The sequence below is a fragment of the Quercus robur genome, chromosome 2 (genome assembly GCF_932294415.1).
Source record: "Quercus robur chromosome 2, dhQueRobu3.1, whole genome shotgun sequence".
NCBI classification, from domain to species: domain Eukaryota; kingdom Viridiplantae; phylum Streptophyta; class Magnoliopsida; order Fagales; family Fagaceae; genus Quercus; species Quercus robur.
Window position 1 is genome coordinate 13,975,104 of NC_065535.1, and position 231,561 is coordinate 14,206,664.

At 36.9% G+C, this 231,561-nt stretch overlaps 7 protein-coding genes, 2 long non-coding RNA genes, 1 other non-coding gene and 5 pseudogenes across 12 annotated transcripts; 7 read left to right on the forward strand and 8 right to left on the reverse strand.

Annotated features, from left to right (window-relative positions):
- The first annotated feature begins 14,929 nt into the window (after positions 1–14,929).
- On the forward strand, positions 14,930–19,324 carry LOC126712488 (mechanosensitive ion channel protein 6-like). The gene is made up of 5 exons (XM_050411827.1): positions 14,930–16,557; positions 17,515–17,638; positions 17,824–18,117; positions 18,213–18,415; positions 18,722–19,324. The coding sequence occupies exons 1-5, from the start codon at positions 15,239–15,241 to the stop codon at positions 19,008–19,010; spliced, it is 2,229 nt and encodes a 742-aa protein (XP_050267784.1). The 5' UTR covers positions 14,930–15,238; the 3' UTR covers positions 19,011–19,324.
- Positions 19,325–26,600: 7,276 nt separating this feature from the next.
- Positions 26,601–27,168, forward strand: LOC126712497 (uncharacterized). The gene is made up of 2 exons (XR_007651119.1): positions 26,601–26,794; positions 26,944–27,168. It is a non-coding gene; the product is annotated as an uncharacterized LOC126712497 (long non-coding RNA).
- An 11,438-nt stretch (positions 27,169–38,606) lies between these two features.
- LOC126716253 (small nucleolar RNA snoR118) lies at positions 38,607–38,687 on the reverse strand (annotated as a pseudogene).
- Positions 38,688–46,976: 8,289 nt separating this feature from the next.
- Positions 46,977–51,366, forward strand: LOC126712489 (mechanosensitive ion channel protein 6-like). Its single transcript, XM_050411828.1, has 5 exons — positions 46,977–48,592; positions 49,594–49,717; positions 49,903–50,196; positions 50,292–50,494; positions 50,802–51,366. The coding sequence occupies exons 1-5, from the start codon at positions 47,274–47,276 to the stop codon at positions 51,088–51,090; spliced, it is 2,229 nt and encodes a 742-aa protein (XP_050267785.1). The 5' UTR covers positions 46,977–47,273; the 3' UTR covers positions 51,091–51,366.
- A 9,890-nt stretch (positions 51,367–61,256) lies between these two features.
- LOC126712498 (putative Peroxidase 48) lies at positions 61,257–64,103 on the reverse strand. Its single transcript, XM_050411843.1, has 4 exons — positions 63,737–64,103; positions 62,851–63,048; positions 62,162–62,327; positions 61,257–62,056 (listed from the first exon to the last, which is right to left on the reverse strand). Exons 1-4 carry the CDS (start codon positions 64,031–64,033, stop codon positions 61,569–61,571), a joined length of 1,149 nt encoding a protein of 382 aa, XP_050267800.1. The 5' UTR covers positions 64,034–64,103; the 3' UTR covers positions 61,257–61,568.
- Positions 64,104–65,029: 926 nt separating this feature from the next.
- LOC126712499 (glutathione S-transferase-like) lies at positions 65,030–66,197 on the forward strand. Its single transcript, XM_050411844.1, has 3 exons — positions 65,030–65,296; positions 65,409–65,457; positions 65,563–66,197. The coding sequence occupies exons 1-3, from the start codon at positions 65,144–65,146 to the stop codon at positions 66,015–66,017; spliced, it is 657 nt and encodes a 218-aa protein (XP_050267801.1). The 5' UTR covers positions 65,030–65,143; the 3' UTR covers positions 66,018–66,197.
- Positions 66,198–67,733: 1,536 nt separating this feature from the next.
- On the reverse strand, positions 67,734–103,924 carry LOC126695198 (cytochrome P450 CYP72A219-like; annotated as a pseudogene).
- A 4,617-nt stretch (positions 103,925–108,541) lies between these two features.
- LOC126712504 (uncharacterized) lies at positions 108,542–110,081 on the forward strand. Its single transcript, XR_007651120.1, has 2 exons — positions 108,542–108,991; positions 109,254–110,081. It is a non-coding gene; the product is annotated as an uncharacterized LOC126712504 (long non-coding RNA).
- A 1,013-nt stretch (positions 110,082–111,094) lies between these two features.
- LOC126712501 (cytochrome P450 72A397-like) lies at positions 111,095–187,632 on the reverse strand. Of its 3 annotated transcripts, none has more exons than XM_050411845.1 (5): positions 131,887–132,219; positions 130,323–130,540; positions 127,398–127,642; positions 126,374–126,752; positions 111,095–111,443 (listed from the first exon to the last, which is right to left on the reverse strand). In XM_050411845.1, the coding sequence occupies exons 1-5, from the start codon at positions 132,161–132,163 to the stop codon at positions 111,120–111,122; spliced, it is 1,443 nt and encodes a 480-aa protein (XP_050267802.1). In that variant the 5' UTR covers positions 132,164–132,219; the 3' UTR covers positions 111,095–111,119. The 3 variants fall into 3 exon arrangements, with proteins under 3 accessions (XP_050267802.1, XP_050267803.1, XP_050267804.1); XM_050411846.1 differs by lacking the exons at positions 111,095–111,443; positions 131,887–132,219 and adding exons at positions 125,394–125,977; positions 187,605–187,632; XM_050411847.1 differs by lacking the exon at positions 111,095–111,443 and adding an exon at positions 125,394–125,977 and having other exon boundaries at positions 131,887–132,225.
- On the forward strand, positions 112,810–113,920 carry LOC126712503 (glutathione S-transferase F8, chloroplastic-like; annotated as a pseudogene).
- LOC126712500 (cytochrome P450 CYP72A219-like) lies at positions 116,880–121,476 on the reverse strand (annotated as a pseudogene).
- LOC126712502 (cytochrome P450 CYP72A219-like) lies at positions 160,464–187,710 on the reverse strand (annotated as a pseudogene).
- A 6,264-nt stretch (positions 187,711–193,974) lies between these two features.
- LOC126712505 (high mobility group B protein 9) lies at positions 193,975–197,611 on the reverse strand. The gene is made up of 7 exons (XM_050411848.1): positions 197,213–197,611; positions 196,731–196,918; positions 196,395–196,473; positions 196,144–196,306; positions 195,843–195,950; positions 194,700–195,073; positions 193,975–194,451 (listed from the first exon to the last, which is right to left on the reverse strand). The coding sequence occupies exons 2-7, from the start codon at positions 196,880–196,882 to the stop codon at positions 194,350–194,352; spliced, it is 978 nt and encodes a 325-aa protein (XP_050267805.1). The 5' UTR covers positions 196,883–196,918; positions 197,213–197,611; the 3' UTR covers positions 193,975–194,349.
- Positions 197,612–221,030: 23,419 nt separating this feature from the next.
- On the reverse strand, positions 221,031–221,181 carry LOC126716261 (U4 spliceosomal RNA). The gene has a single exon (XR_007652069.1). It is a non-coding gene; the product is annotated as a U4 spliceosomal RNA (small nuclear RNA).
- Positions 221,033–224,320, forward strand: LOC126712507 (pentatricopeptide repeat-containing protein At5g40410, mitochondrial). Its single transcript, XM_050411849.1, has one exon. It carries the CDS (start codon positions 221,420–221,422, stop codon positions 223,244–223,246), a length of 1,827 nt encoding a protein of 608 aa, XP_050267806.1. The 5' UTR covers positions 221,033–221,419; the 3' UTR covers positions 223,247–224,320.
- Positions 224,321–231,561: the final 7,241 nt, after the last annotated feature.

Consider the following 231,561-nt stretch of genomic DNA (forward strand, 5'->3'; position numbering starts at 1 on the left):
AAATAAAAGAGTGGGAAGAGATATAAGTACAAGTCTACGCAAGTATCAAAACCAACATGACTATTGACAAATCATTCATGACAAGCTTGAAGATCGATTTACAACAATCACACAAAGATGTCAAGATTTTTCCCACAAAGATATAAGTGCAAAAATAACAAGCTAAACTCGTAAATGCACAAAGCCATTTGTACAAAGGTACAAGGCCAAACTCACATGTGATATGTGCTCAAACATATACGATCAAACTTTTTGAATTTTTCACTTTTTATGTGGTTTTGGATTTTTTACTCACACAAAACTGAAATATAAAAGTAAGATAAAAAACAAAACAATGCATATAAATGAATGCAAGATGCACAAAATGCATGAAGATAAGACATTTAATGCATGAAGGGTCCTACAAAGATCGAAAGAATTAGATCAAGGACCAAAAGAGCAAAAGCTCAACCATAGGAACCCTTCCTCATCCAAACAGAACGATTGTTTGGAATGAGTGTCTCAAGAGAAGTGAGACGAGGGTTGGAAGAATGAGAACCGGAGATGCACATAGTCAAGGAGTTAAGAGCATTAAACATTTTCTTTAACAACATGCTATTATCACTCAAAACCGGTTTACTCTTTTTAGCACAACTTCCAAAAAGCTCAAGTTTTTCTTTTCTTTTGATTCTTTTAAAAGCATGAAACTTAGAGCATTGAGGTCTTACATGACCAAAGACACCACAATGGTGACACACAATGTGTTTAGGTCTACTAAGCTTTTTGGGAAGGGATCTAGCAATATGGTTTTGTTCCCTCTTCAACTTATGACATTGAGGTCTTATATGACCAATCACACCACAATGGTGGCAAGTTGGAACAAACTTAGATCCATCCAAAGCCTTAGGTTGAGATCTAAACAGAAGCTTTGACATAACAGCCTTTCTCTCCACCTTTTGATTTCTTTTATGTGGAGGAATGTACACCGATTTGTCCTTTAAGGTAGAACACACACTAGGCACAAAATCGGGTACCACAACATGATTGCAACAAACATTATCATCCTTTTTAACAATAGGTTCAGCAATCAAACACTTGGCATGCATCTTAAGAGATTCATTTTCACATTTAAGATCATCAACAAGTTTGTTAGACAAAACTAGTTTAGCATCCAAGTCCATATTCAAACATTCAAACTCTTTTAGCTTTTCAAGAGAAATTTCAGCAAGTTTTTTATATTTCTCAACCAATTTGTTGGATTCATTGAGCTTAGCAATCAAATCATCCTTTTCACAAAATAACTTGCTCAAATTCTTTTGAAACTTCTTAGCATTTTTCTTGAAGAGTTTGTCAACAACACCCATAGATTCAAATAACATGTCATCACACTTATGAGGATTAACACTCATAGAGGCATTTTCACAAACACGTGGCATGTTACATTCATCACCAACCAAATCATGCAAAGAGTCATACAAAGCACAATCCATGGCAAATAAACACAAGGGGTCAAGGATCACACTTAGGTATTTAAACCACAACAAGTGTACCCGCTCTGATACCAATTGAAAGTTCAAAAACGTGTACAAAAACACTTTTGAACGTTTAGACCCCCAAAAACCAATTTAATCAACACACGCAATATGTTAAACAATAGTGTGCGGAAACATAACATATGCTATAACATGGTATTGATTAAACAACTATCTAAGCCACAACAAAATAAACCACAGCAGATAATGTAAAGGCAGAGATAGAGAGGAAGGAAGATGCAAACATAGCGATAACACCAGATATGTTATCGAAGAGGAAACCGAAGACCTCGGCGAAAAACCTCTCCGCCGCCCTCCAAGCGGTAATCAATCCACTAGAAAATACAGTTGGGATACAAGGACAGCAATAGACCCTCCAAGCCTAATCTACCCAATGCACCTAAGCCCTCCAAGCTTCTTGCTCCAACGAGGTTGCGCCGAACCTTTTTCTTTTCTAGCTTTCCGGATTCCGCTACTACACCGTAGCATCAACCAATGAATATTGGCTCCTTCCTAACTGCTTCCCAGAACTCCAAACGTCTGTCTCACAGAGATGATAATGGTGAGAACCAGGTTTGGTATAAAGCCCTCTCAAGGATTTGACAATGGAGAGGAAGAGAGTGAGGGAATTTGATGAGACTCTAAGGTAGAGATTGTGGGTGAAACAATCTGGTTTTTCTTTAGGGTTTCTCTCTCAAAATTCTCTCTGGAAGCTCTCTTTCAATCGTGGGTTAAAAGGGTATTTATACTGAAGAGAAGTGGAATGCGAAACGTCAGGTTTTTCCAAAACAGGGGTGGCTCGCGGCTTGACCTCGCGGCTTGACTAAGTCGCGAGTTCCAGTCGCGAGTTAACCGTATGGCCAGTTGTCCTGTTTTGTCCTGTAGTGCTCCAGCTAGCATGACTGTTCATCTTCCAGCATGCTTGGCACGTGTGCAGATTCTGGCGGGTTGAAGCCGCGAGTCCAGTCGCGAGTCCCAGCCGCGACTCTCTGTTTTCTTGCACACTCTTGAGCAATCTTCACACTATCTCACTCACTACCCTTACAACAATCCCACCTAAATACAGGGTTACTAAATGCTGAATTACAAGCAAATTTGGCACGGAATAAAGCCAATTAGATGGTTGAATAAATTCAACCTTACACCAGATATAATAAAATTTCATACTTTTCAACCCAAAAATTAAGAAAAGAAATTGAATTTTTGCACTAAACTTGAAAAGGAAATCTACCAAAAAAAAAAAAAAAATTTAAGGATTAATTAGTCTAAAATGGACTTAAGGGAATTGAAATTGACCGAGTGAACCAAATTGAACCAAAGTAGACCTAACTAGATCGAATATAAATTGTTTAATTTTTAGGGAGAACAAATTATCTTCAAAAAATTTAGAGAAAAAATTATACATTATATTACAATACAAAATAACTATTTATTCTCACGCATTACGTGGGTCTGCGACTAGTAGTGTATTAATTTTCAAACAGTAGCCCCCATCAAGCACACTAAAACTAACTAAAAGATCTCAGTGTATTTAATTTTCAAACATGGTAGCCCCCATCAAGCACACTAAAACTAGCTAAAAGATCTCAGTTGCATGTGGCTTAGTATTTCGGCGAAAGTGGTGAAATTATATATATATATATATATATAGGCGTAAATGCACTTTTAGTCCCTACACTTTGGCTTTTTTCCATTTTGGTTCCTACATTTTTATTTTACCACTTTTAGTCCCTAAACCAATTAACGCGTGACATTTAAGTTCTTACCGTCACCCAACTAACAGAAGAAGCTGATGTGGCTAACGACACATTAAAATAATAATTAAAAAATCTATTTTGGCATTAAAAAATGCCACATCAACATCTAAATTAAAAAAATTAATTTATTAATTTTAATTAAATAAAAAATTGAAAACAAGGGATAATTACACATAACCTACCTATGGTTTGGGCGAAAATCACTTTGCCTACCCATGATTTGAAAAGTATCACTTAACCCACTTGTGGTATGTTCCGTTTATTTTCCGTAACCCACCTCTATTAAAATCAGGGGTAAATAGGTATTGTTGCTCAAATTTTATGTCTCTCTCCTCCCCTAACAAAAAATAGAGCAAAAATGCAAGAAAAACAAGATCAAAAAGTGGTATTTGTCTCTCTCTCCATTCACACAAATTTTAAACATGAAGAACATGAAGAACGTACCCAAAAAAAATAAAAAGCCTAAGCCCCATTGCCTCTCTCACTCCTATTTTCTTAGAACCCAAACAATTCACAAACTAATTTTCATACTCTTTTCCTTTCTCAACAATTAAATAAACCAAACCACACACCAAAACAACAAAATAAATTACACTCCACCTTAAGTTTCAGCTCTCAAAGTCCCACATTGCAAAACAATCTAAAAACCCCATCCCCCCAAATACCCATTTTTCTCTTCTTTTATTTCCCCCATTTTCCCACCACCCAAACACAACACAAACTAATCTTCATGAGCCTCCTCAATGAGCTCCTCGACCTGGCCACAACCGAGCTTCTTCTCGATGAGCTTCTTCTCTATTTCTCTCGGTTCAAATGCTTGAAGGCTGCAGTGACAGTAGAAGCAAGGGATGATGGTGGCAGGGGTAGGAAGACGGTGACAACAACGGTGGCAGCAACGGTGGCTTGAATATTTTTCATTTTTGGGTTTTCGTTTCACTTGTCGTGGTTGTCGATGGTGGGCTTTACTCGCCATGGGTTGTGGACTGTGGGTGGGGGACTTTGCTCGTCGGTAGTTGCTGGGTGTTGGGGTGGCTTTGGATGTTGGTTTGGTGGTTGTTTGGTTGTTGGTTTGATTGGTGGATGTTTGAGGCAGTGGGTCTTTGGGTGGCGGTTTTGGGTGGCACAGAACAATACTGGGATATCAGGGCCCTATAGCTACTCTATCTCTCGGGTTCAGACTTCAAAGAAAAGGTCCAGTTTTAATAAGAGTGGTGGCTTTGGGCTTAAATGGTCGTGCTAGTGAAGGAAATGCAGCCGTTTTGGTAGAGAAGAACAAGTTGAAGGAAATGAGAGAAGAGTCAAAGTCACCCTCATCCTCATCAACATCATTTTCTGTTCAGGATCTCCTTTAGTGATGTAAGCTGCACTAAACCCACAAATGAGATGAGAACAGACACAAAATTTGAAACCCTAAATTGAGAACCGACACAAATACCTTGATTTTCTTTACCGAAACTACCTTCCCTAGCTTCAATGTTGCGAAAATTGTGTTTTCTCCCTCTCCAGACACTCCAAACCACAAAGAACATGTTGATCTCACCACAAGTCTCTTTCTTGAAATGTTTCCAAGTTTTGGGTGTTTTGATTCGCGTTATGTTGTGTTTTGGGGTTAAGAGGTGTTTTTGTAATGGTTGAGCTTGAGGTGGGTTACGGAGATTGACGGAAACATACCACAGGTGGGTTAAGTGATACATTTCAAACCACAGGTAGGCAAAGTGATTTTTGCCCAAATTACAAGTGGGTTATGTGTAATTATCCCTAAAAACAAAAAATTACATGAATTGAGATCTAAGAACATAAGAACTTGTTCTTCAATGTTCTTCTTAAATCAAGAAATAAACCCAGCAACGACATCAAACCCAGAATCAAAAAGCAAATCCAGATTGAATATCAAAGACATCAAACCTAGCAACGACATCAAACCCAGAATCAAAGAGCAAATCCAAATTGAATATCAAAGACATCAAACCCAGCAACGACATCAAACCCAGATGTAAAACACTACCTTATTCCCTGATTAGTCCACAATGCAAGAATGCCTTTGGAAACCTCAGTCCCAAACACCATCGAAAACAACTGCTTCGCTTCCTCCTGCGATAGCTCCTTCCCAAAATTCACACTCTCCACTCCCAATTCCTTCTCTTTCTTCTCAACCTTCGACACCGAACCCAAACCCGAGCCGGCCAAGCTTAAATCAGAGCCCGTCCTGACTGCCAGCATTCGCTTCTCAGTAGCAGCGGCCATGAGCTCCCACTGTAAACGCTGGGGCGACTCGTCTGGCGAGACAGCTGGAGCTCCGGCTGGTGTGTCCCTTGGCTTGCTTCGCTTGGGCTCAGGTGGAGAGTGCTGCATACTCACCCTTAGAGCGATCCTCAAGTCCTCCTCTTCCTTATCCGCCATTGAAACCCTAAGATCCGAATTCAAAGAATCTTCAAAGCGAAATCAACGAGTCGTACAAATTAGGGCTCCGATATCCAATAAATTTGAAGTTATTGCATACTTATAAGTCCATAATTGAATCTGGGTTTGCTCTTTCATGCTGGGTTTGATGTCTTTGATATTCAATTTGGGTTTGCTCTTTGATTCTGGATTTGATGTCATTGTTGGGTTTATTTCTTGATTTAAGAACATTGAAGAACATGTTCTTATGTTCTTAGATCTCAATGCATGTAATTTTTTGTTTTTAATTTTTTTTATTTAATTAAAATTAATAAATTTTTTTTTTTTAATTTAGATGTTAATGTGGCATTTTTTAATGCCAAATAGATTTTTTTAATTATTATTTTAATGTGCTGTCAACCACGTCAGTTTTTTCTGTTAGTTGGGTGACGGTAAGGACTTAAATGTCACGTGTTAATCGGTTTAAGGACTAAAAGTGGTAAAATGAAAATGTAAGGACCAAAATAAAAAAAAAGAAGTCAAAATGTAGAGACCAAAAGTGTATCTACGCCATATTTATAACAAGAAATAACAGCACAAAGTGAAATATTTAAGTTCCCTTACCATGAGTAACAAACTTTTTCCCTCAATTGACTTGTATAGAAGCAGTAGCATAGTTGGTTTTAAAAATCTAGAGGCCAAGAATTCGATAAATTATTTTTTACATCGGTGTATTACACCTCCCTATTCACATAAATATGAATCATATATACTAGAACCATATGTGGGATTTATTATTATGATTTGAGGAAAATGTAATAGCCCGCCCTTATTTAGCTCGGATCATAGAATTAAAAGGTGCTTCTAGTGATCTCAAATGGCCCTTGGTAGAGCTGTAGGGTTTTTTTTTTTTTTTTTTTTAATTGATTGAACATTTAGTTGGGGTTAAAAGAGATGCAAATAGTGTTGCATTTTTCTTATTAAGTTTGCTTTTACAAATATCTTCTGTTTATCATAATAAGTTTTATTTATTTATTTATTTATTTATTTTTTTGGAGTGGGAGATAATGAACCTTAAATATCTTGTAGGAGATGTCAACCAATTAAGTTACAAGACTCTTAACTATTTATTCTTCCTTCTTCAATTTGAAAGAGTTGAAAAAAGATGGTGGTTGTGGTTTGTATGTTTAGTGAAATAGTGCATTAAAATAAAAAAAAAACCTCAGATGGCTTAGAACCAAACTTTCTTGTCACTTTAGCTCATAGTAAAGTTGGACACTTGAGAATGGCTAGCCCATGGAAGGGCTGAGACTATGAGAAGTGGGAACCCCAGGCTTGAATTATTGCACTATGCCCAATAGCCCTAACCAATCAAGCAAAGTTTTGGCCCCGTTGGATCAATTTTTGTTAAGCCGAGTCCTACTTTGAAGGTCTGCCCTTTAAATTATTCTTTCAATACAAATACTTTCTGCTGCCGCGTTCTGGCCCCACCCCACTCTCTGTCTCAAGAAAAGGATAGAGAAAGTGGGAAAGTGACAAAAAGGTTAATACAACCCACTTTTTTTGTACGGTCAAAAACAAAACAAAGAATGCACATATCAAACTCACACAAAGAAAGAGAGTGTGTTTGTATGAGTGAGAGAGAAAGAAAGCAAGCAAGCAAAACCCAAAACACTGTTTGAGATGATATTCTTTTGTTTTTTTGATGGGGTTTGAGATGATGTTCGATGTGCCTAGAATCCTAGATTAACATCCCCCCTTCATAGTGATTCTAGAAGTTCTATTCTACATACGTGACAGCAACAATTCACAACAAAACAAAGAATGCACGTATCAAACTCACACAAAGAAAGAGAGTATGTTTGTGTGATTGAGAGAGAGAAAGCAAGCAAGCAAAATCCAAAACACTGTTTGAGATGATGTTCTTTTTTTTTTTTGATGGGGTTTGAGATGATTTTCGATGTGCCTAGAATCCTAGATTAACATCCCCCCTTCATAGTGTTTCTAGAAGTTCTATTCTATGTACGTGGTAGCAACAATTCACAACGAAACAAAGAATGCACATATCAAACTCACACAAAGAAAGAGAGTGTGTTTGTGTGAGTGAGAGAGAAAGAAAGCAAGCAAGCAAAACCCAAAACACTATTTGAGATGATGTTCTTTCGTTTTTTTGATGGGGTTTGAGATGATATTCGATGTGCCTAGAATCCTAGATTGACATCCCCCCTTCATAGTGATTCTAGAAGTTCTATTCTACGTACGTGACAACAACAATTCACAACGAAACAAAGAATGCACATATCAAACTCACACAAAGAAAGAGAGTGTGTTTGTGTGAGTGAGAGAGAAAGAAAGCAAGCAAGCAAAACCCAAAACACTATTTGAGATGATGTTCTTTTTTCTTTTTTTTTTGATGGGTTTGAGATGATGTTCAATGTGCCTAGAATCCTAGATTAACATCCCCCCTTCATAGTGATTCTAGAAGTTCTATTCTATGTACGTGACAGCAATAATTCACTCTATCACCTCAGCATATAAGAAAAATATTTTCCCATTAATTATAGTCTAAATAAAAATTTTAGAAAATTAAAATCAAGAAATACATAAAATAGCCTTGCTATAGAAAATTGTCATTTCTAACAATTTACTATAGCAAATAAAGTTATAAAAAATTGATTTTTTATTTGGTTTCTCTCTCTTCTTTCATTAATATGCATTTACTCTTTTTTCAAACCTCTCTCTCTCTCTCTCTCTTCAAACTTCACTCTTGCCTCGCCGATGTCTCCCTTTTCCTTTCTCTAGCTCAAACTCCGTCAATAAAATGTGTTGAGATCAACGACGTGATATCTAGGTTCATAGGTTTTATGAGTTCTAAGTTGCTGGGTATTTTGGTGGTGGGTTGTTTTGTTGTTGCTGGTGGTGGTGGGTCATTAGGGTGGATTCAATGATCTGTGGCTTTGGATTAAGATGGTTGAGATTGGATTTTGGGATGAAATCAGGTAGTGGGTTGTGGCTTGCGATTAGAAATGGCAACGGGTCAAGTTTGGGGCGAGTTTCTTTATGCCTGAACCTGACCCACCACCCACCCCTTGAAACCTGAACTCGCCTCGTTAATTGAACGGGTTTTTTTTTAACCCCCAAACCTACCCCGTCGAGTCCCCGCGGGCCCCTCCCTGCCACTTCAGGGCTTAGTCTGAAGCCCCTAATTGGTGGCCTAATCCATGACCCAATAATATAAATAATAATAATAAATAAATAAATAAATATATCAATTTTATGTTTTTTAGATTTATGATTTTCCTTTCAAAATCATAAACACAAACACAAACACAAGGCCCAATCTATAAATAAAGAAGAAAAAATCAGTATTAGTGTGTTACACAAACCCAAATACAGTTCAAGATGAAATAATAAAAAAATAAAATGTAAAACACTAAAACACTCCAAAATCAAAACCACAAAATAGCTAGAAACCCAAAAAAAATCCCTCATTTTTCCAATCAAGGCCAAACCAAAACCACCACAACTACGGTGACCCATCTGCTCAAAGTGCAGTAGACCCAACATAATGTGTCTCTGCGAAAAATGCCGGCTTAGCCCATCCTAGCAAAGACCCAAATCGTAACCATCCAACACCCCCATGAAGCTCACCACAAGCTTTCTACTATACCAGTCCTCGCCAAACGAATACATCACAAAAATGGTGATTAGGGTCATTCTTCAATTGAGATTCTATTGGAAAGTGAGAGTGAGGGTGGTTGAGAGTGAGGGAGAGGGAGGCGGCGGTAGTAAGTGAGAGTGAGAGTAAGGGAGAAGGAGCCTGTTGAGAGAGTGATTAGGGTTAGGGAACTGAAATTGAGAAATGGGAAAGTTAGAGCAGTATTTATACTTAGGGTTTTAATTTTTTTTTAATATTATATATGTATAAGGGTTGGGTTCGGGGCGGGTATGCATAATACCCGCACCCTACCCGAACCCACTATAGGTTAGGTTTTTAAAACCCAAACCTACCCCGTTTGCTTTGTGGGTCGGGTAAAATCCGCCCCATCAATGTTAGGCCGGGTCGGGTACCCGCAGGTTAGGCAATTTTTGCCATTCCTACTTGCGATTGTGACAATAGGTTGTGGGTTATTGGGTTCTTGTTTATGGGTTGAAATCAGACTTCTCTCTCTCTCATTTGTGGGTTCTCATTTTATGTCTTTTTTACTAGTGGTGGTGAAGGCTGGCAATGGGTGTGATTTTTTTTTTTTAACTGGTGGTGGTCGTGGCTGGCAGTGGATGCGAGTTTACTACGTTGAGAAAATGTGGTTTGTGATTGTTTTTGCTTCAGAGAAGAGAAAGAGATGGAGAAGAAGATAGAGAAAGAGACATAGAGTATGAATAAAGAAAGAAAAAAAAATAAAGAAAGAATATTTAAATGAAGTGGTAAAAAAATCGAACCTTTGATATTTGGTATATTGTAAAATGAGGTGTTAAAATAGATAAAGTAACTTTTTGAGTTGCTAAGAACATTCACAATATTGGTGGTGCTAAAATTGCTAAAATGCTATTTTAACACACCAAATATTACCTTCTCAAAACACACACACACACACACACCAAATATTAAAAGGCGTGCTACATTGGTGGTGGTATATCTAAAATTTTTAGCAATCTGTAAACAGTATACTGCCATCTTTGCAAGTTTATTATAGCTCTAAAGGGGAAAAAAAAAAATTCACTATGGGTGACCTTTTATCAACAAAAAATTATCCTCCCTCTTATTCTTTTTTTTTTTTTTTTTTCCTCTTTCTATCTTTCTCTCTTTTTGCTCTCACCCTAGCCCTCTTCTCTTGACTAAATCAGTAAGGGGATTTAGGTTTTTGTTTGGGTCAGATCAAAGCTCCATGGATTACTTTGGGTTTGGGTTTCGCTAGGATGACGGTGACGATGATAAGTTGTGGCGGTTTATGATGGGTTTCTTTTTTTAATCAGATTTACAGTGGGTTATGGGTGTTTATGGCAATGGGTGGTGGCCAGTTTCCTTGACTATGGTTTATGTGTTTTTTTATTTGATTTGGGTTTTATGAAGGCTTGTGGTGGTGCTTGGTTGTGATTTTGGTGGTTGGTGGTGAGTTTGTGGAGGTAGTGGGTGGTGAGTTATGAGGGGTGGTAGCTTTAGATGAGAGAGAGAGAGAGAGATCTGATCTACGATTTTGGTGGTTTTGGGTTTTAGTTGTGGCGGCGATGATGGTGGTGCACGGGTTGTGGCGGTTTTGTGGTGTTTTTTTTTTTTTTTTTCCTTTAAATTAGAGTTGCGATGGTTTTTGGTGCATTTGATATGGAATTTTATTGGGACGGTGAGTTTATGGCCATGGGTTGTGGCAGTTGGTTATGCTAGTAGTGGGTTATGCGTGGTGGTTGTGGTTGTGGTTGGTTGTTCTTGCTTCAGAGAAGAGAGAGAAAGAGACATAGAGGAAGAATAAAGAAATAATATTTAAATGAAATGATAAAAAAATAGGAACTTTGATGTTGGGTGAATTGAAAAGTGAAGTGTTAAAATAGATAAATTTATCTTTTTGAGACGATAAAAACTAAATTTTTTATTGTTGTATATATAAATATATACAAGATAGATTGTATATATAAATATCACACACGCTCCACACGTGCGATGAAACTCTTTTTTTATTTTGAGTTTTATGTAATTTTTCAATTTGAATTTATCTATTGTTAGTGAGATTACATAGAAAGGGATTTTTAAGAAACTAAAATTTAGGATTTGAAAAGAAGTAAATTGCTAGGTTTAGAGTGTGTTAGTTTTTAGGAAAAAAAAAATGTATCAAACGTGCAAGAAATATATTTAAATAAGAGAAAGAATGTGTGCTGATTTTTAGAAAAAAAATTTCTCTAGTAGTTTTTTTTTTTTTTTTTTGAATTTTGTTAAATTACAATTTTAACCAATTTTATTTTTTAAGAATAATTATTATCTATTTAGATTAGGGGTATTTTTGACATTTTTATAGTCATAACTAACTTTCTAAATCCTCTTAATATATAGAGATACCAAAAGGTGCCAATTGAACAAAAATGTGTCTATTGTAATGTCATCCTTTGGATTGAATATATGTTAAAAGTGCTTATCGAACCAAACAGTGCATATTATTGAAAGGTCACAACCCTTTGAGTTGGATATATATTAAAGGTGTCTATTGAACCAAAATGTGCCTAGTTATTGATGGGTCATAATCTTTTGGGTATAAATAGTAGTTCATACTTGATAAGCCAAAAATGTATTAACCCCTTTGGTAACTTAATTAATTAATTAGTCAAGTGAATTAATTAGATTCAATTACATGCAATAAGTATGATAACACAAACAAATCACCAACTAAGTTAAATGTAGCGGAATATAAATTTGACAAAGGTGATTTGTTTACGAATAGGGAAAACCACCGAGGCAAAATCCCACCGGGAGAATTTAAAGTCACCACTCCTGAAAATCCACTATTATCAAAATAAACGGTTACAAGTAAAAGGAATCCCAATACTTAATATCGACCTACAGTTGAACCCTTATTCCAATACCCAATTGGACTTGTAATGTAGCGGCAATCTCTCATTTCAATGCACCGCTCCCAGTACATGATTAACCAATAATGCACGGATTCCAATACGTGACTAACATACCAACTTGAGGAAGATGTTGACTACAAAGTTTTTCAGTTCATCCAACAATGAAGATCAAGAAGCTCCTCAAAACCCTTGGCACAAAGATGCAGTAGTTTCTACAGAGAATATGATGAACTAAGGGAAATTATCTCCGATCACAATATACATGTATTATCACTTTGCTTCAAGTTGCATCCATGTGACGGCCCTTAAAATTATCCTTAAATATGTCTAAGGTTGTGAGAAAAGAAACTCTACACAAATACTCATGAATATGCATGAAATCATATCTAGAAATTCTAATTTCGTAATTCTTGACAAATACAGCTGCTGTCGAGATTCTGTTGAGGTTCAACATTAAACCTCGATAGATATGATTCTATTGAGATATCTGTCGAGTTTTAATTAACAACACTTCTTCACTTGTTTCTTGGTCAGACTTGCATGGTTTCAATACTAAACTTGAACACTTGTTTCTTGAAGTACTAAACCCATCCTAGATCTACTCAATTATAAGTAAAGTGCGTTTTGTCAAAGGATTAGCCAATTTACATAACATGTGTTTCTAACAATTCTCACATATGTCCTAACAATACTCGTTTGGTAACTACTTAATGAACTTCCCCTCTCTCAAATCTTCTTAGAAACACAAGAAATCCAGTGGGTCTCTTCTCCAAAAAATTTACTATTTATAGAATCTAATAAATTTGGTTGTATCATGGGAATAAATTTGTAGTAACTCTTTAACAACTTTTGTGTGGGGGCAAATATTGTCTAAGGATAACATTCAATTGTGCCTCCAAATCAATCAAATTTTGTTTGTCTACTAGATCATTTTGTTCTTGCATTATTACTCCTTGAATTTCCTAACATTTAGCACCACCAATATACCACCAATATGAATGCTCTCTACTTAGATCTCTTATTCTTGTAGGCATTCAACCTACCTCTCTCTTCCATTTAGGGGTTGTGTTGGGAAAAATTGTATATAACTGTGAATAAATTTTATCAAGCACAGCGGAAGCATAACCACACAAAAACACAAAGATTTACGTGGAAACTCTTTCTCCTTGAAGGGAAAAAACCACGGGACAAATGCCGAATAATTTCACTATATCAAATAGAGATTACAACACTTAGAGATATAACTTGAGTTAAAAAAAAAAAAAAAAAAAAAAAAAAAAAAAAAAAAAAAAAAAAAAAAAAAAACTCTATTTTTCTTTTCACTCACAACTCTCTTTCTCATTGTGTATTTTCTCTTACCCTCTCTATTTTTCTCTTCTCTTTTGCTTGCTCTCACTCACACAGTTCTTCAAGACTGCACTAGTCCTCAGTCTCACTTGCTGGGACTTCTCTTTTTTCCAGGGGCTTCACATCTTCACCCCTGGGACTTCACTTCTTCAGCCCATCTTCACTGGCCAAATGGCCTCTCTATTTATTTCTTCATCTTTTCCTTCTTTTCTTCCTTTCACACTCTTCACATCAAGTCACAATAAATGCAAGCCAACTTATCTTGACTTTGCTTCAACCAATTTCTTTTCTTTAGCTCTCCCTTAGCCGAATGACCCTTGCCTTTTGTTTCTTTCTTTTCTTTCTTGCTTCCTTCCAACGCGTCTCACAAGTTTAACATCATGTCTTCATTTATGTGGCTTGACTTTTGTACATCCCTTCATAAATGTTGCTAGACTTTTGTACATAATTATAGAGGAAAAGATGAACTCAATTTCTTCTCTTTCGGACAAGCTTCTCCAGCATGTTCAATTTGCTTTGCTGACTTTTTGACAATTTTTCAACAAGCTCATTAAATGAGCTAAGACAAAGTGTGGGTAGAGCCGGCTGAACTTTAGATGTAAAAATTGATTCAATCGTTTAAGGCCCCATTTGTAATAAAAAAAATATATATATATAATATTTATCTATATATTTTAACTAAAAAAATTTTAAGTACTTTTTTTTATAAATAAAATGCATTAAAAAGATCACATTGTATCATAAAAGGCCGAATTCTGCACAATAACCGTGCACAGTACAGAATACTGCATACAACTTGATAGGACAAGACTGCACAATATTATGTACACGGTGCAATCTTGTCCACAAGGCCCAACACATCACAAGGGCTATTGGCCTAAGATAAGTTGGCCCCCACTGGCCCCGCAATGAATATGTTATCATATCTTTTTTTTTCTTTTTTTTTTTAATACAAACTTTTACTTTATCAATTATTATAAATTATCACATCAATTAATTATTTGATGTATATCAACTCATTTGTATTATAGTGATACTAATTTATTGAACCATGTAATAAATTAATTTTTATACGTGTAGGTTTAGACTTTAAAGTTTTTTAAAAAATCCACTTAAAATTTTCGCTTAAAGCACCCAAAATTGTTGAGTCGGCCCTATGTGTAGGCTGGAACATAGTGTAGTGCACCCAACAGGTTGGACGAGGTACATCAACTACAAAAACAAACAAAAAAAAAAAAAAAAAAAATGATACTTAGATTGGTGGAAAGTTGAAGATAATTGGGCAAGGTACATCAACAACAAAAAAATAAAAATGATACATAATTAGATTAGTGGAAAGTTGAAGATAGAAAAATGAGTAGTTTTTTCAACACTATTATTATAGACTGAGAAACTTTGAAGAGCACGTCAGGCAAGTTGCTTCCCTCCACGCAATTAATTCACGCTGGCCACCTAAACTCGATATTCTTCGGCATTGATGATGAGGAATTAGTGGACTTGCTATTTGCTTAGAAGCACATCTAAAATAGTCCTTTACTCGATATTCCTGGAGTACTGTTGCCGTGCTTAAAAGTTGGTCGAATTCTTTTTATGGAACAATTCAGAAAGCCCTCGAAACCAATTTATTCTTCTGCTAAGCAATAAAAGCACCACCACTTCCACAAAGAACGATATAGAAACTACTATCAGATGGCTCGAAGCCAAAGAGAAGATGAAGTAGCAATCAAGCTTGATGATATTAACGGAAGTCCATGCAGCAGCAACTTTCAGGGAAGAAGTGAGTCTCTACGACGAAGAAATAAAGAGTTTTGGGACCAAGAAAACCACTTAGGGTACTTGAATTCAGGTAGAGCAGAGGTTGTAAAGTGCAGTTCAAATGCTTCATTTAGGATACGTTCATGGAAGTCAGTGATGAGCATGACCAAGTCTAGGCTGATAGACCCGCCAGAGGAACCATGTCAAAGTTCAGTAAACTCTGGAAGAATCCCTGAGGAAGTTCAAGATTATGAGGAAGATGATGATATTGATGACATCCCGGAAGAATATAAGAGAATGAAATTCAGCAAACTGACAATGCTTCAATCTGTGAGTCTTGTTTTGATTATTGTAGCCTTAGCTTGTAGCCTTTGGTTCCCAGTTATAAAAAGGTGCATATTGTGGGAGCTTCCATTATGGAAGTGGGAAATAATGGTTTTAGCATTAATCTGTGGACGTTTAGCGTCGGGTTGGGTTATTCGAGTGGTTGTGTTCCTTATAGAACGCAATTTTCTTTTGCGAAAACGGGTATTGTATTTTGTTTATGGGCTGAAGAAATCCGTTCAGAATTGCCTCTGGTTGGGTTTGGCTTTGCTGGTGTGGCATAGTATTTTCCATGACAGGTTTAAAAAGGAGACAGAGAGCAAGATTTTGCCTTACGTAAATAGGATTTTTGTTTGTTTTCTTGTGGGTACCCTAATATGGCTCATGAATACTCTACTTGCTAAGGTCTTGGCTTCAACCTTCCATGTAAACACATTCTTTGAACGAATCCAGCAGGCTTTGTTTAAACAGTATGTCATCAAATTGCTCTCTAGTTCGCCATTGTTTAAAAGGCATGATACAGAAGAGGAAGTTCTGGCTGAGCTTCAGGAGCTTGAGAAAGCTGGGGTTACTTCGCCTAGTGAGCTTGGAACAACTCTGCCTCCTAGGAGTAGGAAGGTGATAGGAATTGGTAGAGAACGAAAAATTCCAATGATTGGGAAGAATTCTAGATTTTCGAGGACAATGTATAAAAGGGAAGATGAGGAGATCTCTGTTGATCACCTGCATAAGCTGAATCAGAAGAATGTATCAGCTTGGAATATGAAGAGGATGGTTAATATTGTCCAGCATGGGGATTTATCCACTCTGGACGAGCAGTTACTGAATTCAAAAATCCAGGATGAAGCTTTGTTGCAGATCAGAAGTGAGCGCCAGGCAAAAGAGGCAGCCAACAGGATATTTCAGAACGTGGCAAAGCCAGAGTCGGAGTAAGTTCTTACATTCTTTCACCGTTTCTTTTCTTACATCAGACGACAAAAATAGGGTGTAAAATACTAGTGCTTTCCCTTTCTTTTTTTTTATCTATTAAAAAATCTAGGGAGGCAAATTTTTAAGGCATGCAATCCACTAAAACTGACCTGATCTAACCAACCTATTGGGTTGAGTTAGGTTGAGTTGTGAATTTATTTTTACAGTAAGTCAGGTTGGGTTTGGGTCATAAAATTCTCAAATTCATGTAACACGACTCAACCCACCTATATTTGATATATATTTAAAAATATATTATACTATTTTGTTATTTACTTTTTGCTCATCTTCTTAAATAAAGCCTAAACCCTAAGTTCTCATTTCAATCACCTTCTTATCTCATGTTACTCTCTCTCCCTCTCCCACCACTCTCACTCCAATTCTGAGCCCTAAGTTCTCCTTATATTATTTGTGTTAGTTTGGTATTATGCTCAAAATTATTTGATTATATATTTGCTCTTATTTGTAATGGTGTTGTTATAATGTTCAATTTAATAATAATAATAATAATAGTAATTAAAAAAACTCTCCAACCTAATCCACGTCGTTTGGGTTGGGTTGGACCCTTGTAATGGGTTGGATTAGGTTAGATATTTTTTAACCCATCATGGTGATTTGGGTTGAGAAAACCCCTCAACCCAACCTGACTCATGCACACCTCTAAATATTTCCACAACATTTTCTACGATGTGTGTCTTGTTGTGATTGCCGTATAATAAAAAGAGTAACAATGATGGATCTATGTAAAAGTGATGAAACATCAATCATAATTTGACACTTTAACAGGTTTGGGAGAAAGATTGTGAAAAATGTTGTCCCTAGCATTCCTTGAAGTAATTCTTGTCTTATTTTTTGTTTTTAAAATATTGATGTGTCATACCTTCTTGATTTTTATAAAATGCAAACCTCTATATAAGATTCATTTACCTCGAGGATGTGATGCGCTTTATGAGTGAAGAAGAAGCTTTGAAGACGATGCATCTGTTTGGAGTAGCAGCTGAGAATAAGGGAATCAGCAAGTCCTTCCATATGGACTGGATGGTATGACTACTTTCTATATGTTTCTTGGCCTCTGGCTATGGTGCTCAATGTAAAAGATACTAGGCAATTTTTGTTCTCATTTATTTGATGGACATCTCCTAGTGGGGGAAAAAATTGAATTGTGTTCTCATTTATTTTCTATATATGAAACAATGAGCTAAAGTAAACTTCACCTTTTGTTTTAGGTTAAAGCCTTTAGAGAGAGAAGGGCACTTGGATTGTCTCTCACTGATACAAAAACAGCTGTGGACAAACTCCATAATTTTTTGAACATTATTGTAGCTATCATCATATTGATAATATGGCTTATTATACTCAAAGTTCCAATTGCCCGCTTCCTTGTCCTTTTAAGTTCACAACTAGTTTTGGTGGTGTTTATGTTTGGGAATACCTGCAGAACAGTATTTGAAGCAATCATCTTCTTATTTGTAATTCACCCATTTGATGTTGGTGATCGTTGTGAAGTCGACGGAGTCATGGTAAGACACGAGGCTTAATAAGATGTTTATTATGCACTCTCATATAAGCATATATCTTTCGTTTGTGTTCTAACTTATGTTTCCTTGGGTTTCAGATGGTAGTTGACGAGATGAACATACTAACTACAGTTTTTCTGAGATGTGATAACCAAAAGATCATATACCCTAACAGTATTCTAGCTACAAAGCCCATTGGTAACTATCAACGTAGTCCAGACATGGGAGATGCAATTGATTTCTGTATTAACATCTCCACTCCAATGGAAAAGATCACCAGCATGAAATTAAGAATAACAGGGTATGTATGGTCCTGCATCTTTTCTTTCCTTATTAATTTTCATTTTCCCTAGTGCAACCTAATTCTTAGAAATACTAATGGTATAGACTCTATTACATATTTAGAATCACGCACAGAATTAGTGGTACCACCAACACTACACTTTCATTAGTGCTTCACATTGCTCTTGCCATGAGCATGGACTAAGCACATATGATCGACTATTCACTTTTTTACGTAATTCCATATGTTTTGCCACCAAAAAATAAAAATCCTTTCTTAAGTAATTCTCTGATGTCGAGGGCCTTGTGGCTACTGAAATTGCAGTTATATTGAAGGCATGAATGAGCACTGGCAGCCGGGTCCAATGGTGATAATGAGGGACGTGATAGACATGAACAAGCTGATGATGTCAGTGTGGCTTGCACACAGATTGAACTATCAGGACATAGGGGAGAGATTTCTTAGGAGAGAGGCATTGCTTGAAGAGATGATCAAAATTTTCAGGGAGCTCGATATTGAATACGGCCTGCTGCCTGTTAACGTGAATGTCCAAAACTTGCCACCTCCAGTATCAAACAGGCTTCCTTCAACTTGGAAAACCTATGCTAGCTGATTATGCAGGTCATATATAGTGAAGCCAACTTTTAGAATGAGGACTGGCACCTAGCGCCAATTCCTTTTCGGCTTGTGAAGGAATTGGCAAGGGTTTCCCATAAGAATTGTTGGATCTGGAAATGATTTATGGTGACTCAAGAAAAACTCTTACCTCCCTGATAAAACAAAAATGAGATTCATTACAAGTTTGTTGCATTGTAATATCTATCTATATAATATCTAAAAATTAAAGCATTGCATTTATAGGTGCTATGCTTTTATTGAGGCACATCAATGTAGTATTTCAGTCCATTTAATCCATTTCAATTGTAAGATCTATTAGTAAATAACTAAATGAGTTAGTTTAATTATTTTTTCCAAATCTATTAGTACATTAAGCCATTTAAGCATTTTCTAAATTAATATTAATCAAACAATATAGTTTTTTTAAATAATGCATCTTATGAATGTTTTCATTTAAATTTTTAATAGTAAAAAAAAAAAACATTTAAATGATATCATTTACTAAATGTGCATTTGGGATTGCTTAAAAAGCCATTTTTTTTTTACTATTTAGCTTATTTTTGCTATTATTCATGGGTCTCATTGCACTTTTTGGTACTATTCATAAGCTCTGTTGTACTATTTCTACTACATTTTAGCTTTATCTACAGTACTTTTAGCAAAAAGTTTTCAGTTTCAGTTAAATAAGTTGTTCCTAAACAGACACTAATTAAAACATTTACATAGTAACATGATTGGTTAGTTTCACATTAACAACATAATGAAAAAATCCTCATTATTTTTTTTTTCATGATACCGTAATTAGTACAAATTTTACTGCATATAAGTTTTACAAATCTATATAATATTTAAAAGTAAAGTGTAGTATTTATTAATGTTACGCTCATTTTGAATTACATCAGCGTAGCATTTCAGTCTACTTTGGTCCAAGTTGGTCCATTCAGTCCAATTGGATCCACTTCTTTATAAAGATAGTATATAAAAATATAATGTTACCCGCACGGTTTTGTTACCCCTGTGCAGGGCATGCCTCTACCACTACTACACATGTGTAGTAGTTGTACACTCATGCCTTGAGCTCAAGCTTATAAGGCATGGGTGGGGCGTTTCTTTTTTCGATGTGGGACTGCACTCAAAGTCTTCCCATGTCACTTGAGAACAAAACTGTGCGAGGTGTTGGGTTCGGGACATGGCCAAGCCAATCCCACCCCACCCCAAAGTGGACAATACTCTTGATGGGCACTGCCCTCAAAAGTGCCTTTTTGTGGGGAAGATTTTTGTTCTAGGCCCGCACAAGCAGTTTGTTCGCTTCGGGACAAGCCCGCATGGTTTTGTTTTCAAGTGATATGGGAAGACTTTGAGTGTAGTCCCACATCGACAAGAGAAGCACCCCACCCATGCCTTATAAGCTTGAGCTCAAGGCATGTGTGTACCACTACTACACATGGAACAAAAATCCTCCCCACACATACGTTTGGGTGTTGTATTTTTTAGTTCTCCATCACAAGTAGTCTCTCTCTCTCTCTCTCTCTCTCTCTCTCTCTCTCTCTCTCTCTCTCTCTCTCTCTCTCCAATAAAATTTAGAGAATAAATTATACATATTCAAAATAAGTTTGATATGAGTTTTAATTGTTATGCTAATCTCTTTTAAGAGAATGAATAATTTGAATAATTTATTTAAATAAAAATTAACTACAAAAAAAATGCCTATTAGCAAGCAAGAATTTTTGACGGACCCAAAAAGCCCTTTAAAAAATTCTTATTTGTGATAGCAAAATAAAGGCCTCGTAAATACTTGGCAAAATGTAAAATATTTGTGACCAACAAAAAAAAGCTGTCACAATTATGTGTTATAGCCGTCACAAATACTAATATTTTGGAGGGAAATTTTCCCTCCATATTATTTGTGAGGGACAGTTAAAAATCTCTCACAAAAAGTGTATTATTTGTGACGGTTAAAAAAAATCATTACTAATACTAAATTATTTGCAAGGGCTAGGATCGACCTTCACAAATAATCATTAAAATGTCATAATATTTGGAGAAAAATGTTCCCACCAAAGTATTTTTGAGGGACAATAAAAAATCCCTTACAAAAAGTTTATTTTTTGTGTGGGTTAAAAATATGCCTTACTAATACTAAATTATTTGCAACGGCCACGATTGACCTTCGCAAAAAATCATTAAAATATTAATTTTTTTAAAGATTTATTCTAAAATTCAAAGAAAAATAAAAAGAAATGCATAAACCTATAGCACTTTGTATTCTTTAGATGAACCTTTTGTTTACAGTCTAAAAAAAAAACTTTTATATACATCCTATATAAGAAAGGTCCGTCCTTATTTTCTAAACAATTGTACCTATAAAAAAATGATAGGATAACACTTTCAACTTCAAAATGGTAGCCTAAAATTCAATATTTTCAGTCTTTTGTACTCTCTCTCTCTCTCTCTCTCTTAAAAGTGCATAAAATTTTCTTCCTATCAAAATAATGTATAAAAAAGATGAGTTCATAAATCAAATGGTTAATTACATCCGATTGGCATGAAAATGGGCATGCATGTTAAGAACATATAGAACATATAATCTAATTATTGGATTTCCAAAATATGAATTCAATAATAAGTTACTGGGCGGTGTAAATGAAAATTGACATGCATGTTAAGAACATATAGAACATGTAATCTAACGATTGGATTTCCAAAATATGAATTTAATAATAAATTATTGGGCGGTGTAACATTTTTTAGAGTTACATTAACTGTAACTTAAACCCAACCCTATATTTCTTAATTCGATATAAATTTTGACAAATCTATTGTTAGATTACATTATCTTCATATATTTTTCACGCTTATAAAATTTCAAGTGATCAAATATTAATTGTCATGTCATCAATCAATTGTTTAAATTCAAATTTTTGTAGTTTAAAATAATGCATAAAAGATGAGTTTATAGATCAAATGGTAAATTATATCCGATTGGCATGAGGATTGGCATGCATGTTAAGAACATATAGAGCATGTAATTCAACGGTTGGATTTTTAAAATATGAATTCAATAATAAGTTATTAGGTGATGTAACATTTTTTAGAATTACGTCAGGTATAACTTGAACCGAACCTTATATTTATTAATTCGATGTGAATTTTGACAAATCTACCGTTAGATTACATTATCTTCGTATATTTTTCATGCTAACAAAATTTCAAGATGATTAAAGATCAATAGTCATGTCATCAATCAATTGTCTAGATTCAAGTTTTAGTAGTTTAAAATAATGCATAAAAGATGAGTTTATAGATAAAATGGTAAATTACATCCGATTGGCATGAAAGTTGGCATGTATGTTAAGAACATATAAAACATGTAATCTAACGGTTGGATTTTCAAAATATGAATTCAATAATAAGTTATTGGTGGTGTAACATTTTTTTAGAGTTACGTCAAGTGTAACTCGAACCCAACCCTATATTTCTTAATTCGATGTGAATTTTGATAAATCTACCGTTAGATTATATTATCTTCATATATTTTTCATGCTTACAAAATTTCAAGATGATCAAAAATTAATAGCCATGTCATCAATCAATTGTCAAGATTTAAGTTTTAGTAGTTTAAAATAATGTATAAAATATGGGTTTATAGATCAAATGGTAAATTACATCCAATTGGCATGAAAATCGACATGCATGTTAAGACCATATAGAAAATGTAATCCAACGGTTGGATTTTTAGAATATGAATTCAATGATAAGTTATTGGGTGGTGTAACATTTTTTAGAATTACGTCAGGTGTAACTTGAACCCAACCCTATATTTCTTAATTCGATGTGAATTTTGACAAATCTACCGTTAGATTACATTATCTTCGTATATTTTTCATGCTTACAAAATTTCAAGGTGATCAAAGATTAATAGGTTGTCATCAATCAATTGTCTAAATTCAAGTTTTTGTAGTTTAAAATAACACATAAAAGATGAGTTTACAGATCAAATAGTAACTTACATCCGATTGTTACGAAAATTGGCATGTATGTTAAGAACATATAGAACATGTAATCCAATGATTGATTTCCAAAATATGGATTCAATAATAAGTTACTAGGTGGTGTAACATTTTGTAAAGTTACATTAAGTGTAACTTGAACCCAACCTTATATTTCTTAATTCGATATGAATTTTGACAAATATACTGTTAGATTACATTATCTTTATATATTTTCATGCTTACAAAAGTTCAAGGTGATCAAATATTAATAGTCATGTCATCAATCAATTGTCTAGATTCAAATTTTAGTAATTTAAAATAATGCATAAAAGATGAGTTTATAGATAAAATGGTAAATTACATTCAATTGGCATGAAACTCGGCATGCATGTTAAGATCATATAGAACATGTAATCCAACGGTTGGATTTTCAAAATATAAATTCAATAATAAGTTATTGGATGGTGTAATATTTTTTAGAGTTATGTTAGGTGTAACTTGAACCCAACCCTATATTTCTTATTTTGATGTAAATTTTGATAAATCTATCGTTACATTACATTATCTTCATATATTTTTCATGCTTACAAAATTTTAAGGTGATAAAAAATTAATAGGCTTGTCATCAATCAATTGTTTTAATTCAAGTTTTTGTAGTTTAAAATAACACATAAAAAGATGAATTTAGTGATTAAATAGTAACTAACATCCGATTGTCATGAAAATTGGCATGCATGTTAAGAACATATAAAAAATGTAATCCAACGGTTGGATTTGCAAAATATGAATTCAATAATAAATTATTGGGAGCTGTAAGATTTTTTAGAGTTACATCAGGTGTAACTTAAACCCAACCCTGTACTTCTTAATTCGATGTGAATTTTGACAAATTTACCGTTAGATTACATTATCTTCATATATTTTTCATGCTTACAAAAGTTCAAGGTGATCAAAGATTAATAGCTATGTCATCAATTAATTGTTTAATTTCAAGTTGTTGTAGTTTAAAATAATGCATAAAAGATGACATTATAGATCAAATGGTAAATTACATTCGATTGGCACAAAAATTGGCATGCGTATTAAGACCATAGAGAAAATGTAATCCAACGGTTGGATTTTCAAAATATGAATTTAATAATAAGTTATTGGGTGGTGTAACATTTTTTTTGAGTTACATCATGTGTAACTTGAACCCAACCCTATATTTCTTAATTCGATATGTATTTTGACAAATCTACCGTTAAATTACATTCTCTTCATATATTTTTCATGCTTACAAAATTTCAAGGTAATCAAAGATTAATAGCCATGTCATCAATCAATTATCTAAATTCAAGTTTTTGTAGTTTAAAATATTGCATAAAAGATGAGTTTAAAGAGCAAATGGAAAATTACATCTTATTGGAATGAAAATTGGCATGCATGTTAAGAACATATGGAATATGTGATCCAATGGTTGGATTTTCAAAATATGAATTTAATAATAAGTTATTGGGTGGTATAATATTTTTTAGAGTTACATTAGATGTAACTTGAACCCAACTATAAATTTCTTAATTCGATGTGAATTTTGATAAATCTACTGTTAGATTACATTATCTTCATATATTTTTTATGCTTACAAAATTTCAAGGTGATTAAAGATTAATAGCCATGTCATCAATCAATGGATTGAAAAATTGAGTTATGGATTGAAAAATTGTGAACTTGCTACAACCCGACCCACCTACTTAATTATACATACATAAAAAAAAAATATTAGTCCAGATTGTAAAGTATTTTAAGTTAATCAATTTACCTAATAAATTTTTACAACTAATCAATATTCAATTCCCTTAGTAGAATTGGCCTTCAAAAAATTCCTTAAACAAAATCTAAAAAGTCAACATTGAAACCCTAAACACCCCTACCTATCACCCATCCCATTTACTTTCGCCGTATATACAATATACACTTTGTGGCTCTGGTCTTACTTTTTCTTCTCACCTTTCACTTTTGGCTTTCACCTTCAGCCACTGTCTTTCCCTTCCTCTTTCTTCTTTAACCTTTTTGAAGCCTATTTCTTATCATTTCAATTCTTCACCGACAATAAAAAAGGTACGTAATTGCATTATTGTCTTCTATTGTTTAATTCTTTTTTGTCTTTTTGTTTTCGGTTTATATAATTTAATCCGTTTATATATTATAAAATTTGTTATAATATTACAAGTAAAGCCATTCTGGCAGAGGTTCATTGTATATTCAAGTTAAATATGTTATATATTACATAAGAATACAATTCATCTAATTCTTTGTCTTTGTCTAATTTTATTATTATTATTTTTAATCCTTGAAGTGACTTTGGAAATGTCAAGACTTTGAGTTTGTTGATTTAATTTTCCTAAGTTGTAACATAGAGCCTATTGTTTTTTAATTTCCTAAATTATAAGGCAGAGCCTACTTTTGCTAGAGATGATATATCTCTTTTTTTCATTGATCCTATGTTTATGTTAGAATTGAGATTATTCAATGAAATCTATCTTTACTTTTTTTTTTTTTTTTTTTTTTTGTGCATTAGTTATATTTTGATATTATTCAATAAAAAATTGTAGTTTGTGATAATTTTTTTTTTAAAATGTTGTTAATGCCAACCCACTGAGTTGAAACCACCAAAATTTGTAACCAATCCGCTGGATTTAGACTTTGGTGGGTTGGTAGCACATTGGATAAAAATATTGGTGTTTACCCGCCCAATCCGACCCACGCACACCCCTAATTGTGGTAATTTTAAGAACACTATAAGGAATGTTAAATGCGGAAATTTTGTAGAGTTCTCTTATGTGAGTTTTAAATGTGTAAGGCTTGTGGTGAGTTGAAAATCTATAGATTACTTGAAAAAGTTAATTAAGATGACGATGTTGACAACATATTTGTCCAATCTCAATTGCTTGGCTTGAGATTTGCTTTAGGTTGTGTTGATATTTCTATTTTACAAGACCCAATGTTAATTGTGCTAGTTATTTTTAAGAGTGCATAATTATACATGTGTTAGCAACCATTATTGTTGTTAGTTATAAAATATGATGCTTTATAGGGAGTAGATAAAATGTCAGTTAATAAATTTTGGATGCATCATTCTACTAGTTATATTAATGGGGTTGAAAATTTTCTTCAGTATGCATTTAAACATTCAATGAATAAAGATATGAAAATCAATTATTTGTGTGTTAATTGTAGCAATAAGTATTGTTGGATTGAGGATAAGGTCTAGTATCATCTTATATTAGAGTATCATCTTTTACTAGTGGGTCATGTCTTTAACACAATCATATTGGAAATACATATTTATATTATATACTTTCATCATATTAATACTAACTAATAGTAGATAGACATGGCAAGGGCTTATTAAAAAAAAAAAAAAAAAAAGGCAAACATGACAAGGGAAGGTAAAAGTAAAGGCAGAATCATCACACCAAAAGCTACTCAAGAGATTACTATTATTTTTTACCAAAAATTGAATGGAGCTTGGACAACTTTTAGTGAATACCCAAGATTTGAGCTCGAAACTCTATATGCTTACTATAGAGCTCAACATTTTAAGAATAAGCAACCAGACGAGGAAGTGAAGAAAGAATTTGTAGAATTGGTGAAACACTGTTATTCTGATTGGATGTTTCACATTAAAAATCCTATTTTTAAAAAGTACATAGAGAAAGAAGATTGTTATAAGAATGGTCCTTCCTTCATTCCTACACTCTTTTGGAAAAAGATGGTGGATAAATGGATGGATGGAGATTAGGGGGTGAGTATAAATGAAATACATGTCATGAATTCTCTCTATCTCTCTTGCACTCTCTTTAATGATTATTTGTTATTATTTTTATAAAAGCTAATATTCTAGTGTATGAATTTTTATTTTATTTTATTTTATTTTTTATTATTTTTTTTAAGGATGGTACTAGTAGAGATGAAGAGGACAACTCAATCAATAATACAAGGGAGGATGAAAACAGCTTGGAGGGTAACTCAGAGGAAGACTAGTATAGATCTTGTCATAATTCTAGTTGTTTAAGTTTAAAATAAGGTTTGATTTCAGGATTTCTTTGTATATTCTATATTTTAAAGTTTGAACTTAAATGAATTTTTATCTTTCAATTGATCAATTTTTAGTAATTATTGTACTGTCGTAACATGATAGTTAAAAAAAATTATATAAAATTGTAGGGGCACGAATTATTTAACGGCCCAAGAGTAACGTTGGGCTAGTATACAATAGACCCCAACAATATGATTTGTAGAGAGTGGGCTCGAATGGCATGACATTGGGCACAGGTGGACGATTTGATCGTGGCATCCATGGAAGTTCTGGTACGGGCAGGCCTTGCTTGACTAGCTAAGCCCTCCATTGGAATGGGTTGTAGGACTTTTTTTCTCGGACGCTGTCCAAGGATCCTTGTGCCCTTCCCTCTCTCCTCTTTTTCCGGGGAGGGAGAGATCCCTCTTCCCCTTCTGGGGAGTTCTTCCTTTTATATCCGTGTTTCTTCTCTTCCTTTAAGTTCACGTGTAAGTCTCACCCTTTTTTCGGGGTGCAGTCTCGTCCTGTCAACCCATACTCCAGTATGGTTTGGGGTCGCTGGGAAAGTTAAAGGGTATGGTTTAGAGCATGGACTTGTCAGATACAGGGCTTGGTATTATGATGTTGGTAGCTTTTTCCCTTACCCTGCCCCTAAACTCAGTTTCCCCCCTTCCTCAGGCATTTCGTGAGGTGCCGAGCATGAGGTTGTCCTCGGCAATGGCTCTCTTCGGCGTGGGCCCTGGCCCCTAGGCCCCCATGCAGAATGGGCCTGGGCCGCGAATTCATTAGCCCCACAAAAATAATTAAAAATAAATAAATAATAAAATATTTCAAAAATTATATAAAATATTATCACTGATGACATAAAAATTTAGTCATAAATAATTTTATAGTGATGACAAAGTCCCTCACAATTTATAGAATAGCAATGTCACTTAACCCCTTGCAAAAACATTTTAAGCTGTAGCTTAATGTATTCACTATTATTCCTAACTAATTGTGAGGGGTTAAAAGCCCTCACAAATAAATTTTAGCAATGGCATTATTTTTCTCTAAAAAGTATGTCATTAATTTGAAATTCGCAAATAACTAATTGCAACGGTATAAAGGTTCTCACAAATAGTTGTTAACGACGACTACTCCTCCTCGCTAAAAATAAGTGGTCGACTTTTCTCATCGTTTGGTAATATATTTGCGAAGGTAGATTTGTTCAGTAACGATAGTAAATTGCCCTCGTAAATTATCTATTTGTGAAAGCACGGTCGCAAAATCTTTTTTAGCAACAAGAGCAAATATGACGGCCTTTAAGGGCCACATGCCCTCGCTAATAGCCTTTTGCAATGATATTTGAATTTTTGCGAGGGCATTTTACCCTCACTAGTAGAATCTTTTCTTGTAGTTATACACACACACACACAACACACACACGCACACACACACATATATTGCTTAAATGTATAATATATATTATACATTAAGTGACGAAAATATGAATAATTTATTTAAATAAAAATTATACATACATACATAAATACATACATAAATATATTCATAAATATATACATATATATATATACACACACACACACATATATATAATATTATATATATTGCTTAAATGTATAATATATATTATACATGTATAATACTACAACAAAATGTATTTTCAGAGACGAAAATATTCGTCACTAAAAGTCCAGTTTTTCATCACTAAGGACCTTTAGCGATGAAATCTACTAATTAGCGACGAAACTCATTTCGTTGCTGAAAGTCTTGGCGATGAAAATTTTCGTCACTAAAAGTCTGATTTGTTTGTTTGTTTGTTTTTTTTTTTTTTTTTTTTTTTTTTTTTTTTATATACTTTTAGCGACGAAAACGTTTCATCGCTAAATGTTTTCCTCACTAAGAACACTACTCAGCGACAAAAATATTTCGTCACCAAAAACACTTTAGTTTATTAAATCATATTTAGTGAAGAATAATTTCGTCACTAAAACTAATTTCGGGTACATATAGTGACAAAAAAGTTCGTCACAAACTATTTTTAAGAAAATCTAGGCACATATAGCGATGAAAATTTTCGTCACTAAAATCATTTCTTACAAAATTCTGCTACATTTAGTGACGAAATATTTCGTCACTAAAACAATTTTTTGTTGCAATATTTGTGACGGGAATATTCGTTGCTAAAACTTATTTTTTGTTTTTATTTTTTTCATGGCTTTGATATTTACCTGTAACTGTCATTACATTATTAAAACCTCACATTTGAATAACACATTTATTTCAACAACACATTTATAAAAAAAGGATCCATACATTTCACAAGTAAAAAATAAAACAAATATCCAATTCAAACTCCTTCCATACAATAATTGTTTGCAACACATACAATAACATGAGATGTTTTATAACAATACAAAAAGTGTAGCATAATATAATTAGAACCAACAGAAGATGTCCTCATATGTCTTCAAGTAATGCCAAAAGTAAATTTCCTAAAAGCCACCAATAAGAAATCTGCACAAATATAAAAACAACATTAACTATATTATAAGAAACATTTCTAACAATGCATTAAGAGTAGCCACACCAATGAATTAAAATCACAACTTTTAATGTATAAGTTGTAGAAAGCAAATATAGATTTTCAAGTGTAATATAATACAATTAGTTTCAAATAATGCATCAAAAAAAGTAGTCACACCATGTAGTACGGGTCAATTGCTAAAATAAAGTACTAACTAATAAGTGTTTTAACTTGAAGATGAACCACCCCCATAGGTAGGAGCGTCATCATAACCCTTACTCCTCAAAAAGTTAAGAATATTCTTTTGGACCTCTTCTTGCTTAGCTTGTGCCTCTTGTTCCCTAGCTCGCTCCTCTTTGTCCCTAGCTCTTGCCTCTTTGAGCTCAATAATCTCACTTTCTAGACGATGGATATATTCCACCAAGGAACTAGATGAGGCGGTGGTTACTAGAGAAGAGGAAGGTTTCATACCAAGTCCTTTTACAATACCGAACTTCTTCTTAAAAACTAAGTTTGAGATCTCCTCTTGTGTAAGGGGAATTGCATTAGGATCTTGACAATAATCCTCTTGCACTTTGAGAATAGTTTCCTATCATTTGAAAGAGAAAAAGAAACAAACAATCACAACATTAATACTACATATGTTATAGGTTTACAAACATGATAGGGATGGAACGATACACATACATATGTCGCTTCATCCTCATGGTGTATCCACATTTTTGTCTTTGGATTGAAATGAACATCTTTGAAGATTTTTGCCAATTCAGGAACTTGACTGCCATTATTATTTGTCTGATTAATTAACATTCAAGTGTCAGATAGATATGGTTAATTAATCACAACATGTAATATACTAAGGTTTAAGAAAAAAAAAAAAAAAAAACACGCACCTCCTCATCAACCCTAACACCAAGTGCCTTTGTCTCGCATCTATATTTGCCTGAAGTTTTGTTCCTATTTTTAGAGTTCTTTTTTGATTTTTTTTCTAATAAAGAACATTCAAGATATTTATTAGATCATGAATAAAACAATATACATTTACTTCATCTAAGTATTAATCTAATAATTTGACAATATAATATAGAAAAAATTGGATAATAATATACGCATAAATAATTTACCAGCTATTCCTCGTCGGTCAATTTGCTATTAATGAGTCCAATCCACTGCTCAAGTGCATTATTTTGTGGGTGGCTTCTTGCATAGTCAGCACCATGAGATTGTACGAGTTTTTTATAAGCCTGATGCAACTTGTTGTAGCTACAACTTAATAATCTTCCACATTTTGTATTTAATGTTTTTGTTACCAAGTTGGAATCTCCTTGTAGCTCATATTGATCCTGTAAAATGAAGTGTATATGTATTATAAAAATATTACTATATGAATTTAATATGCTTAGTGATAACAAAGACTTGTTAGACGTTATCAATGTAAATTTACCACGGTATTTTGAAGCACCACATCTCTAGTAGCAGCATCAACACTTTTCCAATTTTTCACGTTGTAACTAGACAAATTACTTTATACTTGTATGCCAATTTGATTGATAAGCTTGCACGCATTCTTCCCAACAGGAGCATCATACTCTGCAGCTATACGTACTGGTAGCTTTCCACTTTTTCAACAAGTGCCCGTATTGCTAAATCACGTGTTGTTCCACGGGTATTTTTGCTAGTAGATCCTATTTAGACATTATCAATATTAAAAAATTATACATTCATGTACATTATAGCTAAATTAAATGAAGTATAATCTCAATAGTAAAGACAGGGTGTAGTTGTAATTAAGAATGTTCTATGTAATTACCACTCGTGCTAGTTAATATACCGGTAGCCTGCGCCTTCACACTAGAAGAACTTTGGGCGGGAGGATTTGTTTCAGGAGGTTTTTCATAGATTGGACCGTAGATTGGACCATCGGGATAGATGTTTCACCTTGCGACCGTGTAAGTCGTCCTGGTGCCATCGTGACTAACAAACATACATATAATGGGACAACAAAGTCATTACAAATAATGGAACAGCAAAGTTATCTAATGTAATAATTCTAATAACAATAATGTCTATTGTAGCAAACAATACATCACATTTATAGTACCCTATGGACTAAAGAATTAGATGACTCATCATCATTGTTATTGTCGCCAATAGATGGCACATAATCATCATCTACCACAACACTAGCTCTACTTCTTTTCCCTTTTGCACAATTGGACTGAGCAGAATCCTTTAGGGAAGTTGAGATGTGCTTCAATCCCAAAGTATCAATTCTCTCTTGGTTTGCCTCATTTTATCCTAAAAGTTCAAATAGTGTGTAAAACACCTATGAACGTTCAGACCCCCAAATACAAAATTACTAGCACAAGCTTATAATCAAACAATATATGTGCAGAATATGAAATATAAGCTATATTCAAATTGGTAACACACTCTAAACCATAATTAAATACAATCATAGCAGTAATTAAAAGGTAAAAAGTAAAGGAAGAGAGATGCAAACACAAAGATAAGATGGCGATGTGTAATCGAAGAGGAAACCGAAGTACTCGGCGAAAAACCTCTCCGCCGCTCTCCAAGTAGTCAATAATCCACTAGAGAATAAAGTTGGGATATATAAATAGCAGAAGACCCTCCAAGCCTAATCTACCTAGTGCACCTAAGCCCTCCAAGCTTATTGCTCCAACAAGGTTACGCCGAACCTTGTCTTCTCTAGCTTACTGAATCCCGCAATCGCCCATTGCATCAACCAAAATGAATTAGTCCCTTTTGAACTACTTCCCAAGTACCAAAATACCTCCTCACTGATATGGGTATGGTGAGATAAGGATTTGGCTAAATGTACCTCTCAAGGATATGTCAATGGAGATGGTGAGAGTAGAAGAATTGGGAGAATCAAAGGATAAAGATTGTGGATAAGTCAATCTTATTTTGCTCAAGGGTTTCTCTCTCAAAATTCTCTCTAGAATCTCTCTTCATTTCGTGGATATAAGGGTATTTATAGTAGTGTGTGAGGTATGCGAAAAGTCATTTTTCAACAAACAAGGCATTCTGGCGACTCGACCTCACGACTGGAACGAGTCGAGCTAACTGCCTAACCAGACTGGAAGTTTTGTCCTGTAGTACTCTAGCTGTCGTGACCCTTTAGCTCCCCCTACATGCTTTACAAGTGTGCCATTCTGACGACTTACCAATCGCGAGCCAGTTGCGAGATCCAGTCACGATACTCCTTTGAATTGCACACTTCTTGAGATTTCTTCACACTCTTTCACACACTACCCTTACATGATTCCCACCTAAATTTCACACTCTTTCACACACTACCCTTACATGATTCCAACCTAAATACAGGGTATCTAAATGTTAAAATACAAGCAAATTTGTCATGCAATAAAGCCAACACATGATTGAATAAATTCAACTTTACAATCTCTCCCTTTGGCTATTCCGTGACAAAACCTTAAAACTAACTCTAGACTTAACATGTGAGTTGGGAACAGTTGCCAAAACTCATTCACATCCTAATTCTAGAAACTGAGAAGCTCTTGAACCATACAAATAAGTTTTTCCTAAAAACAACGACACAAGACGATCATTGTAAGCAGAAATCTTGAAATGCATATGGAGCAAGCACAATGTGGTCAAGTAGTAAAGATTAAAGCAGTAAAGCATTACTTGACCAAATGGGAACAATCACTATAAATAGTCCACACCATTATCTATATCAAGCAATTCACAAGTGCAAAATTTGAACACAATTGCTACTAACTCAACACAACAAATGACCACATCAATATCCATATCAAGTTCAAGTACAAAATAGATAAGTACAATTACTACTAACTTTACATATCATAGTTCATACCATTACCCATATCAAGCATAAAACTTTAAGACAAGCATACAACATTTAAGACAATTGTGATGAACTCTACATATTATAATCGATATCAAGATCGACATCAGATATGTCATGCTCCTCATTTTGATTAGCATCTCTTGAAGTTCCACCTTCAGGAACAACCTTAGTTTCAACATCACCCATACAATACTCAATAATATTGTCCTCAACATTAATAGGGACAACATCAACAGTCGCTTCTTGTTGGGATGCGACACTATCCTTTGTATTATCATTGGATTCTCTACCCCCGACTTCCGGGACATCAAATACTCCCCTATGTTGGATGGATTGCACAATTTTTTAAGGTTCACCCAATTTGATATCTTGAAGGTAGAAAACTTGTCTTGCTTGACTAGGAAGTATAAAAGGGTTATTTTCATACCCCCCAACTTGTAACATCAATGCTTGTGCAGTGTGCATCGATTCTTATCGTTCTCCTTTGACCATTGGTACCAGTATTGTACCATTCACACTGGAAAAAACTAAATGTATGGCGAAACACATACTTTAATTCACAAATTTTGCACACATGACCATAGAAGTCATTCATTTCTCCCTCACGGTCCCCTTCGGTACATACACTACTGTTTTGAGTTACATGACGATTGTTTAGGTCCCTTGTATGGAATTTTACACCATTAACTATACAAACTGTGTACTCCTTCACATGCGACTTAGGACCATTTGCTAATGACCATAACTATTTAATAGCTTCTGATGACTCGTTAACTTTCAATCTATTCATCTTTAATGACATACAACAAGTGATATTAATTAGTAATAAGTAATGACGAAACTATTTAAATGTTTAATTTTTATTAGTGTGTGATTAAATTTCAAATGTCTTACATGTTTTCTAAACCACTTGGGAAAATCTTGTCGTTGGATTTGAGTTATGGCTTCTCTAGTAGAATTGTGCAATGTGCTTTTGTGTTTATTGTTAAAAATAAGGTGATTTATTTTTAGCTAAGCATTGCAAATAATATTAAAAACTTGATCAAACAATATATGCATATGAAATCATATCCTTTAAATAAGGCTCTAGCTCAGGATTATTATACAACAAGTACCAATGAGCAGTATCAAGCAATGCACGAGACAAGTTACCGTCATTCCGCCTACCACATGTAGGTCAAGCAGTCTGTGAAAAAACTATCAATCTTTCGCTAGATTCACTAAAATCTTCATATCTTTATCTTCGATTATGCACGTTTCGATCCCATCAATATACAAAAACCAGTTGTTAATACATTCTTTAAGAATGTAAGCCTCTACAATCGAACCTTCTGATCGAGCTCGGTTGAAAACGTATCTTTTCAATTTTCCAAGATACCTACGAGGGAAAAAAATTTGGAGTATGTGATTTTATACCATATGGGAAAGATACAATTGATGGATGCATCAAAGGATCTAATTACCTTTCAATTGGGTACATCCACCGATATTGTACCGAGCTTCCTAGAATTACTTCTTAAGGCAAGTGAATAGCAAGGTGGATCATAACATCAAAGAATGCTGAAGGAAAAAACCTTTGAAGCTTGCATCGTATAAGAACTATATGTTCTTCTAATTTCTCCAATTCACTCCGCTTTATGGTCCTTGAGTGTCTTGGAAGAAGTTGCCAAACTCAAAAAATACAATACTAATGTCTTTATGTGCAAACCCTCGCAACCCAATTGGAAGAATTTGTTGTAGTAGCATATGACAGTCGTGACTTTTCAAATCGGATAATCTACCATTTTTGTATTCACTGACCTTGATATGTTGGCTGCATAGCCATCCGGATACTTGATTGATTTCAAAAAGCCATAGAAACCATCCCTTTCATTTGGGCTTAATGAAAAGAAAGCCTGAGGCTTGTCATATGATCCATCAGGATGTTGTTTCAAATGTAACGTGTGCCTAAAGTTCATATTTTGCAAGTCTATCCATGCCTTGTCAGTGTCCTTGTTTTTCTCTTCAATGCACAACAAAGTACTGTAAGTAATCTCACTAATGTTCTTCTCCACATGCATGGCATCAATGTTGTGCTTAAGCTTCTTATTTTTTCAGTATGGAAGTTTGTACAAAATACTTACCTTTGACCAATTTGGCTCCCTTATGAGTTGTCTCTTTTTGTTACTTGGATGCTTTCCTAAAATTATATTTGACATTCTATCTAGCTATTCTTGTATTTTTCCCACCGGTAACTCTAAAGATCTCTTCTATTTCTCTGATAAACCATTATGCAACCGACTATGTCTCCAACGATGTTCCATAGGCAAATAAGCTCGATGGTTAATGAATCCAATTTTACTTTCCGAAGTTTCTGAATAAGGTTCATCGTTGCAAGTGTAACAAGAATGACAACCCTTTGTCCTTCACCCAAACATGTTACCAAATCCAGGATAGTCATGAATTGTCCACAACAAAGTTACACGCATTTGAAAATGCTCTTTACTATAAGCATTATAAGTTCCTACACATTCTTCCCACAACTCCAACTCGTCAACCAATGGTTTCAAGTAAATATAAATCTCATTTTTTGGTTGATGGGGACTAGGAATAAGCAAGGATAACATAAAATATGGCTTCTTCATAACCAACCAAGGCGATAGGTTATAAGGATAAGTATGACAGGCCACATACTATATTTATTGTTCATATTCCCAAAAAGGTTAAATCCATCTATACCTAACTCCAACCTTACATTGCGAGGTTTGAGGGCAAAATCAGGATGTTGCAAATCAAACTCCTTCCACTCCTCACTATCAGCCAGATACCTCATTATCCCATTGTCCACACATTTGTGTATATACCATCTCATGTTCTTAGATCTTTGGCCTGACATGTACAGTCTCCTCAGTCTCGGTGTTAACGGGAAGTAACACAATACCTTATAAGGAATCTTCTTACCTTGGGCATGTGTATCCTTGTACCTAGGCGCCTCACACACCGGACATTTATCAAGGTTTTCATTTTCCTTCCAAAATAGTGCATAATCATTTTTGCATGCATTTATATGCTCGTATGACATGCCCAAGTCACGTAATATCTTCTTTGCTTCATAATTGACCTTGGAACCAAGTTACCTTTCGATAAAACCTTTGTCAGCAATTCTAGCATCATATCAAGTCCCTTATTACTCAAGTTGGTCATTACCTTTACATTCAACATCTTAATAACAAACTTCAAGATACTATAATCAGTGCAACTTGGATACAACTCACGCTTTGCATCTTCCTCAAGTTTATCAAAATTACACACTTCCTCATCTTCAATTGCATTTCTTGGTTCCCTTCTAATTCGATCACCTACCAAGGCATCGATACCATCCATATGATCACCATCCGACATTTCATTATCATGAATGTTCTCGTTCAATACATGAGGTTCTCCATGATTATACCAATTAATGTAAGATTGCATAATCCTACGATGAAGCAAATAGATACGCACAGTATGAAGAGATTTTCGATAGCAATTCATACAATGAATACACAGGCACAAAATATTACCACTCAAGTCCACAACTGCCCTTGCAAAATTAATAAATGCATTGACCCCTTCGATATATGGATGACTTAATCTACCATCAGGTGTCTTACCCATTGTCATCCAACTTTTATCTATGTTTGACTACAATTGCAAGGTGAATGATACTTTAGTAAAATAAGGACAATTCATGCATAATGTATTTTAACATCTAAGTCTATAAGCTACTTAGATAAAGCTCTATCCCATTCGTAAATGCACAAGTCTAAACCAATCACAAACATCACAAATATAGAGGGTTTACAAGTATTGAAATCAATTAAAGTACTATTCATCACATCTAATCTACAAGGTCCATTCACATTTGCAAGAAATTAAAAACACTCTCAATATGAATTTTAACCACCTTATAACAACATGCAAGTCACCCGCTTGCTCTAACACAACAACTCACCACAAAACCAATCACAAATATCACAAGTATAGAGTGTTTACAAGTATTGATATCAATTAAAATACTATTCATCACATCTAATCAACAAGGTCCATTCACATTTGTAAGAAATTAAAAACACTCCCAATATGAATTTAAACCATCATATAACACCATGCAAGCCACCCGCTTGCTCCAACACAACAACCCACCACAAAACCAATCACAAACATCACAAGTATAGAGTTTTATAGGTATTTAAACAGATTTTACTTACTATGATCAAGCTAAGTGTACAAGTCTAATTTGTTGGCTAAGCTTTGGTCTTTGACTTTCACAAATCTAAGCCTCTTTCTATTCCCCCATAGCAACCCAAACAATCACTAACTTTGTCATCACATTCAACCAAAAACCATTAAATTTCGTCTACAGTACATAAATAAAAAAACACAGTCCAATTATGGCTTAATTAACACTTGGTTATGAAGCTAGAATTATTAAATATATCATAAAGCCTCACCCTTTTTGTTCTAGCAAAACATAAATTGTCAACGCAGTACAAATACATGAAGTAATAAACTAAGTCTTGAAAGCAATCGTAATATACACATAAACATTAAGCACAAATTTAAAAAAACAATGATACACCATTGAAGCTTGTACTTAATGAAATATGCAAACCATATGTCCTACTCCCATCAACATTTTTGTTTTCTTCTTTTAAGCAAGTATGAAATAATTTCACCATTTGAAAAAAAAAATAATAATAATAATAATTGGAACATGACTAGTAAGCAAAATCACCACTTACAACCAAAAGGAATTAAAGAACAAGGGAGTAAAAAAAATTTTACAAACTTATAACTTAGAATTGATTGAGTCAAATAGTGTACTTCTAATCACCATCTAGCAGTTCAAGAATTCAAACATTAGATTTCTAATAAAACAAGATAAGGGTTCTATAGAGATAAATCCCACATATCTTGTAGTCATAGCTATAGCCATATCTCATAATAATAATAATGATGACAACAGAGAAAACATAGTAAAGGCTGATGAAGAAAATCAATTGAGTTTTTTTTTTTTTAAATCATTGGACAAATATAGATAGAGATAAATTACTTGGGCACATGTGGGTATTTTCAAAGCACTAAAATTTTACCCAACAATACATATAATAAAAAAAAAAAATTATGGAGTATCAGAAACAACTTTCTAGTCTGCATTTTCATCAACAAATAAAAACTGCTCAGACCTTAGTGCATTTATCATCATTCACAACAAAAACAAAAACCCAGATATAAGAAATGCATGTACATGAAAAAAAAAAAAAAAAAAAAAAAAAAAAGCCCTCAGATCTTCATAGCTTTAAATGATCATCCACGGTTGTTTTTTTTTAAGGCAATGGGCATTCATCAAAAGCCTTTACAGACTATATGCAAAGAAAAGTCAATTGATGGGTCTCCTATTCACCAAACCCATATAGCCAACAATACTAATAATATCAACAAAGTGCACAGAGAGATAAACTCCAAAAACAATTCAATTATGTCACCATGTCCATTCCTAAATCCTTTAATTACTCAACAAAATTTGTAAAGTATTAAGCATTAATTTGACTTACAAAAGGTTCCCATCAGAAAGGCATTTCCTGTAAAATGAAAAAAAAAAAAAGAAGAAAGCAGTCAGTACAACTTAAAGATTAAAAAAATTTCAACACGCATTTCGCTGAAGCAAGTGCCAAACACGATTTGCTAATGAATTTTCTTGATCCTTCAAGTGAATTCTTATTTACAAACAAATAAAGATAACCATAGCCATTTGGATAGTCTCTGTTTGGCTGCTTATAAAATGCATGTAAATGAAAATAAAGAAAAAAAAAAATGCGTACCGAGTTGAAGATGGGATTGGAGCCATGCAGTTTGTGATGGGTTTGTGAGGGGAAGGGAGGCAAAGGGTCAGGATGGGTTTGGGAGGGAAAGGGAGGCTCGAATTGATGGCGAGATGCTTAAATCAGCGGCGGCATGCTCAAATTGGCGGCAGCTAGCTCAAATGGTATCAAGGGTGAGAATCGATGGCCTGCTCAGACTTTTGGGAGCTTATGATTGAAATGAAATAGGGGAAGGGGTATATTTATAGTTGCGTCTTTAGCGACGACTCTTTCCGTCGCTATTGCTTCCTCTTCGTTGCAAAAAGTATTAGGTTTTTAAAGTTTTTAGCGACGAAGGTCAATTTTGTCACTAAAGAACCCAGATTTTGTAAAGATTTTTAGAGACGAAATTCTTATTTCGTCACTATAGCATACTTTTAGTGACGAATTGTGGTTTCATCGCTAAAACAATGAAATGAAAAACCATTATTATTTTTAGCAACGACTATTTTCCGTTGCTACTTCTTCCTTATAGCGACGAAAGGATTTTCGTCGCTAATACTGTCCACAGCAATACCTACAGTGACAAACTATTGCGTCACTAAAAATTTCAATTTTTAGCGACGAAATATTTCGTCACTATAGATTAATTAAGTTTGCGCCTAAGTTTTCCTTGCTTGTGCCCATTTTTCAGATCACAATAGTGACGAAAATTATTTTTCATCACTAAATGTTATAATATTTTTTCATTATTAGTGACAAAATTCATATTTCGTTGCTAAATCTGTATTTTTAGCAATGAAAAATATTTCCTCACTAATATTCGTCGCTAAAAATACATTTTGTTGTAGTCAACCTTATGCAATTTATTTAAAAGTAACGACATTAAAACAAATGAATAAATGTCCTAAAGATTACATTTGTGTATTCATAGAATTTATGTTTAAAAATACTATCACTTAAATTTAGTCGTACCAAAATGGACTGAAATCCTACGTTAATGTAGTTCAACAAAAGCACAGTAACAATAAATACTATGTTTAAGATTTTAGATATTAAGAGTTTGAGATATATATATATATTAATAAATTTGAATTTAGAATAGGTGCTTTCAACCCAAAAATGTTTTTTCCCCATTATGTAAGTGCACAAAAATAGATCGAAGTGAACCAAAATGGATCAGTGGTCCGAATTGGACCAAATGGAACAAAATGGACCGAATAGGAGCAAAGTGGACCGAATAGGAGCAAAGTGGACCGAATAAAAATGAATGGACAGATTAGGATTGGAATGAATATAATTGAAGTGGGCAGACTAGACCGAAAAGGACAAATGTTGACTAAATAGTACCGAAGTTGATAGAATGGACCGAATAAAACCAGAGTGAACAAAATGTACCGAATAGGACCATAGTGGACCAAATGGCCTGAATAGGACTAAAGTGTACAGAATGGACCGAATAGGATCAAATAGAACCAAAGTGGACAGAATGAACCGAATAAGACGAAATCCGACCGAATAGGACTAAAGTAAACAGAATGGACCGAATACGACCGAAGTGGACAGAATGGGACTAATATGGATTGAATGGACCACATAGGACCTAAGTGGACTGTATAAGACTGAATTGACTAAAGTGGACCGAACAAACGTTAGTGGATAGAATTGAATAAATAGGACCAAATGGACCGAATAAGACCAAATTGGATTGAAGAGGACAAAATGGACCGAATAGAACCAATGTGGACCAAATAAGACTTTTAAATATTAATCATTTTTATTGCATTTTTGGGAGTCATATTTCTAATTTCTAATGTCTATTTTTTTTGTATTTTTAACTCAAAACTAAAGAGCTTAGCCCAAATATAATAAAATTTCATACTTTTCAACCAAAAATTAAGAAAAAAAAAATTGAATTTTTGCACTAAACTTGAAAAGGAAATCTACAAAAAAAAAAATAAAATAAAATAAAAAATTTAAAACTCAATTAGTCTAAAATGGACTGAAGGGAATTGAAATTGACCGAGTGAACCAAATTGAACCAAAGTAGACCTAATTGGACCGAATAAAAACTGATTAATTTTTAGGGAGAACAAATTATCTTCAAAAAATTTAGAGGAAAAATTATATATTATATTACAATACAAAATAACTATTTATTCTCACGCATCACGTGGGTCTGTGACTAATAGTGTATTAATTTTCAAACAGTAGCCCCCATCAAGCACACTGAAACTAACTAAAATATCTGAGTGTATTAATTTTCAAACATGGTAGCCCCCATCAAGCACACTGAAACTAGCTAAAAGATCTCAGTTGCATGTGGCTTAGTTTTTTGGTGAAAGTGGTGAAATTATATATATATATATATATATATATATATATATATATATGAAACAAGAAATAGCACCACAAAGTGAAATATTTAAGTTCCCTTACCATGAGTAACAAACTTTTTCCCACAATTGACTTGTATAGAAGCATTAGCATAGTAGGTTTTAAAAATCTAGAGGCCAAGAATACGATAAATTATTTTTTACATCGGTGTATTACACCTCCTTATTCACATAAATATGAATCATATATACTAGAACCATATGTGGGATTTATTATTATGATTTGAGGAAAATGTAATAGCTTGCCCTTCTTTAGCTCCGATCATAGAATTAAAAGGTGCTTCTAGTGATCTCAAATGGCCCTTGGTAGAGCTGTAGGGTTTTTTTTTTTTTTGATTGATTGAACATTTAGTTGGGGTTAATAGTTGAGAAAAGATGGTGGTTGTGGTTTGTATGTTTAATGAAATAGTGCATTAAAATAAAAAAGACCTCAGATGGCCTAGAACCAAACTTTCTTGTCACTTTAGCTCATGGTAAAGTTGGACCCTTGAGAATGGCTAGCCCATGGAAGGGCACAGACTATGAGAATTGGGAACCCCAGGATTGAATTATTATTTTTTTTTTTGAGAGACCCAGGATTGAATTATTGCACCATGCCCAATAGCCCTAACCAATCAAGCAAAGTTTTGGCCCCGTTGGATCAATTTTTGTTAAGCCGAGTCCTACTTTGAAGGTCTGCCCTTTAAATTATTCTTTCAATACAAATACTTTCTGCTGCCGCGTTCTGGCCCCACATCAACCACTCTCTGTCTCAAGAAAAGGATAGATAAAGTGGGAAAGTAACACTGACAGAGAGGTCAATAAAACCCACTTTTTTTGTATGGTCGAAAACGAGTCAAAGAATACACATATCAAACCCACACAAATAAAGTGAGTGTGTCTGTGTGAGTGAGAGAGAGAGAACGCAAGCAAGCAAAACCCAAAATACTGTTTGAGATAATGTTTGATGTGCCTAGAATCCTAGATTTAATACATCCCCCATTCATAGTGATTCTAGAAGCTCTATTCTACGCACGTGACAGCAACAATACACTCTATCACCTTATCATATAAGAAAAACATTTTTCCACAAATTATAGTCTAAATAAAAATTTTAGAAAATCAAAATCAGGAAATACATAAAATAGTCTTGCTATAGAAAATTGTCATTTCTAACAATTTACTGTAACAAATAAAGTTATAAAAATTTGATTTTTTATTCGGTTTCTCTCTCTTCTTTCATTATTATGCATTTTCTCTTTTTTCAGAAGACTTCTCTCTCCAGCCAAGCCTCTCTCTTTAGACTCACTCTTGCCTTGCCGATGTCTCCTTTCTCCTTTCTCTAGCTCAAACTCCCTCAGTAAAATGCGTTGAGATCAATGACGACGTGTGATTTCTAGGTACATAGGTTTTGTGAATACATTAGGGTGGGTTCAATGATCCGTGGCTTTGGATTAAGATGGTTGAGATTGGATTTTGGGATGAAATCAGGTAGTGGGTTGTGGCTTGCAATTAGGAATGGCAATGGGTCAAGTTTGGGGCAAGTTTCTTTATGCCCGAACTTGACCTGCCACCCACCCCTCGAAACCTGAACTCACCCCGTTAACTAAACGAATTTTTTTTTTAACCCCCAAACTTGGCCCGTCGGCCCCCGCAGGCCCCACCCCGCCACTTTAGGGCCTAGTCTAAAGCCCCTAATTGGTGGCCCAATCCATGACCCAATCTTAAAAAATAAAAATAAAATAAAAAATAAAATCAATTTAATGTTTTCTAGATTTATGATTTTCCTTTCAAAATCATAAACACAAACACAAATCCTATCACAAACACAAACACAAGGCCCAATCTATAAATAAAAAAAAATAAAAAAATCAATATCAGTGTATTACATAAACCCAAATACAATTCAAGATGAAATAATAAATAAATAAAATGTAAAACACTCCAAAATCAGAACCACAAAACACCTGGAAACCCAAAAAAAAATCCCTCATTTTTCCAATCAAGGCCGAACCAAAACCACACAACTGCGGCGACCCATCTGCTCAAAGTGCAATAGACCCAACATAATGTGTCTCTGCGAAACAATGCCGACTCAGCCCATTCCAACAAAGACCCAAATCGTAATCATCCAACACCCCCACGAAGCTCACCACAAGTTCTCTACTATACTAGTCCTCGCCAAATGAATACATCACAAAAATGGTGATTAGGGTCATTCTTCAATTGAGATTCTATTGGAAAGTGAGAGTAAGGGCGGCTAAGAGTGAGGGAGAGGGAGGCGGCGGCAGCAAGTGAGAGTGAGAGAAAGGGAGAGGGAGGCAGTTGAGAGAGTGATTAGGGTTAGGGAACTGAAATAGAGAAATGGGAAAGTTAGAGCAGTATTTCTACTTAGGGTTTTTAAAAAATTTTAATAGTATATATGTATATGGGTCAGGTTGGGGGCCGGTATGCATAATACCCACACCCGCATCCGACCCGAACCTGCTACAGGTTGGGTTTTTAAAACCCAAACCTACCCCGTTTGCTTTGCGGGTCAGGTAAAACACACCCCATCAAGGTCAGGTCAGGTTGGGTACCCATAGGTCGGGCAATTTTTGCCATTCCTACTTGTGATTGTGACAGTAGGTTGTGGGCTGTTGGGTTCTTGTTTGTGGGTTGAAATCAGACTTCTCTCTTTCTCTCTTTTGTGGGTTCTTATTTTATGTTTTTTTTTACTAGTGGTGGTGAAGGCTGGCAATGGGCATGAATTTTTTTAACCGGTGGTGGTGGTGGTGGCTAGTAGTGGATGTGGGTTTACTGCATTGAGAAAATGTGGTTTGTGATTTTTTTTCTTCAAAGAAGAGAAAGAGATGGAGAAGAAGATAGAGAAAGAGAAATAGAGTATGAATAAAGAATAAATATTTAAATGAAGTGGTAAAAAAATTGAACCTTCGATATTTGGTATATTGTAAAATGAGGTGTTAAAGATAAAGTTATTTTTTGAGTTGCTAAGAACATTCACATTGGTGGTGCTAAAATTGCTAAAATGCAATTTTAACACACCAAATATTACCTTCTCAAAAGACACACACACACACACCAAATATTAAAAGGCACGCTACATTGGTGGTGGTATATCTAAAAATTTTTGCAATCTGTAAACAGTATACTGCCAACTTTACAAGTTTATTATAGCTCCAAAGGGAAAAAAACTATTTTTTTTTTCACAGTGGGTGACCTTTTATCATTAAAAAATTATCCTCTCGCTTATTCTTTTTTTTTTTTTCTCCCTCTTTCTATCTTTCTCTCTTTTTGCTCTCACCCTAGCCCTCTTCTCTTGATTGAATCATTAAGGGGATTTAGGCTTTTGTTTGGGTCAGATCAAAGATCCATGGATTACTTTGGGTTTGGGTTTTGCTAGGATGATGGTGATGATGATAAGTTGTGGCTGTTTATGATGGGTTTCTTTTTTTAATTAGATTTATAGTGGGTTATGGGTGTTTATGGCAATGGATGGTGGCCAGTTGCCTTGATTATGGTTTATGTGTTTTTTTATTTGATTTGGGTTTTATGAAGGCTTGTGGTGGTGCTTGGTTGTGATTTTGGTGGTTGGTGGTGAGTTTGTGGAGGTGGTGAGTTTGTGGAGGTAGTGAGTGGTGAGTTGTGAGGGGTGGTAGCTTTAGATGAGAGAGAGAGAGAGAGAGAGAGAGAGAGAGAGAGAGATCTAATCTTTGATTTTGGTGGTTTTGGGTTTCAAGTTGTGGTGGGTTTCAGTTGTGGCAGCGATGATGGTGGTGCATAGGTTGCGGTAGTTTTGTGGTGATTGGTTTTTTTTTTTTTTTTTTTTTTAATTTTTTAAATGGGTTGTGGCGGTTGGTTGTGCTGGCAGTGGGTTATGCGTGGTGGTTGTGGTTGTGGTTGCTTGTTCTTGCTTCAGAGAAGAGAGAGAAAGAGACATAGAGGAAGAATAAAGAAAAAATATTTAAATGAAGTGGTAAAAAAATAGGAACTTTGATGTTGGGTGAATTGAAAAGTGAAGTGTTGAAATAAATAAATTATCTTTTTGAGACGATAAAAAATAAATTTTTTATTGTTGTATATATAAATATATACAAGATAGACTGTATATATAAATATCACATGTGCTCCGCACGTACGATGAGACTCTTTCTTTATTTTGAGTTTAATGTAATTTTTCAATTTGAATTTATTTATTGTTAGTGAGGTTACATAGAAAAGGATTTTTAAGAAACTAAAATTTAGGATTTGAAAAGGAGTAAATTGATGGGTTTAGTGTGTGCTAGTTTTAAGGAAAAAAAAAAGTATCAAACGTGCATGAAATATATTTAAATAGGAGAAAGTGTGTGCTAATTTTTAGGGAAAAAAAATTCTCTATTAGTTTTTTTTTTTTTTTTTGGAATTTTGTTAAATTACAATTTTAACCAATTTTATTTTTTAAGAATAATTATTATTTAATTAGACTAGGAGTATTTTTGAAAATTTTTAAAGTCATAACTAACTTTCTAAATCCTCTTAATATATAGAAATACCAAAAGGCGCCAATTAAACAAAAATGTGTCTTTTGAAATGTCACAATCCTTTGGATTGAATATATATTAAAAGTGCCTATTGAACCAAACGGTGCATATTAAAAGATCATAACCCTTTGAGCTGGATATATATTAAAAGTGTATATTGAACCAAAATGTGCCTAGCTATTGAAGGGTCATAATCTTTTGAGTATAAATAGTAGTTCATACTTATTTGGTAACTATTTAACAAACTTCCCCTCTCTCAAATCTTCTTAGAAACACAAGAAATCTAGTGGGTCTCTTCTCCAAAAAAATTACTATTTATAGAATCTAATAAATTTGGTTGTATCATGGGAATAAATTTGTAGTAACTTTTTAGCAACTCTTTAACAACTTTTGTGTGGGGGCAAATATTGTTTAAGAATAGCATTTAATTGTGTCTCCAAGTCAATTTTGTTTGTCTACTAGATCATTTTGTTCTTACATTATTATTACTCCTTGAATTTCATAACATTTAGCACCACCAATATACCACCAATATGAATGCTCTCCACTTAGATCTCTTATTCTTGGAGGCGTTCAACCTACCTCTCTCTTCCATTTGGGGGTTGGACGAGGTACATCAACTACCGTCACCAAAAAAAAAAAAAAAAAAAAAAAAAATTGATACTTGGATTAGTGGAAAGTTGAAGATAATTGGGCAAGGTACATCAACAACAACAAAATAAAAATGATACTTAATTAGATTAGTGGAAAGTTGAAGATGGAAAAATGAGTAGTTTTTTCAACACGTATATTATAGACTGAGAAACCTTGAAGTGCACTTCAGGCAAGTTGCTTCCGTCCACGCAATTAATTCACGCTGGCCACCTAAACTCGATATTCTTCGGCATTGATGATGAGGAATTAGTGGACTTGCCATTTGCGTAGAAGCACATCTAAAATAGTCCTTTACTCGATATTCCTGGAGTACTATTGTCGTGCTTATAAGTTGGTCGAATTCTTTTTATGGAACCATTCAGAAAGCCCTCGAAACCAATTTATTCTTCTGCTAAGCAATAAAAGCACCCCACTTCCACAAATAACGATAAAGAAACTACTATCAGATGGCTCGAAGCCAAAGAGAAGATGAAGTAGCAATCAAGCTTGATGATATTAGCGGAAGTCCATGCAGCAACAACTTTCAGGGAAGAAGTGAGTCTCTACGACGAAGAAATAAAGAGTTTTGGGACCAAGAAAACCACTTAGGGTACTTGAATTCAGGTAGAGCAGAGGTTGTAAAGTGCAGTTCAAATGCTTCATTTAGGGTACGTTCATGGAAGTCAGTGATGAGCATGACCAAGTCTAGGCTGATAGACCCGCCAGAGGAACCATGTCAAAGCTCAGTAAACTCTGGAAGAATCCCTGAGAAAGTTCAAGATTATGAGGAAGATGATGATATTGATGACATCCCGGAAGAATATAAGAGAATGAAGTTCAGCAAACTGACAATGCTTCAATCTGTGAGTCTTGTTTTGATTGTTGTATCCTTAGCTTGTAGCCTTTGGTTCCCAGTTATAAAAAGGTGCATAGTGTGGGATCTTCCATTATGGAAGTGGGAAATAATGGTTTTAGCATTAATCTGTGGACGTTTAGCGTCGGGTTGGGGTATTCGAGTGGTTGTGTTCTTTATAGAACGCAATTTTCTTTTGCGAAAACGGGTATTGTATTTTGTTTATGGGCTGAGAAAATCCGTTCAGAATTGCCTCTGGTTGGGTTTGGTTTTGCTTGTGTGGCATAGTATTTTCCATGACAAGTTTAAAAAGAAGACAGAGAGCAAGATTTTGCCTTACGTAAATAGGGTTTTTGTTTGTTTAATTGTGGGTACCCTAATATGGCTCATGAAAACTCTGCTTGTTAAGGTCTTGGCTTCAACCTTCCATGTAAACACATTCTTTGAACGAATCCAGGAGGCTTTGTTTAATCAGTATGTCATCAAAATACTCTCTAGTTCGCCATTATTTGAAAGGCATGATACAGAAGAGGAAGTTCTGGCTGAGCTTCAGGAGCTTGAGAAAGCTGGGGTTACTTTGCCTGGTGAGCTTGGAACAACTCTGCCTCCTAGGTGTAGGAAGGTGATTGGAATTGGTAGAGAACGAAAAATTCCAATGATTGGGAAGAATTCTAGATTTTCGAGGACAATGTATAAAAGGGAAGATGAGGAGATCTCTGTTGATCACCTGCATAAGCTGAATCAGAAGAATATATCAGCTTGGAATATGAAGAGGATGGTTAATATTGTCCAGCATGGGGATTTATCCACTCTGGATGAGCAGTTACTGAATTCAAAAATCCAGGATGAAGCTTTGTTGCAAATCAGAAGTGAGTGCCAGGCAAAAGAGGCAGCCAACAGGATATTTCAGAACGTGGCAAAGCCAGGGTCGGAGTAAGTTCTTACATTCTTTCACCGTTTCTTTTCTTACATCAAATGACAAAAAAAGGGTGTAAAATACTAGTGCTTTCCTTTTATTATTATTATTATTATTTTAATATAAAAAATCTAGGGAGGCAAATTTTTAGGGCATGCAACCCACTAAAATTGACCTGATCTAACCAACCCATTGAGAGTTAGTTTTTAGGAGTTGGTGGATTGAGTTAGGTTGGGTTGTAAATTTATTTTTACAATAAGTCAAGTTGGGTTTGGGTCATAAAATTTTCAAATTCATATAACCCGACTCAATCCACTTATATTTTATATATATTTAAATTTAAAAATATATTATATAAATTTGTTATTTACTTTTTTGCTCATCTTCTTAAATAAAGCCTAAACCCTAAGTTCTCATTTCAATCACCTTCTTATCTCATGTTACTCTCTCTCCCTCTCCCACTACTCTCACTCCAATTCTAAGCCCTAAATAAAATCCAAACTCTAAGTTCTCCTCATATTATTTGTGTTAGTTTGGTATTATGCTCATAATTATTTGATTATATATTTACTCTTATTTGTAATGGTGTTGTTATAATGTTCAATTTAATAATAATAATAATAGTAATTAAAAAAAACTGTCCAACCTAATCCACGTGGTTTGGGTTGGGTTGGACCCCTGTAATGGGTTGGATTTTTTTTAACCCACTGTGATAGTTTGAGTTAAGAAAACCCCTCAACCCAACTCGACCCATGTACATCTCTAAATATTTCCACAACATTTTCCACGATGTGTGTCTTGTTGTGATAGACGTATAATAAAAATGGTAACAAAGATGAATCCATGTAAAAGTGATGAAACATCAATCATAATTTGACACTTTAACAAGTTGGAAGAAAGATTGTGAAAAATGTTGTTCCTAGCCTTCCTTGAAGTAATTCTTGTCTTATTTTTTGTTTTTTAAATATTGATGTGTCATACCATCTTGATTTTTATAAAATGCAAACCTCTATATAAGATGCATTTGCCTCGAGGATGTGATGCGCTTTATGAGTAAAGAAGAAGCTTTGAAGACGATGCATCTGTTTGGAGTAGCAGCAGAGAGTAAGGGAATCAGCGAGTCCTTCCATATGGACTGGATGGTATGACTACTTTCTATATGTTTCTTGGCCTCTGGCTATGGTGCTCAATGTAAAAGATACTATGCAATTTCTGTTCTCATTTATTTGATGGACATCTCCTTGTGGGGAAAAAATTTGAATTGTGTTCTCATTTATTTTCTATATATGAAACAATGAGCTAAAGTAAACTTCACCTTTTGTTTTAGGTTAAAGCCTTTAGAGAGAGAAGGGCACTTGCATTGTCTCTCACTGATACAAAAACAGCTGTGGACGAACTCCATAATTTGTTGAACATTATTGTAGCTATCATCACATTGATAATATGGCTTATTATACTCAAAGTTCCAATTACCCACTTCCTCGTCTTTTTAAGTTCACAACTAGTTTTGGTGGTGTTTATGTTTGGGAATACCTGCAGAACAGTATTTGAAGCAATCATCTTCTTATTTGTAATTCACCCATTTGATGTTGGTGATCGTTGTGAAGTCGACGGAGTCATGGTAAGAAAGGAGGCTTAATAAGATGTTTATTATGCACTCTCATATAAGCATATATCTTTCGTTTGTGTTCTAACTTATGTTTCCTTGGGTTTCAGATGGTAGTTGACGAGATGAACATACTAACTACAGTTTTTCTGAGATATGATAACCAAAAGATCATATACCCTAACAGTATTCTAGCTACAAAGCCCATTGGTAACTATCAACGTAGTCCAGACATGGGAGATGCAATTGATTTCTGTATTAACATCTCCACCCCAATGGAAAAGATAACCAGCATGAAAGAAAGAATAACAGGGTATGTATGGTCCTGCATCTTTTCTTTCCTTATTAATTTTCATTTTCCCTAGTGCAACCTAATTCCTAGAAATATTAATGATATAGACTCTATTACACATTTAGAATCACGCACAGAATTAGTGGTACCACCAATCACTCCACTTTCATTAGTGCTTCACATTGCTCTTGCCATGAGCATGGACTAAGCACATATGATCGACTATTCACTTTTTTACGTTATTCCATATGGTCTGCCACCAAAAAATAAAAATCCTTTCTTAAATAATTCTATGACGTTGAGGGCCTTGTGGCTACTGAAATTGCAGGTATATTGAAGGCAAGAAAGAGCACTGGCAGCCAGGTCCAATGGTGATAATGAGGGACGTGATAGACATGAACAAACTGATGATGTCAGTGTGGCTTGGACACAGATTGAACTATCAGGACATAAAGGAGAGATTTCTTAGGAGAGAGGCATTGCTTGAAGAGATGATCAAAATTTTCAAGGAGCTCGATATTGAATACCGCCTGCTGCCTGTTGACGTGAATGTCCAAAACTTGCCACCTCCAGTATCAAACAGGCTTCCTTCGACTTGGAAAACCTATGCTAGCTGATCATTATGCAGGTCATATATAGTGAGGCCAACTTCTAGAATGAGGACTGGCACCTAGCGCCAATTTCTTTTCGGCTTGTGAAGGAATTGGCAATGGTTCACCATAAGAATTGTTGGATCTGGGAAATGATTTATGGTGACTCAAGATAAACTCTACCTCCTTATTAAAACATAAATAAGATACATTACAAGTTTGTTGCATTCTCAAATTTATGTCTATGTAATGTGTAATAGACAAGTTAAAACATAATATTTATTGTTTTTACTATTATTTTTATCCACTTTGGTCCGTTCGGTATATTACTGTCTACTTAGGTTCATTTGATCCATTTCAATTGTGAAATCTATTAGTAAATAACTAAATGAGTTTATTTTATTGTTTTGTCAAAATCTATTTGTACATGAAGTCATTTAAGCATTTTCTAAATTAATATTAAGCAAACAATAAGATATTTTAAATAATGCAACTTATGAATGTTGTGGGGGCCAGTTACTCAGGAAGTATTGTTGAAAGCGGTATTAACTGAGCCTATGGCCCTATCCGAGGATGTTGGACCATCCGAGGAGGCCCAAGTAAGGCTATGAATAGAATAAAGCTAAGAGAGGAGTAGAGGCAATATGAGATGGGTCCAACAAGTGTCTGAGGATGACAGTATCCTTGGCAACATGTATCTAAGATGAATCTGAGTACCTTATCATCACGAACTTACTTCGGGACTACGTCACAGCTGAGAGTGGGACATTGGATCAGGAATAAGGATAAAAAGGCAGACAAATATCTTCAAAGGCTACGACCTCTGCATTAATTGTCTCTCAACCAACTCTCTGGCCGCATTAATGTGGAAGTGATACCAAAACAGTGATCGAGCAGTCTTACAAGCCACTGGTTGATGATTCCAAGAAGTGTTGGATGGGATAGGGAGGAATCCCCCTAATCTAGCATACACGTGTGTGGTAGGGATGACACAAAGGTTGGAGTATATAACTTGGAAGAATGCGCCAAGGAGGAGATACGAGAGACTTCTAAAAGAAAACCATAGAACAAAAAATAACCTAGTTGGTTCCGAGGACAAATTCGATAATCTTGTCTGTATCATATTATCTTACATCGTTACAATTAATCGTTTTTCTTCTGGGATAAATCTAGTTCTTCAACCCACGCTCTACAAATTTATTGTTTGGGTCGTTAAGGTTTGAGCCCAATCCGGTTTTTGGATCAATACAATTTCAGTCCCTACAAATGTTTTTACTTAAATTTTAATAGTAAAAAGAATATTTAAACGTTATATTTTACTAACTAAAAAATTTACAAAGTGACATGATTGGTTAGTTTCATATCAATAACTTAATAAAAAAAATTTCTAATTATTTTTTAATGATAATATTTACACTATTTTTTAGTCACATCAATGTAACATTTTAGTTCACTTAGAGCATCTCCAATAGGTTCTCTAAAACCAATTTTGGAGAACAAACACACCAAAAACTCACTCCAACAGCTTCTCTAAAAGCAAAATTTTTCCAAATTTTTTTTTGAAGTTGCTACAATCGTTCTCTTTATCTAGAGAAGACTGTAGCAACTCCAAATGAATTTTTCTACTTAAAAAAAATCATACAACTCAATAAAAAACAATTCTTTCTCTTTACTCCCACCACAGCTACAAACACAACAATCCTTTCTGTTAAAAATCTCTAAATTAAAGCATAATCAAAATACAAACTCAAAAACATAATCTTAAAATTAATCAAATCATAAAAAAAATAAAAATAAAAATAAAAAAGACACAAGCCATCTAACCCATCTGGGCTGCGTTGGGGAGGAAGACGAGTAGCGGCAGTGGAGCGAAAGGCATGGCACAAAGAGCGGAACGAAGCCATCTAACCCATCTGTTCTTTCTCTCTCTACCTCTTTCTTTGTTTCTTATCACAAAGAGAGCTAGAGAACGTTTTGGAATCAAGTAGAAAAAGAAAAGAAAAAAAGTAGAGAAAGAGAGAGCTGGAGAAAGAAAGAGAGAGGGAGATTTTGGAATCAAGTGGAAAGTAGAGAAAAAAAAAAAAAAAGGAGAGGATGGAGATATATGGGTATACATGAGTGGTGAAGAAAAAGAAAGTGAAAAAAAGAAAAAAAAAAAAAGAAAAGAAAAGAAAAGAAAACATATGGATGAAAGAAAGGAAAAATAATATAAAGAATAAGAAATGACAATTTAGAAATGCTACCACAATATTTTCACAATAAATTTTAAGTAACATATTGTTATTAGCTAATATTGGTGAGTAAAAATATAATTTCAGTGGTGGGATCAAATTAAAACCAGTAATAACTTTTCATATAAGATTTTGTTATGATTTTTGTGAAAGTATTGCAAAAAATATTGTGGATGTAACACTTTTTGTTGAAAAATATAATTATTGAGAATGAATAGAGGAAGAAAAAATAAAGACTAAAAAAGAATAAAGAACGAATAAAGAATGAATGAAGAAATAATATTTAAATGAGATGGAGAAAAGATAGAGAATCTGTTGGAAGGTGTACTTGAAAAAGTGAGTAGGTAATAGATAAATGTCATTATTCATTGTCCAATCAGTACAAAAATTTAGACAAATTGCTGGAGATGCTCTTAGGTCCATTCAATCAACTTTGGTCCAGTTTGATCCAATTCAATTCACTTCAGCCCATTTAGTTTATTTCGGCCCACTTTTGTTCATTTAAATTAATTGAAATAAAGAAAGTGAAGATGTATCCCCTATTGGGATAAAGAAATACGAGCAACCCACTGGAATAGAAAATTGAGCCCCCTATCTCTTAAAGGTTATTTTCGATATCTTGGACTCAAGAAAGGAATGAAAAAAAATGACTGCTAAACATGGGAATATCTTGGACTCAAGTGGCAATATCATGGGAATATTCCACTGCTAAACAGCAAGAACTCGGCGTATTTTGGATGCTTGAAGGCCCCGCTGACCCGAAGTGATTTAGAAAGATTCTTCTTTATCTTTCTCAATGGTGATCGGTCTACAAATTTTACATTGTAATATTATAAAATAATCATATTACATTTTCTCATGCATCAGTGTACTAATTTTCAAATATGGTAGCTCCCATCAAGCACACTGTAACCAACTAAAAGATCTTAGTTACATGTGGCTCTAGTAATTTGGCAAAAGACGTAATAAATTTTAGAAAGAAGTGATTTAGAAAGATTCTTCTTTATCTTTCTCAATGGTGATCGGTCTACAAATTTTACATTGTAATATTATAAAATAATCATATTACATTTTCTCATGCATCAGTGTACTAATTTTCAAATATGGTAGCTCCCATCAAGCACACTGTAACCAACTAAAAGATCTTAGTTACATGTGGCTCTAGTAATTTGGCAAAAGACGTAATAAATCCTCCTCTGGCTGGTCTTTTAAAACAATTCCGCCAACTGAAAGCAAAGAGTGAGCACACTTGTAGTGGTGAAATTACAGATATAAAATTCAGAGCAGAGTGAACAACCACTCCCTGTACGGATGAGTGACCCTTTTCTCTCTAGAGAGGAAGAAGCGGAGTTAGTTCGCAGTAACAAAAAAGTGAAGAACGTCAGCCACGCTGAGTTCGACGGCCATATGAATGAAGATCAAGCCACCTTTGCAGGCATGCGTAGCATTACCAGGCACCCCTTGTCCTTTAAGGATAGATTGGTGGGCGAAATACCTGGGGCTTATTCCCAAGCTTTTAACTTCACTGAAGCTATGGATGCTGAGGAGGAGTCAGATTCAGAGATAACGGACCTTCGCGATGGTCTTATCGCCATCAAGTTCTCTAAAGAACAGAAACGCCGATTCCGCTCTCCGTGGAGTAAAGCTCTCATTGTGAAAGTTTTTGGCAGGCCTGTGGGTTTTTCTTTTCTCCACGCTAGGCTCATGTCCTTATGGAAGCCAGTGGGAAAAATTGATTGCGTGGGCTTGGGTAATGATTTTGTTCTAGTCCGTTTTGCAGTAAAAGAAGATTGTGAGGCTGTTCTTAAGAATGGACCTTGGTTCATTGGAGGAAATTTCTTATCTATAAGACCTTGGGTTCCAGATTTTAATCCTTCAGAGGCGGGTATATCCTCAGTTGCAGTTTGGGTGAGATTGAATGAGCTGCCTATCGAGTATTATGATGTTGAGGCCCTTCAGATTATTGGCAACGCGATTGGTAGAGTTCTAAGGATAGATACCCATACGGCGAATGAATCCAGGGGCAGATTTGCTCGCCTCTGTATACAGGTTGACATTGAAAAACCTTTGATTACTGCGATTCTCATTGGGGGACGAGAGAAGCCTGTCAGTTATGAGGGTATTCAACGGCTCTGTTTTTCCTGTGGAAGAATAGGCCACCGCCGGGAGAGCTGCCCGTATACGGTGCGGGGAGACCAGACAAGGAAGAAGGAGGTGGGTGAGAATTTACCGGAGCAGAGTGACCAAGCAGATAGTGGGCGCCAGGCTGCCAGCTCAGGTACGAATTCGGTTAAGCCTAAGGAGACAGAGACGTGCGAGGGAACGCCAGGATTGTGTGAAGGTACGGCTAAGGACACTCCCAATGATGTGTACGGCCCCTGGGTTGTTGTGACACGGAAAAAAGGTGGTAACAAAGCGACAAGGAAAGTTGGTCCCACTGACCAAAATACGTTTAAGAATATGGGCTCCCTGAAGAATGGGCCTAGTGACAAGCTTAAATGGGAAGGGAAGAGGAAGGTGCCAGTAGATCATAGCCTTAGTAAGGCCCACATGCAAAAAACGGTGCAGCCAATTGCCAAAGGCCTGGAGAATTTAAGTCAGGGGTCCAATAAGGAGAGCAATGGGTTTAAGAGCCCAGGATTAATGTTTAGCCCTTCAGTAAAGGGCAAAAAAGGAATTGCCAGAGGAAGGGCGTCCTTGTCCTTGACTAAAGGTGCGGCCAGCAATGATCCTTTGAAAGATAACTCTGTAACTGAGAATTCCTCTTTTCTAAATCAGCGTGGCTTTAACTCTGAAGCTTTGTTCACTTTCAATTCTTCGATGGATCAATCTCAACAGGAGGTAAGCTGTTTCAAAGGGCAAGAGATTAAGGAAATGCAAAATTTGCGAGAGAATGAGATGAAAGAGGATAAGAGGAGGGAAGGTGCTCATCCAATGTCTTGCTTGCAAGTTTCAAGTGAGGTAGAAGGGGGTACAAAGGCATTAGAGGTGCCAGAGGAGGTGAATATGCAAGTTAAGGTCAAGGAGAGACCGAATGGAGGAGGCGGAGCGACCGATCAAATGGAGCTCGAGGAAGGAGAAGCAGCCGAGTATGTTGCCTGATGGAGTGTCTTTTCCGTTAATAATTATCCATGAATATAGTAGTTTGGAACTGTAGGGGCGCTCTGAAGCCCAAATTTCAGAGTCATGTGCAGGAGCTTGTTCGGTGTCATGATCCGACTTTGTTAGTGGTTATGGAGACCCGTGTGGGTGGCAATAGAGCTCGTGATGTAACTGATCGGCTCCCATTTGACGGTGTTTTTCATGCTGAAACGATTGGCCGGAAAGGGGGGCTTTGGCTTCTCTGGTATTCAGATAGAGTGGAGGTGGAGCTGCTAGCTAGTTCTGAACAAGAAATTCATGCTACAGTAAAGGTACGTACCTCTAATTCTAAATGGTTGCTCTCTGCTGTCTATGCTAGTCCTAGGAGTGCGGAGAGGAATATTTTGTGGAATAATTTGTCGAATGTAGCTGAGTTGCATAACATGCCGTGGGTTATTGCTGGGGATTTTAATGAAACTCTCTCTGGTGATGATAAGTTTGGAGGTAATGTGGTTAGTTCAAACCGGTCTTTATTGTTTAAAGAATGCTTAGATAATTGTAATATGGTGGATTTAGGCTTCTCTGGCCCAAGGTTCACATGGACTAATCGAAGAAAAGTGCAAAATCTCATCCAAGAGAGAATCGACAGATTCTTTGTCAACCCGGAGTGGTGTGTCCTGTTTCCAGAAGCAAGAATAACACATCTCACTAGATGCCACTCCGATCATTGCCCGGTCCTTCTTGAAACTAAACCGCAGAACAGGGTGCGGCTAAACCGCCCTTTCAAGTTTCAAAAGTTCTGGCTGGCAGATATGTCCTTTCCCAGGGTGGTAGATCAGGCTTGGAATCAGTCTTCTCATCTTGAGGAAGCTATTAATAATTTTATGGTTAAGGCCAATGATTGGAATAGAGATCAGTTTGGGAATATTTTCTTTAAGAAAAATCGTATTCAAAGACGTTTGAATGGTGTTCAGCGGGCTATGGCCATTCGGCCTTCTAGTCCTCTGGTAGAGCTCGAGAATAACCTCCTCAAGGAGTTAGAGATTATTTTGAATCAAGAGCATGAGTTGTGGGCTCTTAAGTCTCGAGTAAACTGGATGGTCCAAGGGGATCGAAATACTGCATTCTACCACGTGTCGACGCTAGTGAGAAGGAACAGAAATCGTATTACTGCTATTAAAAATAGTGTAGGTGACTGGATTAACGACGAGGAAGAGGTGATGGGGTTTATTCGGAATGGCTTCTGTGATATATACTCAACTTCCCATTCTTACTCTCTTAGAGATGTAAGTCATGACACAAGGAGGCTAGCCTGCCTTTCTAATGAGGAAAAGGACAGCTTGAGTCAGAGGGTAACAATTGAGGAGATAGAGGCTGGATTATGGTCTCTCAAAGCTAATAAAGCCCCTGGCCCAGATGGGCTTCATGCGGGTTTTTTTCAACATTTCTGGCCAGTGGTTGGGGGATCTGTGATTCAAGAAGTCAAGAATATCTTTGAAACGAGAACTATGCCAGAGTATCTTAATAGGACTCACATAGTCCTTATCCCAAAAATCCAAGGTCCGGAAACTTTGGGGAACTATAGGCCTATAAGCTTATGTAATACGGTGTACAAAATAGTTACGAAGATTATTGTGGCTCGTTTGAGACCGTATTTGGATAAGCTGGTGTCTCCTCTCCAAACGGCTTTTGTCCCTGGTAGAAAAGGGATTGACAATGCTGTTATAGTTCAAGAGCTCATTCATTCGATCAGTAAGAAAAAGGGAGGTTCGGGGTATATGGCAGTGAAAATAGACCTGGAGAAGGCCTATGATAAGCTTGAGTGGAGTTTTATTCGTGATGTGCTTGTGAAGATAAATTTGCCTCAGAAATTAATAGATCTTATTCTGAGCTGTGTTAGCTCCAGCTCTTCTTCTATTTTATTTAATGGGGGGAGTCTTGAACCCTTTCTTCCTACAAGGGGTATAAGGCAGGGAGACCCCTTGTCTCCTTATTTATTTATTCTTTGCATGGAATATTTGGGGCAGCTTATAGAGGAAAGATGTGGTCAGAAGCTTTGGGTTCCGGTTAAATCTTCCCAAGGTGGCATAGCCTTCTCTCATCTTATGTTTGCGGACGACATTGTTCTCTTTGCTAAGGCTGACCATATGAATTGCACAACCATCAGAGAGGTGTTAGAGGAGTTTTGTAGTGAAACGGGTCAAACCATTAGTGCAGCCAAATCTTGAGTTTATTTTTCTCCAAATGTGAACAGAGAAACGAGGGAGGCCTTTTGTGACACTCTGGGTTTTGCCTCCACTCCCAATCTTGGTAAGTATCTAGGTATTCCTATCAAGCACCCTGGCTCTTCTTCACAAGACTATAACTTCATTTTGGATAGAGTGAAGAATAAACTAGCGGGTTGGAAGGCTAAGCTTCTTTCTCCAGCGGGTCGGGCTGTGCTCATTCAGGCCTCTTCCTCTACCATCCCTGCTTATGTGATGCAGTGCAGCCTTTTGCCGAACAGAGTTCTAGAGGGTATTGATCGGGTAAACAGAAATTTTTTGTGGGGCTCGACAGATTCGGTGAGGAAAGTTCACTGGGTTGGTTGGGGGAAAGTGACCCAACCAAAAAGTGAAGGCGGTCTTGGGCTGCAAAGTGCTAGGGGGAGGAACAAGGCTCTGCTAACAAAGTTAAATTGGAGGTTCCAAACGGAAGAGGAGAGTTTATGGGCGCGAGTACTTAAAGCTAAGTATTGTTCGAATAGAAGAATTAACTCTAGGAACTCAAGCATCTTGCCAAGGTCCCAAATATGGAGAGGGATGAATAAGGGGGCAGATTTATTCCAACAAGGTGTTAGGTGGGTGATTGGAAAAGATAGTAACTTGAGCTTTTGGTATGATGCCTGGTCAAAGAAGGGATCTCTAAGGCAGCAAGTTTATGGCCCTCTGCCTCTGGGGGTTTCGGAGTGGAAGGTGAAGGATATAGCTACACCGGGGGGGTGGAGATGGGACCTTATTCCCTTTGAGCTCCCTACCTCTATTAAGCTGGAAATTCAAGCAATTCCGTATGCTTTAGCTTCTTCCAGTAGAGATAAATTAATGTGGGCAGACTCCCCTCGTGGAGATTTTAGTTTAAGCAGTGCTTATAGGATGGCTAATGGTTTGAGTCAAAACTTAGTCTTTGGCGGAAATTGGATTTGGAAACTTCAAACTCTTCCAAAGATTCAATTTTTTCTCTGGAAGTGTGCCCATAATAGCATTGGAGTTAATGGCTGTTTGTCTGCTAGGGGATTGGAGGTGGATTCTCGCTGTCCTCGGTGTTTGAAAGAAACAGAAACTATTATTCATGCTCTCCGAAACTGTGAAGTGGTGAAACCGGTGTGGGATGAGTTGGGTGCAATGGGTATTGACAGAGAATTCTTTGTTTCAAATTTGGATAATTGGATGGCCACCAATGGTAAGTATGATAAAGCGTCGAATGACAATCATCCCCCTTGGAATATAATTTTTTCATTTGCTGTGTGGGCTATTTGGAATAGTAGGAACCAATTTGTCTTCAGCAATCATTCTCAGAATCCTCATATGGCTGAAGACATAATGAGCAAAGCGGTAGAATTTTTCTTCTGCTCCTATTCGAAGAAAGGTAAACCTCTCACAGTGGTAAAACAAGTCCATTGGAGCAAACCGGATCAGGGGTGGATGAAGTTAAATACTGATGGTTCTTCGTTGGGAAACTCGGGTCTAGCTGGTGGAGGTGGTGTTATTCGAGACTGGACTGGCAGGTGGATAGTGGGGTTTTCCAGAAAAATTGGTATAGCAACGAGTTTAATGGCTGAGCTGTGGGCGATTCGGGATGGTTTGATGCTCTGCGTAGATCGGAATTTGGTTATGGTGGAGATTGAGTTGGATGCGAAATCTGTGGTGGACATGTTACGGAACTCCAATTACACTAATAACTCGCTTTCTCCTATCATTGAGGACTGCAGGAAGCTGATATCCATGATCCCTCATATCAGGATAAAACATTGTTATCGTGAAGCCAATGGAAGTGCGGACTACCTGGCAAGGAAAGGCACGGATCAAGAGCAGAGTTTCATTGTTATGGATAATCCTCCTGAGGATATGGCTGCTATTGTTGAATCTGATCTCTTTGGGGTTGGGGTGGCCAGGCGTTGTCCTGAGCTGGCTGTAGTTTCTTAGTTTTCTTTCTGTATTTCCCTTTAACCAAAAAAAAAAAAAAAAAAAAAAAAAAAAAAAAAAAAAAAAAAAGAAATTACAGATATATAACAAGCAATAGCACCACAAACTGAGGAAAGATGATGGTTGTGGTTTGTATGTGTAATGAAAGAGATGCTTACTATTGAATTCCAAAAAAAATAAAAAATAAAAAATAAAATAAAATAAACTATTCGAACTAGAGGCCTCTTTTCTGTAAGTGTATGGAATATAATGCTAAAAACAGTTTAGGTGGATGTTATTTTTTGTTTTGGTTTAGGTTTAGGTTGTTGACGTCATGTGAGACTCGTTGCTTTGGCTTATCATGACACATAGATTGTAGGCTTTCCTAGTTCTGAAGTTCAAACTCAAATAGAATCAACTGACAAGTAATTATTGGTTCCACTAGCTTGTATAATTGCTGTCCAGTGGCATTCCAAAAAAGACAGCTGATGACCCTAAAACATGTTTATGAGTCACCATTGAATTCTACATGGTGATCATTAAAAGAATCACTCTGTTCCTCTGTTTCATGACACAGATTTGTAGACATTTCTAGTTCTTAAGTACACACTAAAAGAATCAACTGACATCTCCTTCAGATGAAAAATAATCAGCCAAAACTCATTAGAAACACAAACACCCAATTAAAATTAATTTGGATGTTGCAGCATACATTATGAGCTCCCCATATATATGATATATTCATAAAATTTTGGTAACATTCAAAACATTAGAATTCTATATTTCTTAAGAACTTCAAAACATATTTACATGCCGTTTTTACCATCAGGTTCATCACTGTGACTATATTCTTAAAAAAAAAAGTTCATCTTGTGACTAATGTCTTCTCTATGCCATTGCCTTTATATACAGACTCAAATTAGAACAGGCAAGAAATGTGGAAGTCACTGCATCTACAATCAAACACAGAACTTAAGAGAAACTAATATTAAAGAACAAAGATCTTAAAGAATTCATTATGGTAGACTGTCGCTTAGGAACTGACCAAAGGCAAGGAGCAGTTCTGCCGGACCTGACCTTGAGATCCAGTCAGAACATTAAGGCCTGACATCTTCATCATTGCACGTGCAAAGTCCATTCGAAAGGTTGATCCATCGTCTGAAGCATAAGCTCTTACCAGTCTCGCAGTCTTCTCATTAGCCATTAATTGCTGATCGGCAAAAAGGAGTCCTCTCCCACTTAACAAGCTCTGATAGTAGTGAGTATCAAAACCTGCCCCAGAGGATATCGAAGATGACAATGCCTGCAAATATGACATCCCCACTGCTGACTCACTCATTTCCAATGATGCCATGGATGAAGAAGAAGGCCGAGTGGTGGTCCTATTACTGTCTTGGCATCTCATTCTCATCTCAGTTAGGAAATCAGGAGCTATAGTTGGGTCTGGCTGCCCTGTCCCCTTGAAGTTAAAGAGACGTTTCTGTATGAATTCACAGCCAATCTTCCCAATGTTATGTGCACCTTCAGATGATCAAGAAACCGATACAAACCAAAATCTTTTAAAACCCTTTTCAACTCCATAAAACAAGAGGGACAAATGAGAAAAGGAAGAGATCTAGTAACTACCTAGAAGGCTGACAGTCTCTCTTTCATCAAAACCTCTAAGGTCAAAAAGGTGAAGTGTCTGTGTTATGTTATCATCAGGTCGTGGAATTGCAGACAGTGCTTCATTGAAATATGAATGAATGCTGTCCCTCCGGCCTGTTAACACTGGATAGAAAGGGCCACCAGCCTGTGAAGTCAAGCATAGAAGACTAGAAGTTTACATCAAAGAACTCCAATAAAAAGTGTTACTAATTGAGAACTGTTCTTTATTGTCAGTTTTACTGAATTTGGAACAAGAATAGCATTTCAATTTTTTTGAAAATTTTGAAACTTTAGACCAGAAAAACCACTACAAAATAGTGCCCCATACAACTAGTTGGTTAAGTAAAGGTGACTTTAACAATTTGTTGAAACCAAAACAGAAAAATTCACTACAATCATAATCTCAATTCATTTTCTAACTTTCCCATAATCAATATGTACTTTAAAATCTTGTTGATAGGCTCTTCAACATTTAAAAATGTAAAGAGATACCAACACTTTTAAAGTCTGTTTCTTACAATTTCCCCATGTTTCATTTAAGCATCATTACCTACAAACAATCTTCGAAACTTAAGCCTTAAACTGTTGCCAAAACCCTTAAGGACCCCAAAGATTAACAAAACATTAAAAGAGAAAGAACATATTAAGATTCAGGATCAAGAACAAACCAGCATAATGCCATCTCTAGTGGCAATAGAAACAATATCAGCACATGAAACTACCCCTGGACAAGCCTTTTCAAGCTCTTCCTTGATGGAATCAATTTTATCAAAACCCCTCAAGGTCTGATTGGGTATGGCCTGCCTCTCTATGGAATGGTTTTTGTCACCGTTGCTGTCATCCAAGAGGACAGAAGCATCACAGCCCTGATCAAGAAAATCCCACACAACATTATGACCAAAAAATTAATACCTTGGAATAAATGGCAAGAAATCACAACAAGAAGATTAAATTGGAATAACAGGTCGACACTCCCAAACATCAGAACATACAATTTGCTGTCTTGATAAATCTTTAAATACAAAGCTTAAAATGCACACTAAGAACCACACTACTCACAAGAATATCAAAACAAAACTTCACAAAACTCACCTAATTCGGAATCAAAAGTCACTTTGTGGGCTATATACCAAGCAACATAAAGTAAATAAAACACCCACAACAGAAAAGAGAAAAGCCACAAATAGGAAAGAAAGAATCAATTTTTCCCCTTCTATTCTAGATAACACACCCATATCAAAACAAGAAGAAGTAGTCAATATATGACCAAGAATCGCTCAAAATCAAGAACCATATTGCCAAACCAGCATCGTAGGTAGAGAAACAAGCCCCGAAGTAAACAAAAAGAACACTCACAAATTGATAACAAATATACGCCCACATAAGAAATAAACGTTTAGAAGAGAAAAATCAATAACAAATCAATACCCAGATGAGAAAAAGACAAACCCATAATGTTAACGAGTATAGAGGCAAAAGAATCAAAATAACGAAGACCCAAAAAGTAAGAAACAGAGAAGAATCAAGAAAAAGGGGCAAACTTGTATGTAGTACCTCAATGAAGCAGTCATGGAAGAATAGACGCAGGAGAGCTGCAGAGACATTGTTATGGTCGGAGTATAAGCGAGCCATGTGAGTCCTTACAATGGACTCTGCCTGTGGACAAGTTTTATGGTAGAAATCGTACCTCAAGCCGGAGATATCCTCATTGGAAGAAGAAGCCGACTGTGTAGAAGAATAGAGAGGAGAGAGAGAGAAGGATTTGATGGTTTCGCCTCTTGGGTTGGTCCAAGATAACAAAATAGAGATCGAAAGCACCACAAAGAACCAAATGGTCATAGAGCCTGCCATTTTTCTTTCTCTTCGAGGTGAAAGAGAGAGAGAAGGAAGGAGAAAGAGCGGGAAAAAGGAGCTATGGAAGTTGGGAATGAAATGGAAAGTGATTCAGGTGACACACACCTCGCCTTATAAAGGAATCTGTGGAATGACGAATTTGACCTTAAAGTATTTGTGAAAAATAGGTAATGCCACTTGTAATATTTTAATAACATTTTCCTAACACATTTTAAGCGGTAAGTTATCATAGCTTGTTATGAATGCGCAAAAATATAATTTAAGTGTGTAAATTTAAATTAGAATTAATAATAACTTATTACTTATCATAAGGTACGGATGTTATAAATTATAACTCTTTTAATAAAAAAAAAAAAAAAAAAAAAAACCCATCATTTGTTATAAAAATTCATTATCAAAAAGACCTCAGATGGCCCAGAACCAAACTTCCTTGTCATTTTGGTCCATACAAGGCTGCATGGGATTAACGCCCATAGTAGAGTTGGACCGATGAGAATGGCTAGCCCATGGGAGAGCTAAGACCATGAGAATCAGGCTTGAATAATTGGGCTACACCCATAGGCCTAAGCAATTAAGGAAAGTTGGGGCCACGTGAGATCGTCTTTATTAAGCCGAGGCCTACTTTACAGGTTTGGTTTTTAAATTATGGGTCCGGTTAATATGTGTCCTAAGAGCACACATTAAACTATATATTTTTGGAAAAAATTTCTCAAAAATTAAAAAAGTTGTTAATGCTTTTTCAATTAAGAAATTTTTTTTTTCAAAAATAAAAAATATTGTATACCCTTAAAGTACACATTAATAAAATCCTTAAATTATTCCTTCAATACAATTACTCTCAGCTGTGGCATTCTGGTCCCACATCAACAACCCTCTGTCTCAACTCTCAAGTAAAGGATAAAGTTTTTTCAAAAAAAGAAAAAGAAAAAGAAAAAGTAAAGGATAAAGTGGGAGAGGATGAATAAATCATACCTTTTTGAATGGTCGAAAACGAAACAAGAATACACATATCAAACGCACACAAAGAGTGTGTTAAAACTTAAAAGAGACAAAAAAAGCAAGCAAGCGAAACCCCAAACCCCCAAAGCTACCAAACTTCCCATTCCAATGGCGATTCCTGTTAAAGTGTACGGACCACCCATGTCCACAGCTGTCTCCAGGGTCCTAGCTTGTCTCTATGAGAAAAATGTCGAGTTCGAGCTCATCTCCATTAACATGTCCAAGGGCGAGCACAAGAAGCCTGAGTTCCTCAAGCTCCAGGTACTTTTACAATTACATTCACACAATTCTCTCTCTCTTTTCGACAAATTAGCTATATATAATTCTGAATAACTCTTATATATACATGGTCCTGATAGTGATAATGTTACAGCCCTTTGGCCAAGTACCAGCATTTGAAGATGAGGGTATCTCCATCTTTGGTAAATTTATACCCGCAATTTCATCATTTTCATTCATTCCCTTTTCTGGGTTTCTCTCTGTTTGCAACTCCATATTATAAAATAGAATTTGTGTGTGAGTAATAGAGTCTCGAGCGATATGCCGCTACGTTTGTGACAAGTACGCGGACAAAGGAAACAAAGGACTATACGGAACAAACCCACTGGCAAAAGCATCCATAGATCAGTGGATAGAAGCAGAAGGGCAGAGCTTCAATCCACCAAGCTCAACGCTGGTGTTTCAGCTCGCATTCGCGCCTCGAATGAATATCAAGCAAGACAAAGTAGTGATCAGGCAGAACGAAGAGAAGCTGTCGAAAGTGCTTGACATCTACGAAAAGAGGCTCGGGGAGGCTAGGTTCTTGGCTGGGGATGAATTTTCTTTGGCTGATCTTTCACACTTGCCCAACACTCAGTACTTGGTCAGTGGCACTGATAAGGGCAATTTGTTCACTTCGAGGGAAAATGTGGGGAGATGGTGGGACGAGATATCGAGCCGAGACTCTTGGAAGAAGGTGGTTGATATGCAGAAGGGTGCTTAGAAAATTTGGTTGGCATTTCTTGAATAAATTGCTTCAATCCGGAGAATTTATTTTCTCCCCCTTTTTTCCTAGTTTTTTGGCTGAGTCCAAAGAGATCAATGAGATTTTGATCTCTCTATGTGTAATCTTTCAATTTCAGAACACTTAAAAGGGAAATTCAATAATTTTCTACTAGTAATATATACTCTAGCCTTTGCAATAAGTTTGTTAAAATAGGATCTTATAATCAGTAAAAGGGTTTTTAATTTAGGTAGGATTAAAAATAGGGTTTAGGAAAGTTTTAACATCACTTTATAGAAAATGAAAAAAGTTGTCAAAATATATATATATATATATTTTTTTTTTTTTTTTCCTTTTTCCATAAAAACTTTCTTTAACTGAATTCTTAATCAGTGCCCTAAGGGCATTCGTTAGCATTTTCCTTAAAAATATTAACATTAGAGCATCCACATCAGTGAGTGGAAACTCTTTGTATAATAGAAAAAACTACCATTTTTACACATTTTGAAGCAAAATTGCTCTACATCAGTACTTCCAAAATCTTGTATAATCATGTATATTTATCCACGAGCTACAGTAACCGTGAATATATACACGGTTACTGTAGCTCGTGTATACAATATTTTAATAATTTCTGGTTCGCTCGTTTTTTTCTCTCTCTTCTCCATCTGCACAACTAACCATCCCTCATCATGTTCTTTCTTCCTCTGATACACACTCCCACAGACACAAAATCAAAAATCAACTACAAACATAAAAAATCAACCACAAAATCAACAACAAAATCAACCACTAGAACAAAATCGTTTGATCGGTGATTGTGGATCGTGGATTGGAGAGGCGATTTGGATCGGTGATGTGGATCGGTGTTGATGGAGATCGGTGATGGGTTGACGGAGATCGGTGTTGATGGAGATCGGTTTTAATGGAGATCGGTGTTGATGGAGTGCTTGTGATGGTGCTTCTGGGTTGACGGAGATCGGTGGATTGGAGGGTGTTGTGGTGCTTGTGATGGCTGTGGTGTTGATAGAGTCCTTGCTCTGGTGCCTCTGGGTTTTGACCGTGAGAGAAAGAAGAAGAAAGAAGGAGAAGAAAAGAAAGAGGAAACGGCAGAGATAAAAGAAAAATAAAGAAAGAAGAAAGAAAAGCTCTGGTGCCTCTGGGTTTTGACCGTGAGAGAAAGAAGAAGAAAGAAGGGGAAGAAAAGAAAGAGGAAACGGCAGAGATAAAAGAAAAAGAAAGAAAGAAGAAAGAAAAGGATGTATTGGAAAAAGAAACGGTAGGAAAAATAATATTAAAAAAAGAATATAAAAATATTATTTATATAAAATATAGTGTATAATAGATGAACTGATGTGGGTGTTTTGTAAAAATAGATGTGTAAAATAGAAAAGGTAGCTTTTTCAGTGTAAAATAGATGATAAATTTACACGAGCTAATGTGAATGCTCTTATACTTTAAAAATGAAAATTTACCAATAATAATGATGTATTTTTCTAATTTAATTTTTTTTACACTATTCAAGATTGTTTCCTTCAATTAATGCAATAATGGATGTACAAACACAAACATAATATAATAGAGTGGAAATCATAATATCTTGTTTCTTATTCTTTAGAAAATGAGTTTTTAATCACTAAATAGTAAATAGAACCTCAAATAAGCCACAAGGCACAATCGTGATAAATCTTGTTCAACTGGAACAACTTTTTGGTACTATATCTTATGTAATATAATGTGAGGACCAAATTGAGGTTGAACAGTTTTGATTGAGTAAGGAGCATGAGCAAAGGATGAGGTCTCAAATGAGAAGTTCTGCAAAATGAGTGGCAAAGCCATCTTGGTCTCTATTAGAGCAAAGTTTTGACCAATGCATATCCTAGGACCCCCACCAAATGGGAAGAATGATGCTTGGCCCTTTGTTGCCTTTGAAATGCCTTCTGAAAATCTCTCTGGATTAAACTGTTTTGCATCTCACCCCACAGTTCATAATAATGGTGGACTAGGATTGTTGGTATAACAATCTCCACTCCAACTAGTATTATCAAATTTCCCAGCTTGGTTTCCTTGTGAACTATTCGAAGTAGCAAAGTTCCTGGTGGGTATAACCTCAGAGCCTCATTCAATATCATGGTTACCTATGTCATGGATAACCAACTATTACCAAAGTGCATTTTTTAGAGAATTTAGTAAAATAAAATAAAATAAGTTCATTAAATTTTCCTCTTGAAGAGTATATGAGAGATTTTGAAGCTCATTTATGATAGATAAAATTTGAAACAAGATTTATTACTCAATCTACAAACCTAATAAAATTTGAGGTTTGCACTCAAATCAGTGGTCTATAGATTATACTACCATGTACCAACTCTAACAAAAAATGAGTATGCTGACTATCATGAGCTCAATAGAAAATGGCTTTTACTCAATCAATTAACAAATATTAACATGAATTTTCATGGATGTGAATATTTCAACTTCAAAAGACATTACATATAAATTTTATAGGAAAATAAAGAAAAATTAGAATCTTTAGGGAATACTTACAATTTTAAGATGATTTAACCCATCAAAGTCAGGTTTGTTCTTACCAAAGACTTGCAAAAACTCTTCTCTTGCACGAGCATGCCAATTTGGATACTTACTCAACAAAACCATTGTCCAAACAAGTAAAACCGAGGTTGTCTCTTCCCCAGCAAAGTAGAAAACCTTAAATTCCTAAATTACATCCTTAATACTCATTCCGACACTCTTCTTGTTACCAAATTCCTTAATCTCTCTAGAATTCAATTCCATAAGTATGCCTAATAAGTCATCATTTCTGCCTTTGTCAACCTTCTTCCTTTTGTTAATGATTCCCATTAGTAAGTCTCGTACTTCTCTTTCAATTTCCTTCATCCTCCTGGATGTCTTAGTTAGTAAAAACCTGCATGCATAAATATTAGCTATTAGTAAATTGTGAAGATTGAAAACACAGAAACAAAAATTGTATTAATTATAATGTGATGATCTTTGTTAATTTTTGTGTTTGATGAGATGTTCAGGAAAGTAGGTTATAACCAATTTCCTTTCTAAATAAACAGTAAAATTTGGAATTTTATTTTTCATTGGAGGCACGGTTTTAAAAACCGAACAGGACCGACTGGTTCAACTAGGAACCAGAATCAATCCTATCCGGTAAAATCACCCAAAATTGGTCAAAAGCCGAGTTAAACTAAGAACTGGGGCCAAAATCAATTTTTTGACCACACCAATTTTTAAAACCATGATTAGACTTCAGATGCATGAGAATTTTTATTTGGAAGGTGGGTGAAGCAAAAGTTGAAATTCATTGAAAGCTTGTTATATTAAAAAATAGCACATTCCTATAAATTTTTTTTTTAAAAAAAAACACATATATTTTTAATAGATACGATAGAATTTCAACCTATATAACATATAAACTAAATTGTAATTGGTTAATCCTATCTCAATAAAAATCAAATTTGACTTCTTTTTTTTTTTTTTTGGTTGGGTAAGAAACCAAACTTGACTAAATTTCAAAGTTGAATGTTTAATTTCTACCTTAGTCCTGGAAAGTATACAGATTGTCCTACTTTTACAATGAGTTATGCTTGCTCTTTTTAGAGTTGAAATATTCTTCTTCCTTCTTTATAGCTACGTCCAAATGTTGTTCTTGAAATCACATTGCTTGACAACTTTTCAAGAGAAGGCATTACGTCTAACTCACAGAATCCATCTTCAGAGATCAGCCTCTCCTATTGGCTAATCATATTGTTGGGTTAAAATGAATTGACCTCTTGTAAATTAATTAATTAATTACCCAAGTTAATTAATTATGTTCAATTACATGCAATAGCGTGGTAGCACAAACAAATCACTGATTATACTAAATGCAACAGAAAATAAATTTGACACAATTGATTTGTTTACAAATGGGGAAAACCACCGAGGCAAAACCCCACCGGGTGATTTTAAGATCACCACTACCAAGAATCCACTATTATCAATCACAAGCGGTTACAAGTATAAGGAATCTTACCAAACCCTTTGGCCTATCCCGAATTACCAACCTACAGTTGAACCCTTATCCCAATACCCAATTGGACTTGTATTGTAGCGACAATCTTTTCGTTCAATGCACGAATCCCAGTACATGACTACCTCCAGCAACTTGAAGAGGTTGTTTCCTGCAAAATTCTTTAGTTCATCAGCAATGAAGATCAGGAAGCTCCTTGGTCACAAAACTCTTGGCGTAAAGACGCAATAGCTTCTTCAGAGAGAATAATGAACTAGGTCACTATCTGCATGCATTCTCCATGTATGACGGCCTTTAAAATAAGCCATATATATGTCTACAGTTGTGAGAAAAGAAATCCAACATATACACATCAACTTGGGCCAAAAATCATATCTGAAAATTCTGATTCCATATGTCTCGACAAAAACAGCTTGTGTCGAGTTTCGACTTTAAATCTCGATAGAAGTCTTTCTGTCAAGATTGTTGTTGAGCTTTAATGAACAGCTCTTCTTCACTTGTTTCTTAGTCAAATCTTCATGACTTTTGATAATTCCTTGGAGATCAGTAGGTTGATAAGTCTCGAGCGCTGATGATCTTGGGGTTGGATCCTGAAAACAAACACTAAATCAGAGGAGACCGGTGGGGCCGGCCAAAAGTCCTCCGATGATGAAGTTAGCGAATTTGGAATTCTCAGTGATAAGGAAGTGACTTCTGAAAATAAAATGTCTGAATGCCTTACCTTCTCATCGAAGAATGCTTATTTAGCATGTGTGGAGCGGTTTTGTTTAATAACCGTTCCTAATGTCGAGGAGTCCGGAGAATTTAGAGGTAACTTCCATAACCGTCATGGAAGTTACCTTAGTTGGACGGCTCGTTCCATAGTAGTTAATGGAGAATTTGGCACTTAGTAGTTCAATCCAATGAACTCGTCCATCTTTCATTAAGGACGGACGAGACTATCAAGGACGGCTCGTCCTTGTCCAAATGATTAAGGATGGATAAGCTTCCCATGGGATCTTGTCCGTCCAAAGACGGACGAGGTTAACAAGGACGCTTGGGACGATCACCTCGTTTGCCTAGTTCGCCCTAGCTGGTCTTTCATTGGATGAGCCATATGGACGAGTTCAGGAGTTGGTGTTTTTTGTGACACCATCAGTTGCCCCCTTGTCCATGTGGGTCGTCCAACGAGTTAGGTGAGCTGCCGACACGTCCTTGGACGTACATAACTGGTCAATAAATCAATGCGCCACGTGTTATTTTTTTATTGGCAACTGATCTCATCAATTTAGTTTTCCAAGGTAGGTGTCCATGTCATTTTCGTATTGGTGGTGTCATTTCAAATGCCCAGATCAGCATCCTATAAATAGTGGAATACCTCCCTTAACCCTTCTCATTTCAGAAATTTTCTTCCTTGACATCCATCGTCTAAAGCCTCGTCTAGGAGTTTCTCTGCATCTAGAGTCCTCTTCCGTCTAGAGCCAGGTATTCTTCTTCTCTCCGTCTTTAGGTTCTGAGTTTCTTTTGTCAAAAATGTCAGTCGCTTCTTCGTCTACTGATAGCCTTGATAAGGCTATAGACGAGTATTATGAGGATAGTAGTGATAGGTCTAGTTCTAGCAGTACTAGTGACGTTAGTGGAGGAAGTACGGACGAGAATTATTCTTCTGGGGCCCCTGGGTTTCCTATTGAAGTCGTCCAGGAGCAACTTAGGAGAGCTTCTGGCTCTCAAGCTGGCTCCCCGTCCAGCGTCCCTCCGTCTAATCCGACGGACGAGGAGGAGACCGTCTTTAGTTGTGCAGTAAGTGTTCATTCCAAGACGGATGAACAAAGACTAAATAATCTTAAATCTTGGTATCAAATTTCGGACGAGTTTAACCCTAGGCTGCCCGTCCGTGGAGAGTGGTGTTGTAATCCTCGTTTTGGAATAGGCGTCTATAAAGCTTATTTCCTGGGTGGCCTTAGGTTTCCATTAAATGTATTTGCTAGATAGTTGTTAGTCAAGTTAGGTTTAGGTGTCTGTCAATTTAATCTTAATGCTTGGAGATTAGTTATCTCCATGCAAATTTTGTGGAGGGAAGTTTTTGGTGGGGATCGTCCTCTCACTGTGGACGAGTTCCTTTATTGTTATAAACCTTCCGAAATAAGTCAGTCTGAGGGTTTTTACCAGTTCACTGCTAGGGGGAATAATTGTAGGTTAATCAAGTCCCTAACTTCGTCTGATAGAAAATGGAAGACGGAATACATCTTTGTCTCCGATTTCTAGGCGGGGAACCCTGTGGACGTTGGCAGGGATCCCTTTCCTCCTTATACTGGGGACTTAGGGAACCTTCGTCCTGAAGGTACGTCCCTTCCCCTTGTTTATCTTTCTCTTTCTATTTGATCTATTTGCAACTTCTAACCTTTGTTTACTCATTGTGTTGTAGCTGCCAAGCGTCTGTCTTTAAGCAAATTTCATCGTGACCGCGTCCACAGGGCTCGTCTTCACACAGACAGGAGTTTTCGTTCTCTAGTCACTCTTAGACGTTTTTCCAGGTGGGGTTTGGGTCCTGAGCCATCAGACGAGGCTATTGCACACGAGGTTACTTTGTACAAAAGTAAGTTTTAAGCTAAGGGGTTTTTTTTTTTTTGAAAATTCTATGTTATACATTCCTTATCTATTTATTATCTCATTTTAGGAATGTCAACAATGAAAGAAAACAAAGGGAAAGAAGTTGTGGGTGAGGGAAAACGTCTTGAGGCTCAGCCTCAGGATCGTCCTGATGTTCAAACACAGGTTTGTCCTACAGCTGGGGATAAGAGAAAGTTCTTGCCAAAAAACATTGATTTAGAAGGGCTCCCCAGTCGTCGAGACAAAAGAGTGAAGCACGGCTCGTCCAAGGTGGTTAAGTCTAAACCTCCCCAGTCTCAACCTTCCATCCAGATAGTTGATGTGGACTCTTCCACTCCGATTGAGTCCACCCCGTCTAAAACTCCTCCATCTAAGATTCCTTTGTCTATGTCAACTATACCTGGCTCGTCCCAGCCTTCTACAAACATCATTGAAAATGAAGATCTAGCTTGGGAGTGTTTTCAGATGGCTGTCTTGGACGAAGAAATAAACATGTGTTATAACATGGGCTTAAAGGAGTTTGAACACTCTGGCGTCCATAACCTCTTTAAGGTATGTTCATATTCCTTTCTCGTCCTTGTTCATTTAACAATTTTTCTTCGTTTAACCATCCTCTGTTTTTTACCTATTTATAGGCCATGTCAAAGTTTATGGCAGCATCCAGACAGGCAATAGAACTGGACAAGACGAGGATCTTGTTGGAGACAAGGATTCAAGAAGTGAATGCCGACTACAAAAAATGGGCTAGGGTTGCTGCAAAAGCTAAGGAGGAAGTCACTGAGCATAAAAAGCTGATCGAGGAGCTAAGGACTGATGCACTGGAGAAAGATACTCGTATTGACCATTTGCAAAAGATGAACAACGAGCTAAGTGCTCGTCTCTCCAAGGCAAAAGAGGACGCTATGGCTGAATTCAAGTCGTCCAAAGTGTAGACGAACACCCTGGATCGTAATTATGCAACTGGTTTTGAGGACTTCAGAATGGATGCTATTGAGAACTTCCCTAAAGTTGACTTTAGCTCAATCAAACTTAACCTTGCTACTGCCACTAGTTCTCTTATTCAGACCGGTTCTGATGACGTCAATCTAGAAGACGATGCCAGCACTCAGCCACCCCAAGACGACCCCAATGACAATGCCCCCTCTTCTTAAGGACGAGACTTTCACTCTTAAACAATCTTTGTATTTGTTTTCCTTTTATTTGGTTTTTGTTTGGTCCTCTGTTTTGGGACCTTTTTATGTAACCAAAGTACACTTGCCTCGTCCATGGTTTTAGGACGGGTTTTTTAAACAATCATTTCAGTTTTTTGACTTAACAAGGGCTTTTGGTCGTAGGACGTCCACCCTTTAAATGAATGAAAGTTTATTTTCTCTGTATCGACGAGTGCTATTATGCTGTTATTTATATCAACTCCAGCTTTGGCTCGTCCATGGCGAAAATATATATATTCTTCATATTATTTTGGTTAGTCTAACTCGTCTTTGCAGGCAGTATTTTTATTCAACTTTATTCATCTCAAGACTTACAAACTGATTCTACATACTATCCAATTTCTTTTGCCTAACTTTTCACTCGTCCAGAGGTTGGATTGTTTTAGTTGGCTTTTGATTCTCGCCTTTAAATTGGACGAAAATGCTCTATAAGGCTTTTCCTCGTCCATGAGTTGGACAAGTGTGCCTAAGTTTTTTCCTTGTTTTACTCAGGAAAATTTAGACGTTACATCTCTGCGTCCAGAGAATTTATTCGTCTTGAATCTTTCAGGCCCCTTGTGGGTTAGCTTGGACGAAAATAGCATGGAGATTTAAAATTCACACAACATTTTGTACATAACATAAATATCGTTTACAAATAAGGCATATGCATACTAATGCCTTTTTATTTAATAAGTACAAACTCCATAACTTCGTCCATAATCATAACACAACATAATAAATAATAAAGTAGTAGTATCAAACACAAACAACATCAAACATAAGTAGAACGTAAGTAGACGGACAAGGTCCAAGCTCGTCTATAGTAATACTTCGTCCAGGTTTACTTTTACTGATAGTACCTTCTCAGGTGCTCCACATTCCAAGGATGTTCCAATTTTCTTCCGTCCAGGGCCTCCAAGTAGTAGGATCCTTGCCTTTTATAGTTGATAACTCTATAGGGTCCTTCCCAATTTGGGCCCAATTTCCCATGTGCTGGGTTTTTGGTTGACAAAAAGACCTTTCTCACGACAAGATCTCCTATGTTGAAACGCCTTGGCTTCACCATTGCATCATACTGCCTAGCCATGAGGTTCTTGTACTTTGCTGCCCTGTGCTCTGCATCTACCCTTACCTCGTCTATCAGATCGAGGTTCAAACGGAATTGCTCCTCATTATCCTTATCTTGATACATCATCACCCTGTGATTGGCCATATGTACTTCTGCAGGTATGACTGCTTCGCTTCCATAGGCTAGCTTGAAAGGAGTCTCCCCCGTAGGGGTTCTCACTGTGGTCCTGTACGCCCATAGAACACTTGGTAACTCATCTGGCCATACTCCCTTTGCCCCCTCAAGCCGAGTCTTGATGATTTTCAACAAGGATCGGTTTGCAACTTCAGCTTGGCCATTGTCTTGGGGGTGTGCAGGTAAGGAATAATGATTTTGAATTCCGAAGTGTACGCAGAAGTCCTTGAAGAGTGCATTGTCAAATTGTCATCCGTTATCAGACACCAATACCTTGGGCACTCCAAATCTGCACACAATGTTCTTCCACACGAAATTTTTCACATTTTGTTGTGTGATATTTGCTAACGGTTCAGCTTCCACCCATTTGGTGAAATAATCGATGCCCACTACTAGAAACTTCATCTGCCTTGTGCCCAGAGGGAAGGGACCCAAAATGTCTAGTCCCCATTGTGCAAAAGGCCACGGTGCCATCATCAGGGTGAGGTACTCTGATGGTTGCCTGTGGACGTTACTAAACCGTTGGCATTGGTCGCAGACCTTGACATATGCTTTAGCATCAACTTGCATATTTGGCCAATAATACCCCGCACGGACGACCTTGTGGGTAAGTGACCTAGCTCCTGAGTGATTGCCACACGCTCCTTCATGAACTTCTCTCAGTACGTAGTTTGCTTCGTCCGGAGCCAAGCATCTAAGATAAGGTTGAGAAAAACCTCTCTTGTATAGCACTTCGTCCATAAGAACATACCTAGCCTATCTCACCCTCAACTTCCTAGCTTCGTCCTTCTCTTCTGATAGTCGTCCATCTTTCAATTATGATATAATCGGGGTCATCCAATTTCCTCTGCTCTCCACCTGTTGTACTTCTGGGATATCAATACTTGGCATATACTGAATTTCATCAAATTTGTCCATAGATTCATTTGCTGAGGCTTCTTTTGCTATGGTATCAGCTTCCACGTTCTCTTCCCTTGGGATTTGAACAAAGTCAACTTTTTCAAATCTTTTCATTAGGCGCATCACCCTACTAAGGTATTTCCTCATCCGTTCTTCCTTTGCTTCATACATCCCATTCACTTGCCCCATGATCAACTGTGAATCCCCCAAGACGAGTATAAACTTGGCTTCCACAGACTTGGCCAATTCTAGCCCTTTGAGAAGGGCTTCATACTCGACTTCATTGTTAGTTACTTGGTACTGCAGACGAACCTTTTGTTTCAGTTTGTCTCCTTTTAGGGAATGTAGGACCACACCAATTCCACCTGCATGCCGTGTAGATAAACCATCCACATGGACGATCCATCTCTTACTGTCTCCTGCTTCATCATGACTTGGGGTAAATTCCGCAATGAAATCTGCTAGGGCTTGAGCTTTTATGGCATGCCTTGGTTGATATCTAATGTCAAACTTACTGAGCTCTACAGCCCACTGGATTAATCGTCCTGCAGCTTCCAGTCTATTCATTGCCTTCTTGAGCAGATGATCTGTCATGACATTAATGACATGTGCTTGGAAATAATGCCTCAGCTTCCTGGAAGCAGTTATCAATGCGAAGGCTAATTTCTCCATTTGTGGATACTGTCCTTCCGCTTCCCTCAATGCCTTACTTGTATAGTACACAGGTCTTTGCACTTTATCTTCTTCTCTTATCAATGCTGAACTCACAGCATGCGGGGTTACTGCTAAGTATAAATACAACTCATCTCTCACCACGGACAGACTCAGCAAAGGAGCCATGGTAAGGTATGTCTTCAGGTCTTCGAAAGCTCTCTGACACTCATCGGTCCATTCGAATGCTTTTCTAAGAACCTTAAAAAATGGCAAACATTTGTCAGTGGCTTTAGAAACAAACCTGTTAAGTGCAGCAACTCGTCCAGTGAAGGATTGGATTTCTTTGGTATTTTGCTGAGGCTTCATGTCCAGTATTGCTTGAATTTTATCAGGATTTGCTTCAATTCCCCTGTGGGAGACCATAAGTCCAAGGAATTTCCCTAATGATACTCCTAAAGCACATTTGATAGGATTCAGCTTCATGTGATACTGTCTCAGTGTGTCAAATGTCTCCTGCAAGTCATCTAGATGCCTTCCCTCATTCTAACTATTCACCAGCATGTCATCTACGTAGACTTCCACATTCCGCCCAATCTGCGGACGGAACATGTGGTTGACCAATCTCCGATATGTCGCCCCTGCATTCTTTAAGCCAAAGGGCATCACCTTATAACAGAATAAGCCTTGACTGGTGACAAAGGATGTTTTCTCTTGGTCTACCTCGTCCATCTTTATCTGATTGTATCCAAAGAAAGCATCCATGAAGCTAAGCAACTTGTGGCCCGCAGTGGAGTCTACCAACTGGTCAATGCATGGCAGCAGGTAACTATCCTTGGGACAAGCCTTGTTTAAATCAGTGAAATCTACGCACATTCTCCATTTGCTGTTTGCCTTTTTGACCATTACTACATTGGCCAACCAATCCGGATAGTACACTTCTCGAATAAACTTCGCCACAATCAACTTTTGAACTTCGTCTTTGATAGCATCATCTCTTTTAGGGGCAAACACCCTCTTCTTTTGTTGCACTGGCTTGGAGGAAGGACATACATTCAGACGGTGGGTAATGACACTAGGGTCTATACCCGGCATGTCTTCATGACTCCAAGCAAACACATCAATATTTTTCTTCAAAAATTGGACGAGGTCCTTCTTAATCTTTTCTTCTAGATCTGCTCCAACCCTGGTACACCTCTCAGGGTTATTTTCATCCAAGAAAATATCTTCCAATGCTTCGATAGGCTCTGCTACAACTCTCTTTTCCTCAATATTCATGGCTTGAACTTGTTCGTCCATGGCCAACATGGCCAGGTAACATTCTCTTGCTGTTAGTTGGTCTCCTTGTACCTGCCCTACTCCGTGTTCTGTTGGAAACTTGACTGATAAGTGGTAAGTAGAGGTAACAGCCTTCCAACTATTTAAAGTTGGTCTTCCAATTATGGCGTTGTAGGAGGATGAACAATCTACCACAAGGAAGTTCACATTCTTGGTGATTTGTCGTGGGTATGCCCCACTACCATTAATAAGGAAATAGTACCCACGGGTTGTACCTTCATTCCACCAAAACCTACTAGGGGGGAGTTTACTGGATGGAGCTAGTCTCATCCTAACCTCATCTGCTGAAAAGCTGGATAATATAAAATGTCCGCCGAGCTTCCGTTGTCCACTAGCACTCTTCTAGTTGTGTAGTCAGCAATAAGTAAGGTGATGACGATAGCATCATCATGTGGGTGATGAATTCTCTCAGCGTTTTCATCTGTGAAGGTGTTTGCTTGTTCGTCCATGGACCTTACTCTCGGTGACCGTCCAGAAAGTTGGACACTCTGCACTACCTTCAAGTATGTTTTCTTGGACTTGGACGACTGGCCTGTCGAACTTCCTCCTATAATGACTCTTATTTCTCCGAGCGGTGGTCATGATGATTCTTCCATCTTCCCTTTCAGTTTCTCGTCCCTGTGGTCTCGTCCAAGGAAATTCCTCAACTTCCCTTGCCTTATGAGATTTTCAATTTGCTGCTTTAAATCGAACCACTCGTCTGTATCATGACCATGATCCCTAAGGAAGCGACAATACTTGTTCTCATTGCACTTATTGGGATCTCCCTTCATTTTCTCCGGCCACTTCAAGGAAGGATCGTCCTTGATCTGCATAAGGACCTACTCAAGTGGGATGTTCAAAGGGGTATATTGCCGGTTCCATGCTGAAGAGCCTGGCTTCTTATTATCTCGGTCTTTCCTTTCTTCCATCCATCCCTTCTTTGGACGAGAGCCTTGCTCGGGATGGCGACTGGGGTTTGCCTCTACTCTCTCAGATCTCTTCCTTTTCTTAGCAATGATCGCATCTTTTTCATTCATAAAATTTTGAGCCGAATGGATGAGTTCGGCCATGTACTGAGTCTCTTTTTCATAGAGTTTATGTATAAACAAATCCGAATTCACCCCATTATGGAAGGCCGCCAATAGGAGCTTATCATCTACTTCGTCCACACTCAGGGCTTCTCTGTTAAAACAGGTGATGAATGATCATAGGCTCTCATTCTCTCCCTGCTCTATAGTCAACAAGCTGGACGAAGAACGCTTGTGTCTTTGTCCCCCAATGAAATTATTAACAAAAAATTTGCTCAACTCTTCAAAAGAACTTACCGAATTCGGGGGTATTTTGCTAAACCAAACTCATGTTGAGCCCTTGAGAGTAGTAGGAAAGGCTCTACACATTATTTCATCGAGAACCCCTTGAAGATGCATGGTGGTCTTAAAGGTGGCAATGTGATCAAACGGGTCTCGTGTTCCATCATACAAATCCAGAGAAGGCAACTTGAACTTTAATGGTAGAGGGTGACCGTTGATGGAAGCCGTGAAGAGGGAATCAGTTCTGTGAACCAAATCTTCTATCAGATTCGCTCTTCTCATGTTCTCTTTCATTTCCTCCATGACTTTCTTCATTTGGTCCATCTCTTCTTTCAAGTGTGGTACCATTCGTGAAGTGGTGCCTCTTAACTGACTTCCAATTCAGTATTCTCTTTATCATCATGACTCTGTGTTTGTCCCCCTCCTTCACGTTCTTCACGTGTCTACCTTCTCAAATTAATCTCCATTCTTAACTCTTGGTTTTGGCGAGTCAACTCCGCCATTGCGGCCGCCATAGATTGCACATGTTGGACAGATGATGTCTGCATGACCGGTGCAGATTGGCGATCGCGGTTAGGGTTGCTTGAAGCATCTCTGCTTCCCTAATGGTCTGGGCTAGTAGCCCTCGATCTAGTCTGAACCATCAACCTTTTTTCACGGAAAAGAAAACTGTAAAACAATTTCTGTTCCCACAGACGGCGCCAAATGATAATTCCTTGGAGATTAGTAGGTTGATAAGTCTCGGGCGCTGATGATCTTAGGGCTAGATCCTGAAAACAAACACTAAATCAGAGGAAACCGGTGGGGACCGGCCAAAAGTCCTCCGATGATGAAGTTAACGAATTTGGAATTCTTAGTGATAAGGAAGTGACTTTTGAAAATAAAATGTCTGAATGCCTTACCTTCTCATCGAAGAATGCTTATATAGCATGTGTGGAGCGATTCTGTTTAATAACCGTTCCTAATGTCGAGGAGTCCGGAGAATTTGGAGGTAACTTCCATAACCGCCATGGAAGTTACCTCAGTTGGACGGCTTGTTCCATAGTGGTTAATGAAGAATTTGGCACTTAGTAATTCAATCCAATAAACTCGTCCATCTTTCATTAAGGACGGACGAGACTATCAAGGATGGCTCATCCTTGTCCAAATGATTAAGGATGGATAAGCTTCCCATGGGATCAGTAGGTTGATAAGTCTCGAGCGCTGATGATCTTAGGGCTGGATTCCGAAAACAAACACTAAATCAGAAGAGACCGGTGGGGACCGGCCAAAAGTCCTCCGATGATGAAGTTAGAGAATTTGGAATTCTCAGTAAGAAGGAAGTGACTTCTGAAAATAAAATGTCTGAATGCCTTACCTTCTCATCGAAGAATGCTTATATAGCATGTGTGGAGCGGTTCTGTTTAATAATCATTCCTAATGTCGAGGAGTTCGGAGAATTTGGAGGTAACTTCCATAACCGCCATGGAAATTACCTCAGTTGGATGTTTCGTTCCATAGTACTGATAATTCCTTGGAGATCAGTAGGTTTATAAGTCTCGGGTGTTGATGATCTTAGGGCTAGATCCTAAAAACAAACACTAAATCAGAGGAGACTGGTGGGGACCGGGCAAAAGTCCCCCGATGATGAAGTTAGCGAATTTGGAATTCTCAGTGATAAGGAAGTGACTTCTGAAAATAAAATGTTTGAATGCCTTACCTTCTCATCGAAGAATGCTTATATAGCATGTATGGAGCGGTTCTGTTTAATAACCGTTCCTAATGTCGAGGAGTTCAAAGAATTTGGAGGTAACTTCCATAACCGCCACGGAAGTTACCTCAGTTGGACGGCTCGTTCCATAGTGGTTAATGGAGAATTTGGCACTTAGTAGTTCAATCCAATGAACTCGTCCATCTTTCATTAAGGACAGATGAGACTATCAAGGACGGCTCGTCCTTGTCCAAATGATTAAGGATGGATAAGCTTCCCATGGGATCTCGTCCGTCCAAAGACGGACGAGGTTAACAAGGATGCTTGGGACAATCACCTTGTTTGCCTGGTTCGCCCTAGCTGGTCTTTCATTGGACGAGCCATATGGACGAGTTCAGGAGTTGGTGTTTTTTGTGACACCATCAACTTTAACATTTGACTTGAACAACATGTTTCTTGAAGTCTTAAACCCATCCTAGATCTACCCAATTACAAGTAAAGTGCATTTTGTCAAAAGATTAGCTAGTTACATAAAATATGTCCCTAACAATCTCCCCCTTTGGCAATCCGTGACAAAACCACAACAAAACAAGTAATCATGAGAGAAGTCTTAAATCACTAAACTCATAACCACTTGTTGGATTACAAAACAAATCTAACCCTAACATGAACTTTTGAAAAAATTTGCAAGAAGAGAGTTCATGGTACGGTAGAATTTCACAACTTGTCTTTCTAAAACACTTAAACAAAACTCATCAAGGCATTATGTGTGAAACAGAAATAAAGATTGCATACATAAAGAAACATGTGTATAAAGAGAGAAAAGAAACAACACATGTAGAGGTAGGTGAAGAAAACATACATCATCATCATATATATGAAAATAAAGTACAATGTATGTATAAAAATGGTCACAAAATTGGTATACAAGAGGCTCATGTAAATTAATTAATTACCCACTACATCCCTCAATACTATATACACTCCCCCTATCAAAAGAATTTCCTATACTAACTCTCCCTCTAAGTACAAGATTACTCTCAAAACCAAAACTACTTCCCCCTTTTGTCACAAATGACGAAGGGCAAGTCACTGAGAGGTTTTCATCTCGTCATCACTGAAAGAGTCAGCATCATCCTCATCATCAGGAGAGGCCTCCGGAGAAGGAGAAGGAGCAAGACCAGCCATGCGAGCCTGTCGACGAGCAATGCAACCTACTCGGGTGTTCATCTGACACATCACATCAGTGAGATAGTCAAGACGACCACCAAAGTAAGCTTGCATCCACTGAAGTTGCTCCATGATGGCCTCGAGGGTCACAGCAGTTACGGAGGAGGAAGGAGCGTAGGTAGAAGGAGCTGAGGAAGAGGATGGAACAGGGTCGTCTCCACTCGAGGCCACTTCAGTCGAAGCTGGGCCTCGCTCAGCCGAACAGAACCAGCGCTGATGGCACCCATGATGGTGAAAAGAGGAGAGAGACGAATAGGAATGGAGAAATGCTAAAGGATCCGCATGATAGCCGAAGGAAAGATGAGCTTATCATGAGTAGCGGTATCCTGATAGACATCTATGATAGATGTAATGAAGTGAGAGGGAAAGTCAATGGAAAGATTCTCCATCAAAGAAAGAAGAAAACGAGCACGCGGCTCAGTGATGGAGTTATAGTGAGACTGTGGAGTGAGAGTGAAGGTCATCACCATGTTCAAAAATCTTGGACCTTTTGCAAAGCCTGAGCAAGAGGTATGTAAAAGACCACTCCAAAGAAAAGGTTTCTCATAAAAGTGAGAGATAAGCTCGTCTCTAGACACCGTCCTGAGACGCTCACAACTAGGGCAGTCAGGATGCACTACCCTTGGAACATGCAACACCTTGGCAATAAGGTCTGAGGTAACTACGATATGTGTACCTCTGAATGTCGTAGCAAACTGAGCCACAAAGGTATCGATGGCGTGCATGTTGGAGTAAAACTCCTGAATGAACAAAACCGAACACCTCTCAAGTTTCCTATAGAGGGACTCCCATCCCCGAGTTCAAATGACTTCGAGTAGAGCACTATTAGAGAAATCTGACAAGATGACCTAGTGTTCCGAATTGTTAGGATATATGTGTTTCACATTAAGAACATATGTCATGATTTTATGTAATTGGCTTATCCTTTGATAAAACTCACTTTACTTATAATTGGGTAGATCTAGAATGTGTTTAATACTTCAAGAAACATGTTTTTCAAGTCTAGTATTAAAGCCATGAAGATTGGACCAAGAAACAAGTGAAGAAAAGTTGTTCATTAAAGCCGGACAGATAGCTCGACAGCTGCTCAACACCTCTCGACAGCTGCGGATAGATAACTCGACACCTCTCGATAGCTGGTGGATCGATCGAGAAAGCTACTGTCTCCTCAACACCTGTTCGACACCTGCTCGATAGCTGTATCTGTCGAGGTTTAAAGCTCGACACCTGCTATCTATCGAGGTTACAAAAATCAGAATTTTCAGATCTAATTTTTGGGCCAGGCTTTTGTATTTGTGTAGAGTTTCTTTTCTCACAACCCTAGACCTATATAAGACTTATTTTAGAGGCCGTCACATAAGAGAATACAAGAAGAACATATGCAAAAGGTGACTGATGCCTTATTCTCTCTAAAAGAAGCTACTGCGTCTTTTACGCCTTAGGGTTTTGTAACCAAGTGCTTCATGATCTTCATTGTTGATGAAGTGAAGAACTTTGCAACCAACATCTTCTTCTAGTTGGTGATTAAGTCGCGTACTGGGATCCGCATTGAAAGTTCAAAAATTTGTATAAAACACCCTTGAACGTTTAGACCCCCAAATACAAAATAACCAATTCAAGCTTTATGACAAACAACAAGTGTGCGGAAAATGAACATAAGCTATAAACAGAATTGGAAATCAATCTAAGCCAATTATAAATCACATCCACAGCAGAAAATAAAAGGCAAAGATAAAGGGAAGAGAGATGCAAACACAAGGACAACACACGATGTGTTATCGAAGAGGAAACTGAAGCCCTCGGCGTAAAACCTCTCCGCCGCCCTCCAAGCGGTAAACAATCCACTAGAAAATACAGTTGGGATACATGGACAGCAAAAAACCCTCCAAGCCTAATCTACCCAGTGCACCTAAGCCCTCCAAGCTTCTTGCTCCAACGAGGTTGCGCCGAACCTTTTTCTTTTCTAGCTTCCCGGATTCCGCTACTAGACCGTAGCATCAACCAATGAAGATTGGTTCCTTCCTAACTGCTTCCCAGAAATCCAAACAGCTGTCTCACAGTGATGATGATGGTGAGAACCAGGTTTGGTATAATGCCTCTCAAGGATTTGAGAATGGAGAGGAAGAGAGTTGAGGAATTTGAAGAGACTCTAATGTATAGATTGTGGGTGAATCAATCTGGTTTTTCTTTAGAGTTTCTCTCTCAAAATTCTCTCTGGAAGCTCTCTTTCAATCGTGGGTAAAAGGGGTATTTATACTGGAGTGGGAGAGGAATGTGAAACGTCAGGTTTTACAAAACAGGGGTGGCTTGCGGCTTGACCTCGCGGCTTGACTAAGTCGCGAGATCCAGTCGCGAGTTAACCGTATGGTCAGTTGTCCTGTTTTGTCCTGTAGTGCTCCAGCTAGCATGACTGTTCATCTTCCAGCATGCTTGGCACGTGTGCTGCTTCTGGCGGCTTGCAGCCGCGAGTCACCCGCGAGTCCCAACCGCGAATCTCTGTTTTCTTGCACACTCTTGAGCAATCTTCACTCTATCTCACTCACTACCCTTACAACAAACCCACCTAAATACAGGGTTACTAAATGCTGAATTACAAGCAAATTTGGCACGGAATAAAGCCAATTAGATGGTTGAATAAATTCAACCTTACAATCTCCCCCTTTGGCTATTCCGTGACAAAACCCTAAAACAGACTCTAGACTTAACATGTGAGTTGGAAACAGTTGAACAAAACTCACTCACACCTAACTCTAGAAGCTGTGAAGCACTTGAATCATATGAACATAATACTCCTGAAACACAACAATACACCATGATCATTGTAAGCAGAAAATTATAAATGCATATGAAACAGGCAATATGTGATCAAGCAAAGATGGAGTTAAGAAACAAACCATGGCTTGATCAACCAAGTGAACACCACAAGGTAGTGATCACAGTGCTCATTCACACTTGGAATGAACACAAGGACATACAAGTTAACAAGCACAAGGCAAGACACTTGTATGCTCAACACTCAACCAATGCATAACAAACAAGGCATATGCATCTAGGAACAATCCTACAAGGGCACAAGAGTGACAGTACATAAACCAAAATGCAGAACATTTAGATTAAAGTACTGATTTCAACATAGCATAAAGGCTGCATTAAGTAAGGTACATACCATAAAGCCTACAAACTATGCATAAAACATTAACCCTAAAAGCTTATAAAAGCACATGGGTACAAACATATTATATTGAATAAAAACTTAAACAATATAAACTAAAAGTTCATAAAGTTTCTCCCCTTCAAAGTGATGAAAAGCTGTGATGCACTTGGAACATATATACTTGTAACCTGAAACACTTGCACAAAACACATTAGACCCTCAAGGTAAAGCAAGTAATAAAAGGACAAGTATAATATAACAAGCAAATTGCGATCAAGTAAACATGATGTAAAACATATGAGCAACTTGATCAAACACCAAAACAGTCATATAGAAATGACTACAATGATTACATAGCAAATCAATTGATCATCCGAACATGCATTCAAAAAAGCACAATAGCAGAGGGATATATGCATGTCCAAAGTACAAACATGATGCAATGAGAACAACAAAGCATAACTCAAAGCACCATAAAGCCAACAAGAAAACAAGCAGAACAAAGTTTTCTAGTTAACACAAAGTCTTCTCCCCCTTGGTATATGCATCTCCACTATGGAAAATCTCTCCCCCTACAAATGTGCACGAGAAATAGAATTTCTCCCCCTAAGAATGTGCACAAGAGTCATAACAAAAGTCATATAGAAATGACAAAACACTCCGGAATACTCTCTAGAGTATACTCTCTCCCTTTTTGTTAGGAATAGACAAAGGGTCAAGGAGAAAAGAGGGCAAGAGATGAAAGAACGAACAATGATAATGATGCATGAGGGGTGCAAGATGAATGAGAAAATGAAACTCAAAGCTAAGACAAAGTAACATGCTACAAAGCATAAGGTAAACATGACAAGCTAGGATGAAACAACAAGGTCAAGACCAATGCATGACAAGGGTAGCAAAGGTGTGTGCAAGAGGTGGCTAAGTGCAATGCATGACCAATGCATGAAAAATGCACATGTGGGGCAAGGTGTGTTAAATACACAACCAATGAACCAAACATGTTCCTAATGAGGAAACATGAGAAACCCCAAAGTTTGATACTCATCGGAGTCCAAACAAGCAAGAAAATGCCTAAGAGACATTTTATCAAACACCTAGCATGCATACCATGAACAATAATGTGAAACAATGCATGAACATCATAAAATCCACCCTTAATACATGATCTTTTTGCCACAAGGGACCAACATCCATGCAAATCATCAAAAGAAACCAATCCCATGAAGAAAATTGACAAAAAAAATAAGTTTTCCCAACCCCTATGATAAAAATCCCAACCAAGAGCACAAAACTCTCCAAAACATAATCTAAGAATCAAAATTAATGAAAAGAGTTTATAATTACCTTAGAGATGTTAAGGGAATGAAAAATCATTCAAATTGGTTGGGTTTTGATGAAAAAATATTGAAAGAGGGGTTTTAGAGAGGATGGGAGAGGTTTAAAACAAGTTTTCCACGAAAAAGCTCATTAAAAAGCTGATTCTGGGCGCTTCGCGACTAGCGAGTCGCGAGCCAAGTTGCGAGAGAGCCGCGAAACCTCTCTGGATGAACTCGTAGCTTAAACTCGCAACTTGCAAGTCGCCAAACTGAGTAGCCAAAACTGGCAGCTTGCTGGCAGCTCGCGCAAGTAGCCAAAATGAGTAGCCAAAAAATCTGACACTTGTTTTTCAAAACAGAACATGTTTAAACATTGAAAAACAAAGTAAGCACTAAACATAAACACAAAAAATGATAAAAATCACTTCCAAAAACATATAAAATGATCAAAAATATTTTTGGATTGAACCATATATGATTGAGCACACACACATCACATTTAGACAAGTACAATCTAACAAATGAATAAGACATTCATTGAACATTAGGCATGTGTGTTGTGTGTGTGTATCAAATGTGGAATAGTCCTTAGTCTAGAATGAAGCTTCAATGATCAATTCAATCAAGTCATACACAACTAGTACTAAGTCAAGTGGTCTATCTCAATTATAGAAATGAACATATATGACCTCCCACAAGAAAATGATTACATACAATGAAGCTTTTCATTTGGCTTCTTTACAATTCTTAACATTTGATCATTTTGAATCAAAACACCTCATTTTGAGATCGATGCCTGAAATTTGTGATATCTCAATTTGATGAACAAGCCTTTGGCTTTTTGGGCATCATACACTTTCATATAAGTCGCTTTCCCTTTTTCCTAGTCAAATACTAGTATATGCGACGGCTTTTGCAGCTCATTATCTCTTTCATTTTGAGATTTACATTTATTGAGCTCTTTAAGCAATAAAAATAAAAGAGTGGGAAGAGATATAAGCACAAGTCTACGCATGTATCAAAACCAACATGACTATTGACAAATCATTCATGACAAGCTTGAAGATCGATTTACAACAATCACACAAAGATGTCAAGATTTTTCCCACAAAGATATAAGTGCAAAAATAACAAGCTAAGCTCGTAAATGCACAAAGCCATTTGTACAAAGGTACAAGGCCAAACTCACATGTGATATGTGCTCAAACAAATACGATCAAACTTTTTGAATTTTTCACTTTTTATGTGGTTTTGGATTTTTACTCACACAAAACGAAAACATAAAAGTAAGATAAAAAACGAAACAATGCATACAAATAAATGCAAGATGCACAAAATGCATGAAGTTATGACATTTAATGCATGAAGGGTCCTACAAAGATCGAAAGAATTAGATCAAGGACCAAAAAAGCAAAGGCTCAACCATATGAACCCTTCCTCATCCAAACAGAACGATTGTTTGGAATGAGTGTCTCAAGAGAAGTGAGACGAGGGTTGGAAGAATGAGAACCGGAGATGCACATAAACAAGGAGGTAAGAGCATTAACCACTTTCTTCAACAACTTACCATTTTCCATCCAATCCGGTTGAGCTTTCAAAGCACAACTTCCAAAAAGCTCAAGTTTCTCTTTTCTTTTGATTCTCTTAAGAGCTTGAAACTTAGAGCAATGAGGTCTTAGATGACCCAAGGCACCACAATGGTGACACACAATGTGTTTAGGTCTACTAGGCTTCTTGGGAAAAGATCTAGAAACATTGTTTTGTTCCCTTTTCAACTTGGAGCATTGAGGTCTTATATGACCGATCACACCGCAATGGTGGCAAGTTGGAACAAATTTAGATCCATTCAAAACCTTAGGTTAAGACCTAAATGAAGGCTTAGGCTTAAGAGCCTTTTTCTCCACTTTTTGATTTCTTTTGTGTGGAGGAATGTACACCGATTTGTCCTTTGAGGTAGAACACACAATAGGCGCAAAATCGGGTACCACAACATGATTGCAACAAATATTTTCTTCCATTTTAGCAACAGGTTCAGCAATCAAACACTTGGCATGCATCTTAAGAGATTCATTTTCAGATTTAAGATCATCAACAAGTTTGTTAGACAAAACAAGTTTAGCATCCAAGTTCTTATTTAAACATTCAAACTCTTTCAGCTTTTCAAGAGAAATTTCAGCAAGGTTCTTATATTTTCTCAACCAATTTGTTGGATTCATTGAGTTTAGCAATCAAATCATCCTTTTCACAAACTAACTTGCTCAAATTCTTTTGAAACTTCTTAGCTCCTTTCTTCAAGAGTTTGTCAACAACACCCATAGATTCAAGTAACATGTCATCACAATTATGAGGATTAATACTCATAGAGGCATTTTCACAAACACATGGCATGTTACAATCAACAATATCCATAGAAGCATACAAAGCATTATCCATGGCAAAACACACAAGGGGTCAAGGATCACACTTAGGTAATAAAACCAAAACAAGTGTACCCGCTCTGATACCAAATGAAAGTTCAAAAACGTGTATAAAACACCCTTGAACGTTTAGACCCCCAAATACAAAATAATAAATTCAAGCTTTATGACAAACAACAAGTGTGCGGAAAATGAACATAAGCTATAAACAGAATTGGAAATCAATCTAAGCCAATTATAAATCACATCCACAGCAGAAAATAAAAGGCAAAGATAAAGGGAAGAGAGATGAAAACACAAGGACAACACACGATGTGTTATCGAAGAGGAAACCGAAGCCCTCAGCGTAAAACCTCTCCGCCGCCCTCCAAGCGGTGAACAATCCACTAGAAAATACAGTTGGGATACATGGACAGCAAAAAACCCTCCAAGCATAATCTACCCAGTGCACCTAAGCCCTCCAAGCTTCTTGCTCCAACGAGGTTGCGCCGAACCTTTTTCTTTTCTAGCTTCCCGAATTCCGCTACTAGACCGTAGCATCAACCAATGAAGATTGGTTCCTTCCTAACTGCTTCCCAGAAATCCAAACAGCTGTCTCACAGTGATGATGATGGTGAGAACCAGGTTTGGTATAATGCCTCTCAAGGATTTGACAATGGAGAGGAAGAGAGTTGAGGAATTTGAAGAGACTCTAATGTATAGATTGTGGGTGAATCAATCTGGTTTTTCTTTAGGGTTTCTCTCTCAAAATTCTCTCTGGAAGCTCTCTTTCAATCGTGGGTAAAAGGGGTATTTATACTGGAGTGGGAGAGGAATGTGAAACGTCAGGTTTTACAAAACAGGGGTGGCTCGCGGCTTGACCTCGCGTTTTGACTAAGTCGCGAGTTAACCGTATGGCCAGTTGTCCTATTTTGTCCTGTAGTGCTCCAGCTAGCATGACTGTTCATCTTCCAGCATGCTTGGCACGTGTGCTGCTTCTGGCGGCTTGCAGCCGCGAGTCACCCGCGAGTCCCAGCCGCGAGTCTCTGTTTTCTTGCACACTCTTGAGCAATCTTCACTCTATCTCACTCACTACCCTTACAACAAACCCACCTAAATACAGGGTTACTAAATGCTAAATTACAAGCAAATTTGGCACAGAATAAAGCCAATTAGATGGTTGAATAAATTCAACCTTACACGCATAATTGGTTAGTCACGTACTAGGATTCGTACATCAAAGGGTGGCGTTCATATATTGAAGAGTTCAAAGGTTCTGAAGCGGTAGAAAGTTTCTGCTGTGAGTTCATCTATGGGGATTGTAGAGTCTAGGGACAAAGGTTTTGTACTAGATCTGAAACTTCTCTTTACTATAGTGGATTGCTTTTTGGGAAGGTTTACAGTGGATTGCTTTTTGGGAAGGTTTCCCCCCAGGATTTTTACTGTGAAACTGGTTGGTTTCATTGGTTTTCCTGGGTTATCATATCTTGTCTTATTTATTTTTTCCGCTACATGATTTTGACATGATATTGATGTTTGTTTGTTTTAACAAGTTTTGTTCATAATAAATCTAATTAACAATTTGGATTTAAAACTTGTTAATTCTATCAATCGGGGTCTAAATTTCCCAACAAGTGGTATCAGAGCGGGTCCACTCTGATTGGATTAATTTCCTGAGTGCGATCCTTGACCCCCGTTGTCATGGATCGTGGACAATCTCTTTTGATTCCTCCTTTATTTGATGAAACTAATTATGCATACTGGAAAGTTCGTATGAAAGTTTTTTTGCAGGCTCTAGGTGAACAGGTATGGCAAGCTGTTGAAGTTGGCTGGATTAAGCCAAAGGAAGCGCTGGTGGATTGGGATGATGCAACAATCATAGCGGCAAATTTCAACAGTAGGGCCTTGAATTCCTTATTTTGTGGGGTGACCAATAAGGAATTCAAGAGAATATCATCCACAGAAGTTGCCAAGGAAGCATGGACCATTCTTGAGACCACCTATGAAGTTACCAAGGCAGTAAAGACTGTGAAGCTTCAAAGACTCATCGGTAGTTTTGAAGAAATAAGGATGGAGGAGGATGAGACCTTTGATGAGTTCTATGCTAAACTCATGGATATTGTGAATTCTGCCTTCAATCTTGGAGAATCTATTGCGGAATCCAAAATTGTTAGGAAAATCCTTAGGTCCTTACCTGAAAGATTCCACGCCAAGATCACTGCCATCGAAGAAGACAAGGACATTGATCAAATTCCTTTGACTGAGCTTGTAGGAAACCTTCAAACCTATGAGATGGGATTAGGTTTAATGGGAAAAGGTGGAAAGAGTAAAAAACTTGGCTCTTAAGGGTATAGAGAAAGAGATTGAGGACTCTGAAAGTGAAGATGAAGATGAAGATGATGATGAGGATGAGGATCTAACCTTCATAACTGATGAGATTATCAAGCTTCTTCAATTTAGGAAAAAGGATAAGGGCAAACCTCCTAGGAAATCTAAATCCTCTAGGAAGGGTAAGAATGAAAAACCCCTCATCCAATGCCATGAGTGCAAAGGTTTTGGTCATATGAGGATAGAGTGCCCAAACCATCTCATGAAGGAAAAGACCAAGGAATCCAAAGATAAAGGGTTGGTTGCTGCTTGGAGTGATACTAAGAATGATTCTTCTGATAAGTATGTGGATGAATGTCGTCACGTTATGGCCTTTGCTGCCTCAACCGATAAGGTGATTGTGAAGAGTGCTAGTGACAGTGAGGATTCTTCTTCTGATGAAGTACCCAAGAAGTTGACCCTTCAGGAAGCCTATGATAAGCTATGCACTGAATTCATAAAATCTGAACAGACTTCTCATCTTTGTAAAAAAGAGCTTAATGAGGTAAAAACTGAAAAGGCTGATCTGTTAGTCAAACTAGATGAGACTACAAGATTAGTTAAGACTCTTGTTGTGGAGAACACCTCATTAGAAGAGAAGTTCAAGAATCTTGAAGTTGAGCTTAATCAAGCTAGAACTCAAATAGAGAGGATGTCTAGTGCAAAGCTTGATGAGGTCTTGAGTGCTCAAAAGTCTAGTTCTGATAAAATTGGCTTAGGATATGCTGTCTCCTTCGGGCCCTCCTCTTCCACGGCTTCTGGATCAAGGACTGCCTTTGTGCCACAATCTGAGAAAGGTAATAAAGGTATGAAATCCAAAACTGCTTTGGCTAATTCTAAATCCTTTGTTAGACCTCATGTTTGTCACCATTGTGGTGTTTCTGGACACATTCGTTCTAATTGCTTTAAGTTGTATCCTCATAAGCACTTGTTCAAACAGTCACAGGTTTCCTCTCAAGGACCTACACCTATGTTTGGAGAGTTATTAAAAGCTTTGAGCTTTTTAACTCAATTTCAGGAGAATTCTAATTCTTCTATGTCCTTTAGTAGACATACTAAGACACGTGCCTTTTCATCTTCACGGCCAAAGACTCGTGTTGTGTGGATGAGAAAGTAGCCTAAGACTTAATTGTCTTTTCTATTTGTCCTCTGCTTTAATTCTTTCTATCTAAAGTGGATTCTCTTTGCTTTATTTCTTATCTGCTTTTGGAATCATACTTTCATGCATCTGCACCTTTCTATCATGCCTTTATGCATATGCATCTTTCTTTCATGCTTTCATATTGTTTATTTGTTTTTGTTTAGTTTTTATTTTGTTTTGTTTTCAAAATAAAAATAAAAAGGAAAAATCAGAAAAATACAAAAATAGTGTGTGTTTTGTGTACATTGGTACTTGTGTACCTTGGATGGCCATTAAAACAAAGTCTTCTAAAACTTTGTATCATTTGTAACTTAGACGAGCATCTCTATGCACAACTAAGCAAGTGAGTTTTGTGGCTTGTGTTTGTGATGAGTACGATTAAGTTGTCTCTTAAACTTAACACTCATATCACTCTTTTTGACAGGAAGGACTAGAAAATCCTAAGAGAAAGGCATAAATAACCATCTCACCACTGTTGCCCACCAATCATAATATGACACCTGTATGCTTCGGCATAGCAAAAGTGCAGTGTCAATGACATTTGTGTGCTTAGGCATAGCAAAATTGGAATGTCAAATATCATTGGGTATTTCTTTTCTCTCTTTTATATGCCCATGAATGAAATGCTTAAAAGAAAAATATGCAAATGAAAAATCAAAAGCAAAAAGATCAAAAATGTTTTAAAAATGATTGTAAGCGTGTATTCTAGGAGATGTGGGAGTTATAGGATGTACCTCAAAGGTGATAGTCCCCATCAAGCAATTATGATTGTGTGTGAGTTAAAGTGATTTTCTCATATCTCAAATCGTCATAACATGTATACATTTATGCAATCTTGCGATGTTTTTCACACACAACACGCAATATTTTTTGCTACTCTTGATACATGTGTAGGTACAATGTGATTTGGCCATCACAAGGTTTTACTTGTGTTAATGTATGCTCACTAAACTGTCTTGACTTGTTTTTGAAATATAAAATTGGTTAGACTCGTTTAATTTGTGTGTGTTTTGCATCTTTCTATTATCTTGTCATCCATAGCATCTTGTTTATTACATTCATGCATTTTTATGGATTTCTTGTACCCCCTTGATAATCTTTGATCATCTTTATGTTTCTCGGGTGAAGCTTTCTAACTTCTTGTACCCTTTGTCAATCATGACAAAAAATGGGAGAAATTGTGAAGAATATGTGGCTTCTTTCTAAGATTCTACATGTTAGGGGGAGAAATACATTCCTTGTAAGGGGGAGATGTGTTTCATCTTGTTAGGGGGAGTAGTTTTGGTATGAGAGTAGTCTATCTTAGGCGGAGAGTTAGTATAGGACCATTTTGTTAGGGGGAGTGTTGATACATTTTGAGGGATGTAGTAAGGATAATATGTATCTTTTCTTTTCTTTCTTTTTAGATACATTACTCTTGTACATGAGGTCTTGTGACCATTTATAGACATACATTGTACTTATCTCTTTCTTTATATTGATGTATGTTTTTCTTTCACCTACCCCTTCATGTGTTGTTTCTTTTCTCCCTTTATACACATGTTTCTTATACTTGTATGCAATCTGTTATTTCTGTTTCACACAAAGATGCCTAGATGAGTTTTGTTTAAAGTGTTTCAGAAATACAGGTTGTCAAAGTCTACTTGCCATAAACTCTCTTCTTGCAAAGTTTTTCAAGAGTTTGTGATAGGATAGATTTTATTGTACTCAACAAGTGAATATGAGTTAAGTGATTTATGACTTCTCTCATATGTTCATTTGTTTGCTGTGGTTTTGTCACGGATTGCCAAAGGGGGAGATTTTTAGGACATAAGTGTTTCACATTAAGAACATATGTCATGATTTTATGTAATTGGCTTATCCTTTAACAAAACGCACTTTACTTGTAATTGGGTAGATCTAGGATGTGTTTAATACTTCAAGAAACATGTTGTTCAAGTCTGTATTAAAGTCATGAAGATTGGACCAAGAAACAAGTGAAGAAAAGCTGTTCATTAAAGTTGGACAGATAGCTCGGCAGCTGCTCAACACCTCTCGACAGCTGCGGATAGATAGCTCGACACCTCTCGATAGCTGGTGAATCGATCGAGAAAGCTTCTGTCTCCTCGACACCTGCTCGATAGCTGTATCTGTCGAGGTTTAAAGCTCGACACCTACTCGACACCTGCTATCTATCGAGGTTACAAAAATCAGAATTTTCAAATCTGATTTTTGGGCCAGGCTTTTGTATTTGTGTAGGGTTTCTTTTCTCACAACCCTAGACCTATATAAGGCTTATTTTAGAGGCCGTCACATAAGAGAATATAAGGAGAACATATGCAAAAGGTGACCGATGCCTTATTCTCTCTGAAAGAAACTACTGTGTCTTTTACGCCTTAGGGTTTTGTAACCAAGTGCTTCTTGATCTTCATTGTTGATGAAGTGAAGAACTTTGCAACCAACATCTTCTTCTAGTTGGTGATTAAGTCACGTACTGGGATCTGTACAATTAGTTAGTCACGTACTAGGATTCGTACATTAAAGGGTGGCATTCATATATTGAAGAGTTCAGAGGTTCTGAAGCGGTAGAAGGTTTTTGCTATGAGTTCATCTACGGGGATTGTAGAGTCTAGGGACAAAGGTTTTGTACTAGATCTGAAATTTCTCTTTACTATAGTGGATTACTTTTTGGGAAGGTTTCCCCTAGGTTTTTTACTGTGAAATTGGTTGGTTTCATTGGTTTTCCTGGGTTATTATATCTTGTCTTATTTTTTTTTTCCGTTGCATGATTTTGACATGATATTGATGTTTGTTTATTTTAACAAGTTTTGTTCATAATAAATCTAATTAACAACTTGGGTTTAAAACTTGTTAATTCTATCAACCGAGGTCTAAATTTCCCAACACGAATGAACACCATGGTCCTGAAAGTTCTCAAAGAAATCTGATTTAGATTTCTCATCATGGAACCAGATGTGAGAGGGAATAGGAGACGATGACCCGGAACCTTTAAGAGGGTTTCGAGCCGAAGTAGATTTGCACTGTTTGGGTGTCATAATGCAGTTTATCTGAGAGAGAGAGAGAGAGAACAGAAGGAAACATAACACATGCTTAGGTTAAGAAAGAAAAGAAAGAACATATGCATGTAAAATGCATGAACATGTGACGTTCATAAATTAAAAGCATCATGGGAAAAACCCAATCCAAACCTAATAGCACTTAACAAGAATAATCAATCACACACATCTAAATATGCATGAAACATTGTTATAATGCAATGAGGATGCAATGTGTGGTCATATAATATCAGATTCACAAAACCCAACCCATATATTTCACAAAAATCTCAAAAACCCAAAAACTTTTGAAAACCCCAATACCTAGGTCTAAAAGCATAAAATGCGTGAGAAAGAGAGGATTTAGAGTCATACCATAAGAATGAGGCTTGAACTAGGCCGAAATCTTGATTGGAGTGAAGATTTGAGTGAGGGAGAGGGGTTTGGGTCTATCGAGAGAGAGAAAAGAAAATGAAATATGAAATCACGCCCCAACGTTAAATAGAAAACGCAGCTTGATGGATTGAGATTTCTATCAAGAATTTGTCGAGCTTTAAAATTCGACAGAAGTGAATCTATTGAGGATCTATCAACGACTAAAGGATGGTCTCGATGGATCGAGGATCTATCAACCAGACAGAGAGCGAGGAAATTTGGCTCGATGGATCAAAGAAGCTGTCAAGCAAGTGTCGAGCAGGAACCCAGAAATCTCGATGGTTCAAGGATCTGTCGAGATTCTATCGAGAAGGCAGAGAGCACAGGAAAATTCCTCGATGGTTCAAAGAGTTGTTGAGGTTTCTATCGAGGCTGAAGAAAGAAAGCTCGATAGAAATGGAATCTGTCGAGCTTAAAGAAAGGGAGTTTTTCAAGGAGGAAAAAAACACAAGGAGATAAAATGCAACAAGCAAGCAACTCAACCAAAGATCCAATCAACATGTTAAGCTCTCAAAACATATCTCAACATAGAGGTAAAGCATTCAAAGATCCAAACACACACACACACACACACACACTAAACAAGTCTAACCAATTTTATATTTCAAAAACAAGTTAAGACAGTTTAGCGAGCATATATTAACACATGTATCTCCTGTGATGGCCAAATCACATTGTACCTGTACATGTATCAAAAGTAGCAAAGAATTTGCATGTTGTGTGTAAAACATAGCAAGAGTGCATAAATCTCTCATATTATGAAAATTTGAGATATGAGAAAATCAAATATACTCACACACAATCATAACTGTTTGATGGGGACTATCAACTTCAAGGTACATTCTATAACTCCCAAATCTCCTAGAAACATGCTTACAAACATATTAAAAGCATTTTGATTCTTTTTGCTTTTATATTCTTTGCATAATTTCTTTTAAGCATAGCATCTATGGGCATATAAGGGAGAGAAGAAATACTCATTTATGTAAGCTAAAACATCCCAATTTTGTTGTGCCTAAGCACACAGATGTTATTCATGTTTGGCGGGTTTTAGTGGTGAGATAGTTATTTATGCCTTTCTCTTAGAATTTTCTAGTCCTTCCCTTCAAAAAGAGTGATATGAATCTGAGATATAAGAGACAATTTTAATTGTACTCATCACAAACACAAGCCACAAAGTTTACTTGCTTAGTTGTGCATTGAGATGCTCATCTAAGCTACAAGAGATACAAAGTTTAGAAAACTTTGTTTCAATGTCCATCCAGGGTACACAAGTACTAATATACACAAACACAAACTGTTTTTGTATTTTTCTAATTTTTCAAAAAAATATATTTTTATGAAAAACAAAAAAAAAAATTGAAAAAAAAAATGTAAACATACAAAGCATAAAACTAGACTGACTCAAAAACAAGAAAGCAAAACAAACAAGTGATGCAAAAACATAAAGGGAGAGAGAGAAAAAGTGACTGAATCACTTTGAGCCTTTTTCTTTTCAAACTTTGGTTTTGGAGGAAGATCATTTCCTAGAGTTAAACCTTTGTTCTCGAGGTGAGGGGGAAGAATTGAAACCGTTCAAGTTTGAAAGGAACATGAGGGCATTGAGAAGATCCCTAAAAGGACCCAAAGATGGTGGAATCTGACCTTGACCACCAGATGATAACACACTATTGCTCTGTTGAGTAGCTAACCACTTATAGCAATTTGGATGAGTGTGTCTTGAAGCTCCGCAGTAATGATAGAAATGTGGCTTCTTTGGTTGAGACTTCTTATTTTTAGCCTTATTGCTCTTAGGGTTTCTAGTCTCTTTCTTCTCTAGCTTAGGGGGTACTCCTAAAATAGATTTGCCTTTGTCTAGATTGTTCTCACTAGCTATCTCAGTTTTAGTTTCATTATTTTCAACATCATTATCATAAGCAGGTGAGACAAAAACTATTTTACTAGAAAAGGCAATATGAGAAGAGTTAGAGAGTTCATACCCCAAGTCGGTTCTGTCAAAAGCTGATTTTTGGAGGTTCAGCATTTCATCTAGCTTTGCACTGGAAGTCCTCTCCAACTGAACTCAAACTTGGAACAATTCTGCTTCAAGCTTCTTAGTTCTTTCAGCCAAGAAGTTGTTCTCGAACCTCAGTGCTCTAATGGTTTGATTGGCTTCATCAACCTTTATGGATAGCTCCTCTCGATCTAGGTCCACATCGCTTAGCTTCTTGGTGGCTAGCCTATACAGTTTCCCATGCTTTTCAAAAATCTTGTACAATTTTGCATAAGCTGTATGGATGTCATCCTGCGTATCCATCTTCTCGAACTCGGATTCCACCAAGTCCTTTTCTTAATCCACTACTTCTACGATCCCCTCAGTAGGATCCACTATGGCAGAAAAAAGCACTCAAGATTCCCTCGTTGTCACTGTTATCTGACTCAGTCTTAGGCTCAGTATCACTAAAGGTAGCAGTAAGAACCTTACTTTTCCCAATCAACTTGAGATACATTGGACATTCTTGTTTCATGTGTCCAAAACCTTGACATCAAAAGCACTTTGGTTTGGAGGGAATAGTGTACTGACCACCATCCTTAGCATTCTTCTTCCCTCTGTCTTAACTTTTGAATTGAGAAGAATTGGATTGCTTACGGTCCTTGTTAAAACCTTTCACATTGGCATTCTTCATGAACTTCTTGAACTGCCTAGTGATGTAGGACTTCATTTTAGAATCTTCATCATTTGAAGACTCATCAGTCTCATTACTTTTGGCCTTCAATGTCATATTCTTACTTTTGGTTCCTTTTCCAAGTCTAGTCAAACCCAATTCATAGGTTTGCAAGTTGCCAATCAGCTCTGTCAAAGGAATGGTGTCAATGTCCTTTGATTCTTCAATCGTTGTTATCTTAGCATGAAATCTCTCAGGGAGAGATCTGAGCACCTTTCTCACAATCTTGGGCTTGGGAATATGATCACCAAGATTGAATGCTGAGTTCACTATGTCCTTCAACTTGGCATAGAACTCATCAAACGTCTCATCCTCCTCCACCTTTATCTCTTCAAAGCTAGTCGAGAGCCTTTAGAGTTGTGAATCCTTGACAGCCTTAGTCCTTTCATAGGTTGTCTGGAGGATGGTCCATGCTTCCTTTGCAGTTTTAGTTGAAGATATTTTCTTGAACTCCTCATTGGTCATCGCATTGAATAGGGCATTCAATGCTCTGCTGTTGAAGTTTGCCGCTTTGATCTTGGCCTTATCCTAATCAACCGGCACTTCCTTTGGCTTCACCTAGCCAATTTCCACAGCTTGCCAAACCTTCTCATCTAAAGACTGCAAGAAAACTCTTATGCGTACTTTCCAGTATGCATAATCAGTGCCATCAAATAAATGAGGTATAATAAGAGACTGTCATCTATCCATGACAAACAGGGGTCAATGGATCACACAGCAAAGATTAAATTCTAATCAGAGTGTGCCTACTCTGATACCACTTGTTGGGTTAAAATGAATTGAACACTTGCAAATTAATTAATTACCCAAGTTAATTAATTAGGCTCAATTACATGCAACAGTGTGGTAGTACAAACAAATCACCAATTATACTAAATGCAGTGGAAAATAAATTTGACACAGGTGATTTGTTTACAAATGGGGAAAACCACTGAGGCAAAAACCCTACTAGGTGATTTTAAGATCATCACTACCAAGAATCCACTATTATCAATCACAAGCGGTTACAAGTATAAGGAATCTTACCAAACCCTTTGGCTTATCCCGAAATGCCAACCTATAGTTGAACCCTTACCCTAATACCCAATTGAACTTGTATTGTAGCGGCAATCTTTCCGTTCAATGCACGAATCCCAGTACGTGACTAACCAATGATGCACGAATCCCCGTAGATGACTAAGTCTAGCAACTTGAAAAGGTTGTTGGCTGCAAAGTTCTTCAATTCATCAACAATGAAGATCAGGAAGCTCCTTGATCACAAAACTCTTGGCATAAAGACGCAGTAGCTTCTTCAAAGAGAATAATGAATGAACTAGGTCACTATATGCATGCATTCTCCATGTATAACGGCCTTTAAAATAAGCCTTATATATGTCTAGGGTTGTGAGAAAAGAAACCCAACACATACGCATTAGCTTGGGCAGAAAATCAAATCTGGAAATTCTGATTCCGTAAGTCTCGACAGAAACAGCTTCTGTCGAGCTTCAACTTTAAATCTACGCATCAGCTTGGGCAGAAAATCAAATCTGGAAATTCTGATTCCGTAAGTCTCGACAGAAACAGCTTCTGTTGAGCTTCAACTTTAAATCTCGATAGAAGTCTTTCTGTCGAGATTGTTGTCGAGCTTTAATGATCAACTCTTCTTTACTTGTCTCTTGATCAGATCTTCATGGCTTTAACACTTGACTTGAACAACATGTTTCTTGAAGTCTTAAACCCATCCTAGATCTACCCAATTACAAGTAAAATGCATTTTCTCAAAGGATTAGCCAGTTACATAAAATATGTCCCTAACACGTATCAATGCAACTTTGATAAAATGCAGGTAACATAAGCTTCAGCAATTGCAACGCAAATAGTTTTAAGTATCATAAATAGAAACAAGATTATTGGCATTATATTGTTCAACAAATCTCCGTACGTAACTTTCTTCACAAATTTTTTCACAACTGTTGCAAATGACAAGTTATTAATGATATATAGCCCATATGAAAATCAATAACCATTTTTTTAAGAGAAAAATCACTAACAATTTACCACTTCAATAACAGTAAAAAAATGTTATGTCAATATTATTACTCTATATTGTTTTTGATAGAATCCCAACAACCCTTTTAATACACATGCGGTTTGTTATATATGCCAAATTGCCAGCAAACAATTCCCCTTTCATTTATATAAAGAATTCAAAGTAGTTAAATTCCTTATAACTATTTCTTTTTTCTTTTTTTAATTTGATTGCTATAAATGTTTTTAAGTTTTTTTTTTGTTTATTTATTTATTTATTAATAGAGATAGAATTTAAAATTTGTAACATCCACCCTATGATAATTATTCTTTACTATTAAACCAAGACACTATTAAAAAAAAAATTTGGGTGTAGGTAGGAGTCAAACTTTTCCCATTTGAGCAAACAAGAATGTAAGTTTAAATTTAATTGATATTATTCATATTTGAAAGTTTGAATGGATTTATAATCTTTGTTTTGTTTTGGTATTTTTTTTTTTAAGAAGAAAATGGACAAATAATATTATTTGCTACACTAGCATGACTGATGTTTGAATGTACATAGAATCTTATTTGCACACAATATTTTCGGTCAACCATATTTTAAGCAATAGATCAAAGGTAGTATTTTCTATAATGACTTTGAATTAATTAATCAAAGGTAGTATCTAGCAATAATTATATTCTTTGTGGTGCCTAGTGTATGTAGTTTGAACCCTACTTCTCCCATTAACTACCCATCTCAAAAAATGTTGTCACTTTTAAGTTATGAGTACTGCTACAACCACAAACTATTTTACAATACTTTTAGAAATTATTGATGTGACAAATTCTTACTGGTTCTCATCTGGGTCCATTACTAACATCATCTTCTCACTTACTAATAATCACTCACCACATCAATATTTTGTAAAAAAGTTTGTAAATAGTTTGTGTCCGTAGCATTACTCATAACCAAAACACAAACAATTCCCTATCATGATTATTGTATTGTACTCAGGGTTGGTTGAACAATAGATACAATCGATGCCATGCAATCACCTAAGGCCCCCAAATAAAAGAATGCCCCTACTTGTAAAAAAAAAAATATATATATATATATATATATACATACAAAATTTATTTATCTATATATTTTAATTACAAAAAAAATAAATACTTTTATTGGTCAATAAAAAGCATTAAAAAGGCACCATTGTATCCTAAAATGCAAAAGATTGAAAAGGGAAAAAACAACAATAGTCAAATTTCAACTAACAAAATTAAATTTTAGAAGACAAATTTATTAACTCATTCTTGAAATATGATGAAGTCATAATTTATACTAGACAAATTCATTAATAATACAACGTAATTGTCTTGAAATATGCTAAAATAGAGATTATAAATTTCTAAAACAAAAGAAAAAATCTCTCATCTCTTTATCTCCTATCCATCTATATTCTTACCTTTGTTTTCTTCATCTTGATTCTTGATCTTTTTCTATAAGCTTAGTCATTCTTTGTTCATTGCCCTTCACAGTAGATTCAAGATTGAATAGGGGCGGTGTGGGCACAGCAGAGGTAACCCTTCTGGCCCTCTCCCTCTCTGTCTTTTTGATATTTAAGATCGTAGAGTTTGATTTTTATTCAATTAAATATTTTAAATTATATTTTTTAATCTACTTGATTGATAGGATAACATGCTGGTCTTGCATAGCCCAAAGCATTGCACAATCTACCCATAGGCTACATCACTGCACATTGCACAAGGCCATAAGCCCATAGTTCACAATTCATAGCTGGCCCCCACACATCACATGGCCACACACTAACCCACTCACAACCACACTCAATGTCACACCCACTATATCTTTTACTTTTTTTATGCAAAATTTTTACTTTATCAATTATTATAAGTTATCACACCAATTAATAATTTGATGTATATCATATCAACTCATTTGTATTATAGTGATTAATATAATTTTAAATAGATTTTAAGTAAAAAAAATCAATTAATATTATTTAATTAGTATTTAAATATAAAAATGCCCCCAAAGTTGTTGAGCCGCCTTGACTGTAACTATAAGTTTTTTTATCACTAACATGTGCTAGAGACAATTGAAACTTTGCTATGGAGTTCAGTACAAAAGTGTTTTTGTGTTAAGCTTGGTGATTTGTACAATATCACTTTAAAGATAAATCATGTAGTTCCAGACTAAGCTACAACATTTTTTACTAAAGTGATAGTAATAATCTGATTTGGACACAACTATTGATTCTACATGGATTTAAAAAGATAAGAAATGTAATACATAACCTTCAACTTCTCTATATGGAAAGCAAGGTTGATAATCTTTCTGTGTTTAGCCCATTTCTCAACCTCATAGTTTACTACTCCCATTGCAAGCAATCTAGCAAGTGGATTTGGTTTGGGCTTCTGAAAGTCACCTATCTTGGTGAAAACATCTTTGATATGTTCAGGGCTCATAATGTTTATATGGGGTGTTGGGCCAAGCCATGTAAAAAAATTCTTAGCTGCATATGTTTACAAAGATTGGAAGAAAATCCGATATTTTTAGAAAAATATTATGTCTACAACATTTTCAAAATAAATCTTAAGTGACAGTTTGTTACTGACTATTACTTATGGATGAAAAATCATTTCAATGGTTTATTTAAATTAGAACCAGTAACACTAGCTTTACCTCAAAAAAAATTATGATTCCAACGCTACCAATTTAGATTCTAGTTTATAGTTAAATCAATCGGTCTAGTTTGTCTGGTTCAGATTTAAGATTTTGGGCATAAGCTAATACATAGTTGGAAGATTTTAAACAGAAGTTACAGGACTTAAACAACCATACATACTTTATTGCTATGAAATGAGTGAGATATAATTTGTGTTTGCTGCAACAAAATCTTTAGGTAATTAAGTTAATTGTAGACATACATACCATAATGCTTCACTGTGTGATGTTCAAAGGGGAGAACACGTGGCACAATATCGTCAGAGAGTTCTATGTGTTTAGAACAAGCTTGCTTTATCACCATAGAGCTATCTTTCATGTCCCCGAAGAAAAGTCTATAGGAATTGACTACAAGACCTTGGTCTTAACCACACCCAATTCAGAATCATGCATGACAACATTGTCATTATAACAAAAAGAACAGAGTTGGCAACTTTGTCCAGAGAAATTTCCATTATTATTTTTTTCTTTGTAGAGAGAGATAATAGGCCAAGAATGTACTAGCTCCTTGTGATAAATTAACCAATTAATTAGCCAAGTGAATTAATTAAGTTAATTAACATGCAATATGCGTGGTAGCACAAACAAATCACCAACTAAGTTAAATGCAGCGGAAAATAAAGTTGACACGGTGATTTGTTTATGAATGAGGAAAAAGCAAAAACCCCACCGGGTGATTTTATGGTCACTACTCTCGAAAATCCACTATTATCACAACAAACAGTTACAAGTAAAGGAATCCAAGTACCTTATACCAACTTATAGTTGAACCCTTATCCCAATACACAATTGGACTTGTTCTGTAGTGACAATCTCTCATTTTCAATACACGGCTCCCAGTACGTAACTGACCAATCGATGCACGGATCAAAGTATGTGACTAACACACCAACTTGAGAAAGATGTTGGCTGTAAAATTCTTTAGTTCATCCACACGATGAAGATCAAGAAACTCCTTGATCACAAAACCCTATGGCATACAAACACAGCAGCTTTTTCAAGAGAAAGATGAACTAGGGCATATATCTTCAATCACAATATGCTTGAATAAAACATTTACATCAAGTTTCATCAACATTATGACAGCCCTTAAAATAATCCTTATATATGTTTAGGGTTGTGAGAAAAAAGAGTCTAAACACATACACATAGATATGCATGAAATCAAATTTGAAAAACTGATTTTCGTAAATCTCGATAGATAGGGTATCTGTTGAGTAGCAGTCGAGCATCGGGCTAAATTTTCCTTTTAAATCTCGATATATACAATCTGTTGAGCTAGTTGTCGAGCTTTAAAATACAACACTTCTTCACTTGTTTCTTGGATAGATTTGCATGGCTTTAACTCTTGACTTGAACAATATGTTTCTTGAAAACTTAAACAATCGTAGATCTACCCAATTACGAGTAAAGTGCATTTTGTCAAAGGATAAGCCAATTCTAAATGACATATGTTCTTAATATGATTCACATATTTCCTAACAAGAGAGCTAGAGGTAGAAGAAAGTGAAGAAGAGATAAGAATGGACATTTCTTCAACACGTTTTTTATAGCCTTTTCTTTGTTTTCAACAAGCATTCACAAATTGTCCTAAAGGACAAGGACAAAAAATAAACGACAAAATAAAACATTAAGAAAATGACATATATATACACATTAACCTCAAAGCATCAGAAGCTCTTTTATTTTTTTGGTAAAGGTTAATAATTTGTATCTATTATAATTTAGAAATATATATTTTTATTTTTCAAACAAATAAAAAGCATAAACTTTAGAAATAAGCAGTAACTGTAATTTATTTTTTGAACGTAAAGGGAAAAATATCCTAAATTTTAGAAGTTTTTTTTTTTTTTTTTTAATTCAAAATGAAATTTGTTATTTAACGTTTATGACCCTATTTTTAAATGAAGTTACTGTTCATTAATAAAGGTATTTTTGAACCACAAAAAAGTCTAGTTGAAAGTGATGAATCCTCTTATATATAGTATAGATAAAATTATGATTTTCTATTATTTGGTTATGTCAAAAAAGTGGAAAGAAAATAGAGGAAACAATTAGAAGAAAAAGAAGATTTTAGAAAATTTTATTTTTACAAACCAAATTCGCACTCTCGGACCAAGTAGATAATTCGCACTCTTCTCGCTTTTTTGTACAATCAAATATAAAGCTCCAAAGGCACACTTGCTTGATGGCGGGGCTAGTGCTGGTGCCACTGTTGATTCGGCTAGAAAAAAAATATATAGAGCTCCAAGAAATTTTTGTAAAAAAACATCTTTTCATTGGATTTATTGATAGGTTTCTCAATAACAACAAAATAAAATAAAATACTGTTGATAGTAGTGTCTGGTATTCAATGTAGTTTATAATCTAGAATGAGCTAGCTTAATGTGACCCAAAAAAATAAAATGACATCACCCATGATTCTTGTGGTGCACATTGCGTCATCGATTACATAACCTCCTAAGAATTAAAAATGAGTAATTATGATGTCATACCCAATTACACAATTTTGTCCACAACTCGGCCATGTGACGAGTTGTGGTTGGTGGAAGGGTGATGGTTGGTCCATGTGCCACACCTCTCCACCGGCGAATTGTGGATAAAGTTGTGTAATTGGGTGTGGCACTAGAATTTTTCATTAAAAAGTCCAGGACAAAGCACTTTTTACGATGAAAAAGGAAAGATGGTTGAGCAACAACAATTTTATATGGGCCACCAAATATTTTGTCTCTTCTACTTTTGGCAATTGGATTGCTACGATTCAAATTTTACTCCCAACTATTTTGGCAATTAGATTGCCACAATTTTACTGTTTAATAATATTGTTCTAGTAACGTTATTTAAATATTATGAAAATACATGTAGGTAAAAATGTGTTGTGAAAATATGTGTTGGATTGTTTAAACAACACAATCAAACAAGCCCCAAAATTTTCTCTCCTCTTTTTGGTTAGTTGGGCAGTCAAATACATGCACAAAAATTGGGGAGCAATGGTATTGTCAAAATTGCGTTTCTGTTTCCTCCATCTGGTTACATTGTTTCACTCTTCTCTAGTACTTTTCTCACAATTTCAGCAACATAATTGTTGATATTCACCTCTCTCCTCATACTGTAGTACATATATCACAAATAAATTTGGATTTAAGCAATATTTAGTCAAAAGACTCTCTATAAACATTCATTTAGTATTTAACAAACTATCAACTAATATAGAAACAAAAAAACAAAAAAACAAAAAATGATTTCTTAATACATTATAATCAGTAGCGGAGCTAGTAATTTTTTCTAGGGGCCAAACTAAATATAAAAAAATTATTAAGGGTTTTTTTACTTATAATTTTAGATTTTTTCTAATTAAAAAAATTCATGACATAATTCTTGATTAATTGGATATTCGATCATCTTAATCAAGAATAACGTTCTAAGGAAGCAATATGTTATTTCTTCAATTCTCATCTTTGAGCCTTTTTAGATGGCAATCCTTGACCTTTGAGCTCCTTTAATCTTAAATTATGCATCAATTGTGAATAATTTTGCCTTAAAATTACTCATATTTTGATATTTGAATACTAAATTATAGACACTAGTTATATATCCATTTAAAAAATATATAAATAATAAACTGTATGCAATCAATCAAAGAAAAAAAATTCACATAAAAAACTAAATATAAAATAAATTGATACAATAGGGACAAAGAAAGAGAGAGAGCAGTGTTGATTGATTTGTGAACAGAGTTGATGCAATTCACCGAATGGAGGCTAGAAGCAACTAGCGGTTTTTTTTTTTTTTTTTTTTTTTCATTAGGGGGATTGGAGGAGTACTTCTAATTCGAACTTGGAAGAGGATTCTTGATTAACAAAGAATTTGTTTGTCGTTTTTATTATTATCTTTTCCTTTTTGGATATTTTGTGTTTTCTTTTTGGGATATTATTGATTTGGGAATTTGTTAAATGTTGTTCTATATAATTTTTTTCAAAGAGAATTAACTGAACCAAGAATATGTTTTACTTTCTAAACTTATTCGTAAGTTTGGTTGTGAATTATAACATTAGAATAAAACTTAGATATATATTTTGTATTTTAATTCACTATTTTCACCTCTTGCACTTCTACTCCTTTATATATACCTACCCATAGCCTTCATGCCATCACATGTCAAATATACACAGACCAAAAACAATGTCATTTACCTTCAATCTTTCGACAACACATACTAGCTCTAACATTGTTGTTTCATCTAATTCTAAACCATATGAGTTGGCTACAACCAAGGAAGGGGGGCTTGCATTTTATATTGAATGACAACGGCAATTACGATTTTGATGTTAAGGTTGGACATTGTGGATTTGTGGGTTTTGTAAATGATGTGATTGACTGTGGGTGTTTGATATATGTACTTTGTTTTAGAATTAGTAGAAAGGCCAAAGGCCTTGTAACTGAATTGGCACCTCCCAATGTACAAAGTGTTTGGGGTCTAAAGGGAAAATGATTTGAGCTGCGGGGTTAGTAGCATGTTGTATTTATTTCTCAAAAAAAAAAAAAATGTAGAAAGAAAAAGACACATTCTATATCAACTTTAATTCTATGATATTCCTCTAAAGTTTTTGTTGTTGTTCTTGTTTCTTTTTTTTCATTACTTCAATTGAATAATTAAAATGGATATGTGCGTGCAATTTATAATTATTGCTTTTTATGATGTACTCATTATTAATAAAATTCTATAACAATTACGCTATAATTCACCTACAAGATTATCTAAAACTATCTTACATAAAACATTATAACATTATTAGTATATTGTACGAGTAATTTACTAGTTAGAATTAATAACAACTCATCACTTATGGTTTGATGTAAAAATTCATTATTAAAAAGACCTCAGATGGCGCCGAACCAAACTTCACTGTCATTTTGGTCCACGCATGGCTGCATGGGATCAACGCCCATAGTAGAGGTAGACCGATGAGAATGGCTAGGCGGGCTAGCCCATGGCATAGCTGAGACCATGAAAATTGGGAACCCCAGGCTTGAATTATTGGGCTATGCCCAAAGGCCTAAGCAATTAAGCAAAGTTGGGGCCCCGTGAGATCGTCTTCGTTAAGCCGAGGCCTAATTTACAGGTTTGGTCATTAAATTATTCCCTCAATACAAATACTTTCAGCTGCCGAATTCTGTTCCCACATCAACTACCCTTTATCTCAACTCTCAAGTAAAGGATAAAGCGGGCGAGGATGGATAAATCCCACTTTTTTGAATGGTCGACAACGAAACAAGAATACACGTATCAAACACACGCAAAGAGAGTGTGTTAAAGAGACAAAGAAAGCAAGCAAGCGAACCCTCAAAGCTACCAAACTTCCCATTCCAATGGCGACTCCTGTTAAAGTGTACGGACCACCCATATCCACAGCTGTGTCCAGGGTCCTAGCTTGTCTCTATGAGAAAAAAATGAGTTCGAGCTCATCTCCATTAACATGTCCAAGGGCGAGCACAAGAAGCCTGAGTTCCTCAAGCCCCAGGTACTTTCACAATTACATACACAAAATTCTCTCTCTTTTCGACTAATTAGCTATATATAATTCTGAATCTCTCTTATACATGGTCCTGATAGTGATAATGTTACAGCCCTTTGGCCAAGTACCAGCATTTGAAGATGAGAGTATCTCCATCTTTGATAAATTTATACGCGCAATTTCATCATTTTCATTCATTCTCTTTTCCGGGTTTCTCTCTGTTTGCAACTCCATATTATAAATTTGAATTTGTGTGTGGGTAATACAGAGTCTCAAGTGATATGCTGCTACCTTTGTGACAAGTACGCGGACAAAGGGGACAAAGGACTATACGGAACAAACCCACTGGCAAAAGCATCCATAGATCAGTGGATAGAAGTAGAAGGGCAGAGTTTCAATCCACCAAGCTCAACTTTGGTGTTGCTGGAAAATTGCCTCAAATTCCAATTGTGATTTAAAAAGTCAATTAGGTTTCCTAGTTAGAGAAGGAAAAATTAATTTGAGTTTTCTTGTTGTAGAGGAAAAGACTATTTCTTGGTATGGAAGGAAGTCTATTCCTTGTTAAAGAGGTAATGTATTCCTAGTCTACAAGAAAATAACAAAAGAATATTATAAATAGACAATACTACAAATAATTTGATAGTTTTGGCCCAAGGGTCCTCCCTATGGGGAAAAGAAAAATAAAGCGTGAAACTAAGAGAGAGAAAAGGGATTTTTGCTTGGAAGGAATGCAAGAGGAAGGAGAGTACAAGGTACTACCGCCTTTGAGAAGACAAAAAATAGTATGTGCAAGAGTAAAGAAAGAGGAAGCCACACAAGAAAGAAAAAGAAGAGAGAGCCGCTTAGAGAAAAAGAAGACAGCCAACAGAGAGCTATGTGTGAAGAAGAAAAAAAGAAGGAGAGAGCAAAGTGTTGCCGCCTTTGAAAGAGATAATTAGTGTGTGTGTGTGCGTGTGAGCAAAGAAAAGTAATAGAGATCTCTTATTTTCCTTTAGTCATGAGACATACACAAGAATTATTGTAATTGATTTGATAATAGTGAAATTATTCAAAATTTGTCCTGTGATTTTTCACTCCAAAGAGAAAGGGTTTTCCACGTAAATTTTGTGCTCTTGTGTGTGATTGACATTTTGGATTGCTAATATTTGTCATAATATTATTTGGGACCCAACGGGTGTTTCAACTCGCATTCGTGCCTCGAATGAATATCAAGCAAGACAAAATAGTGATCAGGTAGAATGAAGAGAAGTTGTCGAAAGTGCTTGACATCTATGAAAAGTGGCTCGGGGAGGCTCGCTTCTTGGCTGGTGATGAATTTTCTTTGGCTAATCTTTCACACTTGCCCAACTCTTAGTACTTGGTCAATGGCATTGATAAGGGCAATTTGTTCACTTTGAGAGAAAATGTGGGGAGATGGTGGGACAAGATATTGAGCTGAGACTCGTGGAAGAAGGTGGTTGATTTTTAGAAGGGTGCTTAGAAAATTTCGTTGGCATTTCTTGAATAAATTGCTTCAATCCGGAGAATTTATTTTCTACCCCTTTTTTCCTTAGTTTTTTGGCTGAGTCCAAAGAGATCAATGGCATTTTGATCTCCCTATGTGTAATCTTTCAATTTCAAAACGCTTAAGGGAAATTCATTAATTTTCTACTAGCATTATATACTCTAGCCTTTGCAATAAAGTTGTTAAAATCGAGATCTTATAATCAGTAAAAGGGTTTTTAATTTGGGTAGGATTAAAAATATTAACATTATAATTATAAAAATGAAAATTTATCAATAATAATGATGTTTTTTTTCTAATTTATTTATTTATTTTTTACATTATTCAACATTGTTTCCTTCAATTAATGCAATAATGGATGTACAAACATAAACATAATATAATAATATAATAGAGTGGAAATCATAGTATGTTGTTTCTTATTCTTTAGAAAATGAGTTTTTAATCACTAAATAGTATATAGAAACGCAAATAAGCCACGAGGCACAATGGTGATAAATCTTGTTTAATTGGAACAACTTTTTGGTACTATATCTTATGTAATATAAGGTGAGTGCCAAATTGAGGTTGAAGAGTTATGATTGAGCAAGGACCATGAGCATAGGATGAGGAGGTCTCAAATGAGAAGTTCTACAAAATGAGTGACAAAGCCATCTTGGTCTCTATTAGAGCAAAGTTTTGACCAACGCATATCCTAGGACCCCCACCAAATGGGAAGAATGATACTTGGCCCTTTGTTGCCTTTGAAATGCCTTCTGAAAATCTCTCCAGGTTAAACTGTTTTGCATTCTCACCCCACAGTTCATAATCATGGTGGACTGGGATTGTTGGTAGAGCAATCTCCACTCCAGCTAGTATTATCAAATTTCCCAGCTTGGTTTCCTTGTGAACTATTCGAAGTAGCGAAGCTCCTAGTGGGTACAACCTCAAAGCCTCATTCAATATCATGGTTACCTATGCCATGGATAACCAACTATTACCAAAGCGTATTTCTTAAAGAATTTAGTAAAATAAAATAAGTTCATTAAATTTTCCTCTTGAAGAGTATATGAGAGATTTTGAAGCTCATTTATGATAGATAAAATTTGAAACAGATTTATTACTCAATTTACAAACCTAATCAAATTTGAGGTTTGCACTCAAATTAGTGGTCTATATTCTATATTACCAAGTACCAACTCTAACAAAAAATGAGTATGCTAACTATCATGAGCTCAATAGAAAATGGCTTTGACTCGATCAATTAACTAATATTGACATGAATTTTCATGAATGTGAATATTTCATCTCCGAAAGACATTACATATAAATTTTATAGGAAAATAAAGAAAAATTAGAATCTTTAGGGAATACTTACAATTTTAAGGTGATTTAACCCATCAAAGTCAGGTTTGTTCTTACCAAAGACTTGCAAAACCTCTTCTCTTGCATGAGCTTGCCAATTTGTATTTACTTAACAAAACCATTGTCCAAACAAGTAAAACCAAGGTTTTCTCTTCCCTAGCAAAGTAGGAAAGCTTACATTCCTCAATTACATCCTTAATACTCATTCCGACACTCTTCTTGTTACCAAATTCCTTAATCTCTCTAGAATTCGATTCCATAAGTATGCCTAATAAGTCATCATTTTTGCCTTTGCCTGCCTTCTCCCTTTTGTTAATGATTCCCATTAGTAAGTCTTGTATTTCTCTTTCAATTTCCTTCATCCTCCTACATGTCTTAGTTGGTAAAAACCTGCATATTTAAATATTAGCTATTAGTAAATTGTGAAGATTGAAGACAGAGAAACGGAAATTGTATTAATTATAATGTGATGATCTCTGTTAATTTTTGTGCTTGATGAGATGTTCAGGAAAGTAGGTTATAACCAATTTCATTTCTAAATAAACAATAAAATTTGGAATTTTGTTTTCATTGGAGGCATAGTTTTAAAAACCAAACAAGGCCGACCGATTCAACTAGGAACTAGAACCAATCCAATATGGTAAAATCACCCAAAATTGGTAAAAAACCGAGTTAAACTAGGAACTGGGGCCAAAATCAATTTTTTTACTATACTGATTTTTAAAACCATGATCAAACTTTAGATGCTTGAGAATTTTTATTTGGAAGGTGGGTCAAGAAAATGTTGAAATTCGTTGGAAGCTTGTTATATTAAAAAATAGCACATTCCTATTAATAAATAAAAAAACACATATATTTTTAATAGATATGATAGAATTTCAATCTATATAACATATAAACTAAATTGCAATTGGTTAATCCTATCTCAATAAAAGCTAGCAAACAAACCCCCAAAGCTACCAAACTTCTCATTCCAATGGTGACTCTTGTTAAAGTGTACGGACCACCCATGTCCATAGCTGTGTCCAGGGTCCTAGCTTGTCTCTATGAGAAAAATGTCAAGTTCAAGCTCATCTCCATTAACATGTCCAAGGGCGAGCACAAGAAGCCTGAGTTCCTCAAGCTCCAGGTACTTTTACAATTACATACACACAATTCTCTCCCTCTTTTCGACTAATTGGCTTTATATAATTCTGAATCTCTCTTATACATGGTCCTGTTTGTTAAATTACCAATTGTTCCAAAAGGTTGAGCTGTTAGGAAATGGTGAGTTTAATCACTTAACCATAATTCTAACACCCCTTCTCACTTGTGGGCCCAAATTTCCCATTAGTAAGTGGGGGCCCAACAAGTGGGAATTTAACATTTTAAATGGGAAGTAGAGTGAATAGAGGGATCGAATTCAGGATCTCTTACTCTGATATCATGTTAGAAATACTGAATCAATGTACTGTATTTAACACTGATAATGTTACAGCCCTTTGGCCAAGTACCAACATTTGAAGATAAGAGTGTCTCCATCTTTGGTAAATTTATACCCGCAATTTCATCATTTTCATTCATTCTCTTTTCTGGGTTTCCCTCTGTTTGCAACTCCATATTATAAAACAGAATTTGTGTATGAGTAATACAGAGTCTCGAGCGATATGCCGCTACGTTTGTGACAAGTACGCGGACAAAGGAAACAAAGGACTATACAAAACAAACTCACTGGCAAAAGCATCCATAGATCAGCGAATAGAAGCAAAAGGGCAGAGCTTCAATCCACCAAGCTCAACTTTGGTGTTTTAACTCACATTCGCGCCTTGAATGAATATCAAGCAAGACAAAGTAGTGACTAGGCATAACGAAGAGAAGATGTCGAAAGTGCTTGACATCTACGAAACGAGGCTTGGGGAGGCTAGTTTCTTGGCTGGGATGAATTTTCTTTAGCTGATCTTTCACACTTGCCTAACACTTAGTACTTGGTTAGTGGCACTGATAAGGGCAATTTGTTCACTTTGAGAGAAAATGTGGGGAGATGGTGGGATGAGATATCGAGCCGAGACTCGTGGAAGAAGGTGGTTGATTTGCAGAAAGGTGCTTAGAAAATTTGGAGGGCATTTCTTGAATAAATTGCTTCAATCCGGAGAATTTATTTTCTCCCCCTTTTTTCCTTAGTTTTTTGGCTAAGTCCAAAGAGATCAATGGCATTTTGATCTCCCTATGTGTAATCTTTCAATTTTAGAACACTTAGAGTGTGTTTGTTTGGAGGTAAAATAGGGTGGATGGAAAACTTTGGAGAGAAAATGTGAAGGAAAACTTTTTTGGAGTGTATTTGGTTGGGTGGGGAGGAAGGAAAATAAATGGTGGGGCCTAGGTGTTTTCTCCCCGAGCCCACCTAAAAGTTTTCTCCCCAAAATGAAGAGAAAACTTAAGGGAGAAAATTGAGCTGCTTAATGGACGAAAATGCCCACATGCACTTGCACATGAGCTTCATCCCTACATTGCTCTTCACTTTTTTTAATTTTAATTTTTTTTTCCTTCCTTAATGTTTCCTCCTCCTCCTCCTCCTCCTCCTCCTCTTCTTCTTCTTCTTTTTCTTTTTTCCTTTAATTTTTTTCAACTTTTTTTTCCTTCCTCCATGTTGCCTCATGTCCTTCTTCTTCTTCTTCTTCTTCTTCTTTTTTCCCTTGGACATTACCTCTTCTTTTTTTTTTCTTTTTGCTTTTTTTTTTTTTTTTGGGTTTACTAGGCAGGCATCCAATGTACGTTGCTCATATATATATATATATATATATATATATATATATATATAGCTTTCTTTTGTGCATTTGTTTGTTTTTGTTTTTTTGTTTTTTTTATAGATGTGTGTGTGTGTGTGTTTTTTTTTTTTTTTTTTTTTGTTCTGGACATGATTTTTATTTTTTTTTAATAAATTTAGGTGATTGCTTCTTCTTTTTTGTCACTTTTTTTGTTTTAATTTGGCATCATTTTTTAACAAGGGTATATGAGTAAATTTATACAAACTCATTTTTTCCATCCCTCAAATTTTCCACTCCCAACCAAACAAAAATGAGGGAAATTAAAATCTTTTCTATCCTCCCACTTTTCCATCCTCTCATAATTTTCAATCCTCCCACTTTTCCACCCCTCCAACCAAACAGACCCTTAAGGGAAACTCATTAATTTTCTACCATTATTATATACTCTAGCCTTTGTAATAAGGTTGTTAAAATCAAGATCTTATAATCGGTAAAAAGGTTTTTAATTTGGTTAGGATTAAAAATATTAACATTATACTTTAAAATTAAAATTTACCAATAATAATGATGTATTTTTTTAATTTAATTTTTTTTTACATTATTTGTAAAGTTGTGATTTACAACTATGTTTATGTTGGCTTTAATTAGGTGTCAAATTTGATTGTAATTTTGTTCAATCTGTCTGACCATGAGCTGTGTCATTCCACCTCAAAACCAATTGGTGATAAGGAAGACATACTCAAATATTTTATGACATTCGACATCACGCCACGTATGCTTGTTTTTAGAGTGATTGCAGGGAGTCAAATTGTGGTCCCTCCAACAATCCCTCCCTCACAATGACACTCCCGCGACTCGAACCCATGACCTTGGCTTTGATACCATTTATCGAACCATGAGCTGTGCCATTCCACCTCAAAATCAATTGCTGATGAGGAAGACACACTCAAATCTTTTATGGAATTCGACATCATGCCATGCATGCCTATTTTTAGAATGGTTTTAGGGAGTCAAATTGTAGTCCCCCAACACAATCATTTTCCAGTATTTTTGTGGGATTTTACGTAAGAGTTATGTGTGAGAGTTTGGTGAAGAATCTGTGAAGAAGTGGATTTTGTGACAGGCTCACGACTGTCTCGCGACTGCTGACTTGTGAAACAAGCCACATGAGAAGCACATGCTGGAATTTGAAGAGTCCATGACAGGCAGGATTTCGCGAGTGACTCGCAACTCAGGCCATGTTACGAATGACCCACGAAACTCACTATCTAATTGCTTTTTGAGTTTGACTTTTCCCATTCTTTACTAATGCTATATAAACCCTCATTCCCATGAGATGTAAGAAGAAGAAGGAGTATTTACAAGAAACTTTTGAGAGAGAAACCCTAGCCAAACACTTGAGAGTTAGAGATTGTCTACCCACAATCCTCTACATCGTTTCTCTAAAGTTTCCATTTAGTCCCACCACTCCAACTATACATCCTTGAGAGGTTCTTAACCCAAACACTTACCACACCCATTTTGAGTGTTAAGAGAAGTTTTGGTGCCTTTGGGAAGCATTGGAAGAAGCCATTGAGTGGCGGATGCAATCAGGCTGAATTGTGGGATCTGAATAACTAGTAAAGACAAGACTCTAAGAAGTCCGTTGGTAACAAGAGTTTGGAGGGCTCAAGTACATTGGATAGATTAGGCTTGGAAGGTCTTTTTGATATTCGTGTACTCCAACTTATTCACTAGTGGATCAATTTCGGCTTAAAGGGCCATGAAGAGATTTTACGAGGAGTACTTTGTTTTCCTCTTTAAAAACACGTCTCGGTATTATGTTTGTGTTTGCATCTCTCTTCCTTACTCTTTAAGCTTTACATTTATTGCTTATTGTACTTGCTTATGGCTTAGAGTAGTATTCTAGTCTTGGTATTATGTTTGTGTTTGCATCTCTCTTCCTTACTCTTTAAGCTTTACATTTATTGCTTATTGTACTTGCTTATGGCTTAGAGTAGTATTCTAGTTTATTGCGCTTATTTCACTCTTGTTCTGCACTTAGATATGTTAGAGTAAAAGCAATTAAGCTGTAATTTAAAATTAGGGGTCTAAACAAGTATTAGTGTTTTCATACTAATTGAGCTTTCATTATTCAACATTTTTCCTTCAATTAATGCAATAATGGATGGACAAACACAAACATAATATAATAGAGTAGAAATCATAATATATTGTTTCTTATTCTTTAGAAAATGATTTTTTAATCACTAAATAGTAAATAGAACCCCAAATAAGCCACAAGGCACAATGGTGATAAATCTTGTTTAACTGGAACAACTTTTTGGTACTATATCTTATGTAATATAATGTGAGTGCCAAATTGAGGTTGAACAGTTATGATTGAGCAAGGAGCATGAGCATAAGATGAGGAGGTCTCAAATGAGAAGTTTTGCAAAATGAGTGATAAAGCCATCTTGGTCTCTATTAGAGCGAAGTTTTGACCAATGCATATCCTAGGACCCCCACCAAATTGGAAGAATGATACTTGGCCCTTTGTTGCCTTTGAAATGCCTTCTAAAAATCTCTCCGGGTTAAACTGAATTGCATTCTCACCCCACAGTTCATAATCATGGTGGACTAGGATTGTCGGTAGAGCAATCTCCACTTCAGCTGGTATTATCAAATTTCCCAACTTGGTTTCCTTGTGAATTATTCGAAGTAGCAAAGCTGCTGGTGGGTACAACCTCAGAGCCTCATTCAATATCATGGTTACCTATGCCATGGATAACCAACTATTACCAACATGCATTTCTTAAAGAATTTAGTAAAATAAAATAAAATAAGTTCATTAAATTTTCCTCTTGAAGAGTATATGAGAGATTTTGAAGCTCATTTATGATAGATAAAATTTGAAACAAGATTTATTACTCAATCTACAAACCTAATAAAATTTTAGGTTTTCACACAAATTAGTGGTCTATATTCTATTTACTAAGTACCAACTCTAACAAAAAATGAGTATGCTGACTATCATAAGCTCAATAGACAATGCTTTTACTCGATCAATTAACTAATTTTGACATGAATTTTCATGGATGTGAATATTTCAACTTGGAAATACATTACATATAAATTTTATAGGAAAATAAAGAAAAATTAAAATCTTTAGGGGATACTTACAATTTTAAGGTGATTTAATCCATCAAAGTTAGGTTTGTTCTTACCAAAGACTTGCAAACCTCTTCTCTTGCACGAGTTGCCAATTTGGATACTTACTCAACAAAACCATTGTCCAAACAAGTAAAACCGAGGTGGTCTCTTCCCCAACAAAGTAGAAAAGCTTACATTCCTCAATTACTTCCTTAATACTCATTCTGACACTCTTCTTGTTACTAAATTCCTTAATCTCCCTAGAATTCGATTCCATAAGTATTCCTAATAAGTCATCATTTCTACCTTTGCCTGCCTTCTCCCTTTTCTTAATGATTCCCATTAGTAAGTCTTGTACTTCTCTTTCAATTTCCTTCATCCTCCTATGCGTCTTTGTTGGTAAAAACCTGCATGTATAAATATTAGCTATTAGTAAATTGTGAAGATTGAAGACACAGAAACAGAAATTGTATTACTTATATAATGTGATGATCCCTATTATTTTTGTGTTTGATGAGATGTTCAGGAAAGTAGGTTATAACCAATTTCATTTCTGAATAAACAATAAAATTTGAATTTTGTTCTTCATTAGAGGCATGGTTTTAAAAATTGAACAAGACCAACTAGTTCAACCAGGAATCAGAACCAATCCGATCCGGTACAATCATCCAAAATTGGTCAAAAACCAGGTTAAACTGGGAACTAGGGCCAAAATCAAATTTTAGACCGTGCCGGTTTTTAAAATCATGATCAAACTTCAGAGGCATGAGAATTTTTATTTTGAAGGTGGGTGAATCAGAAGTTGAAATTCGTTGAAAGCTTGTAGTATTAAAAAATAGCACATTCCTATAATAAAAAAATAGCACATATATATATATATATATATATATATATATATATTTAATAGATATGATAGAATTTCAATCTATATAACATAAAACTAAATTGCAATTGGTTAATCCTATCTCAACAAAAATCAAATTTGACTTTTTTTTTTGTTTTTTATTTTTTATTTTTTTTGTTTTTTTTATTATTTTTTTATTAATCACTACCTTAGTCCTGGAAAGTATACAGATTGTCCTACTTTTACAACGAGTTGTGCTTGCTCTTTTTGGAGTTCAAATATTCTTCTTCCTTCTTTATAGCTACTTCCAAATGCTGCTCTTGAAATCACATCGCTTGACAAGTTTTCAAGATAAGGCCATACGTCTAACTCACAGGATCCATCTACAGAGATCAACCTCTCCCATTGGCTAATCATATTATGCAACTTTGATAAAATTCAGGTATCATAAGCTGTAGCAATCGCAATGTCAATAGTTTAAACTATCATAAATAGAAACAAGATTATTGGCATTATATTGTTCAACAAATCTCCATACATAACTTTCTTCACAAATTTTTTCACAGCTGTTGCAAATGACAAGTTATTAATGATATATAGCCCATATGAAAATCAATAACCAATTTTTTAAGAGAAAAATCACTAACAATTTACCACTTCAATAACAGTAAAAAATTGTTATGTCTATATCATTACTTTTTATTGTTTTTCATAGAATCCCAACTACCCTTTTAATGCACATGTAGTTTGTTATATATGCCAAATTGCCAACAAATAATTACCCTTTCATATATATAAAGAATTCAAAGTAGTTAAATTCTTTATAACTTTTTAAAAAAAAATTTGATTGCTATAGATGTTTTTAAGTTTTTTTTTTTTTTTTTTTTTTTTTTTTTTTTTTTTTTTATTTTATTATAGAGATAGAATTTAAAATTTGTAGCATCCACCCTATGATAATTATTCTTTACTATTAAACCAAGATAGTATGAAAAAAATATATATATTAGGGTGTAGGTAGGTGTCAAACTTTTCCCATTTGAGCAAACGAGAATCAAAGTTTAAATTTAATTGATATTATTCATATTTGAAAGCTTGAATGGACATATAATCTTTGTGTTTTATTTATTTATTATTATTATAGAAGAAAATGGACATATAATATTATTTGCTATACTAGCATTAGTGATGTTTGAATGTACTTTGAATCTTATTTTGCACACGGTATTTTCGATCAACCATATTTTAACCAATAGATCAAAGGTAGCATTTTCTATAATGACTTTGAATTAATTAATCAAAGGTAGTATCTAGCAATAATCATATTCTTTGTGGTGCCTAGTGTATGTAGTTTGAACCCTACTTCTCCCATTAACCACCCATCTCAAAAAATATTGTCACTTTTAAGTTTTGAGTATTGCTCCAATCACAAACTATTTTACAACATTTTTACAAATTATTGATATGACAAATTCTTACAGATTCTCATCTGGGTCCATTACTACCATCATCTTTTCACTTATTAATAATTACTCACCACATCATTAGTTTGTAAAAAAAATTGTAAAATAGTTTGTACCTGTAGCATTATTCATAACCAAAACGCAAACAATTCTCTATGGTGATTATTGTACTGTGCCTATAAGTTTTTTGATCACTAACATGTGCTAGACGGACATTTGAAACTTAGCTATGGAGTTCAGTACAAAAGTGTTTTTGTGTTAAACTAGGTGATTTGTACCATATCACTTTAAAGATAAATCATGCTGCTCCAAACTAAGGAACAGCATTTTTTACTAAAGTTTTAACAATAATCTAATTTGGAAACAACTATTGATTCCACATGGATTTAAAAAGATAAGAAATGTAATATATAACCTTCAACTTCTCCATATGGAAAGCAGGGTTGATAATCTTTCTGTGTTTAGCCCATTTCTCACCCTCGTAGTATACTACTCCCATTGTAAGCAATCTAGCAAGTGGATTTGGTTTGGGCTTTTGAAAGTCACCTATCTTGGTGAAAACATCTTTGATTTGTTCTGGGCTCATAATGTTTACACAGGGTCTTGTGCCAAGCCATGTAAAAGAATTCTTCCCTGCATATGTTCACGAAGGTTAGAAGAAAATCTGATATTTTTTTTAAAAAATATTATGTTTATAATATTTTCACAACAAATTTTAAGTGAGAGTTTGTTATTAACTATTACTAATTAGCAAAAAATAATTTTAGCTGTGTGCTTTAATTAGAACTAACACTAGCTTTACCTCAAAAAAAATTTTGGCTCCATCGCTACCATTTTAGATTCTAGTTTATAGTTTAATCAATCGGTCTAGTTTGTCTGGTTCGGATTTAAGATTTTGGGCATAAGCTAATTCATAGTTGGAAGCTTTTAAACAGAAGTTACAAGACTTAAACAACCATACATACTTTATTGCTATGGAAATGAGTGAGATATAATTTGTGTTTGCTGCAACAAAATCTTTAGGTAATTAAGTTTATTGTAGACATACATACCATAATGCTTCACTGTGTGATGTTCAAAGGGGAGAACGCGTGGCACAATGTCACCAGAGAGTTCTACGGGTTCAGAACAAGCTTGCTTTATCATCATAGAGCTATCCTTCGTGTCCCCGAAGAAAAGTCTATAGGAATTGCCTACAAGACCTTGCTTTCTCAAGCACCTCTCTAAATATTTTGGCCTTAACCACACCCAATTCAGAATCATGCATGACAACGATGTCATTATAACAAAGAGAACGGAGGTGGCAACTTTGTCCGGAGAAATTTCCATTTTTTTTTCTTTGTAGAGAGAGAGAGCTAGAGGTAGAAGAAAATGAAGAAGCGATAAGAATGAAAGTTTCTTCCACACGTTTTTTATAGCCTTTTCTTTGTTGTCAACAAGCATTCACAACTTGTCCTAAAGGACGAGGAAAAAAAAATAGAAGGCAAAACAAAACATCAAGAAAATGACTTATACATATACACTAGCTTCAAAGCACGCACAACGTGCTCAGAAGCTCTTTTAATAATTTGCATCTATTATAATTTAGAAATATATATTTTTATTTTTCAAATGAATAAAAATGAAAAATTTTAGAGATAAGCAATAGCTGTAATTTCTTTTTTGAACGTGAAGGGAAAAATATCCTAAATTTTAGGAGTTTTCTTTTTTAATTCAAAATAAAATTTGTTATTTGACATTTATGACCCTATTTCTAAATGAAGTCACTGTTCATTAATGAGGGTATTTTTGAACCACACAAAAGTCCAGTTGAAAGGGGGGAATCCTCTAATATATAGTATAAGTAAAGTTATGATTTTCTATTATTTGGTTATGTCAAAAAAGTGGAAAGAAAATAGAGGAAACAATCAGAAGAAAAACAAAATTTTATTTTTACAAACCAAATTCGCACTCTTGAACCAAATAGATAATTCGCACTCTTCTCTCTTTTTTGTACAATTAAATATAAAGCTCCAAGAAATTTTTGTAAAAAAATCCTTTTCATTGGATTTGTTGATAGGTTTCTCAACAACAAAAAAAATAAAATAAAATACTGTTAAGGTAATTGAATGGCAAAATGGAATCATCAGCCAGGTGAAGGGCTAGAAGACCCCAAATTCCTGCAACAGCCACATGTCGATAAAATAAAATACTGTTGATAGTAGTGTGTATCTGATATTCAATGTAGTTTCTAATCTAGAATGAGCTAGCTTAATGTGACCCCAAAAAAAGAAAAAAAAGCACCCATGATTCATGTGGTGCATATTGCGTCATCGATTACATAACCTCCTAAGAATTAAAAAGACCAGGGCAAAGCACTTTTTACTATGAAAAAAGACAGATGGTTGAGCAACAACAATTTTATATGAGCCACCACAAATATTTTTTTCTCTCCTATTTTTGGCAATTGGATTGCTACAATTCAAACTTTTTTCCCTCCTATTTTGGCAATTGGATTACCATAATTGAGACTCATTTGGTAATATTGTTCTAATAACGTTATTTAAATGTTGTGAAAATATGTGTGGATGAAAAATTATTGTGAAAATACGTGTTGTGTTGTTTAAACAATACAACCAAACAAGCCTTAAAATTTTCTCTCCTCTTTTTGGTTAGTTGGGGCAGTCAGATACATGCACAAAAAATTTGGGCAGCAATGGTATTGTTGAAATTGGTTTTTCTCTTTCCTCCATCTGGTCACATCATTTCTCTCTTCTCTCCTACTTTTTCTCACAAGTTCAGCAACATAATTGCCAATATTCACCTCTCTCCTCATGCTGTAGTACATATCTCACAAATAAACTCGAATTTAAGCAATATTTAGTCAAAAGACTCTCTATAAGCATTCATTTAGTATTTAACAAACTATCAACTAATATAGAAACAAAACAAAACAAAACAAAACAAAACAAAAAAACATTATTTCTTAATACATTATAATTAGTAGCAGAGCTAGTAATTTTTTCTTGGGGCCAAACTAAATATAAAAAAATTATTAAGGGTTTTTTTTACTTATAATTTTATATTTTTTCTAATTAAAAAAAAATCATGACATAATTCTTGATTAATTGGACATTTGATCAACTTAATCGAGAATAACTTTTTAAGGAAGTAATATGTTATTTCTTCAATTCTCATCTTTGAGCCTTTTTAGATGGTAATCCTTGACCTTTGAGCTCTTTTTATCTTAAATTATGCATCAATTGTGAATAATTTTACCTTGAAATTACTCATATTTTGATACTTGAATATTAAATTTTATACACTAGTTATATGTCCATTTAAAAAATATATAAATAATAAACTGTATGCAATCAATCAAACAATATAAATTCACATAAAAATCTAAATATAAAATAAATTAATACAACAGGGGCAAAGAGAGAGAGAGACTAGTGTTGATTGATTTGTGAACAGAGATGCAAGTCACCGAATGGATTCTAGAAGCAGCTGGCGGTTTTTTTTCTTTTTCTTTTAAACGACAAATTTATGTTAAAGCAATACGGCCTTCTTTTTGTCTTATTATTTTTTTTCATTAGGAGGACTGGAGGAGTACTCCCAATTGGAACTTAGAAGAGGATTCTTGATTAACAAAGAATTTTTCTGTCTTTTTTATAATTATCTTGGAAAAAATTGGCCTTTGCCCTTTCAAAAAAAAAACAATCCAGCATTTTGCCCATTTTCCTAAACTAATTAGGGAAATGCCCCTCTTTTGAAACTCGATTTTCTCAAAATCGAATTAAGCCCTACAGTGGCATTTTAAGCAGCCTATAGTGACGTTTTAATGAGCCTATAGTGGCGTTTTGTAACTCGAGCTCCATGAACTCGAGTTATAGGTAAAAAGAAAAAAGAAAAAAAATTGCATGTAACTCAAGTTCATGGAGCTCGAGTTCCAAAACGCCACTATAGGTCCTTAAAACGTCACTATGGGCTCCTTAAAACGCCACTATAGGTCCTTAAAACGTCACTATAGGCTCCTTAAAACGCCACTATAGGGCTCTAGAAATTTCTTTTTTTTAACTCGATTTTGAGAAAGTCGAGTTTCAAAAGAGGGGCATTTCCCTAATTAGTTTGGGAAATGGGGCAAAATGCTGGATTGTTTTTTTAAAAAGGGCAAAGGCCAATTTTGTCCTATTATCTTTTCCTTTTTGGATATTTTGTTTTTCCTTTTTGGGATATTGTTGATTTGGAAATTTGTTAAACGTTGTTCTATATAACTTCTACCAAAGAGAATTAACTAAACCAAGAAAATGTTTTACTTTCTAAACTTAATCGTAAATTTGGTTCTGAATTGTAACATTAGAATAAAACTTAAAATATATATTTTGTATTTTAATTCACTATTTTCACCTCTTGCACTTCTACCTCTTTATATATACTACCCATAGCCTTCATGCCATCACATGTCAAATACACACAGACCAAAAATAATGTCATTTACCTTCAATCTTTTGACAACATCTATCTAGCTCTAACTTTGTTATTTCATCTAATCCTAACCCGAATGAGTTGGCTACAACCAAGGAAGGGGGGCTTGCATTTTATATTGAATGACAACGGCAAATACAATTTTGATGTTAAGGTCGGACATTGTGGATTTGTGGGTTTTGTAAATGATGTGATTGAGTGTATGTGTTTAGGATATGTAGTTTTTTTTTTTAGAATTAAGTAGAAAGAGAAAGACACATTCTATACCAACTTTTATTCTATATCAGGCAGAATGAAGAGGAGCTCTCCAAGGTGCTTGACATCTACAAAAAGTGGCTCGGAGAGGCTTGGTTCTTGGCTGGTGATGAATTTTCTTAGGCTGATCTTTCACACTTGTCCAACACTCAGTACTGGGTTAGTGGCATTGATAAGGGCAATTTGTTCACTTCGAGAGAAAATGAGGGGAGATGGTGGGACGAGATATCGAGCCAAGACTTATGGAAGAAGGTGGTTGATTTGCAGAAGGGTGCTTAGAAAATTTGGTTGGTATTTCTTGAATAAATTACTTCAATTCAGAGAATTTTTTTCTCCCCCTTTTTCCTTAGTGTTTTGGATGAGTCCAAAGAGATCAATGGCATTTTGATCTCCCTCTGTGCAACCTTTCAATTTCAGAACACTTAAGGGAAATTCATTAATTTTCTACCAGCATTATATACTTAAGCCTTAGCCGTAAGGCTGCTAAAATCGAGATCTTATAATTGGTAAAAGGGTTTTCAATTTGGGTGGGATTAAAAATATTAACATTATACTTTAAAAAAGAAAATTTACCAATAATAATGATGTATTTTTCTAATTTAATTTTTTTTTTTTTACATTATTCAGCATTGTTTCCATCAATTAATGCAATAATGGATGTACAAACACAAACATAATAGAGTTGAAATCATAATATCTTGTTTCTCATTCTTTAGAAAATGAGTTTTTAATCACTAAATAGTAAATAGAACCCCACAAATAAGCAACAAGGCACAATGGTGATAAATCTTGTTTAACTGGAACAATTTTTTGGTACTATATCTTATGTAATATAATGTGAGCGCCAAATTGAGGTTGAACAGTTATGATTGAGGAAGGAGCATGAGCATAGGATGAGGAGGTCTCAAATGAGAGGTTCTGCAAAATGAGTGACAAAGCCATCTTGGTCTCTATTAGAGCAAAGTTTTGACCAACGCATATCCTAGGACCCCCACCAAATGGGAAGAATGATACTTGGCCCTTTGTTGCCTTTGAAATGCCTTCTGAAAATCTCTCCGGGTTAAACTGATTTGCACTCTCACCCCACAGTTCATAATCATGGTGGACTAGGATTGTTGGTAAAGCTATCTCCACTCCAGCTGGTATTATCAAATTTCCCAGCTTGGTTTCCTTGTGAACTATTCGAGTTAGCAAAGCTACTGGTGGGTACAACCTCAGAGCCTCATTCAATATCATGGTTACCTGTGCCATGAATAACCAACTATTACCAAAGTGCATTTCTTAAAGAATTTAGTAAAATAAAATAAAATAATTTCATTAAAGTTTCCTCTTAAAGAGTATATGATATATTTTGAAGCTCATTTATGATAGAAAAAAATTTGAAACAAGACTTATTACTCTATCTACAAACCTAATCACATTTGAGGTTTGCACTCAAATTAGTGGTCAATGCTACCAACTCTAACAAAAAATGAGTATGCTAACTATCATGAGCTCAATAGACAATGGCCTTTACTCAATCAATTAACTAATATTGACATAAATTTTCATGGATGTGAATATTTCTACTTGGAAAGACATTACATATAAATTTTATAGGAAAGTAAAGAAAAATTAAAATCTTTAGGGAATACTTACAATTTTAAGGTGATTTAACCCATCAAAGTCAGGTTTGTTCTTACCAAAGACTTGCAAAACCTCTTCTCTTGCACGAGCTTGCCAATTTGGATACTTACTCAACAAAACCATTGTCCAAACAAGTAAAACTGAGGTTGTCTCTTCCCCAGCAAAGTAGAAAAGCTTACATTCCTCAATTACATCCTTAATACTCATTCCGGCACTCTTCTTGTTACCAAATTCCTTAATCTCTTTTGAATTCGATTCCATAAGTATGCCTAATAAGTCATCATTTCTACCTTTGCTTGCCTTCTCCCTTTTCTTAATGATTCCCATTAGTAAGTCTTGTACTTCTCTTTCAATTTCCTTCATCCTCCTATGCGTCTTTGTTGGTAAAAACCTGCATGTATAAATATTAGCTATTAGTAAATTGTGAAGATTGAAGACACAGAAATGGAAATTGTATTAATTATAATGTGATGATCTCTGTTAATTTTTGTATTTGATGAGATGTTCAGGAAAGTAGGTTATAACCAATTTCATTTCTGAATAAACAATAAAATTTGGAATTTTGTTTTCATTGGAGGCACGGTTTTAAAAACCGAACATAACCGACCGGTTCAACCAAGAACTAGAACCAATCCGATTTGGTAAAATCATCCAAAATTGGTCAAAAACTGAGTTAAACTAGGAACCAGGGCCAAAATCAAAATTTTGACCGTACTGTTTTTTAAAATCATGATTAGACTTCAAAGACATGAAAATTTTTATTTGGAAGGTGGGTGAAGCAGAAGTTGAAATTTGTTGAAAGCTTGGTTTATTAAAAAATAGCACATTCCTATAATAAAAAAATAGCACATATATATATTTATTAGATATGATAGAATTTCAACCTAAATAATATAAAACTAAATTGTACTTGGTTAATCCTATCTCAATAAAAATCAAATTTGACTTTTCTTTTTCTTTTTTTGTTTTTGTTTTTGTTTTGTTGGGTAAGAAACCGAACTTGACTAAATTTCAAATTTGAATGTTTAATCACTACCTTAGTCCTGGAAAGTATACAGATTGTTCTACTTTTACAACAAGTTGTGCTTGCTCTTTTTGGAGTTCAAATATTCTTCTTCCTTCTTTATAACTACTTCCAAATGCTGTTCTTGAAATCACATCGCTTGACAAGTTTTCAAGATAAGGCCATACATCTAACTCATAGGATCCATCTTCAGAGATCAGCCTCTCCCATTGGCTAATCATATCAATGCAACTTTGATAAAATGCAGGTAACATAAACTGTAGTAATCGCAATGTAAATAGTTTAAATTATCATAAATAGAAACAAAATTATTGGTATTATATTGTTCAACAAATCTCCATACATAACTTTCTACACAAATGTTTTCGCAGCTGTTGCAAATGACAAGTTATTAATGATATATAGCCCATATGAAAATCTATAACCATTTTTTTAAGAGAAAAATCACTAACAATTTATGTTAGGTTCTAAGGATTTAGGATCTAAATGTATTAGAACTTCAATGTGTAATGTTGGCAAACCATGATCAAAACTTAGAGTCTAGATTTAGGCTGCTTAAAGTGATTTATATGTAAAGTTGGAATCAAGTAATTGCAGAAAATTACTGTTCAATTTCTGCAAGGCTCGATCGATAAAAAATTAGACTCAATTAATCGAAGCTTGTGCAGAATGTTTTTTCTGCAGAATTTCCAACTCAGCCCAAACCCATATGACGTGTAGGGTTTTATGTTTTGCCTTAAGTATAAAAAGAAAAACCCTAGCCACGTTTTAGTTGTTTATGATATGCTGTGTGTGTGAATCTCTTGTGAGATCTAGAGGTATTTGCCTTCATACACACTTAGAGTTATCAAGATCAAGATTGATGTCGAGAGCTTGGTGATCGCTTCAGTTGCTACATAAAGAGCTTAAAGAAAAACACAAGTGGGAGTACTTGTGGTTGCTGTGAATCCAAAAAAGAAGTAGTCTGTGGACTCAAAGCTGTCACATGGTCGTGGTAGTAAGTTTTCTACTCGAGGTAGCAATAAGATGTTAGTGGTCTAAGTCACTATTATAAAATTTCAATTTTTTCATAGTGGATCTGTTTTACCTTGAGGATAGCTAGGTTAAATCCTCTCCAGGTTTTTTACCGGTTTGGTTTTCCTAGGTTATCATATCATTGTGTTCATTATTTTCCGCATTGTTTACATGATATGATTTACTTGTGTTAACCTAGATTTGAATAATTTACCTAAGTAATCACTTGGCTAAATAACTAGGTTAAACAACTTGTGTTTTAAGGGGTCTAAAAACGTACAATTTACCGTTTCAATAACAGTAAAAAAATGTTATGTCCATATTATTACTCTATATTGTTTTTGATAGAATCCCAACCACCCTTTTAATACACATTCGGTTTGTTATATAGCCAAATTGCCAACAAAGAATTATCCTTTCATTTATATAAAGAATTCAAAGTAGTTAAATTCTTTATAACTATTTCTTAATTTTTTTTTTTTAAATTTGATTGCAATAGATGTTTTTAAGTTAATTTTTTTTTTTATAGAGATAGAATTTAAAATTTGTAGCATCCACCCTATAATAATTACTCTTTACTATTAAACCAAGATACTATTAAAATAAAATTGGGTGTAGATAGGGGTCAAATTTGAGCAAACAAGAATAGACTTTGAGAGTTTAAATTTAATTGATGTTATTCATATTTGAAAGTTTGAATAGACATTTAATCCTTTTTTCTTTTTCTTTTTTCAGAAGAAAATGGACATATAATATTATTTGCTATACTAGGATTACTGATGTTTGAATGTGCTTAGAATCTTATTCGCACACAATATTTTCGGTCAACCATATTTTAACCAATAGAACAAAGGTGGTATTTTCTATAATGACTTTGAATTAATTAATCAAAGGTAGTACCTAGCAATAATTATATTATGTCAAAGTTTGAATGGACATTTAATCCTTTTTTTTTTTTAAGAAGAAAATGGACATATAATATTATTTGCTATACTAGGATTACTGACGTTTGAATGTACTTAGAATCTTATTTGTACACAATATTTTTGGTCAACCATATTTCAACCAATCGAACAAAGGTAGTATTTTCTATAATGGCTTTGAATTAATTAATCAAAAGGTAGTATCTAGCAATAATTATATTCTATCAAAGTTTGAATGGACATTTAATCTTTTTTTTTTTTTATAGAAGAAAATGAACATATAATATTATTTGCTATACTAGCATTACTGATGTTTGAATGTACTTAGAATCTTATTTGCACATAATATTTTCGGTCAACCATTTTTTAACCAATAGAACAAAGGTAGTATTTTCTATAATGACTTTGAATTAATTAATCAAAAGGTAGTATCTAGCAATAATTATATTCTTTGTCGTGCCTAGTGTATGTAGTCTAAACCCTACTTCTCCCATTAACTACCCATCTCAAAAAATATTCTCACTTTTAAGTTATGAGTACTGCTATAGTCACAAACTATTTTACAACATTTTTACAAATTATTGATATGGCAAATTCTTACTGATTCTCATTTGGGTTCATCACTAACATCATCTTTTCACTTACTAATAATCGTTCACCACATCATTAATTTGTAAAAAAGTTTGTAAAATAGTTTATGCCTGTAACATTACTCATAACCAAAACGCAAACAATTCCCTATCGTGATTATTGTACTGTGCCTATAAGTTTTTTGATCACTAACATGTGCTAGATGGACATTTGAAACTTTGCTATGGAGTTCAGTACAGAAGTGTTTTTGTGTTAAACTAGGTGATTTGTACCATATCACTTTAAAGATAAATCATGCTGCTCCAAACTAAGGAACAACATTTTTTACCAAAGTGTTAACAATAATCTAATTTGGACACAACTATGGATTCCACATGGATTTAAAAAGATAAGAAATGTAATATATAACCTTCAACTTCTCCATATGGAAAGCAGGGTTGATAATCTTTCTGTGTTTAGCCCATTTCTCACCCTCGTAGTATACTACTCCCATTGTAAGCAATCTAGCAAGTGGATTTGGTTTGGGCTTCTGAAAGTCACCTATCTTGGTGAAAACATCTTTGATTTGTTCAGGGCTCATAATGTATACACGGGGTCTTGGGCCAAGCCATGTAAAAGAATTCTTCCCTGCATATGTTCACGAAGGTTAGAAGAAAATCCAATATTAAAAAAAAAAAAAAAATTATGTCCATAACATTTTCACAACAAATCTTAAGTGAGGGTTTGTTATTAACTATTACTAATTGGCAAAAATAATTTCAGCTGTGTTTAAATTAGAACTAGTAACACTAGCTTTACCTCAAAAAAATTTTGGCTTCACCGCTACCAACTTAGATTCTAGTTTATAGTTTAATCAATTGATCTAGTTTTTCTGGTTTAGATTTAAGATTTTGGGCATAAGCTAATTCATAGTTGGAAGCTTTTAAACAGAAGTTACAGGACTTAAACAACCATACATATATACTTTATTGCAGTGGCAGCTCCAAGAATTTTGTTTAGAGGGGTCATTAAGAAATTTAAGTTAAAAAATTTTTAATAAAAAGAGAACTTGAATATATTAAGTTATCGACAAAAAAAAAAAAAAAAAAAAAATTAAGTTTTACAATTTCTTTCTACAAGTTTTCAAATTTTGAATTGTTACATGATAGTTCATTATGAGTATTTATTGCCAAAGTGGGTAACTATGACCATTTTATTTTGTTAAGTTTGTCTAACATTTTTATTTTTATGAAATTTTTATTATCTATTAATTTTTCATTGTTTTTATAAAAATATTTTAAACTAAATGAATAAACTTAACTCATTAGCTGTGTATTAATTATTGATACACACAACCACATTCATTCATACATAAAATAATACACTACGTGACTTAACCAATTAAATGCTTGAACAATCACTAACTTTACAATTTTTCTTCTTGAATTTTTCTGACTTTATAACAAAAAGTTATTATAACATGATAACAATACACATACATGTAATAACCCTCTCTATTTCCTAATTATTAAATTATATAAAGTTACATTATATTTATACTGTATACACAAATATCCACACACATCATTATTCGCACAAATAATATTATAACAAAAAGTAATGCACACAATTAATATTAGACTCATTCACACACATATAATATAAATTTATAATAAAGAGTGACACTTACAATTCACAAACACTTACTCATACTCTTAGAGTTGGAAATACTTGTAGTAAGAGTGTATAAGATTTAAGTTAGGGTGTGCAAAAATATTTTTAAGAATAAATTAAAATATTAAACTAACAAAAAAATATATTATAAATATATATATATATATATATATATATAAATTTTTTTTTTGGAAGTCAGGGAACCCCCTGAACAAAGGTTAGAGCCGCCCCTGCTTTATTGCTATGAATTGAGTGAGATATAATTTGTGTTTGCTGCAACAAAATCTTTAGGAAATTAAGTTTATTGTGGACATACATACCATAATGCTTCACTGTGTGATGATCAAAGGGGAGAACACGTGGCACAATATCATCAGAGAGTTCTATGGGTTCAGAACAAGCTTGCTTTATCATCATAGAGCTATCCTTCGAGTCCCCAAAGAAAAGTCTATAGGAATTGCCTACAAGACCTTGCTTTCTTAAGCACCTCTCTAAATATTTTGGTCTTAACCATACCCAATTCAAAATCATGCATGACAACGTTGTCATTATAACAAAAAGAACGGAGGTGGCAACTTTGTCCAGAGAAATTTCCATTATTTTTTTTTTCTTTGTAGAGAGAGAGCTAGAGATAGAAGAAAGTGAAGAAGAGATAAGACTGGACGTTTCTTCAACTCGTTTTTTATAGTCTTTTATTTGTTGTCAACAAGCATTCACAACTTGTCCTAAAGGACAAGGACAAAAAATAAAAGAAAATGACATAGACATGCTTAGAGCGGCAAAAAACTAATTATTTTGTTCAGTTTCTGCCACGAAAATAAGCATTATATATATATATATATATATATATATATATATATATATATATATATATACACACACACACAAACACATACACACTAGCCTCTAAACACGCCTCTAAGCACGCACATTATGCGTGCTCAGAAGCTTTAGTATTTTCTTTTTTTAATAAAGGTTAATAATTTACATATATTATAATTTAAAAATGTATATACACACACTAGCCTCTAAGCACGCACGTTGTGCGTGCTCAGAAGCTATTCTTTTTTTTTTTTTGTAAAGGTTAATAATTTGCATCTATTATAATTTATAAATGTATATTTTTATTTTTCAAACAAATAAAAATGTTAAACTTTAGAGATAAGAAGTAACTATAATTTCTTTTTTGAATGCGAAGGGAAAAAAATTATAAATTTTAAGAGTTCTCTTTTTTAATTCAAAATAAAATTTATTATTTGATATTTATGACCCTATTTCTAAATAAAATTACCCTTCATTAATGAAGGTATTTTTGAACCACATAAAAGTTCAGTTGAAAGAGGGGAATCCTCTTATATATATAGTATAGATAAAGTTATGATTTTCTATTATTTGGTTATTTCAAAAAAGTGAAAAGAAAATAGTAGAAACTATTAGAAGAAAAAGAAGATTTTAGAAATTTTTATTTTTACAAACCAAATTGATTTATTATTATTATTATTTTGTTACAAATTTCACTTATTTTCTCTTTTCTCTTAATTAGACAAGAAGATCTTCTCAAAAAATTAGACATGAAGAGATCAAGGTCTTTCAAGGGCACCTCTAATATATGGAGAGATGATACCCACATAATGCTAACTATTGTTTGGGATAACCAGTGTATCTTCATAAATATATATAAATATATATATATATATATATATATATATGTAAAAATGGTTTAGATTATAAAAATTAAAATTGAATGTTTAGGAGCATTGAAATATTATACCCAAAAAAAAAAAAAAACATAGAAGTACCATAAAATTATCATCAGAGGTCATATTAACCAAAGATTGGTTTTTTCTTTTGTTTTTGTTTTGGTAATAACTTTCCTTCCAAATGTCACCTATGTTTTTCTCCTTTTTTTTTTCTTTTTTTCTTTTTTTTTTTTTTTTTGGTGAAAAGAAGCTTCATTAAAAACTAGAAAGGAACATTAGTTTTAGGACAAATCCTGTTAAAATACATCCCATTGAGGTCATCCTCAAAAACATCAATCATGTCTACGACTCTACAAATGGACTATTAAAAGTAGAAAAATCAGCATCTAAACAAAAACTCATCCTAACAAAAATCAGCATCTAAACAAAAAATCTAGACAAAAGCTGCTTGTCATGTCTTTTGTTTTTCGCTTTTTTACTTATGCAGCTGGCGGTCATATTGATGAGCGCTTGTGGTTGCTTTTGTCTTGTGCTTCTAGTTGTTTAATTTGGTTACTTATAAATTATAATTACAATAATCGGGTAAGGGCATATTGTTCTTTCAAATCCTAAATTATTTTTTTATTTGTAATATCTTCTCTAAGTTTAAATTTAGGTAATCAATCCCCTACTTTATATATAAGCTTAGTTCATTATTCTTTCCAAAAATCCTAAGTTTTGTCATATTTAAACTTAATTTCCACAAACTTACAAGTTACAAGTCTATATATATTAATAGGCAAATTTCAAAAAAAAGTTCAATTAAAATTTGAAATTAGAATTTAATTCTGCACCACATATCTAAATTTAATTATGTGGGGACCAATTTTGAAATTGTTGTTGCTCAACCATCTATCTTCTTTCATCATAAAAAGTGCTTTGCCCTGGACTTTTTAATTCTTAGAAGGTTATGTAATCGATGATGCAACATGCATCACATGAATCATGGGTGATGTCTTTTTATTTTTTTGTGGTCACATTAAGCTAGCTCATTCTTGATTATAAACAACATTGAATATCAGATACAACTACTATCAACAATATTTTATTTTATTTTATTTTGTTGTTGTTGAGAAACCTATTAACAAATCCAATGAAAAGATGTTTTTTTTACAAAAATTTCTTGGAGCTTTATATTTGATTGTACGAAAAAACCGGTGATTTTGTTTTTGAGATCTTCTCCTGCGACAACAATTTTATATGGGCCACCACAAATATTTTGTCTCTCCTATTTTTGGCAATTGGATTGCTAAGATTCAAATTTTTCTCCCTCCTATTTTGGCAATTGGATTGCCACAATTCAAAATTTTCTCTCTTTCTTTTCAGCTAGTTGGGCAGTTGAATACATGCACAAAAATTGGGCAGTAGCAATTTCGGCAATGGTATTGTCAAAATTGCTTTTTTTCTCTCCTCCATCTGATAACATCGTTTCTTTCTTCTCTCCTACTTTTTCTCACAATTTCAGCAACATAATTTCCAATATTCACCTCTCTCCTCATGTTGTAGTACATATATCACAAATAAACTCAAATTTAAGCAATATTTAGCCAAAAGACTCTCTATAAACATTCATTTAATATTTAACAAACTATCAACTAATATAAAAACAAAAACAAAAACAAAAAAACATTATTTCTTAATACATTATAATCAGTGGCGGAGCTAGTAATTTTTTCTAAAGGCCAAACTAAATATAACAAAATTATTAGGGGTTTTTTATTTATAATTTTATATTTTTATAATTTTTTAAAAAAAAATCATGACATAATTCTTGATTAATTGGATCTTTGATCATCTTAATCAAGAATAATGTTCTAAGGAAGCAGAATGTTATTTCTTCAATTCTCATCTTTGAGCCTTTTTAGATGGTAATCCTTGACCTTTGAGCTCTTTTTATCTTAAATTATGCATCAATTGTCAATAATTTTCCCTTAAAATTACTCATATTTTGATATTTGAATATTGAATTTTATACACTAGTTATATATCCATTTAAAAAATATATAAATAATAAACTGTATACAATCAATCAAGCAATATAAATTCACATAAAAAAACTAAATATAAAATAAATTAATATGATAGGGGCAAAGTGATAGAGATCTAGAGAGAGAGACCAGCGTCAATTGATTTGTGAACAGAGTTGATGCAAGTCACCAAATGGAGGCTAAAAGCAGCTGGCAGTTTTTTTTTTTTTTTTTTTTTTTTTTTTTTTTTTTTTTTTTTTTTTTAACGACAAATTTTTTTTAAAGCAATACGGCGTTTTTTTTTTTTTTTTTTTTGGTCTTATTATTTTTTTCATTAGGAGGACTGGAGGAGTACTTCTAATTGGAACTTGGAAGAGGATTCTTGAATAACAAAGAATTTGTTTGTCATTTTTATTATTATATTTTCCTTTTTGGATATTTTGTTTTTCCTTTTTGGGATATTATTGATATGGGAATTTGTTAAATGTTGCTCTATATAATTTTGTTCAAAGAGAATTAATTGAACCAAGAATATCTTTTACTGTCTAAACTTATTCTTAAGTTTGGTTGTGAATTGTAACATTAGAATATAACTTAAGATATATATTTAGGAAATATTTTATTTATAAAATTATATTTTTTAAATATTTAAAAAAAAAATTGATAGAGAGGTAAGTTATTTTTTATGGTTTTTTATTTTTATAATTGTTACATGTATATGGAAAGTTTATTTATTTGGAAATATATTAATTTTAAAAATTATTGCACCTACTAAGGAATAGCTATTACAACCCTTTTAGAGCATTTACATCCAAAGATGTAAAAAAAATACCTATTTTACATCCTCAAACACTACTTTATCTATTTTACCAACCCATTCAACAATACACCTAACATCTCAATTCTTATTTTTACATACAATCCAATAAAATAATATAAACTACAAAATCAAATAATATAAAATACTCTTCTCTTTCTTTCCTTCCGGTCTCTTTTTCTCTTCACCCACAACCTCAAATATAACCAACCACCACACCCACAAACAAAACTAGCCACCTCCACCACAATTAAAATCAACCTCCAACGCCACCACAATCAATATCGATCCAAAAATCAATCCCATAGCACCAAAAAAAAAAAAAAAAAAAAAAAACACTAAACTAAACTAAACCACAGTAGCCACCACTGCCAAATCCATACCCACAAACCCAAATAAAAATAAAATCAAAACCACAACCCACAACCCACAACAACCAACCACCAACCACAAAAAACAAAGTAACCACCACTACCAAACCCACCGCCGCTGCACACACCCCACCACCATCATCACCGAAAATACAAACAAAAACCCAAATCCAAACACACAAAATCCACCGTGAAACCCACAAAACCCATAATCCAAACCTAGAAAAAAAACCACAATCGGAGATGGGAGGAAGGCAAAGATAAGTGAGAGGGAGGAAAAGGAGAGTGAGAGGGGCAAAGATGAGAGAAGGAGGTGCAGGAGAGTGAGAGAGGCGGAGATAAGAGGGAGGCTGAGATGGAGAGAGGAGTGATAGAGGTGAGAGAGGGAGAGGTAGATGGTTTGAGAGGAGGAGAGAGTGTGTGAGGAGAGAGAAGATAATAAAATATAGTATTTTGGTTTTTACAACTTGCTACAATAGATTGTATATTTGAAAACCAATTGTTCACGGTTGCTTAAAAAAATAGCAATTTATACTCGAATAAGCTTGATTCTTGGAGTGTTGGTTGGTAAAATAGCAACTAGAGGGTTTTTACACCCTCCTTACTCCCAATGCTAATGTTCTTAAAGAGGAATAGTTATTTTTCATTTTAAAGATTAGTTATTCATAGGAATAACTATGAATAGCTAAACCATAACTATTAATAAAAACATAAACAAACTAAAGAATAGCTAAAAATCATAGGAATAACTATTACGTTACAATGCCTATTACAGTCTACCAAACATGTCTTTAGGAATATACGAGTATTGTTAATAGAAATTTTAAAAAGTTGGGGGGGGGGGGGGGGGGAGGGGGGGGGGCATGGCCCCCCTCTAGCTCCACCTATGCGCTGACTCACCAGGACGGAGGTGTAACAAGTCAACCACTTCCCATAGACATTCTAGTATGTATTTCTCTTTGATAATAGTTTAATTTTGCATATTTATATTATTATTAGAAGCATTATCATACTTATTTTGAGTTAATTCATGCATTTTATATTTGGTTTTGGAATAATGTTGAATAATTAATTTTGTGCTTAATTGAATTTTAATGCATGAATTTGCCTTCAGTAGGAGAATGAGATTAAATAAGTGAATTTGTACAAAGAAGAAGGCTGATAGACTTTACTTTTATAAGGGTCATAATGAAAGTCAAAGTAGGCCAACCTAATGAAATTTGAGTCCAATTGGAGCAAGGAATCAAAGGAAATTTGCACCAAATCCAAGTCCAATTCATACTAGGATTCCAACTTGTGTACCAGTTATTATCTTGGACATAACTTTCAGCTTAGATGTCCAATCAAGATAATTCAAGTTGGGATGGAAATTTAACTTAAAGGGCTACAACTTTGTAGTTTACCAAAATTCCAAATTCTAACGTTAAACAGGCCAAAAACTTCGGTTAAATGAAACCTAAAAACCTGTGATTTTCTCCAAACGAGAATTCAACTTGTAGTAGGATTCCTTGATCTGTTTAAAGGCTCTTTAGGGAAAAATTTGGAGGAGAGCTGCCATAGAACGTAATTTAGGTTTTCTTAAAGTTTCTTTACAATTTTTAGAGTTTTATTTGTGTTATGGCTTGCTAGAAGCCTTGCTAAGGCAAGGGATGAAACCCAACCTTTTATTGGCATATTCTTAACAATTATTTTTATGATTTTAATGCTTATGTTATTATGTTTTTTGATTGATTTACTCATCTAGAAAAGTGTTTAGTTCTGTATAATTTTTTGATTTATCGTAGACTCCAAGCAAGTTAAGGCCTTGTTTGGATTTTTTTTTTTTTTTTTTTTTTTGATCATTCATCACTCCTACTCAATTTCTGTCACTCATCACTTTTCACTTAAAACACCCCACCCCATTTGGCACCATCACTCACTTGTCATCACTCAATATTTTTCAACTATTTGTGGGCCACATACCTGTAACTTGGTGCAGCTTTTACTTTTTGTTTTTTTTCCTTCAACCCCCAGTACCCAAACTCACAGAACCCAGTAAAAGAAAAAAAAAAACAGCCAATGGAGACCAGTGAAAGAAGAAGAAAAAAAAAAGAAAAAGAGAAAAAGAAAGAAAGAACTCAGCCAATGGAGACCAAAAATATTATGTAATGAAGAACAAAAAAGCGAACTAACAAGAGCGAAAAGGAAGAAAAAAGAAAAGAAGAAAGAACAACTGAAGAACAGTGGAGAAGAAAGAAAAAAAAATGGTCAAAAGTTGCGGCTAACCTGACTAGTGGATCCCTCCATGTGTATTTAATTACCAAAATGCCATTGGAAACAAAGTTATAGAAACTGAAAACACCTAAAATGTATTTTCAGTTTCCATAATTCATCACTCAAAAATCAGAAAATTGAGTGATGGAAACAGAGTTATGAAAAACCAAATAGACTTCTCAACTATGGGTCCCACCATTTTTGAGTTATGAGTAATGGAAACAGATTTATGAGTTATGAAAACACAAAATCCAAACACCCCCTAAATGCTTAGTATTCCCTATACTGCAACTTAAATAATGCTCCCAAGTGCAAGATTGTCGCGAAGTAATAACTTGGTAAATTCGAGGTTGAATCCACAAAGAAAAGGGAATTGATTAGCAAACCACAAGAGAACAAAACTAAAACAATAAAATTTAATTGAAGAGATTTTAATGGTTTAGTAAAGGTAATTTAAATTGAGAGAAAATAACAATATATTAAGGTGTCAAGGTTTAGGGATCCACACACAACACATTTATTGGTAGTCTTAACAATGTTTATTTTATAACTTTGTTAGGACATATGTGGAACTTGTTAGAACATATGTCATGTAGTTTTGGTTAATCCTTTGACAAAATGCACTTTACTTGTATTTGGGTAGATCTAGGATGTGTTTAATACTTCAAGGAACAAGAATTCAAGTCTAGAATTTAAGCCATGCTTGTTGGTCTAAGAAACAAGTGAAGAAGTGTTGTTCATTAAATCTCGACAGATAGCTCGACAGATAAATCTATCGAGATTTAATGTTTAATTCTCGACAACTCTCGACAGAAGCTATATCTATCTAGAATTACGAAATTCAGATTTCCATATCTCTTTTTAACGCATATCCAAGCTATTTGTGTATGGTTTCTTTTCTCACAATCCTAGAAATATATAAGAAATATTTTAAGGGCTGCCAAAGGTGATGCAACTTGATACAAAGTGATTATTCACTCAAATTGTGACCGGAGACAATTTGCCCTAGTTCATCTTTCTCTTGAAGAAGCTGCTGCGTCTTTGCGCCAAGAGTTTTGTAACCAAGGAGTTTCTTGATCTTCATCATCTAGATGAACTGAAGAACTTTGCAGTTGTGAGAGTGTTTTTTTCTTTAGCACACAGGCCCAAGGATCCTGGGCCAAATAGTTGTGTTTTGGTGGACTGGGCTTGGTTCACCGCAGCTAAATGGGGGCTGATTACGAACCAAGTTGTGCGCAAGTCACATAAATCTCCTCAAGGCAAAAATGCGATTCCTCCCCGGGCGTACTGTCGTGGGATCCCGGGGCGTATTAGGCCTGTAAGAACCCAGAATCTCTGGTTCTGTGCACTATACAATCTTTCTCCATGCTTGTTATGCAATGGAGTTTTGTCCTTTCTTTTTACCTCTATAGGTCCTACACAAGAACAACTATACAAGGCACATATCTTCAAATAATTGTTAGTTTCTTAGATTAAGATATATATATATATTAATACATATACATATATGTAAATGAATTTCATAAGAATGATTCAGCCACGAGGATCCTGGCCCCAATTCTCACAGACTTATGCTTTTGCACAAGACTTGTGGGATTTGGAACTCAAGTCTGAGTGGCTTTGCTTGGGCAGGGACTCAACTTTACAAGCAAGAATATATATGTATTGAGCAGCAAGAAGCAGTAAAGAAATATGCAAAGTAATTGTTAGAAATTCTCAAATCAATATGAGATATTTCATTATTTTTCTTGATTGTGGATTACAAATGTGCTCACTAAGACGTGATACAAGGTTCAAATAAGCTCAAAAATTACAGACTTTGATGGCTATTCAAGCCTCTAAGACTTGCAAAGTTTGAATCCTTTTGAATCCAAGTATGTGCTATAGTGGCTGTTTCTGGGATACCGAGAGACATTCCTCTGTTTTTCTTAAATTTTACAGAGTTCTAATGACTCTATTATGATATTCTTCCTACTGAAAATCCTCTCCCTTCAACATGGGTTTTCTCTTCCTTTTATAGCGTGTTTTCTAGGGCTCCATGGTACTAGTGATTTCTCTGTTTTGCCCCTCAGAGCTCGTGCTGTGACAGTTGCTTAAGGGCTGGTCTCTTCCCTTTTTTCTCATAGTTTTCATCTTTTATTGCTGTTTCTCTAAAAGTCATTTGCTGACTTTCCATTCCGGGGCGTCCTCAGCAATTAGCCTTCAATCTCTCTTCTTTCAAGGTTTCTCATTTTTCAGACTTAGCTGTCGGTGTTATTTCCTTGTTGTCATTATTCCCAAATAGTTGGAATCTTTTACTGCTGGGTTAAAAGTTCTCTTCCAGTTGCTTCTACGTATGATTTTCTCATTCTTGGTTCCTTGTGGTACAGCTCCTTTGTTCATGAATGTTTGCTTTATACTTTCTGATTCTTTGCTGCACCAGTGGGTACTTGAGAATGACATCTCTGTTCGTCATTTCTTGTATTTCGTGGTACCTTTCTTGAGTTGTCTCAATCCTACAGTAGCTGTCCTGCATTACCTGAGGATCCCGGGCGTCTGGCAGCCTCTGGGTATCCCGGCCCTCTGGCAGCCTCTGGGTATCCCGGCCCAGTTCTTTCACTGAATTTTGCTGGACTTTTTAATGACCTTTTTGCTGGAAATCTGAACATAAATAGGGCCTTAATGTTGATTCTTCTTGCTGCTTGAATTGGGCCTTCTTTACTTTTCATGGAATGGGCATTCTTGTGAAATTTTGGCCTTCAACAGCAGTCAACATCTTTCTCAAGTTGGTGTGCTAGTCACATATTGGGATCCGTGCATCAATTAGTTAGTCACGTACTTGGAGCCGTGCATTGAAAGAGAAGATTTTCACTACATTGCAAGTCCAATTGGGTATTGGGGTAAGGGTTCAACTATAGGTTGGTATTAGGTACTGGGATTCCTTTTACTTGTAACCGCTTGTTTTGATAATAGTGGATTCTTGGGAGTTGTGACCTTAAATTCACCTGATGGGGTTTTGCCTCGATGGTTTTCCCCATTCGTAAACAAATCACCTGTATCAAATTTATTTTCCGCTGCATTTAACTTAGTTAGTGATTTGTTTATGCTACCATGCTTATTGCATGTAATTGAATCTAATTAATTTCACTTGGCTAATTAATTTGATTAAGTTATCAAAGGGGTCAATACATTCTTGGCCTATCAAATTTAACTAAAATTCATACGAGGGATGATCTTAGTCGAATGATTTAACAATAGGAACTCAAGAATTAATTTTCTAAGGTTGTTTTATGAAATTGATTGATTTTAGGCAAAACAAAATTAATGAATTAATTCACAGGGAATACTAAGCATTTAACGTTCTCGGAGTCTACAATAAATCAAAAAATTATACAAAACTAAAAAATTTTCTAGATGAGTAAATCAATCAAAAACATAATAACATAATCATTAAAACCATAAAATAATTGTTAAGAACATACCAATAAACAGTTGGGTTTCACCCCTTGCCTTAGCAAGGCTTCTAGCAAGTTATAACACAAATAAAACTCTAAAAATTGTATAAAAAAAATTAAGAAAATCTAAATTACTTTCTACGGCAGCTCCCATCTGAATTTTTCCCTAAAGAGCCTTTAAATAGGTGAAGGAATTCTATTACAAGTTGAATTCCCGTTGGGAGAAAATCTCAAGTTTTTAGGCTTCAATTCACCAACAGTTTTTGCCCCTTTAACTTCCTAATTTGGAATTTTGGTAAAATACAAAGTTTTATCCCTTTAAGTTAAATTTCAAGCCCAACTTGAATCATCTCGATTGGATATCCGAGCCCAAAGTTATGCCCAAAATACTAACTAGTGTGCAGGCTAGAATCCTAATCCGAATTGAACTTAGATTTGGTGCAAATTTCCTTTGATTCCTTGCTCCAATTGGACTTAAATTTTATTAGCGTTCTTCTTTGCACAAATCCATTTATTTAATTCCATTCTCCTACAAAAGACAAATTCACGTATTAAAATTCAATAAAGTACAGAATTTATTATTCAGTATTATTCCAAAATCAAATATAAAATGCATGAATTAACTCAAAATCAGTATGATAATGTTTTATAATAATGATATAAATATGCAAAATTAAGCTATTATCACCTTGTGAACTAATTCACTAGTTTTGCTTTGCCTAAAATCAATCAATTTCATGAAACTACCTTAGACAATTAATTCTTGAGTTCTTATTGTTAAATCATCCAACTAAGATCACCATTCATATGAATTTTAGTTGAGTTATAAAATAAATATTGTTAAGACTACCAATAGATGTGCTATGTATGGATCCCAAAACCTTAATATATTCTTATTTCATCTCATTCAAAATTACCTTCACCAAACTATCAAAATTTCTCTTCAACATAATTTTATTGTTTTGGTTATTTTCTCTAGTGGTTTGCTAATCAATTCTCTTCTCCCTGTGGATTTAACCTCAAACTTATCGAGTTATTATTTCGTGATTCCTGCACTTGGGAGCATTAAGTCGTAGCACTCTTCTTTTTCTTTTTCTTTCGTTTCTCAACATTATTTGTTTTTTGGCTTCAAAAATTTTTAAGTTTCAAAAGCCCGATACACATTAATGAGTTACTTCCCTCCATCTAGCTAGATATGCCACATTGAGATGCCAATCTGGAAAACAAAATTGAAAGAGCAACACACAAGTGGGGATGACGAAAATTTCTTGCCCTGCCTAAAAGCATTCACATCAATTTCCTCAAATATTTAGTTAATCTAATACAAAAAACTCTACTTTTGCTAGTTTAGGTATCTATTATTTTCATACACATACATCAACATCAATACTTTATCAACATTGAAATTTAATGTAGCGAGGATAGAGGGTCACTACATGTAGAGATGAGACTATCCTCTTCAAAAATTTTAATTAATTTAGTAAGGCTGATGCACGCTTGTTTTGGTTGAGTTTAGATAATTTTTTGCTAAAATATTTAATTAGTGAGACTGATGTGAATGCGCTAATCCACCCTTCCACATGCAAGTTTTGCTCGCCCCATCCTATCTTGGTTACACAGCTCTAAATGTGTAAATGCTAAATATATATGTATGTGTGTATATATACTAATATTTAATATATATTTAAATTATTTATATATATATATATATATATATATATATATATATAATATCTTTTCATTCATATCCTATTTGATGAAACACAAACTCGTCAGTAAGAGTGGGCAGATGGAATCCCTTGTGGTGTGCGAGGGTATGCTCGATGAGGGTCACCGGTGTGGTGCCTGCCACAACGTCTCCGATGCCAAAGTTAGGATAATGACTAAATAAAGTAAAGAATCAGAATATGTTCTCAAAGTGCCAGTGTATGTCATCCCTTCTATTGACTGTATGAGAGCTTTATACCTGCGGCCTTAGGGGCTAGCCGTTGGGGTTGTTAATGCTTTCTCAAGTAACGCCTCTGGTCCAATAATGAGACTTTTAAGAGGTTCCCAACGGTCTGCTTGGTTGATTTCGTAACTGCTCAGGTCATTCATTGACTGCATTGAATGACCCCTTGCCTTCGTCAGTGATGATAGCTTTCTTCGTTGTTCCTGATGACTTCGTCAAGGATGCTTCCTTCGTCATTAATGTTATCTTCGTCAGTGGGATGTAGCATCGTCATTCCCATCAACTGCCCCCCAGGTTCTGGGGTCGTCGGTGACGTGTCATGACGATCACGGAAGATGAAAAGTTTTCTTGTGACTCTTGGGGTTTCGTTCCGCATTTAATGCCTAGTGGCGGCGCTTCATGCAACGTGGCCACGTGGCGCATGATGATCAGTGGAATTAATGGTTGTGACCCTTGGGTTTCCCGCTGGTTTTTCAATCGTTTTTTGGCCTAAGTTTAAAACTTCTCCTCTTTTAATTTTTCTTTTACTTTTTAGAGAGCAAAACAGAAAAATACCAGTGATACTCTGATCGTTTCTTTTTCTTGAGACTCCCTTTTCTTCAAATCATCTGCGCTGCGCTTTTGGTGTTCCGCCATTGGAGGTACGTTTCTCCTCACTGGTTTTTCCTTTATTTTTCCTTTTTTCTTTACTGCAGTGTAGTTTCTGATTCTTTGTTTTGCTTTCCTTTTTCTTCTTTTGTTGGTCTCTGTTTTTCTGGGGATTTAGCTTGTATTGCTTTTCTTTGCCCTCCGATTTCCATGGTTGATAGTTTGGAGGTTAGGATAGCTTGCCCATCGATCTCATTTCTTTTTGCGCGTCTAGGGGGGTCCTTGGGTACTTACCCATTTTTAGAAAATTTTGTGTTTGAGGGCAATTGTCTGAGCGTGGTTTTGGGCGACTTGTTGCCTTTGCTCCGTCAATCGCTTAATTGGTTCGAGGGTTTAGCAAGGAGAGAATTGATGTCTGAGGTTAGGTATAGTGATCTCGAGACTGTGTTGTCGTCTAGTGGCGACCCAGCGGAAGGGGATACAGCCGTCTCTGGTCCTCGGGAGGTTAGGGCTTTTTACGCCCTCAGGGAGGTCTGTGGTTTGGACGCCGAAACTGTGAATAGGTTCAAGGATAGGTTCCAGTTTCCGGCTAGGGTTTGTGTCCGTCTGCCTAGGGACGAAGATAGGGCCTGTCACTTTTTTCCAAGCGAAGTATGCTTTTATGAGTCAACTTTCTCCTGCGGGCTTAGATTCCCCGTCCACCCGTTCCTGATGGAACTTTTGGCTTACTTCGGTATTGCTCCCGGGCAGCTCATGCCTAACTCGTGGAGGATCGTGATAAACTGTATGCAAATATGGTTGGCCTCCAACGGGGATATGATCAGGATGGGTGAGCTCACCTATCTATATCGTTTGAAAGAGTCCAAGGAGTGAGGGTATTATGAGTTAGTCCCTTGGGAGAGAAAGACAAGGATTGTCAAGGGCTTACCCTCGTCCTTCAGGTATTGGAAGTCGCACTTTTTCTTTGTGTCTGGGGACGACTTCAAGACTCAATCCAACAGTGATTGGGGTGATATCCCGAGGTTGCTCCGTCGGTGGGGAACCCCGACCTTAGGTGCATCAGTATTTCTCCCCGCCGTTTAATTTTGCCACCTTTGAGGCTCTAGTCTTGCTAACTCCTTAGTTTCTTTGTTTGGTATAGTTAAGAGACGGCCTGGGCTTAAGAGCCTGTATAAGGAACGCATCGAGACTGCAATCGGGTACGTTGAGACAATTGAGAGCTGGGACGAACTGGTTGACCCCCGGTCCCTTGCATTTTACAACCTCGGCCCTGACCCGTCTCCTTACGTTCTTCGTCAAATCAATATTAAAGGCAAAAAAAGTAAGTATTATCCTCGTTAGTGCTGATTTTTCTTATGTGCACTTAGGCATTCTTGATAAGCGTTTTCTTCTTGCAGAGATGACGACAAAATTTAACAAGGACATGTACGCGAAAATGAGATCCAAAAAGGACGAACCGCTGTCCAATCTGGGGAAGAAGACTGTGCGTGTGACCGGGAAGGGCCCTGCTCCCACTCCCCTTAATACCATTCCTCCCATAGCTTCAGAGACGTCGAGGACTGCCTCTCCGACCACGTCAATAGAGGAGATCGTTGCTCCCGGCTCCAAAAGGCCGCGCGTGGCTGGCAAAGGAAAGGAGAAGGAGAAGGCTGATACCTGTTTGTCCACAATATGGGATGACGAAAGGTTGGCTGTGGACAGGGCTCACGAGGTTGTTACTCCAGTGGACTTGAGGGCTCTTTCCGACATGTCTTTGAACGATGTCGCCTCTCGTCATGTTCACAAACTCGTCCAGGTACAGAGTTCTCCTTACACATTTCGCCCTTTTTTTTTTTTTTTTTTTTACTGACAACTCTATAATTTCTTCTAAGTGTTGGGAGAGAGCCTCCATATTACCACCGAATATCTCACTCAAGAGGCCAAGGTGGCATCTCTGACAACCCGGATGGAGGCCTTGGAGAAAGAGAACTCTGACCTGAAGAAGAACCTGATTGCCTCCATGGACGAGGCAACTTCATTGAAGGAGAAGGTCAAAGTGCTGGATGACGACCTCAGGGTTGAACGCAAGTTGACTCAAGAGAAGGATGAGCAGCTTCTTTCAGCCAAAGAAAAACTTGTCACCATTGCTGCCAGATCTATGGAGGCCTTCCAGACCACTGACGAGTACAATACCGTACTCTTCAGTTGGTATTTTAAAGGTTTCGAGCTTCTCAGGAGGTATCTTGTCAAGCATCCTTCTGGGGTCAACATGGAGAGCTTGGATCTGGAAGCGGTGGACAAGGAGATGGCTCTGGACGAAGCTGCTCAGTCTTCTGCCCCTGATGGTGATGTTCCAGAGCCTGCCACTGACGCACCTGCTGGTGAAGATGCTGCTGCTGATGCCTGACCTTGACACTTAGGAAAATTTTTCCTTTTGTTTTATTTTCGGTGGATGCCCGTCTTGTTTTGGGCCTTTTCCTCTCCTTTTTTTTTTGTAAATCTAATTCCAGAACAATCACTTATTTTGAAGACAATGTTAATTGCCCAGTGGTTATGGGTTTAAATGAAGCATACTTACTTTTTTCAGCAACTGTTTTTGTTTTATACTCGTTCATATTTTTTGTACCTTGCGCTATGTTTGTTCGTCAACAATCTGTTAACTGATTGTTTTGATGATCTTGAACGCATTTTGAGTGTTGTTTTGATTCGATGGACAGTTCTTCCCTTTTCCCCTTTCTTTGTGTGAATTCGTCAAACGGGCTCTTGCCAATTGCACTTGCTAGTGGTTGTACCTGTAGTAACTTATGTCCATCCAAGCAGAACCTTGTCACTTAGTCGTTTTATCACCTTTCTGGCTTTTGTGTCCGCTACAAGGTTCGTCAATAACTTACATCCGTCAAGGCGGAATCTTGTCACTTTAACTTTTTATACCCATTGGGTTATCGTCAGTAACTTACATCCGTCAAGGCGGAATCTTGTTACTTAGTTATTTATACCCATTAGGTTGGTCGTCAGTAACTTACATCCGTCAAGGCGGAATCTTATTACTTAGTGATTCATACCCATTAGTGTGGTCGTCAGTAACTTACATCCGTCAGGGTGGAATCTTGTTACTTAGTTATTCATGGGCCTTATAATTAACTACAACTACCTGCACAAAGACATCAAAGGAATAATTCTTTCATTAATTTCAAGGACAAATGCATTCGTCTATTACATTTACTCGTGGTACTTCTTCAAATGCTCAATGTTCCATGGTCGAGGGAGCCTTTGTCCGTCCATGGTTTCCAGGTGGTAACTCCCTTGCCTTGAGTAGTGAATGACGCGGTAAGGCCCTTCCCATGTAGGGCCCAATTTTCCTTGAGTAGGGTCTTTAGTTGCTGTAGTGGTCTTGCGTAGAACGAGGTCTCCTATGTCCAGTCGCCTGAGTTTAACCCTCTTGTTGTAGTACTCGGCCATCTTTTTCTGATACTTTGTCATCTTCCTGGATGCGCTATCTCTTACTTCGTCCAGACAGTCCAGGTTGAGTCGTAGTTCCTTGTCATTGAGTCCTTCATTGAAAGTTCCTCGCCTGATGCTTGTTACCCCAACTTCTACTGGGATTACCGCTTCTGTGCCATAGGTGAGTCTGAAGGGTGTCTCTCCTGTCGGGGTTCTGGCTGTTGTTCTGTAAGCCCACAGGACACTATGTAGTTCTTCTGGCCAAGCACCTTTCGCCTCGTCCAGCCTGGTTTTGATAATCTTGAGCAGCGTCCTGTTCGTCACTTCCGTCTGTCCGTTTGCCTGGGGATGCCCTGGGGATGAGAACTGATTCTTGATTCCAAGGTTTGAACAGAATTCTCTGAAGCCTTGGTTGTCGAACTGCCTCCCATTATCAGATATGATCGTCAAGGGAATCCCGAACCTGCAAATTATGTTCTTCCACACAAAGCTCCGGATTCGAGCCTCAGTAATCGTTGCAAAAGCCTCTGCTTCAACCCACTTAGTGAAATAATCAATAGCAACAAGCAGGAACTTTACCTGGCCTTTACCTTGGGGTAACGGGCCGACGATGTCCATTCCCCATGGAGAAGCTATAGTCGTCAATCTCTCTGCTGGAAGCCGTTGCACATTCCCATATCGCTGGCACTTGTCGCATCTCTTGACGATCTCAGCTGCGTCTACCTACATGGTTGGCCAAAAATATCCTGTTCGAATTACCTTGTTTACCAGGGATCTGGGGCCAGCGTGGTCGCCGCAAATTCCTCCATGGATTTCTTCTAGGATGTATCTGGCTTCTTCTTCGTCGACACACTTCAAGTAAGGCATAGAGAACCCTCTCTTGTATAAGGCGTCATTAAGGATCGTGAACCTTGCTGCCCTTTTCTTGATCTTTTTAGCTTCCTCCGTGCTAAGAGGGAGGTGCCCATCCTGGAGATAGGATATTATGGGCGTCATCCAGCTGTCTGTGCCCTGGATGGTGAATGTTGCAATTTCTTCAATGCTGGGATGTTTTTGGACCTCTATTGCCAAATCTGTGACAATTTTCCCTTCTTCTGATGAAGCTAGTTTTGAGACTTCGTCAGCCCCCATGTTCTGACTCCTTGGGATCTGCATGAACTCCACTACATCAAACTCTTGAGTCAGATGTTTCGTCAGCTTGAGGTATTTCTGTATCCTTTCTTCCTTTGCTTCGTATTCTCCCCTAATCTGTCCAATCACTAGCTTTAAGTCACTTTGAATCAACAAGTTTTTAGCACCAAGTGCCCTTCCAAGCCTCAGTCCCGTCAGTATCCCCTCGTATTCAGCTTCGTTGTTGGTGGCCGGGAATCTTAATTGGACCCCGTATTTCAGCACTTCTCCGTCAGGGGTGGTTATGACGACCCCTACTCCCCCTTCCTCTGAGCTGACAAACCATCGGTTTGTATTGTCCATCTGTCCACCTCGTTGGTAATCATGTCTTCGTCTGGAAGAGTGAACTCTGCGATGAAGTCTGCCAATGCTTGCGCCTTGATCGCCGTTCTGGGATGGTATTCAATATCAAACTGACTAAGTTCAATCGCCCACTGGACCATTCTTCCTGCAGCTTCGGGCTTATTCATTGATTTCTTGATTGGTTGGTCCGTCATTACGAGAATGGGATTGGCCTGGAAGTATTGCCTTAATTTGCGCGAAGCCACTATCAGTGCAAACGCGATCTTCTCGATCTTTGGGTACCTGGACTCAGCTCCTTGGAAAGCTTGGCTAACGTAGTAAACCGGTAGCTGTTTCTTGCTCTCTTCTCTGATCAGGGCTGCACTTACGGCCGAGGCTGACACTGCCAAGTATAAGTATAGGTTTTCCCCTTCTTTGGACGGGCTTAGAAGTGGCGGGCTGCTCAGGTAATGCTTTAGTTCTTGAAATACAACTTCGCATTCGTCGGTCCAGGCAAATGCCTGCTTCAGAGTCTTGAAAAAGGGCAGGCATTTGTCTGTAGCCCTAGAAACAAACCTGTTCAAAGCTGCAATTCTTCCTGTGAGTTTTTGAACTTCCTTGACGGTCCTGGGGGACGTCATGTTGATGATGGCTTGCACTTTTTCTAGGTTTGCTTCTATTCCTCTTTGGGACACCATGAATCCCAGGAATTTTCCCGAAGCAACCCCAAAGACACACTTACTTGGATTCAATCTCATCTAGTGTGCTTTGAAGGTTGTAAATGTCTCCTTCAGGTCGTCCAGGTGTGCGAGCTCTTCTTTGCTCTTGACGAGCATATCGTCCACGTACACTTCCATGTTCCTGCCAATTTGTTGGCTGAACATTTTGTTCACCAACCTCTGGTACGTAGCCCCGGCATTCTTCAACCCAAATGGCATCACCCTGTAACAGTAGAGTCCTTGACTTGTGGTGAAGGCGGTCTTCTAGTGGTCTTCTTCAGCCATCCTTATCTGGTTGTATCCTGAGAAGGCGTCCATGAATGTCAGTAATTTGTGTCTGGCTGTGGAGTCCACAAGCTGGTCTATCCTAGGTAGGGGGAAGCTGTCCTTTGGGCATGCCTTGTTCAGGTCGGTGAAGTATATGCACATCCTCCATTTCCCGTTTGCTTTCTTCACCAGGACTACATTTGCCAGCCATTCAGGATAATACAGCTCCCGGATGAACCCTGCCGTCAGGAGTTTGGTAACTTCCTCTGCAACTGCTTGGTCTCGTTCTGGAGCAAAGGTTCTTCGTCGTTGCTGGACGGGTTTCCGTTCTAGGTCCACATTCAACTTATGTTGGATGACTTCTGGGGATATGCCCGGCATGTCCTCGTGACTCCATGCGAAGACGTCTAGATTCTCTTTGAGGAACTTTATAAGTCTTGTTCTCATCTCGGGGCTCAACGTCGTTCCTATCTTGGTCGTCTTGTTCGCCTCTCCTTCTACCAACTCCACCGTCTCCAGAGCCTCTATCCTGTCTTCTTCCTTCTCCTCAATCATCCACGTATGGTTCTCCTTCCCAGCCAGGACGGCTTGGTAGCATTCTCTTGCCAGGACTTGATCTCCTTTCACTTCACCGACACCATTATCTGTTGGGAATTTTACCTTCAAACAGTAAGTTGACGTTGCCGCCTTCCACTTATTGAGCGTGGGTCTTCCAACGATGACATTGTAGGATGAGGGACAATCCACCACCAGGAAATCTACTTGCCGAGTCAACTGCACTGGGTGGGTCCCCGCCGTCACCGTCAATGTCACTATACCCCGGAGGTAGACCCTGTCTCCACTGAAGCTGACGAGTGGAGAGTCAAAAGGGCACAATCTTTTTGGATCTAGTCTCAGCTGCTGGAAGGCTGGGAGGTAGATGATGTCCGCAGAGCTGCCATTATCGACGAAGATCCTTTTGGTATTGAACCCTTCTATATTTAACATTATGACCAAGGGATCGTTGTGGGGTTGCTTCACTCCTATGGCATCTCCCTCATTGAAAGACATGTCTTCGTATGTTCGCCGGTGCTTGGACGGGGGTACAGTGTGGACGCTGTTAACTTGTCTCTGGTATGCCTTTTTGAGTGACTTAAACGACCCTCCTGAGAACGGCCCTCCTGTGATCGTGTTGATCTCCCCGATCACCTTGTTTGGAGGATGGGACGGACGATCATCATCCCGGGAGAATGATTCGTGTTGGGTTTTATCGTCGTTTCTGGACTTGCTATATTCTCCTTTCTTCACATATTTCTGTAACTTCCCTTTCCGTATTAACTCCTCTATCTGCTCCTTCAGGTCCCTGCAATCTTCCGTGTTGTGGCCATGATCCTTGTGGAACCGGCAGTACTTGTTCTTGTCGTGGACATTAGGGGATGAGTGTAATGGTCTGGGCCATTTGAGATAATGCTCGTCCTTGATCTGCGTGAAAATCTTGTCAACAGGCATGACCAGAGGAGTAAATCTTACCGTCCGAGGATTTTTATCATCTTTCCTCCTATTCCCGTCGTTGTTTCGATGATCTGGTCGATCTCTCTTCTGCCCCCTGCGATCGTCTTCCCTCCTTGCCTTGTCGCCTGGCTTCTCGGTATCCTTTATGGCAGCTAAAGCGTCTTCAGCATTCATGTACTTCTGTGCCTTCAGGAGCATTTCTGCCATCGTCTTTGGTGGATTCTTAGCGAGGGAGGCCACAAGATCTCTGGACCTCAGCCCTGCTTTGAAGGTCGTCAGCTGCACCTTGTCATCGGCTTCGTCCACCTCCAAAGTCTCCCGGGTGAATCGTTTGACATATGACCTCAGAGTTTCCTTCTCTCCCTGCTTTACGGTAAGTAAGTAGTCTACCGGCCTTTTTGGACGTTGCCCCCCTATGAAATGGCGTAAGAAGGCACTGCTTGATTGCTCGAAGTTGTCTATGGACGAGGTCCGCAACTTCATGAACCATTCTCTTGCAGCTCCTTTAAGAGTGGTTGGGAAGGAACGACACAGTATCTCGTTAGGTGGTTGTTGAAGACCCAGAGTTGTCTTAAAGGTATTAAGATGATCCTGAGGGTCCTTGAGTCCATCGAATGGCTCTAGTTGAGGTAAACGGAACTTTGACGGTACGGGGCATTCAAGTACCGCTGCGGTGAAGGGTGAATCCATAGCCCTTACCATTTTGTCCACACTCCGGTCCGTCTTCTCTTTGATGGCGCTCCTTAGTTCGTCCATCTCTTTCCTCATTTCTCGAAGAAGATCTGAGTTTTGTTCGTCCGGGGTAGCTGGCCTTTGGGGGGTACCTCCCCTGTGGCTATCCCCTTCTCCCTCCAGGTTACCCTTGGACCGGCTTTCGTCCTGTTGGGCCTGCTGAACCTGCTGGAGTCGTAGCTTCATCTCCTAGTTTTGTTTGGTAAGTTCTTCAATGGTGGCTGCTAGGGCTTGAACTTGCTGGGCCAAGGCTGCTGAATCTGGGTTGGATTCCATCTGGATGTAGAGAATTAATGGAAACTACGTTTTCAAATGTGAATCTGAAAACTCGTTCCCCACAGACGGCGCCAAACTGATGAAACATAAACTCGTTAGTAAGAGTGGGCAGATGGAATCCCTTGTGGTGTGCGAGGGTATGCTAGATGAGGGTCACCGGTGTGGTGCCTGCCACAACGTCTCCGATGCCAAAGTTAGGATAATGACTAAACAAATTAAAGAATCAGAATATGTTCTCAAAGTGTCAGTGTATGTCGTCCCTTCTATTGACTGTATGAGAGCTTTATACCTGCGGACTTAGGGGCTAGCCGTTGGGGTTGTTAATGCTTTCTCAAGTAACGCCTCTGGTCCAATAATGAGACTTTTAAAAGGTTCCCAACGGTCTGCTTGGTTGATTTCGTAACTGTTTAGGTCATTGATTGACTGCATTGAATGACCCCCTGCCTTCGTCAGTGATGACAGCTTTCTTCGTTGTTCCTGATGACTTCATCAAGGATGCTTCCTTCGTCATTAATGTTATCTTCGTCAGTGGGATGTAGCATCGTCATTCCCATCAGTATTAATATCATTTGTGTGCATATTCTATTATAATTCTCCCTAAAACTTGTTTCCAATCTCTCATAGGCCACTCATGATTATCCCACTATTTTTTTTTTTTCTCTCATCTCTAACTTGTTAATATCACAGTCATCTCATTAAAGATGGAATAATACCTCGAACTTGCACTAACCTGACCCACTCTAACCCAACACAAATTTTCCTCGCCTTGAAGCATGGGACAAGACACCCCTAACCTAACCCCCACCATATCATCCATGAGAAAGTGGATAACCAATTTAGGAATTACTAAAAAGAAAAGGGGAGGACATAGCAAATAAAAGGGATTGATAATAAATTGATGAACCAAAATGGAATTGGCAACCTTGTCTTATGTATACACTGCTTTCTATGTTTCAGTAAGTTTTCATCTGTACTCATGGCAAAGCCAGACCCATAATAACAAAGTAACTTGAGAAACAACTAAAGGGCATTTACTTGCTCGAGTTTTTCTTGCAAACCAAATAACAGAAAATGTACTCACTTCAAGGAAAACAAGTCTGTTTTCTAGAGTCTAGACTACGAATACGATTCATTTTCTATAAACCTTTCCCGTCAAAAACTACTAGAGTGAGTGAGGAGCTTAATAGTAATCAGCCACTTAGTATTAAAGCTAAAATACTAAGAATTAGAACACCTGTCAAAACAGCAATATGCATGCAATGCAAGAATTGCAATTGCCTAACAGTCTACCACATATGTATGTAAATATAGTACAACTTAAAAGGTTGAGTTAAAATTCTTTTGCTTTTGCTGCCTTTCCACAATTCCTGATCCCTAATAATAGTCAGCTGTCTCAACTTCCAAGTTCCATGGTCTGACTGATCATTTTCTCTTTGTACTCTTTCAATTCCCTCTTGCACCGTTCTTTGTCTTTCAACCCAATGTTCTGGTAAACCTATAATAAGGAAACAACAATACTGTTAATAATCAATGCAAATCTTAAGTACTCGCTACTCATCACTCATCACTCTTGTTAATCTCTAAAGGAAAACTACAGATAATCTTAGGAAGAAGCCCCTATCATTTTAACAACTTGCTGATTTTTCTTGATTGGTAAGATATATATTTTCATTCTACCAGAAGATGAAAATGATTCCACCCAAAAGAAACAACCCGTAAAAGGTCTGTATTGTGTCATTGAGATTACCATCCTTTCTTCAGCGCTGAGGTTGCTCCATGACTCGCCAATCATCTTTGTGAACTCCCTTTCTCTGTTTGGGTACAAAGAATTGAGCTTGTAATGCTTCTCGGAAAAGAAAAAGTTATAGCCACTCCTATTGGGTTTTGGATAATTGGGATCTCCCCTTCTTCTACTTCTCCTCCTCTGACCAGAATGGCAATGTTTGGAGGTGTATGGTACAATGGCACTGTTAGAGTCTGGAATTGAGGTAGAAGAATCTGGCTGCTCCGGATGATAAAGTACTCCTTTAAGAATCTCAGAGCCCAATTTCACAGACAAAAAATAACCACAAACGCGTTTCCCTTCAATTGTTCCAATAGCTGAGAATCATGAAGTGCCTGTACAAGATGGTGGGAAAAGGTGAGACAAAGAAGCTTAATTCAGAGGACCAAAGGTTCTAGATCTTAGCTCATGTTTTCAAAGGACCAAGGATTTCTGGAAGGTATTATTCATGATGAAGTGTGTGGCCCTTTTACCCTTGTACCTGCAAACTAAATATTTTCAATTAGTAATAGAGTTATTCATTGAAAAGAATTCGGCATACCTGGCGAATGCCCCTAGTTTGGGATATATACCATGCTTCGATGAATGCTGAGGGTGGATAGTTGACTTGATGTCGCACCACTGGAAAATCTAGAAGATGATCATAACTTTCTGTTTTTGGTTCCTAAAGAAGAATTTAATGAAGATTTTTCTTGGGACTTTTGAAAAAAAAAATTTGAAAGATTTGGAAATCTTGATTTTTTTTTTAATTTTTTTTAAAGAATTTAAAATCTTGATTGATGATTTTTTTTTTTTTTTTTTGAAAAGCCTATCCTTTGAATGAGAATAACTTTGGCTCGAAGTTGATGCGGATTGCTGGATAAGTCCTTGCTTAATTCCTGCAAAAAGATAATTTCAATTAGCAATGGATTTATTCATTGAAATGAATTGGAAGTACTTAGCCAATGCCCCTAGTTTGGAGCATATTCCATGCTTGAATTGAAGCTGAGTTCATTTGATATTGCAACCATTGGGGAACATGAAAGAAGATCACAGTCTGCCATCCTTGGTTCCTGCAAAATGGCTTTCTTTCTCTAGCTTGTTAGAAACCAGTTATCATAAAAATAAAAAAAAATAAAAAATAAAATAAAAAGAGTGGCCAATGCCCCTAATGTGGACAAGCTTGCAAAAAAATGGATTGATGCCTCAAATAAAAACATGCTTTCATGCAAGAAGGACATATCTGCATACAATATAAATAGGCCAACACCCCAAGTTTAAGCATGCTTGATGCAAAACAAATGGGTTTAGACTAACATGCACCCAAACAATTTTGTCACATTGTTTTGCCTTTGTTCCCCAAGGTTGTTTGGGTGATTGGGACCGAGCCTTTGAAAGGCTGCCTATGTACATCTCTCATAGAGGATTAGGTCAAAACATAGCAACTTCTTGAAGAGAAGGATAAACTAGGGCATATGCCTCTTGTTCACAATATGCTTGTGAAAAAACTTTTGCATTGAGTTGCATCAGCTGTGACGGCCCTTAAAGCAATACTTATATATGGTGAGGGTTGTGAGAAAAGAAAGCCCAAACATCTATTCATGAATTTGAATGAAATCAGCTCTGAAAAACTGATTTTCATAAACCTCAACAAATACCCTATCTATCAAGAAGCTGTCGAGCATCGAGCTGAAACAGCTTTTTAAATCTCGATAGATACTAGCTGTCGAGCTTTAAAATCCAGCACTTCTCCGCTTGATTTTTGGACAAACTTACATGGTTTTAACACTTGAATTTGAAACCTTGTTCCTTGAAGCATTAAACACTTCCTAGATCTACCCAAATACAAGTAAAGTGTATTTTGTCAAAAGATTAGCCAATTCTATATTGACATATGTTCCTATCATGATTCACATATGTCCTAACAATTAAGATTGAATGCATGAGCTTTTTGAATTTTTTGATGGATATATTTTCTTCGATTGCCTTTTAAGACCATTTCTTCTTATATTCTAAGTCAAGTAGCAAAGTCTTTACATGGATCAAATGAAATTTGAAAACTCACTTAGTGTATAAAACACTTGTGAATATTTAGACCCCCAAAAACAAAATATCCAATACAAGCTTAGATTCAAACAATGTATGTGCGGAATATGAAATAAAAGCAATACCCAGAATATCAAATTACTCTAAGCCATTAATTAATCACAACCATTATAAATTAAAAGCTAAGAGTAAAGGAAAGAGAGATGCAAACACAAGATAACACCAACATGTGTTATCGAAGAGGAAACCGAAGAACTTGGCGAAAACCTCTCCGCCGCCCTCCAAGTGGTAAATGATCCACTAGAAAATCAGTTGGGATACATGAATAGCAATAGACCCTCCAAGCCTAATGCACTCAATGCAACTAAGCCCTCCAAGCTTCTTGCTCCAACAAGGTTACGCCGAACCGTGTCTTCTCTAACTTTCCGAATCCCGCGATTAGCCCATTGCATCAACCAATATGAATTGGTTCTCTCCTGAACTACTTCCCAAACACCAAGAACCTTCTCACTACTCTGAATTTGGTGAGGTAAGACTTTGGTTTATAATCCTCTTATGGATATGACAATGGAAAAGGTGAGAATTGAGGAATTTGGAGAATCAAATGTTTAAGATTGTGGATGAATAAATCTTGTTTTTCTCTAGAGTTTCTCTCTCAAAATTCTCTCTGGAAGCTCTTTCTCTACTCTACATTTCGTGAGTATAAGGGTATTTATACACCTTTGATGGGCTCAAGTGGTAGGCTTAGAATGATTCAAGAAACAATTTTGGGTTTCCATACCAAGTAGAGTTCAATCATAGGCTTTTGGGCTTGAGTTCATTCACAACAAATAAGGTTCAAACAATTATGATGGGCTCAAGCTTTGGACTTGAGTCATCATCGTTCAAACAAAAGCCACACATATGTGTAATGAAATGCAATTTACATGGGCCAACCTAAAGGTAATTTCTATGGGTCATTACAACATGGGTAGAAGGTAGGTTAAAGGTCCCCCACAAGTTAGGACGTCGTACCTCCCAACTTGTGACACTAGGAGAGCCGTGTTAGTCCGAACGGTACAGTTTGCCCTATGAACCACCAAGGCATAATCATGGTGATCCTTGTCGCGATGGGTGGTAGGTTCACCACTGGGTATGCAAGTCTCAAGAATACCATAATCCACGGCTAATACTACCAAGCTTTTGGGCTTGCACACAAATAAAATAAATTTTATTCAAGCAAATGATGCATGACATGCAATGTAATGACATATTATATACAAAAAAGTAATAAACAAACAATGACATGGTTGGCCACCATAACCTAATTGAAGCTTAGTCCTCAATATCCCTAGTGGAACCGCCATTGTGAGAGACCGTTCTGCCAGCCCTTTTTTTGGTGTTAGACCAAATCCACGTTAATGGGTGGAGTCGTGTTATTGTCTCTCAAAATGGAGGTTCGACTGATTATATTTTCCCCTTTAGATTAAAGGTTTTACAATGGAGTCACCACTTATTTAATTATTGGAATAAATAAGAAAACCAAAATTGAAATTTTCCTCATTTTATTGATTTGCAAATGAATTTACATTGATCATAAGAAATTACATCGCTTTGGTCCTAGATACAATCTAAGATTAAGTACATGGTTTTGTTTCCTAGTTACAATCTAAAAATTGAAAATTACATGGATAAGCATTGATCTATCAACCCTTAATCTAAGCTCGAAGGCTATGTTACAAGATTGGAAGGTGTTAGGCACCCATCTTGCAAGGTGAAACCGGTCTTTTAGACTATAGTGGCTAACATTCATATCATATCATCCAATATGTTAATCAATTTGCATGTTGAATTTAATGTTTGTGCATGTGATAAACCCTAACTCAATTTATTAAGTATTGCATTTGGATTTGAAAATAAATTCTGGCAAATGTGTGTGAATGGTGATATCCTAGATTCAAGGATTTGAGAGAGTTATGAAACAAACATGTTTTTCATAATTTTGATATAGATTTAAGATCAAAGCTAGTGTTATGCATGAACATGCAATGAACAACCAAGAATATGTGAAAAATACATATAAATATTTAAGAACATTCAAACATATTCTAGGAAATCAAATAAACACTAGCATGCTCTAATCTTAATCTCATCATAATAATATAAAAAACAAGTTAGGGGAAGAGATTATACCTACATATAAGATTCACACGGTGGAGGAGGAGACTCTTGATGGAGATTCTAAGGGTGGAGTAGATAAGAAGAACTAGGAGAGGGAGAGTGAGCTCACTCAATACCTCGAGTCTAAGGAAGACCAAGATATGACAAAACTACTCTACATCACTAGAACTCGAGAGGAGAAAAGAGAGGGTTTTTCTGTGTGCTTTAGAATGGAGGAGTTGAGGGTTTATATAGTAGTGGTGGAGAAAATATGAATAGATTGGAAGGTCATTTAATGAGAGTTAACAAATGATCAAAAAGAATCATGAACCTAGACCTTATTTTAGACTTTGGGGAAATCTACTACATTAAATGTAGAGATTGGTGGGAGTAATGAGCAAGCAAAATTCGGTTTTCCTATAACAGGCTGCAAAGCCAAATTCAAAAAATCATATCTTATCAATTCGGATTGGAATTGTCTCATTCTTATGCTCAAATTGAAGCCTCAGATGTCTAGTTTCTGGAAAAATTAACCTTATTCATAGATTCAAAATATTTTTAGAGCTATCAACAAAATGGTGAGCAAAGGTCATTTGTTAGAAAATAATTTCAGAACAATTAACATTAATAAGTCCCAAATTAGTTTCCAATTAACATGAATAGGCTCCAATCACTCCCATTTTAGACTTAATTAGTTCCAAATTTACCCTAATTAAAAAGATAATTGCACAAATTACTCATTGAATAATTAATGTTTGACTATCTAATTAATTAAGTGTGTGCAACCTTACCATAAAATGTAGTCCTGTTCAATTAAATTATGACACGTCATTCATCTCAAATTGATTATAATTATAACCAATTGAAATCAATTGTTCATAATTACATATAATCAGACTCAATTTGTGATAGCACATCTCGGCCATTAAAACTTGATTTGATAATAACTTTCAATTTGATGTTTCGATTAGGGCTTATGACCTATCGAATTGATCATTACAACATCAAGGTCATTTTGATGAAATGAAATTAAGGATCTAATGGCCACAATTAAGATACCCATTTCCAAAGTGAAATTACCCTTTTATCCCCCATGTGAGGTTAAATTCGGGTTGCAAAATAGGGTGTCAACAAGTTGTTTAAAATTGGGATCTTATAATCAATAGAAGGGTTTTTAATTTGGGTAGGATTAAAAATATTAACATTTTACTTTTAAAATGAAAAATTACCAATAATAATGATGTATTTTTCTAATTCAATTTTTTTTTTTTTTTACATTATTCAACATTGATTCCTTCAATTAATGCAATAATGGATGTACAAACACAAACATAATAGAGTGGAAATGATAATATCTTGTTTCTTATTCTTTAGAAAATGAGTTTTTAATCACTAAATAGTAAATAAACCCCCCAAATAAGCCACAAGACACAATGGTGATAAATCTTATTTAATTGGAACTACTTTTTGGTACTATATCTTATGTAATATAATGTGAGCGCTAAATTGAGGTTGAACAGTTATGATTGAGCAAGGAGCATGAGAATAGGATAAGGAGGTCCCAAATGAGAAGTTTTGCAAAATGAGTGACAAAGCCATCTTGGTCTCTATTAGAGCAAAGTTTTGACCAATGCATATCCTAGGACCCCCACCAAATGGGAAGAATTATACTTGGCCCTTTGTTGCCTTTCAAATACCTTCTGAAAATCTCTACGATTTAAACTGATTTGCACTCTCACCCCACAGTTCATAATCATGGTGGACTAGGATTGTTGGTAGAGCAATCTCCACTCCAGTTGGTATTATCAAATTTCCCAACTTGGTTTCCTTGTGAACTATTCGATGTAGCGAAGCTACTGGTGGGTACAACCTTAAAGCCTCATTCAATATCATTGTTACCTGTACCACGGATAACCAACTATTACCAAAGTGCATTTCTTAAATAATTTAGTAAAATAAAATAAAATAAGTTCATTAAATTTTCCTTGTGAAGAGTATATGAGGGATTTTGAAGTTCATTTATGATAGATAAAATTTGAAACAAGATTTATTACTCAATCTACAAACCTAATTAAATTTGAGGTTTGCACTCAAATTAGTGGTCTATAGTCTGTACTACCAACTCTAACAAAAGATGAATATGCTGACTATCATGAGCTCTATAGAAAATGGCTTTTACTCGATCAATTAACTAATATTGACATGAATCTTCATGGATGTGAATATTTCAACTTGGAAAGACATTACATATAAATTTTATAGGAAAATAAAGAAAAATAAAAATCTTTAGGGAATACTTACAAATTTAAGGTGAGTTAACCCATCAAAGTCAGGTTTGTTCTTACCAAAGATTTACAAAACCTCTTCTCTTGCACGAGCTTGCCAATTTGGATACTTACTCAACAAAACCATTGTCCAAACAAGTAAAACCGAGGTTGTCTCTTGCCCAGCAAAGTAAAAAAGCTTACATTCCTCAATTACATCCTTAATACTCGTTCTGGCACTCTTTTTGTTACCAAATTCCTTAATCTCTCTAGAATTCGATTACATAAGTATGCCTAATAAGTCATCATTTCTGCCTTTGCCTACCTTCTCCCTTTTGTTAATGATTCCCACTATTAAGTCTTGTACTACTCTTTCAATTTCCTTCATCCTCCTATGCGTCTTAGTTGGTAAAAACTTGCATGCGTAAATATTAGCTATTAGTAAATTGTGAAGATTGAAGACACAGAAACGAAAATTGTATTAATTATATTGTGATAATCTCCATTAATTTTTGTGTTTGATGAGATTGATGTTCAGGAAAGTAGGTTATAACCAATTTTGTTTTTGAATAAACAATAAAATTTGGAATTTTGTTCATCATTGGATGCACGATTTTAAAAACTAAACTGTTAGGACATATGTGATTCATGTTAAGAACATATGTCAATATTTTTGTAATTGGCTAATCTTTTGACAAAACGCACTTTACTTGTAATTGGGTAGATCTAGGATATGTTTAATACTTCAAGAAATATGTTGTTCAAGTCTAGTATTAAAGCCATGAAGATTGGACCAAGAAACAAGTGAAGAAGGGTTATTCATTAAAGCTGGAGAGATATCTCGACACCTGTGGACAGATAACTCAATAGCTGCTCGACAGATAGCTATCTATCGAGATTTAATGAATGAAGCTCGACAAATTCTCGATCAATCAAGGTATCTATCGAGCTTTACGAAATTCAGTTTTTCAGATCTGATTTTCGGCCCATGTTTATGTATTTGTATAGGGTTTCTTTTCTCACAACCCTAGACCTATATAAGGCTTATTTTAGAGGCCGTCACATGAAAGAATACAAGGAGAACCTATGCAAAAGGTGGCCAATGCCTTATTCTCTCTGAAAGAAGCTACTGCGTCTTTTACGCCTTAGGGTTTTGTAATCAAGTGCTTCTTGATCTTCATTGTTGATGAAATGAAGAACTTTGCAGCCAACATTCTTCTTCCTCAAGTTGGTGAGTGAGTCACGTACTGGGATTCATGCAAAGGAGTTAGTCACGTACTGGAATCTGTGTAACAAAAAGGGTGGCATTCATCTATTGAAGAGTTCAGAGGTTCTAAAGCGGTAGAAGGTTTCTGCTGTAAGTTCATCTACGGGGATTATAGAGTCTAGGGACAAAGGTTTTGTACTAGATCTAAAACTTCTCTTTTCTATAGTGGATTGCTTTTCGGGAAGGTTTTCCCCCAGGTTTTTTTCTGTGAAACTAGTTTGTTTCATTGGTTTTCCTAGGTCATCATATCTTGTCTTATTTACTTTTCTGCAGCATTCATTATTGACATGATATTGATGTTTGTTTGTTTTAACAAGTTTTATTCATAATAAATCAAATTAACAACTTGGGCTTAAAACTTGTTAATTCTATCAACCAGGGTCTAAATTTCCCAACATGAACAAAACGGACTAGTTCAACCAGGAACTAGAATCAATCTGATCCAGTAAAATCACCCAAAATTGGTCAAAACCCCGGTTAAACTGGGAACTGGGGCCAAAATCAATTTTTTGACCATACCGGTTTTTAAAACCAAGATCAGACTTTAGATGCATGAGAATTTTTATTTGGACGGTGGGTGAAATAGAAGTTGAAATTCGTTGAAAGCTTGTTGTATTAAAAAATGGCACATTCCTATCCAAAAAAAAAAATAGCGCATATATATTTTTAATAGATATTATAGAATTTCAACCTATATAACATATAAACTAAATTGTAATTGGTTAATCCTATCTCAATAAAAATCAAATTTGACTTTTTTTGTTTTATTTTATTTTATTTGGGTAAGAAACCAAACTTGACTAAATTTCAAAGTTGAATGTTTAATCGCTACCTTAGTCCTGGAAAGTATACGAATTGTCCTACTTTTACAATGAGTTGTGCTTGCTCTTTTTGGAGTTCAAATATTCTTCTTCCTTCTTTATAGCTACTTCCAAATGTTGTTCTTGAAATCACATTGCTTGACAAGTTTTCAAGATAAGGCCATATGTCTAACTCGCAGGATCCATCTTCAGAGATCAGCCTCTCCCATTGGCTAATCATATCAATGCAACTTTGATAAAATGCAGGTAACATAAGCTGTAGCAATCACAATGTGAATAGTTTAAATTATCAGAAATAGAAACAAGATAATTTGCATTATTTTGTTCAACAAATCTCCATACATAACTTTCTTCACAAATTTTTTCACAGCTGCTACAAATAGGGCTGTCCATCTCACCCGCTGACCCGTCCAACCCGCCCAACCCGCCCGTACCCGACCCGCTACAACCCGATCCGACAGCTCCGGTGGTCGGACGCGGGTCCCGAGCTTCAAAACCCGACGCCGGCGGTTCGGTTTCGGTTCCCTTCCTTCAAAACCCGTTCAACCCGACCCGCCCGAAGAGAGAACGACGAGCTGCGATTTCAAGCTTTCCGGCGAGTTTTCCAGCACGATTTGGCAGATTTCGGCGACTAAAACACCAGATCCGGCGATTCTCAGCACGATTTGGGGGAAAAGCCATCAGATTTGGCGAGATCTCTGCCAAATCCGGCTAGATTGCACCGGATCTTGGACGGATCGGGAGAGATCTCGCCGATTTTCTACGTTTTTTGTCCTCTCCGGCGGGTTTCGGCCTCACCCGAAACCGCTGCTCACCCGACGGGAAACCGACCCGTAAAACCCGACCCTAATACGGGTCGGTTGCGGGTCCGGCACTTCCCTACCCGATCTCCGGCGGGTCGGTTGCGGGTTGGGCACAAACCCGACCCGCCCGACCCATGGACAGCCCTAGCTACAAATGACAAATTATTAATGATATATAACCCATTTGAAAATCAATAACCATTTTTTTTAAGAGAAAAATCACTAACAATTTACCACTTCAATAATAGTAAAACAATGTTATGTCTATATTATTACTCTATATTGTTTTTGATAGAATCCCAACTACCTTTTTAATATAAATGCGGTTTGTTATATATGCCAAATTGCCAACAAACAATTACCCTTTCATTTATATAAAGAATTCAAAGCAGTTAAATTCTTTATAACTATTTCTTTTCCTTTCTTTTCTTTTTTTTAATTTGATTGCTATAGACGTTTTTAAGTTAATTTTTTTTTTTTTTAGAGATAGGATTTAAAATTTGTAGCATCCACCTATGATAATTATTCTTTACTATTAAACTAAGATACTATTAAAAAATATATATTTGGGTGTAGATAGGAGTCAAACTTTTCCTATTTGAGCAAACGAGAATGTAAGTTTAAATTTAATAGATATTAGTCATATTTGAAAGTTTGAATGGACATATAACCTTTGTTGTTGTTGTTGTTGATTTTTTTTTTTTTTTTTTTTTTGAGAAGAAAATGTACATATAATATTATTTGCTATACTAGCATTAGTATTTACTGATGTTTGAATGTACCTAGAATTTTATTTGCACACAATATTTTCGGTCAACCATATTTTAACCAATAGAACAAAGGTAGTATTATCTATTATGACTTTGAATTAATTAATGAAAGGTAGTACCTAGCAATAATTATATTCTTTGTGGTCCCTAGTGTATGTAGTTTGAACCCTACTTCTCCCATTAACTACCAATCTCAAAAAATATTGTCACTTTTAAGTTATGAGTACTGCTACAGCCACAAACTATTTTACAAATTATTGATATGAAAAATTCTTATTGGTTCTCATCTGAGTCCATTACTAACATCATCTTTTCACTTACTAATAATTACTCACCACATCATTAGTTTGTAAAAAAGTTTATAAAATAGTTTGTGTCTGTAGAATTATTCATAACCAAAACACAAACAATTCCTTATCATGATTATTGTACTGTATGTCTATACCTATAAGTTTTTTGATCACTAACATGTGCCAAACGAACATTTGAAACGTTGCTATAGAGTTCAGTACAGAAGTGTTTTTGTGTTGAACTTGGTGATTTGTACAATTTCACTTTAAAGTTAACCATTGTAAGGTCGAATTTATTCAACCATCTAATTGGCTTTATTCCGTGCCAAATTTGCTTGTAATTCAGCATTTAGTAACCCTGTATTTAGGTGGGATTGTTGTAAGGGTAGTGAGTGAGATAGTGTGAAGATTGCTCAAGAGTGTGCAAGAAAACAAAGTGTCGCGGCTGGGACTCGCGGGTGGACTCGCGGCTTCAACCCGCCAGAAGATGCACACGTGCCAAGCATGCTGGAAGATGAACAGTCATGCTAGCTGGAGCACTACAGGACAAAACAGGACAACTGGCCATACGGTTAACTCGCGACTGGAACTCGCGACTTAGTCAAGCCGCGAGGTCAAGCCGCGAGCCACCCCTGTTTTGGAAAAACCTGACGTTTCGCATTCCACTCCACTTCAGTATAAATACCCTTTTAACCCACGATTGAAAGAGAGCTTCCAGAGAGAATTTTGAGAGAGAAACCCTAAAGAAAAACCAGATTGTTTCACCCACAATCTCTACCTTAGAGTCTCATCAAATTCCCTCACTCTCTTCCTCTCCATTGTCAAATCCTTGAGAGGCATTTATACCGAACCTGGTTCTCACCATTATCATCCCTGTGAGACAGACGTTTGGAGTTCTAGGAAGCAGTTAGGAAGGAGCCAATATTCATTGGTTGATGCTACGGTGTAGTAGCGGAATCCGGAAAGCTAGAAAAGAAAAAGGTTCGGCGCAACCTCGTTGGAGCAAGAAGCTTGGAGGGCTTAGGTGCATTGGGTAGATTAGGCTTGGAGGGTCTATTGCTGTCCTTGTATCCCAACTGTATTTTCTAGTGGATTGATTACCGCTTGGAGGGCGGCGGAGAGGTTTTTCGCCGAGGTCTTCGGTTTCCTCTTCGATAACATATCTGGTGTTATCGCTGTGTTTGCATCTTCCTTCCTCTCTATCTCTGCCTTTACATTATCTGCTGTGGTTTATTTTGTTGTGGCTTAGATAGTTGTTTAATCAATTCCATGTTATAGCATATGTTAAGTTTCCGCACACTAGTTGTTTAACATATTGCGTGTGTTGATTAAATTGGTTTTTGGGGGTCTAAACGTTCAAAAGTGTTTTTGTACACGTTTTTGAACTTTCAATTGGTATCAGAGCGGGTACACTTGTTGTGGTTTAAATACCTAAGTGTGATCCTTGACCCCTTGTGTTTATTTGCCATGGATTGTGCTTTGTATGACTCTTTGCATGATTTGGTTGGTGATGAATGTAACATGCCACGTGTTTGTGAAAATGCCTCTATGAGTGTTAATCCTCATAAGTGTGATGACATGTTATTTGAATCTATGGGTGTTGTTGACAAACTCTTCAAGAAAAATGCTAAGAAGTTTCAAAAGAATTTGAGCAAGTTATTTTGTGAAAAGGATGATTTGATTGCTAAGCTCAATGAATCCAACAAATTGGTTGAGAAATATAAAAAACTTGCTGAAATTTCTCTTGAAAAGCTGAAAGAGTTTGAATGTTTGAATATGGACTTGGATGCTAAACTTGTTTTGTCTAACAAACTTGTTGATGATCTTAAATGTGAAAATGAATCTCTTAAGATGCATGCCAAGTGTTTGATTGCTGAACCTATTGTTAAAAAGGATGATAATGTTTGTTGCAATCATGTTGTGGTACCCGATTTTGTGCCTAGTGTGTGTTTTACCTTAAAGGACAAATCGGTGTACATTCCTCCACATAAAAGAAATCAAAAGGTGGAGAGAAAGGCTGTTAAGTCAAAGCCTTCGTTTAGGTCTCAACCTAAGGCTTTGGATGGATCTAAGTTTGTTCCAACTTGCCACCATTGTGGTGTGATTGGTCATATAAGACCTCAATGTCATAAGTTGAAGAGGGAACAAAACCATGTTGCTAGATCCATTCCCAAAAAGCCTAGTGGACCTAAACACATTATTTGTCACCATTGTGGTGCCTTTGGTCATCTAAGACCTCATTGCTCTAAGTTTCAAGCTCTTAAGAGAATCAAAAGAAAAGAGAAACTTGAGCTTTTTGGAAGTTGTGCTAAAAAGAGTAAACTGGATTTGAGTGAAAATAGCATGTTGTTAAAGAAAATGTTTAATGCTCTTAACTCCTTGACTATGTGCATCTCCGGTTCTCATTCTTCCAACCCTCGTCTCGCTTCTCTTGAGACACTCATTCCAAACAATCGTTCCGTTTGGATGAGGAAGGGTTCCTATGGTTGAGCTTTTGCTCTTTTGGTCCTTGATCTAATTCTTTCGATTTTTGTAGGACCCTTCATGCATTAAATGTCATATCTTCATGCATTTTGTGCATCTTGCATTTATTTGTATGCATTGTTTCGTTTTTGATCTTACTTTTATGTTTCTATTTTGTGTGAGTAAAAATCCAAAACCACATAAAAAGTGAAAAATTCAAAAAGTTTGATCGTATATGTTTGAGCACATATCACATGTGAGTTTGGCCTTGTACCTTTGTACAAATGGCTTTGTGCATTTTCGAGCTTAGCTTGTTATTTTTGCACTTATATCTTTGTGGGAAAAATCTTGACATCTTTGTGTGATTGTTGTAAATCGATCTTCAAGCTTGTCATGAATGATTTGTCAATAGTCATGTTGGTTTTGATACATGCGTAGACTTGTGCTTATATCTCTTCCCACTCTTTTATCTTTATTGCTTAAAGAGCTCAATAAATGTAAATCTCAAAATGAAAAGAGATAATGAGCTGCAAAAGCCGTCGCACATACTAGTATTCGACTAGGAAAAAGGGAAAGCGACTTATATGAAAATGTATGATGCCCAAAAAGCCAAAGGCTTGTTCATCAAATTGAAATATCAAAAATTTCAGGCATCAATCTCAAAAATGAGATGTATTGCTCAAAATGAGTTGTATTGATTCAAAATGATCAAATGATATGAATTGTAAGAAGCCAAATGAAAAGCTTCAATCTTATGTAATCATTTTCTTGTGGGAGGTCATATATGTTCACTTCTATAATTGAGATATACCACTTGACTTAGTACTAGTTGTGTATGACTTGATTGAATTGATCATTGAAGCTTCATTCTAGACTAAGGACTATTCCACATTTGATACACACACATAACACACTTGCCTTATGTTCAATGAATGTCTTATTCATTTGTTAGATTGTACTTGTCTAAATGTGATGTGTGTGTGCTCAATCATATATGGTTCAATCCAAAAAGTTTTTTGATCATTTTATATGTTTTTGGAAGTGATTTTTATCACTCTTTGAGTTTATGTTTAGTGCTTACTTTGTTTTTCAATGTTTAAACATGTTCTGGTTTGAAAAACAAGTGTCAGATTTTTTGGCCACTCATTTTGGCTACTTGCGTGAGCTGCCAGCAAGCTGCCAGTTTTGGCTGGTCGGTTTGGCGGCTTGCAAGCCGCGAGTCTAAGCCGCGAGCTCAGACAGAGAGGTTTTGCAGCTCACTCGCGACTTGGCTCGCGACTCGCCAGTCGCGAGTCGCCCAGAATCAGCTTTTTAAAGAGCTTTTTCGTGGGAAACTTGTTTTAAACCTCTCCCATCCTCTCTAAAACCCCTCTTTCAATATTTTTACATCAAAACCCAACCAATTTGAATGGTTTTTCAATCCATTAACATCTCTAAGGTAATTATAAACTCTTTTCATTAATTTTGATCCTTAGATTATGTTTTGGAGAGTTTTGTGCTCTTGGTTGGGATTTTCATCATAGGGGTTAGGAAAACTTATTTTTTGTCAATTTTCTTCATGGGATTGGTTTCTTTTGTTGATTTGCATTGGATGTTGGCCCCTTATGGCAATTAGAACATGTATTAAGGGTGAATTTCATGATGTTCATGCATTGTTTCACATTATTGTTCATAGTGTGCATGCTAGGTGTTTGATAAAATGTCTCTTAGGCATTTTCTCGCTTGTTTGGACTCCGATGAGTACCAAACTTTGGGGTTTCTCATGTTTCCTCATTAGGAACATGTTTGGTTCATTGGTTGTGTATTTAACACACCTTGCCCCACTTGTGCATTTTTCATGCATTGGTCATGCATTACACTTAGCCACCTCTTGCACACACCTTTGCTACCCTTGTCATGCATTGGTCTTGACCTTGCTGTTTCATCCTAGCTTGTCATGTCTACCTTATGCTTTGTAGCATGTTATTTTGTCTTAGGTTTGAGCTTCATTTTCTCATTCATCTCACATCCCTCATGCATCATTATCATTGTTCATTACTTCATCTCTTGCCCTCGTTTCTTCTTGACCCTTTGTCTATTCCTGACAAAAAGGGGGAGAGTATACTCTAGAGAATGTTTCGGAGTATTTTGTCATTTCTATATGACTCTTGTGCACATCCTTAGGGGGAGAAATTCTATTTCTCATGCACATTTGTAGGGGGAGAAATATTCCATAGGGGAGATGCATATACCAAGGGGGAGAAGACATTGTGTTAACTAGAAAACCTTGTTCTGTTTGTTTTCTTGTTGGCTTTATGGTGCTTTGTGTTATGCTTTGGTGTTCTCATTGCATCATGTTTGTGCTTTGGACATGCTTATATCCCTATGCTATTGTGCTTCTTTGAATGCATGTTCGTATGATCATTTGCTTTGCTATGTGATTATTGTAGTCATTTCTATATGACTGTTTTGATGTATGTTCAAGTTGCTCACATGTTTCACATCATGTTTACTTGATCACAATTTACTTGTTACATTATACTTGTTCTTTTATTACTTGCTTTACCTTGAGGGTCTAATGTGTTTTGTGCAAGTGTTTCAGGTTACAAGTATATATGTTCTAAGTGCATCACAGCTTCTCATCATTTTGAAGGGGAGAAACTTTAAGCACTTTTAGTTTATATTGTTTAAGTTTTTATTCAATATAATGTGTTTTGTACCCATGTGCTTTTGTAAGCTTTTAGGGTTATTGCTTTATGCATAGTTTGTAGGCTTTATGGTATGTACCATGCTTAAGTGCAGCCTTTATGCTATGTTGAAATCAGTACTTAATCTAAATGTTCTGCATTTTGGTCTATGTACTATCACTCTTGTGCCCTTGTAGGATTGTTCCTAGATGCATATGCCATGTGTGCTATGCATTGGTTGAGTGTTGAGCATACAAGTGTCTTGCCTTGTGCTTGTTAACTTGTATGTCTTTGTGTTCATTCCAAGTGTGAATGAGCACTGTGATCACTACCTTGTGGTGTTCACTTGGTTGATCAAGCCATGGTTTGTTTATTAACTCCATCTTATGCTTGATCTCATATTGCCTGTTTCATATGCATTTATAATTTTCTGCTTACAATGATCATGGTGTATTGTTGTGTTTCAGGAGTTTATGTTCATATGATTCAAGTGCTTCACAGCTTCTAGAGTTAGGTGTGAGTGAGTTTTGATCAACTGTTCCCAACTCACATGTTAAGTCTAGAGTCTGTTTTAGGGTTTTGTCACGGAATAGCCAAAGGGGGAGACTGTAAGGTTGAATTTATTCAACCATCTAATTGGCTTTATTCCGTGCCAAATTTGCTTGTAATTCAGCATTTAGTAACCCTGTATTTAGGTGGGATTGTTGTAAGGGTAGTGAGTGAGATAGTGTGAAGATTGCTCAAGAGTGTGCAAGAAAACAGAGTGTCGCGGGTGGACTCGCGGCTTCAACCCGCCAGAAGATGCACACGTGCCAAGCATGCTGGAAGATGAACAGTCATGCTAGCTGGAGCACTACAGGACAAAACAGGACAACTGGCCATACGGTTAACTCGCGACTGGAACTCGCGACTTAGTCAAGCCGCGAGGTCAAGCCGCGAGCCACCCCTGTTTTGGAAAAACCTGACGTTTCGCATTCCACTCCACTTCAGTATAAATACCCTTTTAACCCACGATTGAAAGAGAGTTTCCAGAGAGAATTTTGAGAGAGAAACCCTAAAGAAAAACCAGATTGTTTCACCCACAATCTCTACCTTAGAGTCTCATCAAATTCCCTCACTCTCTTCCTCTCCATTGTCAAATCCTTGAGAGGCCTTTATACCGAACCTGGTTCTCACCATTATCATCCCTGTGAGACAGACGTTTGGAGTTCTGGGAAGCAGTTAGGAAGGAGCCAATATTCATTGGTTGATGCTACGGTGTAGTAGCGGAATCCGGAAAGCTAGAAAAGAAAAAGGTTCGGCGCAACCTCGTTGGAGCAAGAAGCTTGGAGGGCTTAGGTGCATTGGGTAGATTAGGCTTGGAGGGTCTATTGCTGTCCTTGTATCCCAACTGTATTTTCTAGTGGATTGATTACCGCTTGGAGGGCGGCGGAGAGGTTTTTCGCCGAGGTCTTCGGTTTCCTCTTCGATAACATATCTGGTGTTATCGCTGTGTTTGCATCTTCCTTCCTCTCTATCTCTGCCTTTACATTATCTGCTGTGGTTTATTTTGTTGTGGCTTAGATAGTTGTTTAATCAATTCCATGTTATAGCATATGTTAAGTTTCCGCACACTAGTTGTTTAACATATTGCGTGTGTTGATTAAATTGGTTTTTGGGGGTCTAAACGTTCAAAAGTGTTTTTGTACACGTTTTTGAACTTTCAACCATGCTTCTAGACTAAGGTACAACATTTTTTACTAAAGTGATAACAATAATCTAATTTGGACACAACTATTGATTCCACATGGATTTAAAAAGATAAGAAATGTAATATATAACCTTCAACTTCTCTAAATGAAAAGCAGGGTTGATAATATTTCTGTGTTTAGCCCATTTTTCACCCTTGTAGTTTACTACTCCCATTGCAAGCAATCTAGTAAGTGGATTTGATTTGGGCTTCTAAAAGTCACCTATCTTGGTGAAAACATCTTTGATTTGTTCAAGGCTCATAATGTTTACACAGGGTCTTGGGCCAAGCCATGTAAAAGAATTCTTGCCTGCATATGTTCACGAAGGTTAGAAGAAAATCTTATATTTAAAAAAATATATATATATCCACAATATTTTCACAACAAATCGTGAGAGTTTGTTACTAATTTTTATTAATGGGCAAAAAATAATTTCAACGGTGTATTTAAATTAAAACTAGTAACACTAGCTTTACCTCAAAAAAAAAAAAAAAAAAAAATTGCTCCACCACTACCAATTTAGATTCTAGTTTATAGTTTAATCAATCGGTCTAGTTTGTCTGGTTTGGATTTAAGATTTTGGCGGCTCCAAGAATTTTTCTCAGAGTGGTCATTAAAAAACTTAAATTAAACAAAATTTAATAAAATAAAATTTGAATATATCAATATCACAAAAAAGCGCAAATACATAAATCTTCAAAATTTTATTCTACGAGTTTTTATATTTTGAAATTGGTGTATGATAGTTTCATTATCAATTCTATTAGTTGCATCATTTTGAATGTATACAACCAAACAATCATTAAACTACTGATATCCCATCCAATTACAAACATCTTGCCTAATAAGTAACAATATAATCAAAATACATCATCTTTTTTTATGATCTATTCCAACCCATTTTTGTATTCTTTAAACTAATTAGTATTAAATCAACTCAATACTCCATTAATTTCTTTTTTAGGGAAATCATGGCCAAGAAGTTGACAAAAACCTCTTTGTAAATATGCTCTTCTTATTTCAACCAAATTATTAGGATGAAAAGATGAGACATTTTCTCATAGCCTATGATCTGATAGAAAATTATTAAAGTCAATACAGTTTTGCTTAGAATATTAATCTTGCAATACAAGTGATTTCTTTATAAGACTAGTTAGGGCAGCATGTGCAAGGCATGTGCTTGCCGTGGAAAAAAAGTACTGTAATAATTAGGTCAATTCTAGATTTTATTTGTATTACAAAACAAAGATATGAATCATTTGACTTTTAAAGTAAATTGAGATTTACATTAATCAAAAGATACATTAATTTTAAAAATTTTGATAATTATGTCGTAAAAATTTAATCTCATTCGTTTAAGAATTTTGATCAATCACAAAGTTAGGATAGCTATTTAACATATAAATATTTATTTAACTATAATAGTTTTTTAGTACCTACTTGCTAAAAACAATATATCTATTCTCTAAAAACTTCAAAGAATGATAACGAATATCATCATCTTCCAACAATAAACAACTGAGTTTTGCTAAGAAATTTATATAAAACAAAAAAAAAGATAACAAAAGGCCTATGTCATCGAATATCATCATTCTAACTTTCTAAGAATTTTTATCATTTAAAACTCAAAATACATCAAGAAAATTTTTAGGATGTTAAAATTTAGCATGAGTAATTTAGACATTGCACAATAAAATATTTTAAGAATCATAAGCTTTCATTAGGGTTTAACTGAGAGAATAACAATACGATATATTTGCTCTTTTCCAAAATATTAAGGGAAAAATTACTTGATTTTAAAGTTTAAGGAAGAATTGTAAACTACCCCAAACATAAAGGATGAAAAATGTTTTTTTCCTAAGTTTTTGTTTTTGATTTTGTTTTCGTGTGCAAAACTATGTGTTTTTGCTTAAAATAGTGTGTAAAGAAAAAAATATACAAAAAGTCAACCCAAGAAAATTATAGGTGAAATAGTGAATTTTGGCTCAACAAAGTTGATTAAACCAACAAAAAATTTCTAAAAAACACAATAGAATGATGCAACATTTTCATAATACCTTTATAATTTTGTTATATTTTATTTTAATTTGTAAAGAATTGACAGCTCAACAGTTTTGAAAATATTGTGACAACATCAAGATGTCTTAACATTTTTCACACAAAAAAATGTTATGTCCATGACATTTTCACAACAAATTATAAGTAGTAGATTACTACAAGTTGTTATTGGTGGGCAAAGAAGTAGTTTCATTGGTAAGTTTGAATTAGAACCAATAACAATTTACCATATTTGATTTGTTATGTAAGTGTTGTGAAAATTATTGTGGACAAACCAAAAATAATATAGCAAATATACTACAACTTTATGCATTCACCAAAAAAAAAAAAAAAAAAAGTGCCAGCAAAACAATGAAAGTTAAACAAACCAAAACTACTATAGCGAAATTACCGTAACCTTTCCCATTCACTCTTTTTATATAATATATGTGGGCCCAAAGAATTTCACAACCCCGGCCCATTTTATACTGAGCCCAAGACCCACGCCGAGGAGGGAGAAATGGCCGAGGACGAACAAAGAAAGCCCAAATAGCCTAGAAACGTTGCCGAAGACGATCCTGCTCTCGGCATCCCAAATCCCAGGAGGAAAGAACAGCACGCCCACAAAGGCAGCCTCCCAGAGCGCCCCCAGGAGAAGGACAAGTACAGTAGGATACCCATGGGCGTATGGTGTAGGAAAAATTCAAGGAGAAACTGTCACCTCCACATTGAATGCACCTAACTAAGGTTCTGGCCGCGTTAATAAGGAAATGACCCCTGAACAGTGCGGTCTTGGTTGCCGCAACTCACAGAGGGTTTGGGAAGGTGGCTGATGGGACGAGCACTCAAGTAATGACCTGCATGATCAACAGGTGGAGGGCCAAGATCGACTGGAAAGAAGTATATAATGTGAGAGACCCTCCAAGAATCAGAAATCAAAAAGGGGAGGCAAAAAAAGAAAAAAGAAAGGAGAAGATAGTAGCAATTTGCATGACTTTGGAAACCTTTGTAACCTAGTACTGAAGAAAGAAGAAGGAACACTAAGTTCCTCGGACGAAGAGCCCGAGGACACAATTTCATGCTTTAGTCCGTATCCTTGTTATCCAATCCATACATAACCGTGTCTAATTGTTGTAATCCTGACTAAGACCTAGTTCTTAAACCCATTCTCTACAAATTTATTGTATTGGGCTAATTGGGCTTGATGCCACTCATCCAACAGAAGAAGTGCTCGAACCCAGTCCCTACAATTGGCGCCGTCTGTGGGAAGAACTTGTGTGCTAGTAAAGGCAACGATTAAGCATGGTAGGATCAGGCCCTCATCAAGCAGGCTCCCATCAGCCTGAACCAGCCAGATCCCAACAACAGGGTAACTTTCCTAACCCCGAACGTGATCAAAATGAAGAGAATGAAAGGTTTCGAGAGGGAAGTGTAAACACCACTCAAACCAGCAAAAGCTACTCTTGCGTGGGCAGTCACGTGCTCCAGAGGCAAAATAACAACTAGGCCCCGCAACTAGAAGAAGTTAGGAGCCATATATCTCAAAAACAGAACAATAAGCGGGCCATGCAGCTAGAGATAGACGATTTGAAGAGAAAGCTGCACCATGCACAATAAAGGCGATCTCGTTCTAGGCCTGATGTACCCTCCGACAATGAAAGTGACGATGACTATAGACAAAGATCGAGGACTCCCCCAAGTGAGACCTTTTCTCACGAAAAAGAGCACTACTAGAGGCGTAGGCGCAAAAGCCCATCTCCTAGGGGCTTGGGAAACGATGCCATGAGCAGGGCATTGGACCAACTCTCCAAGTCACCTTTCATGCACCACATAGAAGGGGATATACTTCCTCGACGATTCCAGCAGCCAACCTTCGCCATCTACAACGGTAAAACAGACCCTGTGGAGCATATGAGCCAGTTCAACCAAAGGATGGCTATCCATTCTAAAAACGAGGCGCTGATGTGCAAGATTTTCCCATCTAACTTGGGACCAGTGGAGATGAGGTGGTTTAATGGCTTAAAGACGAATTCCATAGATTCGTATGGGCAGCTAACCTAGGCTTTTGGCTCCCGCTTCATTACAAGCAGTAGAGCTCCTCGACCTTTGAGTGCTTTGTTATCGTTATCCATGCATGATGGAGAAACTCTAAAGGCCTACTCGGATAGATATTGGGAGACGTACAACGAAATGGACGACAATTTTGACGATGTTGCCATTATCACCTTCAAAAATAGTCTCCCAGCCGAGCACGGCTTGAGGAAGTCTCTAACTGGCAAGCCCGCCACCAATATGCGCCAACTGATGGATCGGATTGATAAGTATAAGCGAGTGGAGGAAGACCAGTTGCAAGGTAGAGGAAAAGAGAAGGTTATCCCTCAAAAGAGGAGGGATTTCAAGTCGGACCGGTACAACAGCAACCGCCCGAGGAGAGATTTCGTAGGGCAACCCAGAGCAACCAACACACAGATTGTCAATACTATATTCCGAGAACCAGTACATTGGGTGTTGGAGAAAATCAAGAACTAACCATACTTTAAGTGGCCAAATAAGATGGTAGGGGAGTCCTCGAGGCGCAATCAGAACTTTTATTACCAATACCACCAGGACCACGGACATACCACGAAGAACTGCAGGAACCTCTGGAACTACCTAGACCAGCTAGTCCGGGAAGGAAAGCTGAAGCACCTTCTACATCATTCAAGTGGTCATCAAAGCCAGGCCCATCAGGAAGCCAGGAGGGATACTGCCCTAAGGCCACCCGCAGGGACGATCAACGTAATCGTGGCCGCACCAAGAAGAACAAGCACGCGCCCTTCACCAATGTTATCGGTGGCTCAACTGCCTGCGAGGAGTTCCAGTCAGGGCCGAAGAAGGCCAGAATGAACTTTCATCCCGTCTTGAGTTTTTAGAAGAGGACAAGATCGGAACCATCTAGCCCCACAACGATGCACTGTTGATCACACTCAGAATTGGGGACTACGATGTGAAAAGAGTGATGGTGGATGGCGATAGTGCGGCCGAGGTTATGTACCCCGACCTCTACAAGGGGCTGGGGTTAAAACCAAAAGATTTGATGTCCTATAACTCTCCTCTGATGAGCTTCGACGGGAAGCTTGTCGTTTCAAAGGGCATGATTAGGCTGCCCATACAGACCGGCCCAGAGATAGTGGAGGTGAACTTTATCGTGGTGAACACTTACTCTCCCTATACAGCCATCGTCGGTAGGCCCTGGCTCCATACCTTAGGGGCTGTTGCCTCCTCGTTGCATCAGAAGGTGAAATTCCCATCAGGGGACCAAGTTCTTGAAATTCGTGGTTGCCAATCCACGGCGAGGCAGTGTGTGGTGGTTGCCGTCTCACATCGGCTCGATGCGGAATCCTCAGCCTCCGCTGAAAAGAATTTATAGCAATTAAGGGCCCCGGTTTCGCCCCCTGACACAACTGCCAAGGAGGCAAAATGCGAAGATTTGGAGGAGGTGGTTATTGGTGGTGACCCGGAGAAATTCTTTCGGGTAGGGGCTCAGTTGCCTCTTCAGGAGAAGGAGGAGCTGGTTGAGTTTCTCAAAAGAAATATTGATGTATTTTTGTATGGGATGCCTGCGATGCTCCCGAGATTGACCCAGCCTTCATCTGTCATCATCTCAATGTCAACCCAACCATCACCCCCAAGAAGCAACCACCCCGTCTCCTGTCAAGAGAGCATGCCGATGCAATTAGGGACGAAGTGGCGAAACTTAAGCTTGCTGGGGCTATCAAAGAGGTCTTTTACCTTGAATGGTTGGCCAACACTGTGGTGGTCAAGAAGAAAAGTGGGAAATGGCGGGTTTGTGTGGACTTTACAGACCTAAATAAAGCGTGCCCAAAAGACCTGTTCCCTATGCCTCGGATGAGCTTCTTAGATGCCTTCCAAGGCTATCATCAAATACCACTAGCGCTGGAGGATCAGGAGAAAACAGCCTTCGTGACACCAACTGGGAACTACCACTACAAGGTAATGTCGTTCGGTCTGAAGAACGCAGGGTCCACTTATCAAAGGATGATGACAAGAATGTTCGAGCTGCAATTGGGCAAGAGCATCGAAATCTATGTCGATGATATGGTGGTGAAGATTAAAGTGGTGTCCGAGCATTAAGGAGACCTCGGCAGCACCTTTGGCGTCTTAAGGAAGCACAAGCTGCGCCTAAATGCTTCCAAATGCTCATTTAGTGTGGGATCAGGCAAGTTTTTGGGCTACATGGTTACTCACAGGGGAATTGAGGTTAACCCCGACCAGATCAAGGCTATAAATGACCTAAAACCACCGCAAAACGTGAAGGAGGTCCAAAAGCTTACTAGGATGATCGCAGCCCTCAATCGATTCATTTCCAAGTCGGCGGATAGATGCAGACCGTTCTATCTCTTGATCAACAAGTGGAAAGGGTTTGAGTGGTCCGAGGACTGTATTGTTGCCTTCCAACAACTCAAGGAGTGCCTATCCCGGCCGCCTATCATGTCTAGTCCCGAGGCCGATGAAGTTCTATACGCATATATTGCTGTGGCCCCCCATGCTGTGAGCTTGGTGCTAATACGGGATGACAATGGCCTTCAAAAGCCAGTATATTACGTGAATAAGTCGCTGCATGAAGCTGAGGTCAGATACCTACCCCTGGAGAAGGCCATACTGGCTGTGGTCCACGCTACGCGAAAGCTTCCCCATTATTTCCAAACCCACACAGTGGTTGTTCTAACCCAACTACCCTTGAAGTCTGTACTTCCACTGATTACACTAGAAGGATTGCCATATGGAGCACAATTCTAGGAGCTTTTGACATCATATACATGCCTCGGACCTCTATAAAGAGCCAAGTCATAGCTGACTTAGTGGCCGAATTTGCTGAACCACCGGTAGAAATAGTAGCAAAGGAGCAGAACATGGATGGAAAATCGGTTGGAGTAATTTCTACGCCAGGACCCCCATGTTGGAAGGTGTATGTTGATGGCGCAACAAATCAAAGGGTGTCCGGAGTGGGGCTAGTCCTAATATCTCCTAAGAAGACTATCATAGAGAAATCCCTAAGACTTGGGTTCTCGGCCACGAACAACGAAGCCGAGTATGAGTCCTTGCTACGAGGAATTACCATGGTGCAGAAAATGGGAGGAAAAGCAGTGGAGATGTTCTCGGACTCGAGACTAGTAGTGGGCCAGGTAAAGGGAAAGTTAGAGGCCAGAGATGCAAGGATGCACGAGTACTTAAGCCAGGTCAAACGCTTGCAGTCAGACTTCGATCTTTTCAGCTTGTCGCACGTCTCCAGAAGTGGAAACACTCATGCAGATTCACTGGCCATGCTTGCCACCTCCTCGGCAGGGGGTCTGCCTCGAATTATTCTTGTCGAGCATCTGGATAGAGCAAATGAAGTAGCCGAAGGCATGGTCCATATCCATGAGGTTAGAGTAGGTCCTAGCTGGATGGACCCTATGGTAAGGTTCCTCAAAGATGATATCTTGCCCGAGGAAAAGTTAGAGGCTGAAAAGATACGAAGAAAAGCTCCTCGGTTCTGGTTGTCCGAGGACCACAAATTGTACAAGCGCTCGTATTTCGGGCCATATTTACTGTATGTCCACCCTGAGCCATCAGAACTACTGCTTGAAGAACTGCACGAAAGGATCTGCGGGAGTCACACAGGAGGAAGATCTCTGTCGCACCAAGCCATTACCCAGGGGTATTGATGGCCGAGGATGCAGAAGGAAGCCCTAAAATAAGTTAAAAAGTGTGACCAGTGCCAAAGGTTCACCCCAAATATTCATCAGCCAGGCGGGATCCTCAACCCTTTGTCCAGTCCATGGTCGTTCGCCCAGTGGGGCCTGGATATTGTAGGCCCTTTCCCAAAGGCAGCAGGAAACAAGTGATATCTTCTGGTCGGCATAGATTACTTCACCAAATGGGTCGAAGCTAAGCCCCTGGCAAATGCTAAGAAATTCATCTGGAGAAACATTGTTACACGATTCGGGGTCCCTCGCACCCTCATTTCTGATAATGGACTCCAATTTGACAGCAAGGCCTTCAGAAGATACTGCTGCGAGCTGGGGATCACTAACAGATACTCAACTCCAGCTTATCCTCAAGGAAATGGGCAAGCCGAGGCTGTCAATAAGGTCATAGTCAATGGGCTTAAGAAGAGACTGGATGACGCCAAGGGGAGATGGGTAGAAGAGCTGCCGCACATCTTATGGACTTATCGGACTACACCCCGGCGGTCAACTGGGGAGACACCTTTCGTCATGACCTATGGGGCCAAGGCTGTTATCCCTCTAGAGGCGAACTTCCCAATGCTGAGGACGAACTCCTTCACCCTGGACAGTAATGATGAACTACTGGGGAAGAACCTAGATCTGATCGACGAACGAAGAGAAAAGGCAATGATCCAGTTGGCCTATTACCACCAGAAGCTCAAACAGGGATATGATGCCAATGTGAGGCTTAGACCGCTAGCACCAGGAGACTTAGTATTGAGAAAATTTGTGGGTGTTGCCAAGAATCCATCTTGGGGAAAGTTTGGACCTAATTGGGAAGGACCATACCGAATTACCTCAGTAGCAGGAACAGGAGCATACTACCTAGAAGACTTAGATGAAAAGGCTGTACCTCGTCCATGGAATGTAAATAACCTGAGAAGGTATTATTATTAATAAAAGCATTTCTCTAGCTCAAATTTTAAGTCTATCATGATTATATGTCTTGCATTCTGGCAACCGTTCAACCTATGGGGAAACTAGCTACTTCAAGAAAAATCCAAGTACTAGACAGAACCAAGGTCTTGTATGGTCCTCGGACTCAAACCTATGGGGAAACTAGCTACTTCAAGAAAAGTCCGAGTACTAGATAGAACCAAGGTCTTGCATGGTCCCCGGACTCAGACCTATGGGAAAACTAGCTACTTCAAGATTCATAAAAGTCGTGAATATGGCCTAAGTACGCGCTCGGTACCTCGGATCATAGACTCGGCCCCTGCCCCCTAAAAATGTGGGTAGACACAAACTAAGCGTCCCCTTAATGCTGGTGAGTTAGAATTTAAAGTTTTGATTTCAATTATGATACGTACACACGGCAGCAATAGTGTATATATAGAACTTAAAGTTTAAATTGGTAGAATCATTTCTTTCAATTTAGAGTTCACCTTCTCTCAAACCCTTTGTCAAGCAATTCATGGACGGATGGCAACGTTTTATTACCAATTGCTTAGTTCAATTTTTTGATAATTGGGATTGTAAAGCTGTTCATGAACAAAGCCATTCTTACCTATTCACGAGGCACAAGGTTCACAGTAATAACAATAGCAATAATGACAATAAATACATAATGTAAAGAGAAAGGGAAGGAAGGAATCTCATACATGTAGTCAAAAAATGTTAATTACAACAATTCCAAGGTCCTTAAAACAAAAAAGAACTAACTAATAAAAATTAAATTAGAGCTGATACAAAAATTGGTCGAGTCCCCTACTTCTTCAACTTTATCTTGGCCCCTTCCTTAAGGAGTTGAGCAGGAGTGGCCTCGGGACCCCTGGAGACATCAGACGGGGGAACGGTCTGAAGGGGCTGAACCAAGAGAGCTGGCTCCTAGGCATTAGAGGCCTGGGCACCGGCTGTAGACTGGGCAGCCTCCTAGGGCGCTTCAGGATTCAAACTTCCATTTTTTTCTGTCACCCCAGAAAGCTCACCCTCCTCAGCTGGCTCATTAGGAGTGGTTACGGCCAGAACAGCCTCAGGTCGAGCAGTCTCAGCCTCCTCTGGAGCACTCTCAGCCTCGAAGCTGACAGGGGCGGTCTCACGGATCGCCGGAGGATAGTATACCTTCTCCACTTTGCATAGATCGGATGAAGCGTCAACCCCAGCCTGTTTGAGGGCTTCATTCCAGACCTGGGAGCAGTAGAGCCTGCATACTCCAGGGATTTAAGCCTTGAGAGTGGCCTGAGTCTCAGCCACCCCCAAGTCATAAGCCTCCTCCTCGGCTTTCTCCTTGGAGCTCTCGGCCTCCGTCCTGGAAAAATCCGCCTCTGTCTTAGCCCTCAAGGCTTCATCCCTAGCCCATTCTACAACGCCCTTGGCCCCCTCTGCCTCGGATAGTTTCTTCTTTAAATCATCAATCTGCTCTTTGGCAATCTTCAACTGTTCCTCGGCTTCGAGTAAGTGTCTCGTCTGGTCCTCGGCCTGTCTCTAGGCGCTGGCTAGGCTTGATTCGGCACTATCCCTGGCCCTGGTCATCTCCTTCAACTCCTCCCTGGCCTTAGAGAGATCAACCTCGGAGTTTTTGACGGTCCGCACAGCATCCACGCGCTTGTTACACTCGAGCTCCAAGGACTTGCTCTGCTCCATAGCATCCTCCTCTAACCAATAAGTGGCCTGGACGGCCTGCCAATTGAAACAAATACACGATAAGTTGGAAACCAAGGAATAAAGATCAACCGAGTCACGTGTACTAGGAACCTCACCATGCCGTGATATCTCTTAATGTTGAGAAAAACCTCCTGCCTCCTCAAATTCCCCAGCTCGGCCATGTCAGTGGGGAGCTGCAAGGACCTCTCTAGCGCGTCGGCCACATAAGTGCCTTCACCCCCTCGGAAGTCCCTAAGGGAGGCGTTGTCCATCAACGGCTCCCCGTGGAGCATAGGGGTAGGAAGCCAAGCTTGAGGCATGGGCTGAATGTCGACCTCCTTTTCCTAGCCGTGGTGCCCAAGCTTTAATTGCTTTGAAGCTCGTGGGGCTTCATCTTCCTCCCGGGAGGAGCAAGATTTCCCCCCATCCATGAGCTCCTTGCCTTTGGCAGCCCTCTTCCTTTTTGGTTCGGCGGGCTCGAGCCGAGGGGGCAGATTCGATTGGGGGGGAGGAGGAAGTCTAGATCGTGGAAACGATGGTTGTAGTTGGGCGGAGGACGACCTGGTCTAGGCAGGCTGAGGCTGGAGTGCAGAAGGAGGAAGCTTAGATTGTGACTTCCCCGGTGCATCCTTCCCCGGTTGGCCCTCAATCAAGTCAAACAGGCTAGTCATGGGTTTCCTCTTAAAGCCCATTTCTGCCTGAGAAGATGTCCCCACTGACAAGAGATCCGCCTTGGACAAATCGAGACAGCCCAAGTCACCAGAAGGATCCTCGGATGGACTAACTTGGTCAAACACACCAAACTTTTCCTCGGACAAACCCAAATCACCCTCGGCCTCGTCTGCTTGGTGGGATGAAGAAAAGCCTGCCAACGGGATGCCTTCTGGGACAGGAGATCCTTCGGGGATCAAAAATTCGTGCTTTACTACAACGATTTTCTGAAACCGAGGATCGTTAGCTCTGATCACGTGCTTCGGGGCGGCAAATGATTTCTGGATAGGATTGTACCCTAGGATCTTGTGAGCGGCCCTGACTTGGTTCTCAGCTTCATTTACAAAAACCGCCGCCTTGAGAATAGTCTCTAAATCTCCCCGGCTGGTCAGGTGAAAGTGCCGTTCAAAGGCATGTGGATCTGCAAAAAGAAAACACATTCACATTAGCAACCGAACGATGCAAATTATAATGGCACAAAAGATTAGCCCTCTCCTACTCTCGCTACCTCACCTGGCTCCCCCTCCTCTGTTAGGCAATGAAGGCCATCGTGCCACTCCCCGAACACAATGAGGAAGTCCTTATTCAACCCTTTGCTGGTCTCGGGAAGGCACTGAATAAGCCGAATCTTATCATCCCTCGTCTTCATATAGTAGGATTTACCCCTCAGGTTTTGGAGGTTGTAGCACCAGTTTATGTCGTGATGGGTTAACCTCAAACCCATTTTCTCGTTTAGAGCATCCACACAACTCAGGACCCTAAACATGTTGGCAGCACATTGGGTGGGAGCTAGTCGGAAATGCCTAAGGCAATCCCTCATCACTGGCCTCATAGGGATTCTCACACCACCTTCTATAAAGGCAATTAGGGGAATCACCACTTCGCCCTCATTTCTCCTAAAATGCCACTCCCCTTCCTCACAATACCTCAGACCTACATTAGGGGTATCTTATAATGGGCAATGAATTTTTCCATCGCCTCTTCGGTCTCAACCAACTTCTTTAATTTACCCATCCTTAGAAACAGCTAGAAAGACTCAGGGAAAGACAAAGGAGGGAAAGGAGTAAGAGGAAAAGAAACTTAAAAGAGAGAAAACGCGAGTTAGGGAGAGAAGAAAACTTACATAAATGAGGAAAAGCTCCTCGGACAGGCTTTTTATGCTGGAAAGAGACATGAGTTTAGCTGGAAGTTTGACTAAACTCAGGATATGTGCGCAAGAACTCTTGAGTGCAAAGGTAAAGAGACAAATTAGTTCAAATGGGTATTTATACCTCCCATTAAAAGTAACTGTACGGGTTTTCCCTCCCATAAAGGTAAGAAAAGCTCCACCGTTAGATTACCATCGCACCGTTGAACGTGGGGAGCATAGAGCTGCCAGAATTTAATGAAGACGTGCTTCATATACCAAGATGCCAGGAACATGCCTCAGACAAGCGAAGAGGCTCTGGCATTGATGAAGGACAAGACTTGACAAGCCATGACAAAGGCCCGAGGTCACCAAAACCCTCCTCTCCGTCCGAGGAGCCGGACAGCAGGATTTTGAAGGGCTATTGTGGGGCCAAAGAATTTGACAACCCTAGCCCACTTTATACTGAGCCCAAGACCCACGCCGAGGAGGGAGAAATGGCCAAGGACGAACAAAGAAAGCCCAAATAGCCTAGAAACGTTGCCGAGGACGATCCTGCTCTCGGCATCCCAAATCCCAGGAGGAAAGAACAGCACACCGGCAAAGGCAGCCTCCTAGAGCGCCCCTAGGAGAAGGACAAGTACAGTAGGATACCCATGGGCGTATGGTGTAGGAACAATTCAAGGAGAAACTGTCACCTCCTCATTGAATGCACCCAACTAATGTTCTAGCCACATTAATAAGGAAATGACCCCTGAACAGTGCGGTCTTGGTTGCCGCAACTCACAAAGGGTTTGGGAAGGTGGCTGATGGGACAAGCACTCAAGTAATGACCTGCATGATCAACAGGTGGAGGGCCAAGATCGACTGGAAAGAAGTATATAATGTGAGAGACCCTCCAAGAATCAAAAATCAGAAAGGGGAGGCAAATAAAGAAAAAAGAAAGGAGAAGACAGTAGCAATTTGCATGACTTTGTAAACCTTTGTAACCTAGTACTGAAGAAAGAAGAAGGAACACTAAGTTCCTCGGACGAAGCGCCCGAGGACACAATTTCATGCTTTAGTCCGTATCCTTGTTATCCAATCCATACATAACCGTGTCTAATTGTTGTAACCCTGACTAAGACCTAGTTCTTAAATCCATTCTCTACAAATTTATTGTATTGGGCTAGTTGGGCTTGAGACCACTCATCCAACAGAAGAAGTGCTCGAACCCAGTCCCTACAATATATATATATATATATATATATATATATATATATATATATATAGAAATATACATTGCACTTATAATGTAAATTTATATTGTAAACACATAAAAATTGGTAAATATTGTACACAATTGCAAAATTTGTACAGTTTTTTTTTTTTTTTTTTGCAAATGTATATAATATTTGCTACTTTTTGTGTGTATACAATGTAAGCTTACATTACAAGTAAAAAAGTAAACATATAAAGATCCTTTAAAAGAAAAAGAAAAAGAAAATGAGGAAAAAGGCAAGTTACTAAACCAAAAATACTATTCATAACACTATTCATGAGCCTACTCGCTCTTTTTATATATAGAAAAAAAGAGCACAAATCGATGACTGAAAATAAAAAATAAAAAATAAAAAGCGATGAACAATGCATATTGAACAAATCAAAAGTACTGTAGTTTTTACACATTCACCCAACAAGTGTCACAACATTTTTACAAAACATTTATTTTCAACTATGGTTGGTCACAGTTTCATATTTTATTATTTTATTTTGACTTATAAGAAATTGACACCTCAATAATTGTGAAAATATTATGAAATTTTTTGTGTCAGTATAACAATATATGTGCAGGTTCTCATAAATATTTAAAAGAAAAAAAAATTACAAACGGAAGACTGAAAAAAAAAATTTAATAAAATGTAGCTACAGTGCCACTTGAACAAACCAAAGTGGAACTGTAGCAACTGTTCAAAACTTAGGAGGAAAAAATGGCTCACTGCACCAAAAGGGGCATTGTAGAGGCATTGCTTCTTTTTATATAGTTAGTAGAAAAAAGAGCACAAATCGATGACTAAAAGAGAAAAAACAAAAACAAAAAAAAGTACGTTTTGAACAAACCAAAAAGTATTGTAGCTTTTACACATTCACCTAACAAGTATTACAACAATTTCACAAAACATTTATTTTCAGTTGTAGTTGGTCAAAATTTCATATTTTATTTTGACTTATAAGAAATTGACACCTCAATAATTGTAAAAATATTGTGAAATTTGTTGTGTCAGTATAACAATATATATAAAAGGAAAAAAAGTTCAAACGGAAGACTCACAAAAAAAAGAAGCTATAGCTAATGTAACTACAATGCCGCTTGGTACTGTAGCTACTGTTCAAAAAAAAAAAAGACAAAGTGGCTCAATAAACCAAAATGGCACTGTAGAGGCATTGCCTCTTTTTATATAGTTAATAGAAATTTATTCATGGTGCAAAATAATAAAGGGTAAACTATAAGTTCATTTAATATATTCAATTCAGGCATTCAACTGTTATATATCTTATTCAATAAAGTATTTAGGAATTACTTAATTTAGTGCATATGCGTATGTACAAAATATATCACATAAATCCAACAAATTCAGCTAAAGACTAAAATAAACACTAATAGACTAGCCATTTGAAAATGTGTGTCTTTTGAGAACACAATTTAAAAATCACAATTAAATATTTGATTTGGGCTTTTGGGCTAAATTGTATTTGTTTGGGCAATTTTTGAGAAGTGTTACATTCGCAACATTTTCACAGCAATTTTACAACAAATCCTAGATAAGTAGTTTTTACTAGTTCTAATTTGAACCTACCACAGAAATCACTTTTTTGTCCACTAATAACAGCCAGTAACAACTTACTACTTGAGATTTATTTGTGAAAATGTTGTAAAAATTGCATTTTTTTAAATTCTTTAGTTCAACCTTCAACAGACCAAAATTTTGGAGAGATCAAAATTTATTTTTAATGGACTCAAATTTTTATTTAGGGTGTTCAAGTTTTTTTCAGGGTGGTCAAGATTTTTTTCTAGAGTGGTCAACAGCCCATATTAATTTAAAATTCAAAAATTTTAAGGTAATAACCCAAAAAAAAAAAAAATCAATCCTGAGTAACATGTAGAGTCGTCAGTGATTTTGGGCATAAGCTAATTCAGTTGGAAGCTTTTAAATAGAAGTTACAAGACTTAAACAACCATCCATACTTTATTGTTATGAATTGAGTGAGATATAATTTGTGTTTGCAGCAACAAAAAATTTAGGTAATTAAGTTTAGTGTGGACATACATACCATAATGCTTCACTGTGTGATGATCAAAGGGGAGGACAAGTGGCAAAATATCATCAGAGAGGTCTATGGGTTTAGAACAAGCTTGCTTCATCATCATAGAGCTATCCTTCGAGTCCCCGAAGAAAAGTCTATAGGAATTGCCCACAAGATCTTGCTTTCTCAAGCACCTCTCTAAATATTTTGGTCTTAACCACACCCAATTCAGAATCATGCATGACAACGTTGTTGTACGGGTATGATCTCGGGCCCATTGAGCTTTAGGCCCTAGCCTTATTGTATAGTACCTGATCCCATGTCCATTGGAGCTTTGACCTCGGTTTGGGCATTCCTTAAAGCCCAAATTGGGCCTAAATGACGTAATAGGTCCATCTTGTCTCAAACATATCAGAAACAAGCCCATGCCAGTCAAATATAACCTAATCGAGAATGTAGTTACCGAGAACAACCAATGTTCTCGGCATCCCTGTATTGTCTTGGGGAGTATCGCTACCAAATCTTCTTTTTGAGGTACGAATCAGTTCCAATGCCATTACCACCATTCCCAACAGAACACCCACTTAGAAATGATGGAATTGGACCTCCATCCACACAAGTGAGATCAGGAAGTAATCATAACACCTCCACTCACCTCAAGTTATAAATAGGAGAATAGAATGAGAAGTGGGGGTTGGCAATTCTAAAGAGAAAACGGAGAGAAAAGAGTAACTATAACAATAGAGAGGGGAGCAACTCTGTGAGGAAAAAGAGAGGATTTCGCAAAAACAAGAGTGTGCAACTGGGTCTCCAAGCAAAGGACCACCCATAGTAGGAAACTCAAAACCCACAATATAAATAAGTTGTGAACCCAAGTATAGATTGAGCCCGTTAAAGATATAATTGGGTGCGCACAATTGGTGCCATCTGTGGGAATCTCCTATGTAGTTGTGGTTCTGTTGAGACTCACCCGGGGAAAATGTCTGAAGGTCGGTCGGGGAGTTATGCTGAAAGTGGTTCTGCGAGATCCTCTCGGGGATCTACTTGGCGAGAAAGAAGGCAAAAGAGGCATGAAGATAGGGAGCATGAGTAGGAGGAATAGCAGTCTTGCCTTGAAGAAGGGTCGTATCAAACACACCGAACAATATCAGGCGTGAGCACTTCGACGAGAAGGACGAGGAACTTGAACGTTTGCGTAGGTTGGTAAGAGATTTGGAGTTGGAAGCAAAAGGTAGGCGTCGGAGGAGGGATCGCGAAGAGCGTGCAGAAAGGTCAGCTAGTGTAGGCGGACACTATGGAGAGGGGTCTCATCAATCTAGTTCCCATCAACACCGGGATCGATCAAGGGAGTATGCAAACCGAGACTCAATTTCCCCGGAAGGGCGACGACCATCTGGTCACATCATTTCTCTCTTCTCTCCTACTTTTTCTCACAATTTTAGCAACATAATTGCCGATATTCACCTCTCTCCTCATGTTATTATACATATATCACAAATAAACGGGGATATTTGCTACATAGCATGATTTAAGGAAACTACTTCATTAGTAAGCACCTCTTTAAAACTAGTTAGGAATATACCATCTCAAGCTTATGAGGCTCAAGTTCAGTGAAGTTGACATGGACAAGTAATCCACATGGAACTCGAGTCTTAAAGACTCGAGTTCCATAAAGCGTAGGAGAAGAAGAAGAACTAGAAACGAAAGAAGGAAAAGAAGAACAACCAGAAACGAAAGAAGAAAAACCACAAGAAGAAGAAGAAGAATCATGCACCAAACCCACCAACAATTACACACAAAACCCAAAATCATAACCGACCCACCATTCAATTCCACAAAATTGACCCAAATCAAACTAGACCCACCAAGTTTTTCACCGTGAAATCCGCAATTTCACTTTCTACAAAGACCAAATTTGTTCCCCCCTCCAACAATGACCACCACACAAAAACCTTCTACAAGAAGAAGATATAAAGAAGAACCCACATGAAGAAGAAGAAAGAACCCAAACCCATAGAAGATCTGAAGAGGAACCCACATGAAGATGAAGAAAGAACCCAAACCCAGTAAAACCCATATTTTCTTTATAAAACTCAAGCCTAAAAGGCTCAAGTTCCATGTGGAACATTCTCCACGCCAGCAATCTGCTAGCACACTAAAACTTGAGTCTTAAATGCTCGAGTTTTTCACCAAACTCGAGTCTTACAAACTTGAGATGCTATTTTCCCAAATCATTTTAGAAACGTGACAGCTAATGAAATTGTTATAAAATTAATGCTAAATGCAAAAAATATTCCAAATAAATTAAGCAATATTTAGCCAAAATATTTTCTGTATGCATTCATTTAGTATTTTGTATTTAACAAACTATCAACAAATATAGAAACAAAAAAAACAAAAACAAAAATTATTTCTTAATACATTATAATCAATGGCGGAGCTAGTAATTTTTTCTAGAGGCCAAACTAAATATAACAAAATTATTAAGGGTTTTTTATTTATAATTTTATATTTTTCTAATTTTTTTTAAAAAAAATCATGACATAATTCTTGATTAATTGGATATTCGATCATCTTAATCAAGAATAACATTCTAAGGAAGCAATATGTTATTTCTTCAATTCTCATCTTTGAGCCTTTTTAGATGGAAATACTTGACCTTTAAGCTCTTTTTATCTTAAATTATGCATCAATTGTGAATAATTTTGCCTTAAAATTACTCATAATTTGATATTTAAAAATTAAATTTTATACACTAGTTATATATCCATTTAAAAAATATATAAATAATAAACTGTATGCAATCAATCAAACAATATAGATTCACATAACAAACTAAATATAAAATAAATTAATACAATAGGAACAGAGAGAGAGAGAGAGAGAGAGAGAGAGAGATCTAGAGAAAGAGACCAGTGTTGATTGATTTGTGAACAGAGTTGATGCAAGTCACCAAATGAAGCCTAGAAGCAGCTAGCATTTTTTTTTTTTTTTCCTTTCTTTTAAACGACAGATTTATGTTAAAGCAATATAGCCTTTTTTTTTTATCTTATTATTTTTTTCATTAGGAGGACTGGAGGAGTACTTCTAATTGGAACTTGGAAGAGGATTCTTGATTGACAAGGAATTTGTCTTTTTTTTATTATTATCTTTTCCTTTTTGGATATTTTGCTTTTCCTTTTTGGGATATTGTTAATTTGGGAATTTTTTACCTCTCTTTCAATTTTTTAAAAAAAATTGAGAGAGAGATAAGTTATTTTTTATGGTTTTTTATTTTTATAATTGTTACATGTATATGGAAAGTTTTTTTACTTGGAAATATATTAATTTTAAAAATTATTGCACCTATTAAGAAATAGCTATTACAACCCTTTTAGAGCATTCACATCCAAAGATGTAAAAAAATACCTATTTTACATCCTCAAACATTACTTTATCTATTTTACCAGTTCGTTCAACAATACAACCAACATCTCAATTCTTATTTTTACATACAACTCAATAAAATAATATAAACTACACAATCAAATAATATAAAGTACTCTTCTCTTTCTTTCCTTCTAGTCTCTTTTTCTCTTCACCCACGACCTCAAGTATAACCAACCACCACACCCACAACCAAACTAGCCACCTCCACCACAATCAAAATCAACCTCCACCGCCATCACAATCAATATCCATCCAAAAATCAATCTCATGGCTAAAAAATAAAAAATAAAACTAAACCACAACAACCACCACCCTCATAGCCCACTACCACTACTTAAAATCCAACAACAACAACGCCACCACCAGCATCAACAGCCACCGTTGCTAAATCCATACCCATAAACCCAAATAAAAAACAAAACAAAAACCAAATCAGAACCACAACCCACAACTACCAACCACAAAAAACACTATACCCACCACCGTTGCACACACACCACCACCATCATCACCGAAAATACAAACAAAAACCCAAATTTAAACACAAAATCCACCGTGAAACCCACAAAACCCATAAAAAATAAATAATAAAAAAAAAAAAACCCACAATTAGAGATGGGAGGAAGGCGAAGATAAGTGAGAGGGAGGCAAAGATGAGAGAGGGAAGCAGAGGAGAGTGAGAGGGGGAGAGATGAGAAAGGTAGGCGGAGGAGAGTGAGAGAGGTGGAGATGAGAGGGAGGCTGAGATGGAGAGAAGAGTGGCAGAGGTGAGAGAGGGAGAGGCAGATGATTTGAAAGGAGGAGAGAGAAGATAATAAAATATAGTATTTTGGTTTTAACATACTCTCTACAGTAGATTGTATATTAGAAAACCAACAATTCACAGTTGCTTAAAAAAAATAGCAATTTATACCCGAATAAACTTGATTTTTGGGATGTTGGTTGGTAAAATAGCAACTGGAGGGTTTTTTACACCCTCCTCACTCTCAATGCTAATGCTCTTAAAGAGGAATAGTTATTCTTCATTTTGAAGATTATTTATTCATAGGAATAACTATGAATAGCTAAACCATAACTATTAATAAAAACATAACCAAACTAAAGAATAGCTAAAAATCATAGAAATAACTATTACATTACATTATCTATTACAGTCTACTAAACATGCTCTTAGGAATATACGAGTATTGATAATAAAAATTTTAAAAAGTCCCCGGGGGGGGGGGGGGGGGGGGTGGCCCCCCGCTAGCTCCACCTTTGCGCCGACTCACCAAGATAGAGGTGTAACAAATCAACCACTTCCCATAGACATTCTAGTATGCATTTCTCTTGGATAATAGATTAAGTTTGCATATTTATAATATTATTAGAAAGCATTAGCATACTTATTTTGAGTTAATTCATGCATTTTATATTTAGTTTTGGAATAATGTTGAATAATTAATTTTGAGCTTGATTGAATTTTAATGCGTGAATTTGTCTTTTGTAAGAGAATGGAATTAAATAAGTGAATTTGTGCAAAGAAGAAGACTAATAGATTTTACTTTTACAAGGGTCATAATGAAAGTCAAAATAGGTCCACCCAATGAAATTTGAGTCTAATTAGAGTAAGGAATCAAAAGAAATTTGCACCAAATCCAAGTCTAATTCGGACTAGGATTCTAGCTTACACACTAGTTAGTTTTGGGTATAACTTTCGGCTCAGATATCCAATCAAGATAATTCAAGTTGAGTTGGGAATGTAACTTAAAGGGCTACAACTTTGTAGTTTACCAAAAGTCCAAATTCTAACATTAAATGGGCCAAAAACGTTGGTTAATTTAAGCCTAAAAACCTGTGATTTTCTCCAAACGGGAATTCAACTTGTAATAAGATTCCTTAGCCTATTTAAAGGCACTTTAGGGGAAAATTTGGAGGAGAGCTGCCATAGAACTTAATTTAGGTTATCTTAAAATTTCTTTACAGTTTTTAGAGTTTTATTTGTGTTATGACATGCTAAAAGCCTTATTAAGGCAAGGGGTGAAACCCAACTTTTATTAGTAAGTTCTTAACAATTATTTTATGGTTTTAATGCTTATTTTATATATATATATATAATATATATATAATATATTTTTTATTCATATTCTATCAATATCTTTTGTGTGCATATTCTATTATAATTCTCCCTAAAACTTGTTTCCATTCTCTCATTGACCACTCATGATTATTGGCCAAAATGACCAAATACCACTGTTGGCCAAAATTATTAGTGTTTTATCACTATTTGAGAAATATTTAGCAATATACCACTTTTTGAAACTCAAGTTCAAGAAATTCGAGTCTGACATGGAACTCGAGTTTCCAAAACTCGAGTTCCATAAAAAATGCTGCTACCATGGATTATTTGAATTAAAAATGCAATGAGAAATTGAAACTCGAGTTCCATAAAAAATGCCGCTAACATGGATTATTTGAATTAAAAAATGCAATGAGAAACTCGAGTTTCATAAAGTCGAATTTTAAGAAGGTGGTAAATTGCTAAGTATTTCTTAAACAGTGATAAAACACTACCAATTTTGGCAAACCGTAGTATTTGGCCATTTTGGCCCATGATTATCCCACCCTTTTTTTTTTTAAAGCTCATCTCTAACTTATTAATATCAGTCATCTCATTAAAGGTGGAATAATACCTCGAACTTGCGCTAACCTGACCCACTCTAACCCAACACAAATTTTCCTCATCTCGAAGCACGGGACGAGGCACCCCTAATCTAACCCCCACCATATCATCCATGAGAAAGTGGATAACCAATTTAGGAATTACCAAAGAGAAAAGGGGAGGACATAGCAAATAAAAGGGATTGATAATAAATTGATGAACCAAAATAGAATTGACAACCTTGTCTTATGTATACACTGCTTTCTATGTTTCATTAAGTTTTCATCTGTATTCATGGCAAAGCCAGACCCATAATAACAAAGTAACTTGTGAAACAACTTAAGGGCATTTACTTGCTCGAGTTCTTGCAAACCAAATAACAGAAAATGTACTCACTTTAAGGAAAACAAGTCTGTTTTCTAGAGTCTAGACTATGATTAATTTTCTATAAACCTTTCCCCTCAAAAACTACTAGAGTGAGTGAGGAGCTTAATAGTAATCAGCCGCTTAGTATCAAAGCTAAAATACTAAGAATTAGAACACCTGTCAAAACATCAATATGCATGCAATGCAAGAATTGCAATTGCCTAACAGTCTACCACATATGTATGTAAATATGGTACAACTTAAAAAGTTGAGTTAAAATTCTTTTGCTTTTGCTGCCTTTCCACAATTCTTGATCCCTTATAATAGTCAGCTGTCTCAACTTCCAAGTTCCATGGTCTGACTGATCATTTTCTCTTTGTACTCTTTCAATTCTCTCTTATATCGTTCTTTGTCTTTCAACCCAATGTTCTGGTAAACCTATAATAAGGAAACAACAATCCTGTTAATAATCAATTTGCAAATCTTAAGTACTCACTACTCATCACTCTTGTTAATCTCTAAAGGAAAACTACAGATAATCTTTAGGAAGAAGCCCCTATCATTTTAACAACTTGCTGATTTTTCTTGATTGGTAAGATATATATTTTCATTCTACCAAAAGATGAAAATGATTCCACCCAAAGGACACAACCCATAAAAGGTTTGCATTGTATCGTTGAGATTACCATCCTTTCTTCAGCGCTGAGGTTGCTCCATGACTCGCCAATCATCTTTGTGAACTCCCTTTCTCTGTTTGGGTACAAAGACTTGAGCTTGTAATGCTTCTCGGCAAAGAAAAAGTTATAGCCACTCCTATTGGGTTTTGGATAATTGGGGTCTCCCCTTCTTCTACTTCTTCTCCTCCTCTGACCAGAATGGCGACGTTTGGAGGTGTATGGTACAATGGCACTGTTAGAGTCTGGAATTGAGGTAGAAGAATCTGGCTGCTCCGGATGATAAAGTACTCCTTTAAGAATCTCAGAGCCCAATTTCACAGACACCAAGTAACCACAATCGCATTTTCCTTCAATTGTTCCAATAGCTGAGAAGCATGAAGTGCCTGTACAAGATGGTGGGAAAAGGTGAGACAAAGAAGCTTAATTCCTATACACACTTAATACTGTGATTTCCCATTACGGTTCATGGTAAAAAAAAAATCATATTTACTAGTAATTTTTTCATAATTAGTCCATATTATTATTTGCTAATTGATACTTAGAACAGTCGCAATGAAATAGTACCATTGTATTTATTTTGCTCTCATCACAATTAGGAGAAACAAACCCTCTCTTAAGTTACGGAAAGCAATGGCATTTAATCATATCAAACACCTAAAAATTGGACTATAGAGTTGAAAGATATGGACTCATCAACGGCTATTAAGGCTGCCAAACTGGCCTTAAACGTTTACAATATGATGAAAAATAAAAACGTTTACAAGACAAGACAACCACCACATATTTTAGTTGGTATAAGATAGTAGCAGCGGGACCCCCATTAAAAGGGAGACTAATAGGAAATCACTTAAATTTACATTAACATCAAACATATCATAATCTAAATGGCAACCATATATTCTTCTTGGTAATTGAATAGCAACCATATAATGGCAATCCATTTGGTGCCTCAAAAGATTCATTGACTTGTACATCAATTAAGCATAAACATAACATTTTGTGGCAGAGAAATCAAAACAAACAGCTATATATACGTGTGGTGTGGTTGAAACTCACTTTATCCTCTACTTTCAAAAAGTGAAATAAAGAGAAAGGAATAAAAATACAAGAAAATAGGCAAGGAATAATTTTTTTTTTTATTTTAAATATTACCTTCATTAAGTGGTTCTGGACCTTCTGGATGATCATTAGTTTTTTTGGGGGAATATTCTACTAGAGCCAATTCAGGTCTCCACGAAGGGTTGCTAGCAGGAAAAGAAACTGCAAACATATATATAAAATTGGACCCATATTTTACCAACAAAAAAAAAAAAAAAAGGAAGCAACACCATAAAGAACCAGAAGGAAAAAAAGAAGAGGCAATAATCAGTGTCCAAAGACAAAGATCAAGGAACAATGCAACCATTAAACAAAGAAAACGAAAGAAACAGGAGAGACAAAAACAATAATTTACCTGTTGGAGTAAACACTGGACCTTGTAGCTTAAAGAAGTAAACTTGTTCATAATGGTAAAGAAGACTAAAGTAGTGTTTCCTCAATACAAAAGAAGCGCTTGTTGTTGTTGCAGAGAACCTGAAAATATTACCCACTTCTCTCCATTTCTTCTCCGCAACAACCTAAGTAGAAATTCATAACGTATCCATGGTATAAGAATATACATAAAGGATTTTACATACGAAAAAAGATTAGGTAACAAAGCCAAACCTTCTCATAGCCACCCCTCTTTGTAACCTCTACATAAAGAATATGCAAATCTAGCTCCTTCCCACCAATCACAGGAATCCTTAAAATACAACAGTGAAACAAAAAAAAAAAAAGATTAAAAAAAGAACACAAACACAAGAATCAAACATGAAATACAAGTACAGCATAAACGTTAAACTAAAATAAAAATGGAAGAAAATGTTTTTTTATTCCACATAAATCCCACGATTAAACATCACATACTGTTCTATCTATAATATAATAATCAATGTGCAAATCCCCTTTAAAATAATAGTGTTCAATGAAAAAAAAATGAAGTCTAAAAAAAAAACTTACATAAATTTGGTTGTCATCATAAAATGGAAGCGCCTGAGAGTGTCCCAGAAGACAGTAGGGTCTTTGACAACATCTTCATGGGAAGCAAGTGGAGCAGGATAATTCTTACCCTCCACCACATTCGAGCTCTTTGTTCTCGCCACCGGCGACATTTTTCACGGTGGCCGGAGAAAGCAAAGTTGAAAAGTCTGAGAGAGTGAGAGACAGTGAGATAAATTAATGAATTGTTAATAAAGAAACATGATTTCCAAGATAAGATAGTAATTAAGGTACAGTGGAAGTCACATACATATGTTAAGGCCAAGAAAAAAAAATGTATGACCTAAGCAAAAATAAAAAAATTAAAGAAGAGGTTTGGACGCGTGGGAGGTAACGGTTACACAAGCTTGGCTTTTTCTGCAATTTTTGAAAAGAATGACCAATTACTGTACGAAGTCCTAGTGTTTATTTAATTTTTTCACAGGGCTATAGTTCATAATTACACGCTTTAGCTAACACTCTTTCTCGTGCCAATCGAAGCCGACTGACATTTCTGCAACTGTATGAACTGTTATACACATAACATTACTCTCTCTTTCACTTTCTCTGTCTCTCCAAACGTTGACATGCACTTGGGTTTCTTCTTCTGTTGATGTCTGAAACGTATCTTTAGAGTACATTTGGTATTAGATATCTGAAGAGACTTTAAAGGGTGGGTTGTTATAGAGTACACTCGAGTGTATTACTGAGTATATAAAGGTACGGAAGGTTATCTCATATAGTCATATCTGTATCTTAAGCTTCCGCTTGGGTGAAAGGCTCTGTTTGGACGCTACTTAGTGAGTTCTTTGGTTTCTCTTTTATCTGGTTTGTTTGGGTGGATCATGTTTTTATCCAACAAAACATGTTTTAGCCTCCCGTATATAAGCGTCACTGGGTGGCTTCAGATCTCTGACACAGACAATGTTTTTGTTTATATTTTCTGCATGTATACTTTTTGCTGACTTGGGAAATTCACATGTATGATGTATGTACTTTGTAAATCTGAAAGGGATTGCAAATTTTATACCACAAAATTAATAAATTTAAAAAAAAAATTAAGTAGAAAGAAGAAGATACAATAAAACTAGCCACACATTTAATTAATTAATGTGTTAAATTGTGATTCATGCAAGATAAAAATAGTACCAATGGTATAATCATGTGAAGAGAAATTACTTTTATCATAAGTTGACAAGTCAACACATGTAAAATTGAATGTTATAGCCATCAGGTTGTTTTAAACTGGGTGTGGAATTATAGCCTGAATTACGATACAATTAAAAGAGAATCTAAAACCAATGGTTATTCTTGTTGACCATATTTGGTCTTTGTTAGATCAACTCAATGCATTATAATTGTATTTGACTTATTTCTTTTTGTCACCTGTAAAAAAGTTTATTAATAATTATAATAGACTTAAATTAATGATGTCTATTCCATGGGTCGACTACTCAACGGAAGAGGAAAAATTTCATAAAGGGTTTAAATGATGATAATGGTGTTTGGCACAAGGATGAGGAGTTCTTTTCGGGTTTGTTAAATGACTATTACTCTCGGCTATTTTCATCCTCAAATCCTCATGATTTTGATCGTATTTTGGATGGGGTTGATGAAGTAGTGACTGATGAAATGAGGGCAGATCTGGCCCGTCCTTACACAACTGAGGAAGTGAATGCAGCTATCAAGGAAATGGCACCATTAAAGGTCCTTGGCCCAGATGGGATGTGGCCATTATTTTATCAAACCTACTGGACTGATGTTGGAACAGATGTTCATCAAGCTGTCTTGTCAAGTTTAAACTCAGGTCCTATCTTGAAATCAATAAATCACACTTTCATCACTTTGATCCCTAAAGTGAATAGCTCGGAAAAAGTTTATGATTTTTGTCCTATTAGTCTTTGCAATGTGATTTATAAGATTGTGAGTAAGGTGATTGCAAACCGTCTTAAACCTTTGCTTAATTCTATTATTTTAGAAACTCAGAGTGCTTTTACTACTAATAGATTGATTACAGATAACATCTTAATAGCTTTTGAACCTTTGCATCACATGAAGACTAATTGTACAGGGAAGAAGGGCTTTATAGCACTTAAGTTGGATATGAGTAAGGTTTGTGATAGAGTGGAGTGGATTTTCCTTGAAAAAATCCTTTTGAAGTTAGGTTTTCAAGCTTCTTGGGTGGCTTTGATTATGGAGTGTATAACCACTGTTTCTTATTTCATTCTAGTAAATGGAGAGCCGAAGGGTATGATTTCCCCCTCTAGGGGTTTGAGGCAGGGCAATCCCCTGTCGCCTTATTTATTTTTGTTTTGTGCAGAATTCTATTTTTAGAAAAGCAACAATGAAGGGTGACATAGAGGGATTTTCTGTGTGTAGGAATGGGCCAAAAGTTACTCACCTATTTTTTGCAGATGATTGTCTTTTATTTTGCAGATCCACCTTGGAGGAATGTCAGAAATTTCAGGAGCTATTGGCCTATTATGAGGTGGCGTCAGGCCAAATGATAAATAAGGAGAAAACCACTCTATTCTTTAGCAAGAACACTGATGAACAAACATAGGAAGCTATTAAAGTTTCTCTTAATGTACTAGCAATACAAAATATGAGAAAAATTTGGGCCTTCCTTTGTTTATTCGTAGAGAGAAGAAAGCTTGCTTCACTAATGTGAAAGAGCGGATCTGGGCAATAATGCAAGGGTGGAAAGAGAAGCTTCTGTCACAAGCTGGTAAGGAAGTTATGATAAAGGCAGTCATCCAATCAATTCCTACTTACTCGATGAGTGTATTTAAATTGCCGGTTAGTTTGTGTAAGGAAATAGAAACAATGATTCAACAATTTGGTGGGGACAAGGTGACTCAAAAAAGATTCATTGGGTTAAATGAAGTTCTTTGTGCTCATCAAAATCTGTTGGAGGGATGGGTTTTCAAGATATTCAAAACTTCAATAATGCCTTACTAACCAAACAGGTGTGGAGATTAATTCCCCAGAAAGATACGCTTCACTATAAGGTTTTTTGTGCGAAGTTTTTTCCCAATGGGAGTATTATTGATGCCCCTATTCATCCAAAGTGCTCTTATACATGAAGGAGTATATTGCAAGCACGCAAGCACAGGAGGTTATAGAGAACGATGCTATCTGGCGGGTCGGGAGTGGTCAGATGATTGATGTGTGGAAACATAGATGGCTCCCTAATCCTAGTTACAACAAGATTGTATCTCCAAGAGCAAATTCCACTGTTAATTGAGTTAGTGAATTGTTCTACTCCAATACAAGAATCTGGGATCCTGGCAAATTGGAGAGCAATTTTTACCCTTAGGAAGCTGATATGGTGTGCAAGATTCAGGTGAGTGAGGCGTGTAATGAGGATTTGCTGGTATGGCCTCTGATTGCGGATGGAAATTATAGTGTTAGGAGTGCGTATCACTTGTTAGCTTCAACAGAGGCAAGCATTGCACCGAGCTCTTCCACACCAATAGACCAGTGGTGCTTATGGAAGAGTATTTGGAAGATTCGGACTCCTAATAAAATCAAACATTTCCTTTGGCGTGCAGTCAAAGATTCACTTCCAATGAAACATGTAAGGTTGAATTTATTCAACCATCTAATTGGCTTTATTCCGTGCCAAATTTGCTTGTAATTCAGCATTTAGTAACCCTGTATTTAGGTGGGATTGTTGTAAGGGTAGTGAGTGAGATAGTGTGAAGATTGCTCAAGAGTGTGCAAGAAAACAGAGTGTCGCGGCTGGGACTCGCGGCTGGACTCGCGGCTTCAACCCGCCAGAAGATGCACACGTGCCAAGCATGCTGGAAGATGAACAGTCATGCTAGCTGGAGCACTACAGGACAAAACAGGACAACTGGCCATACGGTTAACTCGCGACTGGAACTCGCGACTTAGTCAAGCCGCGAGGTCAAGCCGCGAGCCACCCCTGTTTTGGAAAAACCTGACGTTTCGCATTCCACTCCTCTTCAGTATAAATACCCTTTTAACCCACGATTGAAAGAGAGCTTCCAGAGAGAATTTTGAGAGAGAAACCCTAAAGAAAAACAAGATTGTTTCACACACAATCCCTACCTTAGAGTCTCATCAAAATCCCTCACTCTCTTCCTCTCCATTGTAAAAACCTTGAGAGGCATTATACCAAACCTGGTTCTCACCATTATCATCTCTGTGAGACAGTCGTTTGGAGTTCTGGGAAGCAGTTAGGAAGGAGCCAATCTTCATTGGTTGATGCTACGGTGTAGTAGCGGAATCCGGAAAGCTAGAAAAGAAAAAGGTTCGGCGCAACCTCGTTGGAGCAAGAAGCTTGGAGGGCTTAGGTGCACTGGGTAGATTAGGCTTGGAGGGTCTATTGCTGTCCTTGTATCCCAACTGTATTTTCTAGTGGATTGATTACCGCTTGGAGGGCGGCGGAGAGGTTTTTCGCCGAGGTCTTCGGTTTCCTCTTCGATAACACATCGGGTGTTATCTTTGTGTTTGCATCTTCCTTCCTCTCTATCTTTGCCTTTATTTTATCTGCTGTGGTTTCTTTTTGTTATGGCTTAGATAGTTGTTTAACCAATTTCATATTATAGCATGTGTTAAGTTTCCGCACACTAGTTGTTTGACATATTGCTTGAGTTGGTTAAGTTGTTTTTGGGGGTCTAAACGTTCAAAGGTGTTTTTGTACACGTTTTTGAACTTTCAAAACAAATCTAAGAGCTCGACATATTCCAATAGATGAGACATGTGATTTGTGTGATGATCATCAAGAAACTCTGCTACATAGCCTCTGGTTGTGCGATCATGCACATTTTGTTTGGAAGTCAGACCCAGGTTTTGCTCCTCTGTATCAGAAACAATATAGGGAGTTTGAGGATTTGGTGGAGGAGGTGATGCACAGGGGCTCAGCTTATCGGGTTGCACTTTTCTCACCATAGCTTAGTGCTTGTGGCAGCACCGGAACAGGCTTAGAGAGAACCAACTAACTTGGCAGCTTCATGAACTGGGGGAATCGTGCTAAGGATCTAGTCTTGGAGTATCTCAATGTGAAGAAACAGTCTACTCGGGCTGTAACTCGACCTGCTGGGGTTCGCTAGACTCCTCCAGCGGAGCAGAATTATAAGGGTAACTTTAATGCTACATTTTTAATGCTTTGGGTTGTGCAAGTATTGGAGTTGTCTTTCACGATCACATTGGAAATATTATCGCTACTTTGAGTCAAAAGATCCCATTGGTTCAGTCCATGGAATTGGCGGAGGCTTTGGCGGCGAGACGTGCAGTAGTGTTTGCCAAGGAGTTGAGCTTGTTCAATGTGGAAATAAAGGGAGACTGCTCAGGGGTGATCAAAGCCTTGACTGATCCAAGAAGATGCAGCACTTTGTTTGGTCATGTGATAGATGAGAGTCAAAGTTTAGGCGCTACTCTTCAATATTGCAAGTTCTAGCATGTTCAAAGGGAAGGAAATAGATTAGCTCACGCCTTAGCTGGAAGAGCAGCTTTTAGTTTACGCCACGAAGAAAAATAAATACATGTCTAAAATTGAAGTTCTCGTGATTTCAGCAATTAAAAAAAAAGATTGACATATCAATGGAATATGACGTATCTATAATAACTAATAACATTGTTTTTTTTTTTTTTTTTTAACTCAATATTGTATGTTGTTTTATCTAACCTTGTCTTTGAAAAAATAACATTGTATGTTGGATCAGGCGTTTTGCTTTGCTCCATCTGTGCGTCTGTGTTTTTTTAGTAGGTCTCGTAGATACTGTTCATGGATCCCTAAAAGTCAACAAAATACAGATTTCTAGGTAAATTTAGGTCCCACAACACTATTCACATTTTTAAAAATTATTTTGCTACAATGCTTTTAGCAATAAATTTTTAGTTTTCAGCAAATAAGTGGTATCCAAACACACCCTAACTAGTCATTAAGTAGGCCAAAATTGGAAATTAATACTGTTTGCCAAACAATATAATTAGTAGACATTGTTTTCAAACTATATTTTTTTACTAACATCTCAAGTTTAAAAGACTCGATTTAGGGCCTATAAATCAAGTCTCAAATACTCGGTTTCCATGGTCTGATAACTTCTGATGTGGCATTTTTTCCACGTGGTGAGTACCTGGAAATCAACTCGATTTATAAGCCCACCCTTTAACCCTACATATTCAACCTCCTTACACTACAAACCATTCACCCCACCCCACCTTCTCATCAAGCCAAAAGCCAAAGAATCCACAGCTACCCGATCCAGCCAGACCACACCACCACCGCACCGTCGCACCAGACCCACACCGCACGACCCAGGCATCAACCCAGCGAGGTGAGGTGAGCTCTCTCTCCTCAGATTCTTTCTCTCTCTGATCTGATTTGGGTTTTCAAGTTCAGTTTTTAGTCAAAATAGAAAAACCCAGAAAAATTGTTTCATTGTTGAATAAATAGCGAATGTGTTTCATTGTGCTGGGATTGTTGTATTTTTGGGATTTCTTAATTTTTTTTTTTTTTTTTTTTTTTTGGTATTTCTGGGAATGACTTGTACATGGGAGACTTAAGACCTAAAAATTTTTTGGCTTATAAATCGAGTCTTCGAGACTCGATTTCCAGGTGGACGCCACGTGGAAAAAACGCCACATCAAACGTGATCAGGCCATGGAAACCGAGTTTTTGAGACTCGATTTATAGGCTAAAATCGAGTCTTTAAGACCCGAGATGTTAGTAAAATATATACTTTTGAGACTGTGCTTACTAACTATATAGTTGGGAAAATAGGCTTTATTCCCAATTTTGGCCTCATTAAGTACCATAAATAAAAATAAAAAATAAAAAACTAATCATTAAGTATGTGAAGGCCCACTTTCAGTTAAATAGCCAATGTTCAGCAAATCGTGACTCGAGGATTGTCATTGAGAATCGAGGCTTAAATTGTCCAATGAGCTTCTTTTTTTTTTTTTTTTTTTTGAGAAATAATTATAACATGCTGCTAACTCCGCAGCTCGAACCCTTACCCCCCTAGACCCCCAAGCACTTTATGCATGGGAAGGTGTCAATTCAGCTACAAGGCATTTGGCTCCAATGAGCTGTTTAAATTTATCACAAGGCCTCATTGCCTTTTTTTTTCATATCAACTTTTTAGAGCCACAAAGCCTACTTCCCTTGCATATCTATTAGCTAGTAATGGCAATAGGTGAGAACAAAAAAGCTTTTTACAAACCTAAATCCTCTTAAATATTTTAAATACCAAACCATATTAAATTTTAGGAATTATATCTCAAACACATCCCATTTATATATGAAAAACTTGTGAGAGTGTCTTTTTCGGGATACTCAGGCCCAAGGATCCCAAGCCTGAATGAAAAGGAAAGGATTTGGTGGACCGGGCCTTGACTCACCGCAGCTAACAAGCTGTTTAAGAATCAAGTGAATGCAGAGAATACTCCTGACAACATACAGAAAAAATGACAAACAAGGATATCGAAGAGTGCCAAAAATTAACAACGTAAGTTCAGGAAGAAAAAAAAAAGGATTAGCAAGACGATAAAAAAAGAGTGCTGTGGGGATCCTGGGAATTATGAAACAGTATTTCATTAAGACATTATCTGTTTGATTACAGAAAGTTCACTAGGACGTGATACAAGGTCCAATCAAGCTCAAAAATTGTAGCCTTGAATGGCTATTTCGGCCTTCAAAACTTGCGAAGTTTGATTCTCGTTGAATCCGAGTATGTGCCATAGTGGCCTTTACAGGATATCGGGAAGCAGTATTCGTTTTCCCTTAGTATTTTCTTTCTGTATAGATTTTCTGATAGTTTTTCCTAGAGAATCTCTTCTTTCTTGTGTTTCTTTCTTTTTTTCTCGCTGCCTTCTTCACAACCCATCCCCTCCTTTTATAGTGGAGTTTTCTGGGCGTCCCAGGGAACCGTTGGTTCCCCTGTTTTGTTCTTTTGCAAACAGAGCATGCTCTGTCTCCATCGCCTCAGTAAGTCCCTTTTCCGTTTTCTCTCATTCTTTCCTTCTCTTGGTTCTGATTCCTTCGAAAGCTTTTGGTTGGCCATCCTCTTTGGGACGTGCTGAGGTATGCCCTTCTCGGCATCCCCATTTCTGGCGTCTTCCTCTTTTCCCTTTCTTTCCTTTTTGGGCGGAATCCTGTTCTGCCATTTTTGAAAGTCATTTGTTACCATTCTTCTTCCCTATCCTGGTTCCCCGAGGTCCTTTTCTGTCTGTGCCATTGAGAGGTCGTTCGCGTCTTTTATTTCTTGTTTTTCTTCTTCTGTCTTCTTTCTATCGATTTGTCCCAATCTTCCTTTTTATTTGTGCTTGAAGGGATCTGCGCTTATTGAGGATCCTTGCTTCTTTAAACTCTGCCGTGGTTTCTTTTTTGGACGCTTCTTCCTTTTCTGGGCTCCAGGATCCTCTGGGCCTTCCTTTTATTCCCCCATGAGTCATCCGTATCTATTGCTTTGGGCTTAGCCTGAATTTTTTCTTTTGGGCTTAACTTGTTCTTCTGTTTTGGGCTTATTTTATTATGGCCCTTTCTTTTTCAGACCTCAACATTTAGCCCCCCGAGCTCGTGGGTTGCCTGAAACCCACGCGTGAGTGATTTAGGTTTCTTAAGATTTTCGTGGTATCCCCCTTTTTTTCAACTTCTACTGGGTTCCCTTCCTCTTTACTTGGGATCCCGGCTCTTTTCTGCTGCTTTTAGTCACCTCCTTTTTGCGTGTTGTATTCCCTTACTTTTTTTGCAGCTTCCTCTTTATACGGGACGTGGCAGTTGGGTATTTGAGGTAAAACTCCTCTACCCACTTTTCTCGTTTCCCGTTATTTCTCATTAATAACTGCTGATTAATCCCTACTTCAAATTAAATTTCTTGGCAACTGGCGCGTCTTTCCATAAACTGTTTTCCCCAACTGCTATTTGCGCCTTTATTGTAGCCGTTTCATCTTATCACTTTGCTTCTCTGAGTTTTTCACTCTTTGTGTTTCTCTTTCTTTTTCTCTTATTCTCTGTTACTCTGGTCTTCCTCCCTTTCGCACTTTCAATCTCTTTTCTTCTCATAGTGTGTGTTGTTTCCATGGCTTCTTCTTCTTCTCGAAAGAGGAGAGAGCGTACTCCTAGTCCTTCTGAGGGTGAAGGTTCTTCTGGTTCTGCTCCGAGCGATTCTCACGAGGTTGCTGAACGTCCGGCCTTCCCTTTACGGGATCCTTGGTATTCTCTCAGTTTATTTTTTCCTCATATATCTCATGGTGAGGCTTCTCCATCCCCTCACGTTTGGCTATTTTCTGGCCAAGCGGGTTTCGCTGGTTCCGCCCAGGTTCCTGACCCTAGAGAGATTTTCGATCTCCAGATCAGACAAGGAATCCGAGAGGCGGTTCCTATTTTCTTTGATTTTGTTCCGGGAAAGATTCAGGGTTGGCCCATATGGGTAGACAAGGAACTATCTGATGCTGAGTTTGTGAGTCGTTTGGAGCGCGCCGGCATCCTAAAGGCAGTGGCTATTTCCAGAAACCTCGAGGGTTTCAGAGACGCCAAAGGGCTCAGGCATCTGGTACGTCGTTGGTGTCCTTCCCTTCATACTTTTTTCTTTTCTACTGGTGAATTGACGATCACCTTGGAGGATGTGGTTAATAACTTCCTCCTCCCGGTGTTTGGTGAAGAGAATCCCTTTGATATTAACCTTTCTGGTGAGAATCTCGTGGTAGAAGAGAAATTATTTGGTCATTTTGGTGGTCGCTCCGCCTCTCCTGGTGGTAAGCCGGCTAGGATGGGGAGATGGGTGATGACCCTCTCTCGTGAAAAGGATAAGGAAGTGAGGTGGGCCGGTTTCCTGGCCTTTTGGCTTAGTAAGTTTTTGTTTAGTGAGTTCCCTGGGTACGGAGTTAAGTCTTCGTTTTTTCCGTTGGCAATCAAGTTGGCTCGAGGTACCCAGTATCCTTTGGCCCCTCTGTTTTTGGGTCATGTTTATTCTCAACTGGACCAGCTTCATGGAGATGAGGCTGAGGGTGATTCTTGTTATGTGATCACTTCATCTCTTCATTGTGCCATTCTTCAGATTTTCATGTGGGACCGTTCTGCAGCTACTTTGGCTAAGTGCAGGAATTTGAAATTTGTGAACGACAAGTTCCAAGGATCCCCCGACATAGTGAAGGGTCTTTGTGGCAATTCTACTGATGCCTTTCCCATTATTTTTCGTTGGATTAGCTTGAAAGGTGGTGGCCTCAATCTTGTGGAGTTGTTTGACCAAGCAGGGAGCTTATATTAGAGATCCCCTCGTGAGTTTGGTCCTGGCTTTGCATGTGATTCTGTGTTGTCTTCTTTTTTATCTTCTACAGGTAATACCTTTGACTTGCGCCGTGGTGATGAGGGCAGTCTGGCTTATCTTGCCTGCATTAGCCCCTCCTGGCTTCCTGTGCCTTCTTCAAGTGGCCCAAAATATACTCATTATTCAGCACACCGGGTGCTCCGACAGTTTGGTTTTGATCAGGACATTCCGCCAGTTTTTAAGGATGTGGTGCCATCCCTTCCTTCCATGGATCCTTTCTTGAGGCTGCAGGCCTTTTCTTATTGGTCACGGAGGAGCCCCCAATTTGTAGTGCCTAACTCCCAGAGAGGAGTCTTTGCTTCTAATGGCTATACCAGTTATTGGAGAAGAGTACAAAAATCTTTTGTTGACTATGTTGGCACTGGTACAGTTCGGGAAGTCCCGAATTCTAGCATTGTTTCTGCTCCAACAGCCAATAGACGTTTATCCCTTCCTACTGCTGGGATTGTTTCTGCTGCTGCAAGCAGCAAGACTGGGTTTGCAGAGTGGCATGCCTCCAGGGGAGGTTAGGTGGCTTATGGACAGGATTTTCCTGAGACCTGGCTGGGTGATAGTCTCATCATTGGTGCTTCCTCTGGGGTGCCCATCAAAAAGGGTGCAACAGAGACAATAAGTGCTGCCACTGCTCCGAGTAGAGGTAAGGATGTCAAGTCGAAGAAAATGAAAGCTGCTGATGTTGGTGAAAGTACAGGGGGTGTGGAGATAGGCTCTGAGGCGAAAAGAAGGACAACGGGGAAATCTCAAGTACACTTGGCATCTTAGGAAGGCAAGGATGTCAGGGAACCTTTAGTTTCAAGGACCTGGAAGAAGACCAAGGTAGAGTCTTCTTTTCCCCAGGTTCCTGTGACTGCTTCAGTCCATGGTTCTTTAGGATCCTCTGGTTTGGTATCCCAGCCTCCTTTAGGACCCTCTGGGCGTACTCGTAGTAAGCAAAAGACTTCCAGAGAATCTGTAGGGAGAGAGAGAAGGGCAAGACTTCTTTCCTTCTTCTCTCTTTTTTTTTTTTTTACCTGTTCACCTTGTTGCACTCATTTCTATTTTGCTGACGAGTGGTGATTTCCTTTGCAGTCCAAGCGCAAGTCTGATCACAAGAAGGGTAAGAGCCAATCTTCTGGAGACGACGTGGTACGTATGTTCACCCTTCTTTTGTTCTTTCCCTTTTGTTCTGACATTGTGTTGTTAGCATTTCCTGCTGTTGCGTTTTTTCTTTTTTTTTTTTTACTTGGTATTGCCTTCTCCGCTGCTTCTTCCTTTAGGTGGAGGTATCCCCTCCTATGACTGACAAGGTTCTGGGGGAGGAAACTATCACAGCTCTTTCTGTCGTTTTTCCTGTTATGGGGGAGGAGCCCCCTACTGATGATCCCGCTGAGGAAACCAGGCAACCGATGCAAGGTTCCCAGGATTCTCAGGATCCCAAAGCTTCTAGAATCCCATCATCTCAAAGTCCCCATCTTGAACGCACTCCTAGTCCTATCAGGACTGTGTTTCCTCAATCCTTGTCAGATAAAGGTGCTTTGGGAGACACTCCTCTATCCAAACAAACAGGTAAACCTTGTTTCCTTGAAATAGCGTTATATTTTTTACTTTCTTTTCCAGTTTTTCTTGAATTCCTCCTTTTCCTTTTCCTTTAGGTCAAACCAATGAGAAATCTGCTCCCAGTGTTGCCTCTTCTTTAGAATCAGAGAGCTCAAAAGGTGAGTGCAAGCTGCTCCCATCGTGTTTCCTTTTTCTCCCCCCCCCCCCTTTTTTTTTATATGGCGAAGCCCCCTGCATCTATCCCTTCCTTTAGCCACTTTGCCATTGGTCCTTCACCTTTTCTTCAACTTGCTTTATGTTCCTTCCCAGAATCTTCGGGGAAGTCAGGAGATCAGGAAGAAGAGGTTCTGCCCCAAGAAACTGGAACCGGTTTGTTCTTCTTTTCCTCTCTTTAAAAAAACTAAATCTGTTCTTCCTTTTCTTTTTCTTCTTTCTTTTTTTTTTGAATACTGATACAAGTTTTGCAGGTTCTGAGCCTGTTATCCCTGAAGGAATTGTGAGACCTGTTGAAGTTGCTGACCTTCATCCAGAGCAAAAGGCTGCAAGTCCTCCTGTCTCTGCAAGTGGTGACACGGCGATGGGGGATGCCTCGAAGATGGCTGCCTCAGATCTTGATTCAAGGCTTTCCTCTTTCCTGGCTCGCTTTGATCTTTTGGAATTCAACAGTTTTCCTGCCAGCCACTTTCATGTTTTTGGGTCTTCTTATGGCAGCTTCCTGCGCTTCTCTGTTCCTGTGGAAGGCCTGCCGCTGCTAGAGAGCCTGCTCAAGAGTCACGGGGATTTTACCAGCGGCTTCAGGGGAGGCGTTTTTCTAGGCAATATTTTGATGGAGTTGCTATGTGCTGTGTTGATTTCCCTAAGGAATTCCTCTGTAGATTCCTTGTCTGAAGAAAAGCTTCTGGAGTGGAGAGGGGTGGTGCAAGACCTTCTAGAGGCCAAGTTTAATTTGTCTTTTCTGCTGGATCACTTGCGTCTGCTGGCTCATATGCTGTTTCAAAGGCAATCATTCAAGAGTATAGACACTGAGATAGCTGTTGCTGAGGAAGTTTTGGCTCATGCTCACAAAGTTTTACAAGACTTGAAAGTCAAGCGGCAGAGGATCCTTTCTACTTTGGCTGTTCCTGTTATCTCTCCGGATGCCTCTCTGTTGGCCGGCCTCATTCCTTAGCTTTTTTTTTCAGATTTTCATGAACAATTTGGGGTTGTATAAGTTTTTTTTTTTGAACATTGCTCTGCTCTTTGCTTTCTCTTTTGTGTTTCAAAACTGCTTCTTATTTCTTAGTATGTGAATCTGCCTTTTTCCTTGGATATATATATTGTCTTTACTTTCTTGTGACTCTTTTCATTCCTGAGTCCTGGACCATGGTTTCCACAGGCTTCACTGTAAGTTCTGGTCCAGATACCTGGTAATTTATTGTGCAAGTACTGAACTGGGTACACTGGTATCCTTCTCTATGTATGTTTTTTTTTTTTGAGATACGGTCCCAGTTCATGAACTTTGACAGGTTCCCCTTTTGCCAAGTGCTAGGCTAGGTATCCTAGATATTTTACTTTTATTCTGTGATCCTAGACCTATGCACTTGGGACTGTTTGTGGGATATCTGAAATTATTTGTGAGGTGGATCCTGGACCATATGTAAAAGGGTATTACATATTCTCCCCTTTTTTTTTTGACTCAGGTATCCTTCCTTAAATTTATCCACATTTGGTCTTTGCAGTATTTAAAGAAAAACTTAAATGTTGAAGAAACAGGAATTTCATTAAAACATGGTCATTTTTTTTTTTAAGGAACAAAGAAAAAATCTTTTGGTGCAGCATTGACCACAAAGTGTCAATCTATCACATGTTCCTGAACAAAATTATCTTAGACCAGAATTCTTGATAAAGGCTGAAAAATAAAAAGACAAAAATAAAAAGAACTTAACAGATAATGAAGCTGGTGAAAGGACCCTGAGGTACTGGGGATCCCCTTGTCTTTATGCATAGTATTGCTTCAGCCATTTCCCGTTTATGGGCTCTGTCAGGACTGTTCCATCTTCTTTGGCAAGGTAATAATATCCACTTTCATGAGCTGCATTGATGATGTAGGGTCCTTCCCATTTTGGGGTGAACTTGGAAGGCCCTGGCAGGTTCCTCCTCACGTGCTCCGCCATCCTTAGCACTAATTGCCCTTTGGTGAACACTCTTGGGCGTACTGCTTGTGCATATGCTCTGGTCATTCTTTGCTGGTATCTTTGGCTCCTTTTCTTGGCCAGTTCTCTTTCTTTTTCTACTCCTTCCAGATCTACTAGCCTCTTTTCATTGCTTGCGTCCTCACTTTCTCCCTGATTTTCCTCGAGAACTACCCTTGGTGTAGGAATGATTAACTCCACAGGGCTGATGGCTTCTGTTCCATAAACCAGGGAGAATGGGGAGAATCCTGTGGCTGTCTTTACAGAGCTCCTACATGCCCAAAGCACATCTACCAGATGGTCACTCCATTTTCCTCCATACTCATGCTTCATTTTCTTAAGGATTTTTAATATTACCCTATTAGTAGCTTCAGCTTGGCCGTTTCCTTGTGGGTAGTATGGGGTAGATCTTCCATGCTTGATGTGGTATGCTTCAGTTAATCCCTTCACATCTTTGTTTATGAATGGGGTTCCATTGTCGCTGATCAATCTTCTGGGGATCCCGAACCTTGTAATGATATGGTCTCGAATGAAATTTGCTACAGCTGCTCCAGTAGCTTTTTTCAAAGGGATGGCCTCTACCCATTTTGTAAAGTACTCCGTGGCTGCCAGGATCCATATATAACCATTGGATAGAGGATTTATGGGCCCTTGAGATCGAGTCCCCAAGTATGAAAAGGCCATGGCGTCGTCATATCCTGTAGGACATTTGGGTGAGTGTGAATTGCATCTCCTAGGACTTGGCAAGCATGACATGTTTTGACCAGCTCCTCAGAGTCTCTTTTCATCGTTGGCCAGTAATACCCCAACAACAGTAACTGCTTGTACAGCCTTCTCTTCCCTGGGTGACTTCCGCAATCTCCAGAGTGCACCTCTCTGACTACTTCTCTAACTTCCTTTGGTCCCAGGCACCTGAGGGGATCCCTATGGTATCCTTTTTTGAACAAAATGTCGTTCTGCAAGAAATACCTGCACGCTAGTTTTTTGAGCTTGTGGGCCAGTTCCTTGTCGGTTGGCAGGATCCCCCGAGCCAGGTATCCTATGAAAGGAACCCGCCAATCTTCTGCAATAAACACCGCGTAGCATTCTTCTTTATCGATTGCCAAACGACATTCCTTGCATTTCCCCTGTATGATTGCTGCTTCCTTGTCCATATCTGGCCAGTAATACCCCATGCGTTGCATCCTTCTGTATAGGCTGACTTTTTCTGCAACTCCACATGCTTAGGCGTGTAATTCTTCTAGTTTCAACTTTCCTTCCTTCTCGGTGATACATCTGGACAGTATTCTTCCTGGCAGTCTTCTATACAATTCTCCTTCTATCTGAGTGTAATCCATTAGTTCTTTGATGTTCCCTCTAGGGCTCGCCTCTTTCATCCTTTCTTTGACTTCGTCCCTCCAGTCCCACTGTTTGGATTCCCCGGGGTACATCCCTTGGAGGATCCTTACAATAGAATGTTCCTGCCTTCCTATTTTTATCAGCGTATCCCTCCCATTAAATGGTATTTGGGATCCCAGGGTGGCGAGAGCATCTGCAAACCTGTTTTCACTTCTTTGAGTGTATTCTATGCTGAAGGTTTGAAATTCCAACTCCAGCCTTTGTGCCCAAGTCCTGTAGGCTGCTAAGCTTTGTTCCCGTAATGCAAAGTCACCTTTCACTTGGGAGACTACAAGATTAGAATCTCCCAGCACTCTCATATGTTTCACTCCTATACTGAGTGCTATAGTCAACCTAGTTAAGTATGCCTCATACTCAGCTGCATTATTAGAGCATGAGAAACCAAGCTTGAAAGACAGGGGCATGATATCCCCATTTTCACAGCTTAGTACAATTCCTACCCCATTTGAAGTTGCTGTAGCTGACCCGTCAAACCTCATGGTCCATTTCTTCCCTGGGATCTCCATCACTGCTACCTCACCAGGGATTTCTTCGCTCAGTGGGCCTTCTTCCTTTCCTGGGAATTGAGCTAGCAAATCTGCTATGGCCTGGTTCTTGACAGCCTTGGGAGTTCTTATACCTATATCATATTGTGAGAGCAACACTAGCCATTGTGCTATTCTTCCCGTGAGAAGGGGCTGGTGCAGGAGTGCTTTTATGGGGTGGGACTTGGTTACCAAGAGGATTTGGTGAGCTGAGAAGTACCTCTTCAACCTTTGGGATGCATAAACGATTACTAGGCAGGCTTTCTCTATTCTGGGGTACCTGGTCTCGGTATCCTTGAGTGTTCTGCTTACATAATATATGGGCTGCTCATTTCCTTGGTCATCTTCTTGTGCCAGTAAAGCTCCTATTGCCTGAGAGTTTGATGCTAAGTATAGCAACAGAGGTCGCCCACGTACTGGTGCCTGGAGGGTGGGCAGATGGTTCATAATGCCCTGAATTCTTTGAAAAGCTTCCTGCTGCTCTGTTCCCCAGGTAAATTCATTTCCCTTTTTCAATAGTTTGGATAGGCCTGCTGTAGCTGAGGCTAAACCAGGCACAAACCTCCTGATATAGGAGACCCTTCCCAGGAAGCTTTTGAGTTCCCTAACAGTAGTTGGTCTTCTCATCGTGGCAATAGCTGTGGCCTTGGCTGGGTCCACGCTTATGCCTTTGTGATGTACCAGGAAAACAAGGAACTTTCCAGCAGACACTCCAAAGGCGCACTTCATGGGGTTCATACGTAACTTGTATTTCCTGCATCTTTCAAAGACTTGCTCAAGTACTTGGAAATGTCATGTTCTGGTTTTTGACTTGACCACAATATCGTCTACATAATCTTCCATCTCCTCATGCATCATGTCATGGAAAATGGCTATCATGGTCCGTTGATACGTAGCCCCCGCATTTTTGAGGCCAAAGGGCATTACAGTGTAGTAAAAGTTCCCAATCGGAGTTCTGAATGCCGTCTTCTCTGCATCTTTGGCTGCCATGCGGATTTGGTTGTATCCACTGTACCCATCCATAAACGAGAACATTGAGTTTCCTGCAGCTGAATCTACAAGGAGGTCGATATTGGGCAAGGGGAACTCATCTTTAGGACATGCCTTGTTCAGGTTGCGAAAGTCTACACAGCAGCGGATTTGACCATTTTTCTTCTTCACAGGTACAATGTTGGAAAGCCATTTTGGGTGTTGGATGGGTTTGATAAAACCAGCTGTTAGTAATTTCTTGACCTCTTGGACTATTTGAGCTTCTACCTCAGTGTGGAAGACCCTAGCTGGTTGGACTACTGGCCTCATCCCCGGGTCCACATTAAGAGAATGGACTACCAACTTCGGGTCTAGACCAGGCATCTCATCATAGGTCCATGCAAACACATCTCTGTATTTTTGAAGTAAAGTTACCAGTTGTTCTCTTTCTTGAGCCACCAATTGACTGCTAATGAAAACAGGTTTTCGGGATCCTGGTTCTGTTCCCAAGTCTACTTCCTTTAGTTCTTCCTCAGGCTAAATCTGGGCCTCCTTAACTGGTTCTTTTGGGATTTCTTCTTGGGCCATCATGCAGCTTGGTGGTCCGGGACCTTCCTGCACAATGCATTCGGGTCCCGCGCACCTTCACAAACGATAAATTAGCCTTCCCCCAGGTTCCCGCACCACCACACATTCTCAGGATCCTGAAGAGCTGGGCTCCCTCTTTTGTCTTTTTCTTTCTAAAAGGTTTATCAGGTCACGAGTGCCCCTTCCTCCTTCTTCTTCTTCTAGGATAGGTGCCCCCGGGGTGGGGTTCTCATCATCTGGCTCCAACTCATCATAAAACATCGTTTCTGCAAAGTTCACTTCTCCCTGGCTGAAAGGATTATGATTGGCAGGGATCCTTATGGGCCTCCCATTCAGTCTCCCTTTAATGCATTGATGGAATGTGGATGGAATAAGGCGATGTTTATGAAGCCACGGGCGTCCCAGCAACACGTGATAAGAAACTTCTGCATTGATCACATGAAACCTTGTCAAAGCTACTATTGGCCCTACCCTTAAGGCTAGTTGCACGTATCCTTCTGTTGATTCCACCGATCCTCCAAATCCTGTTATTTCCATGGGGGCCCCCAGGATCCTTCTGTCAACTAAGCCAACAGCTTCCAGGGTACTTAAGGCAATGAGGTTGAGTGATGCCCCCGTATCCACCAGTGCTCTTCTGACTTGAACACCGTTTATGGTGGCCATGAGATAAAGGGGTCTACGGTGGTCTGGGTGCTCAATCTCCATGTCTTCATCAGTGAAGGTTATTGCATTGGTTGTTTCTAGGAAAGCTCGACTAGCATGTGACTCAGCTGTAAAGCATTCCATCCCTGAATCTGCTGCTATGCTCATGAGAGACTCTGTGGCCACCCTTCTTGCTTCTGGTCCGAATCCTAATTGATTGAATAGTGACCTGAACTTAGGATTCTTCTGGAGGGTTCTGACTGTGCTCGGGTGGAAGGATCCTTCAGATTCTCCTGCTTCTGCCGGGTTCCCATGTATTACTACTGCTACCACCCCTTTTCCTTTGTGGTTAGGCAAGGGGTTCCTCTGCACTTCTGGCTCCTTCTGAGTGAGTTCTAAGGTTCCTTCTCTCAACTTTTTGTGGAAGAGCCTGCAAAGGGTCCAGCAGTCCTTAGTGGAGTGCTTCACATAATTATGGATTCTGCAAAATAAAGGATTCTTCCTTTCTTCTTCGGTTGGTGGCCTGGACACAGTGAATGGCCTGACAACCCCATCTCCAATCCATTTGTCTAGGACATGGCTTAACTCTTCAGCTGTGCATGGGATCACCGGTGGTTCCTCAAACACCTTCCCATCTGGTCTCTTCCTTTTCTCTCCTGCTGATGCTGTCATAGCTTAGGACGCGGACAGCCTTTTTGTTCTCATGGTTTGCGCCGTCCTTCTGGTTCTCTGTAGCAGGTCAGCAAACTGTGTGATACATAAATTTTCAAGGTTGAGTCTGTAATCAAAAAGCATGTTGGCTATACAGGTTTCCACGAGCTCCTTTTCTTCATGGTCTCCATAGCAGTCTAGGGACACATCTTCGAATCTTTTAATAAATTGAATTGGATCTTCTCCAGGTCTCTGCCTCACCATTTGCAGGTTCTGGAAAGTGATTTTGTCTTCACCAGGGTAATATTTGGCGCAGAATTTTTCCATCATCTCATCCCAGGTCTTGATGGACCCGGGTCTCAGCGTGGTGTACCAAGTGTATGCCCTATCCACTAAGGATTTGGCAAATTCCCTTAGACATAATTCTTTGTCTCCTGCATAGGGGCCCATAGTGTGGACAAACCTGCTCACATGTTCCACGGCACTTCCATTCCTCCCATCGAAAGGATGGAACTTTGGGGGTTCGTATCCCTTAGGATATGGTTTGCCAAGAAGTTCTGGAGGGAACGGGGGATCCCGAGAGAATTGCTTGGGGATCCCTGAGAGTTTTTCCCTTTCTTGCTCCAGGAGGGCATTGACGTCTGCCAGTGTCAAGTATTGAGGGTTGGCTCTTCCTCCCACTACTGACCCTCCTTCCGGCTGTGTCCCATCTTGGTGGCCAGTAGGGGGAATATTGTCTCTGATTTCCTGTGTCCTGCCTTCTTTGAGAAGACGAACTTCTTGCTCCAGATCCTTTAACATTGTTGTCATCCTGGCCATTAGGTCTGGTTCCTGCCTTGCGTGTCTTTGTTCTGACACAACCTCCTGTTCCACCAAGGGTATCCCACCTCCTTACCTGGAGACTTCCTCGTTTTCTCCTACAGGCTCAGAGGCCGTAGGTGGCACATTAGTTCCTTTGCTGTTTCTTTGTCTTGGAGGCATTCTCTGTGAAGGGATTGTTTCTTCCTTCTTCTTTGCCCAGTCCCCAGTGGAGTCGCCAAAATGTGAGAGTGTCTTTTTCGGGATACTCAGGCCCAAGGATCCCGAGCCTGAATGAAAAGGAAAGGATTTGGCGGACCGGGCCTTGACTCACCGCAGCTAACAAGCTGTTTAAGAATCAAGTGAATGCAGAGAATACTCCTGACAACATACAGAAAAAATGACAAACAAGGATATCGAAAAGTGCCAAAAATTAACAACGTAAGTTCAGGAAGAAAAAAAAAAGGATTAGCAAGACGATAAAAAAAGAGTGCTGTGGGGATCCTGGGAATTATGAAACAGTATTTCATTAAGACATTATCTGTTTGATTACAGAAAGCTCACTAGGACGTGATACAAGGTCCAATCAAGCTCAAAAATTGCAGCCTTGAATGACTATTTCAGCCTTCAAAACTTGCGAAGTTTGATTCTCGTTGAATCCGAGTATGTGCCATAGTGGCCTTTACAGGATATCGGGAAGCAGTATTCGTTTTCCCTTAGTATTTTCTTTCTGCATAGATTTTCTGATAGTTTTTCCTAGAGAATCTCTTTTTTCTTGTGTTTCTTTCTTTTTTTCTCGCTGCCTTCTTCACAACCCATCCCCTCCTTTTATAGTGGAGTTTTCTGGGCGTCCCGGGGAACCATTGGTTCCCCTGTTTTGTTCTTTTGCAAACAGAGCATGCTCTGTCTCCATCGCCTCAGTAAGTCCCTTTTCCGTTTTCTCTCATTCTTTCCTTCTCTTGGTTCTGATTCCTTCGAAAGCTTTTGGTTGGCCATCCTCTTTGGGACGTGCTGAGGTATGCCCTTCTCGGCATCCCCATTTCTGGCGTCTTCCTCTTTTCCCTTTCTTTCCTTTTTGGGCGAAATCCTGTTCTGTCATTTTTGAAAGTCATTTGTTATCATTCTTCTTCCCTGTCCTGGTTCCCCGAGGTCCTTTTCTGTCTGTGCCATTGAGAGGTCGCTCGCGTCTTTTATTTCTTGTTTTTCTTCTTCTGTCTTCTTTCTATCGATTTGTCCCAATCTTCCTTTTTATTTGTGCTTGAAGGGATCTGCGCTTATTGAGGATCCTTGCTTCTTTACACTCTGCCGTGGTTTCTTTTTTGGACACTTCTTCCTTTTCTGGGCTCCAGGATCCTCTGGGCCTTCCTTTTATTCCCCCATGAGTCATCCGTATCTATTGCTTTGGGCTTAGCATGAATTTTTTCTTTTGGGCTTGACTTGTTCTTCTGTTTTGGGCTTATTTTATTATGGCCCTTTCTTTTTCAGACCTCAACAAAACTCAAACTCATAAAAAATCCACATGTTATCTTATCATTAGAAGGGTCAAAAAAGTCTAATCAAGCAGTCTAAATAAACCTTTTAAACACTATTTAATAAATTTTAAATATTAATAAGCACTTTTAGACTAAATCAAAATTTTAAAATTCAAAACGAATCGGCCAATTGAATCTATACGATCGTCCATCAATCACTAGACATGTCTGATCATATTAAAAAAAAAAAAATATATATATATATATATATATATTTGAGAACCAACTAAAATCGAGAACCTGGTTGGATTGAAATTGAAGGATTAGTTCTCACAAATCTGACAAAGCCAAATGCTACTCAGCACCATCGTTCAACATCTCCATTTATCATCTTCATTAATGATTCTAATTTCTAACTACCACAAACAAAATCTTCCTTGCCACTCACCAAGAATCTGTTTGACGTTGCCAAAGCAGTTGCTCAACTTTATAATCTCTCATTTCTCTTATTGGTTCCCTCTTTGAATTTTCTCTCTACTTTCTTTCTTTTCTATAATTTATGGATAAAATTCGGATGAAAAAAAAAAAAAAAGGAATGAGAAAAAAGAAAAAGAAATAAGAAATATAATTTAATATTTAATATTGTGGTAGTATTCCGCGTCTTTTATAGGTGAGTAATGTAGGGACACGATTTTTAACGACCCAAGGTTGACGTTGGGCTCGTGTGTAAAGGGCCCGAACAATATGATTTGTAGAGAGTGGGTTTGGAAAGGCCTGCCTTTGGGCGCTGGGTTTCGGTCTGGTCCCGGTTTCATGAGCAATCATACAAAGATAGGTTTGGACTGTATAGCTGAGCCTTGCATCAATGTAGTTTGAAAGGTTTGACTCCTCGGAATTAGTCCGAGGAGCATTACATTCTCTCCATTCCTCCTTTTTCTTCCTCCTTTCTCCGGGGGCCTTCCCTCCTCCCCTTCTTTCTCCTCTTTTTTTCCATTTTATACTAGTATTCGATTTCCCTTCTTCATCTACGTGTCAGTTTCTCCTTGTTTGGGGCAGTTACTCGTCCTATCAATCTTCACGTCAGAGTGGTTGGGAAAAGCTGGATAGCATGGTATGGGGTATGGATTTGTCAGGTGCTGGGCTCCACGTTATGGTGTTGGCAGCTTTCTAGCTTGTACTGCTCTTGTACTGCGTTTGTCCTTTTCTTCAAGCGTTTTGTGAGCCGTTGAGCGTGAGGTTGTCCTCGGCTATATTATTGGGCCATCAAGGGGTTCTCCTCATACCTCCTCGGCTTGGGCTTTGGGCCATTAATGTGAAGTGGGCCGGGATTCCAAATTTCAGGCCCCACAAGTAATTATTAAATACTTCATGAGTAATATTTCTTCATCTTATTTAATAGTGGGTTCCGTTAATTAAATTTAGACTAAAATTTTTTTTGGCATTTGAATTTTTATGTTATTTTCATTTTGGCACTTCACATTTTAGAATTTATATTTTGGCCCATCATGTTTGAATCAATTTTCTTATTGGCCTAACCCTCTATTTCTGTTAGTAATCTAACAATCCATAATTTGTTTTTGCTACCTACAACAATAAAAATTTTGCGTTCCACAACATTTTAGAGTTAGCATTTCATGAAATAGTTAAATATAGAGGGACATAATGGTCTAATAACTAATGAAAAATATACTATATGGCCAAATGAAAATAAAATTAAATATGAATGGTCAAATTAAAAGTTTTGACATGTAAATGAAAACAATCATAAACTTTACGTGTTAAAACCCTACTTTAGTCTTAAATCTATGGTTGGAGCCTCCATTAATGTGAGACTACTATTGGATATTGAATAATTTTCCTTTTTAAGAATCCATTAATATAGTGCAAATTATATTTATGAAACATTAATTTCATCACATTAGCATTTATTTATGGCCAATTAATTAATATCCATATTAAAGCTAATATAATAAAAATTCATTATGATTTTAATTATATATATATATATATATATATATATTTTATACAAGATAAAAATTTCACTCTAATATAATTTAAGTGTATATGTATATAAAACTCTATCTCGGAAACTAAAACTCCAGCCTTTACCCCCACACCCTACAAATACTAATACTTGTGGAGTGGTGCGCGGTGGTAAATCCATTTTCAAATGAAAACCTTTGGGCAATGCCACATTAATTTCTTGTACAAATGACATGGTATTTTTTTTAATTTATTTGATATGGACATCGTAATTGATCTATGGGTCAGCTTACAATTTCACTGTTATAGCGAACAAGTAAAAAAAAAAAAAAAAAAGACGATAAATATGAAACTGCAAAAGCATCATACTAGTTCTATTAACGGGTTTTAGAGCACCTAGTTATCATCATCCAGTTTTGTTCGATCTACGATGAATAAAATATTGTAGCTTAGATTTCTCAAAATTTAGTGAATTTACCCATCAATTGTGAGTCATATTTATTATATAATTATATATCAAATATTTTTATGAAAAATTAGCATTACTAAAAAAAGAAAAAGAACTACACTTCTAACTTTGAGTTTCTCAAAAAAAAAAAAAAAACTTTTTGAGTCTCCAACAACAAATCAATACCAAAACTACTTAGGGATTGTTTGGTATTAATATTCAAACAACAATTTTCAGTATTTAAACAATAATAACAATTTACTGAACAACGATACTAAAAATTTCCCACCAAACAAGCCCTTATCCATATAATACAAGTCATTTGCATCTAAAAAAATTAAAACTAAAAGAAAAAACTAAATTATTAACAAATATGTTTTAAGGTTTTCAAAATTGTTTAAAGTTTACAGAGTCACATCACAAGTGTGCAGAGTCACAGGTATTGTCTAACGTGATCATCATGAATCCAAAAAATCCAAAACAAAACAATCCCAAAGGTCGCTAGAAAGCCCTAATATTCTTCTAGTATTATCATTTGTATTTTTAAAAATACATGTGAAAAATAAAATGTGTACAAATACATTTAATACAGTTTAAAAACCTGTTCACCAAATACATTTAATTTACGGATGAAAAATAAATATATATTTATAATACTTCAAAAATACACAATAATTTCCCCCAAACTAAAAACATAAATCAAATACCCCATAAATCACTTAGACATTTCCATCTAGCCCGAGTATATTAAAGTGGCCTGAGACCCATATGAGAGAAAAAATATTTGATCTAGAATTGTAGGGCTTTACCCCTGAGGGAGCCCTTCCAGAAATTCTCGAAGGCCTGGGCTGAACCCAGGCCTAAGAGGGGGTTTGGAAATAGTTTTCAACCAGCAATAGACGCGTCTCGGTTAGAACCTCACGGACTGCGTCATTGCCCCAAGCGCAAAGATGGTTGGTTATGTCTCACCCATCTAATTTTATAGTCCTCAGTTACCTCCGCTACCTAATCTATTAGCGATGTGGGATTCTAGTTCTCACCTCAAACCATGCTGGTTCTGACTTTTGAGTACCCCTTCACAAAAACGTGGCCTGAAAGTGAAAAAAGGCTCAGTGGGATGTTTAGGAAGAACCGTAACGTTCTCATCAAACATCCTTTTGGATCTGAATGATTTATTTGAATGATGGGCGATGGTAAAAGCAGCTCTCTCCTACATTTCTCATTGCCCTTTGGTTCTATACAAACTCTTCACACACAGAAAAATCCACAACGCTCTTTTCCCTCAAGAACCACTCGTTTCCGCTCTCATTCTTGTTTTAAACTCTTGCTCTTCTATTTCATACTGCCGGGCAATTCATGCCCGCGTAATCAAATCTGTGGATTATAGCGATGGGTTTATTGGTGATCAGTTGGTGTCTAAGTACGTTAAATTTGGAGGTGCAGAAGATGCACAGAAGTTGTTTGATGAAATGCCGCACAAGGATGTGGTCTCCTGGAATTCTTTAATTTCTGGGTTCTCGCAAATGGGGTGTATTGGTAAATGCCTAAGTACACTTTTTAGGATGAAATTTGAGATGGGAATGAAACCTAATGAGGTCACACTTTTATCTGTAATCAGTGCCTGTACTGATTTTGTAGTACTAGATGTAGGCAAGTACATTCATGGGTATGCACTGAAGTTAGGAATATTGTTGGAAACTAAGGTTGGCAACTCTCTCGTTAGTATGTATGGGAAGTCCGGGTATTTAGATGCAGCTTGTCGATTATTTGAGGCAATGCCTATTAGGAATATTGTTTCATGGAATTCAATGGTTATGATTTATAAACAAAATGGGTTTGCGGAGGAGGCGGTTAGTTGTTTTAGTTTGATGAGAATGGCTGGAGTTGAGCCTGATGAAGGTACTATTGTGGTCTTGCTTCAGGCTTGTGAAGATTTAGGTGTAGGAAAACTAGCAGAGGGCGTTCATGGTTTAATCCTTTGTTATGGTATCAATGCAAATGGAAGAATTTTGACTGTGCTTTCGAATTTGTATGCAAAGTTGGGGAGATTAGACACATCATGGAAGGTTTTCAGAGAGATGCTTAGTCCGGACAGAGTAGCTTGGACAGCCATGCTTGCTGGCTACGCTGTGCACGGGCATGGAAAGAAAGCAATGGAGATCTTTGAAAGCATGATTAAGGAAGGCTTGGAGCCTGATCATGTTACCTTCACACATCTGTTAAATGCTTGTAGCCATTCAGGGTTTGTCAAGGAGGGAAAGTATTACTTCAAGATCATGTCTGAAGTATATGGAATTGTACCCAGATTGGATCACTATTCATGCATGGTTGATCTTCTTGGTCGCTCTGGTCTTCTGAATGATGCTTATGAGCTGATTATACACATGCCAATGGAACCTAATTCTGGTGTCTGGGGAGCCCTCCTTGGTGCTTGTCGGGTTTATGGTAACATTGAGCTGGGAAAAGAAGTTGCAGAGCGACTAATTGCTTTAGACCCGTCAGATCCCAGAAACTATATCATGCTTTCAAATATTTATTGTGCTGCTGGTCTATGGAGAGATGCTTCACAGGTGAGGACTTTGATGAAGGATAGAGGTCTCATCAGAACATCTGGATGCAGTTTTGTTGAACATGGAAACAAAATCCATCGCTTTGTAGCTGGTGATCGATCTCACCCTGAGTGGGAGAAGATATATGTAAAGTTGGAAGAACTGATCGAAAAGGTTCGGAGGGCTGGATTTGTGTCTAAAACTGAATTTGTTCTACATGATGTTGAAGAGGAGATTAAAGAGGATATGATCAATAAACACAGTGAGAAGCTAGCCATTGCATTTGGGCTTTTGGTGACCAATGCAGGCATGCCGTTAATTATAACAAAGAATCTTAGAATATGCGGTGACTGTCACAGCACTGCAAAGTTCATATCACTGGTTGAGAAGCGTACTATCATAATACGAGATCCAAAGCGATTTCACCACTTTGACAATGGACTCTGCTCTTGTGGTGACTATTGGTGATACTCTCCTTTATTGCATGATTTACAAATTACATCGTGACTGTCGTGTAACGATCACTGAAATGCACAAAACTTTTGTCTATGACAAGTATTGCTTGGCTATATATACACGAAATCAAATTTTTTACAATGATTACATTTTAATTGGATTAAAATTAGAAGATGCTAGCTACCAGTCCAGGCTAATGATTTAACAAAATAGAATAGCCCAAATAGAACTAAATTTGATTTTCCTTTTCTTGACAGTGCCCTAGATGCATATGTTGAAAGGAATGAGCAATGCCAAATAGATGGCACAAGATTCTGTTGGTATTCGTTTACATCTTCATGTGAAGGAAGTGGCTCAAATGCACTGGGTAACTGATCCTAAAGAATAACTGTGTTGGGTGACATTGAAGGTCATTTGAAAAATATGGCAAAAATGTCTTTCAGATGGGACATAAAACTAACAGGTTTCCTCCTCCCTAGCCAGAGGAAGGCTTGGGTGGCTACTCTTTCTGACGGTAACAACAATTTCTATTGCAAACAAGCATTATTCAGTGCTGTGTTTACACTTGATCTGTAGGTCTATCCCAAAACTCCGTCCACCATCTTGCTCAGCAAGTCAAACTTAAAATTGAGCTCCAAATGCGCAAGGCAATCATCCTCCGTCACCTCAATTTCATGCACCCCTAATTCCTCCAAGAAAATTGTAACTACATGATGAGCGGTTATTTCAAACAGTGCTTCCACTTTGGTTGTCACCTTATTATTCTCTGCTTGTCGTTGAATCTTCAAATCCTTCTCCAGTGACAACCAAGTGTGGTACCCTGTTCTGTTTTCCATCCATCTCGATTAATTAGCATGTTGTCATTGAATCTTCCCACTACGTAGAGCAGGTAAGGCCCAAACAAGATACCTATGCACAAGTTTAATTGTGTGTTTGTGTAACGGTCAGGTGACCAAAATATATTGAAGTTCATGTAGGATTAATCCTAACCTTTACATACATATTTAAGGTTCTTTGTAAGTTGTAACATATACAGCTGCTAAGGGCTTTTTCTATGAACATAAGGCCGTCAAGCGGAATCTTCTATCCTTTTTTCTCTCTCTCTCTTGTGCTTCTCCACATATGTTTTATATTTTCTTTCTTTAGATTTAAACAGACTGGACCCAAGTTAAATCTCCTTCGATCTAACTTCTCTTGCTTATGAAATGGGCATTAATGTGAATTTCTGAATCAGACACTTAGCAATACGCCTTGTCCTTGTGTCCATGAAAGTAAAACACCACATCATCTCTTGGTGTGGGTGAGTGTGTTTCAAACTTTTTTTTTCTCTTTCTCTGTTGCTTGTCCTACATTGATTAGGAGTGGACCACCTTCAATGAATTTTAGGGTCCGTTTGATTGGGTGAAACAGACAAAATGGAAAATAAAGAAGAGAAAACTAATTTTATGGGTGTTTGATTGGAGAGAAGTAAAGGATGAAAAATTGTTAGGGCCCAGGTGTTTTCTCCCTTGGCCCACAAATATTTTATCACTTCAATTTGGAGAGAAAATAAAAGAAAGAAGAATAGTTGCAATCAATGACTGAATTATCCTCCTCTCCTCATTTTATGTGTTGGGATATTAATAACTTCTTCTTCTTTTTTTCTTTTTTCCTGAGCATGAATGCGTGATTGACCCTTTTTTTTTTTTGTGCGTGATACAACATACAAGTTGTTGTCTTTTGTTTCTCTCCTTTCTTTTTTCTTTTTTTGGTTTAACTAGACGTAATTTTTTAAAAAAAATGGCATGATTTTTCTTTTTTCAATAAATTTGGGTGATTGCCTTTTTTTGTCACTTTTTTGTTATAATTGGGCATTATTTTTAATAAGAGCATATGAGTAAATTTATACAAAATCATCTTTTCCATCCCTCCACTTTTTCACCCCAACCAAACACAAATTAGGGAAATTAAAATCTCTTCTATTCTCCTACTTTTCTATCCATTCCTTATTTTCTATCCTTTCACCTTTCCACTCCTTCAACCAAACAGAATCTTAAGGGTTCGTTTGGTTAAAAGAATAGAAAAGTGAGAGGATAGAAAATTAGTGGGAGGATAGAAAAGATTTGGTTTTCCCTCATGTGTGTTTGGTTGGAGAGATGAAAAACTCTTTTATTTGGTTGAAAAGAAAAGTGGGAAGATTGAAAATGTAGTTTATGTAAATTACTATTATGTCCTTATTACATAATATATAAGAAATTGATTTATTTATACTCATTAAATAATATAAAAATTAACACAAATACATATAAATTTATATTATTTTTCTTTATTATTATATATAATATAAAATTTATGGGCAACAAAAATTGTACTATGCGTTAACTTTGTTGAGAAGACATTCTCAAAAAAAAAAATGAGGACAAGGCAAAAAAAAAAAAAGAACAAAAAAAAAAGAGAAGATGAATATCGTACGAACTTATACTTGAACTTGGGCTGGAAAAGACAATAAAAACAAAAAATTAACAAGAAAACAATAGATTAATACAACAGAATGTGGAATAGAATGTGGACAAGGCAAAAAAAAAAAAAAAAAAAAAAAAAAAAAAAAAAAAAAAAAATAGAAGAAGAGAAGCTGAGTTCACTGTTGCTGTGAAGAGGCTAATGAGACAAGGATTAATGATCAAGTTAGGAGATGGGAAAGTGAGAGGGGGTTAGTGAGGGCAATAAAAAGTTAGAGTATTTTTGTCACATCGTATGCCTCAATATTTTCACCTCTCTTTTCTCTCCATTTTGGAGAGGAAAGTTTTGTACGGACCCAAATGGAAAATGTCTGGGCTTTACATAAAAGTTTTACTTCCTCCCTCTCAAACAAACAACACACAAACTTATTTTCTCTCCAAAAATTTTCATCCAACCTACTTCACGACATATGTTGACTTCAACTTATTCCTATCATGGTGCATGTAAAACATAATAGTTTTGCTTTGGGCCTTTGCTTCTTTTATTTATTTATTTTTTCTTCTCTTTCCGGCCCATTTGGATCTAATTATAATAATCATTTGCTTTAGGCCTTTGCTTCTTTTTTTCTTCTCTTTCCTGCCCATTTGGATCTAATTAGAATAATAAAAATTAATGATTAAATTATACTTTTGACCATTGATGTCTAGGGTTGTTTTAATATTGGCTCTTTATGTTTGGTTTTATTTTCATGTTGGCCATAGTCTATCTCCATTATTAGTTTGATTGTTAAGTGTCAAATGGGTTCTTATTCATTAACACACATTACCGTATAATGTTAGGTGTCGCCATAAGCCATGTCACCCATAAGCTTGGACAAGGAAGAAAAAAAGAGGGTAAATTGCATATTACACCCTTAAAGTTTAGAGGTGATTGGATTTTACACCCTGAAATTTTAGAATTTGGATTTTACCCCCTAAAGTTTGGGGTGCTTGGATTTTACACCCTGATGTTTCAGAACTTGAATTTTACCCCCCCCCCTAAAGTTTAGGGTTGTTTGGATTTTACACCCTCAAATTCTGAAATTTTAGGGTATAAAATCTAAACACCCCAAAACTTTAGGGAGTAAAATCCAAACACTTCCAAAATATAGGGGGTAAAATCTAAATTTTGAAACTTTAAGATGTAAAATCTAAACATCACAAAACTTTAAAGGATAAAATCCAAATTCTGAAACTTCAGGGTGTAAAATCCAATCACTCCCAAACTTTAAGTGTGTAATTTGCAATTTACCCAAAAAAAAAAAAAACCAAAATCTAATAAATAACTCTTATCAGTCACCCTCTCACTCTTCCTTCTTTCTCTATGCCTTCTTCAACTAGAGAACATTAGATCTTTGGTCATCCCACTAGCAACCCAAAGGTTTACAACCCTCCCTGCAACCACTAACAAACCAAACTTTCTGATTCACAATTCCCCACAACTTGAAACAACAAAACTCCTATTGTCATTTTTTTTGCAAAAAATATACAAGTTTAACGCAAAGCAATGCCTGACTCTCTTTGGGCCCATTACACATATATTTTATCATATATTATTCTCTTATACGTGGGCCAACTCCCAAGTCCATGTAGATTAATATATGGATTTATGGGAATGTGATTCGAAGGGTAAGGTTGGGGCAATTTTGGTTTTTCCATTGGCCCAAAACATAGATTTTGCTAAAATAAGTTAGGATCACTTGAAAAATCTATGAACCCATAAAATGAATCATGTATCGGCTACTTTCATGCAAATAATATCTTGCATGTGATTGAAGGTGCAACTTGATCCATTTTTAGCCTGAAGGCCCTAAACACATGTTACTTTAATGATTTCTAAAAGGGTTTGTCTTATTTAGCAAGTTCCCTAGCTGCCAATTTGGCCTAGAGGGTTCAACTAATCAAATGTAGTCAACGAATTTCCTAAATCATAACTAAACCAACTCATCCCATTATCCAAACTAAAACAATTACGTAGCTTACCATCTATTTAGCAACATAGCAGCTAAAAGCTTAAATCTCATAAACGAAATTGGACCTTAGGGACTTGCTGTAAAGGCTTTTCATCAAACCTTACATTAATAAAATCCAAATTCTGAAACTTTAGAGTGTAAAATCCAATCACTCCCAAACTTTAAGTGTGAAATTTGCAATTTACCAAAAAAAAAAAAAAAAAAAAAAAAGAAAACCAAAATCTAATAAATAACTCTTATCAATAACCCTCTCACTCTTCCTTCTTTCTCTATGCCTTCTTCAACTGGAGAACATTAGATCTTTGGTCATCCCACTAGCAACCCAAAGGTTTACAACCCTCCCTGCAATCACTAACAAACCAAACTTTCTGATTCACAATTCCCCACAACTTGAAACAACAAAACTCCTACTGTCATTTTTTTTGCAAAAAATATACAAGTTTAACGCAAAGCAACGCCCGACTCTCTTTGGGCCCGTTACACATATATTTTATCATATATTATTCTCTTATACGTGGGCCAACTCCCAAGTCCATGTAGATTAATATATGGATTTATGGGAATGTGATTCGAAGGGTAAGATTGGGGCAATTTTGGTTTTTCCATTGGCCCAAAACATAGATTTTGCTAAAATAAGTTAGGATCACTTGAAAAATCTATAAACCCATAAAATGAATCATGTATCGGCTACTTTCATGCAAATAATATCTTGCATGTGACTGAAGGTGCAACTTGATCCATTTTTAGCCTGAAGGCCCTAAACACATGTTGATTTAATGATTTCTAAAGGGGTTTGTCTTATTTAGCAAGTTCCCTAGCTACCAATTTGGCCTAGAGGGTTCAACTAATCAAATGTAGTCAACGAATTTCCCAAATCATAACTAAACCAACTCATCCCATTATCCAAACTAAAGCAATTACGTAGCTTACCATCTATTTAGCAACATAGCAGCTAAAAGCTTAAATCCCATAAACGAAATTAGACCTTAGGGACTTGCTGTAAAGGCTTTTCATCAAACCTTACATTAACAACACAGTCTTCATATTGAGATCAGATGCAATATTTAGGTATTATACCTGATGTAATAGCAATGAACGGTTAAGAATGAAAGTTGCAAAAAATAACTTTCAATCTCAACTATTAATTAAAAAATTACTAAAAATGAGTAAAAAGTTAAAGTTAAAAAGTTAAAAATGTAAAAATATTTGTGAACGAAGTGGTGTAATTGCATGGTCACCTGATCTCAATCTCACAGTCTTCTATCTCAACCACCATAAGAGTTGCAGAAATCATGGTCTTTCTCTCTCTTTTACTTGACAACTGAAAAGTATTGTGAATTTTGGACGTTGCTCTCATTTAGGGGTTGTTTGGATTTCATGTTTTTCATCACTCATCACTCTGTTTTCATCACCCATAACTCAAAACTAGTGAGTCTCATGGCAGGAGGGTTTATTTGGATTTGTTTTCAGTTTTTGTTTCCATCACTCACTTCTCTGATTTTTGAGTGATGAATTAGCAAAACTGAAAACACATTTTGGGTGTTTTCAAGTTATGAAAACTGAGTTTCCATGGCATTTTGGTAAATAAACAGACATGGTTGGGACCCACGGTCAGAGGGAAGTCACACCAAGCACAACTTTTGATGGCATGAGCAACGGCTCTCTTCATCAAGCTTAGAACAATCACTCCATCTTCATACACTACAACTCAAACATAAAGAAGCCTCTGCCTTGCCCTCACCTCCTCACACACGCACTCACCGAGCCCACCTCAGCCAATTGCGCCGACCCGACCTCAGAAATGCAGTTCTTCACGTGCCGCTGCACCGATCTTCCCCACCGACCTCTTTCTCAATTTTTTCACCACCCTATACTCCAATACACACTATCACAACACATCGAAACATATAAACCTTAAACCATTGTCTTCTTGGTAAAAAGAAGACAACCATCTATAATACTATTGTTCAAACAGGATTGAGCTATTCTCTTTTAATATTACTTCAGCAATTAAAAATTCCAACAAAATATAAACAACCCATAAAATCTTTAATAGATTCAAAGCCTCAAAGCTACTTAAACCATCTATTTGAATTGGTTTACTTAAACTGATGAGAAATCAAATATTTTCAAAAAAACGATATAATATTAGCCAAACAAAAAAACATAATCAAATTGAAGCTAAACCAACATATGGGCAAGCATAATAATATCATATAAACAAAAAATAAATCAAAAAAACTTCTCCTTTATTATTTTCTCAGCAACCAAACAAGAAGGAAAAATGAAGGCCAACACAATTTCAAGCTAAAAGCAAAAGATTTCTCAAAACCCAAATGCCAAAAACATAAATCAGATCCATTCACAAGGTGAGAGAGTACAAAAAGGGATGAAGTAGCACCGTTACACGTTGGAGGAGATCGTCCGTGACAAATCAAGGAAATTGGTCATGTTTCTTCACACTTCGTCAACGCCGCTGGGTCACGATGGAGGAGATCGCGTCGCTGCTACATGTCTGAGGAGATCAAGCGACCTTGGTGACGGTGGAGATCAGCACTCAGGTCCAAGCTTCTTCTATTTTAGTTGGGCTCATCTCTAGTTTTGGGAGAGTAACAAAGCTGAAGGGCTGAAGGAGAAATGAATAGTGAAGAAAATGAAATGAAATGAGGGTAAGGCGGGTAGGCTAGTAGAACTCACTAACATGGTGATCAAGTATGGGTCCCACAGAAAGTACAAATTTTTGAGTTATAAGAAGTTGGAAATAGTGTGTCAAACGTGCCAATCATAGGAAGTTGGGGTATTTTATGTGATGAGTGATGAGTGAGGACATTTTTAAAACCAAACAGCCTTTATTTTTCACATTTCTTGAATTTGAGGAGTCCCATTTTATTTAGCATTTTCACAAATAGACCCAAGAAGAGAAAGAAAAGAAGAGAGAATTACCGAAAAAGGAAAAGAGAATTACTATCATGAAAAAGGGGCGACACAATCAAAGAAAAACGAGTTTGTGGTCACGAAATTTGATGGTGGCAGTGAAAATTGATGGCTACACTAAGTGTCTGTTTGGTTGGAGGAGTGAAAAAGTGGGAGGATGAAAAATTAGTGGGAGGATAGAAAATATTTAGTTTTCCCTCGTGTGTGTTTGGTTGGAGAGGTGAAAAAGTAGAAGGGTGGAAAACTTTTTTGTTTGGTTGAAAAGAAAAGTGGGAAAATAGAAAATGTAGTTTATATAAATTGATTACTATACCCTTGTTACATAATAGGTAAGAAATAGATTTATTTGTACTCATTAAATAATATAAAATTTACCAACGATTATATTTTTTAATGAGAAGTGTTACGTCCACAACATTTTTCGCAATACTTTCACAACAAAATTTATGTGGAAAGTTATTACTAATTCTAATTTGAACCCACTACTGAAATTATTTTTTTACTTACCAATATTAACTAATACCAATCTACTACTTAAAATTTATTGTGAAAATATTGTAGTAACATTTCTCAATTAGTATTTTTTATTTATTATATTATTTCTCCTTTCTCAGCCTTCATTTTATCCATTCTTTTTTTTTTTCCTTCTTTTTCTCCTCCACACACGTTGTCCTTATCTCCATTCCCCTTCTTTTATTTTCTTTGTCTTCCTCATTCAAGAAAGTTGTAGGCGTAGCTCCAGCTCTCATTCTCTCTTTTTTTTCTCCGGCGCTCTCTCTCTCTCTCTGTGTCTCATTTTTTTTTTTTTTTTTTACTTGATTCCAAAACAGGGCATTTTCATAAAAGTGCTGTGAGAGCACTTTTCTCTCCAGCATTTCCTCCCGATTTGGGAGGATGAATTTTGTGGGCTCGGGAGAGAAAATTTTCTCCCAGGTTTTCCTTC

Bases quoted from the DNA above. Each gene is read 5' to 3' on its own strand.
- LOC126712498 (XM_050411843.1), bottom strand. From the start codon at position 64,033: ATGGCAGGCTCTATGACCATTTGGTTCTTTGTGGTGCTTTCGATCTCT. The intron at 62,328-62,850 runs GTTTGTTCTTGA...TTGACTTCACAG, and splicing joins CTAGAGATGGCATTATGCTG to GCTGGTGGCCCTTTCTATCC. The intron at 62,057-62,161 runs GTAGTTACTAGA...GATCATCTGAAG, and splicing joins AGAGACTGTCAGCCTTCTAG to GTGCACATAACATTGGGAAG.
- LOC126712505 (XM_050411848.1), bottom strand. From the start codon at position 196,882: ATGTCGCCGGTGGCGAGAACAAAGAGCTCGAATGTGGTGGAGGGTAAG. The intron at 196,474-196,730 runs GTAAGTTTTTTT...TTGTATTTTAAG, and splicing joins ATGATGACAACCAAATTTAT to GATTCCTGTGATTGGTGGGA. The intron at 195,074-195,842 runs GTAATATTTAAA...CATCTTGTACAG, and splicing joins TCCAGAACCACTTAATGAAG to GCACTTCATGCTTCTCAGCT.
- LOC126712488 (XM_050411827.1), top strand. From the start codon at position 15,239: ATGGCTCGAAGCCAAAGAGAAGATGAAGTAGCAATCAAGCTTGATGAT. The intron at 16,558-17,514 runs GTAAGTTCTTAC...CCTCTATATAAG, and splicing joins GTGGCAAAGCCAGAGTCGGA to ATTCATTTACCTCGAGGATG. The intron at 18,416-18,721 runs GTATGTATGGTC...CTGAAATTGCAG, and splicing joins ATGAAATTAAGAATAACAGG to TTATATTGAAGGCATGAATG.
- LOC126712501 (XM_050411847.1), bottom strand. From the start codon at position 132,163: ATGGAAATTTCTCTGGACAAAGTTGCCACCTCCGTTCTTTTTGTTATA. The intron at 130,541-131,886 runs GTATGTATGTCC...GAACATATGCAG, and splicing joins TCACACAGTGAAGCATTATG to GGAAGAATTCTTTTACATGG. The intron at 125,978-126,373 runs GTAAGTATTCCC...TTCATGGCACAG, and splicing joins GGTTAAATCACCTTAAAATT to GTAACCATGATATTGAATGA.
- LOC126712499 (XM_050411844.1), top strand. From the start codon at position 65,144: ATGGCGATTCCTGTTAAAGTGTACGGACCACCCATGTCCACAGCTGTC. The intron at 65,297-65,408 runs GTACTTTTACAA...ATAATGTTACAG, and splicing joins CTGAGTTCCTCAAGCTCCAG to CCCTTTGGCCAAGTACCAGC. The intron at 65,458-65,562 runs GTAAATTTATAC...TGTGAGTAATAG, and splicing joins TGAGGGTATCTCCATCTTTG to AGTCTCGAGCGATATGCCGC.
- LOC126712507 (XM_050411849.1), top strand. From the start codon at position 221,420: ATGGTAAAAGCAGCTCTCTCCTACATTTCTCATTGCCCTTTGGTTCTA.
- LOC126712489 (XM_050411828.1), top strand. From the start codon at position 47,274: ATGGCTCGAAGCCAAAGAGAAGATGAAGTAGCAATCAAGCTTGATGAT. The intron at 48,593-49,593 runs GTAAGTTCTTAC...CCTCTATATAAG, and splicing joins GTGGCAAAGCCAGGGTCGGA to ATGCATTTGCCTCGAGGATG. The intron at 49,718-49,902 runs GTATGACTACTT...CTTTTGTTTTAG, and splicing joins CCTTCCATATGGACTGGATG to GTTAAAGCCTTTAGAGAGAG.